General features: G+C 36.6%; 4 protein-coding genes across 9 annotated transcripts; 2 read left to right on the top strand and 2 right to left on the bottom strand.

Moving 5' to 3' along the window:
• Positions 1 to 132,268: 132,268 nt before the first annotated feature.
• Positions 132,269 to 136,337, bottom strand: MZT1 (mitotic spindle organizing protein 1). Its single transcript, XM_054654504.2, has 3 exons — positions 136,198 to 136,337; positions 134,220 to 134,365; positions 132,269 to 132,824 (listed from the first exon to the last, which is right to left on the bottom strand). The coding sequence occupies exons 1-3, from the start codon at positions 136,244 to 136,246 to the stop codon at positions 132,801 to 132,803; spliced, it is 219 nt and encodes a 72-aa protein (XP_054510479.1). The 5' UTR covers positions 136,247 to 136,337; the 3' UTR covers positions 132,269 to 132,800.
• Positions 136,338 to 136,483: 146 nt separating this feature from the next.
• On the top strand, positions 136,484 to 154,327 carry BORA (BORA aurora kinase A activator). Of its 4 annotated transcripts, none has more exons than XM_077173619.1 (12): positions 136,484 to 136,540; positions 137,213 to 137,383; positions 138,452 to 138,558; positions 140,881 to 140,926; positions 142,346 to 142,427; positions 143,647 to 143,712; positions 144,464 to 144,520; positions 146,068 to 146,285; positions 147,590 to 147,743; positions 148,816 to 149,414; positions 149,790 to 149,921; positions 151,357 to 154,327. In XM_077173619.1, the coding sequence occupies exons 2-12, from the start codon at positions 137,228 to 137,230 to the stop codon at positions 151,540 to 151,542; spliced, it is 1,803 nt and encodes a 600-aa protein (XP_077029734.1). In that variant the 5' UTR covers positions 136,484 to 136,540; positions 137,213 to 137,227; the 3' UTR covers positions 151,543 to 154,327. The 4 variants fall into 4 exon arrangements, with proteins under 4 accessions (XP_077029734.1, XP_077029733.1, XP_077029732.1 ...); XM_077173618.1 differs by having other exon boundaries at positions 136,494 to 136,663; XM_077173617.1 differs by having other exon boundaries at positions 136,494 to 136,877.
• Positions 154,328 to 154,447: 120 nt separating this feature from the next.
• On the bottom strand, positions 154,448 to 173,899 carry DIS3 (DIS3 exosome endoribonuclease and 3''-5'' exoribonuclease). 2 transcript variants are annotated; one of them, XM_054654499.2, is made up of 21 exons: positions 173,586 to 173,899; positions 171,345 to 171,502; positions 170,426 to 170,619; positions 170,240 to 170,313; positions 169,032 to 169,199; positions 167,941 to 168,105; positions 167,001 to 167,114; positions 166,774 to 166,911; positions 165,582 to 165,728; positions 164,713 to 164,829; positions 163,792 to 163,893; positions 163,151 to 163,215; positions 162,966 to 163,050; positions 162,213 to 162,340; positions 161,647 to 161,733; positions 160,835 to 160,991; positions 159,051 to 159,265; positions 157,835 to 158,003; positions 157,305 to 157,463; positions 156,762 to 156,884; positions 154,448 to 154,775 (listed from the first exon to the last, which is right to left on the bottom strand). In XM_054654499.2, exons 1-21 carry the CDS (start codon positions 173,829 to 173,831, stop codon positions 154,686 to 154,688), a joined length of 2,901 nt encoding a protein of 966 aa, XP_054510474.1. In that variant the 5' UTR covers positions 173,832 to 173,899; the 3' UTR covers positions 154,448 to 154,685. The 2 variants fall into 2 exon arrangements, with proteins under 2 accessions (XP_054510474.1, XP_077029730.1); XM_077173615.1 differs by having other exon boundaries at positions 169,032 to 169,196.
• PIBF1 (progesterone immunomodulatory binding factor 1) lies at positions 173,457 to 279,752 on the top strand. 2 transcript variants are annotated; one of them, XM_077173616.1, is made up of 18 exons: positions 173,457 to 173,600; positions 175,073 to 175,388; positions 176,220 to 176,320; positions 178,061 to 178,259; positions 183,438 to 183,557; positions 191,605 to 191,738; positions 193,763 to 193,871; positions 197,119 to 197,300; positions 199,110 to 199,235; positions 203,156 to 203,254; positions 236,773 to 236,938; positions 240,218 to 240,368; positions 244,357 to 244,447; positions 247,711 to 247,813; positions 249,578 to 249,708; positions 258,622 to 258,706; positions 276,686 to 276,862; positions 279,126 to 279,752. In XM_077173616.1, the coding sequence occupies exons 2-18, from the start codon at positions 175,137 to 175,139 to the stop codon at positions 279,180 to 279,182; spliced, it is 2,283 nt and encodes a 760-aa protein (XP_077029731.1). In that variant the 5' UTR covers positions 173,457 to 173,600; positions 175,073 to 175,136; the 3' UTR covers positions 279,183 to 279,752. The 2 variants fall into 2 exon arrangements, with proteins under 2 accessions (XP_077029731.1, XP_054511001.2); XM_054655026.2 differs by lacking the exon at positions 173,457 to 173,600 and adding an exon at positions 173,939 to 174,270.
• The last annotated feature ends 8,606 nt before the right edge of the window (positions 279,753 to 288,358 follow it).

Raw genomic sequence — 288,358 nt, 5'->3', positions numbered from 1 at the left:
GGCCACACGTCAAATCCTGTGTTCAGTTTTGGGCCCCTCACTACAAGAAAAGTGTTGAGGTGCTGGAGCAAGTCCAGAGAAGGGCAACAGAGCTGGGGAAGGGTCTGGAGCACAAGCCCTGTGAGGAGCAATTGAGGGAGCTGGGGTTGTTTAGCCTAAAGGAAAGGAAGCTGGGGGAATCTTGTTCTCTCTGACTACTTGGAAGGAGGCTGTAACCAGGTGGTTGGTCCCTTCTCCCAGTTAGCAAGAGGCAGAATAAGACCAAGTGTCCTTAACTTGCCCCAGAGAAGGTTTAGATTGGTTATTAGGGAAAATTTCTTAATTATAAGATTTTTTCAACATCAAAACAGGTCATCCAGGACAGCGGCAGAATCCCCATCCCTGGAGATATTTAAAAGATGTGCAGATATGATGCTTAGGGACATGGTTTAGTGCTGTACTTGGCTCTAGTGGGTTAACAGTTGGTCTCAATGATCTTAGAGGTCTTTTCCAATCTAAACAATTCTTGATTCTTTGATTGTTAAGGCAGCAATTTCAGGACAATACTGTCACAGCTCACTTCCTGTTTTAGTGGTTTTGAGGGAAACAATCTGGTAGTTTGTCTCAATTATTTTTTTTTCTCATAACCTTACTTACCATAAATTGTTAAGAACAGAAGTGGAAACTGTGCTAATCTAAACCAATTTTCTGCATGAAAACTGTAGATTTCTTCTCCTTATTTGTGCATATAACCTAATAAAGTGTTATTGAAATAGATTGTTTCTTCTAGAAAGACACCTGACATTGATAAAATGACTCCAAGTGATGAGGAATTTACCATATTCTTCACTAATCCATTGCAAAGCTGATTGCCCTCACTGTTATAAATGTGTATCTTGCATCTACTCTTTCAACCGCAATCCCTTGCGGCTGCACGTTGGTTCAAGTAAGATGCCATGACTTGTGTAAGAGCTTAATACATCAATGACTGCTCCAAGTGCTGACAATACAAAATGAGTGAGCTTTCTCCAACCATCAGATCAGATACAATAATCTTGTTACAGAACATTTATGCTTAAATTTAAATTTATAAAGCATTGCACAGGATTTTAACCATGCTATTTCACTGACCATAATGGAAATTGTCTGACTGCATGCCCTACAAGCTGCTGATAAAATGCATGTGTTAGACACTGAGGGCAAGATATATGAAATGAATTGGGTGCTGCTGTGCTGGGATTTGTAATGCCTAAACTTTTAAGCGGCTTGACTTCCTTTCTGCTATCAAGGTCCCAGATTAGATGGCCAAGACTCAGTGGGAATAACAGCATAAATCAGTGGGAGCACATAGCTGCCTCTCAGCAGCCAGCAAGTTCTGTAGAAAGCCTCTTAATTCTATCTGTGAAAAAGCTTTAGCTATTGCTAAGGAGGAAGTATATATTAAATAACATTTCTGGCCATGGTTTAGAAGCTTACTCTGCAAATAAAAGGCATTGAAGATACCTTCTGTGCTTCCAGATCATGTGTCCAAGCAGTAAATATACTTATTTCCTTTCGTGTGAGGGGATGAGGCAGAAGATACAATCCAAGAGAAGGCATTAAGGGTGATAGTTCTTTTACACAGGGAGACCTAAGTGAAGCCTCCTTTGCAGCATGTGTGAAATTAGAAATCACCTGCTTCCTATCCCTGAAATAATTATATCCCCACCACCTGAATCTAAGTACAGCAAACATCATCAAGCTCTTTTCTTGACTGTACTACAAAGTTGCATATAGCAATCAACCTTCAAATTAATTTCCTAAGCCAGGTCACCAGCATGATGTTTCTGACATCACCATTCTCTAACTTGGCATTCCCAAATAAAGATGTGAATACTACATTCCACATGCCTCTCAGCCTTCCACAGGATCAGTCAATGACTGAGGCTGGAAGGGAGCTCTGGAAGTTACCTGGTTTAACTTCCATTGCATAAACAGGGCCAATTAGGACTGGTTGCCCAGGACCATGTCCAAATAACTTTTGAGGATGGAGATTCCACATCCCTTCTGGGCAACCTGTGCCGGTGGTCAGTTACCCCCATGGTGAAAGAGTGTTTCCAGATGTTCAGAGGAATCATCCTGTGTTTCAGCTTGGGCCTGTTGCCTCTGGTGCTGACACTGGGTACCAATGGAAAACAGCCTGGCTACATGCTTTTTTCACACTCCCTGCAGAAATTTATATACATTGACAACTTTCCCCCCGAGCCTTCTCTTCTCCCAGCTAAATAATCCCAGCTCTTTCAGCCTTTCTTCATAGGAGAGATACTTCAACCCCTTCATCACCTTCATGGCCCTTTGCTGGACTCTCTCCAGTGTACCTGAGAACTCTCCAGTACTGTCTGCTAATCTCCAGGACTGAGAAGTCCAGAATTTGAGACAGAACTTCGGGAATGACCTCACCAGCACTGAGCAGAGGGAAAGGATCACCATCCCCTGCCCCAGCAGCAACCACATGAATCAACCCAGGATGCCATTGGCCTTCCCTGTGGCAAGGGCACAGGCTGCTTCACATTGAGCTTAGTGTCCAGCAGCACCCTCAGGTGCTATTCTACAAAGCAGCTTTCCAGGTGGGCAGTCCCCAGGGTGTAGTGGTGCATTGCAACTCTGCTGTTTCCACACTCCCATTTCTCAAACTCCTGCATCATATACAGGTGAGATGGTTTTGATGCTATTGCCTGAGGCCTTACCTTTGAAGTGTATGTGCTACAGGAAGCAGCAGCAATACCACAACATCTCAGAGCTATGACCTCCTGTTCTGATGAGAGGAGAGGAAGTGGGGAGAAGAAATGGGCAGAGGTAAGGAGAAGAATACAAGAGTTATGATCTACCACATTCAGCTGGACTGTCAGACAGGGAGACACAACTTATTCACTTCACATCATCAGTCACCAGGACTGCCAGTAATTTCATGCTCTTATGTAAAAGACCTCACCAATAAGTGCCACAGTTCTATTCTAACTCCTCCATTTACCGTCAAATTTAATGCCAGATTATTCTATAGAAAGGAATTATAAAACTAAATTTCAATTTATTTATGTATTACACAGTAAATTACTTTTTGTCTTAAAAAAAATCAAACATCCCTCAAGCAATGGTCATTACTGGAATCAAAATTATATTTACCCCTTTCACCACAGTTGCCACTTACAAAAAGAGCAAGAAAAAAAGAGTGATCATACCCAAATTTATAATATAAACACTGGGGTATAAGAGGATACTTTCAGGTTTGAATCACACAGAGGTAAATAAACAATTACAGTCCTGAGACAGAGACAGAGTTTTAAGTTCCTTGTCTCATGCCCCAAGTGTCTCATTTATCGTTGCATATATAATATTAGTCATACAATGAAATTATAATTCAAAATTGTGATCTAGTTAGGAGCAGCCAGGGCAGAAGTTAGGAGACCTGTTTGCTATTTCACATTCCATATTTTTTTCCAAGTGAGCAATTCCAAAAACATGTTTGTCTCAGGAATAGAATTATGTCTATCTATTTTTATTTATTAATAAATGAGATGTTACATGGTCAATAATTTACTAATTATAAATATTGTTGGTATTAGCAGGAAACCAAGATGTATCCTGACTTCATGATTTAAATTTTGTGATAATCCTTTCAATTACTTCATTGCCCTGAGTTTAATGAAGAAGCATTCAGAGTGCACCACAATGTTCATGGCTGCAGTTTAGGACATGCTGACGTGAACTGAATAATACATATTTTTTATTATGCTGGTCTAAAATATAATACATGTGCTGTTGAATCATGAGTTTGCAGGCTGCTCTGTTAGTCCCCTGGCTAGGGAGACCTAGAAGTTTTTACACAAATTTCATTTGTACCCTGTAGACCTTTGCTTTTGGATGCAGAAACTTATGTTGCCCTTTCTATTTTGCACCTAAGAAGAAAAATGTTAAAATATGAAAGGTTAACTTTTTTTGCTCTCATTGTGTCTGGAGTGTGATAACCATCCTTGCAAGCAGGAAAGGGGATTCATTCAGTGTTCAACTCTGACTAACTTTATCAAATCTCTTACCTTTTTAAACATAAAAAACCAGTTGTTCACTCAAGGTAATGATATGTGCTGATGACAGAGAGGTACCTTCTGAGGTATGTGGATTGCAAAACTGCTGCATTGGTTTCTGCAAAATCTTGAGATTCTAAAAATTCATCACAGGATATGGCAAAGGCAAAACTGAAGTAGCTCCATAAAAGTGCACAAAAAGCTTAATAAATGATGTGGGCTGTATTATGGCACACCAACCTCTAACATACCTGGGGGATGAGGGACCTCAGCAGCATCTCCAAAATCTATCATTAAGCTCAGCTTTATATCACTATGTTACAACCCAGCTGAGGGAACTCATTTTCCCTGTTTGTTAGTAATCAAACAAAGCATTTCTGTGTCTCTCAACGTTTAACATTCAATTTGTTAAATGTCACAGAAGAAAAATTAAATTAAAAAGACATCAGTTCATAATGTATTCTTTAAAGTTTCATCATCCCATGACTCCATGTTTCTCTATATTGACCTAATTTGCCATGACAGGAACATGGTCTGTGTTTCAGAATATTCCAAGTGTAGAAATTACTAAATCTTTGTGAGAATTGTATGCTAATTTAGCAAACAGAACCATCTTTATTGACATTAATTTCACCATTCATAGTGAAGATACATCATTAAGGAGACACAACTGTACCAAGAGGAACATCATTTATTTAAGTGCCCAACATTTTAATTGTCACAGTTAGGGGTTGATCCTTCCTCATATGGCACTTTGACATTCTTTCTACATCAGACCTCAATGTAGTTATTTGGTATCTTGCCAGACTAGCTGTAAATTCAGATTTTTTTAGGACTGTCTGAAACTCTAAACAAATCTGACAATATGAAACCTTCAACTGGAACTGGACAAGTAAGCTAGAAGGTTAAAATAAATCCATCTATATCTGTTACCATTGAAAATCATTATGCACTGACAGGAGAAGCTGCTGCAGGAGTTTCAGGAGAGGGAAGAGGTTCCTGCATTCAGTCATGGTGGACAGAAGTCCACATCACAAAATCATAAATACAAGTAGTCTAACCCTGTAGCCTTTAAAGATCTAAAGGGAGAAGAACTGAGGTGCTGATAAAATTAACCTTCTCTTTCACCTTCAAGGCAGCCATCCTAAAAGAAGACTGAGGCATTCTGGCACTATTTTTAGTAAGGTTCTATTTCCATGTTTAATTATTCTGCAAAAGCCAAAGGTTCTATAGCAGTCATTGCTATTAGGTGCCGACTCAGAAATATGAGAATTCAGAAAATGGAGGGGTAGGATGAGCAAAGTAGTGAAGATTTAGGTTAGATGTCAGATTGGAACATTCTGCTGAAATTATTGCAAAATACTTGCTGGCAGAGAATAATAAATCTGACTGACTACATTTATTAAAAGTATTCTCTATACATTATTTATTTACAAATAATCACCTTCTAGATATTTAAGTATTAGAGAGACTCTGTTTTTTCCTAGAAAATTAATTAATTTAGCTATCCCAGTATAACCCCATTTATCCAATTTACCTACTTTTTTATTCTACAAGCTCCCCGTAATTTGAGCTGTCACATTAATATATAGTGACTCTAGTGCACTTAATCAGGACAACTCTAAAATGAAAAAATGGAGAGAAATGCATAAACATTTACAAGGTCATCTGCAAGCAAATGATTTCATGAGGGAAAGTTTCCTATGAGGCACACCTTAACCTTAAAAGACAAGATCAACATGAGTTTATGTATTTGTTTATTCCTAAATAAATTGGCACCAGTTTCCTTTGTTTAATGGCAACATAAGGAAACTCCAGGAAAACTAGTGGCATGACATATTTGAGACATTGACTATGTGAAACTGCCTAATTTTCCTTTTTTCCTTTTTTTCCCCCCTTTTTTTCATTTTTTTGGGGATTTTTGTTTTGGTTTTTTTTTTTTTGTTTTTGTTTTGTTTTGTTTTGTTTAATTTCAAGTTCAGTTAAGCAAGAGATAGAGCAATGTGTCATTGATGGCCTCATGAGTACAGGTGACAGAAAATATGAGCAGTAATTTTAAATTATTTTTTAAAATATTTAAAAGCAAAAGTATGGAGAATTAGTCACCTATCACCACTACTTATAGAGAATAAAGTTCCCAGCATAAGATTCTTGGTTAGTTTCCAGTTAGATTCTTGCTTACTTCAACAATTATTCAGCATCACTTTCTTACTCAACATATTCACATTTTTATTCTTTAGGACTAAAGCATTCCTGTAAGAACCCAGGGCTTTATCACTTCCATGTTTAATCACAGTGTATGACACTACTCAGAACTGCCCAAACAAGCAGGATTTGGTGAGCCTCCTTATTAAGTAACCTACCTGAAAAAATGTGTGAACTTTGGCTGCACTTGCTGTAAAGTGACCAGAGAAAATATTTGCAGCAGTCACTTGGAAGCATAAAGTTCCAAATAGACAAAATACCTTGTCCCTCAGTCTTTGCTATCACTCTGGCAAATCTAATCACAAGTGTTTGCACTTACACTGCTGTGCCATTAATGACAACATTTTCTCACAAGAGTTCATCTATACTTGATTTTTCAAAATTGTAAATATACTATCAGTTGTCAATTTTAATTCATAGGATATTAGTAACACAGACATTAGTTCCTCAGCCTATTCAGCACTAGGCCACAAACCAGACTTACGCACCACAAGAAGCAAACTCCTCTTTTAGGCAAAGTTTGTAATTGCTTCAGTTAAAAGTACAAATGTAGATGTGCCTTGAGATCTACTTTGCTCTGAGAGTTCCGTTTTCTTCTTCATTAGACAGGATCTTGTTATTTTCAACCATCTATTCTTCCAGGCTTTTTAAAACAGTTTGCTCATGGAGCTGTGAGGGTTTTACAGGAAGGAACAGACCTTCCTTTGACATTGAAAGGATTCACAAGAATTCCTCTTTTCAATCCTTTTATGCATATTTCTGTAAGATGTGGTTTTAAAATTGTGTGTTGCATTTAGAGCATGAGTGCTTATATGAAAAACCCTTTAATATATAAATGAATAGCATATCCTGTGTGAGCTATGTAATTCCATATCTTGATACAGTAGTTTCACACTGTGGATGCAGTCCAGCTGGTAAATCAGTTATAATGTGAAACTATAACTGCCATAATTCACTACTACCATTTTTTAACCAAGGTAGGTTTTAAAATCTCTTTACAGCTATAAACCAAACATTGATATTTACCATGAAGTCTCTTCATGCTGTGTTTCAGCCCATCTTGTCAATCAATACCTAATACAGGGTTAGACTAATTAGATACATACAATGTAATTATATATACAATGTAATTATATTGTAAGTAGAAATCCTCCTATTAAACATAACAATGCTTTAGACATGGGTACGCTAAAGAAACAAAGCTCTACAGAGTTGTGTACAATTATTATTATCTAAACAAAGAGCTGAAATGTCATATGAAGATGGAGCACAATAAAAGTGATTGATATGTCATTTTTTGTATTAGTTAAGATATTGTATGCTGACTACTTTACAATGCACTCTAGATAAAAAAAAGGGTGTCACTATGCTGCTTGAAGACATATATATTTCTTTTATTGATCTAGCCTGTTTAAATTACACTATTGTTTTCAAAGAAAGCTTATAATCCTTTTTAGATGAGTGACATGTTTTCTTTTTAGCTTTAGTGCTTTACAGAAGAAAAGACGAAGCAGAGAGAGCATCAGATCTAGGAAGCACGTGCATCAGCTATTATCAGTCACCTAGCTCATACTTGTCTCCTTAATGTGGTTTCAGAAGGTCAGACCTGTAGCAGATGTATTACTCAGGTGACAACAGGAACATCAGCACTGATGCATATCACTCACAGAAGTAAAACCTCTCTGCTTGGGCCATTGCTGCCCTATCAGGACACCATTGCAATGAACAAATTGTTACACTTAGTCTCATAAATGTATATAAAAAGAACTGCCATCAGTGTACTTCCTTCAGGCCTGCAGAATAGATCTCCTCAGATGCAGACAAAAGAGGACTTTTGCAGACAGAAGGGGAAAAAACATGTATATATTCTCTAGGTTGGTGATACCATATGAGAAGGAACCTACAAGGCTGGTGAATTTCCAAAGCATGAATTTGACAACAACAAACACAATGGATAAGCATTCCCAAGACTACTCAGTGCAGGGTGAAAAACCCCAATTTATTTGTCAAAATGTCAGTACCTATAAGTAAATTAAGAGTCTAAGCTCCTGTGGTCAGTGGACTTTGGCTGGACTGGAGGTGCCCACCGAGCTGCTCTATCCTTGCCCTTGTCAGATGGAGAGAAAAAATAAGTTGGAAAAAATCTTGTAGGTTGAGATAAGGCAGTTTACTAGAGTTAAAATGAAAGGATGCACATGTACAAGAAAAGCAAAAATGCCAAATGTATTATTCTCTCCTTTCCATCACCAAATGATACCTGGCCACTTCTTGGGACTCAAAGCTTCAGCACATGTAGAGGCTGCTTTGGAAGGCAAATATCGTAAATAACCAATTCTCCCCCTTTCTGCTCCTTTCTCTCAGCTTTTGTATCTGAGCTGACACCATGTGGTATGGAATATCCCTTTGGTCAGTTGGGGCCACCTGTCCTGGCTGTGTCCCCTCCCAGGGTTGTGCCCACCCCTGTCCTGCTGGTGAGGGTGAGATGTGAGAGAGGGCAGGGATGCAGGGCCAGCGCTGCTCAGCAGTGGCCACAGCACTGGGTGTCACCAGCCCCTTCCCAGCTACCAGTGCAAAGCTCAGCACTGGGAGGGCTGCTCTGGGGAAATGAGCCCCATCTCTGCCACACCCAATACAGTTCCCATTATGGTCAGCTGAATGTTAGCCTAAACAAGCAAGGCTGTACATCTGACTAAATATCATTAGCTACTTTGGGGTGATTTTAAGAACCCTCATCTTCTATTAATTTTATTGACTAGATGAAAGCTTAGGTAGCTAACTCACATGTTGGTGCTTGCATTTAGAAACCTAAATTTAGATTTTAGAATCCAAAGCTGATGATATCTACAGGTACCTTCCAACCTTGGCCATTCTGTAATCTCGTGGTTTCTCAGTTCCACATGCCTACTCAGCAGAAAATTATGAAACAATAAAACATTTTCAATAACTCAACCTTCTGAAAACTTTGAAATAATAATTTCCACATATTATACAAGAATATTTAGCAATTTGCATTCTGACAGAGGTTGAGCATAAGCACAGAAACATTTAACCTTGACAAACATAAATCAAAGTTTAAAGCACCAGTGACTCTCATATTCATTGCCCTTTTTTGTTTCTCTCTTCAAGCTTTAACTTCCAAGTTCTATTATATTTAACCATTAAATTTCAAAAAGCATATTCAAGATGAGTAACTGGATCCTCTTGTATGCATCATAGTTGCCAGTTCATAGTTAGTGACTGGTGAAGGGACATAGCCATTAAGTTTAAGTAACCTTAAAGTACTAGTTTAGTGTGCTTCACCCATCTACAAAGTGCACCCAGCAAACTGAGACCACTTCTAACCCAGGATACACCACTCTCAGCTGGGGTGCCTTCCTTCTCCTCCACTTTCATTTACATCTTCAGCTCTCTGCTTCCTTTGAGGGCATGCAGCACTTCCTGGAGGTGCACCTTGGTCCACCTTACACAAAACAGCTCACACTGAAGTCACCTGCTGAATATGTTCAAGCATTGCTTTGAAAATGCATACCTGTATTTTGAAGTGTTTTTAAAGAATTTTCATTTACAGCTGAAGCAAGATTTACAGGAGATCAATGAAGCCTCACCCAGCTGATACAAAACCAGATTTTTTAGACTTTAGAATAATCAATGAGTTAACCTAGTTTCATTCCTTCATGAGTAAAACTCACTGGTAGGCTTTTATTATGGTAATTTTCCAAACTTGCAAAGCAAAAAACTCAGTAAACTGAAGGTAACCAAAGGGGCTGTTTGGTAGAGACAGAAATGAACTGTGTCTTTTGAAGTGTTCTAGAGAAAATGTGTTCAGAATATTTAAGTCTCAAGTGAGTTACCAAAGGTTATTCATTCACAAGTGAGATAAATTCATACCTGTCAAATTGTCTGGATCCTCTGTGTGATCACTAGGGCCTCAAATCATTTATTTTTTTCCCCAGTGAAAGTTCAAGATTTTCACATATCCAAATTTAGTAGCATTTCCTGTGTCTGAAAGTAAATGAATTCATTTTCCTTTCATCTCACTTTCCACTTTTACAAGACTAGTGTGAAGAAAAAAATAAATCCAGGTTGGCTGGCATAAATTGTTTTTAAGTACAATTTCACAGTGCAAACAGCCTGCAACCTCCTCACAACAGACACTATATTTATAAACAATCTTTTTGGAAAAAATCCTATGGCTGGCAGTGATTTAAATGTGTGTAAAATATAATTTCAAACCAATTCAAGACCCACATAAATCTTGAAGAGTTTTCTATTTCTTAAGCTCTTGGATGTGCAAAAAAAACATTTACTTCTTCTCCACTTTGATCCAAAAGGAATTACTGCAATCAGCCTAAATTTGCATTATTGTAATAACATGAATCACTGTTTCCATTATGCAAGGTGTCCACTGTGTTTGGTATCAGTTCCATGGATTGATGAAAATTCCACAGAGTGGAGTTAAGGAAGGAACTGAGAAGTCAGCAAGAATAGCAAAAAATCTTACATTTCCAATCAAAAAAGAGGTGGTCAGGGCAAGCAACAAACAACTCTTTGCTCATGAAACCAGAACATTAAAAATGAGGACAGAAGCACTGACCAGGAGACACATTACTGAGGGACACAAAAAGAGTCAGAAACTGATACTGTGGAGGTTTCCTATATTTTCCTAAACTGTTCTTACTAATAATTGAGCAAAATAGCAGCTCAAAGTGTAGGTGGGTTCAAGGTCACACACACTGCCTAATCAGATCTTTGTGAAAGAATATTTATATTTTGCATTTCTGACTGCGTGGCAAATAGCCTAATTTTATTTCATTTCAGAAAGAAATAAAATGCAGAAAGAAGTCCCATTTTTTTTATATGCTTTAAGTCAAAATTTAAAATTTCACATGCTTTAAGTCAAAATTAAAAAGAAGCCAGTATATAAAGTTTCTGAAATGACAGTTAAGGTTTGTGGTTTTATATTCTGTATTTTTTTTTTTGTGAAGTGTTATATTTCACAGCATTTATGTCCGAATTTTTGCTGCATTTGGCATCTCAGAGCACTGAAATGCAAAGAAATTTTAAATAAGACAGTAGGGCAAAAATTTGGAAAACCTGCCTCCTGCCTAGATATGCAATTTCAGAATTCTTATTTTTCTATATAGTTTCATTAGCTCTAAGAGATAGTAAAATACCTTAAACAGTATTTCATTCTATTCAATTTATTTATTTCTGGATAAAATATTAAATTCTTCCATCCAGTCACATTGTGTGGTTGAAATTTATTTATTTATTTAATTTCCATGAATATCTTTTATTTTCAAATCTATGCATTACCCCTCACTTAGGATATGTTGGTTCTGAAAAATGCAGCCCACATGTTGTCTACTGTTTTGATGATGCCTGATTCATGGTGGGGAACAGCTACTTGTGGAGAATTAAAACAATTAAATAGTTAATCAAAGGAAAAGCAAACTATTCAGTCGCCTAAAACTGATAAAATTAAATATCCCATGCTTGTACCTTGAACTGCTTCTTTGGATGTCATTTTTTTTATTTGCATAGCTAAGTTAGAATGTGCATACTAATGAAATATAAATTACTATTATTATTGTTGTTGTTGCTGTTGCTGTTGTTGTTTTTGCTGTCAGAAAGGAGCTTCTTTATTTGATCACCCATTATATGTATTCAAAACCTCAAAACATTGTTTTCAAGGGTTCTGATAGCACTTTTAGTGTACTGGCTACACTATTTTAATCCACTGTTGTAGAATGTAGAAAGCTGAACTATTTTGATCGTACCAAGGGGAGAATCTGGCCCAATGTGGTCAGAGGAGAATGTAGCAGCATATGTATATTGTATAAATACAAATAAAATAGATCACAAGGTACTCAGAAAATGACAGATACTTTAATTCTTAAAAGACTTAGACTTTCAACTCCTTTAGAAATTATGAAATGAAGAATAACAAAAAAACAACCCCCCATTATTATCCAAGCAGAAGTGGTATAAGATCATTTATCTTGATGGATGTCACCTTAGAGCACATATTATCCCTATCTCTCAAAGTGTTTTTTCCCCCTTATTTCATCTCTGACATTCATTGTAAATTTAATGATCCACATACGATTTGCTGGTGTCTCAGTCTGGTGTTTTGAATCATGAAACTAGTACTAAATTTATGGCACTGCAGTACCACTTAGTGAATCATTAAGCAGTACAGTGATTTTAATGATTTGGATCATACTGGACCTCATCCCTGTATAATGAGGTTCCATTTAGTGTAAATTTTATGTAAAAATTCAATTTGCAAACCAACAACATGAAACTACAACATTTTTTTTAACCTGACATTGCATTTATTTATCGTGATTTCCACCAGCGTTTCACATGGGGAAAGAAAATACTGCCTCATTACAAAAATAATTTTTTACAGTCCTTGCACCACTGAAAAATATATACTTTCAGACTGGTATTTTTGTAGAAATTGATTCTACAACAAAAACCTCTAGAGGGCTCGGATGTGGTTATTAGAGTATGCTGAATTAGACTGTGGTATTACTGATGTGGCTGAGCACTTGGAGAAATGATTTTTCAAAGGGCTCCCAAACCCTTCTCTGCTGCCCAAGAGGATCCACCAGCACAGAGGGGAGCATTCCTTACTGACCAGCTCAACCACTTTGGGTCATCCCATTGCCTTTTTTATTATAAACCCTGTTTCTCAAATCAAAGACTTTTGATGCTGAATTGCTTCTCTAAATTCACTGTTACCAACCCAAATACAGACTACTCATTTTGAGGAGTTTTGCACTGTAGAAACTGTGAGGGGTACGATAGAGCTAATGTACTATTAGAACAGCTAGCAGCTCCTATAGAAAGTTTTCCATTTGCAAACTAGTAATTTTATACATTGTTTTCAGTAAAGTTTGCTTCTCAAGTCAGTTTTCATCAAAAAGCCATCTAAAATATTGAAAGATAATAATTGGGTCAGAGTGTCTAAGTCCATTTCACCACAGAAGAACTTTAATGGGAAGGAAGCACAGTTCTTGAAATGAGTGATGGTTTTTCAGTTCTTCCAGTCCAGACTATATGCATTTATAGAACTTGAGATTTAATTAATTAAGTCATTGAAGCCCTGCAGTATTTTTAAGGTGGTGTAAAACAATGGGGATATACTAAAATCCTTACATTAATTGATTTGCTAGTTCAACAGCACATGACAGGTCAGAAGGTCAGACTCTGAGTATTCTAGGGATGCCAAGAGTAACAAAAGATATGAGTAGGATGAGACTGGAGTTTTTCCTTCCAAAGGAAAATCAAAGAAATGTATCAAATCAAGTGCATATAAGTGGCAAATAAGAAAAGCAGCCCAATGATTATAACAAATTCTTAGAAAAGCTTGTGCTACAAAACATCCTAAAATGATGCAGCCACTTTTCTTCATGTTGACCCAACTGAGATGCCCAGCACTAGACATAAAACATAGGAACTTTCTGTCAAATAACATCAGTGGCTAAAAAGTATGTGATACTATTTACCTGTGCATTTTTTAAATGGAGAGTAATATACCAGAGAGATAAGATCCTCTCAGCCTTTTAGCTTTCTTTTCCATGGTGCAGTTGTAGGCATAATATTTTATGAAACCAGGAGCATTCAGTAATGTGGCTTGAGCGACAGTAAATCTTGCTGTATTGAGTTGTGCTGTTGCTGGGGAGTTAGAAAGAATAGCAGATGAAACGCAACCTAAGATCTCTAGCAAATGAAATGCACATTTTAAAAACTTTACAATTGAATCCACATTTGTAACACTGTTTAGGAAATAACAAGACTTGCTTTCATCTGGCTGAAGGAATATGCATGTGCACTCTCTCACATATGACAGATTCAATAGCGTTCTCATTCACAGGTTAGTGAGTACTAGAGCTAAACAAGCCGAGTTTCCTATGGATTTGTTTGGCACAGCTAATACTCTCTCCCTCTACAGATGCTGCATTTCCAGTGAACATTTCCTGCTCAGAGAAAGCACACCTGCTTTGTGTGGCTTCTCTGATGTCTAACAGTGGTGAACAGTGGTTGCAATATTTTCTTCAGCTGGGTCACTAATGGGGTCCTTCTCTCCAGCTTTGCAATCTACATCACACATTTCCTCTGATCTGTGATCCATGAAACCTGTGAAATTTGGTCAAAAGTAACTAAAGGGTATTGAGAGGAGGGGTCATGGCAAATAACTGAACAGACCTAGGCCAAAATAGTATAAATGCAGATATTTTTTCCTTTTTAATCAAAATTGAAAAGAAGCAAAAAAAAATGGAAAGCTGGGTTAGCAGTTTCAAAAAGGCTGCCTTTTGCTTAAATTAGATGGAATATTTGAATTTACTCTTGACATGATCTCAAAACTTTACAAGATTTTTATACATGATGTATGAACTCACCACAGTCAGAGCATTCAAATGAATTGACCTGCAAATTTGCTATAAAGTGCATGCAGCAAAACCACAGAAAGCCTTTGGAATCTCAAAGGAATGATTTTGTTATAGCATGAGCCAGAATAAAAAACTTTTCAAAGAGAAAAAAAATATGATTTGCCAAATGAGACAGAGCAAATTATGAGGGTTGGCAAAAACACCCCAGCATTCACCTCTGCCTAACACACTGCACATATGAGCTGCTTGTGCTGGTTTCCTAATGAAAAAAAAGGAGTTTGTGAATGAATAAAGAACTATTTGTCCATCAGACAGCTCCTGGCCATTGACAAAACCCTGATCAATTTTAGCCAGCCTTGATAAAGTGATAGAAGAGCCAAAGATATTTAATTGGAACAAGTCTTTTGAGAAGTATCAGATGGGCTACGAATGGTCTCCATAGGTAGCCATGACCCTGCTGCCCTGACTCACTTGTGCTGATGGGCTGCTGGCCCCTGTGCAGCCTGGTATCAGTGAGCCCTGCGTGGCCACTTGCCCAGCCAGGAGTTCAAGTCTATGGGAGGTGACTGTGGGCAATACAGGAAGAGAAAAGGAACTTATAGAGGCATGAAAGAGAATTGAAGGTGGTGCAGTAGCAAATTAAATTATTTTATTAATTTAGAAGATGGAAGATTTGATTCTATGAGTGAAAAAAAAATCTCCACAATACAATGAAAACCTATTTCCTCTTTTTCTGATGTCTTACCAATTTAACTTTTCATAGTTAGAAAATACGTTATAATGTAACCTTTGGACAAAAGGAAATAATTATAGCAGCAGCACCAGTTACTTTATTATGACTTTGGTGATTCAGACTACCCAGGGCATCTGGACCACACAAACAGTATGACCAAAGCCAGCAGTATTCTTGACAAAAAACACCTTGAGCCATTCCTCAGCAAACATTAGCTAACTGACAAATTAGTGCGACAGCTTTTTGCTGGTTTCCCCAGCAGCTTTGTTCCCACTCACACAGAGCACACAGTTCATCCAACACAGAGATTAGACATCTAAATGCACACCAAATAAAACTTCAAGGTAGATGACACTATTGAGAAAAATATTAAATTATTTTTATAGCATTGGTCCATGACAAGGCAACGGTGTTTAGAAAAAAAACCCTTACTACTATTGTCAAAGAAGACTTGTGATTCTGGCCAACAGCCCAAAACATCTCAAAGGTTAATGTATATTTCAAAATATTTCATGTAAACCAGAAATTTTAAAGGCAATTTGAATTATCCATCTCATAAATCACCATTTTTTAAAATGTTGGCTGGAATCTGTCTCAAGTTTGAATTATTTCTCATATGAAATATAGATCAGTCATGTATAGTCTTTATTTTAAGGGTAAAATGAACATTAAAAGTTTCAAAAATGTAGTTTCTGAATGTGAAAATGTAATTTTTGTAGCTGTTATTTGCAAACAATCCATCCAAGCCAACCCTGAAAAAAAAAAGACATGATACTCTTCTCTACAAATCTACACATACACACACATACACATCTAAGGTTTGTCACAGATGAGCCGAGGAAAAAATGCATTTGAATACCTGAAAATCTGTGTATTCTTTCAGTTAGCTTTGTTTTGCCAACCACATTTTCAAGCATTCAGAAAAAAGCCAAACATGTACAGCTAACTTGTTTTTGGCATTGTACCCACACTATGACTGGATAAACTTGTATTTGTCTATGTTTTTATTCAGTGATTTGTTGTAATAAGAAATAATTCTTCTGCTTAAAATTTAAGCTGTATTCTGCTGTGTTTTTAAAGCACTGTGTAATGTTTTGCAGCATAATTATCTGGGACTATCTGTATATCAGGGCAGCCAACATCAGCATATTATTCTAGATCATAATATGCTTGGCAAGATAGGGTTTATTTATTTATTTTTAATTGGGCATTTAATTCCTGTGTAATAAAAAATCTATATCATAAAACCAAAGAAAACTTTCCCATGGGAATAGTTTCCATTTTTTGGGTCACTTTTATTTTTTCAACATGTTTCTCTTTTCTATGGACAACAGCACCAACCCCCTTACGTGCAGTGCTACCCTCTTGTAACACAATATTAATTTTATGTTTAGGTAGCAATTAACCATATAAAAACAAATATCTCAATCCATAAAAACAAATAACAAGCAAAAGTTTTTTTGAAAATGGCATGACCAATATCACAAGAAAGCCCATATGAAAATGACAATGAAAAGCAGGATCCTGCTAAAGGATTTCACCATCAGCCCAGCAATCCATGGAGGTGTTTAGCTAAAGCAAGACATTTAAAGGCCATTTTTATATGAACATGTAGTCTGTAAAAACATATTAACCTTGTTAATTCTTAGGTATGAAATGAAGTTCCTGTGCTTAAAGGCTTCATATTTTTCCATTTACAGATATTTGGGTTTTACAAATACTGTATATGCATTTGTACATGTACTGTTCAGGTACTTCTGCTCCTTTCTTCCACTGTGCAACCCTCCATGATATTAATGAAAAGTAGCAATATAGACATATATTGTGTGGTTTTAGCACAATGTACACATGCTTGCATTTAGTCTATTATTATATTGAAATGGTAATGGTGGAAAAACTTTTAGAGATAGTCCAGTTTTTATGAAACCTCACAGAGCCTTAATCTAATGGACAAAATAATATAAAGAAATTGGTTTTTATATTTTTGCTAGTTATTTACTTTGATACTGAGTTCTAAAATATTATTTATAACATTAAGAAACCTTAGATACAAGGTGATTTATTTAAAAACTCTGAAGTTTATTGGTAGCCCATTGTTGATCTTATCATGCTGATTTTAAAATATCTGATCAGGGATTTTTTCTGCTCCAACAGTTTTAATTTTGCAAGCCACTGGACCTTAATGTGAGCTAATCTCTTCACCTATTTTGTAGGGGGAGTGGGGAACCTAAGTAGGCTTTTTTGTTTAAAATAACGACTTTATGTGCATGGACAGCAATTACTGACATTTTATAAAGTTCATATGGCTGATCTGTACATCTCAAATGTCTGTATCGGGGCTGTATCAAAGAAAGAAAACACTTTGAAAACACAGCCTGAAATGAGAGGCTAAAGTAATACAGGAGTGAGTCCATTTTAATACCACAGTTTTTGCTTTATTGCATTGTGTTTTGAACATAATTGTTTTCCATTTTCCTCCTCTTTTACACTAATAGTCTGTATCACACTTTAACCACAGCCTGCAACCAAGCCCCACACAACCATTCACTCCCCCATCAGTGGGATAAGGGAGAGAATCAGAAGGGAAAAAAAGTGAGAGAACTCATGGATTGAGATAAAGACAGTTTATTAGGGAAAGCAAAAGTCATGCAGGCAGAACAACACAAGGAATTAATTCACCACTTCCCATGGGCAGGCAGGGGTTCAGCCATCTCCAGGAGAGCAGGGCCCCATCACACCTAACAGTGACTTGGGAAGACAAACACCAACACTCTGAACATCCCCCCTTCCTCCTTTCCTTCCCCTTTATATACTGAGCTTGATGCCTTCTGGTCTGGAATATCCCTCAGGCCAGCTGGGGTCACTGGATGTGTCTCCTCCCATCCTCCACGCAACCCCAACTTCCTCACCAGTGTGTCAGTATAAAAAGCAGAGAATACATTGGCTCTGTGCAAGCCCTGCTCAGCAATTACAAAACCTGTTCAATATTATTATCCCTGTGTTCAGCACAAATCTAAAACACAGCCTCATACCAGCCACTGGGAAGAAAATTAACTCTACCCCAGCTGAAACCAGCGCACTGTGCTAAGGGTATTCTGCCATTAAAAGTAAAGATCCTTCCTTGTACTATGTGCAGAAACTATAGGAAGAGTTGCAGCAGCAGAGAAGAGTGATATGTGTCCAAAGAATTCTCAAAATAACGGGAAGATAAGTAAACTTATGCCTAAAATGCTGTTAAAAAACAGAGAAAAGTGAAAGCAGCAAGTGTAGAAATATTACAGAAAACAGTGATGGTCTTAAGTATGAGATGTTTTATATAGGTATATGGTATCAGACTGTATCTGGAGTTTCTATTGAACTCTGACTTCTAGACATTTCAATATGTACTTGAGACTTTCACTTGAATCTTGTGCACTGTTAACTATAGTGTTACCTAGGTTAGTTCACATTATCATACTTTGGACCATATAGGACTGCATTGGTTTCCATGGTTTAACACCGTCTAGTCAGTTAGAATTAAATGATGAACCAAAATCTATCTACTGGACATAAAGTGACAATTTTTAAACTGCAAAAAATTGAGTAACTTTTAAAAATATGAAAACATGCTGCAAAATAATAATTATCATAGCAGCTGTAATAATGGCAAACTCAAGCCTGGGCTCTAAGCTGCTTTTCTATTTCATGGGATCTGCAAAGTTTGAAATCATATTTGAAATGTCATCTTAAAATACTTCTGATACATTCTAACTGTGCATCAGAAAGGGGAATGTTCAACTATTTATAAATGCAATTAACCTACTTGCACTTTATTCACCTTCATGATTTTGTGAATTTCAGCTGTATCACTTTTACCTTTCTCCTCTAAAAACTGAATGTCTCCTCATAAATCTGCTACTCCACCTGCTATTTCCCTACACTCCTAAAATTCTTTATGTTCACCCACGGAGAGGCCCAAACTACCCACAATACTCAAGATGTTGAGCTAACAAAGTCTTAGACTGTAAGAAAATGAGAGCTTCTGTTTTGCTCTCCCTTCCCTTCTTTGAGATGACCAGCATTTTGAAGGCTTCTTTGGACTTCAAAACTGATGATTTAAGGACTGGCCCTTTCCATGGTTATGACTTTCAAGTTTGTGCTCAAACTTTACTTTTTCCTAGAGGCTTTAAACTCACCTACATTAAACTTCATTTGCCATGTTTTTGCCCACTGACTCAGATTTTTAAGGTCATTCTGGAGTTCCTTGTCATTGGTAACATTTTACTGAAATCATCTACCAACAAAAAGATTTCTCGGTCTAGTCCCTTCTCTGGGTTGTTAATGAAGATTTCAATAAAACTGATCTGATCAACTCTCTATGTAGTGCTTCAGCATGGATTTATCTCTGTTCCAAAAAGGGCTAGTAAGGTCTGTTCTTTGTTAAATATCCTTTAATCAGCTTTCATAAAGGAACCTTTCTTCCTATCCTGTGTCAACTCAGTTTCTTTAAATGGTGAAAAGACTCCTCAGAAATGTTTGAATATAGAAAACTTTTGAGACCTCTGTAACAAAGCTGATGTATATTTAATATAAATAGCTATTGCAGATTCCAGAGGTCTGAGGGTGTTTTTTAAATAATTTTTGTCAAAAACTATAATCTTGGCAATTTTCCCAGAAGACCAAAAGAGAGACCAAAGTTTCCTACGTTAGAAAGTGTTGCCACAAATAAAAGAATTGAGTGGAATGTCATTCTTTTATTTTAAATGCACCACATGTCATCTAATACCTATGCACAATAGGGTGCGAGTTTAATGACTTGCTTATTGTGCCCCTGTTGTAATTAGATATTAGAGGACATATGGCATGGTGAAGACTTAGCAGTGAATTTTCTTGTTTTGATTGTTTTCTGCTACAGGCATAACAATACTTCAGTGATGATACTGTTGAACAAATTAATTCACATGTTGACTTCTAGGTTTAGGAACTGAAATTCCTTCCAGATTATACAAAAACCAAATATGTAACTAGTATCAACAAGTGAATGATCAATAAAAAAAGGGTATAATCACTTCAAAGGATAAAATTTTAGACACTATCATGAATGCTGCATTTATGCTTCAAATTATGGCCAGAGTTCAACATTCATTGGTGAAGGAGTGACTTCTCTTTCCCTTTCTCCTTTTCCATATATACATGCTCCCAAAACGAGCATCCAGCCTCACATTTTTCTTCCTCAGTTCTCCCTTTCTTACTAAAATCCCTGAGTTCTGTCACCTTTGGTATCTCTTGTCTATATTCAGTGAGTCTGACTGGGCACAGGCATTTTTCATTTTTTATTATGAGAATTTGTGGTTAACCATTTTCTGGTACAGGGATGATACAATCATTTAAAATAAAGTATTATTTTTGTACATATAAGCAAACCTTATATGGATAAGGTATAGAAAACATCAAAAAAGGAATTTCAATGTTATATAAAGATACAAAAAAGATTGGAATAAATGAAGTCAGGCTGTTCTATACATTATCGTTGTAATATAATTCTTACCTGATTCTATAAAATTAATTACCCAAAATGGCATGTAAGTATGGTGGGGGGGGTTGTTTGGGGTTTTTTTATATGCCTGGTATCAGACCACACAGCCAAGTGCTTTTTACTTGCAGTTCTTCTGGCAAGATAAATTTGCCATGTGTTTTAGAGGACATATGGTATTTCAGTAATTCATACTGCACTAACCTCCTAAACACATTAAAACATTTCTTCTTGCCTGACAAAAGCTGACATTCTGTTTCCTCAGCTGGTAATCTGGGGGACATTACCAACACACAGCAGTAGGAAACTATCAGTAGCACGTGATATTTCAGCAATACACACAACAGGCACCAGTTTTGCCAAGAGTCATGTTTTTATCATGAATCTTGCAATAGTTAATTTTTTACCCAAGTACTCATTCGTGAACAGTGTAAATAAATTAGAATCTTAGCTTGTGTGTATTTTATGAATATGTCACTATCTTTTCCAGGGGCACTGAAAGCATGTTCTTAATGTCTCTGAAGAACTCAACATGCAGAGAGGAATAGAGAAACACTGTTTTTTGGGTTTTTTTTTTCTATTATGTCATGTTATTTACTGCAGTTTAATGTCTGTGGAAGGAATGATACAAAATCTTTTCATATGGGGATTGGCATCATTGTGATGAATCACAGTGCTGCAAATCAATACAATCTTAAAATTTTTTGGAAAATATTAAATTACTTCAAAATTACCATAATCTACCAAAAATATCATGGGAAAAGTCAAGGAAAAGAGAGCAAACACTGAAATTTGTAAAGTATTTTCATTGCTTTTTTTAATTGATGACAGTTTCAAGAGTGGCATTAATGTTTTTACCCATCTTTTCAATTTTCCTTTCAGAGAGACTTCTGCAAATAACTGTCCTAAGGGGTACAGAAATGTTAGAAAATTTACATTAAAAACTCTCCACAAGTCTCCTACCTTTGATACTGAATTTGTCAAGCAGAAGTTGCAGGATTGTTAGGTCAGCACTACATTTCTTCACTGAGAGATTATCTCATCACAGAGAACTTCTGCAAGTCCCCATCCTTAGCAGCACTGGCAGTGCTTGCCCCTGTCCCAGTGAGCACTGGGAGTAGATCACAGTGTGGTGAGCCTCTCAAATGAGCCATGAAGACTGATAAAATACAATCTCAAGTAGCTGCTGGCACCTCCCTGTCAAGCTTACTAATGAGTGCTGTGTTACTGCTCGAGTCAACTGTCACATTATCTCCAGGCTAATAAACGGATCCAGTCACAAACAATACACAAACAAAAAGGAGCTGATAGAGGATCTTTGCTTTTAATTCCTTCTCTGCATGTCCCTAGGACACAATCAAATTGTTGGCAGAGGTGGTTTTCATGTCGCAGAAGGAAGTTTTTCATTGTTCGCTGCTTTATGCATTTCTTTATTTTTAGTTATGAGCAGCAGAAGCCAGATAAGTAAAAATATTGTGGGTCTTTGTTTAAAGTGAAATACACTGAATATGCAATACTTTAGAAGGTCAACTATTTCACAAACCAATTTTCATGGTTCCCACTGTTTCCTGTTTGTAGTAATGGCTGGAAAGAGACATGCCAAATCTCAGGATGAAAATCTTAGCTGAGGTATTCCCTGCACTAGAAAAAACAGAAAGGATAATTACCTGCAAAAATTGGGTCACAGAAAAAATTAATTTCTGAAGACTCGTGTCAAATTTAAGGAATGGCAAAGTACCTGCATAACCTTAATTCAGCACCTTAGTGAGGGCCATTAAAATAGTTTGAACATTAGCAATTCCCTAAGTTCTCCTCCTGATGCTACCCACCAATCAATGGACTTTTGTAACATCAAATATTAGAGGAAAGCAAATTTCTAAGCAGCTGTTGATGTCACTTGAAAATCTCTGGAACTTAACAGTGTTAATTTTGGAAGTTACTATATCTGAGAAAACTCTGTTATGTATTTCTTTCTGCATAGATTTTAAACTGAAGAAATTTATCACAAATTTATTACTGCCTAAGTATCCAATTTCACAATTAAATAAAAAATGAAAAAAGAAAAAAAAAAGGAAGAAGAAGGAATAATTAGTGAACAATGTCAGAAAACACACTATAAAGGCCATGAAAGTGAAAACACATTATTTTTTGTGACCTAGACTCCAAAGGGAGTAAGATGCTTATTTTCCAGTTGTGCAGCCATGTCCCATACAGCTGAGGGATGTTGCAACTCAGCTACTCTGTTTAAGGCTCTGGAGAGAAGTGGCTGCTAGTTCTTGCAAGCTTTCCTTCCTCATCCTCTGTAATGTCCAGGCACAGCTCATGTCCTGCTCTGCCCATGCCAGTCCTTTCTCTCTTTATTGCTATTAATCTCTTCTTCCTTTTTCTACCTCTGAACAGGTTCCCTCCACCCTGCTCTTCTGTAGTTCTCATTCCCTCTCTTCTGCAGTGATTCAGACTACTTCCAAAATTTGAAAATGTTGGTGCATTTACCAAAGAACTGATGTGACCTTCCAGAAGGTTAACTTTGGATGTTAGATACAATGCTTAGCACTTTTTGTACCTTGTACTAGGAGTGGTCCCACATTCCTTTTAGCACAGGAAGTCATAATGCTTATTTTAATCCAAGAAACATCAGTTTCTTTCCTATAGTACTGCTTTTGGGTACAGATCACATGGAATACTGAACTGTCTGAAGATGTTTCAGAATTTACATCAAGCAGAAAATAGAGGAATATTGGTTTCTTTAGTTTTCCATTGTCATGTGACACTTATTGGAGTGATTATTTTAGGAAATTAAGTTCTGTCATTTTATTGCAATTATCATGCATTATTTTTTGTAGAGTTTTACTCTTCTTCAAATCACTTGGACATGTCATTCAGTACAAAAGAAAAATTTGAACAATAAGGGAGTTCAACAAAGGTACCAAAGATGTAAAAGAACTGTTGCTAGTGGCATCCCTTTATATTTATTGCAGGCAGAAAAGGTTAATATAGAAGAATAAATCAAATTCCCTTGTCCTTGAATTCATAGTTTAGCAATCTGGACAGAAACTCAAGATACGATTTAAACTCACAACACAGTATGTTGTGTAAGTGACACTTCATAAGCAGCATGATTACCAGAGATGATTTAATGTATGCATATCAGTTCATGAACACTCCTGTACCTACAGGTGGCTGCTTTACAAATCCAGACCCTCTTCTCTACAAAAAGTGTAGTGAATTGTATTTTAAAACTAAAGTGGAATAATGAATGGAACAAAGTCATAGTTGAGTTATTCATGAAACAAGATTGCACATAATTCTATGTACTTATACTCAGTGTTAGGGGAAATCTCTTTTGAAAGGGCAGAGTTTTACTGACCATTTCTTCAGTTCTTAAGGCACACTATTCCTTTAATACTGCTCCTATTTGTGCTGTAATCACAAATATCAGAGATAAAATACCAAAATAAAATGGTGTTTATGCTGTCATATAATTCTTCACATTGATTACAGCAGAGACAAAATTCTTACAGTACAGATAAAGGAAAGATATTCTACATAATAATCAATACAGTTTTGTGTTTCTTCATCCTTAAATGCTGCAAGTTCGGGCTAGTTGTATAGATTACCTATAGATTGATAGGCTTAAATAAATTTGTCTGAGCTTACTTGCATTCTGCCAGGGGTATAAGTCAGTGGGTGGTTGTTAAAAAGCTCCACCTGCAAGTTACCACTACACATCTGTTTCCAAGCTGTAATTCCTGAAAATAAGTTTTTCTCCAACAACTTGCAGATATCCATGTTAGCTGCTCAATTCAGTCCAATACATGTTAGATCTCAATTCACTTCCTACCAGCTACGTGAGAAAAGAGGTTGTCAGCATGGTTCATTTTTAAATATTTGCTGGAACTTTCAGCATGATAAAACTTGGAAAAGAAAAAGCCACAATTTTAGTCCCCTGAAAAACATTGTCCAAAATTGCAGTCAGACACATTTTGCAACGCAGTGGGAAACAGTAGCATTGTTCTAGAAATTATTCCAACACTTCAATTTTCAACAATTTTATGTTTCTCAAAAAGAATACATGCAATACAGCAAATAAATAGGTATGTACCTAAATATTAGTGAGCAGCAAATTAGAGCTTTGTCCATTTTCCCTCTGGAGAGCTTCTTTTTGTTTTGTAAAAAAACCCCATGAAAGCCAGGCTGCTTCTGTAAATACGATGCCACAACAAATAGTACTGTTGGCTGTCTCTGCTTTGGTTTTATGTCCTGCAGAGAGTGACATCTGTGTGCAAATTAACAACAGATTTGTGTAAGCTAGCTCTGAATGCAATATTTGGGGGAGAAAAAAGAAGAAATTTACCTGTAAAATAATGAATGTAATAATAATATGATATAATTTGGTTTCAAATCACTCTTGTTACCTTCTAGGTGTGTACATTGTTAAAAAATAAAAGTGTTAATTACTGACTTCCAAGTTTTATACTTGGGTTTTTACTGTCTAAAGACACCCTTTCTTTGACCTGCATATACAATGTCTTTGGAGCTAAATGGCTGCTACTAAGGACCTGACACACAGAGAAATGTTTAGGGGGAAATTTACAGTGAACTTCTAATCTGGTCCACAAGATGAACATAAATTAGCAGCTGGAACTCCTTTGATGGCTCCTAGATGACATTCTTTGTGCTAATTTCATCCCAAAGGGAATCCAGCTCACACACTCTTAAATTTGCTCTGCAATACCAGCCACAACATGGAAAGTGGGAACAATTTGGTTACTGATGTTAAAAGCATATTCCTGATTTGATTTGAAACATTAATGCAGTCACCTCCACTAAAGTCAGCCAAATCAAAATATAGGCCATTCCCAGACCCAGAAAAAGTTTCTTCAAAAAATAAGTCTGTGAATTTGTCAATTGAATTGTATTCTTCCCAAAAACACTGATAATATTTGCATTTGCATTTTTTAAAGTCCTGAAAGGCTAGAAATACAAGTTATTTCCATGAGGGTGTCTAATCCCACTTGATATTAACATGAAATCAGCTTGTCTTAAATGTGTTAATGGTGTGTGGAGCAGAGGCTGGGAAGTAATCCCACTCTTTTGTCCAGTTAAAGCCCTGCCCATGACATCAGAGAATTTTGTTCCCTCTTCTGCTCAGTGAAAAAGTCATTTATTTAGTGCAGAACTTCATCTAGAGAGCCGGTGTCCCCTATACATCAAATCACCCAAAGCCCATCAACTCACCCAATCATGAACAACCAAAAGCCAGGAATCTTTACTGGAATTCAGCATTTGAAGGCTTTCAGTGGCATACAGGACTGGCAGGAGTAGCATAGGAAGGGGCAGCAGCTATTGCTGTAGCTTTCATGGAGACTGACCTTCACCTGTTGAAAATGTCCACTGATGCAACTCCCCTTGGACAATATGGAGAAAGGGAGGTTCAAGTTATTGATCCAAACCAAACTGAAATATGAAACAAATAAAAGACTGCCCATCCTGACAAAAAGGAGGCAGCCAGAACCTGAATTGGAAGCATTAGCATGTCTCTCCTACTCAAGTCTGAGGCACAAAAGTACTTCTTCAAGACTCAGAGATGGCAGAAAGCATACGTGAGTAGGACCAGGAGAATTGAGGTTTCTGGTTGAGCTGCCCTGCCTTTCTCATGCTCCCTTTTTTAGCTTTCCAGACTTCAGCTGTTCCTCATTTACTGCTGCTAACACTAGAGGTGTGTGCAGGAATGTGGTAGATAAGCATCAGGCAAAGCATGGCTCCCAGATTTCATCTTTACTAAGATCCCTACCCTAGATTTATGTATTTTCCTGATTGTAACTTGCTCACCTCTCCCGTTGTGCTTCTTAAATGTCTTCGCATTATTTTCCCCTTCATGATTAGCTGTGAAATAAAAATTTAGAGGTGAGTTCTCTCTTAAAACATTCCATTTAAATTATCTAAACCTTTAATAATTATGAATGCACACTTATGAGCAAAGGGATGCTTATTCACGATGGCATGGTACAGCTACTAATGATACTCAAAGCACTGAAAATTACCATTTCAGATGTGTCCAGAGAAGTAAACTGGTAAACAAGTCTGCAGTTAGTGCTATGGATGGTTTGAATCAACAAGGGTGAAAAGATTTGGTTACTCTGTGTATTAGTGTTAATAGGAATAGATTATAGAGGAATATTTGTGATGTGACCTTCTGTGCACTAATTGAAATAGTATTCAGAGTCAGCAGTGGAGTAATCAAGTTAAACACTGAATCATAAATCATCATGAAAAGTGCTGTCACAACTTAGCCATTAATGCCCTGTATTGCTGGGCAGCCTTACGAAAATATCTGCTATGCCGATCTTTAGGTTAATAGGAACAGAAATGGCATTTAAAGACTATTTGGATCAAATCTGCTCTGAGGTTGAAAGTGTTACTCTGTTAATTTACTGGTAATTTGAAGTGATGTAGTTGGGGTTAGAAGCAACACAGCTGAGCCCCACACAGCTAAACAAAGAGTAGCGGGAGTTTGTCTAATATTTATTTAATTGATATAAAATGTAACATACAACTTTAATATATCTATAAGTGTGTAACTTCCCTTTGTCCATCAGTTTGCATTTGGTATAGAGATCAAAATCAAAACACATAAAAGCTTATCTTCATGATATGGTTATGCTACTAAGGCAGTTCAAGGATAGACTTCTATGTATTTTATAAATAGATGGAAATACCTGATTTTACTGCTATTATGAAAGCTGGGGGCCTTTTAAAAAAGGATTTTATAAAACAAAGCACTTTGCATTATTTTTTTAAATGTAGAGTTCTTTTAATGTTGTACTTGCAGGAAGGAGAAATAAAGCTTGGCCTCCAGAATCAGAGATAAATCGTTTCCAAAGTAAATTTCTTTAGAGTAATTTTGTGATTCAAGTTTGATCAAAATAATAAGCCTAAGAAATATCACAGCTGGAATGATGTATACTTTTTCTAATAAAGACCTATGTCTAAACACTGGCAAAGCTTGTGCTAATTTGATTACCTAGACAACTAGATGCATAATGTTTGGGGGGGCATCTATTTATCATTATTTGCTTCAAATATTGTTAATTAACATTAACATAAATTACACCAGGCATCTGGTACAAAGTAACTCATTTTAAACAATGAGCAAAGCCAGTCCTTAAAAAAACTTCATAGATTTCTGTTTCAAGAAAGCATCAAAAATGTACATTTATATAAATATGTGCAAAATGCTGCTATGACATACTAAAATCTGGAAGAAGTGGTATTCTATACACAATTTTTTCATACAAGATTGGCATGTATGGCTTTCTATATAAAATGTATTTATTAATGAACAATGAAGAACAGTGAACAAAGTTTTAGTCTAATAATAATAGACTGTAAAATGAACCCAAGTGTTCGACTAACTGCAGTTCATTTCCATGAATTTATTTTTTGCTGGCATGTGCCTAAGAAGTTCTTCACATTATTGAAATTAAATTCTGTTCTCCAGTTTACTATTGTAAATTAGATTAATGTTATCCCAGAAATTCCCAAAGTAAACTGACAACAAAATTCAGCCGTAAAGATCTAGAAATTTGTCTTTTTAGTGATAAGTGATAAAAAGGGGAGTTAATGTGACAGCTACAAATGAATAAAAACATACAGAGCATTTCTAAACAAATTGACTGGAAACACCTGCTAAATAAAGTCACAATAAAATCTGAGTTGCTAGAACCAGACATCGTTTTGTGCACAGCTCAAGGAGATTTCAACAACTGATTTATTCTTAAGTGTCAAATCGTAATGGAATTTGGTGTATTTCCAACATTTGCTTGAACATTTTCATTCTTTTAAAGTTCAGATCTCAGATACAGTAAAATAACAGATAGATGTGTTATGGGAGGATGTCCCAAATGTCTGCATCTTCCTGGGCCAAGAGTTGAGGTACTGATGTGGTGAGCTCTAGGAATGATGAGCTCTGGAGATGGAGGAGGTACCATACAGAGTCTCACATGATGTTTGACTCCTCTCAGTACACAAGTAAATCATGCCCCTGCTCTGGTGTGAGGCATTTCACACAGAAGTTTGAAGCAGGTTTCCTGCAAACAGGTGTGACAGCACAGTACTGGAAGAATTGCATGAAATTAAAATTGGAAGTGGAGTAAAAGGTACTCTTTCTACTAGCAAGGCAGTGAAATCTGGGTAAGCTACCAGTCAAAAATCAGTCTTGGGTTGCCCAAAATTAGAAGTGAAGATCAATTATCTTGTATTCTTTCACTACATTGTTATTTACTTTGCTCTATTCTTTCAAATGTAACTTTTAACACATATTAACATCTTTTTAAGTACCTGGCAATGTGATGTGAAAAAATGGAATGTTTATGTTTCACCTCATTTAATATGACATCTTCCAGAATTTGCTTCCACAAATGTTTATAGAAATTTCCAGGGCATTGTCTAAAAAGCCAAACAGCTGTTCCCAATTTGGATACAGTGTAAGCCTAAATAAAATTACCAGGAAGAGCTTATTGCCTCATAGAAAATAAATTTCAAAGCATTAGCTGTATCTGAAAACCTTCTTGGTATTTTCAATATATTTTCATTTAGTAGCATGAAGTTTATTTCAATACTAAATTTTGAACACAAAAACTAAATTAAAAGATCACTGCAATCTAGTTCTTAGGATCACACTGCTGCAGAGAAGTATTATACTTGCTTCATGGTAATAGATCTGGTGGACAATGAGAAATCAATGTTTGGAACAATTCTGTAGGTCTGGGCAACAGAAGCTCATCCCTTCATTCCTGCAAGTCAGCTCAGCTGGCCAGTGGAACAAAAACTGACTTACCACAATATAAACTTCAAGGAAAACTATCCTCTGTGGCCTTGACTGATCTTTAGGTTATACTGCAAGAGTATTTTTGTTTCAGTATATGATCCCTTCCACGCAGAAAGTAATTTCTAGACTCCTTTCCATCTGGGTGAGACTAACAAATTATATCTGATACAGTAAAACATAATTTTTAGAACTTTAAGTAATAGGAGATTCCAAGCAATTTATTTCACAGAGTTTTATGAGAAATTGCAATTTATTACATTTTCGGGATATGTTCGTTTTTAGCAGTTATTGCCAAATTCAGCCTCAGTATAAAAGGGTATAATTCTATTGAAGTCAGTGGTGGTATATCAGTGCTGCATATTCCCTAGTTGGACAATGAAGCTGTAAATAACCAAATACATCAAAAATAAAAATTGATTACTCTGTTTTATAGTCTCTTAGACTGAATAAGTTTATGATTTAAAGCTGTGTCATAATAAAACCATGCTGGGAGGAAATCAAAGAGAGAATGCAACATAATGGGCCAAATCTAGTGTTCAGCCAGAACAATTACATTAACTTCCATAGAATTGTGCTCATTTCAGAGTTTATTTTGATTTAAAAACATGGGGGAAATATATCACTGCTTTGCCTTCTTGTTTGCCTATCAAATAGTATTCTGTATCTTCGAGATATTCTGTATATGCTCCAAATTTAAACTTCATTCATAATCAATATTGATTAACAAAATTTCAAGCATTTTTTGTACTTGTAACAATTAGTATATTAGAAGCTCAGATTTGCTTTAGGAACACTTTAGAATAATGAGATCTTTTGGCCAGAGAGGAGCCATGGACAGAAAAAGCCATTTGTGTTTCCAAACTAACCTGCAAGATTTCAGAGGTACAGGAAGTGGAAAGCTGCCATCTACTAAGAGCATTTGTCATCCCTAAGTGTCCATAGTGGCTTTTAATTGTTTGATTGAGATCTTTGGGGTATATTTTTTTTATTAGTATTCTCTTTTTCTGAATGTGTAGTATTTTTTTTTATTCATTATTGTTTTTATTAAAATCAATAACATTTAAATTCTTTGTGTTTGCCTACTACTCAGTTGCCAGTACAACCTGTACCACCAGCTAGGTTCATTAGAACAAGATCCAGTGCCTGGCTTCAAAGGCATTGAAAATTGCTCTAAATTATTCACACAGTTCTAACAGGAAATCATTCATATATATTTATGCACACACAAGTGTGTGTGTTTCTACATATAAATAAAAACAAAATAAATAAAAAGTCAATGCAATATAGATTACAGCTCAATGCACTGCTTTGCTATAATCTTATATAAATCCAGCTTGCACAAATTTAGCAGGTGCTTTGAAATTTATATATATGAATGTAAATTGTGTATTATTATGCACACACAAATTACATTTTCACACACTATGCAGTTTACCTCACTTGATAGTGAGAATATATAATTTCATTCAAGGTGATGATAAAGAAAAAGGGAAAGGATGTGTGTGTTCATTTAAATTGTTAAAGCTGATTTTTTTAAAGTCTGAATTAAAAATCTACAGTAGTGACCCTGTCTTGCACACTATAATACCCTAAAACTTCTAAGTCACTCAATGATAAGAGGCTGATCTAAATGCTTCCACTGCATTAATCAAATACCAGGTCTAATTAAAAGAGCCATGCACAAAGCTTTTTCAAAATGTTGCTCAGGTATTGCAATAATTTCTGATCACCCAAGCCTGGAAGACAAATAATTAGAGCTGCCAGAGCATTCTGATGAGTGATGTCAGCATCTCCAAGTGACCTTCCCTCCACTAATTAATTTTCATCTTAAGAAAAGAGACCCTGTTGTTGCACATTATTAATTGAGTTCACTAAAAGATGCGCCTGATTAATTTTTGTTGATAATACTTGTCATTCTATGCAGCGGCTGTAATCATTCTATTGGGTTTTATTTTTTTAAGTTGATCTAGGTCTTTTACAATGTGACTGATACAGTATCTTCCATACAGAATATTGTGCATAAGGGCATACTCTATAATGTGAGTACACAGCTTTCATTGTTGCTGAAAGTTTAGGTCAAGTGGAACTTTGTTGTCTAGTTTGCTAACTCATTTTCAGTTGAGTTGGTAGAAAATTTTCCCTTCTGCCTTCTGGGACTTCCTTCAGTTTCCCAATTTAAGGGATTCTCACCTTTTCCCACATACTCCCCATCTCTCTCCCATTTTCCCAGCCAAAGAGCAGTGTGTGGCTGGCTTAGGAAAAACACCCAGGAACCCAGTTGGTCCAGACAAAAGCAGTGGTCAGAAGGATGACAGTGAATGGAGCCAGAGTGCGTGGCTCAGCCTTATCCATGATGAATCATCCAAATGCAGGTTTTGTCTATCCCAAGCAGAGCTCTTCCGAGCAATGATCACATCTGTTTTGTGGGGCCATGGACTTTAGTACAAACATAATCACCGTGGGATTTTGGGTATGGAGGGATGCGGGAGACACATAATTCCAGGTGGATAGTAATCATGATTCAACATCAGCTTCATCCCTTAATTTAGAATAGACTCCCTCAAATAAATGAATAGACCCTCCCAAAATAAGTGAATAACAAAGTTACTGATGCATAACCAGGTCTTCCATTTCCTCATCTCAATTTCATTGGCTACTCCAAAATTTGGATCTCTCATACTCCTCTGAAACCCATCTAGTTTATATAATTAAGCATTTGTAGGACTAGGGAGAGACAAACACAAGAGCACCCTGCAATTAACGTATTTCTGCCTTTTCCTTAGGTCAGACTTCACAAGTTCATGTAATTTCTTGCAGTCCAGACCTATGCAGTTCTGCACATTGAGGTTCATGTGCAGACACACCTGAACATGTTGGGGATCTTAAGTCCTTGGGAACCCCACACTTGTAAGGAATACAGCTGAGCATAATGACATGTAATAATTTGCAGAACACTACCAAGAATTTTTGCAGGAGGTGAAACCGATTTCCTGTTAAATGATCTTAAAGTGTATAGGCAATGTAAGCCATGAAAGTATATATATTTTTCCCTACTTTGAAGAGTATTTTAATCATGTTTTAATCAAGATAGCCATGATTACCAATTTATCAAATACCAATTTAACAACAAAGATTATGGAAATTTTCCCCCAGCCAGTGAACAAAATATGATTAAAAGAGTTCTTCAGAGCACTGTGATGAAAATATGCATAACTCTATTCTTCAGCTATGTTCTAGCACATGAAGGGACCAACATATTGTAAAAGCAGTAGGCTATCTAGTTATGTAAAAAAAAAGAGGAGAGTTATAAGTTGCAGTAAAGATAATTATTTTGCAGCAGATTTAAAGGTGTCTTTCTTAGACATTCAAGCTTGGATTGCATGTTCTGCGCTTCAGAATGTGATGAAAACAACACTATACCTATATTTATCCTTGCAAACATTCTTTACTGAGCAGTGTGGTTCCAAATTTTGATTAACATGTAAGCAATGAAATTATCTGAATCGGGTATAATGTTTATTACCCTGTGAATTTTTATGTCCCCAAGTAGTAGTAGTTGTCCCCAATAGTACTGAATTTTAAATCTGTGATTGCTCTTCCTAAAATCTTGTCCAGAAATAAATGCTGGTTTCTGTTAGTCTTTTTGTCCCCCCAAAAGCACTATTACTTCAGCTGCAATAGCAGCTTTGTATTTTCCTTAAAGATATTGATACATAAGCAAAGACATTAACAGAGAGCTTTTGGCTTCATCTAATTTCCTTTGGCTTTTTTACTTTCTTTGGCTGGATACACAAACACAGATCCCAATGATTAGATCCCTTTTGCTACATCAAATCACTTTTCGTTCATTCAGGATTCCTTTGATATTTTCTTCAAACAGATTCACAAAACATTTAAAAGACAAAACAAGCATCTTAACATAACTAAGCTACTTGCCCCAAGACCTGGAAGGAAGATGGCAAAAAAAATTATTTTGTTGTTTGTATTCTTAAATGCTTTGCCAGAATGAAAATGAGATCATATGCAGAAAAGACAGCTTCACAGAACAGATTTGAAAATACTCTTAACTACTCTTAAACTACTAAAAATATTTTCTAATATATTAAATGCTTATTGGAAGTTTAAAATGGTAATTAAAAACATACATTTGTTTTAAAGCATTTCTCTTCATAATACACATATCTGATGGTATGATCACCAGGCAAAAGTAGTGGGTTCAAGCATTTCTGTATTGATTCTGAAGTGTGCACACACACACACACTCCAGTTTACTCAAAAGACTGTGGAAAAACAGATATCTTCCTTATCATCCCCAGGAGGTACTGCTTCCATCATGATATATATTTACAGCATATAAAACAAAAAAAAAATCTGGTAAATATATCTACATATAAGTAATAGATTTACCTATGTGTTACAAGTTGCTTTCGCTCTGTTCCAATGCCTTTAGGCCCATGCTAGCACTACAGTTATGCCAAAAGAGTCCAAAAAGCTGAAGGAAATTCTTCAGTTTCCTTTTCCTTCTTTTTGTTGGCCTGGATAAGCAAGAGGCTGCAGGATGAGTTGATTCACTGCATGGTGTTCAAGTGCAAAATTAACAGTGAAAAATACATTTTTTTTTAAATGCAGGGTTTTGTCCTCTCAGCCTGCTGAAATAATCCATCTTGCTGATACAGACAATTGATTTCCTGAAATGAAAAAGGAGAAGTCCGTGGCACAATGAGGGCAAGAGAACAAGGACTGCCCCTTTCAGAGGCAGCTTGACATTGCATTACTCACAGAAGATCACATCCTCAGTTTTACTGTAAATTTTGCCCATGTAAATATCACTGAGTGATGTCTTTTTGACAGCCATACTACACTCACTTTCTGCTTTGGACTCTGTAACTGGGAAATTTCCAACCCTGCTCCTAGCTCCAAGAAAACCAGTTTTCCGTAAAGAGATAGCTGAGGTAGAAATCAGGTCCCACCTGTAGCCACCTAAATTAGGTATCTACATGTGAACTAGATGCCAAAACTCCAAATATATTCAGTGGAGGACAAGGATTTATTTACTTCCTCCAACAATGGTGATTGGGGACACCATGAAGAGCTCAAGACAACTGTTGGGATTGGCAGATATGGCATAGGACTTACAGGAGACTTACACATGTGTGGTGAGACAGCCAAGGACTGGTGAAATATCTTGAGGTGTCTCAAAAAGCATTAGATATCCCTGTAGAGGTCACAGTGACCGCACTGGCATAGTGTGGCACAAACCAAGCCATACTTTGGCTTACTGTAAAAAGAGCTTAAATATCTTACTCCTGGTTCACTACACTTAGGTATCAAGTTGTGAGTTGAAATCAATCCCACTTTGTCAGCACTAAACTGGTAAATTTCTCCAAACTCCTTCTGTGGCATCATCTCTAATGAAAACACCAGATTAGCACAGTGTAAGCAAGTTATTTAATGCTGATGCCATCTAGTTCAATTTTTATATTTTATACCTCAGGATCTTACATGTTACTGCTGGTTCCATTTTGTTGTTTCTCACCATCTTTGGCTACAATACTAGCTTCTGCTATCAAACCAGCAATTAAATATTTTTGCTTTTCACAATTGTTAGCCAGTTGAGAATTTCAGCAGATGGTATTTAGCTCTGGTTACTTCATTTTAATAAGCAGAAAACCTGTCACTGTGAAGAGTCAAACTGACCTATGAGAAACTGACCCGATTCCCTCAAAACCATGTATCCCAATACACTGATCTCCCCTCTCTGTTCACCTTATGTCCCCAGAGCTAAATCTGGTGTGTAAATACTAGCAGTCTTCTTTGGAGGGATTAAAGGAAATACCTCATCAACTTGCAGACCCATTTATCAGCCTGCTTTGTACATTTTCTTTCTCCTGTACAAAATGACATGAGTTAGTTGAAGCCACTGAACCTCACCATCACTTCCCCCTGAGAGAAACCAATTCCCTCCGTACATTTCCCCTTGAATTAAATGACAGGAAAAACCACACTTACAGACCACAGAAAGCCTTTACAAAATCAAGATAAATTCAATCTCTCCCACAGTGCTTTGCCAGTATACATCCAGCCTTGCAAAATGGGCATTTTTCATCCAATGTCCAAAAAAGCCAGTCTATTTAATCTGTGTATCAACATGAGTCTTCACTACCTGGGCTCCTGGATGTTTGAAGCCACTGAAAGTTTCAATCAAATACAATCTGGTAAGATCCTCAAGTTTACATTCAAGTGGAAAAGAACCAGCATTAGTATCTGCATTTGAGATAGGTTTATGAAAGAGAATTTATCTCCATTAAAAATTAGAGACAACACATTGGAGACACCTGCAAGAGCTGTTCCAGCCACAAGTAAAGCAGTTCCTAAGCTGCTGGATCCCAAAGCATCTAGGCTGGGGCGATAGGTTTGCAGAAGTTTGGCTTCACAGAGTTTGTCCTGACTGCAGCTGTGGATGCCACACCTCAGCTGCTTTGTTTGTGGGGTCACTCTGACTCTGGTGGGATTATCCACATCCTCAGTGGGTGAGACCACCATGGTCTCATTGGTGATGGGGCGTTTTTGTGTGACCAAAAAAACATCATCAACTCATTGTATGCTATCACAGACTTGTGTCAAGTGATGATTTTTGCCGCAGCTGACCTGAACTGATTGAAGCTATGAGTTATGGATGAGAGACTTTGCTGTCTATTACAGATCCCCAGAGTTTCTCAGTCCTTCAAATAATGTCCAACATTAACACTAGGCCAATGACACACAATGATAAACTTTTATTGCTATTGTAGACTTTTCCAATTTGGAGTATTCTCAGAGTCATCTTCACGTGTAACTTTATGCCAGCTATGCATGTACATACACAATATATGTGTAATTGTTTTGGATGATATAAGATTCCATCAGGAAGAAGATGAGCTGAAATTACCAAATGTGCTTTCATCAATGACCTCCTATTAGGCTCAAGAGTCCCTAGGTTAAATGTCAATGATCTGGTATCTATCCTGTAGCAATGCCATCTCTTTATTCACATAATATCTACTATTACGGCAAGTACAAATCAGAGCAACTGTTTTCCCATTTATGAGATTTATACAGCCATTTAAAGAAATTTTTCTCATGAAATCACTGATAATATCATCTCAATTGTAAAGTGAATGGTTTGAGTCAAATTTCTTCCAAGCAAGTTTTGTGTGTCAGCAGGAACTTTCAGAACATGCTGGCTTATAGAAATGAAGATAAATATTGGGGTATTAAACCTGTCTTTTTCCAAAGAATGATTCAAACCTCCATCAGGTTTTCATGTTACCTTGGAGGAGGGAGAGGGTAAAATAACACCACCACTTCTGGACACACACACACAAAAAAGCCAGCCAATCAAAATCGTTCAAAAAATAAACACCCCAAAACACCATGCTAAAGCAGTCCCAGCAGAACTGAGGAAAAGCTCTTTGTCCAGTTTTCTTTTTTTTCAGAGCTATTCTTACAAAGTCCTCAAGATGAAAGAGAAGGCCAGACCTCCCAGCAGACTGTGAAATAGTTCAACTGTCCAGCTGATGATTCCCATTTCATCCAGAGCTGGTTCCTTTCCTCCTGCTGATCTCTGCCTCGCAAGTATGAGACTCCTGCTGGTCATCTCTTCTACCCTCCCATTTAGAAATAGAAAAATGTGCCCTGCCAATGGCCTTTTGCACTTCTGCCTTTGCTTGTCTTCTTGCTGTGGTGTGTGCAGTGGTCTCTGTGACCTCTACTCTTTTTTGTTTTCTTTTACCTCTCTCTCAATGTTATAAGAAACAGAGAACACAACATGTGTCTGACATCCTGAACTACTTCTGCTTCTCTACCTTTAAGGATCACATTGTCAAGCCAACAATGGCTCTGTTGGCCTCTCTTTTTCTCCCTGGGATACAGATCCATTTGAATTTCTTGCATTCATGAGCTTCCTATTCCTTGCTCTACAGAGTTCATCACATACAAAACTCTTCCTATTCTCAGTCTGGGAGATATTAATCTTGTTTCCCAGAGTAAGAGAGTTCACCCATTACCATATAATGTATTCCCTCTCTTGGGCACAATATATAAAGATTCCCTACATTTCTTTTAAAACTGACAATGAAAATATGTTAAGAGCAGAGTCAACTAACACTTGATGGCAGACTCATTAAGGTCTCAGAGTGGAGACAGGAAAGGAGAGTAGGGAGAAAGAACGCTAAAAAACTCCAGATATTAATAAGTAAAGGTTCCAGACATATAATGTGCATGCCATATAATGCTTTGTCACTCATTATGTTGCAATCACATGTGTGAGGAAAAAGCTCCTCTACACATATTGGGATTACAGCCATGAGAAGATGAGGACTTTAATTAGCTGCACTTCTAACTTTTAGCTATTGCCCTTATAATGATAGAAGGATTCTATCTATCTGTTATAAAATTGTATCTCCTCCTCCACACCTTCTGGTTCTGTACAGCATGCTGGGTGCTCACAGTGTTGGTTTTGCTGTTTGTTTGGGGGTTTTTTCCAGTCTCATTTCCCAATTGATTTCCATTTGTTTCATTTTCTTTTGATGTATCAGAAATCATCAATCACATAATTAAAAAGGAGCTGAAGAATCATGATTAATTACTACCCGGAGCAAAGGAATGTTAAATCCCCACAACAATTGAGCATGTTCTGTAAAGGGCTGAATACCTCTCCAAGAATCCAGTTTAACTGGTTATACCAGTTTCACCTACTTTGGAGGCAGTGTTTAGAGGGATGTTTTTCTCGTCATAAATTTTTCTTCAGAGTTGTAAAGAAAAATCCTCAAAAGTCAAGGAATTAATAATGAAAAGTCATTGTTTCTTTTGGCATCCTTGTTTTAATTAGTCGTTTATTATACAATTGCACAATATATTTCCATAGGAAAAATAACCACATTTTGCCTACGAGGTGGACAAGGTTCTGTGAATGAGACAGCTGTTCTGTGCTTTCTGCTAGCATCATATTTCAGCATACGGTCCCATAACTCATTTACCAAACAACATCTGAGCCCCACTTTAAAAATAAGTATCTTTTTCCTTTATAGAATTTGTTTTTATGGCACATCTAAAAGGTGTCAGAAGTCCCACAAACATAAATAGATGCATGTGTGTTTACAACACTTTGGGAAGCAGGAATGCAATCTGCATTTTCTGTTGTTTGCTCCATCAAAACAGAGTGTCTGCTTTATTTCAGGTGGTCCTTTCAAGAGCAAGTGCAAGGAAGAGTCTTCCCTCAAAATGCTGTAGCTGCATTCTTCATGTCTGCACATTTTTCAGTAGTCAAAGATGCAGCAGAACTTACAAATTTCTCCAGACACTGCACATGTTTACTAACAAAGCATTTGTAGTAAAAAACAAGAAATACATTTTGAAGATACTAAAAAGACACAAAGCTTGACTTGTTCCTTTCCAAATATCAGCTCCTTGTAACCACTTACTAACATCAGTCTACAGATATTGTAAGACACTCTCTTAGATGAATTGTTAAAGTATTATAAATAACCCCCCCACACCCATCTGGGTTTTTTAAGATATCTGAACTTTTTCTGTTTGCCATCCCAGAAAAACTCACTTCTGGGCAAAGAGCAGCCCAACAAACTCAGGCCTGGTATAATAATCAACTGAAAATTGTAACTTAGAATTGGACAAATATGAAAAGTAGAAACATTAAGATTTGCTAGAGTGAAGCATGGATTTACTGATGCCCATAAATAACAACTTTGTCCAGGGAAAATTAGAGGCCTCTGCAAGGCATTTAATCTCCACAGAAGTATGTAAAAATGTTCTCTGAACGGACTATTTAACTAAATTCAGTCAGAAATGTTGGTCCAGTTACATTAAAATACAAAATCTCCAGAACTGAACTAAGTGGCAGAGCCAGGACATAATGAATCTTGCCTCATCCCACAGTCCACGATGAGACATTAATTAGCATTTTCAGTCCACTGCCCATGGCTATGTTGTTAATTTTACAGGCTTTTGAGTAACTCCTCTTCATCAGTTCTGAGTGGTAATGTATCTCCTGGAGAGACACAGAGTCAAGAATACTTTTTAACCTAGAGTTCACAGAAGAACCCAGCTCAGAAGACAAGTGGCCTTTACAGTTTACAAATACTGGATACAAAACACACAGAACAAAAATTACTGAAACTGTGCCAAAGCAAACACTGATGTTTAGATCTGTGTTTAAGACACTTTTGTACCTTGGAGATGCAAAAGGACCACCTATTTCAAACACGTGAAAGATGGTAAATTGACTTAACTTCCAAGACAATTAAACAGATGGTTATGAGAAAGGAAAACCAGTGAAAGGGGGTTTGACCAACATGCTAAAAAGTGTTGCTATGGTTCCAGACATCCAGTTCCATAATTTGGTGTTGATTTTTATATTGCCCCATAAACAGACAAGTACAACATATGTGAGTTAACTTCCTTAGATATCCAGATATCTTTTAAACTCAACTTACATTTAGTATATAAAATATTGCCCTAAAATATTCCCGAAATAATATGACTTTAAATCTATTAGCACTACCTGGGTAGTGCTGTTCAAACTCCCAGAATTATCCATGTATTAAAACTACCAAACAATCTCCTACAGTTGATTGTTGTCCAGAGTAGTTTTATCAGGTCTGAATTCACCAGTTTGAACACATCATTTTACTTACTACCTTCTGCTCCAGACAATCTCAACAAGCTTCAAGGGTTTTCCATATTGCATGCTTTGTATATTTCGATTTTGGTGGATTCCTTGTTTGTAAGTAGCAATTGGCAACATTTCACATTGTTTGAGTATTTTATTGTGTGCACAACTAAAAGAAATAACAAACAAGCTTCAACACAAATAATTCCTGAAAATACTGTATATTAGCTTTCTTACAGTTGTACTGTAGGCATGGATAATGGGTCTGCATATCCATAATTTTTTTTTCAGAATTTATTATGTTTTCAATCTTAATTTTATATTTGTATAGGTATTTTTAAGTTAATACTGAAAATCAGATGCCAGGTACTAATTTGAATTTTTTATAAGTAATTCTTTAAAAATTGTGTGAAATTCAATGTCTTCTGTACATTTATAATTGTGACCTAAATGAATAATTGTATAATTAAATTTACATAATTTGATTTATATAATGACCTCTACTATTTTCTACTGTTAAGCATTTACAGTAATACTGTAGGATATTGTATTAACCTGCTAATGTGATATTCTTCTTTTTTTCCTTTTTTTTTTTCTTTTTGACCTTTGTGGACTGCATTAAAATCTGTCTGTTAAAGGGTAGAGTGTGATTACAGTTATGGTGTTGTAAATTTGGGACAATAATTTGAGTGACAGTGAAGTTTAACCGTTTAAATGAGTACTCAGTATCATTGTAAGAAAAAAAGCCCAATTACAGTAATAGAGCATACAATATAACTAAAACATGGCAAGAGCTGAGACAAGCCCAGCTGCTTAAAGCTCATTTCTCTTCTTCTCATGCAAGCAGATCATTAGAGAAGTCCTACTCAGTGCCACAATTTTATCTCACACATCAACTCTCTGATTAAAACGTATATATGGGCTTTGGCATCCGACTTAAATAAGGCTATTCTTGCCCTCTCATAGAGGGAGCACAGGCACCATGGGGGTGAATATACAAGAGAGAATGAGAAATGACATGATCCATCAATACAGGCGAATGGGGCAAGGATGTGTAGCCTAAAATGAAAGGGTCACAATAACTCCAAAAGTCCTATGTGGATCTATGAAATGAGAGACATCTTATATGCCATTTACTAGGGCACCATTTGAAAGAATGCACTGCACAGGGTTCCTCATTATTCATTAGGGCTGAATCCTCATTCATTCTCCTTTATATGCCATCCTGAATCTGCCCTACAGAGTCTTTTACAGGGAAATAACAATAAACTCTCTTATCAACAGCTTGTTGTAGCAGATACAATACATGGGGTACTGAGATCAAAAAGAGCATGAAAAGCATTTCTGCCAACATCGTACAAAAATATTGAACATCTGCTATATCTGGGATCCTGGGAGTTGTAATTATAATTTTTGAAATCTGCACACAAGAGTTATAAATATTAGAACTGTAGCCTGTGAAAGCCATGAAATATTTAAGTTGTTTGGCAGGCTTAAGAAAAACTCATAAACTTAATTTAAGCAGCCAAACACTGTATTTTTACAGGTTTTACATCTTTCATGTCATTAGTCATATAAATTAAAGCAACCACGGAACAGCCCAGAAGTTGCAACAGCAAGTCCTGCGGGTGAAAAAATGGTCAGCTTGAGATTTAAGACTTTCACCAACACTTCACCTTTCCACTTACCCTGTATTTCAATTCTTGTATTGAATTTGTCATAGGTATTTTTAACGCATCCATTATTTTATTGTCTGTTAATTCTCAGGAGTGTGGCTGGTGCTGACTGCGTGCATAAACACAGTGGGTCAGATTCACTTGGCATCAGTCTAGCAATGCAAAATACTCCTTAACCCACCCTCTTTATCCTTTCCAGCAAGGCTAATGGCTCCTGTAGGCTAGTGAGGAGATGCTCAGGGTCTTCCCCACACTTCTTGCTCTAAGGAAGCAGGAGACAGGGCAAATACATGGCATCCATATGGTGCTCAAACCTTAAGGAGAGGCAGGTAGCTTACACAAATCAGTGATGAAAGGCATTGAGGAAGGAGCCTAGACAGGAGACAAGCTTCACAGGAGACAAGGAAAAGGTATTGCCACACCTAAAAGGGTTTCATGAACCGCAACCACATGATAGTAGAGAGGGAGGAGTAGGAAGAGGAGCAAGAATCATAGTTGTGCATAGGGGGTTTTCAGTTTGTAGCAATCTTTTAAACTTGTTCAGACACATCAGAAATGTGCTGGATTACCATGAGTAAAAAAAAAAAAAAAACACCAAGTTTAAAATAGCAAATTAGTAAAAAATGCAACAGCCAGATTCACAGAAGCTGAAATATGAAAAGACCCAAAGGCAAATTCTCATTTGTACAGTGTCTGCTCCACCTGTTAGATACCCATATGCTACTAGAGAAAATGGAGCTCTGCAGAAGGATTCAGGGATCGCCAACTGTGCCATCAAAAGTGAAGCAAGAAGTTCACTTGAAAACAAGAAAAGCAGAAAATGTGAGAATGAGGGCCCCAAATTTTGCTCTCCATAAATCCAGTGTTCAGCAGAGAACACTGCTGTACAAGAAAGACATCTGACATCAGAAATGCTACAATGGATCAGCGTAGGGGAAACAAAAGAGAATGTGTCTCAAGGGGCACAAATATATACCACACATTCCCAGAAATTCTTCTTTGAACTACTGAACTGTGAGTAAACAGAAAAACACATCCCCATTCTTGACTTCTCTAATAAAACATGTATCTCAGTGTCAGATGCCATGAGACTATGAGATGTTAGGGTAGCTATCCGTTAATTTAATGAACGTAATTATGATCTCACTTGTACATATTTTACACCAGCCCAAGACCATTTGATCCATTCACGAAAGCCATTCATGAACTGCACCTTTGTGCTGCACTTGACAGCAGATTCCTCTTTCAAAGGTGCTGTAACCAGACTGAGCTACACTGTCATTAGGGAGGGATCACTGTGATTTAGAGGCTTTCATCTAAACTCTTTTCCTGGCTGCCATTTTAAGATTAGAGGGAAAAGGTGTTCTTTCAATATTCCCCATGGTACAAAGATGATGCTTCTTTCTTATAGACAGGGTCTGAGAGGCTTTTTTCATGTTACCCAGAAGTGTAGCTACTTTGGCTAAGGAAAGTAGTGAAAGACTCTCTTCAGTGCCTACTATCTTTCACTGATAATAAGGAATCTGGTTTCTGAATAAGGTTTGGAATTTACTGAAGCTCTGCTACCGATTTTGTTCTGAAGAGCAACCCAGGTAGTCACAGCGTGTCTGTGAATCTGAAAGTACTGAAAGTACTCTACAAAGAAAGTATTTTACAAGACTCTTCTTAAAACCAATTAGTTCCAAACACATAATTTCAAAAAATGTCATTACCTGTCCCATTTTTTCATGCACTCATTGACAATAATATCTGTGTTACAGACTAGGACACAAAGAGCTTTCACTCCTCATTTTCACATGAAACACTGAGAAGAGAATTCGTGTTATTCTCAGCACAGGCAGTTGTAAGTATAATAATACTCCTGGTATACAAGTGTTTTAGGGAAGCAGGCAGTCCCATTTCCCTGATAGACAAATACACACATGCACACCTCCACCCAAAGGTGAATACATCAGCAAGGAGCCACTCTCTCTGTTGTTATCATCCTCTCTTCCTAAGTCCTTCCTCCAAGGGTTTTTTTCCCTGTCTCATAGGTGTGCCGTTGAAGACAAGCTGAGAGAACACTAGCAAGGAGTTTATGCTTTCTTATTTTCTACTTCTTCCTTCAATTCTTTTGTCATCTACAAGAAAGAGGAATAAAAAACCAGGAAAGCTAGTGCCTATCAGAATGGAAAACCTATAGAAGACCCTAAAAGGCCTTAAGAGACCTGGAGATAATAACAAGGTGTCTGCATCTCTGAATTTTCTTAGCTACATGCCCATCTGAGGCTAAGCTCTCTAGCCAGCCTCTGGCAGAGAGACAAAGGCAGTGTTCTCCAATAATAGGCCAGTATTGAATTTCCACCTCCACTTTAATGCTGAAAAATTTCTTCAACAATGTTTTGATTAAAAGTTAAGGTCAAGTGAAAATAAAAATTCATAAGATAAGCAGTAACATATTTCTAAGAGAAGAAATAGAATACAATTCAAAATAAGAAAAGAATCCTTCTGCTTTCCTGCCTGAAAGTGTACAAGAAGCTGGAAACATCACTGTGAGGCTTCTCAGACAGCAGTAGAGGGTTTAATTCAAATGGCAAAAGGCTGTATTTCTAGAAGATTAATTTCTCAGATTTGAAACAGATATTAGTAGGATGATAACTATGGTGTCTGCCTCAGTCACATCTGAATCTTACACCTACATTTCTACAGCATCGCCACAAGGTGTTTGCAAATACCAATGATAGATGTTAGGACTACCTAGCAATTTCCCTAGTTCAGGCAAGCTTCTATTGACCTTAGCTGGACCACAGATCCTAGTAAAAAATATATAAACAAACAAGGGTACTGTATTAACAGCTAATACATATTTATAAAAAAAAATTAAAACTAAAAGGAGATAATTCATAGTCACTTCGATGTGGCAGTGTTACTTGGCTCAAAAATTAACCCAAAATATACTGAATACAATATGAGGCCCACATGGACTGATTTCATCACTGGCCACACCTGACACATTTTAAATAGTTGATATTTCTCCATTGTTATCTATTCTAAAAGGAAAAAAATCCCACCCCCAAGGATAGGTTTTTCTATGTTAATAGCAATGTTGAGTGGACTGGACTGTCAGGTGTGTCGAAAATAGGCTGTGCTGCCGTACCCAAAGGGAAGTGATCAATGATTTAACATATGGCTGCTATCCAATAACAAGCACAGTACCCCCAAGGGTCAGTACTGGGGCTCATATTTTCCAACATCTTCATTAACAACATGGATGATGACACAAATTACATCCTCAGCAAATCTGCAGACAACACAGAATTTAAAGAGGGTGGCTGACACAAATGAATGGCTGAGCTCTGATCCAGAGGCATTTTGAGACATTTGAGGACTGGACCAACAAAAAGTTCAAAAAGGAAGCTGCAGAGTTGTGTGTCCAGGTGAGTAACCCCGTGTGCTTGTGCACTCTGGGATGCAGCAGCCCTCAGGACAGCCCCACAGGTGTGTAATGCTGAGTTTGTTTCCAGGACACAGCACTAACACAGGGCAGCAGCATGGCTCAGCACTAGTAAGGTGTGTGAGGAGGAGCATGCCCTGCTCTGTTTAACCACAAATAGAGGAACCCCAGTTACAACTGGGGGGAACAAGAACTGAAAATGTTCACTCATTCCATGTGAATGGAATTTTCTCATGACCATGTGAATTGTTTCTGTCCTCTGTATCAATAATCTGGTGTCTCTGCAGGGAGTGCACGTGCACAGCATGTGTGTGCATCTAAGGGCTCATGTAATACTCTTAGTCACAACGAAGCCATGGGAGTTCAAAATTAACAACCCAGTTACAACAGTGAGGACAGAAGCAGCAAACTGGCAAAGAGCAAAGGCAGAAAACCCTGAAAGGCTTGAAAAAGAGCCCTTCATAGCCCAGAGGAAGCAGGCAAACACAGACCCATGCACACACAAATTCCCTTCTGAGCAGGTTAGATTGAATGAGAGTAATCATTTTTAAGTGCCCAAATTGCCTGACACCACATGGTGCTATCAAAAGCATTTCCATTTTTATCCAAATCACTGTCACCATTTTTCTGTAAAAATCAATGTGGAAAATAGAAGCAGGGATAGAGGAAGATGCAGTTTCTGAGCCCAGTGGAAGCCATCACATGGCAGGATGACTGTAGGAACTCAAGACTGTTGACTTAGCAGCTAAGGCATGTCCAGCTACTTCTGATGAGGGGTACTGAACAGCTAGAGAGAAATTCTGGGTTTGCACCTGGATCAGGAAAACTGGTATTTCATTATTTTTGCAATTATAATCTCTCTGTCCCCCAATCTCATAGCTAAAAACATAACAGTCAGTCTTCCAAACATATTTCCTTCATATTGCCCTAACTTGTATTAGACAAAAAAGTGACTCTAAATGAAAATTCAGTGAGTATCTGTCTTATAATTCATGTAAGCAACAGATAAACAGGACTACATTTGGTGCCAGTGTGCAGAGCTGCTGTGAGAGCACATGCTTTGAAATTCTAGGAGGAAGTTCCCTTCAGCCTGTACTCCTGCCTGTTAAAAGAAGAAAACTGAGACCCTCTCTGCAGACTCATAGTGTGACTTATGGAAACTCTGAAAATACATTAAGAAGTTACCTTTCCAAAGATATTTACTGTAAACCTGTCCTTCTAACATAAGGAAAACACCTATGATAGCTTTTCAGAGCCTCTATATTGTCCATCTGGATTTTCTTAGAAATTAATTTTAACATTTCCCTTTTTGAAGAAGAAATGCATATCAGCACATCCTTAAGGAGGACTTCCTTTCTCATTTTCAGCGGGACCTCTTAGTAGGATGAACACAGACTTGTCCAGAGCAGTCAGGAATATATAGACTTCTAGAAGTCCCAGCCAATGCAGCTTGGATCCCCAGACCACATCACACAGTCACTTTCCAGCTGCATGATAGCTTTAACTGAATGGGGACCATTATAAATCCTTGAGAAACTCACTTTGACTTAATCAAAAGCCAGATTTCTCTTCCCCTAAGCAAAACAACCTCATGGCACTTTTTGACATGTTTCAAAGAAAAACTGACATTGAATATACAGCAAAATATCTAAATCATAAGAGAATTTCCTGTCACAACCCAATGAATTCTAATTAGAATACCCACATGATTTTGGGTTAAAATACTGGGGAATACGTGCAAACAATACTCCACCATCATTGTCTTGCAGGTAGATCAGAATATCCTGCTACAATTTAGCTAATGTCAGGCTTCTCAGATGAACAATCTAAATTCTCCAGATATCTTCCCCATTAGGGGTCTGGTGTTGCAAATCTGTGTAACTGAATAAGGTTATTCAAGGAGCACCACGTTTTGATAACAAAATCCTTTGTGATGATTACCTAATAGCCAGCATTTGTTCAAACATTTTTAATAGACCCTTTTTATCACATGCAAAAAGAATTTCAGTGCTAGTTCAGTCTCCTGTTTCATTCTGTCATGAATCACTTCGTAGAGACATTTAGAAGTCAATAATCCACTGTAGCTTTGATGACAGGTGATTAATTTCTACATTTTAGAGACATAATAAGATTTAGCAATAAAAAGGCCTTGAAGTAACCTACCAAACAGCTTTAATCTCAGCCTTGGGACTGTTGCTAAATATGAATGCTTGTACACAAATGGAGATGATTTAAGTTAGGAGGTTTTATTGCAGACTTCTTGCCTTTCGTATTAATCTTACTTTACAATCAGGCTATCTATACAAACACTTTATACTGAATATTGTTTCTAATGCAGTACTTGAGGAAAGAAAGTGTGATTATTTACCCACAAGGGCTATATTCTACCTAAAAACTAGTTTTACATGCTTTCCATTATGTGGCTTACCAACACTTTTTGTGTGGCAAGCTTGGATGGGTAAAAAAAAAATTAACAGACACACAACTAGTCAGTACTGGCCTGCACAACCATGCAGAGCCCTCAGGGCTCAATCCATCACTCGGCGCAACTGGTAGGAGTATTTTGTTAACATCAGTTGGCAGATCACTGTAACAGACATACTTGAATAAAGGACCAAATTCTAAACTCTCCAGACATGCTGGTGGTAAATACAGAATACCTGTGTAGGTCCTGATCTGGCCTTTCTGAGCTCTCCCAAACACTGCCTGGATTCTCATCTTTCAAAAATGGTTTTCTGCTGAAAACAGTACGTAAGAAAACTGAAAAATTGCTCTTTTAAACTCCCAGTCTCCTACGGATTTTTTATACCTCTTCAGGAATGCTTCATTTTTCTACTCAAAGTACTTCAGTCTGAAACCTTTGTCTATAAAACATTAAATCTTAGCTTAAGTTCCTTCAGCCAGGAATCTCAAGATAAATTCACAAAATGGTTCTCTGGTGTCTTCCTTGAGAAGAAAAGACACTTCAGTACCAACTGCCTTAGAAAGCCCATTTGCTAGTGCCAAATTGAGAAGACTTTCTTAAATCAAGTGGAGGCCTAAGGTGTCTAGCCTAAGTTACTCTTTGCTAGTGATCATATGCTTTCCTGTGTAAAAGTAGACTAACAAAAACACAAACAGCTCTAGAAGCTGGGGAGACAAAGCAAGGCAATGAACTCCTTTCTTCTTCTTGAAGTGTCTAAATTTTGAAGTGATCAGTCCTTGGGAGAAAAGGTAATAGAGGAACTGAATTTCTCACATCTGAGGGCAGCATTAAAATGCCAAAGAATATTAAAAGTATTGTGCTGCTCCTGCTCTGTGTTTTGTGAAGGGCAAAGCATTAGCAGAGAAGGGATGTGTTCTGCTTTTTTGTCTCTCAAAACCTTAGGGGATGGAAGAAGCAGAAGGACAGATCTTCCACTCCTGAAGTGACACCCTCAAATACCATCTAATAAGCCCTAAAGATGGGAAAACTACAAGAAGAAAAAAAGGCAAAACAAAACACATGTGACAGAATCAAAGACAGCAAGAACACCTTTTTCCTGTCAGCAGACTTTGGGGAGGAGGAACAGAGACTTTAACAATAATGACAAATGGTGTTTTATCAAAGACAAATGGCGGCAATATTGCTTTTCAGTAGCATCTATTAAGAAGCCATTTGAATTTTAAACTCATTTGAAGTAAAGGAGATTTCAATGTCAGGAGATGTGGATGAAGATGTTTAGCACAAGTGCTACGTGTGAGGGTAATTGGAAGGTTGGGAGGCATGGGTGACACAGTGACGGTGGCAGTGATGATGACACCAAGAAATCTGTTTGAGAGTATAGGTGTTCATATTTGGCTAAATATAAAGTGGAATCTGTGAGAAATCTATCTCCTAGACATATTCCAAACCTATATGAAAGCAAGACATGAGTGTATATGCTTTTCTCCTTTCTTTTCCAGTGGACTTAAGTTTCTGCTGGAAGAACTCCTGAGCAGCTTTGTTAGATGTCCTTGCAATATGGTCTGAGTAGACAATTCCATTCTAGATGATCAGGAACAAGGACACCTTAGTCTAAATATACCTCTCAACGTTCTTTACAAACTTCAGGAACATACCTTCTTTAAGTTGAAAAATTCAGTTTTCATCCAGGTTCATAAGTGCTGAAATCTTACTCTTTTACCTTCTTCATTTTTCTTGTTAAGTAACAGGAATAAAAATGCAGTTTTGCTCCTAATAGCTTGAATATAGGAACCTGATGGTTAAGAAGTCTTGATTACCACAAAAGTTGTGCTAAAAAGAAAATAAACATTTTTCATACCTATAAAGGAAACAATATTTGGAATAGCAAAAGTCGATAATGAGGAAAACAGACAGAAAACAAGCATTCACAAGTAGAATCTGAAGGCAAAGAAAACACAATCCATGATTGAAGCCAATGTTGAGACATGGTATAAAACTGGAAGGAAAGATGAAAATCATAGATTTCCAAACAGGAAAAAATAAACAGAAGCCCTATATGCATTTATGATGTGTAAAATCCTTACTGTTCTCACAAGTACAGGATATACTGATTAAGTTCAATATTTCAGAATATCACTTTTGCACTTCAGACTTTCCAATAGCTGTGTCTCAGTAGGGGAAAGAGCTGCTTCTACATGTAAAGTAGCAAAATTGTGTATGAGGACAAACACATATTGAGGAAATGAATCATAGCAAGAGACTGGACAGTTGAGGCAGATTAGATATATCAGACAGCAAACGGCAGAGTGAGGTACTGCAGTGGAGCTGCCTTCGCTGCAAAGCACAGGAAGAGTTATGACATTTATGCATTTTCATTTCTACAGGTGGGGACCTCAAATCATTCCATGTGTTAGGCTCCTGGTATCTCTAATATGGTCCTGCTGTGGCACACAGTTGATATACTTCTGACTTGTCAAAAAAACGCACAAGACACACTTAAATCTCTTCATGGCCCTAGCATGAGACATTAAGTTTGAGCTGCTTGTGAATCCAATAGTTATTTCAGGATGTTATGTCCCAAGCAAAACATTAAATTTTCACTTTGAAAACTTAATTTCTCTTTATAGAGTGTGATCTTTAATTCCTACGTATATTTCTTATTTAGACCTTCAATATGAATGTCTAGATTGTTTGAACTACTGTGTGAAGGCATTTCTTGTCAATTACTGAATCAAATGATTTATTACAAAAATTGCCCAAACATTATTTTTTTTTAGATCTAAGGGATTAATTCCTTATTCTATTCAGGTAAAACAAGATATAAAATGGCCTTTTTAGCTGTTAAAAAACCAGTATACTCACCATTTTGGGATCTTTCCTTTTTCTCAAAGAAAATCACTAATCACAGAAAACAACCCAACAGCTTGGTGGCTAAGTAATTTTTCAAGGAATTGAAATTCTAGTGTGCAGCTTACAGAGGAACATCTTACCTATTCTGCCCACTGTCATTAGCTGGGAGTCTCTTCCACAAAAGTTTTATGCAGTCAGTTCTGCATTTTCAGGGTCAGAGTGGACGCTTTAAAAATAACAGCGCTGGCTCAAGCCCTTTTACAAAAACAAGCAGTCAGATAATACATTTTAGAGAGTTCTGTAACTTTTTAAAATATCTGTGCCATTTTAAATAGTTATTTCCACTGCATGTGATCACTAGTAGCTATTCTTGCTTGTTGAGCTCAACATAACTGTTCTAGACTACATCTCCTGCAGGCTGCTAGATCATCTCAGTACTTCTGGTATGGGGACTATGATGTAAACATGGTTTTGCTACAAAAAAGTATTTCCTTTTTCTTTTACAGAAAACAATTGAAAAAAAAGTTTGCTCAGTTCTTCCTCAGCCCAAGGATGTAAGCAACCTGCTAATATATGGTCTAGTCATGACAGGCAGCACATGTTCTCTCCAACATGACTGTAACTCTCACTATGTTTCTATGTTTGTAGCCTAGTTATTTCTAATAGAATATATCCCAAAATAATTAAGGACATGTGAAAATAAAGGTTATTTAGATCTCCCCATTTCACCTTTCTAGTTTTACCTCTGCCCAGCAAAATAAGATGAAAACACATTTCCTGTCTTACAATCATACCTGGCCTTCACCCCTCTTAAGTTTCTAGGAAAAGCAAAATCAAAATTTTAGGAAAATTTCCAGTTCTCTATATTCATGGATGCAGTTTCTGCTTTGAGAATCCGACAAGTAAGTGTACCTTTGATGTTGTGCTTCTTCCATGGCACTGTGGACAGTAAAACCTGTCTGGATGGCCAGGCTCAGGGCGCTGTGAATGCAGTCACATCCAGCTGGCAATTGGTCACTGGTGGTGCTTACCAAGGCTCAGTACTGGGGCCTGTTTAACAACTTTATCCACCATCTGGAGGAGGGGATAGAGTGCAAATTCAGTCAGTTTGCAGGCAACACCAGGTTGGGTGGGAGTGCTGATCTTCTGTGGATAGGAACCACGGTCTTCCATTGGGAAAAGCACACAAGGTGAACCACAGAGCAGACTGGTATCGACTCCCAAATGCTCCGCAAGTGTTTGGTAGGAAGCCCTGATCACAAGGTGTGTGCAGTCTTCCTCAGTCTGCTGTGCTCAGCATCTCCAGACTAACTCTGGTGCCACCCTTGACTCTGTGAATCAGAAATAAGTGCATGTTGAAAATTAATGATGTGGCGGAACAGAAGTTAAAGCAATGAGATACCAGCTCCAGAATATGTTTTTTTGGATTGAATTCTTTAGCATGGATGTTTATAAATCCAACATACCAACTTGCATATAAAAGCAAATATTTCAAACAATTTCATACTTAATTTATTGCCATCTATCATCCCTTGATTTCCTTGCATAATATTTGCCATGGGCTAAGTATCGGCTGAGTTGATTAAATGGTGAAGCTCCCACAGAATTCAGCATTCTTAGAATTTTATCTGAACTGTCTTCTTATCCATGCATTCTAGACTATTTCTTTTTATATTACAAAATATTTTGTTTAAGATTAATTTAATTTTAGTTCCTGCTGATACTTGAACCACTATAACATTCTTTATCATCTGTATCATTCTGATTTTCACATGCCATCTCAATTCAGAATTATCTGTGAAATTCCATGCCTTTAGAAGCATCAGAATTCAAAGGCAAAAAAAGACATTGTTGTAATAATATAATATTTTAATCTATCATATCAATAGTAAATTACAAAGGAACAACTAGACTTGTTAAAAAGTAGACTTTTAGAATGAAGCCCATTCTAGTCCACAGTGAAGTAATTTTAATTTTCAGCTGGATATGATAGCAGGCTGAGCCTGTCACTGGAACAAGCAGGTGAATAGAATTTTGTAAGTTGAAAAATTGCTGTATGAAGAAGTTTAATACATACATCTGCTGCTGAAGCAAATGGCAGCAGCTTCTCTGAGGGCCAAGTCTAGAAAAGCTAATGTTAGCAAGATGTGCAAGACTAAATAACAGGCATCAGGGTCACGCATCTTATTAAAATCAGTATTTTAAAAACTGCTTGCTTTAAACATTTACCTTGACATTGTAGATTATGTTTAATACCAAGCCAGCTCTCTTCGGTTGACCTCTGTTTGAAGCAGCTAAATCCCAGGTATATGATTGATTTTTGGTCTTCTCTATTCAAAGAAAAATATGAAGCAAAAATAAAGCTTCAATATATTTAAAATTTATGCTTGCAGAGACAGACTCTGGTGAAATTCATCTACCTTCATTTTGTGCTGAACAAGATGAGAAGATTGGACAAGATACATTTTGAGAAGACCTTTACCAACAGATAACCTAGTTGGTTATTTAGCCACTTCAAATATTTTTTACAATATGTTTAGTACAATTCACGGTTTCATGTTGGTTTTTTTTTATTTGGTGGTGCTATTTAAACTGCTGATGTTCTCTGCAATACCCACCTTTGAGATAATGCTATTTTCTTTGTAATTATTGTCAAAGATGACATGAAAAGGGAAACAAGATTCATGCAGAAATCTTTTGATTTAGTAATCAGAATTGCATAAAGATACTTCAGTTTCAGCTGATTAATTGTCCAGTTCTGTAACATTTTCTTGCACACAGAATTTGGACACAATGGGAAACGAAAGGAAAAGTGCAAACATTATATAGCTCTTATAAAAGAGTGGTTGTCCAAAACATGAAATTTCTCTAGGTATCAGGTAGCAGTACAAAAAATTTTTTACTCAAAAGCTAAGCCACAATAAAAGAAAAATTGTCATCCATGAGTATATTGTCTTCCCTTTCCAGTCAGTTCAAATGATTCAAGCAGAAAAACTGCCATGAGAGCAAAAGAAAAGTGAGCAACCTAAAAATTTCTGCATAATATTTTAACAAAGTTTACTTTTTTGTCTTTTGGTTACTATTGAGCTCTTGATGCTTACTAATAAAACTTCAGTAATATCAGCACTAAAGTTTCGTTTTACCTGTCAGCAGATAAGTAATAGTTTAGTAATGCCTCAGGGTGATTGATGGCAAAGTAGCAAAAAAATAGCTAGTACTATAAACCCTATTTACAACATGTGAGAAGAACCTTGAAAAGATAATACAATGGATTACCTTTGTGTTATTTTCTATACTTGTTATAAAATTTGTCACGGGTTCTTTAATTGTCTCATTTTCCATTTTTTATGGTCTTTGTCATGACAATAAGTTTTCACATAACTCACTGTCTGCTAGATTGCTTCAAACTATGCAGCAGAAGTCTGAATGCATTGGAGATGCTGTAGCATGATCATCCAGCTCCTCAACCCTTGTTCACCTAGTTATAAAATTTGTGAATGAAGAATGATAGAAAATTTTATGCCCTCCAAATGAGCAGCCATTGCCTACCTGTTAATGTTTTAACCTGTTAATGTTTTCACATTTTTATTCCTTCTCTTTCCCTGGACTGTCCACTCAAGGACTAGCTAATTTGACCACAGAGGAGTCAGGCATGTGCAGGCCCCTTTGTAGTGCCAGTAAAACCCACATTTTTCACTACAGCCTCCAGAACTCTGGGATTTTCTCATAAACCCATATTATCATAAGATAATACAATTCTTCACATTCTTTTGATGAAATCCAGCACCCTTAAAAAAAGCTAATGGGAGGGGACTCATGAAACAAGCTAGAAGTTCAGTAAGATCTATAAACCCCATTTCCCCCACCATGTATTATAAATTTTAAGTCCATTCCAAGTTATTTTGGGGTACGATTAATGATTTTTTAAATGCCCATGGTTGGCAGTGTAGATGATTATTGAAAAGGGTTGATGGAAGATACTAAAAGTCTTATATTCTAACAAATACATTCATGGCTCCTAGTGCAGCCTGAGGAAAGCTTCCTTAGAGCCTATCTGGCAAAGCTTATGGAAAACGCTTTCTTCCCTCTCCAGCTGGCTAAATGACTCCATTTTATCCTAGAAAATTGTAGCTTGGCCTCAATTATTCACATTGCTCACATTTTGCCATCATGTTGCATTAAAGCAACAGGATACTTGTGCATAAAGACTTGAAAACCTAAGTCCAAAAGGTGGGTAATCACATTACATGTTACTTACATTACACAGATAACTGCGAACACAATTTATTTTTCTGATGCTCCCTACTTTATTGGTCAGATTTAGGTATATTAAAATACCAAGCAAAGCAAAAGGATGATGATAGTTTTCTTCTTTGGCAAAACTGAACTTTCAAACTTCCTTAAACATAAGTAAAGCGCCATTTCTCAGAGGATTTTGGGCAGTTCCAGAATCATACAACTGCATCCACAGAAAGGAGAATGAGCAGAATTTCACATTCTTGAGTTGAATGTGAGGTCAGAAATCTTACACAGAAGTCAGCCTGTGCAGAAATGGCAATGAGGCAATGTAGTCATTGTTTTGGGAAATGGAGAAGATGCTGACCAAAAACATAGGCTGCCCCAGCAGGACAAAAAGCTTTACTGTCTGTGGCCAATGCAGTTATTAGCTCTTAAGAGAATTAGAGCTCCAGAACTTCCACTTGTGAGAAAAAACTGCAAATATAATACAGAAGCAGCATTTGTACCTCCAGGAAGCAAGTCCTTTTAATGGTCAGTGCACAAACATCAGCTTAAGTAGAAAATAATATAAATAATAATAATAATATTATATAGAAATTTAAACCTGACCCTTGCAGCACGTTTACACAGGAAAGCAAGGAACCAATGTTATCCCTTCCTCTCCTGTGCTGGCTGTTATGATAAGTATTTAGGTCAGTAATGAGAAAGGAGGTGAGATGCAGTTGGAGTGGACAGAAATTAGACATTTAACAGCAAGTTTAACGTCTCATTGCCATTATTTTTATCAATGTAGAGCCCCATTTTAAGAGACTTACAAAAGAGCAGAATGATACTTAAACAAAAAGATCTTATGTTCTAAGTTACAATAAAAAGTGAGTTTTCCAAAGGTTCATGGATACTGAGGAAAGAGGTCCGAGAAAATGGGATTCATGTGTCATGAGTACAGGTGTACCATGGCTATCGCCTTGTGCCCACTGCCCAGCACCTGGAGAGGGGCCTGTGCCAAATGGAGTGATCAAGCTCTGCCCAGCCCTGGAGGCAGATCCTTCTGGGGACACAATGCAGAAGAAGGTTAAGCAGCAATTTTAAAGCAGAGAAATGCTCTACCTGGGAACATCTGCAGTTGGGTTCCTTTGGCCGAATAAAGCAGAAATGTCAAGATCTTAAATCAGGTCTGCTAAAATGTAACTCTGTGAAGGAACTTGAGGGGTGGAATGGCAAACGAAAGAAAACAAATAATATTTGGGTGCCAAGAGAAGATCAGGGAATTCTTTCAAAAGGAGGAAGGAAAAGAAGCTCCTCAGCTTTTACCCTTACCCTACAACTCCCAAGATTTGCACATCGAACTTGGATGTTACAAAGGAGACAGAAATCCTCAACATGACAAGCAGTAATTTACATAAATTTGATCTCCCAAGAGCTGACTTTGAGAAAATACTGCTACATCTATTTCTCATCTATGTTCACGGTAGAAACTGCACTCAATGTTCCCAGATAAAAAGTAGCAATCCAGGACTATAATAAAGGGGTGGGGAGAAGAAAATAAAGGCCCTTAGATAATAAAGTACGCACTGATATATTTCATTCTTGAATATTCAAAAGCACATTGGGAAAAAAATATATGGAGCTTTTGTTTTAATTTATATTTAGCACTGTTAGTTTTATTTGGCAGTGTATATTTGGCAAAAGTTTATCAAGGCAGTTACTCAACAAGCAAATTCCTTATCTAGAACAGAGCCTCAACTTCTTACTTCACTATTTTGTTCCCAGCAAGAAGATGGGAGTTTTGGTTTGTTGTACATTTCACATTGACCATATCCTAATAGGTCTGCTTAACAGAGGGGAAAATCCACAAGGAAAATATATTTAAAATGACACAATGAAGCATTGTTCCCTCAGTGTCATTGAACAGGGCCCAACTATACCATTCAGGGGTAAATAGAGAGCTCTGACATTTAACTCTGATATTTCAGACCAATGTTTTCCAAGAGTCACATGCTCAGTAACTGCACCACATTTGCAATTGTCTTTGAAGTTTTAATCTCAGTTCATGCTAATAAAACACCATGAAGGTTTATTTTTAACTTGTTATATAAAATGTCTTTAAAAAAAATAATTCAAGGAAACATCACCAAGTATGAAATATGTCAAACTGAAAGCTGCTAATTGTGTAATTTCAGTATAGTGGGGTTTTTTTCAGCTGTTTTTTTTTATTATTTTTTATGCAAGAGAAAAAGTGCTTCTTGGTTTATAGCAGTTTTCAGATTTTATTTTAAGTTGTTGTAAGGGAAGTAGGAATTTTGAGCATATCTATAGTGAAATATAAATAAGACTAGAACAGATGATCCCACTAAGCCTAATTTTCTCAATAAAATCCTGAAAAAAAAATTATAGTGAAACTATAAAGAGAAAGGATAATGTACTATTACTGAATTTGCTAGCACATTCCAGTATTTCAGTATTTTGTTTAGAAAACCCATTTTGCGTAACATCATACAAATGGATTTCATGTGGGTTTGCTGTGGGGTCAGGGTCTGAACAGAGCAAAGCCAGTTGCAGCCTGCTGTGACAAGAATTACTGTGTGTTGCCACCCAAACATGACCACATCTAAGGCTCCCACTGAACCTGTGTAAAGCAAAATCACCACTACTGAAATTTCTCACACCCACTGCCTCCCACTCATCCCTGCTTGGCATCGCTCTTCCCCTTCATTTCTAACCTCACCAAACAGTGTGTTTACAGTCAGTATTGAGAATTTTCTTTCAAATCCGTGTTCGATCTCTAAAATTGCCCTCTGCTGAAACTCCTTCCCCTGTTGCCTCAATTTCCTCACTAGCAAAGTTCATATTCAATCTTTGTTTATGCCTCAAACATCTTCAAATCAAGTCTTCCCTTGATCATATAGTTTGCTGTCCCAGTCCTCGTACTTTCTTGGTTGTCTTTCTGTTTCTTTATTTGTTTGGTTGGTTTTATTGTTTGTTTGGGGAGAGTTGTGGGAGGCTTTTTGTTTGTTTTTGAGTCTCTTAACTTTTTTTTAGAGTCTCTCAATTTTTTTTTAGAGTCTCTCATTCAGCCTCTAACTTTGGGAGTGGAGAATTGTTGTAAAGGCAGATGGGTCCCTGCTACCCTAACTTTAAGGAAATGTCACAAACACAACTGCAAGTTCAGTGATGAGGTTTATGCAGTTAAGTCCTAGCCATTGCATCTGGCAAGTAAGTCTGATCAATAAAACTGATTTTCTTCTTTTCAACATCACTTTCTAAGTTTCTAGTCAGCAGGGCTAAGACTTCCTTGTTCTTTCTTTGCTATTCCTTTTCGGATTGTCTGGACAGTACTTTAGTATATATGCCAAATATCATGTTTATCAGTCGATGGAATTTATAATTAAATTTTACACATAGATTTTCTATGTGTATCTTCTTAAAGACACAACCTTTTTTACATATTCAAACAATTGGGAATTTTTGCCCAGTGTTTCATCCTCTTGGTCTTTGATTATGGCAACATTTCATGACAAAGGCAAGCCTTCCATTTTCCTAGACTGTTGTTTAGACAATATTTTTTTTTAGAAATCTTTCCCCTAACTACATTGTTTACCATCCAGGCCCTTTATGGTCTAGCCCCCACACTAATTTTTTCCCTCTGTATTTCAGAGTGTCAGGTCCCAACACCAGCCAGTGAACAATGCTCATGCCAATGACTCATTTGTTGCATCCTCCAACACTTTCTCTTATGCTACCCTTCATGCTTGGGAGCTCTCCATGAACATCCACCTTCAAACCCAGCTAGATTGGTACTGTTGGCAACACTTCTCATCACACTGACTTACAGTTTCCTGCTACTCCCTCATCTATCTATATCAATCTGCTCTGGTTTCATAGTTTGAAATTCAAAAGTTTATGTATCCATCACCAACTTTTTGTTCTGATTTTTTCCAGCACCTAGGACAATTGGGACATGATTCACAGCATTGGTTTATAGCAACTCAAATAATTGGGACAGAACACAGATTTTTCACATCAGTGAGAAAAAGTTTTATTTCTTACACTGACTATGAGATTATAAGCATGCTATTTTCAGGTTACAGAACACACATGCTAACATCTCCAGGCATGGAAAACAGACTAAAGCTTCTGGCTCTCAATCCAGCTTTGTATCTTGGTAAACCATCCTACTTGTTAAATTTGTTGGACTGTTTCAGAAAGTTGCAAGGTACCAAAAGGTGCTGATTGAGATGAATGAGTGTATCAGTCATTGAGGGATGGTCTCAAAGGTGTCCATCTCTGCAGGGTTATCAAGTAACTTTGTGTGCTATGTCTATGATAAAAACCGTTGAGCAGCAGTTTGAAGGCAAAACACCTGCTACAGAAGTAAGATTTCTCTGAGACAAGCTTTGTTCAAGAGAACCACCTCAAGTGGAGTCATCAGATTTTGTTTTAGAGTGGATTAGACCACATTCTCTCAATGGACATGATCATTTGCAGGTCAAGACAAAAATTAAAGTCTTGACCTTTTCTTTCTTTTCACCATTTTGAAACACAAAAGTTCATGAAGAGGCAGGCAGCCTTCAGTACTACACAAGAGACAGAAGAGAGAGCAGCAACTAGAGTATACCAGTTATTTCTAACAAGTGCATCAGCCTACTTCCTTGTTACAAAGAGATTCAGCAAGATTAAAGTTAACTGCAGTTTCCCAAACACTTTGATCCAAGCTTCAGCATTAACTTACTTTTTTCGTCCTTTTTTCCTAAAAACTAAGAGGATTTTGCTACTTAACTATGTACATGAACAAAGTTTATTGCGTTATAAAGTCTCATTAACATGCAATTTACTCTGAAATTTGAGGATATGAAGGTTTAGCTTTACTTATCATACTCTACAAATATGAAATAAAAAGGAACATTTGTGAGGACAGGCAATTTCCATTTGAGTTTTGTATACAAGAAATACAATCAGGTAAGGAAATGGGTTAAAAAAATACTCATAGCACAGTATTTTCATTCAGGAGTTTGTATCCCTTAGAAAGGTAGACCTGAATAACCTAAATCTGATGAAAGAGTTAATTATGAGGGAAAAGGTCCAAAAAGTTAGGAGGAAAAGAAGAAATATCATAGATTTGACAACGATGGCTGCCAGAAACAGCTTGCAAATCACGGAACTATGCAGGGATGAAAAGTTGACTCTAAATTATGGCGAGACTGGGTCTCTCTAAATCACTGGGGAGCAAAATTATTTCAGTGGACCCTTAATTTTCAGTTATTGAAAGTCAACATCATGGCAAATAGCTGCAATGTTTTACAGCAGACCATCATGAAAGTATTTTATTTTTCACTTCCCAAAAATGTATGAAATTTTCAAACACAGGTGAAAATCAATCATCTCACCAATCATACAAAAAGCAGCTCCCTTCCCAAGTGAGGTATGGATTCACAGAATAATGAAGGAGATGCTCAAAGTCATCTGCTCAGAATATCTTGCACTCATAGTGCCTTTATCCAAGGACTCCCAAGTGCTCTACCAGTCATAAAGATATTTTACTTTAGCAAAGCCAGCAGCAAAACAATAAGGAAGGAATATTCATTAAAAAGAGCAACCCCTTTCAAGCCTTACCTCCCTGTCTCCATCCCTTTCCCCCCATCCCACTCCAGTTACACTTTCTGAATAAAGAATTTCCTTCTTGGTCAGGTAACTGTGGGGTCTGGCTCCAAAATAATCAATAGGAACCTGATAAAATTTTTGCAGTACCACATGGAACAAAATTCCTGCTGCTTTTCACCTTCTCTCTCCAGCTATACAGAATCCCACCTAGAACTATGTCTCTAGTCCCCAAAACAGAAATAATTACTGAGCATGAAGGTGAGAATAAAGTTTTGCTTTTTCCCACAGTATAGAAAAATATCTCAGGTCTGTGAGCACTGGCTGTTTGGAGCCCAAAATCTTCCCTGAAAACAGAGCCCTATCTTTTGCAAAATTTCCCTTGTGTATCCAACCAGTGAAAAAGCTGAAGATAGCAATGCTGTCCACCTTCAAGATTCAGCTTTGACCCAGAGATAGGGGATTTACTCTGCTAGTGAATAAAATGGGGCCAACACAAAAGCTCAAACATTTTCCTATGATTTTGCAGATTTTCTGTTGCCATATACTCTGGTTCCTTCCAGACTCTAACTGGATTGGTCTCAAGGATAACACACAGGAATAGCATCTACAAGGAAGCATTTCCAGTATCATTTTGGCTGTGGCCACCCTTTCTTAGAGGCAGAGTAGAAAGAGTATTCCAAATTACTTTAGTCTTTTGGGATGCTTGAAATGCTACTAGCAGTAAATGACAGTATTAGGAGCTGAATCTTGCATGTCTTAGTCATGTTAACCTGCCAAAATGTCCCTGGCTTTCTCTAGAACAACCTCTCAAGCCAAGCCAAAAGCTAAGCCTTTGTATTTGCTTAGTCCTTGACCAGATTGGTTGGCCAGATTGGCATGACAATGCCAACAGTGTTTTGGAGACATATACACTGTCCAGATTGGGAAAAAGTGACCTTCAGATACCTTTGACCAACTTCAATGTGGAAACAATTCCTAGTTGCTATGAGATAGGACTCAGTTTTGACTTGTAACTAGAGCTATGCAAATGATTTTAGCTCAATTGGTTCAAGCTCTAACTTTTTATCCTCTTAACACTCTTTTTTAAAATCTTCTTTCATTTTTCTTTTTTTCATAGAAACAATTCTTATCCTAAAGGTTTGATGTAAAAATGAGACATATAAAAATATCAATTTTTAAAACCTTTTTTTGGTTGTTGTTTCAGTTTCATTCACCAAATTAGGAAATAGTCGTTGTCTTTTCTCAGAGGATTTATTATTGTCCAAAATTATTCTGTTTGAATTTTGCATACTTCCAAAGATAATGTCCCCTTATTTTCCAATTCTACATTTTTTCAGAAAAGGACATGTGTTGTATTATAAAAGAAGATACAGCAAAAACAAAAGGTCTGCTGGTAATTATCAGGCACTGTCAATGCCCATGAGCATGATTTCTTTATGTTACTACACTCAGTGACACCATCTTTACATATTTATATGTATATACAACCCACAAATAATCAGATACTACAGACTATTTAGACAGCAAAATAGAGAAGGAAAAGGTAAATATCTGTTTTTCAGAAAAGCAAGATTGTGTGCAAAAACTTAAGAGAGGCTCAGAAATATGCGAAAAAATTAGTATCTGAACGTAGAAATGATCATTCTTCTTCAAAATATATACTGGAACCTCAAGGCAGAACTTGTTTTCACCATCCATAATATGTTTCCAGGATGGTAATGCACATTAAAGAGTACAGGAGGATCTTTTGTCCTGTTTTAACTCCAAGTTCAGTCATTATAAATCTACTGATTTTGTGTTGGGGTTTTTTTGTTTGTTTGTTTGTTGATTGATTGATTGATTGATTAATTTTTGGCATCTGGGTCTTTTTTAATGTAAGCCCAAAAAAGTGCACAAAAGAAATTTGTGAGCAGAAAGAAGACAAAAAATTACTAGGATGTCCAAAAGCAAAATAATAGGCTAATGATGGCAAAACTTATTGCCATCTACCAATATGTGTCCCTTAACTGAATCTTTACAGTGCTTTAGTTCCCTCCCTACTTTATGTAAAAATATGAAGAAGGAATAGCCCTAACTAGATCACACTCTTTGTGACTAAATCCCTCTATTGGATATAAGGACTCTTCAAAGAGGATAACCATAATGCAAAATGAGGTTATTCTGGATCCTGTTCAAGGGAATGAGCCAAGCATGATCAGCACCATAAGGCTGCATCTACAGAACATCTTGTACAAACAGTATTAGAAATATTAAGTCAGGAGGACACAATGTATACATGAAAAAACAAGCACAGTGATTTAGGGAAGCTGACATTGATGGGAATTAAGTACTACAGAACATATTGATTCAAATTTCATAACAGTGTAACAGAAATGCATAATAAAATTCCATAGGTGAAATCTACTTCCTCAGATATGGGAACACCTACAAAAGCAACAGCAACAACAACAACTATAAGGCCATGAGAGGAGAATTAGTGACCAATAATGCTGAAAGGACAGACATTCTCAAACTCTTTCTTCACCTCTATCTTTACCAGCCCTGTTGGGCCCTCGGCCCTCAGAACAAAAACTCAGATTGATGCAAACACAAGACCTACCTCAGTGAAGGAAGAGTTGGTTTGTGAACTGTCACAGGAGCTTGACCCCTAAAAAAAAAAGATGGAGACTCCCTATTTGCAAGGAGACACATGGAAAAGATGAGGCTTAATGGATGCCTGGGGAGATAACTTCTGGGGAGTTACTTCTGGGGAGATCCTGATTAGATATAAGGGAAAAAATTTTCACAATCTGAACAATAATTCATTGGAATAATTTCTCCAGGGAAGTGGTGGATTCGCCAACATTGGACACTTAAGAGTCAGCTGAACAGGATGTGGGGTCAGCATGTCTGTGGTTTTGCCAAGAAAGTTTGGACCAGATGATCCTTGAGGTTCCTCCCAGCCTGGTGTTCTCCGAATCTATTAAAAAAATTTTAAAAGTAAAAACCCCAGAAAATATTAGATAGTATTTAACAGAAATATTGCCATTTGCCAAAAGCCATAGCTGAAGAGCTTGCCATTTGTTTTAGTACACTGTGAAGTTCCCTGTGTTTGAAGTCAGAGAACATTGCAAATCTTATCTAGTAGGAAACAGATCTTTTAACTAAAATTATTTTTAAATACTTGAGAATTAAAAACAATTCCATATAACTGGCAATAAAAACAACAATGTGGAGTTACGGACAAAAAGCAAAACTTCAAGGGAAGTCAAAGTATTATGTGCTGCATGCCAGTTACAGAAGAAGCTTGGTGTGACTTAGATATAAAAAAATAACCATCAGTGACTTGTTGATAGAGCTGACTTCCCAGGAATTGGTGGTTGGACATCCCCCTCAAAAGCAAGTGAGTAGGAATGAAGTTCTGCATCAGCATAAGACACCTACACCAACGTGTCTTTTGGGAAGGATACTTCTCACCTAGCTTCAGAAATTGGACATGTAGTGTCAACCAGTCATCAGTGTATGGAGAGAAAAATCTCCAGAGAAAAATTCATCTTCTACTCAAACACCCACAGCATATGGACAGACATTCCTCCAGAATTTCTCTCCAAGGATTGTGGAGGGAGTCAACATGACCTGCTCAGGCTGGGCAGGTCAGTCTCAGACTCTGCCAACTCTGCTTTATGGCATTTATGCCCTTCCCTCTCTGCCTTCTGGCCAGAAAGGCCACCCACACACAGCTTCCAGCCAGGCTTACCTTCCTTACCTTCCACCAGTTCTGGCCTCTACCAGTAACTGCTGTAACACAGAAGCTACCAGAGCCTCCACTTCTATGTGTCTTGCTCCATTTTGCACAAAACTATGCTATGTCAACAAATATACTTGAATGAAGCAAACCTATTAAAAATTAACATTGTTTTATCTATTGAATGAAAATATTTCTTACATTAAATGTTTAAATAGCCAGTGAAATTAAGTTCAGCATTTACACCAAAATATTTTTAAAGCTTCAAACACAAACAATCATAATAAAAAATGTTCTTGTTTAATCTACAAAATAAGTACATTTGATTTTAATTATCTGGCTAATGACCAAGCAAGTACATCAAGCACATCTCTTCCAAGATATAATGAAAAGAACAGAGGAGCAAACAATATCCCTGAGAATAGACCAACAAACCTGACTCTAAAGATGACTCCAGTAATGAAAATCTGTTGGCTGCAAATGACTCATCTTCTGAGGACTGCACTGAAGATGTTGAAAATCAGGATGATGCATGTGAAAATAAAATTATCAATATGAAGATGAGGAACAGCAGTGCATCACTGAAGAGCTATTTGATAATAATGAAATTGAGGAAACAGCTAGAGGTACAGAAACAAATGAAAGCAGAGGAAATGTCAGTGATTATAGTGAATCAGTAACTATTTCTTTAAATGCAAGAGGAAGAGATAAAAGAGTGTGAGGAAATACACTAGACAATGATGTTCCTCACTGAGTAATGAACTGGAAGGACTAAAAATGTTAAATTATAAATAAATAAATAATAAATAAAAATCCAACAAAAAAACTTACTGATGAACAAAAACTGTTAGCATACTGCATCCAGGTCTACAGGGCAATGTAGTGGCATTATTACTAAACCCAGATCCTGAGAGGGTCTGAAAAGAATGAATCAATGGGAAGTGTAGGTGCTTAGGCCCTCTTGGGATTTGACTCTTCATTTTCACTGAAATCAAGACTCATATTGACTATACAAGGAAATCATTTTCTTCTCATCTTAATTTTCACATTAGCTGATGGTACCAGCAGCAGTACTGATGAAAATGTACCTGATGTAACACCACCACAGGAAACTAATGATCATAATGAATCCCCTTCTGCTGCTGAAGTACAAAGATGCTAGAACATAAATCTATTTAAAAATAAAACCAACAAACAACCAAAACCTAAAAAGCAAATTTTTAAAGTACAAACAAGCATTTTTATTACCAGTGTCTTCCTGCTTTATACATTTACTTCTGGTCCTTCTTTTTTCCTCTTTAAATACATTCTCTATAAATAACCTTTAAAAATATTAATCTGTTTCTGTCCCTTCTTTTCATACCTCCATAGAGATTTCTGAAGAATTTCTCTTTCTACTATCTCTTTCTAATTGTCATTGTGTGATGGCTGATTAATCTCTTTCTTTCTTTTTCATCTAAAGATAATCAGTGGTTAACTGGTATAAAATATCAGTTCCTGAAGCAGTTAATGCTCTGTCAAACCTATTTTTAGAAGTTTTTAACTTGACCATAGATGCTCACCTTCACCTGAATTTTAGCTAGAGTCATTATTTACAACATTCTGTTAGAGAATTTTAAGAAGCAAAACAGCACAAATTATTCACTGAACTTTTAACCAAATGTGTCCTTCATCATTTCATAGCAAGTGTTATTTTTTCTTCTAGGCTTAATCACTGTTAAAGTGTTGGGCCTTATTTTATTTTTTGGACAACAGGACAAAAACAATCATGAAAGGAAGTCTTCTTTCACACAACACACAACTAAATTGTGCAACTCAGATGTGGCAGAAGCCACATCAAAACAAAGCCACATTAAACCGTAGTTTGTTTTAAAGCAATTACATTGAAAATGGGGAAAAAATGTTTTAGAACTTTTGAACATTAATGTTGCAGACAAAACCAGCAACCAAAGACCCAACACATTCATAGAACTCTGTGCTAATGGCATTTAACGAGATGGATTCAAAGTATGTAAATACCAAAGAGAATTTGTTCTTGTAAAGCAAGAATTTTATCTCCAGATGGAGAGAAGTAGGTTGGCTCTTTCTTTTTTTTTGATAGGAAAGAGGAGAGCTTTCGACTTTAACATGTTTTAGATATGAAAGTCGAGAAAGTTGAAAGGCCAGAAAGCTTAAGTTATAAGTGAGGATGTAGCAGAGATTGAAGCAGCAAGGACAACTAGGAATTGTAGACCAAGTAGACCCAACTTAGAAGCCAAACCTATGGAGACAGTCAAAAAAAAGTGGAGATGAACAAAAGTTACTGTTGTAGGTGTAAACAATGCCACTGGACATAAATGAGAGGCAGTGTGAGTAGAGGAATGGGGAGTCACAGCAACCATAAAAGTGGCATTCAGCACATGGGTTTATATGGGGAGAAGGGAGATAACCTAAGAGATGGGTACAGGTAGTTGATTTCAGAAAATGTTACTTCTTCCTAGGATGAGGATATTAGAAAATAATACAAAATAATAGAAAATAATACAAATGGATAGGAGAAACCACATGGAGATTTCAAGAAGATGCTGAGAATCTCTGCATGATGAAAAATCCGTGAGGCCAAAACTGAAGACCTTATAAACTTTATAAACTGGGAATTTTAGCAGACCATAAAATGAGACAGCAAAGAGACAAGAAATGTCACCAGGAAAAAACAAGGAAAACTAAAAGGAAAGGAGAGCCTGGCATGCACCTTTTTGGGTTTTTTTTGGTAGGCTACTGTAGAGACAGATAGATGTGGTACCAAAAGTTCAAGGAGGAAATATCAAGCCTATGATTAACAAAACTGATTGCTTTAATACATTTTCCTTTCCCAAATAATGAAACTATTTATAAGGTACTGCCAGCTTCTTTACACTGAGGGAGAAAACAAGTATGAATTTTGCTCTTTTCCTTAAAAATATCAAGAAGCAAAAAGATCCAGGATGAAACTCTCATTTTCCAAAATTACATGAGAATGCAAAAATAACAGATTCTCTGGTTCTCGACAAGTCAAAAATTAGAGAGAAAAAAAAGGATAGAGACTTGCACATTCATGTACAGCAAAAGCATGATGTGAACTGATGCTACTTGGTTACTGTGTGGGGAAGCATATTGTATTTCAGAGTATTATCTGTATCATAATTCAGGTCAAAGAATACATTTAAGGTATCTCTTATGATTCTTGGGCAAACTTAGATGAATAAAGAATGAGCTGAGTAGTTTTTGATACTACAGATGTGTAAAAATCAAAGGAAAAAAGCTTCCATTCACTCCTTTGAGCTTTCAGAATGCCTTTAGGTCTTTCCATTAGAAGACAGAAGTCCCTTAGAAAGATCAGAAAACAATATTCCATTGGGAGCAATTTGATATCTGTAATACAGTTGGCCTTTAAAAAAAAAACCCAAACTTTACTGATGAACAAATTTAATGCAAAAATGCTTAAGATAAAAAAGCATTTTAGATCTCTTAGCTTTGCAAAGTCAAGCATACAAGTATGTTTTATTTGAAATAATGCAAATTATCTTACATTAGCTAACCATCTTGGCTATGTAACCAAGCACTCCAAGGGCTTGTCTCACTATTACAGGCATATGAGTAGAACAGAAAAATTGCGAATGCTACCCCACAGTTTTACAGAATGCAAGCAGACAAAAAATATTCATGACACTGTTGAACACTGTATTTAAACTAAGTCCTCTTTAATATACAGAGGACTCATGCAAAGATTGCAAATCAATGCACACTTAGTATGTGTTTAAGCATAACCAATATGTGATTCAGGAAAGGCATCAGTTCAGTAGTGTTGAGGCTGCTACCTGGTTTTGGGAACACAGGACTAGAAGGGACCAGGTAGATCCTAGTCCCAGGTGCTGACAGTGGTGAGCAGCAGAGGCTGGGTTCAGGGACGTCTGCTGAACATCCACTCCAAAACCAACACACCCAAGGGGGCACAGTACAAAATAACCCATCTCTCCCTGGAATGTTGTTCATGGGAGGAAAAAAAAGATAAAAACCATTTTTCTTAAATCCAGCAGTAGATTTGGCCCTAAATATTTTAAAGATACACAGAATCCAAACACAGAAGATTTTTTAAACACCTTATAAGAACAAGAAGACTCTGCTATACGGCTGTGATAGTTTTTAGATTACATAAAAATTTAAATTTTAAAGTATAAAATTTTAAAATACCCTTCCCGTAGTAAGACACTGTTATTGTTTAGCACCTGCTTTACAGGCATGAAAGAAGATTCCTGTCTTCAGGAAAAAGAAGATCTGCTGAGGTTTCTCAGCAGGCACATCACACTGTTACTACTGTCTAAATTTTGTCTTTACTTTCCTTTGTTTCCTCCACAACAGTGGGATAGTTTTCTGTCCTGAAATGTAAAAAGGAACCTTCTGAAAGTACTCTGCTGAGAACAGCTGATTCGACATTGCAGTTTTGCCTCTTCAGGCTGGTACTGGTGAAAGGATTTATCTCAACTAACTTCAGCTATTTAAAAAATTAAACCTTTCACTGAGGTGGCTATCCAGCACCTTCTCATTAAATTTAAGGAAGAACAGCACTTTCATAGGGTGAGCTACCCTAAGTAAATGCGTGGGGTAGCTAAAAAATGAGATTCTTTGAGAAAAATCTTTAGGAGGACAACATTTTTGGCCATCTGCTGAGTAGTGCTGGATGTCAGGGTCTTGCAGAGCATTTCCAAATTTGAAGGGATGGTGGGGAAGGGGAGTAATGCAGTGTCTCTCTCTGTCATATTGTTTTATTCAGACACATACACACACACACACACACACACACATGTAGATGCAAGCACAGGGTAGCTAATTGCACTCATCAAACACAAGACTGCAAATGACTTTGGCCATAATTGTTCAACAATACATTACTGGTGGGAGATAAGGAGAACTGCTGTAACTGAATTTAAATGGACTTAACAGCTGACTTTTGAACACCAGTGAAACACTGAGCAGCCCTCTGAATATCGATGAGGCACCATTTACCATGAGGTGTCGCCTTCCTCTTCCCCTGCTCCTCACAGATAAAGCCCTGCTTTGTCTCCTCTCATAGCCTAAGACCAGTTGTCAGAAAAACAGGTAACCTTAGAATTTCCAGCTCCAGTAGTGAGTGTTGGAAGGGAACCAGAGTGATGGTGAGTGATGTTCTGGGATCGGTGCCTGTACAAAGCAGTTATAAACATCTTGCTCTTCCCTTTTTTTTTTTTTTCCTTTTATTTTCCTTTCTTTCCCTTTCTTTCCTGTTCTTTCTTTCTCTCTCTCTCCCCCAGTACCCTCTGGAAGTTTGGCGTCAAATGGCTGAGAAGCCAAGTCTGGAAACCTTAGTGCTGCTCCCTATTTAACTGCTGCCGTCAAGACCACTGAAGTAGAATAGGAAGGGAAACAGGAATTTCCCCTTCGAAGCCTTGCTTTAGTGATCCTGCCACGACAGAACTTCAAAGAGATGCTGTTCCTTCCCCTCCCAGGCCAGCTTCCACCCTCAGCAACTCTACAGAGCAGCTGGGCTCATTAAAGCCCTAACAGCACAGGAAACGGCACAAAGAACGAAATGAAGTTAAGCACTTAATTTATTTATTTTGATGTATGAATTAAACAACATTGCCATAAATCTCATAGCAAATCCTGGCCACATCAGAAAAAGAAGCCAGCAAACATTTCCGAGGGAAAATTGAAAGTCCCTTTAGTTCTCCAGATAAGAGTTTTTATTTGTCAGACTCCATCCCAAAATCTGCTTTACAACAGGCTGATTTAGATCAAGGCAAAACTACAAAGAGGAAAATCCCTATGGAAAAGAGCCCAGATCCTTTTTAAAACAACTGGGTTCCAAAGCCTGACAATAGGCTAACAGAAGGATGCTACCTCTTTAAATAGGAGTTTTAACTCATCCCTTTCTAATTATTCATGTAAATTAAATTCTACAAGTGAAGAAAAATTAATAAAAGTCGTACTTATTCATCTCAGAGGGAGATCTGGCATATGAATAGTGCCCATAACCTCGGAAGGTGAAATGTAGAAAATATCACAGGCAACTCCCACCTCAAGTTAACTGAACCAAAAAAAAGGGAGAATCTTGATGTGAAGGAGACTTGAAGGAGATCCTCCCTAATCGCTTCTTAATAGACTCACAGTCCTGACACAGGAAACAAATCAGAAATTCTGAGGACATGTAATTGTTAATCACTAGCATTCACTATCAAATTCAGTCAGAACTTAGAAGCACAGACAATGAACATTATCAGACTGAAAAATAAGACTTACTGCTAAGTCTTATTCACAGACTTCTATAGTGTACTAAACCAAAAGCTCAAGCCATGACAATGCCATTGTACTTCCATGGTTATTTATTTGCCTCCAGTGAAGAGAGGGTGAAAAAATCATTATCAGTTGTAATCAATATATTTCATAAGCAATTTTTTCTGTAGGATTTAGCAATACTAGATTTATAGTTCTAACCTGTTCAAAATACTTATTAGACTTTCAAAAGATGAAACAGACTGAGCTTCCTTGGGAAACAAAAAAAAAATACCAGGAGAAAGAAATTGAATTAATAGCTCTTACCACACCACCACACTCTGTATTAATGAACATTGTGTCAGAGTGACATTGCAACTTGAAAAGTGAAATTCAATTTTTTTTTTTTCATATTTCATCTCCCAGAAATAGAACAGTGGGGTTTGCAAACAGGGCTTTAGAAATCAGCTAGAGTGTCCATGGAATAAGCCACATAATTTGACACAAAAATGGTTAAAAGTATGAGGGGAAAATATATTAAGGATAATTAGACGCATGTTTATTCAGCACCAAACCAACAGACCCATACATGCCTCCTTTTCATTAAACCTTCCTGTCCAGAGGCATGAAAGAATCCCAGACTGGGGTTTTCTCTGCCCAGAAAAGCTACACTAGCAGAAGTGGTGTAACCCCTGGTGAGGTTTCCAGATCATGTATGGTTTGTTGTTTAATTCCACTAAGCTTTTCCAGTATAAATAGAGCTTACCCTTACAAAAGAGTACTTTACTTGCTAAAACTTCCTAAGCCAGGTCTTCAAAAAGGAACTCTATTAGTGAGTGCAGGTTTTTTTCCTTTGGTGTTGTCACTGCCTCTACTCTTCACCTTCTGTGAAAATTGAAATAACTGTGAAAAGTAAAATTCCATTCTGGACAGCAGAAAATACAAGCCCAAATTGCTAGAATAGCCCTCACCCTGGTATGAATACAACCAGAATATATATCCATGTGTACGTGTGCACCAGCAGAGCTTCACTCTTACAGAATACAGAGATTACTCTTGTACTGAACTTTCATATCCATATCAGTATCTGTCTATCTAACTATTCCATACACATTTACATGTAGCACACACACTTATGTTTGGTGGATGTGTAACTGTATCCATAGCTAAACTGCATCAGTGTAAGTGTACTAACACAAAATACAGATTACCCTTCCACCAGATAACAGAACAAGACATTCTGAGTGCAAGCAGAGCCTAACACTACACCAGAATTACAACGTTAGTCAGAGATGAAAGTTCCCATAAACATCTTTCCCTTTAATTGGGCCAGTTACTGGTTCCCCTTCAGTGAGTTTCCTGACAGGAGCCCCTATCCTCAGAAGGTTTGCTGCTTAAAATTGCCTGTTTCAGCCTCTCCTTGCATCTAATTGCCAGCTTTCTTCTGTTGCACATAGAAAGACTGATTGCCAAGTATGAGGGATGGGATGGATTTTTCCCATACCAACAAACTTCTCTGTGTATTTTGGTTTTGGTTTTGTTACTGGTTTTTTGGGTTTTTTTTTTTTTTCTGTTTGTTTGTTTTGTTTTGTTGGGGATTTTTTTTTTATGTTCTAGTGGTCTGATTTTTTTGGTATTTAAACAAGCATTCCTGCAACATTGGGTAGCTCTGCTGTGTGAGGGGGCTGGAAGGATCCAAAGGGCTCTGCATCCCAGTAAGACACTGACAGGATAATGTGCATGAGTGTGTATCAGGACAAGGAATATGTTTCTGCACCTTGGCTGGTTCATGTCTCACTGTGTCTTCTGTCCCTGCAGAGTCCCTTGTGATGGATCAGAAGAAGTATGGCTGTTCCTAGATCCCACTTTAGAAGGTATTATTCCCAAGTGAGATCCAGCTTTGCCAGCAACACTGGCTGGTTTTACTCCAGGGAGATGAGCAGCTGTTAAATACAGCTGCAGCATCCTCATTTAGCCAAGAGTAAGGTCTCTTACCAGGTACAGGCTCAGGGCTGGCTCTGCCCACACAAATACAGCTTCCTAACACATTTCTTTTGGAATTTCAGAGGATATTGAAGGTTTTTCTGTGACACTGCTGTTCAGAATTCATTTTTGAAAGGTTTCTTTAGCCCTTCTGTTCCACAGAGCAGTGAAGTATAACTCTGTACAAAGACAGGTAGGTTGTGCAGGAGAATAACCCACCCTCTGGAGTCTAGGTGCTTGCTATTCTTGGAGTCTTGCAGAAACTTGTACAAAATCCTCTAAAGATTGCTAGTGAAATGTTGAAATTCCCTCCCTATGATTGATGGATTTAATAGGCTCTCCAAAAATCATTCAGAACTGGCTAAACCTATCCAACAGTAACAACATTAACGAGACATACTTTCCCAGCACAGAGATAAGCAACATTTCTGAGAGGTCAAAAAGGTAGAAAATAATTTCTAACCCTAAAATAATAGATGTTGCAACAGCCACAAAACTTCACAAAATTTTTTCCAACCATACCATGTAACTTAAGTTTCTATTGCAGGGATTTATTCCAGTATAGTTAGATGAGAGATCAAAACTGGCCTTACAGCTCAAAGCTAGTTACAAACTTAACTACAACGACTCCAGTGTGCTTCCATAATTAGCCCATCAAACAGGGAATGTACTTGTCAGCCTGTGAATGCATATACAATTATTCAGCAATGTTTAAAGGAGCAGAGGAATAAACATGATCAAAGAGCATCCAAGAATTAGGGATATATCATTTTAATCTCTGAAAATTGCGCTACACATCAAATGCATGACAAATAGAATAAATAACAGACAAATCTGATTTATGAAGTTTGAATACCACCTAGGGGTTATGGTGACATCATGCAACAAAAAAAACCCTGAATTTAAGATTAAATTTCACCTTCAAAATTCACCAATTTTTATTTTCTATACATTGAAATGGATCTTAAAACTATGTCTTTCACACCCTCCTGGCTCCTTTGTATGTTTTCACAAACAGTTCATATCCCTCTCCCTGGATTTCCAAGCTGTTGAAGGAAGCCATAATGCATTGTGGTAAACATAAATATTTGTTTGCCTCCACACTCTTCGATGCATATTTTCAGTTGATCACAAAACTATAGTCACTCTTCCTTATCGCTGAAACTTGCAATTTAGCAGAATTCCTTCCAGACTTTTTAGGAACATGTAAAACACGGTAAATATATGAGTGATTTCTATTCTGTTTGATCATACAGGGTAAGCAGTTCTCAAACCTCACAACACTCCTGTGCTCCAAGAGCTCATACCTCTGCACAGGTGAGATAAGCTGGCGCAGTCTCTGTGGGTCCCTTTCCTCGCAGCTACACTGGCTCCTGGCTCCTGCTACATGGTATCAGCCTCTAGCATCTACACAGATATGAAAGACTCACACGACAATTCTCCTTGTTATCAGGTGTTTGGATCTTGAGCTGTTCGATTGAATTACATCAGCCATGGTGTATTTACACCAGTCAGATACCAAGGCATTTGGGCATTTTTTTGAGTCACAGAAATGCAGAAAGAACAAAGAGGGCAATCCTCAACGCAGCCCAGTTCAAAAGTATAAACACTGGCACACTCTTTATGTTTGTTGTTATGCATGTCAAAGCAAAACAACCAGCAGGCAAAAAGCATGTCTAGACTCTGCCTCAATTCTCTATTTCATGCTGATTAAGATGTGGCTGTCACTTGTCCCTCCTACTCTTGCTTTATGTGGGATGAACCAGCTCAAAACCTGGTCTGTACTATACATCTCCAGGTGGCAGGTGGGAAAGGAGATCCATGCAACCAGAAAGGACAGTCTAGATGAAACAAGAGGATAGGAGAGTGCAGCTTCTGTACAGTACCATTAACAGAGTTTTACACATAATGCTATTCATGGACCCAAAGTCCTGCACTTGTGAAGCTTCTGTGCAGAAAAACTGCACATAACCATTCACATAAATAAAAGTCTACAATTAAAGAAGAAAAAATGCTGACATATCATTGTGTAGTGGATGTCTGCCCCTCCTAACTAATACAGCCCTGATACAGGACCCCAACTCACCCAGAGTCTTTCAGCTGAATCTTCATAAGCCCTTCACTTCCACCTAAAAAACAAAAGTTAAAAATAAATTAATAAAAAATACTCCAAACTCTCTGGGTTTTTTTGAAATAAAACCACTGAAAATGACAGAGAATAGAAATGAAATAGTTAATAAACCACCATCCTCCTTGTCCACTGGCAAGGTGTGTTATTTTCTTCAGGCTTGTACTTTGGCCAACAGCTTTTCTATTGCAGCAAGTTCGGTGTGTCTTCCCAGATCCTTGGGAGAAGCTGGGAGGGTTTCCCCACTTCAGTGCTTGGGCTGCTTGTCAGCTTCTTGCTTTCCATGGGCAGCCCAAGCACCCCACAGGTTCCACCCCCATGGTCCTCTCACTCCCTCCCTGCCAACAGCAACACCTGGGAAAATCCTCCCAGAACTTGCTCCCAGGGATGCTCCCTGTTCTTTAATCTGTACCCATAACTCCCGTGCACCCACCAAAACAAAGGAAAGAAATGCCTTCTTTCAGGCTGCCTTTCTTGGCTACCTCTTTAAAAGAAAGATGACATACATTGATGAAAAACTAGCCAGAAAACACATCAACCAGGTGCCATCTATCACAGGTCTCCCTATCCTCAAGTAACTGACAATTCAGCTTTATTCCCTCTCCTGCCCTGTAGCTCACTGTGTGCCTCAAAGCTCTCTGAAAACAGGTATTGATCCAAGATGCTGCAAGGATAGAGCCTTTTGAGCAGCTCTGTGCCATCATTTTTCCTGAGGATCTGAAAATACAGAAAGGCTGGGTCAGCTCAGACTGAGCCTGGACTTAACCTGGGCAGGTGCAGGAGTGGCAGTGTCTGCCCCAGATGAATACACCCAGGACTGTTTCTCTGAAGACTTACTGGCATGAAACATTTGCTCTCTGCAAAGGTGTATTTTTTATTGCTCAGCCACTCTCAACTAGATTAAGGTTTTTTTATTACCTTCATCAGCTTAGTATCTGTCACTTTCAATTTTACTGACTCATATTTAAGAATAATGTTAATTATTTTAATGTGTTTGCTGTAAATTTAGCCTATGCTAAGAGCTATAATGCAAATAATTTGCAACCTGAATCTTGAATTATAATTTTTAAAAAATGCTTTGTATTGTTTGTATTTCCATAGTGTTCACAAACCACTGAGGGTTGGGATATGACTGCAGAAGAATTACATCAAACACATAAGAATACTGGCTTCCTATCTCTAATTAAAACAAAAAAAACCCAAAAAAATATTAACAAATGGATTGAAACTATGGCTGGTCCTAAATTGTTGTTTCAGACATGTCTTCTATCAGACATGCAACATTAAACAAAGAAAAGGAAAAAACCATCAACATAAACCAGCTAATACAGATAATTTTCTTGGTGGTTTGAGGTTTTTTTTCCAAATAAATATATATAATATAAAACTAACAAGTCTTAGCATCTACTCACTTTTGGGTGCCAGGGCACAGGCAGCAGACATTTAATAAACATTTCAGAAAACAAAAAGCTCTTGAATTTAGGAAAAAAAATAATTCAATTCTCCTCAGATTTTCCAGAAGTATTTAATCTAGGTTTACATTTTTCACTTTCAAAGTTTCAAATATAAAATATTACTCCTTGGGTTAAAAAGAGATAAAGTGACTAAAACATGCCTTTTAAAGAAAAAGATATTGCAGCCAATTTGTAGAGAGATTAATAGTGAGTGCAGTTACACCAGATTGTCAGAATAAGGCAAACTAAGAACTAAACATATATCACTTACTTATAAGCTGGAAAGTACTAGCTTAAAAATACCAGGTTAGAATGAGACATCAGTGACCCCAAGACACAAGACAGCCATAAGACAAAATATTTCCATGATGTTTTAGGGGCTGGGTTGTAGAAACAAGCAGTTGGAAAAGCATTCTATAAAATGTTAAGCCAGCAAGAAAGAGTAGTCAAGAATACCCACAAGCAGGTAGCTGTGGGTATGATTTTGCCGTCTGCTGAGGAATTCAATACAAGGAACTGATAGCATAGAAGTCCTGCTTTCCCTAATTGTGGTGACATCCAGAACTCTGGTGCTTGCTGTTATCACTTTTTTTCACAAATTTTGATTTAAAGACTTATTTTCAGAGATGCACAGGGAATCACAACTGGGCCCTTCTCTTTCACAGCTGTTTGTAATGTGTCAGCCTCTACCTCAAGATTATAGAGAAGTGACCTGACTTACTGTCTTGCAGTAAGTTTATGTGATAAAATAAATCAAAACAAAGACCCTGATCCTCAACATTTCTACCAGGAAAACAGAAAGTAAGTAGCACTTTGATATGTACAGCAATAAAATAGTGTTTTTCTATTTGGCACATTTACCAAGGGACATATTTTTGGGTTGGACATGCATCTGAATCACTGTATTATCATTCCCAAGCCTGTGTGATCTGTTGAGTTGGGAACCATATAACAGGGAATTTCAGGTTTTGCTGTTCTTAGAAAAGTTTTTAAAATGTTCCTCTGTACAGAAACAGTCATGTGTGTGACACCATGTTCAGATGTGCATTTCAAGAAGCTCTAATCTCTAGACTTTTATTGTCTGAGAAATACAATTAGTCTAGAAACAATCTTCTTTTGAAACTAGTGTATAGCTTAATTTTCCCTCCTGTACTTACAGCCCTAAATCTGGAAGACAATTCCTATCTCACTTTTATATATCTTGGAGAAAGAAATATCAAGAAAATGTCTGTGACAGTGTTCCCAAACTGAGAGGTTCTGGGAGCTACTCACTTGATCCAGAATTTCAGACAATGGGACCTCAGAGGCAAGTCCACTGCCTGAAGAGTGAAGGGGAAGCACAGGCAGGATATCCTCTTGAAATAATTTTGTGGGTTTGGTGCCAGATTTATTATATTGGTGTGGTCTAAAGTGTTTTTCCATGCCAGACTGGTAACAATGCCCATGTTCACTTTCACAAATATAGAAGTTTCAGGTGGATAGTTAGTAGAGGCTACTGCCGGTAAATCTCATTTGAATTGGGTATTGACATCAAATACTTTCTTGTAAGTCTGTTAAAGATGGGGGACACCTGAGGTACAAGCCTAAATCTCCCCAAATGCAGGCCAACCAGCACATTACCTTGCCCTATACAGCCCTACCACACAGAAGAAGTGTTCTTGATAAGGTATCCCTAGCAAGTCTTCTATTTCTTGTGGCTAAAAACTGCAGTGACCTCAACAAATCTGCTGTCTTTTCTGACCAATCTCACACTGCAGAGCAGTCAAGGTCAGTCACAGTGTCCTCGATGAAGCCTTACAAGAGAAGAAGCAATAACCTCTCTTTCCTCATTCCTTTCTCCTCTATTCCCTTTTCTGTTTTCACTCCTCAGGAGTACTGGGGTATACATGATTTTTCACTGTACAGCAGAGTCTTCTTTTGTTTCTTTATCCCACAATCAATCAGCCAGTGAAAATAATTCTGCTTCTAGACCAACATAAAATTACTAGAGTAATTAATCTTGTTTCAAATTCTGGCCATCTGTACAAGATCTCAAAAGACAGGTGCTTAAAATTATCTTTGAGAATACCTGTGGAAAAAATACTGATCATCCAGCTATTTGCATACCTACCACATTAAACACGGAGAGGGGGAGCTTTGAAAATTCTGGCATAGATTTCAATGCTCTCTGCAATAATCTTAGATAAATTGCATTCTGCCTGTGCTTCAAAACCCCACTTCAAACACTTGTGCCAGCAAAATGCTGCCATTTTAATTCTGAGCAAACAGTGGATCACCTGCTGAGTCCAATGTTAGGTCTAAAGTTTTCTGTCATTTAAAAGCAGTCTTCTGACTTAAATATAAAATCAGTGGCTTACACAGTGAATCATTAAAAATCTCTTGCAAGCTTTTAAATCAATCAGTCAAGCTTAGAAAGCAGTGATTTGGAGAATCATAGCTCTGAGGCTTTGAGGTCTTTTTGTACAAGAGTAATAAAAGTAAACCATTTTGCAGCTTTTACAGATAGTGGTTAGTTTGTTTTTTACTTCCCAAGGACTACCCAGGTTTGACTAAGTAGGTTTCCCACAGTATTTGGGGGGAAAAAAATCCATTATTTAATATTTTTAAACCATAAAAGAGAGACTAACACTCAGAAAAAAATCATTTTTGTTCTCCTTAAATATAAAACATGATCTAAAATTATCTTTTATGCAGAAGATGTGTTATTTTCTGGCCGATCATTAAGACTGAAAATCCTAAATGCTTTTCAGTTCAAGGCTAGACAAATAATTGCTACATTGGTGGCAAAAGTACTGTCACCTAGAATTAAGGATGCTTAGCACTTTCCATAAATACAACACAGTTTCCAGCTGCCCTAAATTTTGGAAAAGCTGAATTAGGAAGTTGTAATTTTCTATGCCTCTGCCCAGCTATAGCATGTTTGTCAGAGAGAAGCAGAAATTCAGCAAAGGGATTTGGGAATATTTCAGAATCAGGGTAGAGAAAATTTTTTATTCATTAAAACTGTATTTGACTTCATACAGATTCCACAAATTTTCTCATTTGCCTAAGGACCATAGGACACTAATTGTGCTTTTTAGTTGCCATCATAACTCCTAAGTACTGGATGAAAAATGTATCTTTGTGATTAGAGGTACAATGTTTGATTTGCTCCGTTTATTCTTGATTTTGTGTGTGCTTAAACATATATATTTATGTGTGTCTACATTATTTAAATATATGTGTATGTATATGTATAGGCAAATATATATATAAATAATATCTATGCATGTGTGTGTATTTATTTTTCTTTTATACTGTTACAAAAGTTGTGTCTAAGCATTAGAAAGGAAGGCTGCCTGTTCATTTTTTTCTGTCATCTCCTCTCTGGCAGAGGTGAACCTTCTGAAAAGAGAGGGCTATATCTTTCCTGAGAATGAGATCTCTTTCCAGGGATAGTTTTGGAAGCAGTTAAAGGTGGGAAGACAGAGATATATGCAAGCTGGGCTGGAAGGCTAAGGAGCAAAGGATCTGGCTGCAGTGGGGAAGGTGAGGAAAGCCACATCCAAAGTTTAGAGCTGACAGAAAGCAGGACATTTTTCATGACCAGAGGGGTGGCATGGAATATGTGTAGCTTTATGAGTAAAACAATCTTGCCACTCTGGAAAGCCATGATGGAGAAAACTAAGAATCAACCCAGAAAGACATAACATGGAGAGTGATATTTATTTCTTTTACTTTAAATGGTGCCACTGAACATACTTACTAAGGATAGATTTATTTTGGGGGCTGTTGTTATCTATTTTAACTAAACCAAGCTTTACTGGCTGGAAGCCCAAAGGAGCATCCTGGCACACTTGCTGTGCTGCGGCCTCACCACAAGGATCCAGCGGATCCAGGTCTTGTTGGCCTTCATATCCAAAGGCTGGGGATTTTGCTGGAATCTAGGACCTGCATCTGTCCCTCAGCTGCTGGCAGAGCTATAGGTTTCTCAATTTAGGTACCCAGCTGGCTCTCTGTAATACAAAAGAAGGAAAAGAGAGACTTTAAGGATCTGTGAGTCATTTTCCTCCGCTCAGCAGCACAAAGCGGCTTTGGCTGTGGACCTGGAGTGTCTGCTCTGTGCCATATCCCTCACGGATGTGTCTCAGGAGGGAAAGAGGCACCAAGAACAGAAAATCACAGATCATTGTTTGATATTTGCTGTGATTTTTCCTGATGTGGTGTTTGTGATGATGTGAGGAAGCCACTACAGTGCAGGAGAAGCCACAAACAATCAGCTCAGTATTCCATCCATTTGAGTCATCTGCCTTTGATAACATCTACCACTGGTTAAATCAAGGCATAAACTCAATAAAAAAAAGCAACAGAATTTCCTCTGGAAAAGATGGTTTTCTACCATCTCTGAGGACTGTATGTGTTTAAACAATAAAATGGATAGGAACAGACACTCTAAAATTATTTTATCTAACTCAACAGTGCACATAGTCATTTTGTGCAACTATGCTTTTAAGTTATATTCTTTCAACAAATACCAGGTGTTTGGCTCCCGCCTATCCTTAAGATGATGTGTTTCACATATTGATTATGCCTTGTATAAAAGAACATTTCCTTTGATCCATTTTGCTCTTCAGCTGCACGGAGAGCTGCTTCTTCCTTGTGCAGTGCAAGGTAGAGGAGCACCCTCACCTGAACTTGTGCTGGCTTCAGTGAGACTGAGAGGTGCTCAGCCCCCTTAAAAAAAAGGCTAATTATGTGACTTCTTGTGATTTAGGAGCCCAAACTTACACATTCTATGTTAAAACAATTCTGCAATTAAGCATAACCCATGATTTTCTTTTGCAATGACTCAGCCCCTCCTGCTTTCACATCACAGCCAGAAGCTATTCTTGCTGTTCTTACAATATTGCTGAAGTTATGAATTAAATTTATCATGCAAGCAATAAAAAACTTCTCTTTTTTTAGATAATGGCCCATAATGTGTATAAGTGATGGAAAGAATATGTCTACATTTGGTCATCTTCAGATCAGGCCTAACATGCATATTGTTCCTAACATACACTTTGTTCAAATTTGCTTGTAATTCCCTGAGCTTTGTGCCTTTCTGCCTATGGTACTGCATTAACATACTTTTATTGAATTATATTTCTCATTCATGTTAACCGAAAAAAATTAAGAGCTTGCAGCAAACTAAATTCAGGTAGCTATAACATCATAGGAGCAGTGTTTGAATAGAAACATGAATCAGGTAATAAATAGCTCTCTTTGATCATTGTTTTTAAAATCTCTTGAACCATACTTTGATTAGTTCTATTTAATATTTAACATCTGGTTAGTCAATTTCAATCTGCAATGAGCGCTGCTGGAAAAATTCTATGCTGACTAAATACATTTATAATACTACAAAGCTGACATGTAATTGATTTTTGTTCCCATAAAAGGATTATGTTAACATTTCTTAATCCATATATTAGGGTTTCGTGAAGTCCAGTGAATTCACACTAGGGATACTAAGTGTTTATTCCTTATCAATATTTTATGTAAAAATGATAGGACTATATTTTAGCCTAAGTACTGCTTGCTAGCTTTTCCTCTGGAAAAAAAAAAAAAAAAAGCTAAAATATAGAAAATTGCTGTTGTAATACTGGGGCAGTGAAGGACTATTTGGTGTTTTGTGGTTTTATATTAGCCCAAAAAAATCCTACTGCACAGAAATTTAGCATAGCAATAAACTACCCAAGCTTGTTTCTCTTTCTGCTAAAAGAGTATGTTGGATGTTTGGATTTTTTTAAATTTTCATAATTGAACAAAAAGTATGAAATTCTTACCCAGGCTTTTGACTCAGCAAACATACCATTTCAGGTCAACATGAGTTGAGGAAGCCATGAAAATTGCCAGTAGCTGCTGCTGACTGTACCCAGTTGCCCAAGTTAACTCAAGCAATTTGGTCATTGTGTTTATCTCCAGTCTAACAGAATAAGTACTATATTAATAGCAAATTTAAAGTCCTTATGTGTCTCCAAAAATGCAGAATTCTCAAATACAAAACTGAAGAGTGTTGCCTGTCTGAGGAGAGTTTATTTTATAGAAATTTCCCTCTTTATCTGATCAAGCTTGTGTGCATTGGTGTTCAAAACCATAACTAGAAGTATGAGATCAGGCAGTGCGAGTTGCTGATTACATCTCCTCTTTTGCCACAATAAACCCATCCCTAATCTAGAATAGTAAATAAAAAAGGGCTTAATCTAAACATTTTTTCTAAAGTGAGGACCACTTTAGGACCATCCCACTATATCCACCCCACTACATAATATTGGGTGAGGAACCAATTTTTTGCTCCAAGGCCAAGCGCCAAGGACCATGTAATGTTCACCCCTTCACAAGAAATTATCTTAAAGAAAGGCAGTTGATATGGTCTAATTTAGAGTGGGGGGCAACAGCCTGTTAATCACAGTAGCATCCACACAATTTTCAAGACTGATGGTCATTTATCATTCTCTTACATGAAATTCACATTTCCTTCCCTTGCAATACTAAATAAATCACAGCAGCTTAAAGTCGCTGATAAAAATTAAGAACACTTTTGCCATTTCCAAAAAAATAAGAATTGCACACAATGTTTTTTGTCCTTACACCAGCTGCACTGCAATGAACCTGGATTTCCATTTCTCATAAAGTATTCTGTTATATTTTCCTAGCTATTCCTTTAGATTAAGAGCTAGCTTACACAAAGAAGTGTTATAAATTGTGAGGGATTTGGTGAAGAGAAACTTGAAAATGTTAATTGTGAATGCCTAAGTTATGAACTGAGATCTCAGTTCAGGCAAGGAGGTAGCTTTGGCCCTCAGAAGCAAGAGTGCCTAGGTGACTTTAGTAGCATGTACACATAAACTTTCAAGCACTAGATAGTGGTCTTGTGCCCCCTTCTCTAGGATGTAAACACCTACTTTCCACCAGAGCCCTTCAAAAGGCAATAGATTTTTTTTTTAATCCTGCACCTTGCCCTGTGTCTTCCTCACAGGGAAAAAACAGGCATCTGTTTGGAATCAAGAAATGAATTTCTGAGGCAGAAAATTACTAAGCAATGAGGACAATCCAGAAATTGTGCTTTCTACAATCATAGATCCTATTTTATGTTTCCATAAATTATTTTCCTCTGTTCTTTTATCTTCGCAAGAATACAGATTTACAGCTTAATAGTAATTTTTATATGAACTAGTAGGCAACTGCACTTTAAACCACTTGTTGATGTAAGTCTTCACCTCATACTAATAAAAAAGGCAATGCTTTCTCTTTGGTTTGTCCAGGGCATCCAGAAATTTCCTCTGATTAACACAAAAGCAGCAATTTGTGCGTTTGGACCATACATATAAATGAGTGTTGCACAGGAAAAAAGACCAAAAATGTCCATTCCACAATGCCATCTGTTGGCTGTAACCCAACAGAAAAGCTATTATGTATGATACACTAAATTTACATTATTTGCACTATTAAGAACACTTGAGCAACACTGAGGCATTTGTTTTGGAACTAGGACCGTTCAGCCCTGAAAAAGGTAGTTAATAATGGAAAGAGTTTATTCCTTAGCAGCAACACCACATTGATAGCTCTGAACACTCCTTTTTTGAAGTCAGCATATGGCATATAAATGATATATGACTTCAGGGTGTATTTCCATGAAAAAAAACCCTATTCCAGCCTCTCTTCTACCTTGAAACACCATCCCATTATAAATTTAGAGAATTGAAATATAAATATATGATTAAATGTCTCTGTACATTGTTCTCTTACTAGTGTTACCCTTCCAAGTCCTTAGTATAAGGTATGGACAAATTTCTGTTGTTTTTACTGAACTTTTCCAAATAGTCAGTCTGAACAGATCCCATGTGGTTGCTGTGTAAGGTACCCAAGCCCAGTGCAGAAAGTCCTTTACCCACTTGGGCAGAAAAAGAGCCCCTGAACTGAAAGAAAACCCCTAGAAGGGATATTTAAATCCTAAGTAAGTGGTCAGGTAAGTGCCTGCAGAAGTGAGAGGACAGATAGCATATTTGGTATGCTAATAGAAACCTATTTACTGGAGGAAGTGACAAAAACATCAATCAAATCAGAAAGGGCTATTAAGAACCGTTAACTCCCTTTCATATGAGCAATGATTTCCATTGGGAAGTAAATAAATATTCATGACAGGGAGCAGTGACAGAAATTTCACCAAAATTACACTCTGGCAAGGTTTCCACACTAGACAAATCTTTAGGAGAGACAGTTGGCCTGCATGTTGGAAGGGGATTGAGTATTTAAAGAACCCCACATGTCCCAGGAAATCTATTTCTGTATTCTCTTTTCCTTCCTTGGAAATCTGCTGTAGATATTGTATTTCAATATTGCCCAGTTAAGTCATCCAAATCTGAGATTTTTTAAGGAATTAAAGTCTACTTTAAAATCATTAGAAGCCCCCACTTCCTCATACACAAATACCTTCTCAAAAACATATTCTTCTGGTACCTTCTCCAAAATATATTTTTATTTTTCCCAATATAAAAAATCTTGCAGAAACTGATAGCAGATCCTGTTATCTCATACCATTTGAAAACAACATTTGTTCCAAAATCCATTTGAAAACAACATTTCCATCAGTTCAGGAGCTTGTTATGCAGATAGTTCTGTCTACAGAGCTCTAAATTTATCAACAATACAAAGTACTAAAAGGTTATTATGCATTTACAATATCTCATAACCAGACTGGAAAAGAAGCAGCTGCTGGCTTTTCCTATATTTCTGTAAGAAATAAATAAATCTTTGACTCTTTTTTCCTCCTTTTTAAGCTGGCACATGGGAAGGTAAATTCTAGCTTGGTATATCCCTTTTCCACCTGTTCAGAATAGGAATACTTTTGTCCTTTTATTAAAAAAAAAAAAAAATCAATGCAAGTTAATAAATATAACAGCTCACATTGCATTAGTGCATTAGTAATGTAGCCTGAAATGAAATAACCTACTTACAAATATGGCAGCCTTCCATGCCAAGTTTCAGCCTGGAGCAAATTTTTATGGTTAAGTTATGAACCTCTAAAATGATGACATGTCCTTACTACACAATCTTAAATGTCTCCATCTTTACTCTTTTTTTTGGTATCAATTAAGGTACTTTTTGCAGATCTCTTTACAGATTGGTTTCTTGCAGGGAGTTGGCTGGTAAGAATAAATGCTTATGCCTTGTCTCAGTGAATGGAAGAGATTTTTGCATAGAAAAGCAGAATATTTTGCCTGAGATCTTAAGTGGAAAAAAGAAAAGGATAGCCTGGCTCATTTCCTTAAAAGCCACCTCCCTTTTTATCAAGATTGCATGTCAAAATCACAGGAGCAAAAGATTTCTTCACTTCCTTCTGCTGAGAAAGGTAGCAATTTGAGGAATAAAGATTTTCTTTTTTCCTGTGAAGATTCTCTGATCTTGTGAAAGGGTCTGGGGGATGTTTAATTTTGTACCTTTTTTTCCTTTTTAGATGCATTGTAGAGGTTTACATGTAAACGTCTAAGACTGGTGCCTAAAAGGTGAAAATATTTGTAAAACTCACCTGTAGAATTTCATTTCAGCTTATTGCTGGTATATAACAAAGGTCAGGGACTCAAGGCAAATAGAGGATTAAGGAAAAAGGTTGTGATTTTTTATAAACTAAAGGAAAGAAGGTTTAACACCAAGGGTCCAACACCATTTAGTCATTCAAGGTAGCCTCCAAAAGTCACCTGAGATGCTGCTTGGAAAACTTACAGACGTGACAGGTATGACAAAAAATAAAAAGGAAAGTCCAAGCTGGATTTACAGTTGGAGACTAAGCAGGAAACCCAGGCTACCTCATGTGACAGCAGCCTCATGCTCAAGCAGCTAAAGTTTTGCTTACAAGGCAGGATTCAGTTGGAGATCAGATCTTCCATATGTCAGTGCCTATGTTTAGGTTCTCCTCCTAAGTGAGGACCTTGATTCAACTCAATCTAAATGTCAATATTCAGTACCTTTTGAACTGTCTCTATGCTGGAAGAACCAGAATGCTCTTGCAGAGGTGCTCATGTCTCCCTCGGGTCCCATGTCACATTTGCCAGCTCTGTGTGCATACCAAGGATGCCTTAAATGGCATGAGATGAGCTCTCTGTAGAGTCAGTATAGGTGCACCCCATAGAAACTGAATTTACTCTAAAATAGACACGCTTGGTTTACTCTAAAATAGGTGAAATTCAGTTACTTAAGGAAAGGCATGGCCATTTCAGAATTCTAATGGAACAGAGGTACCTCACAGGGCTGCTAGATATGACACACAATTTTGGGAGACCTGTAGCCTCCCAGGGCAGCAACCAGAATTTGATGAAATACCTCACAGTTTCTGATACAACAGTATAAAGCTACTTTTAGGCATGAATCTCATCACAGGCCTTTGAGTCACTGGCAGCCTAGACACCATGTCCTATGGACACCACAGGCACAGCCTAGCTGCTCACCCATAGGCCCCCTTTTGAGGTGTCCTTGGCATGCTGAACATCGACATAGGGTGTCAGAAATTATACAGCACCTACAGGAAACCCATATCCTTCACAGCTGCTTGAGTCCAAGTACTCAGGTAAATGCTGGGATATCTCATGTAAATGCACACCCAGGTTTGGGCATCTGATCCTGGTCCTAAATCTCTGCAGGCTGTTAAGGGCTTCTGGAGGAGAGGTCTGGGGGTTTTGTCTGTTTCTTTATTGGTATTAGTTATTTTGTTTACTATCTATAAGAATAAAATCAAGGCAAGAGAAGGGGAACCAAATCTTAGTAACAAGAATCACCTAAATACTGATTCTATGCTAGGGAATAGGCAGGCTATGTAAAGGGAGTTCAAGAAAACCTCAGCCATTCAGATATGGAGGTGAAGAGACATTAACTGCTGCACATTCAGTGAATTTGAAAATTACTGTAAGTGCACCTACCCATTTTAAAACTTCAGCCTCAAGCAACTGCTTTATTTTTTGTGTTCATCCTAGGCAGCAATTGATACTCGCATGGTGTGTATTGTCCAGCTCAACTGTGGCAGCTGCACAAGACACTGCAAATCTGATTTGGATGACAGTCTAACACAGCTGTGCTGTGGTTCCAACACAGCATCATCACACCTCAGTGAAAAACTGCACCATGCATGCAAGTACTTAAAGTACAAACCAAAGCACACAAATTTGCTTTGGTATCTTTATTGGTAATCATGCAAATCATTAATTTGCAGTGGTATCCTCAGTTCTGTCCCTAAATCTGGCATTACTTTTAACTTGACCCTCGATTTGCTGGTCATTAGCAGCATTACAGTCACAGCATGGTCACCAAATATATAATGTACCTGTATGTAATTACATTACTGCAGCCTATCTTACCCTAACAGGCAGATTCAAGTGCTGCCACCTGATCTCTTTTGCATCCCTTTCTGTTTTGTAAAAGGATGTTGTCTCAAACACTGTGTAACTGATAAATCATTACTTGGAGGAAGGCACCTAGTCTCATGTCTGTTTATTGTCCTTATCAATATGCACTTTCGGGCAAGGGGTAGAATTTCTTGATGCCAGCTAAACATCAATACCATGTCACAAAACAGCACTTCTAATTGTGGTGCTGCATTAAACTAGTATTGAAAGTTCCATGCATTTCTTTGAATAACATATTGTAAAAGATCTCAAAAATAAAGTGGTATTTTATGGGATCACCAGTCATTTTAAATTTCTTCATTCTAAACCCAGTAATATGTGGGCTTCAGGGAATGACAGCCAATGCTAATGTGTGACTCTGAAGCCTCTGCCTAATGATTGTGGTTGCCAAGTATCCCTGTTCTTTCCACAGTGACAGTCTATATCAAGACAAGAGCTGATTCACTAGTCAAAGTCAGCCACATCTGCCTTTTGACCACTCTACAGTTCAGTCTTTTTTGTTATGGAAGCTGTGAGATGAGATTAGATTGTTGCTACTCATAACATAAATAAATAATGTACAGCTATCACATGTATCAGCTTCATCTTCATTCAAAGGTCTGAAAAATATTATAGTTACTGTAAGGTTTTAATAATGTAGATTTTTGGACCCTTTCTTTACAAATGCCTACCTTTGAAAATATAAATAAATGTAGACCAGCATATCAGGGTTGAAGTTTATCTCAGTTTTTACAGACATGACAATAGACATATGAATTGTAGGTACTTTTAAAGATTAGTATTCTCAGGACCTTTGGAAAGAAAGGACCTTTGAAAGAAAAGGGAGTGCCTGGAGTGAAACCATAAAAGCAGCTGCCAGAACTAAAGAGATATAATTAAATCTATAATTTTGTAACAAGATCAAAAGGGACCAATCTGGTCAGAAAATAAAACAACAAAAAATTCAGTAATACTTACCTATCTGATCACATTCAAATATATTTAAAAACCAGTTTAGAAGATTCAGTTGCATAGATAAGTTAATCAATAACTAGTTCTTGCATCCCTGAGTTATCCACGTAAAAACCATTAAGGTACACACCATATCACATGGCTGGAATCTATTTGGTTTTACAACCAAAGAGATTATTCCCTGACTGGATTTAGCCAAACCCAGGACAAGTCTAATATTTTTAATGGTTTGGTTATCAGAAATGATGTTTCCAATATAACTTCAAACACTACTTCATGATCTTATTGTTGGCTTAGGGGAACATTTTCTATGCGAGTGTTTACTCACCAATTTTATACCTGAAAAATTAACCATGCTTTAGTCAAAACACAGGGTGAAGACAGTTTCTGCAAATTTGGAATACCTAACTGTCCAAACTGTAATGACTGCAGTCCCTTTATGAGCTTCTTAAGGATCCCAGTAGAACACTCATTGTTTAGGACACTTGGCATAGCTGTAGACTTTTGCATTCTTGTCCCCTCTGAGTTGTAGAGCCAAGACTCAGGCTCATGTTACTGAGAAGGAATGTGTGGGCACCACTGGAGCTCAGCTTTCCCACATGGTTCAACATATCTGCTCTTGCCATAAGATAAAATCAGGCTGATTTTTATTAGACTGAAATATCCTACAGGAGGGACTGGGTGACCTTCACTGCTGGAATACAAGAAATGAGCTGAAATGGATTACTGTAAAAAATGGAAGGTCACAAAACTAAGAACTAGTAACAAGAACTTGGATTCTGAGCTGGGAGCTTACAAATTAGAAATGACAAAGGAGAAAGGCTGTGTCAGTCAGTCACAGAATATTTATGTGTGCCTGTGTGTTTTATCTGCAAAAAGCCAGCTTCTAGAGTACATCACAGAATCACAGAATTTATGAAGATGCTGAAGAGCACAGGGCTGAGGGTGGAGCCCTGTGGAACCCCAGCAGTGACAGGTCCTCAGTCTGATGTCACCCCATTCACTGTAACCCTTTGTGCCCAACCTGCGAGCCAACTGCTCACGCACCACATAATGTGTTTATCCAGCTATGTGCTGAACATTTTGTCCAGGAGGGTCCTGTGAGAGACAGTATTGAAAGTTTTACTGAAATCCAGAAAGATTACATCAGCTGGCTTCCCTTGACCAAGGAGGGTTACCTTGAAAGGGAACCAGTTTTGATAAGCAGGACTTTCCCCTCATGAAGCCATGGTGGCTGTGACCAATGATTCTGTTGTCTTTCAGGTGTTTTTCAGTATCTCCCAGAATAACCTTCTCCATAACTTTACCAGGCACTGAAGTGAGACTGAAAGGTCTGTAGTTTCTGGGGTCCTCCTTCTTGCTCTTCTTGAAAACTGGGATGTTCTCCAGCTTTCAGCAGGGACCTCTCCGGATTCTCAAGACTGCTCAAAAATCACTGAGAGAAGTTTTGTGATGACATCAGCCAGTCTTTGAAGATTCCTGGATGAATCCAATCAGGCCCCACAGATATGTAGGAATCCAGCTGGAGCAGCAGATCCAGCACAATTTCATGGTTGACTGCGAGTTGATCCTTATCCTGGTCACAGTCCTCCTGCTCAGGGCACTGGGACCCCCTTGGTCTGTCATCCGTGTTGAAGACACAGGCAAGGAGGCAAGGAATGTCTTAAAATCCTCTGCCTTGTGTCTCTCCCTGTTTGTGAGGTGGCCATCCTCATCCTGTAATGGGTTGATGTTATTTTTACACTGCCTTTTGCCATCAATATGTCCTGGCAGCTTCAACTCCAGCTGAGCTTTGGCCGCACCAATTTTCTGCCTCCTGCGGCAAGCAGCATCTCTGTATTTTCCTCTTAACTTTGTTTCTACTGGGCATACACCTTCCTTTTTTTGCCTTAATTCCAAGAGAAGATTCCTGTTCAACCAAGCCTGCCTTCTGCCTCACGTGCTTCACTTCCAAAACTTGGGAATTGGATAAATACCAGGGAAGTTATATCCATCAAATACAGGAAAATATTAATGTCATCACACACAATTTGCATTTCACCTGGAATACAGTGTGAGGCTCTGCTTATTCAGGAAAGATGAATTCATATGGCGGGAAAAAAGTCTAGAAAAAGGCTAACAGAATATTCAGGGGAATGAGAAGGAGAGAGAAGAAAGGAGACAAAAGCTGGGGTTCCATGTCACTTCTGCCAGCAGCAACCCAGCCATGTGCTGTTCCTGATTGCACATCTCTGCCCACTCCTGCCAGGGAACCTGGACCCCCAGGCCTGCCAGCTTATCTTCTTGGAATTCAGCCAGGGAAAAGAACAGTGTAAGTAACTCTAAATCTGTACATGATTTAATTTGGTGGAAGTTGAAAGATTTCTCCTGTCCCTCAGAGTACTGAGCTTTTGGAGTTGCATTCTTATAGGAGTGGGGACAAATTTTTTACTAGTTTTCAAGGCAGCCATGGTAGGATAACAATTAATATTACATGGCATAGTGCCCTTAAAAGCAAGGAGATGGACAGAGGACTCCTGCTGTGCCTTTCAGTCCCATGTTCTTTTACCAGTCCCATACTTGTTTCTATGTATATGAAAGACTTCAGAGATGTATGTCATTTTTTATCTTTACTGCATTAAAAAAATAAAAAAAGTAATAGCACAGATCTAGAAGAGAAATATTCCTCCAAAGGAAGAAGAATGGATTCATAAAGCTTGGCAAATTACAGTCATTGACAAATTAACTCTCTCACTGAGAGATCAATATCAAGATTGTGCTGTGACTTGGGCTCCATTCCATGTGTCCCACAAAAGGGTGAAACCCCTGCTAAACCATTCCTTTTTATTGTCACTTTAAATAAATGAATGACAATTTTATCATTCAGAGGACCTAGGAGAAGCTAATTGATATTTAGGTCTCTTCTTTTGTATCTCACACTGAACACATAAATGTGTGCACAAGTGGGTGTTTGGGTGTGAATAAACATGTATGAAATTGAACTAGTATTTATTGTTCCATGAGAATAATTCCCCATGGTGCACAATTACTATTCTACCAAAAAGCCAACTGCTGTGTACTAGTTTATTTAAGAAATTTCTGTGACCATATTTATGAAACCGATGTAGAAAACCCTCAACATTTAAAGGAAAAAGTAGAAAGAGATTGAGTAGTGGTGTATTGAATGTACCAGGGTTTGGCCCAGTACATCCCCACTGTTTTTTCAGGTCAACCTCAATTTGCCAGATGTCACATTCTTGTCCACATCAGAGTTTCCTAGCATATATACCTATCTATTTTTGCACCAATGTCATTCCTATCTTTCATTTTGCCAAATCTATGATTGGAACAATACCTATCATTAAACATGCAAATTTCACACAGATCCCACCCTCTGAAGAGAAAAATCAGTAGTCATCCTTTCAGCAAAAGGATAGAAAAGGAACAGCCATATTTGATAGCAGCCTTCAGATGATTTGGATGGTTGGTATTTTAAGTCAGTCATAAACTCAGCCTCACTGGCCTGTTAAAGAGGAATATGGCTGCTTTGCAACACCAAAGCAGTGCAAAATGGATAGAGCACATCAGTGGAAATGGTCCCAGATGTCTTAAATAATAAAATAATATACTAAATGCTTTGCAGTGCTAATGTGCCTCGTGCACACAGATCTCAAGGCACCTTACAGACATTAATGAATTAAGCCCTGTAAAGTGGGTAGGTATTATCCATATTATGCCCAAGGGAAAACTGAGAAACAAAGATGTAAGATGATGGTCCAGGAATCCTGTGACAGACGTGGGAATAGAACCCAGGTCTCCTGGTCCCCACTCCAGGGCTGGAGCAACAAAATGCTCTCTAAATTCATCTGTCAGTTATTTTCTAAGTAAATTTAGTCCTTATGAAATTGACAGCCTCAAAGACCAAAGTGCTCAGTTAAACCACAGGACAGGTACATCACCAGCACTGGCTGAGCACATCTTTCCCACACTGTCTCAATAATAAGCATTAACTGCACCTGTTTGGAGGCTGTGGCTGCTCCTTTTGCATCCTGACCATCCAGCTCTCAGGTTTCTCAGTAGACTCTATTGAACTACACACAGGGTGGAGCTTGTTCTGTGAGAGCTGGTAGTAATAACTGGTGACAAATACTATTTCTTATTCAAACTAAGGACTGAGAGTGACTCATCACCACTTTTGTACACTGTCCAGCCCATGCTTAGCAGCTGGATTTTTGCTCAGAACTACAAAAATCATATGTCAAATGCATCAAACCTCAGTAATATTATTAAGAATCTGGACTGTGGGGTTTGCTTCTCTCATCACAGCTTTGAACTCTTGCAACCAGAATATAAATTAATGCCAGTTTTACGAGCACTTTCACAGGATCATTCACACATGAAGGCACTTCAGGATGTCTCTAGTCCAAGCACCTGCTCAGAGCAGAGGTAGCTCTGACCAGGTTTCTCAGGACTTTATGCAATCAAGTCTTAAAAATTTCCAAGGTTAGAGACTGGATGGCCTCTCAGAGCAACCTGATCAAATGCTTGGCTCTCCTCAGAGCGCAACTTCTTTCCTCACACCTAGATGGAATTTCCACTGCTTCAGTTTATGCCCTTTTCCCACCATATTCCTCTGTGAAGGGTCTGGCTCCATTCCTTCCAAAACCACCCATAGGCACTGGTGTGCTGTTAGGTGCCCCAGCAACTGCCTCTTTCCCAGGCTGAATAAATCCTGGTCCACTAAGCTCACTTCTGCAAGGCCAAACAACCTCAGTGGCCCTCCAGGAATTCACCTCAGCTCATCAATGTCTTTCTTGTACTGGGCAGCCAAACCTGGCTGCATCATTCTGGATACACGTTAATGATTACCAAGAGATTAATAATTTCCCTTCATCAGCTGTCTCCACTCCTGCTGCTACTGCTCAGGATGCTGTCAGCCTCCATCACTGCCAGGGTACAACACTGGCTCAAATTTAGCCCCCTTGCTCAGCAGAAACCTCAGCAATGTGGTAGGAGGAGATAGAAGCTCTAATCTATGGTCTTTGCCAGTTCCAAATCCATAGTGTTTCTGCACAATGTTTCTGTGTTCTCATTTGCACCCTGTTCTCAGAAACCTTGCCTTTTGCACTGGAATTCAGATATGAGTTTCAAGTTCAGCCAAGCCGGTCTCCTGATACATCCACCTTCTTACCTTACCTTCTTACCAGCCATTCTTGAGCTTGAAGATGGTGTGCTTCAAAGACCTGCCAGCTGTCCTAATCTCCTTTTTCCTTAAATGCTGCTCCCCACAAGATCTCACCCATCACTTTCCTGAGGAGTCTGGCCATTCTGAGCCTGTGGGCTCTGCTCTGCTCCTTGCCTTCCTCGCTCTCTTTAGGATGTTGTAGAGCATTGTTTAACAGTAGCTACACCCAGTCAGCTGCCATTGACTGGCACACCCCCAACCAGTTTGTCCAGCAGGGCAGTATCTCACTTAGCATTTGTGTTGTCTCCAAAAATGTTCTGGGTGGCTTCTTTCCTACTTGTAAGTTTCCACAAGTGAAGTGATAAGGGTTTCTGATACAGGATTTTCCAGTATGCATTTTATAGATACACTGGAGTGTCCCAGACCAGACCAACAGTACAGACCAAAGGAGGTGAGTTTGTGATTTGGGACTTGCACTTATAACCCTCCTTCTCAAAACCAATTTTAATTAGAAATATGGTATTTTTCAAAATGAGATTAATTAACAGAACCATTTCTTCAGAGATGTTGCTGACACACTATCATTTGAAAGTTTTACATTTAAATTAGCTACTTTCTGAAAAATTATTAGCTAGCAAAAACTTCTAAGTTTGATGTAAAAGCCACTTGGAAAAAAAAAATAAAACATCTATTGTGTCAGACAAACATGCTTCAAATTAGAAGTTTATGCTTATGTCTCACTGTCTGGAAAACCCACTCAACTTACACATAAACCAATGGCACTCCTAAGAAAAATTACTCTTTGCTGAGCTGGTTTGGATTAAAATCGGTGACCTATAGGCAGAAAGCTTTGTACATCATTAGTGATTCCCCAGGGCAGCCTGGTAAACACTAATGTTATGCCTTCTAGAATGAAGCTTGTTTTCTGGAAAGATAAGCTTATTAATTCCTTTTTTGACCTTTATTGAGCACTCAGGCAAGGTTATCCACCCGCTGGACACAAAGGTAATATCTGTTGCATACCTTGCTCTCAATGCCATACACATTCTACAACTAAATATTCCAACTTCTTCCTAAAGAACCCACGCCCATTAAGTAGCAAAGAGCATTGCAGAACAATATTATCCTAAATTGCTTCCTGAATGTGTATTTCAAGTTAAGAATTCAATCAATTTTGCAAGGAACTTGTATGAATTTCTGGGGAGGTTGTACACAGGCACACCAAAACATTCTGTCAGTCACAGAAGATTTGACTTTTTTGATCTTGAGACACACTGCAACTGCATGGAGACCTAGGAAGGAGAGCAGCAGTCTGCTCTGCTTTCTCAGGAGCCCTTGCTTCCTAGAAATATTCCCTGACTCTGGATCTTGGTTCTTCATGTTGCTGAACCATCAGAACAGATTTTTCTGTGGTTTTGGCCCAGGCCAAACAACCTTTTTCCAGACATTCCCAGGCATTATTTAGGAGCCAGCAAAGACCAAGGACCATGATTAAGTGGTACCAATTTACATGTGGCTACCCCGGAGGGTAAGGATTTTAACAACATTGATGTCAGTCATTCCATGCCAATTAATGTTGGTGCCAGAGAGAAGTCCTAAAAGTATTCGAAGTTTACTATTTTAGATCTGGTCTTGTGGAGACATAACACAGACCTCTCTTTTAAGGTTGCTAGAGTATTTAAAAGGCAGCAGAATGAGTTTAAAAGGCAAAGACCATTTTATTTGGGAGGCAAATTGAGGACTAGGGATTGCAGACTTAACAGGCAAGCTTGATCATCTGTAAATATAAAACCTGAAGATTTGGATTTATAACTATAAGCATTCATGGTGTTTTTTTGCTGTACACAATGGTCTACTCTATTAACGAAAGGCTATGCAAGCAGCCTAGTTTCTCAGCTTGTCTAAATCCACACATTGTTTCAAGGTCAAGGATGGAATAGGGTGAAGATCTGAAGATCTGTGGGCTGCAAAAGCACATTATTTGGTTTATTCCATTTTATAAAAATTGCAGCACAGTCAATAGCATTGAGGTCTTCTATACTACAAAGCATATTCTGTTTATAGATTTAATTCAGTGACATTGTCAAACTCTCATTTTTCTTAGTTTTTAAATGCGTGAGCGAGTTACCTAGAAAGATATCTAACAATAAAGATTATTGAGGACATAGAATTGGGTAAAATGCTCTTGGCCTGGAGCTCAGTGCAAGTTAAGGGATGAGAAAGAGGCATTTTCATCCAGAATCAATTATCACAAATGATCCCACAGTCATGGCCAAAATCACATTACTCACAATAAATTAAAAATACCTGGGGATTAGTTTTAAGTGCTTATAGTTTTAGATATAGAAAAAAAAAGAGTTCATGTTCAATACAAGCAAGGAAGATTCCATCTTATTAAGGCCTCTATAGTGCCCTACTTTCTTTCAGTCAGAACCTCAGCCTGCTGTGTCCATGTCCCATAGCACCCTCCATGCCCATTTTGGTGCCTCTGCTCCTTAAATGTTTCTTTCCTTCACTCTTCAGCACTCCTGTTTTCCCTTGCCATTTCTCTACATGCTCTTTTCTGTCAACCCTCCTCACATTTAAGTTGAAGATTCAACAACAGATCTTCATCCTATTCATTCTTTTACCTTGAAACAACGTGCATTGATTTATACAAGGCAAGAAACTAGGCTAAGAACATTTTTAAATTGCTCCTGTATTTTTTTTCTCTGAAATTACATATAACACATAGCATGTAAAATTCCAGAAGACTGGCAGGTACTGGTCAACATGAGTTGAAGCAGGCACTGCTTCAGTAGTTTCATTAGGCACTGAAACTGGTCTCAGACAGAAGGATAATTCCTGACATAGTTACCCATACTGATTGCAGTTTCACAATACATTGCTGGGTCCAGAAGCAAATGTCAGAAAAATAATTCTGCGACCATTTGCAAAATTATATATAGCATAAATAGACCTAGTAGGCACATATACTTCTTAAATGTTCCTGGAAAGTAAACATGAGTTAAGAAGACTAATGCTGGTTTGCTTGTTCTAATGCTAGAGGAGGAAGAGGTTTAAGCCTATATTAAGGATGCAAACATCTAAAGCACACAGATTGTTCTCTACAGTTACTGTGTCAGGAGCTGTCGGCTGGGAAATGCAAAATTAGTAAACTGGTAAATGGAATACATTGATTGCTTTTATATAACATAATACAAGTTAAAATAAATGGTCAGTGTCCTCATAAATCTTTGCTAGTGCTTTTCCACAAAGACAATTAAATAATATAACAGCACCCTTCACTGCTACAGGCATGCAGTCACGAGCAATGCCTTTGTGATGAAAGAACATCACATTTTAATTCTTCACACAGACACTAATTTTTAGTGGTCTACTTTCCTGTAAAAATGACACTTTCAACAAGATAGTAGCAAGACCAAAAATGGAAAGTTTCTGAAGTTTTTAGTCCTGCATATTCGATGACAGATTCAAAATCCTAGTGTTATTTTCAAGTCATTCTTTTGTATCTAGGACACAGGAACCAACAGAGGGAAATATTGCCACATGAGCTACATGATCAGTCTGTGCCATAAAACATGATTTGATTTTAGGCATGAACTTGCCAAAAACCTTTCCTGTTTAATTCAATAAGACCTTTCAAGCCACAAAGAATATTAAACAAGTTGAAAAATGATTCTTTGAAGAAACTGCAATGTAAATATTCCAGAAGAAAATTAAGAAATGTCCACAAATAAAATGAGTTGCTGAAAAATCATTTGATTCATTCTAATTAACATTCTTTCTTCTAGCTCATATACGGCTGGGTGAGGAGCGAATAATATTGATGCAGACAGGAGTCCTGCTTTCAGTAAGAAAGTACTCCCGTACCATCTTGCTTAGCTAAAAATAAAAAGAGAACCTTCTTTTGTTTAGTTATTGTTATTTCTCCATAAGAAATACACTGGAGAAAGGAAAGTTGTTTTTAGAACAGCACTGAGGCAGAAAGAATGGGAAAATGTAAGGCAACTGTTCTCTGATCTTCATGTACATCAATTGCATGCAATAAATTCCCTGCTGTTTGAGCACAGACAGAATCTCAAATGCACATATACTTTTGCTATTAGAAAGTATAAACCAAATAGTGATAAACAGCGACTATTTGTTGTTTAGATTTATATTCTGAGTAATATAACTGGGTGAAAAAAAAAAGAAAAAACAACCTAGTATTGAAGGATGTATCATTTTTAATCTCAGTGCTTTGGCTACTGCCAACATCAGATAGAGTGTCGTATTGCAATAATTCAAGGATCTCTCTATTAGTTTCTCTAAGCCTTTAAAGTAAGGGAAGATGTTACAGCGGGAAATGTTAGGCACATTATCTAATTCTCCTCAGGTCTGGGACTTAAATTTATTTTAAGGAGAAATTCAAGGTAAGCTGTATTTTACTTAAATGCATTAATCATTTTAACTGTTATTGTTTGATACAATATCCAGTTGCGGGGTTGTATTTTTTTTTCTTTTCAAAGCCTGCAATAAAAATTGCTGTTGCTCCCTTCTGCAGTTCAGCTGTATTAGCAGCAGCATATTACAGCTCTGAGCTCCTGCCTAACATCGCCAACTTTGGGAAGTGATATTCTCTAATTGCTCACACCCAGCACTTACATGTACGTGGCACTCAAAAAGGGTTAAGCAGCTGAATCCTCTGGAACAGTGTCACCTAAGGAACAATAGAAAAATCATTAGTGTGTTAACTGAAACAATGCCATACTTTTCTCTCTATTGTTTAACCTTTCGTCCACATTACAAATATCTCAGTGTAGTTCTTATCTTTGACCTTGAGGGACTGTAGCTTTATCAGTGCTTCCGTTTAGATCACAGATGACCTTCAGCTGATATCATTGAGCCCTGACCTGCCTCAGTGATCTGCTCGCACAGAATACATATGCTGAACAGTGCTGGTGTGTGCAGTAGGGGTAAGTGAATTATTTACAAAAATTTGAGTTGACACCTTTTATCAAATGTGGAAAGATGAAGACAAAACAGCTGCTATTGCTGTCGTAAGCAATCTGCTGGTGATTGAATAAAAGTGTCAAGAAAATGGCTGCTTGATGGCCTTTTGTTCTCTCTCATCCAGCTTGATGTTAGTTTGAGCTGTCAGTTAGGAATCACGGCACAGTGATTTATCAATAGGCTGAGTGACCTTCCCGTGCAGCCGGCGCTACCGCGGGCAGACAGCACCCTCTGCTGCGGGCCGGCTCCGCTTCCCGGCGGCAACAACGGGCAGCCCAAAGAGCCGCATTTTCTTCTCTTTTCCTTTTTACCCCTTTCCTTTCTTCTTCTTTTTTTTTTTTTTTCCCTTAATTTTCTGCCTTTGTTTTGTTTTTTATCAAATCTCGAAAGCTTAGTTGTGAATGTTAAAAAAATATACATACAAAAAGGAACGCTGTAAACTGCACTACGTATTTCCAGGCTTTCTTCCAACAAAAGGGAAAGTACCAAGTGAATCAGTCACTGCTGCTGGGGCAAAACAAACTTGCTGCAATGAGACAATGGGCCGGGAAAGGCAGCGCTGTCAGACGAGGCCCCTTTGTGACGCGGGTTTCAAACGCGGGGCTTTTCCCCCTAATTCCCGCGTTTGTTCCAAAGCTCCCAGTTTTGCAGCTCGCAAATATTGCCACGCAATGAGGCACTGACTCCACGCAGTCACACTGCTTTGCCGAACTTCTGCGGCCAAAGGAGCGCCCGGGGTGTTCCAGGCCGTGCGCCCCTCTGCAATAACCTGGTTCTCTTCCCTCCCAGCGCACCAGCTCAGGAGCAGCTCCCTCCTCTCTCTCATCGGCTTCCCGCTGGCAGCTGATCCCGGCGGGGCTCCTGAGCTGTTCCCACGCCAGCCTGTCCCGGGGTTCCCCCTGCCTGTCCCCGCAGCCCCAGCAGGGCAGCAGTGCTTTCTGGGCAGCCCCAGCCCCGCCGCTGCTGCTGCTGCCCACAGAGCCCACGGCACCTGCAGCGGGCAGGCGAGGCACCGCACCGATGACTATCGGTACCTAACAGTGATTGTTAGAGGCTTTCAAAGACATTCGCATAACAAATTGCTTTCTGCACCGGTTTTCCCTCTTCGAGGTTCTTTTCACGTGTTTTTGTTAAGATTAAATTTTGCTCTTTTTTCTTTCACAGATTTACAGGCTTCCAGAATATTCTGACTTGGAAGAGATGCTCTAAATGACCTTTTAATCCCAGAGTTTATGGGACCGATATTCCTGTACAGAATAATATAATCTAAGGTCCATCTTCTGTTTGTGGAGATGTGATTTTTGCTGCAATTTTCAGGTGAAACAGCAATTGTTGATACTTTAATTTTTTTTTTTTAAATTAAGGCTAAAGTAATGAGTGATTTTCTTTTTGGAGGACCCTGCTTTTCATATACACATGCCTGCATACACAACACACAGATTGCCTTTGCTTTCTCCAAGAAGTGGATTAAAAAGGGAACTAGTGACTTGGAAGGACTAGTTCATTTTCTGTATACATGCTGAGTTGAAAAGTAATTCCGTGAAAAAAGTTTTCCTTAAAAACTGCTATGATAAAACAACAATTAACTATCCCAGGAGCTGTCACTTCTCAGAAACAAGTTTTTAATTTTTCTCTTTTTTGTTAGTTTTTCACAGTAGCTTCTTCTTTTATTTATTTATTTATTTATTTATTTATTTATTTATTTATTTATTTGCTTCCTTTTAGGACCCACTAGTTAAGCCTGCTTATAGCCAAGGTGTCAGGTTCAGCTGAAGTTTTGTGAAGCTTTGTGAGTTTTGTGCATATTCGTCCAGGCCAGTTCCTGTGGTTAAGTCCACAGCAGCAAGAAACTTCCACTGACACTAGGACCCAGATTCCAGGGCAGGCACCAAAGAAATTTGACTTGATCAAGGAGAGAAATCCTCTTGGTGGCACACAGGTGACCAGGTGGCTGGTGAGAAGAATACAATTCAGAGGATATCCTTGGAAATCCATTTAGTATCCTAAACTGATGGAGTGCAAAGAAGGCAAGAAATATTTTATTTACAAAAGGATATGAATTTCCACATCTCTGTCCAAGGCAAGCGTAGTCAGTGGCTGAATTAGGTGTACACAGTCATGTATTTTCTTCAATCCTCTTCTGAAAAAAAACCAAGTCTTTTTCCCATTTATTTTTCATTGCAGTCTCACTCATTTTCCCTGCCTTGGTTTCATGGGCATGATTTCCTTTCTGTCACTATCAAGTCAGAGCCAATGCTGTGGAATAGTACAGTTATGCCGGGGCTAATCTGACAGAGGTGAAATCAGAATAATGGCCAGCATTTTCTAGCAACAGAGTTGAAGCAGTCTTTGTGCTCACAACATGGCCACCGTGCTGAGAAGCACCTTGCTGGCTTGGATGAAGGTTACTGAACTGCAAGTTGTGCATGGGTCTTAAAAGCAAAGTTCTTTGGATCATGAGAGCCTGTAATAGGACATAAATGGACATTTCATCTATAAAATGCCTGCTCATACACTGTCCTCACACCATAGCTAATGCATCAAAATCTGAAATGGGTTCTATGTGACAATTTATTCCCCTGGTTACAGAAAATAATGTCTTGTAATATCAGTAGATTTTCTGTAGTACTTATGTGTTCTATTAAGATGTCTTGCCAGCTTGTAGTGTGAGCTTTATTATCAGTTTATATTATTTCAATAAAACCTGTTATTTTTGATTGTATTTTCCTGGGTTCAAATGTTTATTCATTTAATTTTCTTGTTGCGTAGGTGCTCACTTTATTTCTCTCAAACTTAATAGCTGGGGAAAAAAGATGTGTTGAATGCTCCTGTAGCAAAGATCAGAAACAGTATAGAGGGCATGTCTTTGGTGTTTGGGGTCATTTTCATAGGGATAGCATTCATATTTTTAATGAAGATATTGATTATTTGCTTAAAGCCCATGTGGCATCTTTCATTGAAGGATCTGAAACAATTTTGAAACCATTCAATGAGCATAGCTTCCAGAGGAGATGAGGACTTTGTAGATGGCACAGTAGTACAATCTGTTAAGAAGGCTACTCAGAACTTCTCCAATCAAGGCACTGTTTTGCTTGCAAGAATTTTTAGAGTGAAAATTTTGGTGCCAAGCATCTTCTCCTTACCCTTGCTGTGTTTCATCTCTCGCCTTTCAGCTCACATCTTCCACATTACAGCAGCACAACTCTGGAGACTGTAAGGAAACTCTCCCATGTCTCTAGGACATGACATAGATGTTCTCAAAGATGTCAGAAATGCATTTCTGCTCTGAATAGGGGAACTATGTGAAATTTATCTCTTGCAGACTGAGGCTGTTTGGGACTGTAAGACACGGCCTGGGACATGGTACAGCAGTCTTGAGGTGAGATGAAGGGAGGACTTTCATGCACACTCCCAACCAGACATTTCTGGGAGAATTTACAGAGCAATTAAAGTCCAATTTACCACTGGAGTGTGGATTTTCACCCTCAGTAAGCCTACCTCAAATTTGAGTGTATTCCAAATCTCTGAAATTATGTAAAGTGTGCTTGTAAGTGACTAAGATTCACCAGATTAATTCCTGAGAGATTCTATCCATGTCAGGCATGCCCCATCACAACTGCAAATGGCTTTTCTTGCAACTGGAACTGAAATTCAGGTTATCTAAATGTAGGTATCTACACTGCAGCTATGCCTGCATAAGTAAGTGTGTTGGAAAAGGAAACATGGAGATATAGACTATGTGGAAAAGTATTTGGAAGGGGACTGAGTAAATCTCAGGATAGGGATGCTGGGCAGTCATTTGGGAAAAGAGTTTGGACAAGAAGCAGAAAGGTGGATAAATGGGGTTTATGCATCTGTTGTTGAAAACCCTGAGGGAGACTGAGCATGATTTGTGGAGAAAATGGAGAGCTGGTGTTAAAATTTGTAGAAAAGCGCAGCTTGGAGGAAATGGGTGACCTAAGTCCAAAGTGTGAAGCCATGCATGGTTTGTGCCCAGAAGTGCTGATCTCCCAGAGAATGGCAGGAAACCCAAAACTCCTAGGTCTGATAAGAGCCAATGTCTATGAAAACCCCCACATTGTCCACACACGGCATCTGCACGGTGAAACTCTCTTTATTTGTATGCCCTGCATAACTCACGATGTATTCAGTGAAAAGGATGAGCCTGCTGCGCTAACAAGACAAACACAGTAATCTGGTATTCCTAGCCATTAACTCAAGTGGCTAATGTTTTTGTGATTGATGTCCACCATCCAGAAAGCGCTACCGATGGCTGTTCATGTGACATAAAGTGACAGTTCTGGGTGGGATTTTTTTCCATTTATTGTCTTAGACATAAACCAAAATGTGGTAAAAGAGCTTCACGGGATTCTGTCAGTCAAAAACTGTGAAACATCAAAATTAAGGTGACCTCAGAGAACTTTAATTTGCTCCTGCACCGGCATTTTAAGAACTCTTAAACTGACATCATCACATTCTATCTTTTTCCCTTGCTCCATTTAATTCATGTTGAGGCAAATACTTAGTTCACAAACAGGTTTTCAGTATTGTTGCCTCCTCACTGTTCAACATATGAACCAGGGTCTTGCTGCACACAATTCAAATCCTGCTCTGAACACAGAATTATTTGTTTCCCCAAGGGTTTCTTTGCAAAACTTTCCTAACACCTCTGGGAGATGAGTGTCATTATTCCCATTTTACAGTTGGGAATAAGGGTACAAAAATTTGGGTCCCGAAGTATTCACCAGTTTGCAATGTTCAGTTTAAGGACAACAAAACCAACTATTTATGAGCATGTAGCATTCTACAATAAAATTACAATTTACTTCAATTTCAGTTTCGAATGCTTATTGCTTCTGTAAATCAGACTCCAGACACCCATAACACAGGAAACACACAATTATTGACCACCTGTTCAGTGACTTGCCAAGCATCCCACAGGAATTCCCTGACAGATGCACAGATAGAGTAAAATTCCCTATGGTTGCATTCGACTCCCTTAGCCATGACACCTTCTCTCCTTTTTTTGCAATCTCTTATGTTGCCCACTACACATGGGATTATTTCATCAAATCTGAGCTACCTAGAAGTTAGCCCCAAACTGGTCATCATGCCTCTCTCTTGACAAAAGGGAGATTGGCTGAACCACTAAACCTCTGTAAGCATAAATTGGACAGGAAAGTAGGTGTCCATCCTTACCCACTGGCTACAGAAAGATTCCAGACTAGCTTAATAACTAGCGCCCAACATCTAGAAGGCTAACTTATGGTAAAGTAAATCCTTCCCAGTATTACTTTGTTATCTGTAAGAAAATAAGTACACAGGATAATTTTTCACAAAAATCTGATAAACCCAGTGTTCAGGTTCACTTTTTAAAATAAATACAGCAAAATTTATGCAGGTGGAGCATATAAATAAAAATAGTCTTATAATGCATATGTCTAGTCCGGGTAAATTAAACCATAATTATTACCAGCCCTAATTACCCAACCTTACATCAGTCTATGCAGCTTCTGAAGGTAGCTTAGTCACATTCTTGCAAAATTGGCTTTGCAAGTAAAACCCTGCTTAACTCAGGCAGGACATGTCCTTGTCTCAGTCCTCTTTTTCATCTCTTATGCACATTACTGCCTGTATTATCACATTTTGTGATAACAATAAAGAGCCCATGTTCCGTATCCTAACAGAGGGTGGAATTTTCAATCCATAGAGAATCAGTTCAAATTCAAAGCCTTTGCTGAAGGCTATGTGATCAGCAACCCTTAGATAAAACAGGGTAACTGAGCTTGAAACCAAATTTTTGGGGTTCTAGCAAATCAATTCTGTCATAAGTGACTTTGTTCTCTGTCTAACTAATGGAGAGAAATAGATGGTTTTAAAGACCCTCAGAAAGTAACTTTCCCTACCTAAATCTAGGCATCTGGATCTTACCCCTGGAGTCTGACTCCTGGAAGAACAAAAAGCAAAGTGATCCAGTCTTGATCCACTCTTCTCCAAGTGAAAATAATGTTAAGCCTATGATCTGGACATAACACTGAAATCTGTGAATAAATTCTGACGTTTTGGAAAAGGCTGCCTCAAGATTCCATAGAATGCCAACAAAGTCAAGCAAATCAGCAGAGAAGGTAGCACAGCCTTTGTAAGAGGTTACAGCTAATGTTTGGAATGAAGGAGCTATGTATAGTCAATGTATACTGCTTATTTGTCATTACCACACCTCTACACAGACTTTGAAGCTTGGACAATTTACAGACAATTTTGTTGTATCAAGTGTCTTAGCCAACCCCATGTATTGCCTTTGTACTTTTACTGGTACAAAATGATAGGGTGCTCTCCAGCAGCAAGGTCTTGGAGCAGTGGCACAAATGCAGCAGAACAGCTGCTGGTATGAACACCTGGTGCTTCTCCAGATATCCACAAGTGACTGCACAACAGCCAGGTGCACAGTATCAGCTGTACACCTGAGGTGTATCAGTCATAGAAAGTGGTAGACTGCAGCTGCTGCTCTCTGCTGTGGCAAAGAATACATTTTCATACCCCCAAAACAAGAATAATTAAGCAGAGAGAAAAAAAAAAAAGGTAGGATTGCTGGTAGAGTGTTCAGAGTGGCTTCCAAGTGAGTATGTGCAAACACAATGCACAGAAAAACTCATCAATTTCTCATTGATGAAATCCCCAGCCTGAGTCTTCATATATCATATCAGTGCAAAACTTCATCAAACGCAGGAACAGAGACAGGTAGGTCTTGTCAGGATTTACAAAAGACACAGGAATACAGCTAATATCCAATACAGCATTGTCTCTGTGTGCTCCATTTATTTTTTCTAAGACATTGTTCAAAAAGATGCAGCCAGAGTCATCCATTTCATGGATTAAAAAAGTGAATCTTTTCCAAACTGCAATATTTTTTATTTCACATTGTCTTCAATCTCTAGTCTTCAATGTGCAGGGATAGTTGTCTGCCCTAAATCTCATGTACGTATGCATCATGACTTCTTCATAAAAGGACAGTAGAATGTTGAATAATATGTAAATTTTATGTTGTAATGAATTGGGTCCTAACATCTTTAAAGGTCAGACACCTGATATAATACATCATGTTCTTTAATATCAACTACAAAATAACTGTAATAAATTTTGCCAGTACCATATCCTCACACGCTGTTACCCACAAAGAAGCACCAAAGGAAATGTGTCATTTGTCAAAACATGTAGGGAAGGTGATGTGTGTACAAGTAATTTTAAAAATATTGCTAAGGTTAGGCATAGTTATACAAGTTACAAGGTTGACTTTTCAGGGAAGTAGCACATTGTCAACAAGCCTGTTGCTTAAATTCCCTAGAAGATTCATAAAGCCACAAGGCTATTTCTTTTACAGTGAACTCACATCTAATGAAATGCCTGTGAATTAAAATTAGCTAGCAAAAGCCAGATAGATTGCAAATCGAAATTATTGCTGTTGATGTAGAGGTAACAAAACACCAGTTTTGTTTTTAACTTAAAAACCAGTTTATTTTGTCACAAATTCGATAAAGCCTATAATACTCTTTAGGCCCAAAAGTTAAAATGTTTAAATACTTAGTTGAACAGGAAAATCATGGACATATGTTTCAATTTAAGCACATTCTTAAATGTTTAATATAAGAGGTAGTGAGCAGTTAAGTTCAATAGGCATTTCCTTAGCAGAATATCTACTGTCAATACTAATGCTAATGGGAGGAGAGATAGACAAAAATGTGAAATATACACAGATTTTGCATACTGTGATGACTGTACCCAAGATTCCTTGGGCACACCAGAGTGTAAAAAGGATAGGGCAAGCACACAAAAAAGTATGTAGCTCTCTGATAAACTTTGACAAAGATAATATGTGAGCCAATTTACTGCTTCTTCACAGTCTGCACAGGTAGGCAGCAAAGCCAAGGACAAGCAGTACACTTACTCACTGCTTCCTTCTCTGGCTCAGTTTGTGCCTACTGTTCCTGTCTTTGAAATGTGAGGACACTGAACCAGTTACAACCTATATGAGTGGCCAAATCACCAAACTGTCCTTACAGAAATAATAAAAAATATGACCTGTTCCTGACCTTCTCAAAGATAGCAAAAGGAAACTCAGGATCACATCAGCACACAAAAAAATGCTTCCAACCATAGGTAATGCTACTGATAAAATTTTGACACTTAATTAAAAGCAGCTTCTGTCCAAGTCAATAAATGGTTTGCCATTGTACTATGTTCTCCATCATGCAGGTCTAACAATATTGCGCTCAATCCTCGTCTTCCAGTATGCTCCTCCTTGTACGGCTGCTCTTTCTCCTACAGACACAGGGTAGGATTTAGATTCTGCTTCACATTCACTCACCTAGATTTAGCCACATCCCACACAGTAGCTACTTGAGAGTTAGATGTCCAAGTTCCAGTTACAGCCAATAGAAGGATCTGGGCCTTGATTCCTTAGTGTATGTGAGGCAGCTTCTGGTCCCACCTGAGTCACTCTGAAGTGTCCCAGTGAACCTCACGCTGCTGCCCCCAAAGGTCCCAGCTGACACGCAGCTGGGCATGTCTGCATGACTGCCCTGTGAGCTTAACCACCCAGCTTCGAACAGATGTCTGCAATGCAGGCCCAGACATTTAGAGCTTTGAGGTGCTCCCACACTTGCTGTTTTTCTTTGATAAGACTAACTTAGCCAAAATCAAACTGTATCTATAAATAATGGCTGTAACTATAAATAATGGCCTACAGAGAGATTGTCTGTTGCTGGGATTATCTAGAACTCTGAAAGCCAGGCAGGAGTGGTGAATGAACAGGTTTCATTTCAGCCCTAATGAACAACAGCTTTCTCATTAACCATAAAATGTAGCCCCGACAAGAAGCTCTTTAACAACTAAACCTAGGAGGAATGAATGTGGTGCTATTTTTATGCATTTCTTTGTTGCCACTCGTATTGTTATAGTTCATGTTAGTTCTCTGGTTCTATGGAGTTATAGGCATGGCCAATGGCAGAAAAATAGTCCCAGAAGAGAAAGCCCCTCTGAACAGCAAATGTAGAAGGGAGGTTCCTTTTGGCCCTCTTGCAGCAGGAACAGACCTGAACAGAAAAAGTATGAGAAACAGGGAATAATCAATGAGATTTCAGTCTGCATACTTATCAGATTATACTTATTTACCTTGCAAAAGTCTTTGGAAAATTACTGCTTAAGCCTGTGCAGGATTTTACAGGGGATAAAATGTGCAAATTGTTACTTTTATACATATTTCCTAAGATACATTCTTCCTTTGATACCAGGACATAACCATCATGTATTAAAGAAATAAGATATTTCCTCATTAGTGTAAAACAGATGTATATTATAGGATTAGCACCTGAAGAATATAATTTTAATTTTGCCATTTCATAAAGAAGCCTTAATTCATAAATGTTAATGACACTGGGGAGTAACAGTCCTTTCCCTGGAGAAAGATTAGACCTTATATCATACTGTATATTATTGGACAGATTTTAAACTAGAATTTTATTGTTGTGTGCATTTGATGATTTTTTCAGAGTTTATTCTATTATGTAAAATATTTTCATTTACATGAAAATTTTAGATTTGGATATACATGACATAAACATAATTTTTTAACCACTTAAACCATTTCTGTTAAGGCATCGCAGTTCACTCTCAAAGAGTGTGTCTATACAATGCATTTTTACTTACTAGTGTTGTTTACCACAATGTGTGATGCACAATCTTCTAAAACTGTTTCCAACATTTTAAATTAATTCTAATACAGGTTTATCAGTTCCTTGTTATGGTGCAGAACTTTTATTAAATTCTGTGATCCATAAAACCTTTTTTTGAATGACACATAGTTTAGTTTTTCATTTAGAGGCTATAAAAGTGTTCACAAAAGTTATGTTGGAAAAAAAATGATTGAAAGTGCTAAAACACTGTACAGAATATAAAATCCTTTCATAGACTTTTTATGACACATGAAACATGAGTCTTAAAGGTTTAATGTTACTGACTTTTATACAAGGCTTTTTAATTCTTGATTCCAGTTATGGTTCTGCAAATGAACTGTGACATTAAAAAGAATCAGGCTGGAACTGCCTTAGCTTTCTCTCTAGATGAGTTTCTCCTGGCCATGGAGGGTTCACATAATCTGCCCCACCCTGCCCACGTCTGGTTAGCACTAACTCGCTATAGCAGCAGCCAAGTGTAAATCCTGCACTGCATTAAATCTGCCTAACACAACACATCCTACTCAAATTTGTCATTTAGGTTAGGTGGGCTTATAAATTGTTAAGAAGGGTGAAGTGTTACTTAATTTCCCTTTCTCTTAATATTTAATAGTGTGCTACAACAATTGGGCACGTGATTTAATTGACTGAATACAGAACCAGCACTGATATAGACTCAAATAAAGAGAGACAAAGCCAGTTAGTGCATTATTTGCATAGGGGTGAAGAAGCTCATGCTATTGGGAGCAGTGGAGGAACAGGTTCTTACACCTTCCAACAGCTAAAGGAAGCCAAATATTCACACGTGGACCACTCTCCCAGCTCAGCAGATTTCAAGGGCTCCCCAAAGCAGTAGTGTCACACATTCTCTGGGCCCTTCTGTGGGGGGATCTGTCTCTAGAAGACAACTGTACATTATATGTTCTCAGCCAAACATAGCCATGGTGCAGCTGGAGGGCTTCCCCAGCCCCCCAAGTGACCTGCAGCATATACACCACTTCAGGGACCACTCATGGGGGAAGGAACTGTGGTCTTCTTGCTCTCCTAGAAACCCAGCTCTGCACCTTGGATAATGCCATTTTCCTGAAAAGCAGATCAGCTCCATTGCCCCAAAGATTTAGGGAGACCTAAGAATGATTGAATCTGGGTTTTCTTTGACCTGGACATTTGCAGCTGCCTGCTTCAACAGGTTTATTTGAGCAAGTTATCTGGGTATGTTTTCTCTACAATCAACAGAAAGGAAAAGGATGTGACTAACCCCATCTTGAAGTATCTTACACCATTGGAAATGCCTATTTCTCTCCACAAGAGCAGCCAGGATGACTAAGTCAGGTGTAGGTTTATATATTGGATCTTGGCCTTTGAGTCACTGACAGCAGCCAGTCAAGAGAACACTGCAGCAGCCAACTGTGCCATGCAAGGGCTGTGGCTTGCAATTATTCCCTACTGTTTGCATCTATACAAGTAAAATTCCTTTATCTCCAAACACAACAGCCCTGTCTCTGCTTCTTACTGAGAAGAGCCCTCAGCTCATGCAGAATTCTGCCCTGCTGTCATTAAAGATACACATAAGAGCCCAAGTTGTCATGGCTCCTTATTTGCCATAACTTATTTGGACAAGATGGGTGATTCTGGACTGTGCTTAAGGCCAGGCCACAAACCTGTTTCGTTAACTTGTACGGGTACAGTCAAAAGCTGCAGGTGAAGAGGGTCTTTAGCTTGCTAGCTGGTGCAAATGTAATATCAGTAGATGAAATGATTGGCTGGGACTAAGTACCAATTGACTTTGGGGCTTGATGGAATCAAAATATTTGCTATAGATTCTTGTTCATGCTTGCTTTATATTTCATTACAAAATTATTATAGCTGTAGTATGCACACTTAACAAATTTCAGAGTATACCATATCATAAATTATTGAAGGGGAACCTCACTATTCTCTACAGGGTTCAAAAACCTCAATAAAAGTTTTCTGGCTTTCTTTTTTCTTTTTAAATCCAATTACCAAGTGGCAAAAACATTTACAGCAAAAATTAATAGTGCATGATTGTGAAGCAACAATCTAGTTCATGTGCACTCTGTCCAGCAAATGTTATGAGCAGTGTGATTCAGCTGCTGATGAAGAAAAATTAAATGCTGTTACCACAGTACATTGATCTATTCTGAACTAATTTCAAAATTCCAGGGTTTGCTTTGGCTGCTCTTGAAGATTTGACAAGCATATTAAGAGCAGACAGAAAAAATTTGCATATTGTACATCAACCTTAGCATCCAAACTTTTTTTTCATTTTAATTTTTAAGGTTTTTTATTTAGTTTTCATCTAGAGAACATCTTTGAGTTGCATTTGTTGGAAGACACATTACCTTTACAGTGTGAAGGAGAAAAAAAGAAAAATAAAGCTGTATAGTGCCATGAAAAGCTGTCTGCTACAAGAGCAGTATTTCTCTCCTGACAGAAAAGCTCCATTTTCTTTTTCCAAAACCCCTCACTAAACTCAGAAACATTGATCCAGACATTTCTATTGCTTCCTTGCTCCACAGGTTGATTACATACCTCACAAAAACTCAGAGCTATTGTAAATTTTCGAACAAGAGAAAGCATACCACTTATCCACCCTGCAGTAGGATGGCATTTTCACTTTCTTTACAGCTTCCCCACCCACCATTTCCATTCAATCTCAGGACAGAATAAAGTATTAAGTTATGTTAAGCTGCAATGTAATGCAAATACAAATTAGAAGTAAGGTCTTGCTCTCAAATATCTGTAAAAGCAATCCAGTAATTAGAAGAGTCCTTTTTCATGATATATCACAAAAAGTGACAAAATTGAGCTGAAAGAACCAAGGTCAAAATCTGGATTTTTTTGTTTTATTTTGCGGTGGGGATTTTTGTTTGGTTTTGGTTTTTGGGGGGTTTTTGGGGGTTTTTTTTGGTTTTTTCTTTTTTTCAGCAAGTGCTTGGATAGAAGTTCCAGTGCCCAATTTCAAGTGGAGGTGTACTGGGGAAGGGGGTCACTTTCTTACAGTGAGTCATCTTACAGTCTCAGGTCTCCCTTTTCCCCTGGCTCTCTCTTCAGGGCTTCCCCACTTCTCATACAGCCTTTTGGAGCTTCTCTCTGCAAACCACACATTTAGTCAGACCAAACCCATACTCAAAGCTTCCCTTTTCCTTATTCTCAGTGTTGTCTAATGCATGACTTCTGAGGTTAGAAAAGATATTTTCTCAAGTATTTTGAGGAAGGGTAGCTTAGAAATGAAAATAGCACTTATACAAGCATAATCTCTTGGACAAATGTTTTTACTAAAGTGACAAGGCATTTTTTTCCTCAAAAAATCCAAAATATCAGAATCAAAACAATTTTTATCTACAGTTTAAAATGTTGAAGACATTTTCTTAAGCTATTGAATTAAGGTAGTGATAAGGGATAGGAGGAAGAGTGAAAAGATGAAGAATTACAAGATAGCAAAGAAATTTTTCTTCTAGGAAAAAGTGAGTCAACGCCTTGTCAAAATTCAGTAAAGGTACCTAACCTGGATGCTGAAAATAAACACAGAAGGAGTGCCACATGGATGTAAAGCAGAGCAAGAGAGAAACAACATTAAAGTAGGAATAACAGCACTAGAAAGGAAAGCAGAGCTAGCAGGAATAACACGAGTTGTTGAGTACAGTTTTCTGCTGTACCTGGCGTAGGTATTTGCTACTGGCTGCCATGGTTTCAGAATTCACTTTCATTCTGTGTTTCTTTCCTTGAAAATTTCTTTTACCTCTCATTTACATTTTCTGCTTGTCCCTAAAATTTTCAATATATAACATCTTTTCTGTTACATTGGGTTGTTTTTGTAGATGTCTCCTCACTTTCTTTGCATAGAAACTCTAGTTTATGTATTTATAACTGGAGGAAATGTCAAGTCTCCTGTAGATTTGACTAGATAAATCCACATGTAGGTACCTTACTTGAAATTATTTATTCATATTTTTTATTATTATTAAGATACCCAGCTACAGATATACTTCAGCTTTTCTTTCCATTAAATTCAGTTTGAAGCAAGTTGTGATTGCTTGATCCAAGACCAGCTCTTCTATTTTTTTTTTGAAAGTAAGTCCAAACTAGCCCTGTCCCTTTGTTCAGGAGGAGTTGGGGAAAGGTGTGTTGGGCACGTATCATTGCATGTACATTTCTAGGCTTTTGCTGTTGACTCTGTTGGGACTGGGCTAATGGAAATTCTGTCTGAGTGTGATAAAGTCATTCTTATATTGCTATTAGCACCACTTAATCCAGTAGAGCCTGGCTTTCCTCTACAATGGGAAAAAGACTGACTCATACTGACTGCACTTCTAAGAGTTTCCTTCTCTCTTACTGCAATAGAGGATTGCACACAACTTAAAACAGAAGAAAAACATTTATAGCTGACTCCTAGCACTAGACCAGGACATCCTTTATCTTTGTTTTTTTACGATTCTGGGACAGATTCTTTCTTTTCCCTGGAAGCAGTCTCTCCTGGGATCTGCAAAGACATATGGTTCATGTGAGAGGCTGGACCAGGAGGGTCACAGCTGTGGGAGCAGTTAACAGAGACCAATAATTTCTTTGCCTGGACTGTGTAACATTCACTCTGCCTCCTCAATATGGATATTTTTCTAGATGGTATTTTAACTTACACCTATAATTTTAAATGCTTTAAAGAACCCTGCAAATATATTATTAAATATGGAGCCTGTGAAAAGCTGCCCTTGGCTGGTAGGGCAGCTTTTCAAGCCTGAATCTTGTCCATGGTGTTGATCTATTCTGCCTGCAGAGGGAATTAAATTAATGTCAAAGTCTCCTGGCCAATACATATCTACATCCACAAAATGGAAAGCATCTTGATTCTTGCAATAGTGGCACTGAGCTGACTAAAATAATATCCTTTTCACTGCCATTATACTAACACAATATAATTGGGGAATTGCTAGTGTCCCTATATTTAATTTTAGTGCCTCAGCAAATGATCCTAATAGCCTAATGGCTAGATGCTGCTGTTTCTAATGCTGTTCAATTGACTAGGTTTCAAAGTGCATCAATGAGTCTTTTAAGTATCCACTAGAGCTGTAAGGTTTCAGATTACAGCTCTTAAACTATATGTGATCACTAATGAAAAAAGGGGAAAAAAAGGAATTGATAAAGCAAGCTAAGGCAGCAAAGTCAGCAAAAATTGTGCAGGCGATCTAACTTCACTCTATAACCGGGTGAGCACAGAAATTACATTTGGTCACTAAATAATGCACCTGGGAAAGTAAGAAACAATGCAAATAATAATCCATTTTTTAGTAATTAAATCTTAGCAAGGTCACAATGATGATTTTTTTCATAGACTATAAGTATAATCAGGGGATTTGTAAACAAAAAATATTGCCTTGTAACTTTTTATGAAAATTAACGCATATCTAGTATTGATCCTGATTTGTGCATGTTAAAACAAGTCTCCTTGGGTAAAATATTCTTGAAGTCAATAATATGCTGTAATCTCATGTGACACTAATAAAATAGCACAAATGACAATTCACTTTTGTTTACTTGTCTCCTCTTTAATGGATTGATAAATGTTGTTAAAAAAACAAACAAACTAGATCTTGGTGCATAGTAGGCATATTTCTAAAATAGTTCTGATTGATTTTTTGAGTCATTTTTGAAGAAACAATCAATCTCAAGAATTATTTCCTGAAACATATTTTAATGGCTGTTGATGTATGTTGTGCATATCACAAACACCAAAAATGCTGCACTGAAGGTCTTAATCCAGCAAACACTTCACACTTGCCTCCTCCAAACATTTGATTTCTCCAAACACACAAGCAGCTCCAGTGAGGCACAGCTGATTTCACAGATTTCAAGCTAAGCATATGTGTTTGCAGATTCTAGCCTAAAAGAAGCTGAGATGTCACAGAAAACAATTCTGTCATAATCAGAGTTTATCTGTCTGCAATGCCAGCTGTATTTATTTCAAATTACCCAAATTAAAATTGCAGCTATTACCATTCCTCAAGAAGCTGTACTTTGCAGCTTCTGGGAAAGAGAATAGGAAATGGTGAAAGTGCTGTCACAGTATTGCTAAGAACTACATGTATTCACTGAGACAAAATGAGCAAACATGAAACTATTCTTCTGCCAAAAACAATATTCCATCTCCTCGGTTACAGGAGAGAAAGAGACAAAAATTAGCTCATTTACTCCACCTGTACAAACTGCTAAAAGGAAGCAGGGCTTCAAGGTGCTGTGACGCTTTTAAATTTTGTAGGTATGGGCAAATATTTTCACAGGAGTAATCTTAGTGGTCTCAGCTGATATTTTGATGTTCACATAACAGAGCTAAGAGCTCACTAAATGGCAGAAAAATAAAGCCTGAATGGGGAAATGCCACCAACCTATCTTTTCAGAGCAGAGGTGGATTTGGAAGAGTGTGTTCACTGGACCAGAATGCAAAGTGCTGTTGGGTCCAGTAGAAACATTCACAGATCCAATCTATGGATTAACTTGCTGCCCTTTTGCACTGACCACTCCAGATCTTTACTTTCCTATGACTGTGTATTTGGGCTGTCCTTACTCCCCAGCTACACAGATTCAGGTGTGACTCAACAGCACTGAAATGAGAATGAGCTAAACAAAGCCAAACTGTTTCCTCTCTTACACAGAGCCACAGAGCCTGCTGGAATTTTTTTCTTCTTCTCTTTTTTTTTTTTTTTTTTCTTTAATTCTAAGAAAAATCTCTGCCTCATAGGTTTTCTGGACCAGAAAGGATATTGTCAATGCCTGGCAACCTTTTAATAAAAAGCAGGAATTGCTGCAAATAAACAATACATTTATTACAAAATCAGAGTACTGTCATTTGTTATAGTTTATTGCTTATGAAGTAATCTAAGAAATTATTCCTTGTCAACAAAACCAAAGAAAAAGTTTTTATATGTAAACCATATCTATTAAAAAAATTACATATCCTAAAAATTCCAGTTTAAACCAGTTGAATTCTCTGGTTAAACAAGTTTTTCAGTGTTGCTACTCTGTTGTGTAAAGATCTGCTCCAGAGACAGGTTAACCTTTATGCTTTCTGCTATCTGTAGGTATGCACTGGCTGAAATACCTTTCTACCTCTTCCTGATTCAATTTAAGGAAACAGATTAATTGAATTACGTTACCTATTAAGTCCTTTGCTTTGTTTTTGTCTTAAACAGCCTCACTTCTAGTCCTAAGCTCCTAGAAATTCCATCCGGCCCCCCACTGTTCCTTAAAACAAACACTGCCTATTTTATTATTTGCAGTCCTGCCATCTCCCTGCTGAAACAAAAGGGTAGATTGTCTGCTACAGGAGACACCTGGAAAGTGCACAAAGTACAAAGGCCAGAATTCAAAGGAGTTCCCAGTGTATTCAACAAGCAATTACTTCTGCTTCTGATGGGAGACTGTCATCTTCAAACGCGAGGCATTCTTTGGAAAGATTAGTCCAAATTACATTTTATTACATTGGCCTTCTTGGACGGCCTAAACTTCATCTCGTTCTTATTCTAATGGAATTCAATCAAGGGTATTAATATATTGTTTATGACATGTTTGGAGTTCTTGTGTTATCAGCACACATTCATGAGAGGAGCTTCAAACAGTATCAGATAACAGTGAGCTGGATGTTGGATGTTGTACAGCACAGGGGATTTTATCATCTTGTTGAACCAGTGGCAGTGATTAAATTAAACTGTCTGAACAAAGCTTTTGCATGTCAGACTGTTGAATGGCAAAATGAAAGAGTGACACACTTCAAAGATCAAGGAGAGAGAGAGAGCTGAAAAATCATACTTACGTAACTTCTTATTTAATATACTGATTAACTGAACCATTGGCTGCCTGAGCTTTTACTAAACAATAACCAGAGCAAAATATTTTATGCATCCAAGCATCAATGCACTACATATGAATGCCAAGGTGCATACAAAGTTTTTGTGTTTTTTCTCTCATCTCTGTGAGCACCACACTGAATCTTACTGGTTTTTCCCTGCCATACCTCCAAAAAATTTCCAGAAAATATGATTTCCACTAGTTTCCGTTACGGTTTACATTTCATATTTGTGAGGTCTAAAGGCAAAATTCTTACATTGTCTCTAAATGTGCAATACCAATATGCATCATTTCATGGACACAAGTAGGACTGTTTGTGGGAATAAAAAGTGTTCATTAAAGTAAGGGCTAAAATACCCAGACCCCAGGATCTTGAAATGCAACAAATACAACGTGGTAAATAACTTTTGTTCTCTTTTAATATCATTTAGAAGAAAAAGAAAACAAACAAACAAACAAACAAAAAGTGCTAATATGGGAAGACTGGTTGAAAGAGAAGTAAAAACAAATTAAGGGCCTACTATTGTCCCAGACTAATTTCTGAAAGTAATGACTTCAGACAAATTTCATTTCTATATGTGAGAGCTTTTAATGTGTGATTTACATGATTAACAGTTTAGCATAAAGATTGCAGATATTTTTGGTATAAGCTCAGATATCTTCTTTCTGCCAAATCTTATGTAAAAAATATCCGGCTACCATTTCATCTATTACACTGCAATCTCCATAAAAAATGGCTTTCTTCTGAAATCCCAAATAAGAGAGTCCTAGATTTAAAATAAATAGGCTGAACCAAAAGGCAATTTCTGTTGCAAGGTTTAGCTGAATCTTCACCGAGGATGGATTATTGGTCAGGTATTCATTTTTTTAAATATTTATTGCTACCATAAGTCAAATTTTAAGAAACATCAGAACGATTTTCTTTCAATTATCTGAGAACCCAGAATAGGTCTTGACCTTGTGCACAGTGCTAACATAATAGGATTATCATTTCTTATCAATATTAATTTCATCTGATTACTTTACTTTGCACACTTAAAGAAGCTTTAGTATGTTTTCTGCATAAATAAATAAATTTATTTTATTTATACAGCAAGATTAATTTGTTTTCATGGGCAAAAACGAAAGAATCCTTATTTTTGTCATAGCTGTGGATTAAAAAACATCTTCTTCAAAACTTCCAATGTCTTTATTTGATGGTAATATTCTTCCTTCTTATAGAGCTATAGTGCAATGACATCCATTAACAATCAAAACTAGAGAACACTTTCAAATTCAAATACATTTGAGATGGTACAGTAACAGAAATGGAGCCTAAGGGAAAAAATTTTGAGAATAAACAGAGGACCAACCCATTAGAATATTCCACTGTGTATATCAGTTTTTATAATTGGTGGTACATATGTGTGCATACATGTTTTTATTTCATTGCAGCTCTATGAATAAATCAAGATTTAATATTTATGGCAAACTAGCTAAATATTAGATGTTTCAGTGCACTACAGTGTTTACGCAATAGTACAAAGACACTTAAAAGTAAATATTACATATTAGCAACTTTTGAGGCATGGACAAACTAAAATAATTGAAATTATTTTACTGAATAGCAAGTTTATGTTACTATTTTCCCAATATTTTGGTTTTTTTTTTTACAAATAATTATACTTGAAGTGCTTGTATATTTAAAATGCCTATTAAAATGCTGGCTTTAGTATCATGCAAGTTCCTAACTTTGCTGAGATGAGCAGCATTATAGTAGAAGGAATCAAGGAAGCTCTTTTGTTTAATTTCAGTACTGCTATCAGAGAAGGCCAAATAAATGGGTCTCATTATTCATGTGCATATTCATGTAAGACAAGGAGAGTGTGACCCAGGTTGTACACCAAGTTACCGCATCCCTGTATGCTGCAGGTTTTTTCAATCTATAGACTGGAATAAAAAATGCATAGTAGTATGTACACAAGTAACAATATGTCTTTCACTGTGTCTAAGCACCTGTACATATATATATATATATATATATATATATATAGTGCTTTGTGGTTTTATTCTTTTGCTTGCCTGATACCAGTGTAAATCACTAGTAAGGAGGGGGAAAGCACTGAATAGCCATCAGATTATAACAATAGTTTCTCGAATAACTATTTCCTTTGATGTCTTTTAGTTATTATGTGATTTACTGAGACTTTAACTAGGACAATTTCCAGATAGTTGTAGTATAAGGCCCTCAGCATGTAGACATTTATTCATACAACCACTTGCACTGCACTCAGCTAAAATACTATATGACTAATGGTAGTTGTGTCTCCAAGAATGAAATTCATCTGATCGATAATAAAAAGCTGTGTCTAATTTAATCTAGATAATTAGCAAATTAATATAATTTGATTTATCCACAAAACAAGTCAGACTGTGCCCCAAAATTGCATCTCTCCATCAACAAACAATGTGCCTAAGGCAAGCAGCTCAGCAGTAGACCTCATTATGGCATATGTGAAGTTAGACAAGGTGAATCTTCATGCTAAATATCTGAAAAGTCAGGTTACAGCATGTGGGAAGCAGGTCTCCATCACAAACTCTTCAAGTGCATAGGAATTCTATTGTCGATTGTAAAGGAAAAATAAATATATTCTATACAGAATTGCAACCCAAAGCAGAAACAAGATGAGTGCTGTCATGGGCTATATAGGTATGAAAGAGTACAGTAACACTCTGAGATATTTGTTCATCTTTTCTTAAATAGGTGCACTTCAAATAATTGTAGTTTTTTAAATTATGTTCTCAGCAGCAAAATTCATACTGTGTTCTTAGATCTAAATAGAACAGTGTTGTGCTTTGGTGGTATTATTCCCCATGGAAATGTGTCGGGAAAAATGGCATCTAATCTTCATTTCCTGTATTGCTAAAGACTTGCAAACCCTGGATAGAGTCTGGGGAAAGCTGCTTGTGAATTCCTTTCCTTACCATGCTATTCCCTACAAAGTCATACAGACACAGGCTTGAACAGTTCCATATTCCATATTGAAAGTAAAACCAGGAAAGAGTGGAGTCCTGTTTGTCCAGTAAAAGCCTCATTTAGAAAAGAACTTTACAACATGACTTTCTGCAGCTGGAGGACACATTATTTCAACTAGAATGCCTGAGGAGTCCATTCCCATTCCTAATACCTAGGAATATATTAATTATTCTTAAGCATGGCTATTAGAAGTGTTAGCACATCAACATAAAGCAAAGAAAAAGGTGGTTTATAGTGTGCAAAAGGAGCAAGGCAATATTTTACTGCCTAAACTGTATGGTTGCATTAATACTTGTGGTCAGAATCCATCATCACACATCAATGCATTCCAGGTCATGTAGGAAGGGAGCACTGCTCTGAGTGGCAGCCATAGCATGGATCAAAAGACCAGAGTGATATGCTAATTTGCTCTAAGACAAATAAGCATGTCAGCCACAGCATTTTATGTAAAACAGAACTTGTGAAGTTTTGTAATCAGGTAGACACCAGGGAGGAATTACAATAATCCACGTGGAGGTGACGGAAGTCCTGCATGGATTAACATTTCAGTTGTGTCCTGAGAAAACGTTATCCCCAGCACAGCAACAGCAGGCACATAAGTGAGTGGAAGGTGTTGTGAGGATGGCATGTAGATGGTCACGGAAGAACACAAAGAGTAAAGTGACTATGATTGTCTTTGGCAAGGTATACAGGGAAAAAATGTAAAAAATGTATCTAGAGGCAACTCAAGGAATCCATTGAAGTACTTAGATGTGTCTTTTATCCCCATAGTATGTGAAACACTTTTGTACCTTTATCTGAAGGCTCAGATAAATGCATCATCAATGTACTTAAACTGCTAATTTGAGATACATCCAGGAGAGCTGGAAAACTCCAGCCAGTGCTTAGCAAGAGAGAGGGCAACTCCTACTACATGCAGCACAGAGCTGCAAAAGGTGTTAGCTCCTGAAATACTCCTGAGAGGAGTTATCTTTTTCATTTATGGTTTAATACAGTGTTCTAATAACAGTTCTTACTTCTTTGCAGAAAGATTACCATCAACTAAAGGAGACTCAGCAAAATCACTGGTGTGCAAGATGGCTGATACTTAGAAATGGAAAGTCACAGTGAGAGTGTGGTAAGCCAGTGAACTTGGATTGAAGGGACTATGAATAAACTTATATCACTTATAGAAGTGATTAAAATATTTGTTTAACATTCCACCTTAAATGTTTGTCCTCAAGGAAACACTTGCACAAGACTGGCAGCTCTGGTTAGGCCTCCCATCTTCCAGTGACAAAAATGGTACTCTATGCTGCTTAAAGGGCATTTATTTTGGGCATGGCTTTAAAACACAAAGCTTATGTTAAATTTATATACTGATGTTCCTCTGCTTCACTTTGTATGAACAAGGATTTGCTGAGTGTCAATTAATCAAATTATATTTCCCCAGGGAATTACTGTCCATGCTGGACATGGTGTGAGTCTACTTTAAAACATATAGACACACACACACACATACACAGATATATATATAAAACAAAGATTTTGCATTTTGATAAACATGGATATAATTTCTTTTTGCTTAGCTGGGATAGGTTGCATTTGGACAAGTTGTTTTTATGGGGACATTCCCCATGAAACTGGTTATCCTTATTCTATTGAATGCAATCAGGTATTTTAATTGAAAAAATTATTGCACATTCAGTGTCAAGTAGTTTAGTGGTGTTTAACCAGATGCTAAATAAGTGTCAAATATGAGACTTCACACTTTGAATACATACATTGCAAACTAAAGATTAAACATGTACATGTACATTCACATGTACATAGCCAGGCATAATCTTTGTACTGAGAAGCAAGTAAACATATCAGGCTTAAGAAGGGCCTAAAAAAGTGAGCTGGATTCAGAGCTTTACTAACAGATCAAAATAATTTTATAGGAAATATGCAATCCAAACCCATCAAAGCAGCATGTATATCTGCAATGGTATTCAATATATTCCTACAAGTTTTGTTTTTTATGAATTTTCTACAATTAATACGTTGATAAGCATGAGCATAAGAGATGTATGAGCTTCATTACACACCCTCATAATTTTTTTGTCACTGTCATTGTCAGTCCTCTGTCTTGCTACTCTTCTCTGGATGTCAGATTTGAAATTGGCTTATGAAGTTTTTCAGAACTTCATCAGAAGCTGCATTACATTTAAATGAGTTTTTCATTCCCCTGTTTCTTCTTGATTTTGATAATGAAACATTATAACTGCCCCTACCATTCTGTCTGACCCAGAGAAGCAAAAAACAGAATGTTTTCCCTCACATTTTTGTGGCTTGGGACACTTTAAATCTTGCTAGGCTGTGCAGGAGCTGCTTAAGCTTCTCCCTCTCCAAAGAACAAAAAACATTTTGGACAATTGAAGAACGTCAGAGTCTTGGCCACCACTTAAGCCACGTGTGAGGTTTGTATTCTGTATTATGTTTAGCTTGTTCATAGGCAAAACCTTTGGACTATCACAAAGCCTGTGAAAAAATCTTTAGCTTGTTCTAGATTTTGTCTGGGCTACTGTAAGGGAAAAATAAACAAATAACAAGTAAGTATATCTTTCAAGGCCTATTTGTACGAAGTCTCCGCTAAGACAAAAGAATCAACAAGACGCTTGCAACAGTGCCATCTGCTGACTCCCATACAGTAAGCCCTAAAACAGGATTCATTTGCAACAGCTGCAAGTTTGCAGCAAAAAGGTACCCACAGTGATCAGGAATGCCTTCATTTTCATTTTAACCAGTAAAAACTAAATTTCCATAGCTGGACACTTTCTTTGGTGAGAGAAGTGTGCTATCTAATTTCTACATTTACAAACAGCAGCTAAAAGAGTAAGACATACAAAATTGTAGAAAACAGAAATATTAAAATAATGCATCATATATTAATGTACTCATGTTTGGAGCTACAAAGGAGCTAGTTATGCACAGTTAAGGAAAATAGTGGGATTGAGAAAAAAAGCAAAGGTCTTGAGTCTAGTGTTCTGTATTTAAAACTCTGGAGAAATTAGATAATCCTTGAATTAGCACTTACATTCTACCATTCTTTTGAAAGGGAAACTGTGATGACCCAGGTAACTTAAAACCAGTAAGCATCATGAAAAAGCCAGGGAAAATTAATGGAAAAGCTAATAAGCTGATGTGGGATTCAATTAATACAAAATTGAAGGAATGAATGTAATTAATGATGGTCAACATGGTTTTGTAGAAAATAGGTCTTGTTAAATAAAACTTACTTCATTCTTTGATGGGATTATTAATTTGGTTTATAATCAAGTCACTACTCTATCTGTAATTGCATGCTTTTGGACTTTCATGGGAGTTCTGACTTTAGAAAACATGACAGCCTTTTAATTTTTTAATGGCTTTCACAGTCTCAATAAAAACCCCTTTCATGGGCTTCAGAAATGGGTAAATCTTCCAAAAATCAGTATTCAAAAGCAAAGACAATGTTGAGACTTGATTTTAATAAAGAAAGGCCATATAAACAAGCACATATTGTGGCCATATTATATAATTCAAGATCACACACAAGCAGGGGCAACCAAAGTGATTTTTGCAGTGTGCTACAAGGTTCTGTAGCTGAGCTGATGCTTTGTCATGGATAAACTGGAATTAAATGACAAAATTTTGGCTTATATGATTTGTAGTTTACAAAAAAAGCTGGCAGAGTTGTAAATGTAAAGAGAAGGCAAACAGAAAGAGGGTTTTGAACTGTTCAGTAAGGTGGACCAATTTGAACAAAAGGCATTTTAATGCAGATATATGAAAAGCTAAGGAACTGGCAACAAGTTGGGCCACCAGCTTCTGCGAAACAATGAACTCCAGAAAGGACTTAGGGGGTTGCTGAGGAAGCATTAAGCAAAAGGAATTGTGAGTGTGATCTTGCAGCAAATCAGAGCAAATCTTATCTCCACACACCATAGTTGAGATTGCTATCAGACTGAAGGGAAGGGAAAACCCCACAGGTTGCAAAAAAGACCAGAGTGAGTACTGGAAAGAAAAAGAAAAATGTTTTACAGAAAGAAAAAATCCTTTCAATTTATCAAAAGGAAGATAGAGTGGTGACTTGATTATAATAGCTCCCTCAGGAGAAAATCCCACACACTAGAGGGTTCTTTAGAATGAAGAAGGAAAAAAGCATAACAAGCAGCTGTGTACTGAGCTCGAGCCAGATAAATTAAAACAAGAAATAAGGGACACAAAGTTTAACAGAGGAGATGATTAACTGTGGAACAAACCAACAAAGGAATCAGTGGATACACTATCTCTATTAATGTCTTCAACTAAAGAATAAATGTCTTGTTGGATATGCTTTATCTAAACACAAGTTATTGAACTCAATAGAGAGGTTGTTGGGTGAAATTCAAAGGCTTGTGAAATACAGGAAGTCAGAGTAGGTGATCTAATGGGAATATTTGCAAAGACTAATCTTAGCCTCAGGATACTAGTCTCCTTGGGTTACCTTTTCAGTCAATAGAGAGTTTCCTTTAGAGAGCAATTCAGAATAACTTTAGTGCTCTCTCTGCCCCTCTCCACTGAGAGCTTCCCTCTCTCCACTGACTGCAGAGACAAACAGAAGTTAAAGGATAGTTTAAATAATCTGGGGTTTGTTTTTCTTTTCTACAAAAATACCACCACCATAAAGTATAAAATTGCAATTTCATTAAATATTTGGGAAAGGGCTTAGTGGGTGTGGGGAGTACAGGGACTGAGATGGGGACAGCTCTCTTTTCACTCATTAACCCTTGATAAACTAATCTGATTATACCTTGTTCCTGAAAGATTATCATCTATGGAGAGAGGCTGAAGATTAATATGGTACTTCTATCCTACCCTCTTAAATATCCTACTTTAGGAAATCTCCATCCTACCACCATTCCCCTCTCCTTTTGGAGAACAAAGAGAAGAAAGAGATTCAGAAACATTTGGTGGACAGAAATGACCTCCTCACCAGACGGCAGCTGGGAGTATTCATCCTGCTTCTACTTTCTATTTTCACTGCTGGAAATGGTAGGAGTTGTCTTAATTCTTATGTAACCTACCACATCTAATAAACTTGACTGTTTATTTGGTGTTTATTTTAAACTGTGATGCTGTTATGGTATGGGTACATCCATTGGTATATTTTCAGCAGGAGAGGTATATCTTCCTACATTTGTCAGGATGTGTGGCACCCTTACCTTGAATGTGCCTTCTTGTCTTAAACACTGCAGATTGCTGAGTAACCACCAGAAGGTATTTAAACACACAAAAAAGAGAAAAGCCAAAGTGGCTGCGAACTGCAGTGGGTGAAGTACTGCACTGAAGGAAGTACTGTCACCCACTGCAGCTTCTAAGACAGTTTGTATAAATTCTATTACTCTGAGTGAAAGGGAAAAGATGCCACTACCCATTTGCCATGCTGAAAACTCTCTCTTCTGTGGCCATTCTACTACTGCTATATCCCTTAGTAAAATTTAAATACAAAAAATACAAAATGTTACATTCTTACATTCTTAAACCTCAGTTTTCTCTTTTGTGAGCCAAAGTCATGCAATCAATAGCACACTTTTTTATTGTTCTTTCTACTATTTAAAATGTTTTTAAAATAAATCAAAAGGTTAAATTGCACCAGTCCTTCATTAAACTGGAAATTGATTCTAAAATACTATTTATTAGAATCCATACAAAACTAATAGAGGGATATTTTACAATGCTGCAGCAGTGGTTGCAAATGTTTGCCTGCCATCTAGTGGAATATGCAACAGTTTCCGGTAATACTTCTATTTATTCTCCTACTTTTTGTTTTACAAATATTGGAAGGGCTTAAAAAATTACTGACATAAACACAAAGAACATGCATGATAACTGTACCTTCTCAATAAAATTATTAAGCAGCAAACTTTAATTGTCGCACAGACAAAATAGTAATTTTTGTGGATATCAAGGTATGCAACGCAAATCAGGTTCTGTCTGCGGATCCTCTCAGATGTTGGGACAGACAAAGATAAAGCCAAATAAGTTGAAATTAGGGCAAAGCAATGCCTGGTTTTTTTCCCTAGAGATGTTTTGCTTAAACTAAAAACAGATGCCAAATGTTATTTGGACACATCACAGGACAGTAATAGCAAAACACAAATAAAAGGTGTATTTTAGAAGAATGAAGGATGTCTCTGATATTTATGTGATCTCTCTACAAACAACACTGGCATACATATACCACTGCATTGGATACCTACACTGCACAATATAACATTCTAGATGTATCTTAGGGATACCTAAATAAAGATGTTAGTGTACCAGGACACTGAGCAGATCTGAGCATGCAGGGTATTGCACAACTCCACTTTCTCTGATAGTTGTGCACATTTGATGACCAATCAAAACAGTTTTATCAAAACCATTTCCAGCAGAAAAGTCAGTCTCCAAGAAAACTATTATTGAATAGTGCCTGATTATCTTGAGGAAATATTGTAGAAATGACTGCTGAGAAATTGGAAAACATTGAAGCCTGACCCTCTCTAATGAGAGAATTAAAACTGAGGGGAGAGGAGAGAGGAAAATAATGAATTGTGGCAGTATTTATCAGAAAACCCAACTCACAGAAGATAAATGGAAGCACAAGACATAGAACAACAAATTATAACACTACACTGAAGGAGATCTTTGGAGTTTTAGTAAAATAATTTTCCTTATAATTTTAATTATTATTATTTTTTAATATTTAGATGAAGGAAAACAACCTATTTTAACTAGAGTGTCCTCCCAAGTGAAAACGAAAGGATTTTCCCAAACAAAATCATGTCTTTATCTCCCCCATCCAGCCACAGTTAAGATGAACAAAGTCCCCATTCCCTGTTGATTCATGTGCTCTATTGCTATTTTCACTAACTTTCATAAAACTTCACAGTGTCAGTGCCAAATCTGGCCCAACGTGTCTAAAAAAGGAACAGCTGCTGTCAAGTCATCTAATGAGAGCAGACAGCCACTGATGGACAAAGACTGGTGGCTTCATCACTGATATCATGCTTACCATGAAAGGCATAGCCTGAAATACCATGCTAAAAATGCAGGCCAGATTATCAGTCTGTGTATGCACCAGAGTTATTTTTCTGTCTTCAATGAGTGCAATCATCATGGCACATAAGAATAAATAGCTGTGCATGTACCTTGTGTTGTTCCTGTGCCTGTAACAGGTTTTACCTGAAGTGAAGCTAAACAAAACATTCCTTTTTGAATTAAAAAAGCACTTGCTCTGAAAAGAGCCTGAGTTTTTCTTCAGTCTGTATCTCTGTATATCCAGTATCTTACACAATTCAGTGTATTCTGAATTCTGCCTAAGAGAATAGCAAGGCTCCTCTTTACATGTCCTAGGAAATTATTGTGCAGATGTTTCCGTATCTTTACTTTACAATGTGCAAGACCAGTGTACAATTCTTCTTTAAATCCCTCATTGAATCTTATATGTGCCAGAGCATTGTATTTGCAAATTTTTAATATTTTTCCTTAACACTGATTTTGCAGCACTTATGTACCATAAAGTCTCAGTATTTATGTGCATATTATTTTAACATCCTGGGGTTTTCACAGATGTGAATTACAAACAGTAAATAACTACCTGCTGCTTACTATAGGCTTTGAATTCAAGACAAGTTTGCTGGTCACAGGAATGAGACTATTTCTCTGTCCTCGATTAGCTGCCCCCTCAAAAAATTATAATTAATCCTACTCACAACCATATGCCCCTATAAACTGGCTTGGGAGGAAAACCAGGGTGTGTACCGAGCAGCTTTCCTAGGAATGCAAGATGAAATGTCATGAGGAGCTTTTCTAGTAGCCCAGGAAAGTGGGATGGAGTGAGAGCTGATAGCTCCTTCCACTCACATCCTCACCAGCTACAGCAGGCAGCAATGCAGGAGGGGTTGGCAGCCTTACTGTCTTACCAGCTTCAAGGCCAAATGCCAAGGCAATGCGCCCATCCAAGTCTCTCTTTTCTCTATCTCCTGTCCATTAAATAGGAAAATAGCTGTTGGTATCTTCAAATATACTAATTTTGGATCTGGTGTACAAATAAAATAATTAAAATTAAATTCAGGCTGGGATGTCCATCAGCTTCTTTACCCTCCTGAGGCCTCCTTCCCTCCTAAGGGTTCCTGTTCCTCCTGACTGCTTACTTGGGTAACCACAGTACAGCCTGGCATCATCTTCTTCACTCCTTCATTTTCCATCTCCTTCACTGAAAGTTAAATTTGAGCATTAAACTCCCACTCACCTACATAATGACACCACTGAGCTCTTTCAGAGATCCATTTTCATGAGCCAGTCTCTTTGTACATGTGAAAATTTGAGGTGAAAAAATAAGAATATTTATAAAGTGATAATAAAAGTGCCTAGACTCAATATATTCCAGATTTCCAGTGTAGATAATTAATAGTTGTGGTGTTTGGGTTTTTTTGATCAGGGAACATTTAAATATCTTGGAAACCAGGCTTCCATTTATCTTACTGACAGAAACATCACTGATAGTCATCCTAAATATTCCTAATTTTCTTCACATTACTTAGAGCTGCTTTACACTGCCCTTCACACACTCTGCAGTCAAAAGGAACTGCTCAAGTCAGACTCTCTGACACCCTGCAGAGAGGTACTGTAGACTTCACCCCAGAAACTGGATTAAAGCATGTCCTTTGGAATTATTTTTATTTCATTTTAACAACATCAAGCACTAGCCAGTTGTCATTTCCCTAGTATGCCATGTCAAAGTTTACTTACTTTCACTCCTAGGAAGCTGTGCCTTACTTTTAAGGTTTGACTTCTCCAATAACACCTACTGAATCTGGTTTTCTCTGTAAGGTTAAAAAGATGCACCCACAAGACTCCCTTTATGTTCAAGGGCATAACTAGAGTCATTATGTCTCTTCTCAACTTCTCTTTGAGAACCTGCACACTCCTGAATGCTTTGAGACCTCCTCAGGCTTGCTTTCCCATCCCTAAAGAGTTTTATGGCTTCATTTAAATTATCCTCATGCTTTCTTGGAGTATAAACAGTGGGTCTGGAAGCAGTAAATAGACAGCACTATGGTTTTACTTCACTATTTCTACTTGATGAAGCTATTTTCTGTAAAGCCATTCTGTAATTGCCACTTCCTCTCATTCTGCCTCTTGTTACTTGATTTTATCTTTTATTCTATGCTGATACAATCCCAAATTTACCAGTTTGGATGTTTGCTGCTATGTGAGATGACTGGTCTGCAACTCTCTGTCCTTGCCCTCACTCCTTTTAAAAGTTGAAATTACTTTGACATACCCTTCATTCTTTAAAATTCTTGTTTTCAAACTTTAATTAAACAGCACACAATATTTGTGTCTCGGAGTTGAATCCTCAAAGTAAAGTCAGCTGCCAAAGTCCCATCACACATATTAATGTAAAGCCCCTCTGTTCAGCATTAGATCTCTTTAAAGCAGGTTGTCTACAGCCATACTTTATCATGGATCACTGCTGAGTCTTAGGTCATTGCCATTTTTTGTGCCTTTTAATTTACAGTATATTAAAATAATAAGGACTGCAGTGTTTCTGTAGCATGGAACTATGAGCATGCAAAAGCAGATGTGATTTTTGAAGTGGAAAGTGTTGGGGAAGAAGAAAAGGCTCTGGTAAGCAGCCTGGTGGGAGCCGTCCCTGGAATAAAGTGTGCCTGCAACAGGGCACAAGTTAAACTCAGAAGGAAGTAGTTGATTGAATCAAAAAGCAAATCTAGGATTGAACCAGTTATTTGCTCACCTAGAGAGCAGCAGGTGGGGAAGAACATTGGGAATCCTGATAGTTATCAAGCATGCCATGCTCTCTGCAGGACTAGATTCACAACTGTGCTTAAACTCCCACAGTGAGAGCTGCTGAATGTGACACTGAAGACATGTGGAGTAAGAATGATGCATTTTAATTCACAATCACTGAAAAGGAATGAAAATAAATGGTCAGCTCCTGTCACCAGTTGTCCTTTGCAGTCTTTGATACATTGTGTGCTACTTGACTTGCTTATAATTAACCTCAGAAAAGGAATAAAGCAACAAAATTTCCCAATGATAAAATTAGTGACGGTAGCAAACTGTGATGATGGCAAACTGTGATGAACTGGAGCAACACATAGAAGATTGATTAGGAAAAATGTGGCAGATGCAATTCAGCACAAACAAATAAATTATACACATGGATATAAATAATCATAGTTTCCACATATGAAAAAATAATCTCTAAGCTTATCAGTCTGCTAAAGAGCGAGATCCTGCAGTTACCATAGATGATGCAATGAAAACAGCTCAACATTCAGATCAACATAAAAAAGCAAGTGAAATATTAGGAAGCACTAGAAAAGGAATAAACAAGAAAGTAATCAAACAGACTAGTACTTAGGTGCATGGCTAAAGTTGTGTGCAGTTTTGGTTCCCTTCTCAGAAAATAATATATGACACCCAGAAAAGTTACAAACAACAGTACATACAGAAGCTATTCTATGCTTTTGGTCACTCACTGCTAAAGCAGTTCAGTTTAGAAGATGAAATTTAAAGGTGTCTTACATATCTGCAGAAACATGGCATGGTAGACAAAAGTTTATAGTGCAAAGGACATTAAACTAGTGAATATCAGGTTCAAAATGAACAAGAAGTGGCAATTCTTTATGCAACAGACATGAACTGATAATGGCTGCTGTTATTCAGGAAACATATATAGTCCAAAGGAAACTAGACAACTGGAAAAAATAGCATTGAAAATTACTAAATAGACAAACCATATGATGTTCAGGAAAGCCTGGAATAGAAGACATTTAGAAGCCAGGAGAACACAGAAGAAAAGCAACCAAACATGCTTGCATTGTTCTTATCCTTCCTGAAGCAGCTGCCTTTGACTACAAAAGAAGCTATTGTGTTAGAAAAAACAACTTCTGTCAGGACACGTATAGATATTCCTATGTTTACCTTCTTCAGAGTTCCAAGAGCACGTAAGTAAGGAGCACAGAGGAAAAGCACGTGCTGTTTGCTCAGCTTCTTGGTTAAATGTAGTGGAAGGTGATGTGTGTTACAAATGTAGCCAAGACTTCTCAGCCATCACTGCCAAGCCTCAGCACTCATGTTCACATAGTAGGGATGCTATTAAAGTGATAGACTTACCTTGCACTCCCAATATTTCCAGTATGAAGTTTCCTACCAGAGAGATTTTCTATTTCTCACCGGGAAGAAGAAAAAAAAAACTTTTTGTATTTGTTATGGATAGTATCCCAAACAAAAAGCAGTCAGGAGTTCTCTTACCTTACCTTAAGAAACAACATGTTTAGTACATTTAGTACATTAAGTACTTAAAGTACTAAATTAGTACCCTTTAGTACATTAAGTAACCAATGTTACCATTTAGTTCCATGTAATAATGACAATAATGCACTTTTAGTTTTATAGACATCAAATTGGGGTTTTGAATGTCAAAGACATGCCCTTCTTCTGGAATTCTGCAAGACAAATGGTCTACCAGAAAATGTCCAAATGCATAAAAGCTGTAAATGGTAGATGCAATTTACTGGACAGTTCAAGAATTATGAATAATTTTATAAATTATGTATAAATTGTCATTGCAGTTGTAAGCTGGTTTTAAGCATTTCAAGGACATTGAACCCAAACCAAAATCAAGTTAAAAAAACCCCTGGAAATACATAAAACTAATCAATAGAGTGACATTCAAGGGAAGTCATCAGACTTCCTGTATTACCCAAGGATTTGGCTGTTGAGAAAAGGAAATGCAGCAGCAGAAGCATATATTCTAATAAAGTTTCATTATTATTTTGGGTACATTTACAATAGTTTACAGAAAATTTTCAGAGTTTAAGTTATGCAAGGGAAATCTCAGACTGAGATGTGACTCCTGAGACCAGCGAGAATGCTCCCCAAGTCTTGTCTCATTTTTGACATGTAGTACTGAGTCTAGAGAAAATTAGAACTGAGCTTATTGCTCATTTGTGCTGATCTGACCAGACTTTTCAGGATATTTTACTGAATTTTCAGATTTCTAAAGATAAATTTCATTGTTGATACCTTTTCATACGTCAGCATTCAGGTTATGAACATTTAAAGCCCTTTGTAAATTGCTGCTATGAATGTGCAAAATGAAACCACTTAAAAATTCCCCAGTTTGGTTATTTACAGCATCTTCCTGGAATGATGTTTTGGCCAGGCTAACTGGAAATAAAGGCAAGTGATTCAGTGCAATATAAATATTTTCCTATTCTCTTTGTCAGCAATATGAAGTATTTAGCTTTCTTGATTGCTTTTTCTAGCACTATGATCCAGAGTGTGTATGATGTATAAACTCTTCAAGTAAAAAGAACTTTTTATCTCTGCACAAATATAACTTTTGGCTCCACTAAGATTCCAGGTTCATTCCAAATGTGCTTTGCCCTGTTAACCCTGCAGATTGCTTTAGGTCCCGTTAGTGCTATGCTTTGAAAACAGCATAACAAAAAAAAAAAAAAAAACTTAAAAGCCTTTAAAAACCCTCCAAAAACTTACACAGCAGGAGATGAAGAACACACAAGAAACCATCTTCTTACAAAGTAGAATTCCTGGGTGCAGAGATACTTACTGGATATTAATGGTTGTTTTGGCATCAGTGAAGGTTTCCAGTGCTAAATGAGAAGACATTCCTATACCAAGCAGCTGTTTAAGACTTACTGATACTCATCGACCAAATCAGATGCTTCTCATGTGTGCACTGACTATTGTATTGCAGCAACAATACAGCCTTAATATTTTTAGATCCTACAGTCAGAACAAATGTAACAAATGTGGCATTTGAAACATTCCATGTCATACAAAATTTAAATTTACATACATATCTACATGGATAGCTGAAGAACTTTTGTTATCTAAGTTAAACACTTTTCCCAGCAATTTGAATTGAAATCAAAAGCACAATTCATGACCTACATTATTAAAAAAATGCTTTATTTATTACTTTCAGCTTGAGACTTAAGTTACTGCCCTTGCTCTAAAATAAAGTCATTATGGGCTTCATTCCTATCTGGACCATAAAGCAAGACTAAAATTGCACATGTAGCTTTTCATCACAGCAATAGATAAAACCCATGACACACTACCACTTCCAAAGGATGCATTAACAAAACTGCACTCATTCTAACAAGGTTTGTTGGTACACACTAATAAATTCAACAAATGTACAATATCGGGCGTGATTTTAAATATACAGGATGCCAAAGAAAACAATTGCACCACATTCACAAACAGTTCACAAAAATACCAATAATATTACTGGTGAACTTTTTAAAAACTTTTCAAAGCTATTATATATATACACCATTCTTTTGAAAACTATTACAGAAATACTCTGAAACCTTCACATACACTTATTCAATTTTTTTTTCTTAATACTGGCAATCTTCAGAGCTCCTGGTAAGTTTAACTTGGCATTCTTCTCATGCAGAGATTTTCTCCCATGTCAGCCTGTCATATTTTCAGCAGCCTAGAAGCAGAAAAAAAATTAACCCAAGTCACCAAAAGAGACATCATGTAGATTAAATTTAATCTTTTTTTGTAACTTTTTAAAATTACCTAGAGAACTTAGGGGTCTAAAAAAAAAGCTACTTAGGAATTTTTTTTCTAATGAACACTACTTTTTCCTAAAAAATAATGCTCTCAGCTGCCATCACCCCTTACTAGAAGAGCCACTGCTGTTTGCTTGTCTTACATCCTGTATCTGAGCCTATCTTACATCCTTTTATCTTGTACATTTCCTCCTAATACTTCCAAGAAAGGCTCAAATGCACAAATATAGTTACCTCTGGAGTTTACTTCACATAATTTATGGTAATTATTACTCATCCATGTAGATTAGTTATTGACACAAAGCTCAGATGAACTAATCATAACTGCATAAATCACACTACCAATTATTTGATTAACAATATTAGTGTTTTTATCACTGAATAACTACAGTCAACAAAGCACAGTTATTGAAGAATGACAGTGGTAGATTTTATACCAGTTATGGGACAAAAAGACAAAAGAGAGCAACAGGAATGGGAAACCAGTGAAAGCAATGGAAGAAGTAAAACAGCCCTCAATTGTTTGTATACACAGTTAAATGCATATGTAAGACACATTAATACAGACACAAATACAAAATATGCATGAGCATAGAAAAATGTTAAGTTAAAAATAAAGTCTGAAATCTTCCAGAATAGAAGCAAGATATAGGTTTCCCCTTTCACCTGTCAAAAATAGCCAAATATAAGATGCAGTAGTAAAAAATCCTGTCTGTGATGTTTAGGTAGACAGTAAAGAATGAAAATCCTTTAAAATGCAAGTGAGGTTTTTTTTTTAACCATCTACTAGTTAAACAGGTAAATACACATATACTAATAGCCCTATATATACACACATCATGAAATCCCCGCTTTCTGGTCTTGGGAAAGGTTGAAAACATAGGCTAAGGAGGTAAAAGCAATATGTTAAGATGATGTTAACAAGCTGCATGTACCTGTTCACAAGTACTGCGGCATACTCTTAAATCTGAGGTTTTAGTAATGAGGTGATACTCGTTAAAGGAGAAATCTATTTGTGATATTATGCAGGTAAGGGGACAAATGGTGACTATAATAAAAATTTGTGAGTTTTGGTTGTGTTCTTTTTCTTCAGAAGTGTTAGTTTAATTATTTTGTTTCTACAAAACAGGTTATTTGTAACATTTCTTGTTTCAAGTCCAGTTGTATTCATTGCCTCCTCTATCCAACAGCTAATTTGCTTGACTTAAAAATTAGTTATAACAAAGTACAATCTACAAACTGAAGTATAGCAAGCTGCATGTGCATCTGACTCTTAAAAACAAATTTATAAGCTTTTTAAACTAGAGCATTACCTTTAGAGCTTCTGTAGCCTTGCGCAGCTCTTTAATAACAGAAGATAAGGCTTCTGGATTTATCCCTTGTTCACAAAGTCGCACACAAATAGACAACGTCTCCATATCCAAGCCAGTGTTTAATATTCTTGAAATCTCAAACAGAACTGCAACAGAAAAAAAATGAAAGCACTTTAGTTCCTACAGACTATGAAATTTCAATGATCAAGATTGTTCTTCATCAACATTTAGATACTACAGCACTTTACAGTGTGAACATGGCAGATGTCCATTGCTGTTTGCAACAATAATTATGCTCAACCTTCTTATGCTAAAAGCTATAGCTTCTAACATAAACACCATGCTTCCCTGGTTCCGGAAATTTAATACTGGATAACAGGTTTTAAAAAATTAAAAAAAAAAAAAAAATGAAAAATTCAACAATTAATATACTTGTCAATTAGGTAAAAGGTAGGCTATAAGAACACTCTGTGCTTTTGGACTCCAGACACTGATGAATTCTTTTCTAGTCTTTAAGTGTTGAGGAAGTCTTTGGCAGAGAGATGTAGCAGTTTCTCCACAACAATTCTGAGCTCTTAACAACTTTGCAGACAACAACTGCTAAATGTCTGTATCTATCTTAAATAAAATATATACATAGTTACACAGGAAGTCTGGGCTCCTAAATCTGAAGACTGGTGAACTGTCCTTATCTGTTCTCAAAAGCCTTACTTTGTCTTTAAATCTGCCTGTTGTCCCTCCTGTCTAAAGCATTCCTGCAGAAGTGGAAAGAGGGAAGTTGTCAAGTACAGTTACTAGAACTTTTATTCTTTGTCCTTCCCAAAGAAGTCACTCTCTATCTGCACAAAATGGTTTTACCCTCTTGCAGCATCAGAGGAGCCATAGTGATCCTGCTAGTCCTACCTTGCCTCCAGCAGCAGGTCCGAACATGAAGATCACTGGCTGAAATGCTAATTTTTACACCAGCTCAACTCATGAAGGTCTGTACTAAAACACCCTTTTGTAACAGCAGCTATAACCTCAAGAGAAGGGAAGATGCTGAGAAAATAACAAATTCATAGCACTATCCCTTGAACATTCTACTGTGCCTCTACTCCCTCATTAGGGCATTTTCAGAGAAAGGCTCCACATTGAACAACCCTTAACAGGCTGCCTGGCTGCTTTCCACCCTGCATATAAGCTTTTGGTATAGGCATTTTGTGGAATTCCAGAGTCTCACACTACACTGAGAAACAAAAGATGCCAGCTTTGATTCCTCACAGTCAGGCTGAAAGTGAGCACCCCAGCTTCACCCACCTGCTCACATTTCTCACGGCTTATCAATCTCTAAAGTATTTCCCAGTACCCCTTCTCTCACATTCCCCATCCCACAACAGTACCTGAGTTCAGGGTTTGTTTTTTTCCATATCAGAATCTATTTTAGTTATGCACCACTGACTACTTTTCCTCAAAGCTTTCACACTATATTGTAGTTCGGGTTGTTCTGAGGGCTTTTTTTTGCACTGTACTTTGGTTTTATGACATGAGCCTCGAACAAGAACCAAACGTGGGGGTTCAGGTCAGTTCAGGCGCTGCCGCTGACACCGGCCCAGGGCCGCTCCCTCCTCTCTCACGTCATTTACGTCAACCGTTACACATAACGAGAAACAACAGCAAATATATATGTATATACACACACATATATAAATATATACAGACACTAAAAAACCCCTAGTATTCCATGCTAGCTACCTAGCTAAATTTCAAAAAGAAACAAAACCATGCAAAGGAAAAGCCACGTCAGGTCCAAAGACACTCGCTCGGCGGGGGCTCAGCTGTTTCACGAAGTAAAACAAAACCTGCCACGCGCTGCATCTTTGGGCAGCCACAGTCCGCGCCCCTTCCCCCAAGAGAGGCGCCCGTGCGCGCGGCCCGCGGCGGGGCCAGGCGCTGCCTCTCCCTCGCGTCCCGCCCGTCGCTATCCGGTGCTGTCACGCACCGTCCATGGTCTCCCTCACGGCGTTCAGGCTCGCGGCGTTGCTCGCCATGGCGACCCCGCCGCGCCCGGAAGCGGAACGCCGCGCGCACGCCCGGGCCCGCCAGCCCCACGTGACGGCCCGGCGCAGCGCGAGGGCGGTGGAGGCGGGCTTTCTTTGAATTCGTGCGGCGGCGACGCTGCCGATTGGCCCGTTCGAGAGAGGGGGAGTCCTGCCATTGGCCCGACGGTGCACACCGCGCTCCGTGATTGGTCAGAGCCCGAAAAACAAGGCGGGGCTGGTTAAAGGGCCGCCCGGCGCGGCGGGGCGGGAGCGGCGGCGGCGGCGGCCGGATAACGGCGGCAGGTGGCTGTGCTCGCATACTCGGCATTCTCGGCTCTCCCAGCTCACCTGGCATCGCCTCCTCGGCGGCGGGGCCTGGGAGAGCGGCGAGAGGCTCGGCGCGGTGGCACCGTCCCGGGGAGAAGCGTGAGGAGGGGCTCAGCGGGGCCGCTTTCCCCGGGGTTCCCGTTCCCTTCGTGGCCGGGGCCCGGGAGGTGCCTTCTGCCCGAGCCCCGCGAGGCCCGGGGCTGCCCCGGCCCGTTGAGGCGGAGGGCGGGCGGTTTTAGCGCCCGGGACCCGCCCGGGGCGTTATTGCTGCCCCGGCCGCTGGGGCTGTTCGGTCACTTCTGGTGTTAGCTGGGTTTGTTTTTTTGTTTGTTTGTTTGTTTTTGGATTTTTGTCTCGTTTGCTTGTTGTTTTGCCCTTGTTTGGGTGTTTGCTTGGCCTTTCTTAATCCCTCTTTTCGTGTTCTTTCTTAACTCGTTTTCGTAGTTTCTGTTTGCTTGCAGTTGTTCGTACCAGCCTTGTTTATTAACCTTATGCCATTAGGTCCAATCCATAGCTAACTTCGTTTTTGAAATGTTGCTGGTTCCTTAAAATGATTAATTCTCTCTGCCCAAAGCCTTCAGGGCGGCCCTGAAATGTCAAAAGTGTGATTTCGTTGTTATCCCTAATTTTGCTCTCCCTGTTTTTCAGGTATAGCTTAGTGTTATGGGTGATACAGAAGAAGCTAAAATGCAGATAACGCCAGAAACTCCAGGACGAGTCACAATCCTGAACCCTTTTGAAAGTCCCAGTGATTATTACACTCTTCAGGAGCAGATTGTTTCCAGTCCTTCAGTCTTTAAGTCAACAAAGTCCTCATCTGTAAGATCTAGTCGTTAGTTGTGTAACTATACAGATGTAGTGCTAATATTTTCAAATGCATTAAAAGGGGTATTTTGTTTAATGTACTTCGACATATGTACCAAGCTAAAGAGCTTTGGTGGCATTTGGAGTTCCTTCTCTTCACAGAACTGTGCTGCTTTTAAATACTAATATTGCCACTTAGTCTTCCTCCCTGCCTAAATTTATTTTGTCTTTAGATATTAGTGATTGAGTGCTAAAACCAGTAGAAAGTAGATAAGATTAGTTGTTGGATGTGGTACTCTGGTCCTACTTACAGTGCAGAAAACCAGTTTCTACTTAGATGCTGAGTAGGCCGGTTGCAAAAAAAAAACTTATGCAAATTGCACTTATGTTGTGAGCTGTTTGTGTACTCAAGTCAATGATTTTGTGTATCTGTGACTGGTTTTTTCATTGCAAATTACATACTAGTTTGCAGTTGAAATTATTTTCTGATAAGCAGTAGAGGTGAATCTACTAATGAAACTAAGAAGACTCACTTGGTAGTTACTTCTCCAAATATATTTGAACGGTACTTTGTTAAATAAAGGCATGAAGCTTCTTATTTCTGAATTGGATTTTGCTGTGCCCTGTGTATGACATTTATGAGGGAAGCATTGCAGAATGTGCAGGCATTTGCAGCTCTGGTCTTAGAAATGGGAACTGAAAGGAAGACTGCTCTATTATTTGGATAACTTGGGTTAGGATACTGAGTTTCTGTGGAGCCACAGTTTGGATTGAAGAAGCAATTTAAGTTCATCCCAAGTTATTTATCTTTAGTAGACCTGTCCATAGGAATTGAGAAGAAACTGATACCTTGGTTTGTGAGTACCAGCTGTAATCTTCCACTTCAGTATTACTACCAGCAGGATAAGAAGCCTGACTGACTTACTTTTTTTTAGAGTAGATCATTTAAATAGGAACACTTTTGATTGTTTTTGACAGAAACTATATGGAAGTTGTGATTGTATTGTTCCATTGAGATTTGTCCTGTGGTTTTATTTTTCTCTTTAGAATAGCAAGCATTAAGATGCCTGTTTCTTTCTTTAGACACCAGGAAAATTCAGATGGTCTATTGATCAGCTTGCTCTAATAAATCCTGTGGAAATAGACTCGGAAGACATTCGACGCCAAGGAATGTATTTGAGCCGTGCTAGGTAACTTACAATTTATTTTTATGCAGCTAACTTAGCTTTAATACTAGTATACTTGTTCTTATGCTTTATTAACATTTCAGCATAGCATTAAAGACTTTTTAATAAAATCTTCTTACACAATTTTTTACGTGATGATGATATAATATATAGATGAGGCTACCTCTGTGTTGCTTCCTTTTAGTGTTAAGAGCTGCTGATTCACTCTGATTGCAGTTTGGAAGACAGCCAGATAAAAGCAGCTAGTGGAAGCTAGAAAATGTCTTGCCAGTGATCATTACCAGGCTACCTCTTCTGCTCCTTTTTACAACACAGTTTATCTTCTCAGAGTGCTCCATAGTGAGGTTTCTTTGGTCCTAGGGCTCCTGCAGAAGGGTAGACGTGCTGGGGAAACTAGCTGGGGAAGCCCCAGCAGTCTCTTTCAAAGGTATAGATTAATGTGAAGGAGGGGGCTCCAGTGCTAGTTACTTGAAATAGTTTGGGAACCTTACCTCAACTTTTTTTCCTTCTCTGAAATAACTTGCATGAGAAAAATGGGTGGGTAAAATGTCTTGGTATTTGGAACTTATCTTGAGGGATAATTTGACATGCAAGTGGTAGAGAGTGCCAAGTGAAAGTATCCAGGGAGAACCTTAATGGTGAACCCTGTAGACTCTCCTGTACATTTCTCAGATACAAACTTGCAGAAGGAACTGCTCCTCAAGGCATGAAGCACTGCAGGAATAGAGTAATGAACCTGTCCTGTCTAGATCAGATTGCTCAGTCGCATCCACCTTGATCTTGAATGTTTCCAGGGATGGGTCATCTACCACCTCTCCAAGCAACCTGTTCCAGTGTTTCAACACCCTCATCACAAAAACTTACTGGTTTTAGTGTCTGACTGAACCTACAGCTCTCTTTTTGAATAATAAAAGCTGTAGGACTATTACTGTCCCCAGCTGTATCTGAATCACCAGGTCTTAATGTTTCCTGTCCTTTCTCTAGCAGTCAGTAGGTTTCAGACTAATGCTTTTTATATGTTTTAAAGCCTTAAGCCCAATGTTTTTAGGGAGTTAATTACATTGTTTCTGGAACCTTACTCAGATAAACTAGCTTTAATGGAGAAGACTTGGGTGACAGTTCCAGTGATGATGAGTGACATGGCCTATAGATATAAACATGCATTGTCTCAGTGGGTCCTTTCAGTCTGTCCCACTGTTTCATAATTACTGTGGTTCATTTTTTTTTAAACTATCTGCTGTGACTAGAAAGAGGCTAGTTTGACTGTGTGTAGATTTGCTGTGTCCATGCTTGCATACACGTACATGAATCCACAGGGATTGTATGCTTGTTTTTTGGTATAATAATCTGCAAGAGTCTTCACAGATCTGTCACTTCAGCATCATCTAGGCAGATGTAGTTGAAGGTGGCATGTCCAAACATTGCAGATATATTCAAAGTCTGATAGGCATAAAAGAGAGAGCTGTGAGAGTTTATGTATTTGTCACATCTGTGTGTGCTTGTGTATATAATAATATCTTGTTATCTGACTGATTTCTAAAATTATTCAAGGGTAATTCAGGTATATGAACTGTGAATGAAAGTATTAGGTGGTTCAGCTAAGAAAATGATGAACGTTTATAAGCTTCAAAAAATTTTACAGTAAATTACACTGTAGTAACTGAAAGTCAGGCTTGAAGGTGACCGTTAGAGGAAATATAAATAGAGAATCTCACACATCATGAAGTAACTACAATATTTTTTTAAAAACAAGTTAAAAGCTGCATAAGGAAATATTGTCATTGTTAGAAACTGAAATATGATAGAAACTGAAACTGAAGAAGCTGTGGCACACTGGATATTTCACTAGAGAGAACCCTGTGCTGGGAAAGTGGGCTGTGTCAGGAATGTGAGTGTACAAATTCCAGGAGTGTTTTCAGTTGCCTTTTAATTCCTTACAGCTCAGTTTTTTAGTCTGCTTGGTTTTATAGTGCAAGTCTAATCTCATGTGAATTTTAATAGTAAAATGTGTTCATATAAAATTATTCTGGAAGATCAGTTATGATTGAGTTTTTGTCCAGACAGGCTGAGTAAACAGAATATTTGCTATTATGTACTTTTAAATTGTACAAATATTTTTCAAATCAACTGAATTGAGAAGTGCATTTATATTTCTAAATTTATGTATGAGATCATTGCATGTAAGAGTAAAAACATGGGTTTAGTGCAATTTAATTTATTAAGTTCCTCTTGAGCATCTATAAATTATTATATGGCTGGACTTTACATCTTTTCCTACTTACGTGATGGTTTTGATAATTGAGTTGTTTTTCATTTGTTACTTAGAATTGATAAGGAGACAGAAGACAGAAGGCAAAAAGCTATTGAGGAGGTAATAAAACTTCATGCTATCAAATATTGATTTGTCTACAGAAAAGATTCACGTCTTTTACAGGATTTCAAAACCCAGAAGCCTATTATATTCCAGTAAGAAAGTAATTTTGTGCCCTTATCCCTTGCAGTTGTAGCTGGGAATCCACACACTCCTTTTCTTCCCCTCTTCTTTCAGAACACATGTAGGTCAAAACAAGTGATTTTTTTCTTTTGTTTTTCTTGGCTAGTGGTAATGTGGCTGTAATAGAACTCTTACTAACTTCAGGTTAGAAACAATGATTGAGAATTTGGGGGTTTACAGTAACAGTTGGAGTGATACTGCATTTTTTGAAATATTGGAGAATTTTTGTGGGTTTGTTGTTTTTTGTTTTGTTTTTTTTTTCATTCTTCCAAAGTCTGCTGTGTTGGATGGAAGACTTGATTCTGGTAGCTTGTATTTTCCCATCCATTTTTCATTTTGTTTTTCACTATTCATTTGGCTAGCAGAGAAGGAAAAATGAAATGTTAAAAATATTCACTGCAGAAATCTCCAATGTTGTTTTCAATAAAAAAAAAATAAGTCTCTGATAGGCAGGTCTATCAGTTTCTGTCTCTACAAACAAAAAATGTTTTATGGTTCCATAAAAGAGCTGTGTAGTTGACCTGCAGCTAAGATGCTGTGTTCTAAATTTGCATTAAAAGGGATGTTTCCTCTTTGTGAGGTATAACCTAATGGATTATGCAGCTGAACAGCTTGAAACCCTGTCTCTGATAAAAGTTATACCTTTAATAGCTGCATGTTTCAAGTTAAGTTTTTTCATTTACTTTGAGTCTTGCATTTTTTTGAGAACAGGATTTGCCATGTGTTTCTTGAAGCTTTGTAATAGTGTTTGTCTCCTTAGCATCAGGGTGTTTCTCAGTGCAACTGTGATGGTAGACAGTTTCTGGTTCACAGAAAAAGACTGAACTGCCAGTATTCAAAAGGGTTTTACCACTAACCAGTTTAGCTAAATACACTGACACTAATAATGTTGCCAAAAAGCTCTGGTTTATCACTTTTACTGTTACTGCAGTGTCTGTCACTTCTGTGAAATTCTCAATTGTCAAAATAAAACATAACAAACTGAAATTTTAAAACTAATTATTTTTAAAATACTATGCTAGAAGCATGGTAGTGACAATTCAATTTTTAAAATGATTAATTACTGCTAAGTGAAACTTGTGTGTAGTTTTCACTCTGCAAACTTGAAAGATCTGAGGTGCTGTGGGTCATAAAGAGCATAGGGGTCTTCAAATCAAATTGTTTTTTTCTTTAACCTCTTTGGGCCTACAATAATGGAATGTTCTACATTTTCTTTTCTTGTTCAGGGTACTAGTCTAAATTTAAAGTTGAAAATTTTAAAAAGTGCTGAGATGGTTTGTTTTTATTCTACTCCAGTTTTTCACAAAAAAACTCATCGTTCCTTCTCCTTGGACTGAACATGAAGGCAAACAAGTTTCTCAGTTTAATTCAACTAAATGTAAGTTGCTTTTTTGTGTCCACCCAAAATAATATAGCTTTTGGAGAGTTTATCAAGCATAATTTTTTTTCAACCTCAATTTAAATGTTAAGAACCAGGGATAAAATATGGCACAACTGATTGATTTTCAGCTGTTGTTGCTAAATGCTTTCTTTGTTTAAAAATTATTTATTAATTGAAAGTCTTGTATAATTTTCCTTTTTCTTATTCTTGGTCTTTGTTCTTAAATTTTTCTCCATTAATTATCTGTCTGCAAGCATTTTAATTTACACACATAACTTTGTATCTGTAACTATCAACTGTGTTGATACCAGTAATAGCCAAGTCTTCTACTTAACTTTTTTTCTTCAGATAGTTGCATGTCCTCTTATTCCAACTGCTTTCCTCACCATAAAGCATATTGGAAATAGAATTCTGTATTCTTTTACTAGCAGCATAAATTCCTGTTGTCATCCTGCTAGCTCACTGTCACTAGTGGTGGTGGGTTTTCTAAAATTGTTTCATTTATGCCACTATTAGATTTTGTTCTTAATGCTTTTATTGAAGTTTATATATAACCAGCAGAACACAAAACAAATTGATTACAAGATGGAAAATGTGAGCTATAAAGTACTGTTTGCATGCCCTGTTGTTTGATATGAAAGTCTGAAGTAAGTGGAGACTCTTGGAAGATTTGGAAAAGGCTAAGCTGTTAAATTTTTTATCAAGGAAATGCAGCTTGTGGATAGTTCTTCAATTGTCAGTTGTAATATGGTCACTTTAAGGGCAGAAAACATAAGGCATAATCTGAAAGCTGGTAAAGTGAATGGAGGAAGAAAATAGTCTAATGTGTTCTTCAGCTGCATAAAAAAAAAGTTGAAGTGTATCTTCACTTTTCTCCAGTCCAGACTGAATGATTTTCTGGAAATGTGCTTTACTTGAACACAGCCTGTTTAGCTAAGCATGAACTAATTTGTTTTAAATCTGTGTCATCTAGAGACAGGAGGAGACAAAGTTTTGGGCAATGTTGATGCTACTTCACTAAGCTTTTTTTGAATAGAAACATGCTGAAATTCTTTTGATGGCTATAATGGTAATTTTTACTCAGTACTCCTTTCTAATCTCTTCCAAACATTGATGCAAAAGTTTTGTTTGGTTGTATTATGTATTTTGACTTAATGTTGCTACATTTCAAAACTATGTACAGTGCATGTTTAAATTTAAGTTCTATGTTTTCCAGCCATAGATATAAATAACATTTCCCCGATTGGAAGACAGCTGAGCTTGCAGCCTGGGAAAAGCAATGGTGAGTAAAAGGCAATGCCTAAAATTACAGGCTTTCTCTGAACAAAAATAATGCATTTTGATGGATATTTAATTTCAAAAGGAAATTGTTTGTTAGTGTTACTGTAGAAATAGTTTTTCTTGAACTGTATGGTACTGTTAATTTTAATATCCATTTCTCATAGGAATTTAATTCTATTTTACTCCCTTGTATTTTTTCAAGTAAAAAAATAAGTCCCCTGTAGACTGTGGAGTGCATTTTTTCCAGCTCAGTGTCTACTTTTTCTGGATTAAAAAGTGAATGTGAGCTTCAGATTTATAAGTAAATTATAAGTTTTGAAAAACCTTTAATATGCTGGATTGTTTTGGGTTAGAGAATCATGATTATTTTCTATGCCAAATAAATATCAGAAATCCTAATACATATTTTAAACTGCATTGTTTTAGATAAATAGTTACTGTTTTTCCCCAAGGTATTTTGATTTTTCTGCAACTTCATTTTGAATCCTTCCTTTCTTCAGAGACCTCTCTTCTCAGTTAACATAAAAGCCTCTAGAGAGGCATTCCTAAAACTCTTGGGTTTTTATCTCTGAGCCTAGTGTGCTGCATGCAGCGTTGTTAAATCAGAATTGTACTTCAATTAACACTTTTCCTTATTGCAACTGTAATTTAAATACCTCAATTGCAGTGCAATTTGAAAGTGAATTTTTGTTTCTACAGCTTTAGCAAAAGGTCTCACTGTAAGCTAATTTTGTTGGTTTTATTCGTTGCAGCTGCTTGTCAGACAGTACTGTCCTTGCCAGTGGATTTTAATTTAGAGAAAATACTAGGTATGTAATGTAATACATAAATTTAATTATGAATGTCTAAATAGAAAACATGGTTTTGTAATGTTGGCTGGGTTTGTCTTGTGAAATACTGAAAACTAAATGTATGAATGAAAGTTTTATGTATTCAAAATAGGCAGTTACTGCATGACTGGAAATTGTTCTGCCTGCAGGTGATTGAGGGGAGACCTCATTGCCTTCTACAGTTTTTCCTCATGAGGGGAAGAGAAGGGGCAGGCATTTGTCTCTTTTCTCTGGTGACCACTGACAGGACCTGTGGGAATGGCCTGAAGTTTTGTCAGGGGCAGTTTAGGTTGGATATCAGAGGGTGGTTGGGCACTGGAACAGGCTCCCCAGGGAAATGGTCACAGCACCAGCCTGACAGAGTTAAAGAAGCATTTGGCCAATGCTCCCAGGGACATGGTGTGACTCTTGGGAAGTCCTGTGCAGGGCCAGGAGTTGGACTTCAGTGATCCCTTTGTGTCCCTTCCAGCTCAGGATGCTCTGTAATTCTAGATAGCCTGTTCCTCTCCCAAACACACAAGCAGAGCAGTAATTTGTCTTACCAGAGCTGTTTGTACAGATGCCAGCCAGGAGTCTCAAAACTCAACCTTGCCTTGAGTAAAGCTGAGCTGTAACTCTGGCTTTACTGTACCTGAAACCATGGTGGGTACTAGAAGTTTTGTGGTGGCAAGAAAGCCATGACTGCAGAGTGAGGGGCAGGAGTCCAAATTAACTGTCTGATTATAGGTGCTGCATCAAGCAATTGCTGCCATCTCAGGCAAGGGGGCTGGAAGGGGCTGATCTTTTAGCTGATAGGTAGAAACAGTGGGTACAGCCAGCTCAGAGCATTTTGGCTGCATGCTCCTATCCCAGTGCTGAAATTCAGAACCATGACTGTGGGCCAGCAAAACATATTTATTGCCTTTGTTTTTTGTCTTAACAAATGCTTCCATCAATACATAGTTTGGGAGTTGATGAAAAATTTCTCCTACAGGGAATATCTAACTAGAATAGAACAAGAGATAAAAAACCTAAAATAATCTGGTAAACCTGAGCATATTTTAACGGGTCTTAGTTTATGCTTTCCTACTGTAAACAGCTAACTAAGTCTAATCTGGTTTTCCTCTGGGTGTATCATGAAGACCATCAAAGCATATGGGAGACCTGAAAAAGAGTCTAGGTTTGCTTGGGTAGTAAAATAATTGCTGTTTGACAGCTCAGATGTGAGCAATAATACAGTTCTGGAGAAAGATCAATAAGTATATAGAAGCCAATGTTTTTATTTTTTTAAGTTCAGACTTTAGTATTGAGGGATGATAGGCAGTAGTTCCACTTCTGCCTATCACTCTGTCTTAGTAGAGGTGACTTTTGTCAGGGATGACAAGCAGTCCTTTGGGATAGGTGCCTAAATAGATTAATTAGTTGCTGTATTGGTAAATTAGATTAAATGTTTTAATTTAATTAGATTAAATGTTTTAATTCCTATAATGGAATGTATTTTTTTTCCTACATTCGTATTGGAAACAATTTTTCCCCCACATTTCCAGGTGAATATTTTAGAACTGATGAATTTGCAGATCAGTCTCAGGAAAATCTGAGCTCTTCGTCACTCAGAAGAAAGCTGTTTTTAGAAGAGAATGGGAATGTATCTGCATGTTTGTCCCCTTCTTTGCATAGTCCATGTGGTAGTCAGCCACTTGGAGTGCTTTGTTCCATAGAATTATCTCCAGTTCGGTGCAGAAGCCCTCTGGACACATCTAGTTCAGTAAGTAGCCCGTTTTGTAGGCTGGGTCAGATGTACTTTATGGGGGAGTAGGAGTTAGACTAAAACTTGGGTTTGTTTTTTTTTTCCAGATTCTGAAAAAAAAAAGTGAACAAAAGTCCTGAAAGAATATTATTTCTATGACTTCTTATATGACTTCTTATTATTTCAAATTATTTCGTTATGCTGCTCTTCTTTTGTATTGGGAATCATGTTTTAATTTTGTTATGAAAAGGGAGTAGGAATTAAAAAATACAAAAGACATGCTGAAAGCATGTTAAAACCTTTTTTTTGCCCATAAAATGTGTCTACAAAATGTCCTGTTTAAATTCATTAATTGCTGCCTACAATAACAGTTGATATGAACATGTGATATAATTATATTTCCTTTAAATCTCATAAGCTCATTTATAGTGAAAGAAATGATTTGTGGATCTTTGAAGTGCAGTGCTAAATATGCCTTTTTCTTTCCCATTGGCCAGAGTTTTCAGATGAATAGACATTTATTAGAACACAAAACAAAATGTCCATTTTTTAAATTAAACAAGATGAACCTTATCCCCATGTGGACATAGTTAAAGTGGTTTAGGTGATGTATTTTCATCTGTGGGGTGGTTTGAAGTGCATGGAAAAAACCTACCTACACTAGGATAGTGTAGCTTAAAAAAAAAAGGTGACCTAGTAAAGAATTCCTACAATATATTTATAGGGCCAGAAGTGATGGGTGGGTGAGGGAGTGGGTCTCGGGTTTTTGTTGTTGTTTATTTGGAGGGGTTTTTTTTTGTTTTGGTTTTTTTTTTTTTTTGTTTAGTTGCATGATAGTCTTAAGTAAGGTCATTCTCTTTTCTTAAAGAGAAACACTTTTGTATCTACTGCTGAATTAAGTACATTGGATTACATTAAAATATAAATAGTGGCTGACTTTTATCTGCAGTGATATAAGTAAGAAATTTAGATTAAACACTTGACTAGATACATAGCATTTATTCCCTATTTACATTTCTCATAGTTCTTAACTGTAGTGGATAAAATAGTCCTAGCTGGTATTAGGTGACAGTTTGTGTCCATTGCTCTTTTCCCCTGTGTGGAGGCATAAGGTCCAGGTGAAGAGCTGCAATTGGAATATTTAAGCTAAACTAGAGATTGTCATTGTAAAGGATTAGTCCTTCCCAGTGCTGCCATATTAAGCATTTGAGTTAAAACAATTTTATATATACATGTTAGCCATAGTTTACATTATAAAAATAATGCTCTGTGGGTTTGATGATTTTTTTTAATTTATTTTTTCCCCTTTCTCCTTTCTGAAGGGTCAGTTTTCATCAAGTCCTATTCAGGGAGGAACAAGAGCTTATAGTCTAGGAAGTATAACCAGTCCCCCATTTTCAGAGGGGTCTCCTGCACCTAATGGTTCTCCTGCCTTTTCACCAATTGCTTTTCACATAAGAAAAACACCACTCTCAGGTATGGTTTAATTGTATATGTATTACTCTATGTTGAGTAATAGATTTTTACTATAAAAACTTCAAAATTCTTACTGGAATGTTTTTCTTTTGGAGAGGCGTTTCTGTGCTTGGCAGACCAGCAGTCTCCTGTATAACACATCTCCTGTTCAGCAGTGAAATATGTGAAACAATGAAGTGTATATGCTTGCAACTCATCAACTAGGGAAAATATTTCAGAAGAAGGCACTGAGACCCAATAAGAATGAAGAAAAGATAAAAGGGTTAATTTAATCTATTGTAGGAGGGGTTTTAAAACCACATGCCTGAATTTCGTCAGGTTACAATTCTGATTTGGCCCAGCCTGAAGCATTTTAATATCAGTGGGCAAAGACTGTTTAGCTTGAGCTTTCAAATCATGCCATCATGAAGATTATTTGAAATGAAATGACTAATGAAGAAATCACAAACACTTTATGTCCTCATTGCTCTAGGAAATGTCACTGTTTCATGCTGTGTCTGTACCTGGTAAGGCTTAATGCCTTGTTTATACATGATTTGTACAGCTTTGGCATGATTACACATATTTATACCTGACTTTTACATATTTTGATTAATGGTATTTTACACCATTATATATGGATGATGTTGCACAGGTGTTTTCTCACTTGTTTGATCTTTAAACTTCATTGCTGCCAAAAAATTTAAATGCCTATAGATTGTGTATTGACATTTGTTTAGGAAAAAATGAATGGGGGACTAATGGACTATACTAAACCAGCCTTCACCCATTTCCCTTTGAATACTGTATAGTAATGACATTTAAAAATACAAGGTCTTCAATACAGCAGATGATGTCATAGAAAATAAATTTGGTGGGATAAAAACTTGCCTTTACCATATTCCATGGTAAAATGTGTGTATGGGTGATGGGTTTGGTTTTTGGTTTACTTGTTTGGTTGGGTTGGGAGGCAACAGTCAGTGAAATACTCTGTAGTTGGCTATAAATTATTCAGTGGACTGCAGGGCCTTGAGAATGATGAGTTTTTTCTATCAGACAGCAGGTGAAGTTAAACTTTGCTCATTTTTTTCAGACCAAAGAAAATTTACATTTCGTTCTCCAGATATTCCTTCTTCCTCAAGTAGGATGACACCCCCAAGTACAAGAAGTCCTTACATAGATGGTTGTTCTCCAATTAAAAATTGCTCTCCTATGAGACTTGGAGCCTGTAGAGGAACTGCCCAATATCAGACTTCTGTCATTAGAATACCAATTGCAGTTGAGAATCATGAGGATGAGGAGGACAAGGAAAACGCTTCTCCAGCAGAAGCTCGCTTCCCAGAAACGGATAATGGAATAAAGGTACATCAGGAAGACAGTGATACTTTTGGACATGGTACACATCTCGTGGTGGCAACTGTGTCTATTGCACCAGATCGCTCAGAAGGTTGTCATCAAAGGTTGTCATCATTTCAGGACATAGAAGGCTTAAAGGAAAATAATACTGTAGACATGGCTGATGCAGCTGAAGTGTCGGAGGAAAACACTTGGATGAAAGAAACAATTGGCAGTAGCAATACACCAATGACCAGCTTTATGACAGGCATTACTTTCAGTATTGAAAGCTCTCGCATGTGCATGTCACCTCTTGCAGAAAGCAGCGCAATTCCTTGTGACAACAGTAGTATTCAGGTAAAAATACAATTTTTGGTTTCTCTGTAAAACTGAGCTCAACATAACTTGGAATATGTACACTAATCTGGAAGTAATTGTTATTTTCTCTTACTGGATATGGCATCCAGGCAGTATTGTGACTTTTATCAATCCCTTCCCTTCATCCCCTCTTTGGGTGGAGTTAGCCTAGCAATTATTTTTGTGTTGCTATGTACATTAGTATATTTAACTTGATCCAAACTCATGCTGTTAACAATTTGCTTTTGTTATTAACTGGTCATAGTTGGTTTGTTGGATTAAGTTCAGTTAATCAAATGCAAATCATACCAGGTATATGAGGGATTTATTTGTGTTAAATGACTACATTTTTCAAGCCCAGCTTTTTGATTTCAGGTGGACAGTGGTTACAATACACAGACTTGTGGAAACAGCATTATGGATACTGCAGGGGCTGAGAACAGTTGCAGAGAAAATGATGTGAACACTATCGTGTTTCAGAATAAATCTCAGCTGCTTAGAACAAAGGTAGGATTTGTGGTTAAAAAGTGATAGGCTTCCCATCTAAAGCATCCCATTTTATTTGGTTTCAGGGACCCTGAGAGGAGAGAGTGTCAGATGATGATAAAGATGTTGATGTAGTGTCAGTTCAGAGACTATATTGAATAAATGCAGGAAAAATATCTTAAACTGGCAAAAAAATTAATGTTTAATGATAAAGCAAAGGCTGTTTTGGAGGATACTGAGGTATATGCATGAATAGTAGTAGTGAGGCTGTTCATGACTATTGTAGTCAGTCTATAATTTTTGTTTCTTCTTGCTAAGTTTTAAGCATGTGCCTGTGGAGAAGGACATTTCTGGAGAAAAATTGTCTGCTGCTAATTTTTATAAACTTAGTGTTGAGTCCTAGACCATACCTGGCATGCTGACTTGGTGGGGAACTTTCTGCATGGTTACAGTCTTTTTACAAGCCCTTTGAGGACCTATCAGAAAAACACATTACAAATGATAATACATATCTACCAAAGCTCCCAACCCCTTAATCTTGTGACTGATAGGAAAGAGTTCTACTTCTTCCAGAGACTTGGAAGCAAGTTTCTTTGGAGAAGAGAGCAAAGACCATCTCCTCTCAGTAATTATGGTCACATGATGCTACAAACTTGGTCATTTATGGTCTGCTATGTCTTGAAAGCCCTTCAAGGGGAGACAGTACTGACCATTAGTACCAGATTATAAAAAAAACCTCAAGTAAACCCATTCAGCCCTGACTTCACTTCTGGATGTGACATGCTAAAAGCCACTTCTCTGCCAGGGGAAGTGCTGACTGATGGTGTCTTACAGACCACTGATACCATATTTTAAACTGTTCGTTTAAGACCAGGATAAATATGCCCTTACAGGAACAACAGATATTTTGTCATTAACTTCTAAAAATACTCGTCTGAGTTCCTGCCCCAGTCACTCTGTTGGACATGGATTTTATGTGTGCATGTACTTGCCAGAATCATTTGTCTGGTATCAAACCCATCCTAGAGGGACTTGCCAATGTCACTCAATTCCCACTGTTAGTCCTTGAATTGCTGGGTCCTGACTAAGCCAAATTTTGCTTTTTAGATTAGGAGTAAAGTGTGAAGGCATTAAGTGCTTCATTCAGATCTTACAACTGAGAACCCCAGGGAATAAAAAGAAAAAAGCACAGACATTGCTGGCTGAAAGATTCAAGTCAGGCTCATTCAGACATTCATGGGAGCCCTTGAAATTAGGTAGTTATTGCAGACAGCATGTTTCAAATATCTGTGTAGAGAAAACATGTTACTTCATTTCTTTCTTATTTCAGAAGGGTTGAGTTGGTACTTAAGTAGTTACTATACTTGAAATTTGCAGTTAGTAATCTTGGATCTTGTTTCTTTGGGAGAATTTCTGTTAAAATGGTTTTAAAACTAACTTTTTCTTATTCACCTAGGAGTGTTCTGTTTTAAGCCATAAGGACAATCAGTTGCTGGGAACAAAATCTCCTGAGAAGCAATCCTGTTTTCAAAAATCCAAAACACATAGCACAGTATTTGGTCAAAATGCAACTTGCAACATTTCTGCTTGGAAACATAAAAATGAAAATCAGGTTCGGGGATTTCACAAAAGTGGTATGTAGTTTTCTGATGGAGAAGTTAATCTGTGGTTTCTAATAAATTTTTATACATATGACCTCAATTACCTGGATTATATATACTATTTTGCTTTTCTAATGCAAATGTAATAAACTGTTTGATATATATTAAGGGAGTTTTTAAATAATGTGGGATTTTTCAGGTCTTATTGAGAATTTATTAGTGTCATTAAATGATCCTTTTTGAAAATTAAAGTGTCTAGGTTTGGTACAGAGAAACAACAGGTTTTTTTTTCAGAATTGTATTCCTTCTGTGACTAGAGTGGATTCCATGAGCAGCCTAGGATAACTTGCAGAGGAACCAGTATAACTGCAAAATCACTTACATTTTAAGATTTGTCCCTCCTAAAGGCATGAGGGACATTCTTCTTTGTGGGAAAGAAAAGTGGAAGAAGTATTAGTCTGGTTTTGGATTGCTTTTCTCCAGCCAGATATATTGTGTGGCTTCAAAAATACTACCACTAGTACCAAGAGTAAGTCACTGGACAGAAGTGAACTGTTGGGGTGTGATGAGAGCAAATGCCAAGTTTAGTTCTCTTAGAAATATAAAATGAGCTTTATGTCAAAAGAAGTTGTTTAGTAATTCTCTAAACAGCTTTTTCCTTGGCTTGACAGAGATCTGTGATGTTAGTTAGGTTTAAGTAAAATGTATTATTGGTTACCTTAAAATTAAAAGCTAGTGTTGTGGCTTTGGTAATTGTTTTAGTACTAAACTTGGAGTTGATCACCTGACACTACCAGTGTCTCTGAAGAACAACTGTGTCCAAATTGATGTTCTGGTACTCTTTGGAAGGAACCTAAGAAGGTGCCATAAGATTCACTGGTCTCAGTACTGTCACTAAGAAAATGGTGCAGTCTTTCTTAATTCCTAGTATTATTATGTTGCTTACAGAAATTACCAAAATACTTAGTAAATCCTTAAAAAAAAAAACTTTTGCATGCCATTTATTACCAAAAGTATTAATACAAGCAAACCTTTGATCCTTTCAAGAAAACCAGCAGTTAAGTAAAATGATGGATTGAAGGGGGGTGTCAGAAGCCCAGAACTCGCTTTGTGTAATCAAATCAGATTTAGTTGAATTTGCTTGTATTTGTTTAAAAGAACCTTCTGGAATTTATAAATGTGAATTGGGGGAAAAAATCCATATGGCAATCTTGTGGTCCTAGTGACCAAGAGGGAAAGAAGAGCTAAGGGATACACTGCTATTTTTGGGCTCTGTTTATGTAGAGCTCTGGTAAACTTCATTAATGTAAAAGAGAAGTCGATTCTAACAAGTGTTCCAGGTGAAGCACTCATCATCTCTTTTCAAGGCAAGGATGTCCCAGGATACTGGATGGAAGTTCTGCTTTCTGTTCTATTCCACAACTCACAGAAAAGCTTGTACCAAAGCGACAGACAGTGGCTGATGAGCAGCTACTGGCACACTAGGCCTGAAACCTACTGGTCATATTGGTCAGATCTAAATTGGAAGGCAAGACAGCATTTAAAAAAAAAATCTCAAAAGGGCAGGTGTGAACAGAATGTCTTGTCATTAAAATCAAATCTCTTGGCATTAAAATCAATGTGTTAGACCTGAGAGTTGTGTGTTGTTTGACTAGAACAGTTCTTGAAATACTTCCATTAATAATTTCCTAGTGAAGGCTTTCTGAAAAGTGCATTTAAGAAAAAGGAAAACGTCTGTCCACATCACTTGATTGTAGATCTCACATTGCAAAAATAAATATAAAAAAGTTTACTTTAGAAATCTAATGAGCAAACATGATGTGTATTATTTTTACTTCTGTAAAAACACAGAAGTATTTAATCACTATTTCTGTAATGCATGTGGGATTGGCAGTAATGGAATCTAGTGTCCTATATTAGCTGTTTCATTGTCTTCACACAGTGGTCTACTAGAAGCTGGAAATACACTGAATTGGTAACTGTTAAGGAATGAATTTTGTTAAAAGTAGGAGTTGAACTCAGACTTCTGGAAAACAAATTTTATAGAATAGGGCCTTCAAAATGTTCTTAGCTTTAGCTTCTGAGTTTTGTCACTCAGAAGCAGATACAACTTGTCTGAGATTTAAAAGTTTTGTATGACCTTGTGTCATTTCTGTTTCTCACGATAATTTTAACAACAATCGATTAAAAGGACTATAGAAAGGATTTATTTTTGCAATTGTGATTACTAAAACAGTAATGTAAATTTAGTGAACGTTAAGCAGGGTAGCCCAAATTATGTGTTTATGAATTTTTCTGAGTTACATGTATAATTTAAAATTAGGTTTTACTTTTTAACAAAGTTTTTTAATTATTTTCACAATATGTTAAATGATTGGAGGCTTCTGAACTATTCACAAGTAAAAAAGCAATCCCTAAAGTATTTAATTTTAACCTGTATTAGTATTTTCTTCAAGCTAAGAAAAGAGTAGGAGTAGAAATGGATGAATGTGAGAAGTGATTAAGGATGCTCCCACCTGGATTGTCTGTATTTTTTGTCCTGTTTTGTAGTCTTCAGTTAGATGGGAAATATTTATTTTATGGAAACATGCCTATTTTTTTATGATGTTTGTACAACTGATTTGTAGAAGAAACCTGCTGTGCAAATTACCATGGAAATCACTTGACCATTCTGTTTCTGTAATTGTTCTTAATGCATTGGTTGGCACACATTGCACAAACGGTCATTGTTTACATTAAATTAATATAAGTAGTTTTAACGAGAGTCCTTTAACATGTCTAATTGTAAATTGAGTAGTGAAACAGAATAAAGACATTTCTTTAATACCTATGTTGTTCAATTACTTCTTTCAGTTCTGAGGTGCTAAAGAGAATGCACAGAAGTGCTGACTTCTATCAAACTCTCAAACCTCCCTTAAAGGCTATTAACAAGAAAGTCTACAATCATTTCTTCACTGTGCAGAAATATTTATTTTCATCCACAGGACAAAGGTGTAGATATACATGATTTTAAAATTTGTTCTGCATTCATAGTCATAAAAAAGTAGCTTTAAAAAAATTCTTTACAGATTATTAAAATGTGTATTTAAAAAGTAAACAAAACCTGCTTCTAGCATTTTTTTGCCCATAGGGAAAAATATGTAAATGCAAGCATTTGTGATTTCTTCTTAACTTTTACATCCAGCTATTTTTGTAGTTTCTTTTTCTTTTTCTCTGGTTCGTCCTTGCTGCTTGCCTCTGCAGAGAGACTTGCACATGTATCATTTCCTAATATCTACAGTAAGAAAAAAACAGAAGTCAGAACATTTCAATTCAATTTTTGCTATCCTAGTATCCTAACTTGACCTTACTTGTACAGACCTTTTACAAACACTGTATCAACATCAGAAACTTCTGATTTAGATAATCATCTAGAAGAGGGTCTACCACCTTAGAACAATCAGAGGTAGAATACTCACCTGAAATAAAAGCTGGAGAAGGCAAAGAGAAGCAACAAGCCCCCTCCTGACAACGCCAACAGGTTGTTAGCTTGCAGCCATCAGCTTGCATTAGCCTTACTTTCTGTCTGTTTTTAAAGTATCCCTCAGACTGGAGTCATGGCCTCAACAGAAGCTCTTGACAAGCCAGAGTTGGTGAGCACAAGCAGAGGGCAGCTCAGCGTGTGAATGCACAACAGAACACACGGACTCCTCGCTGCCACAAGTTTTATTGTCTAGTCCCCATTTTTGAGATCACAGGGATTCACCTCAACCCAGGCTGAGGGACGGACAGATCAGATCAGACCTGCTGGGAAGCACTTGGATGTGCTGGTGGATGAAAGACTGAACATGACCCAGCCATCAGCACTCACATCCCAGAGAGCCAAATATGTCCTGGGTGGCATCCAAAGCTGCGTGAGCAGCAGGGACAGGGAGGGGATTCTGACCCCACCTGCAGTGCTGCAAGCAGCTCTGGGGTTCCAGCAGAGGAAGGACATGGACCTGTTGGAGCAAGTCCACAGGAGGGCCACAAAAATGATCAGAGGGCTGAAAGCAGCAGCTCTCCTGTGAGGAAAAGCTGATAGAGTTGGGGTTGTTCAGCCTGGAGAAGAGATTCTAGGCAGACCTTTGAGCAGCGTTCCAGGAGCCAAAAGAGGAGCCTACAAGAAGGCAGAAAGGGCACTTTTCACAAGGGCATCATCCAGTGACAGGAAAGGGGGGAATGGCTTCCTCCTCCCCCCACTTGAAAAAGTGGGTTGGTTTAAGTTTAGGTTTTAGGAAAAAATGGTTTATTCTGAATGAGGCACTGGAACAGGTTTCACAGAGAAGATGTGGATGCTCCATCCCTGGAAGTCTCCAAGGCCAGGTTGGATGGGGTTTTGAGCAACTTGATGTCATGAAAGGTGTCCCTGCCTCTGGCAGGGGAATTGGAACTAGATGATTGTTAAAGGTCCTTGCAACCCAAACCATTCTATGATTCAAGCTCATACAACAGCTTGAAGACCAGAATATATTTACATGTGTTTGGAACATGATATATTTACATGATTTCTCAAGGGAAAAAAGTAATCATGTTTGACTGTATAAACAGAAAGAAGCTCTTGCTTATTTTGGGTTCTCTTTTTCCTCTGTGATAAAGGCTATTCAATTGCTGCAACCATCTGTTTACCAAGAAAGTTACATGTACCTTACTCTAGGAGCATAATTTTGTAATGTCATGCAAAATACTTTTTAGGCCTAATGTGGGAGAGCAGGTGAAACTCCCTGTGTCCCAAATGCAGAAAGAAGCTAGAACTGAAAAGTTTTGAGACCAGAGACAGTTATTAGGACATTACAGTTCTTATAACATTATCGAGAGAGAACGTTTATATTGTGGGAGTTGTAAGACACAACTGCCATTGACACTCAGGAATTATATAGAGCTGAGCCGCCCATCATATTTCACTGGAATAAAGAGAACATCCTATTGAATTTTGGCAGATTTTCAGAGGGACATTTGATTACAGAACTGTGAAATGCAATACATTACTGCAGCAAATCATCGTAATTCCCAACAGTGGAAATACCCTGATGGGCCCAGAACAGAAGTTCAATTTAGAGGGTGCTATTATTTTCAACAGCCAGTGAAGGCAATCCTGTGTTTTACTGAGAGTGGATATGAAGCAATCATTACAAGCTGCTGCTAAATTATGTTTTTCCTTCTGGGTTAAATTTCAATTTTACCATGATGATTTTTTAACATTACTGAAGGATAATATGGTTCTAAGAATTTTGTGTCTTACCTTGGGTTCTACCAAGACCATCCGCATTTTCTGATGTTGGATGTTGGAATCATCTAACATGATGTTTACTTTAACTTTATCAAATACATGTAATGTTGTGTCTTCCACGGTAAGTGATGGCACCTGAAAGTTCAAATTTTGTATAAATACTCACTATTTGCAACAGCTTACGTTTTTATATAAATAAATACCTTTGTATGAAAATAGCACTGTTACATGTAAATAAAATAAACCAAAAATTACTATAGTGAATATTCAGTCTTGTAATATGTGATACATGCATTTTCTGCAGTAACTAATCAGATAATTAGGTATCAGTACTATCTATTACAGAAACAAATTCCTGTCAGAACCAACTTATTTAGACTTACAAAGACTAAAGTGGCATTCATTACTACTAGAGATTAATGAACGTGCATTTAGAAAAGCCTCTCTTACCCTTCTATATCCAACTAGAATAGAGTTTAGTCATTCTGCTTGCTTACCAGATCAAAAAATAAAGGTGTTTAAGAATAAACCTTAAGAATAATAGCAAGAACGTACCTCACTGTTGTACTCCAGTTTTGGTGTTGGTTTATCTTTTTCTTCAAAGAAGACTGTTCCTTCTAACCCATACTTGGGAATCAGAACCACAACTGCATTTTTTCTTACAAATAATATATATGCATCTTCATTTACTACTCCCTTGGTTTTGAAGAACAGCTGTAACAAAACCAGAACACACAAATAAGAAAAAAAGCACTAGAACATTCCTTCTGAATTACAAATATCTCAGAAAAATAAAACATTCAAATACACATCTATACTTGATTACTTACTCAGCATATCCAGAAAGCAGATTTTAAAAAATCTCATAAACCTCATAACATTACTGTAGGATTAATTATTCGTATTTATAAAAGCACAAAACTAAAAGACTCTTCAAGATGCCATTTTTAGTTTTTCAGAATGAGCAAAATAATGTTTTAAGCTTTTTGTCAGAAGCATCGCTCAGCCTTTATCATTTCTGTACTCTTGCTTGGTTTTGCCTTTGCAGTGTCCATAGTTCAACACAACATCTCAGAACTACTTACCTGTGTATGGAATGCCACAGAGGCTCTTTGTGCATATTGTGCCATTTTATGTCGGTAATTGAGATTTTTACACATGTCTGCCAGTTTGTGTTTATCTGTGAGTTCTGGGTAAGTACTGTCTGCTCCTATGGCCACTGCCAAAAGCCGATGCACTATGATATCAGCATACCTGCAAAGATGAGGTTAAAATCATCAGTGATGTAGTAAGACAGTTTTTCCAAATTAATAAAAAAGTTTCTGAACATGTTTGTTTCTGTGAATCTTAGATTCAAGTTTTTGTAATAATGATGATCTGCTGGCCCTCTATTAATTCAGCATCCATCTCTCTGCTGAACAAAGATGCACTGCAAAGCCAGAATACTGTTATAATGTTTGCTAAGATAAATTTACATTGTGCCAGAAAAATTAATTAAGTTGTATTTTTAGACTAAAGAAAGATCTTTCACCATGGCCTTTTAAGCTAATCCTTCTTCCCTTTCCCATGCAATTAGACAAATTTAGTGTAGAATAGTATTTCAGTGCCATAGACCTGCAAAGCATAATCACATTTGAACTTCTTGTTATGTAACTTATTAGAATTTCAGTGGGGAACATTTTAATACATCTGGTACTTCAGTGAGGAACTTTTTAATATATCTGGTAAGAACTAAAATTTACCATTTGGACTTCTAGAAATTCTACAAATTATCCATAAAAATGCATAGGAATTTTAATCCATGTCCAAGAGATTTCACTTTAAATGTTTCTAAGGAGCACAATAACAGTTATTTTCTTCAAAACTCAGTGACTTCTTGGTCAGATGAAAAAACTAACAAACTTTTCCAAGAAGTATTATTTCATTGCATGCAACTGTTGCCAATAGCAAGTTCCCAGTGTTTTCATATAGAAAATTCAGTCTCCTAAAAATTTAAACACAGTTTCTATCTCAAAAATGACTGAGCAAACTCCGCCTCAGTCTCTGGCTAAGACTACTGCTGACTGACACCAGATGTGCATTAGAGATATATTCCTATTGTATATTTTTTTTAATGTTACTAAACCCTAGGAGTTGTAAACCTGGGAGTGTAAAGGAAGATGGACTGCCACTAAGCCACTGCTGTTTCAACTGAAATCTAATGATGAATAAAAACGTTTTTTTTAAATGCACAACACTACCATTTCTTCACAAATAAATCACTTATTTCTTTTCTCTGAAACTTTTGTAAAACACAAGTACCTTCTAATAGGTGAGGTAAAGTGAGTATAAATAGGTGAGGCTAAACCATAGTGATGAAAATCATTATCCATTCCTGAGCAGAAATAAACAGCTTGCATCATGCAGCGAGTGGTCAAAATTCTCAGCAGTGTATTTAGGTAGGGGAACGTAGGAGATTCAGCTTTGTCTAATGATTCAGCTAAAGCTTTTGCTGAATCTGTCTTAATTTCCAAATTCTGAAAGAGAAAAAAAGAAACAAAAAAGGTGAAGCATTACTAGCAAATATTATGAATATAAGCAGAAAGGTAACAGCCACATCTATGATAATCTTAGCAACTGGCACAGGTATAGCACCTAATAACAGGATGGAATGCTTCTACTACAAAAGCAAACAAAAAAAATCCATCCATGCACAGGTCCCACCCTCATTATTACTAGTGTATTATGTAAAAAATGAAATGCTGAGTCAGTAGCCTAGAATTCAGAAAAGACACTCATTCTAAACTAAGAAATACTTTATGCCAATATTAACAATGTACCTTTGGTTTGATTTTTCTATCTCTTTATTAAATCAGAAAGAATGTAAAAAAAAACCCGCACGTGTTTATGCCACAAAAAATTCTCATCCAAGCACAAGGTAAGTAATTGACTTTATGGTATTTCCTGTGCGAAATTATTATAATGTATACTTGGAAAAGTGAAATGTAAAACTAGTACTGTGTATGACATTGTTTTCCCTGTTTGCAAGTGCTCTCTGATAAAAAGGTAGTGTGAACATAATGCATTTTTAACTTCCAGAAACACAAGGTAAATTTCATCACACGATCAAGTTGAATGCTCTTTCTGGCACATACAGCACTGACAATAAAGTATGATCCAGAGATCAAATGATGCCTGTATTATGGTAAGATAATTGCATTTTCATTCAAACAGTATAAATAAAGCATATTAATACCTAATTGTGATGGTTGTGTCAAAAGCAGTAAAAAAGCCACTTTGGTTTATTTAAAAGAATGTTTACCTATGCAGAGAAATTTAGCTTTCCAAATAAAACAGTACTTAAAAAATAATTTTCAGAATTAAATAATTTCAAATTAAATCATTATCATTATTCCAGTTTTACAGCAGTGGAAAATTAAATGGGCTAGGTTTAGGCTTGTCTATTGTCACACTGAGAGAATCTGGAAGTTTCTCTCCAGACCTTAAGAAAAAAAAAGGGGGTGGGAAAAAGCTGAAGGGAAAGAAAATGTGAATGTACATCACAGTAACTACAAAATTACAAGTTAACTCAAATAAAAGATCCTGAAACTGGAAAACTAATTTCCTCTGTTCAGACTCCTTAATTAGACTTGTTTCAGGCTAAATAAACCTCTAGCTGATCTATGGAGAAGATGGAAACTCTAAACACATTTTCTTACTTCCTGCCTCCAAGAGAAACATGTTATTTGATGTGACTGATCAATTTTTGAGTACATCAATAATGTATGTGATCCAAAGCCAAAAACTGTCTCAAAAATCACATGTGACTTGGTGAGGAGAAACACTCACTGCTCACAAGTGCTACAATGTAAGACTTAAGAGAGTGGTACGTTTCCTTTACCTAAGAAAGGAAGAATCTTGTGCTTTTTAAGACCTTTCACCCTAGAGGTACAATTATCCTGCTACAAATACCAGGGATTTCAAGGTGTAGCTGATATACTTTTAAAATAATGCTTTCCAGCCCTTATTGCTAGGTAAGAGGCCAACCAGAGATAAAATATAGCTTTTCATAATTAATTCACTTAATTAGCATGATAAAAACTTGCCTTGGACTTCGCAGCCTTTACAAGTATGTCATAATTTGATGGGGGAGGAGCAGGATGTTTCCGGAGCAGGGCAAACTCTGGGAACTCATCATAAATTTTTTGTGCTACAGAAATATTGGCAAGCAACATGAACTCTTCAACCATGGAATTTGTCTCTCTATCAAGATAAATACATTATATTGTTAGAAAAGCATTAGACATTTACTTTGAGTGCCTAATGAAGAAACATTCCACCATCCTAATGATGTTATATAATATTAACTAGTGGTTTTGAACATTTATACAAGTAGGCAAGCAATTTTAAGATTAAAAACAATGCTTATAAGCTCCAAATACTAAGTCAGAAGAAAAAAAAATCCTGAAATATTCTAAAACATTAAAATCAAGAAAAATGCTCATTAAAATGCCTCGAGAAAACAACAGATAAACCTCTTGACTTCTTCCTACTAATTTCACATATGAAGCATACAGTTCAAGACTCGCTAAATAAATACTGCAGTACAATAGAAGAATTCTCTTAATGAGGATCATCTTGACTAAAGAGGTTGTGGATGCTCTATCATTGGAAGCATTCAAGCACAGGTTGGGTGGGGCTTTAAGCAACCTCATCTAGTGGGAACTATCTGGGCCCATGGCAGGGGGGTTAGATCTAGGTAGGCTTCCAAGGTCCCTTCCACCTCAAACCATCCTCTAATTCTATGACTGTCTTGCACTATCACAGGAACTTTGTACACCATTAACTAACTGTTGCTACTTAACCACGTCTTTAATTCCATCCCTACCCTGAATTAACTAACAAATAAAATGCATACTTAAGCTCCTTAGTCTGCAGATCAATAGGATCATGAGTTTCACTGTCCATGTGGAAACGAACTTCTGGTGATGCAAGTGTCAAGGCTCTGCAACACAGGAAGTGGTATTAAAAAATTACAGTCAAGCAGACACAGCAGCTGAGCTGCAAACCTGTAACATCATCTGGGGTTACCATGACACTGTAATTTAAAATTGGCAGAAATTAAAAATAAAAATAGTATTTTAAATAAAATTAAATTGTGGCATGAATGTTCAAATTTACAGGAAATGTCATCAAATACACACATAGAAGCTTCTAAAATTTCAAATGCTACCCTCTGGTTGTGCTTTTATGACTCTGTGAGATCCATATTGATTGATTTTGTGAAGAAAAAGTTAATATCCCAAATTTATATATTTTGGGAAATATAGATAAGCATTCTTATGGAAATCAAAATGGAAAAATACTTCTTTTTCATAAGATTTTCACCAGAAAAATGGACACAAAACCATAATATATTTTGACAGCAAGAACAGTCAGAAAAAAAGGTGGGGGAAAAGGTAAAAGGTACACTGCCTAGCTTACCCTTTATCAATTCTTTTCTTCTTCAGGATTTTTGCTAATTTGTTTAGTCCACGTAAGCTGGTAGTAATATCATCATTCATAGTTGCTGAATCGATTCTCATCTGTGCTTCAGCATATGTAAGAGAAGCCTTGAAGAGGTATAAAAAAACAAGACATCATGATACATAAATGAACACACTAAAAAAAACCCTATAGTTCTTTCTGTCTTGCAGAACGTGCAGCTTGCTGTCATAACCTGGCTCACAATAATACAAAGCTTTAGAGTCAATACCTAAATGCTGCTTATTCACAAAGAATAATGGACAAATGAGGACAGAGCTATGCAAGATATTAAGATACACCAGGCATTTGCCGTGGGTTTGTTTTTGGGTTTTTTTTGCTGATCATATGTGTTTTATACATTGGAAGTCTAATTTTTAGACATGTATGGAACATCTTGAACATCCACAGAATCCACTGAATTTAACTGATTAGTTGGTACTAATCAACCATTAGTTGGTACTATCAACCATGTCCTATACGCATCATACACACAGTAACTGCACATATAAACACTTCAGCCTTAGAGGCTGAGAAGAACACTGAAGAATCATTCTCTTTACTTCTAGTATTTCAATACCATTTTCTAATTCTAAAAAAATATAAATCATTAATCAGAAAGAAAACTTTATTATGAAGTCTTCTGATCATTGTTTTCATAATAGAGTGTACAGCTTTTTATTTCAGAATTATAGTAATATTTACATGACTTACCTTGGAATTAATAACACTCTTTGTAAATCTGGTTTTTAGAATTTCAGCCTTATGGTTCATTTCCCATATGCATGAAAATGCAAGCCTATGAGAGAAAGAGAGAAGGAGGGGAAAATCTGTTAAAATCCCTACATAAACAACAGCAGTTTCTTGCCAGGATCAAAGTATGGGTCATGTACATATACCTGTCCACATTAGATCTCAGAGAGCACAAGTTGGAACTAAGTAGCTCTGGAACCATATCAATTCTCTGCAAAGTAAAGAATAAATTAAGTTAGTATTTTAACTTCCTGATTTTTAATGTAAAAAAAGCTTAGATATTTTTCTTTGGCCAAAAAAGCTCAGATTACTGAAAGAAAAGTAAGTTACTTTAAGAAAATTCATTCCAAGATTTATTTTAGTTATCATCTTTTTAGTACCAGTGATTTCTGAGAAGAAATCATGGTCTGGAAGAAATAACCAGGACTAAATCTACAGTGTTAGTGAATGCAAATCATAGGAACCTTCAGAGATTTAGCAATCACAAAAAACAAAAACCAATGGAAAAGGCAAAACCAAGCCACTTCTTCAATTTCAGACTGGACTTAAAACAGTATTCCAGTTTCAGAACTACACACTAATAAATGCTTCAAACCAGAATTGAATGGGATATTATCCAGATAGTGGTTTTTAAAAGATAAAACAGAAAATAAAATTGTCTTAGACAAATTGTCCATTTTTTTTTCTCCTTAGTTTGGAGAGAATGTCTCCACTCCCAAGAATTAAAAGAGGAAAGCAATGAAAATCCAACCACTTAATCATGCAAGAAGCTGTAGAAAAGAATTACTTTTTCACACAGATACACTGTTGTTCCTCTTTTGACTGACTCCTCATCCAAAGCATTTCCTGGCCGAATAAAATGACTGACATCTGCAATATGTACACCGACCTAAAAAACAAGCATCACGTTATGCACCTCATGAAAGAGAAACGGTTTTCAGAGTGAAAGAAACTTTCCCACATTTTTACAAACCAATATATCCATCCCCAGTTCCTTTCAGCAGCTCCCGTATTTCGTAATAAGAATAGTTTAAACCTATCATACTCATATTAAAAAAGTGAACTGTTGCAGCAATTATTCAAAAAAAGGGTATTTGTACATTTAGGGGAAAGTTATATTCATGACCAATGCAGCTTTTCTTTGAGGACCCAAATAACATCTTTCATGTTCTTCAAGACTCACTGCAAATTTGTTTTTGCTTTTCTGTTTGCTGGACTTTCTAGTCTGGCACACCCTACTATTACAAATTCAAATGAACTTCTAAAGAAGACAATCTGACTGAACCACATATAAGGGAGTAGAGAGCTGGTGTTAAGCCTGTAGCTTCGTACTGCCTTTTTTAAAATAAAATAGTAACTCCACAGGCTTTACAGCAGTAGCTGAACTTTTTCTTTTTTCATAGTTCCTTATCCAAGCTGTAAATACCCTTGTTTATAATACTTAGCTAAAGCAGTAAATAAATTTTATGTTAAATTCTCATGCCAAATGAGAATAAAGCAGGGTGAATTTAGAAGACACTAAATTCCCACTTTTGACACTGATCTGATGCAAATCAACTCCCTTTTTTATTACCACCCTGCAGCTGTGCAAACACCATTAATTTATTTATAACAGATCTAGAGCTTTGCATGTGTCATTTACCACTACTGTGCTGTTTGTAAAATAAAGGAAGAAGTAAGTAAATAAATGACTAGATTGATACAATACCTCTAGATTTCCATTTCCTATTTCTCTACAATGTAACGCATCATCAATATCTGTACAACCAGGAGGATCAACACTACAAACATTCAGATGCCTTAAGTCCTCCCTGTGTTTCATATCCTGAAATTTAAAAGAAACAAAAGGCTGTTTTCAAGAACATCTTCATTTTCCAAGTAAAAATGATCATTTAAGAAAGGCACATTATATCAGATTTTCCCCAGCAACCAAGTGTTTTCAAAATGTTTATTTTGTTTTGGGCAGTTCGTTTGTTTGTTTTATGAAAAGATCAAAACAGGTATGCAGAAACTACAATGATAAAAAAAACAATACAGAAGTACCTTTTTTTTTGTTTTACAGAAATGAATAACAGAATCAGAACACAACCATAGTTTCATCACAATCTCAGAATTAGCAGGATGAGGAATTGAGATTTTTTGAAGTGAAATTTTGACTGATGTCCAGCTGAATGACTTGTCTTGGATATGACTACTCCTAAGTCTAGCTTTCTAAGGCTTAGATGTCTAGATAATTGAAAGGAACTGCACACGTTGGAAGTATCTATCCTTGCAAAATAGCTATCTCTCTTCTTTGCAAAAAAAAACTTAGTTTATCTTTATATTCTTTAACAAAACATGTGGTGTCATCTTTATCTTAAAATATTTATCCCCAACAAATTCAGTTTTAGCCAAAATGCAAAAACTTGAAGAGGTCATGTTCCCATAGGAAATCCAGCTGAAAGTTCCCACTAAGACAGAACAGTCGTGGACAACAGTTCTTGTTTATTTCTGGTGCACAGGGATATTCAGGAACTGTCACAGTTTGCACTGAAGGGGAAGGCACAGTAATTACTACAATAATTTAACAATTATTACCTCTTCTGTAATGCTCCAAGGCATTTTTGGTAGGAAACTAAGGACAGCCTGGGAAAAAGCCTGGTGAGGGACATCATGTTCAAGCAGAAGAACTTCTGTCTCTGTCTCTTTATCTCCAGCGCTTCCCAAATTCTTTACAAAATGACCCTGAGGAATAATACAGGTACATATATACACACACAAATCAAGCAATACCATTTGTCCAAATGTAAGTATTTAAGAACATTAACCCTTAGGTTATTCTTGTATTAAACTACACAGGAGAAGCAATATTTTTTAATTTGGTTAAGTTTCTCATCTTTAAGAGAAATCCAATTTTAAACTTTTATTTAATGTAGTCAATCTGAACCGAGTCCATCCAGACTCTTTTCTCAGAATGGGTCTAAATTCTCCACAATTAAGATTCCAAAACTTATAAATGTGAAATCATTTTTGCGGGAAGGAAAAACAATGCTGCAAAAGCAGCAGAACTAATACACTCTCATTTCTCTATGGGTTTGCCTTGTGCCACACATCTCACACCCTAATACCACATCAGCTCTGCCTTCTTCCTCACTTCTCTGCAGTATGCCATCTTTGTCTTAATGCTACTTCTATATATTGCATGTTCCCTTCATTTCTCTGAGCTAGTGGGAGACACCTGTGTGCTGCTTCAATAAAAGCTGTGCAGTCCCACAGGAGCTACTGGAAGACTCTTCAAAACCTGGCTAGTGTTCAATACAAATGGAAGGCAATGTCCTCAGTTTCTCATACAGGTTCCATTATTTATGCTGAACTTTTAACTACTTTTACCCTACTGGCAATTTGATTGCATTGGGTGTATTTGTCAAATTTCTGCTAGAGCAGTGATTGCTATGTGTGAATGAGCAAAATTAGAGTGAAATATTTGCACTTCTAGGAACCCAGACCAAAGTCCCTGGTTAATGTATATATAAAGGACCTTAAGTAGCACATATATGTTCACTGCAGAACTAGATGAGTAAACTTCTTAAGTATGATAACCCCATACCTGGTTGTAAGTGCAAAGTAAGTAATTTAGGGACTTCCTTAATTACACCATCAAATGGCACTCAAAGAATTTAAACCTCAACACTGTTTGCAGTTACTTACTCAGTGTTGCAGATAAATGTTTTATCTAAGAAACACAAAAAATCAGGTAGTTAAAAGTTTAGAAGAAAATGCCTAAACTTACATTAGGATACCTGGAATTCCTGGGCCAACCATCAATAGCAACAATTATTCTTTGCCCTTCCAATGCATCTGCCTGTCTGGTTTCTATTCGAATGCGAGGAATTCTGCGGTCAGCTGGTGTAAACAAATGGCGCCTTGCCTATGAACAACCAGAAAAAGGAACAATTAATTTCCAAACAAAGAAGAAAAACCAACCCTGCACTTAGAGTGAGTGGATTATTTCCTCACCTCTTTGATCTGTGACTTGGAAAGCATCCCACAATACGGCCGCCAGTTTCGTTTTATAATGCCCACTACTCTTCCCGTAGGCCTCAGCATGTCCTTGTTAACAGATGTCTTCAGCTGGGAGAACACAGGTTAAAAATACAAAACTGTCTGAACTCATGTTTGACTACAGTAGGTAACTTAAAACTTAATAGCAACATTTTGTAATCCATTATAAGGATATAAATTCTATTATAACTTTATAAATAGAACCTCCTGTGCCTCCCTGTGCTTTGCATGACTTTTAGTATTTTCAGTATGTGACATGACTGAAATCACATCAGTATGTGATGTGACTTAGAAGAGACAGTGGGAGAAGACAGCATTCTGGAGCCTTTTTCTGCTGTTCTCCATTTTTCTGAAAGGATGTCCATTAAGAAAACCAAACAAATAATATTTTCCATGTTATTTTACAATCTGTTATTTTAATTTTTGGAGTCCTTTTACACTACCTGAAAATTCTCCAGTAATTCTCCACATAATTATTAAAAAACATTCCCATGAAATTCAGTGGAAAAATAGTAAGTGGATTTTAAAAGAAATTATCTTCTTGTACATAGCATACATGCATGTATGTATGCTATGTATTTGTATGTATACAAATCCTAATCTGCATATCAGTAAATACAGATTTACATTATTACATGACTACCACTCAGTACTTTTGGATTCATTTTGCTTAATAAAGTAATGTGGGAATTTCTAGCAAAGACTAATTGAAAATGATCCATTTTATCCACCATCATGTATTTAACACAACTGTACAACTCCAATTAAGTTTTATGATTTCTGTATTCACATTTTATAAAGAGGATATATAAAGCTAAAGCCTAACACTGTCAGGGTACCACAGATTTCAACTCTTCTATAACACCACAGTTTAGAAAAATTATTTCTTTCATACAATGTTTTCTTTCTCCTCTTCATTTTCAATGTTCTCTTCATTCTGGTCGTCGTCCTGCAGAACCACTGAGGATGGTGCCACCCATTCATCTTTTGCCAACACCTCCACAGCTACAACATCTTCATGAATTGCTCGGTTCAAATGTTTCAGGCCCTGTACAATTATCTGGATTTTTTTAGAAAACAAAATGGAAATGCAAATATTCATGATGATGAAAACAGAAGATCCAAATCTAGAGCAGTGTAACAGGAGAGTAAACATGTATGACAGGCTTAACATTCCAAAGAACATTTTAAAAGTATGGTTGTCTTGCACTTTTTTCCTCTGCCAAGGTTTCTCACAGTACAGATGATCTTATTTCAAGATTCCAATTGCTTCTATAAGAAATACGTTTTCCCCCTGGTTTTGTTTTTTTCTTTTTAAATCTTTTTATTAAGTCAGACAATCCTATTTTTGCAGGATAGGGGATTCCACATACTACTGAGAAAGAGGAATAAAAGAGATACAAGTACCTCCAGCTGCCACAAATAGGGAGGGACGAGACAACTGCCACTGCTTGGAAACAGTGTCTGTGCAACTGCACTAACTGGGAATCCAGTGGGCAGACAGATGGATTAACTGCTGGGTGGGAAACAGCCCATCTTCCCTCACCAGGCACGAAAACAGCAGGGGGAAATACAGCAGGAGAACCCCACAAGGGCTCATGACTGTTTATTTCACTGAAAATCCTCCTATACACTTGTTCCTTTGTCTTTCAGCATATATTTCAAACTGATTTTAAAAACTGTTAAGAGGTCAATTGAAAAACTATTAACAACCAAGATTCATCTTTATTTTACCAATTACTTTATCAAACTGTAATTTTAAATACATTATACTTTTTTCCAAAAAGACCACAGTCAGCATTTCAGCAGTCTATATCCATACAAATAAAAAATTAAAACATCAGCACAAACATCAGAAAAAAACCAGAAGGGTAGAAAATTACTAATATGCCCCATTTTAACACGTGCCACCATGAAATAATTAAATTTTAAGTCATTACTAATGCTAGTTAAAGTTTACTGCATGGAAGTAAAATTAAAACTCACCTCTTTGTTTTCTTCACCATCTCCATGAACCCAAACAGTAGCTTCAAGATAATTCTCTCTGTTTGCCCTGTAAGTTCCTTGGAGGTAAATACCAGATTTTATTCCTTGCTGCAGTTTGCTAAGAGGAATATGTTCTGGGAATATTATTTTTCCACCTTCTATTTCCTTCTTTAGGAAAAAAATAAAAAGAGGAGAGGATATTTTCAGTATTTTATATTCATGTTAATTTCAATACCAAGCTCTGGAACACAACACACTCATGCTAACAAACTCCCTAATTGTAACTGTGTGTAGGTATGAATATGCACAACAATAAAAAACTATTATTAAGCAGTACTTTTTCTAATGAAGCATCAAAAGCATAAAAATGTGGCAATTCTAGGAACTTTTCTTGTTTTCCTGCAGTTACTTAAAAACATACTGCACAATTTTATGTTGATTTGGATATAGTGACTAAAAAGATACTTAACAAAGAACATATCAGCATAATAAAGAGTATGGCACATAGTGTATGTACTGTAAGCTATAGGAAACATTATGAAAATACATGTCTGTGACCAAAGTTTGGAGCAGTTAGACAATTGCTTACACCTGAATGATCTACAGTTAACTGCTGAGAATACCTGAGCCCTCTTTCTTCCCACTCTTGCATAGAGCTCTATTCTGTTAAAACTAACTCTGAGGAAATCAACTTTCCTATTTTTGTGGTGAGTGTTCAGCTCTATCAGTTGTATGTGAACTTGATTCTGATAAACACAAAGCACAAGGGAGTAGAAGAGGATATAGCTCATATCTGAGCTGCAGCCTGCTTTTATGTCAACTAATAACCAAATGAAAATGCTTTTGATCAGTAACTTAACATAGATTTTCCAGCAGACACAAAATAAAGATCTAAATGGTTTGCAACATATATTGTTTTCATTTTGTTGTTTCTGTTAATGTTCTCATCTTCACAACAGTTATCTAAAGCAATTGGATTTTCACAGACAACAAGATACATACTAACAGGCATATAATCAGAACTGAAAATGGCTACAGTATTTCCTTTTTACTTCTCAGTTGTCAAAAAGTTAAATTGCCAAAATAGTAATAAAGTCCAAACTCCTTGTATTCTAAACTGATGCCAGTATCCTGACATACAGTATGCAATATTATACTACAAGCCATTTGTGATCAATTTATTTTATAAAAAGAAAATAAAAACATACCCCTTCATCAGATACACAAGCAAGACGATCTACGAGCTCAGGATTAGCTGTCAAGCTTTTTATATACTCCTCACCTACAAAAGCACACACGTAAATATTTATGCAAGAGGTGCATGGGATTTAGGTATCAAGTGACTGCTCAGTTTATTTGAGCAATAAATTAAACATACATACTAGTTCACTTACATGTATAAGCAGTTATTCCTTCCTCCAGAGCTTTCTCTTTATTAATTCTGTCATTTGTTAACAAGATAACTTGAATCTTTTCCTCATCCTCGATTTTCTTCAAGTGTTCATTGTACCATTTCACTGCTACCCGAATGGCTCTGTCATTGCGGTCATTAGCAGTTTCTCCCCGATTCTGCTCTATGTACGTTTCTCTAAATAAATTTCAAAAACAAAAGGGGGTGTTTGACAAACCAAAACAAATCCCAGCATCCATCTATACTTAAAATTTTCAGACAAACAAGATCAAGGCTGTTACACCAGAAGTGTCATTATTGTAGTCATCGTTATGTGTAACACTCATTAGGCCACTGAAGGGCCAGGAGACATGGGTAAAGGAAAATAGGAAGGAAGGGTTAATTTCTAACACAACTTTCTCACAGACAATTGAAGAGGTTTGCATTCAAGCTGTTAGAACAATGGATTCAAGATTCCTTGAGCTATGATACTGCATTCGTATTGAAAACTAACTGTGAGCACAAATAAAGGCAAATTAACTGCATCTCCATTTCTTAGAGCTTTCTGTCACTTAACTTAGTGGATTTTTTAATTCTGCTACAGACTAAGCTAACAATATTGGTAAAGCATTGGAATGTGTTTAAAAGGGACACTAAAATGGAAAATCAGTACCTTATTACTCAAGATAATAGTACTAACTATTCAATATTCTAACCCCCTTTACATAATATATATGTATTTATACCAACTATAGACAGAAAAGCTCCTGGAACACCAACTACTTCCCAAAAGGATTCCTTAGAAATATATAGTTCTATGACACCAGCATAATTTTTCTTCCAGTACACATGTTCCAGTTTTGTTTCCCATTTTCTTTTACTGCATATCAGCAGTTTTTGTTATACCCTACTGCAGCCCTTACCTGTGATGCTCATTGGTGAAAGAATAGAAATGTTTTTCTTTGTTTTGAATCACGTCCCTAATTCGCTTGTACACCGGCGCACTCCGATTCCTGACTTCTTGTAGGACTGTCTGCAGCACAATGACATTCTTAATAACAGGATCTTCAAGGATATCAATCTGAGGAACAAAATGGAAATGAATTAAAATTGTTGTTTAATTCTATCCAATAACAGGACTCAAAATATTTCCTTGGCTAGTACATGAAAAGCTAACATGAGTAATGAGTGACTCTCCTTTTCTGCCTTATTCCCTCACCACTGGGAAACTGGACAGTGCATGAAGTTGCTTTCTCCTCCTTGTGGGAAAAAAAAGTCAAATAGGATTTTCCAGCCTCTCTGTGACCTGAAGTGAAGATAAGGATTCTGACTTCCAACAAATTCGCGCCCAGTGTGTGCAGGATTCCAGACAAATGTAAGGCCGAGTGTACACTACAAATTTTGCTTACATAAAATGGGGTCCTATAAAATTTACCCTTAGTAAACAAAATGCAACTATGCACAATCTGAGGGAAATCTGATGGAATTTACAGGCTGCCTGCCTCTGTGAGGAATGCAAGCCATAAAATGGTACCCAACTACTCTTACACAGCTGATGTGCCTATGCATGTGTAGGTTTGAGTTCTCCATAAACAATCCCACTGTTAAACTGAAATTTTAACTTCCATGGAGTCAAATCAATGGGCATTCTGCAAGCTGCTCTCTGTTTCTGAAGGACCTTTTTCTTTTTTAAGAATTTTGTTAAAATTTTCAGTACTTTTCTTTACCAACTCCTGACATCAAGACAGAGAAATAAATATACACTAAAAATCCATGTAATCTGTTGGGGGAAAAAGATGGGAGCTAAATTCCTAACCTCATAGCAAGAAACTGTGCAAACCCACTTGCAAAACGAGACGGCCATAAGGCTCTAGAGGGCACAGCTAAAAGAATAAAAAGCAATACCAGACCAAACCTGATGTTTACACAACCTGAAAGATTTAGAGCCATATTCATAGGGGAAGAAATCCAGCATTATTATATGCATAAACTGAAGCACCAGGCCAAGTCTTACTGTGACAAAAGTGTTTCAGTTTCTAGGCAAAATCTTTCCCTATTCTTACCAAGGCTTCCTAATCCCCACCTCACAGTTCACCTCAGCACACCCTGGTACATTCTCAGAGCATTCTATAGGACTCACATACAAATTTCACCAACAAGACACCAAGAAATCCACTTGTGAGAAGCTGAAAACATCCCTTGACCTGCTGTTTTGTGATGAAAATCCTTACAACTTCTGGGATCTCTGCTAAAATACTCAAGTGTTGTTCCCCTCTCCAGAGAACTCCATGTTAGAATTTATGGATTAGTTACAGTCTCCCACGTGTGCACAGGGCTGTTCTACCTTGTACACAGGTATTCAAAAACAATGAAAGGAAAAAGTTAGGAATTCCTCCCAGCCTCAAAGTGTACTGTCTGCCCTGCTCAGACCCCAATTCTCTGCACAGCTATGGATGGGCTGCAGAGTGGAGTTGCTCCCGTGCTTCCAGAGTTGTACACGGGATGATTTCGCACTCTCTATTCATTACATAAAATCAATATGACAGTATGAAGAACCTAAACCTACACTCTGAAAAGCAGAAGAGGCATTTAGAAAAATTCAGCGACCACAGAAGATCCAAAAATTCAGTGACGACATGAAGGTCCCAATAGCTACTTGAGACTCTACCAACTTTCTCTGTTTGAATTTTCATACCCATATCAGACCACAACGAACTAAATAAATTAATAAGTACTGTTCTTTATTCCTACAATTCGGGCAAAAAAAAAAAACAAACAAACACAAAAAGCAAACAAAACAACAACAACAAAAACACAAGACAAACAAAAAATCACACATACACTATTCCCCCTATAAAACTGGAACAGAGTCTAAGACAGACCAGGTTCGCTGATGCTGCAGCCTTCTCCTCAGGAGCTGGCAGGGAAAGACAAGACTGCCCAGGCAGGGATCAAGCAGCCACAGGAAACACGGGAGGAGGCAGGTCTGCAGCGCGACGCCGGAACGCACACGGGAGCTTACACCCACAGGGATTTAACAAGGCCGGTGCAGGAAGGCTGGAGCTTCCACATGGAGCCCGGCCGGGCCCAGAGGAAGGCAGCGGTGGGCCCTCCCCAGCGCTGAGGCGGCCACACCATCCGTCCCTCCCTCCGGAGGCGCTCACCTGGTGCAGGAGCAGGTTGGTGTCGGGCAGGAGGAAGTGCGGCCCGGGGCAGAGGCTGCTGGCGGGGCCGCTGGGCCGCGCCTCCAGCCCGGGCGCGCCCCCAGTGCCGGGCGCGGGCGCGGCGGGGGTGCAGAGGCGGCACGCGGCGGCGCCGCACGCGATGTCGTCGCGCAGGTAATGCTCGCGCACCACCTTCACCACCGCGCCCGCCCGCGTGCGCTTCACGAACGTCCGCGAGGTCAGCATGGCGCGCGCGGCCGGCGGGAAGCGGCGCGGGAAGCGGGAATGGCGCGGGCACGGCGGCGGAAGCGGCGCCCCGGTCGCCGCGGTGATGGCGTGGAGCGCGGCCCCGCCCCCGCCGCGCTGAGGGGAGGCGGAAGCGCGCGCGCGCGTGCAGTGCCGCCGCTGCCCGGGGTGTGTGGGACAGACCCCAGGAGCGGCCCAGCCCGGGCTGCTGCTCCCCAACCCCGCCGCTGCCGAGTTACCGCTGGGCCACCTGCCCGCTGCCTTCCACAGCTCCGGGCATCCTGCGGGACCAACACTATTCCCTCTTCCTGAGCTGCCCCCGGCTGCCGGGGGGAAGGAAGGCGGTGGTGGCGCCCCCGGGAGGGCAGCCCGGCTGTCGCTGGCCCGGGCTCCGAGCGCGGCGTCTCCTCTCCCTGCTGGGCTGTGAGCAGCGCCGTCTGTAAGTAGCGCCGTGGTCTGTGCCAGGTGGTTGTAAAAGCCCGGGTGGCTGCTGGCTCAAGCAGCCTGGGAAGCACAGTGCTGCTGCTGCTGAGAAGGCGAAGGCCGGCGAGGTTTGGAAGGAGCTCGTAGCTAGGTCGGGCCCGGGCTCTCCTCCCAGGCACCCAGCCGTAGGATAAGAGGACAAAGCCTCAAGCTGCTCCAGGGGAGTGTAAGGCTGGACATAGGTGGATTTTCTAGACAGGCTGATTAGGCATTGGAATGCGCTGCCAAGGGAGGTGGTGGAGTCACCACCGCTGGAAGTGCTTAAGGAAAGACTGAACGTGGCACTGAGTACCATGGTGAAGTTGAGGGGATTGTCATAGGTTGGACACGATGATCTCGGAGGTTGTTTCCAACCTATACGATTCTGTGATCGAGGTATTCCTTTATCATTTTCTCCAGTAAGTCGTGTTATGCCTCTTATTTATAGGGCACTGTATATGCCTAATAGGCTCCGGGAGTTTCAGTGCATGTGGTTTTGACAACGTGCATATCTATCTTTAACTATAGCAACATGCTAGTAAGCTAGATTCACACTGGTATTTACACTGATATTCGGGTGATTGCAGTCAAAACGCTTGATAATGATTGTTCATGAAGAGGGTCCTCAGGCAGCAGCCCTCCAGAGCTTCTCAAAGTGTTTTTCTTGGGTGAAAAAAAGAAGTATCATGTGATACTGAGAAGCATTACTTGCTTAGTGGTCTAATGTGGTGGTTAGTTTTTCATAATGACACTTTATTTAATTGTTTTGTTTCCTGCAGTTGATTCTTCAGGAGGCTCATCTCAAAGTATAGGTTAATAAAGCTTTGTAAATAGTGGGAGAAAATGTCACATAAAAGCTCTAAGGTAATCAAGAAAGTAAACGTTTCTAGCTCCTTGGAATCTGAGGATATCAGCTTGGAAACCACAGTACCAACCGATGATGTTTCTTCCTCTGAAGAGAGAGAAGGTTCTGTAAAAATCACTAAGCAGCTGATTGAACGGAAGGAGTTGCTCCATAATCTTCAGCTGCTTAAAATAGAATTATCACAAAAAAACTTGATGATTGACAACTTGAAAGTTGAATATCTGACCAAGGTAAGTAGTCTTTCTCCTTTCATTATATAATCTTTTTTTTTTTTTTTTTTTTTGGTGCTTTTAGAGTATGATAGAAACTTCTGAAAAGAATTTGTTTGAATGAAATGATGGAGATCTACTTAGTTGGTTTGGGGATTTTCTTGGTGTGTTCTGGGTTCTTTCATGAGAAGAAGGGGAAACAAAGATATAGAAAGCTTCACTGACTAAGTCATCTTACTTATAAGTAAGGGAGGATTTAATTAGTTTTACCTTTCCTAAACACAAAGGAAAAACACCTGTTTTCTTTCAGAAATGATGAATTTTGTCACTCCTGTTAGTAGCATAGCAGGGCTTTGAACCGGAACTTGTGCAGTACTAGAAAAGGTGATCTGAATACTCTTCAGTGCTTTGTTAATGAAGATAGGGATGGAGTATACCAACATGCTAACAGTAGATTCTGTTGTGTACAGCTTGCACGAAGATGCATGAAATTCAGAAAGGTGTAAAAACATTGCCACATTTGTGTGCAGTTCATTTTTACATCATACTATATGCCAACTGCTTTTTATTGGCTTTCTACTCAGAGTTTAAGCCTAACTTGAAATTAGTTGAACAAATAGCCATTTAGGAACTAAGCCCTTTTTTTATTTTTAGATCTCTGAGACAAAGTCCATATCATATTCTGAAGCCCTACTGTATTTAGAGGTCTTGCTAGACAGCCATTATTGCACTGCCCACAGTATTGGGATCTTCATATTTTTATTTCAACTTGTTCTTTTTGCAAAATAATTTTTAAAAAATTATTATGGTAACTTATTTTGTTTTATACTCACTCACATTCTTTATATTTAGATTGAGGAGCTGGAGGAGAAGCTTAATGATGCAATCCATCAAAAGCAGCTGTTGTCTTTACGACTGGATAGTCAGTTGGCATTACAGCAAGAAGATGCCAGGTATGGGGGAAGTACAATTAAGAACTTCATCTTTAACAAATTTGTGAATTAATTTGAGTTTGTGTAAATAAGTTAGAAACAGATAATTACTAGTTGCAGGAATAGGATTTCTTTTGCAGATTACATTAGTGTTTTAATTCTAAAATTGAATTTACATATTTAATTTAGATATAAGTAAATTAGAAATCAATTCTCACTAGCTGAAGTTTGTAGGCTTGGTTTTATTTTACCTAAATTCAAAATGTAGTAGGAAGAGGTAGTAAAAGTGTTCTTAAAACCAATAAAGAGCAAAACAACTAGGCAGAGGTGACAGACTTTCCATCAGTTTAAACAGAATTTTTAATAAATGTAGCATAGAAGACTTGGGAAAGGTAAGTGTGTAATGTTTAGCTTTTCCCATTAGTACTTCCTATTTGTCAGAAATGCTTTCAGCTGATGATGTAGGAACTCACTTTCCATGTTGTTCTGAAATATTTGGAGTTAACCTGAAAAATAGATTGACTATCAGGCTTCTCCAAACCACTTTGTCAGTTATGTGTGAAGTGTGAATTTCCACACCTGTGAAGGAAGAGCATTACTTACATAGTCTCATGTTAAGCAGAGCTTACAGGATGTGACTACTTCCAAATCCTATTCTGTAGTGAGGCTAGAACAGATATAGGGATGTGGAGCCAGACCTGAGATTAGTTCCAGCAAAGTCTTTCAACTGAGAGCAGCTTATGGTCAGAAAAACGTTTGTCACTCTGTATGCTTAGATGCACCAGAGGGGAATATTTTTATGCTGGCCATACCTAAGTTATCTAAGGAGTGCTCAGTAAAAGGTACTGATGTGCAAACTGTTATAAATAGGCATAAAAAAGTTAAACTACTTTTCCCAATCTTTTCATTAGTTTTTTTTGTCAGTCTTCTACTTAACTTTTCATCCTCACGTAATAGAATTGTACTCACCATGGAGTGTGTCCTTGCGTGATTCCTTTGATGACCTCAGACTTCCTGTTACCTGTACCCTGCCAGTGGGATAGATATTGCCTTGTAGTACTAACTGGTATTTTTCTATTCCTTTTTAAGTAATGCAGAAATGACCATGTTTTCAAGAGTTGTAGCTAAAAATAAATAAAAAAAAGTAGTTGCCTTTGATTTAAAGAAAATAAACACGTCTAAACATCATGAACTGATAAGCAGTTTCTCTTGCTGTATAAAACCTTATCACTGATGATAATAGAAGTATAGTGTTGTAAGGTTGCTTGTTCTATTTTAGTAGTGGTTGTTTTGTTGCTGTTTGGTTGGTTTTTTAATAAAGGACTCTGACTTTGTATATTACAGTGGTTAGAAAATTAAGGGATGGTATGACTGTGCCTGTGTTGAAACTTGGTAAGACCCAAGTTCAAGGGATTTCCCAACTCCTTGGGGTTTGTGTGGAAAAAGATTCTACTTTTTCATGGTTTTAAGCTTTTAATTCGTAAATTAAGTTTAGTTTGTAAATTCAAGTCAGCATATGTGGAGATTGTCTATCCTCAGACTCAGCTTTGTGTTTTCAATGACTATAAATTTCCTGGATTTTTATATATACTGTATCTGATATGACTGTTTAACCATGGTGATATACATTCTGGCACTAATTACCCAATCTTTGTAAATTTTTCCCTCTACAAAATGAGCAGAACTCCCTTCTTTGCCAGGGTCTTGTGAAGCTTTGTCACTTGTGTTACTCATTACCTGATATCTTCTGTTTTCTTGAAGGAAACATCAGGCTCTAATGAAGCAAGAAATGGAAACTATTTTATTGAGACAGAAGCAACTGGAGGAAACAAATTATCAGTTGAGAGAGAGGGCAGGAGATATCCGTCGTAGCTTGCGAGACTTGGAATTAACAGATGAATGCTATGAGAAGCTAAAGTCTCTTCCTGAAGATCAGCTTTCTATCCCTGAATATGTTTCAGTAAGTATTGGGTTTTGCACTGCTTTAAAATGTAACCTGTATCTTGGATCTGGCTGGGACAGAGTTGACTTTCTTCTTAGCAGTCTGAATCTTGCTGTGCTTTGCACTGGGGGCTGAAACAGTGTTTGGCTATTGCTGGACGTGCTTGCACCACATCAAGGCTTCCCTTTTTCCCCATTCTGTCCCCCCCTGCCCCAGCAAGCTATGAATGGTCAGGAGATTGATAGGGGACACAGCTGGACAGCTGACTCAAATTGGCCAAGGTAATATTCCATACCATAAAATGTCATAGCAGCATAAATAGGAGGTATAGGAACAAAGAGAATGTGGGGGGAGTGGGGTGGTTATTACTCAGGGACTGGCTGGTTATCAGTTTTGATCAGTTTCCCCAGTTTCTGAGAGGTGATGAGTTCTTTTCTTTTTTCTTTATTTTTTACTTTTTAAGCTCATCTCTCTCTCCTTCAGTAATTGTTTAGAAAACTTGACACCTGAGTTTTCTTGCTTTTGTTTCATTCTTCTCACTTTCTCCTCTCTATATATAGGCTGCTGGGCAGGCTCAACCCATCCCAAGCTGTAAATTATGGTGGGTTGTGGTTTTTTAATCTCCAACTAGAAATAAAGGACCTTCAGAGGGAGATGTGTTTCTGGATCAGTCTGTTAGGACTGGGTTCCAGTAAAGAGAGGAACCTTTTAATCCCTGAGTCTGATGTCTTGAAAGAGAGTAGAACTGCTGACATATTTTAAGGAGGTTAAGTAGATGGCATGTTACACTTAACATGTGAGCACACATTAATGATATGAAATACAGCAGGCTGAAAAAAGGAATTTGAAACTTGGTTTGCCAGAACCACAAGCTGGGATTGCACTTGCAAATATACCTTACTTTTCTCTTATGCTTTCCATATGTCCCTTTCCTGGTTGACTAAATGCAGGAGACAAAGTGTACCTTAAAGTACGCTTTAGGATTCATTTTCTTGATTTAATATGTTTGTTAATTATGGCTTGTGGGTATGTGAAGAGGCCACAGTGTACTCTTTATTTTGTTTGCAGTACAAAGCCTGTGGGATATATCCAGAGCATCCCAGCTGACTTACGAGAATGAAGAAGATTTAGACATATAAGCCTGAATTCATCAAAATATTAGCATGATACTTATCTGTAGAGCTTGTTATTAAGGAAGCTGTAAATGTTAAAAACCTTAGTACATTTGTTGAGGTATAAATGCTACATGAATGAATTCTCCAGATCAAAGTCATACTTTACTGTGCTCTAGATATGTACAGAGAAGTAAAAATTTTCACCAGCTTTTTAAAAAGCTGGGCTTTTGAAAGTGCTAGGAAAATCATAAGGCTCTGTGGGATAAACAAGAACATATAGCTTGGTTACTGTTAGATTATCAGCACCTAGCTGTCTGCTGTACCCACTGCCCTCTGCAAAAGTATTTGACAGGGTGTTGCTGATTCCTGTATCACCATGGTTGAATAAACCAGACTTTTAACAGAAACTGAAATCCATGTCAGTGGATCTATTGAAATTGGTGTGCAGGAAGTTCAGGACTTCAGGAATTGATTGACAGTTAGTACAAAAGACTCTGTAGCCAGGCAGGATAGCTACCAGGAGTTAGTAACCTTGTCAACTGCTTTAAGTGAAGCTGTCACAGCACAATTTAGATTTCATTTGTGAGTAGAAAATGGCTGTCAAAAAGATGTGAAGTAAGAGAGATGAATAGCAGCCACCTTCTACCTTTAACCTTCTGTTCTTTAACTCTTGTGTTCAACCAGTTAATGTTATTTTTATCTGTGACAAAAATTCCTCTACTTAAATGCTACATGAAGCTCCTCTCTTCTTAACACATTACTTTTTATTTTGAAGAAGTAATTTTTAAACCTTTTCTTTTTCTGGATAAGGCATTCTAAAGATGTATTGTAGTAAATTGCTATTTTCTGCTTTTTTCAACTACTTTTAGCAGAGGATTAGTGTGAACCTAAAAGTATCAGTTAAGCTTGGTGGTTGTTTATCTTTACTTCAAGTTATGCAGATGCTGGGAGGCTACAGAACTGTTTTGCACATCCTGTCTGTGCATCCATTTGGCTCCCAAAGGCTGGGGAAAGGAGTTGGAAGGGAATACTGTTTCCTGCTTTGCTTGCCTAAGGAGAAGTTGGGCATTTCTAGGCAGTTAAAATTTCTGACTCCTGTTGTTCTTCTATTATTTCTCTAGAGTCTCATAATGATAATCTCAGACTTCTAAAATCCATACCTCTTTAGTGTATTCTCATGGCTTCTGATCTTCACTGACTCCTTCTTCTGCATGCTGTTCTCTCTCAGGTCAGGGCTCCTCCAAGGCTCTCCCTGACTGGCTAACTCGCCCCCTTTTATCCCAGTTATCTTCATTGGTCGCAGCTGCAGCCCAATTAAGGACATCGCAGCTGCAGCCCATCAAGGGCAACTGGGACCTCTGGAGCAAAGCCTCTAAACAGATATTCAAATACAAAACATTTCCTCTACTATAGACTCCAGATCTGTGTGCAGACTAATAATATAGCCCAGTGATATAAGGGTAGAATTTTCCTTGTTGAGAAAGGGTCCTGCTTAGACAACTTGAGCAGGAAATTTTCAGACTTGTTTTTTCTATTTATCAGTTCTAAAGTAAACATGTATATAATGCTTAGACTTTATTTGACACCAGGTCTACTGGACAAACAGGAGGAAGAACTTAAATGCAGATTTTGTATATAGAGATACTATAAATTTGAAACACTGGAATTAAAGCAAATGTGAGATGTTTTTCACTGTTCTTCCACAAAGGGGTGCAATAGTGACATGTTAGAACAAAACCTAAGTAATGTTTAATGCTAATGATGACAACTGAAAAACTGTATTTTGCACATCTTTCTCTTAAAATCATAGTTTTTTGTTTTGAACTTAGTGTAAAAATTCAGATTTTTGTTTTGTCATTCCTGGGATGTTTTTAGAAATGGTATATGTGAAATTTGAAAGTACTTCAGGCTGTTTAATAGTTCAGCTGCCAAGGACCAGTTCAGTTCATTCAGTAAAGTGAACCTCTTCTGTACTCCACTGTAAAAAATTTTCAGCAAATTTTTTAAAAAAGGTTTCTGCAAGTTCTGTTTAACTGATTTTAATTGCCATGTCTTTCAGGTATATCATTTTGCTAACTGCAGCTCAGTTGCTGTTTGTTTAAGAAGGCAGTTAACTGATGCAACTGTTTTCACAGAACTTCAATTAACAGGAGCCAACTTTTTCAACCTCCGTACCCACCCATTTTTACTTTATTCTGGTTGTCCATAAAAAGTGGTGGGCACAGGCTGAGAGTTTTTTAAAAATTGCCTAGAAAGTGGTAATTGTTTACAGCACACCAATATAAATTTCTGATTTTTAAGATGCACAGTTGTTTCTAAAATCCGTTTTAGAGTAAGTTTAGTTTCTGCTGTATTGAATTGGCAACAGGCAGTGTGTGCTTTGACTGCTGGGTTACATGAATGTTTATTGGCTATCAAACCAGCTAAACAGCAACAACAGTTGAACTGCTAAAACCTCAGCCTCATCGGCTGCATTCATTTCCACTTATTACCGTGCAATGATCTTTTCTTGGGAAGGCTGTGTAAATACATTTATCCTTGATACCTGTATCCCATGTAATCTTGGTTTCTACTGGGAAATCTGTTTTAGGGTTATTGTGTTTTGGGAAATAGTTGTGGTGTAATAGCACAAGTCTCCTAGGGTTCTAGGGATATTGCAGTAAAAATAAAAGAACTTACTGGAAAAGAAGGTGTGTTTTTTAAAAAAACCACGATGCTTTAAATGATTATAAATTAGTGATAATCAAGGTTACTTTTTTCTTAAGAAATAACCAATTGAATCATCAGATGTTACAGTTAAAAATACTAATCTTTCAGTCATGTTGCACACTTGCCTTATTATATAAAGCATACTACACCTGTGTTTACATTGCAAATTTCTATGGCTTCTGGGTTTTTAGAATTGTATGCTGTCAATTATATGAAATATACCTGGAACTTTTCTTTGTCTTCTGCTGTTTACAGGTAGCAAAACAGAGATCTGTCTTCCTTTTGCGTGGAAGTGCAATACAGCTTGCTTTTGAATGCTTACTTAAACTGTGCTTTCTTGTCTGTATTTCTTCTTTAATCATATATCAAAGAAAGCATTAGGGATGGAGGGCATGCAATAGCTTTTGCATGAAAGCGGTGCCTACTTTTTAATTCTTTTCACACACACCCCCAAATGCAACATTTTAAGGTATCAAGTTAATCTGGGAATAATAACCTCTGTGTACGTGCGTGTGGGCGTATATCAAGAAAGCTCTTTCTTCTTTGTTTTGTCTCTTTTTGTTTTTTAATACTGGCTTTGTGGTTTTACTACTGTATTTTCTAGTCTTTTTTCTTGATCAGAAGAGAAGTTCTGAAAAGGTTTTATGGATGTGAGACTTGCTTGCTTGAGACAGGCCTATGACTAGTGTGGGGGAAGAGAGAGGAGTATGCGTTACAGACTTTTTTTTTAATCCTGTTAGAAGGTTGGATGTTTTTGGTGTTAATTTAGCAGAGTCAAGTCTTTCAGAGCCTTAGTTTCCTGATGCAATTGAATCCCTATACCATCAAGTTATTGCTGGAGGTGTGTGTGGAGGGGGTGTCATGGTTCTTCCTGGTTATGTGCTGTTCCTGCTCCATGCTTGCTTGCTCTTGCATTTTTCTTGGTGCAAACTCAGCACGCTGAGCTGGCAGAAAACAAAACAAATCAAATCTCTCAATTTCTACCCACCCCATAAAAATTTATATTGTCTTGAGGGAAATTAGCAAGTAAAGTTGGTTACTACTGAATAGGTTTTGGGTTTGTTTGGGGTTTTGCTTGGTTTTGTGTTTTTTTGGGGTTTTTTTTTTGACTGTTAATCAAATAGGCTCTAGGTTTGGCACAAGGAGGTGCATGAGGCCATGTGTGCATTAGAAACTGTATTTTTTTGGTTGATCTGCCTGAGTGTAAGCTGCCTTAATTGTACAGCAATATAACCTTTACTTTATGGCATGCCCTAGAAATATTATTTAGTCATTATTGTCATAAGATGTTGAGCTGATGTGTTTTTAGGTTTGTAGTTTTGCAGTTGCAATTTGCTAGTTTCAACTTTGAATATCTGTCTTGTTCTTCTAGGTCCGGTTCTATGAAGTAGTCCATTCCTTAAGAAGAGAGCTAAGTGATCTACAGATGAAAAAGGAGAGTCTGACAGAAGAACTAAGTGGGTACAGATCCCAACTGAAGTGTCTGACAGAGGTCTGTGCTCCTTAGTTATGTTATCTCAGTTCAGAAACTGTGAATACATACATTGTGAAAATCTCATTCTCCAAATCATTATTTGTGTATAAGATAAAAAGCTTTTATGCTGTGTAAAAATTACTGCAAGGGAAAAAGGAAATAACCTATATGCATCCTTGTATAACAGCTAAGCTGATGCTATGGCCACCCTGCAGGATTTGCTCATGAGACTGTTCAGGGCAGTCTCTTACCAGCTGTGTTGTGCTTTCTGAGGGCAAGATTTCAGGGTGGGGATGCTGGACAGGGGATCTGCCCAGCAGCAGCTGAAGACACTGTGGTGGTTCAGTGTATGGTCTTTGAGATGGGGATGTCTTGGTAGTAGTTTGTATTTTTTAAAGTTCTTTGGAGTTGCATCTTCTCTGTTATGCTTTCCAATTCTTTGTATTTTAATTTTTGTATTTGTTTCTATACTAAAGAAAAAGATAATTCGATTTCATGTAAGATATAAACACCAGAAGTAGAGAAATAAATTATATAAATATTTTAAATTTTTATTTTTAAAGAGCTAAGGAATTGAAATAGTATAAGAAGTATGGTTTTTCTAATGTGTTTATCAATATTTATATTATGCTTGGTATGCATATAGCTAGAGTGATTTGTATTATAACTTAGTTCTGCATGAGTCTGGAGTCGGGACAACAGTTTCAGGGACTCAGAGTATATTTATCCAGGTCATGGCTAGCAGAGACTTAAATGACACTGTCATTTTACTACTTCTCAGAATATGTTTTAGTTACTACCTTTTTTTCCCTGTGAAATTTGCTTATGGAATAATCAGGTGTAAGGGGAAATTCTTTATATAAGTTTATCTTGTGAAATTCATTTACTTTCATTTCTCATTCTGATTGAATTAGAGAAAGTAGTCAATAAAATTTATGCATTTATGTGCTTCAGCATTATTCTGTGTCACCATCTCTGGTCATAATTGAGATTAAACTAATCCTGTTAATTTTTGTCTTGCATAAGCTTTTTCCTTCACTGTACATTTAATGTCCTTTGATTTAATAAAATTGTACAGGAGGATTGCAGCCTTTGAGATTTGACGGACATCTATTACTTCTGCTGAAGCAAATTAACAAGACAGTCGATAACAATAATTAAAGTTGTGCTAGAAACAATTTTCTTGGGACATTGATCTTTCTTTGATATAGACTTGTAACTTTGCTCTTTTTGCACCACATGGTGGCAGTATCCACCTTTCCCACTGAGTTCGAAGTGCGCTGTGCTTTTCTTTTATGGAGAGGCTTGAGAGTCTCTCTTCTGATTCTGGCAGGTTCAAGTTTTACCCGAGAGTCACTGCAACAAAGTACCTCAGAATATAAGGTAAGAGGAGCATCATCAGGGTGTAAGGGTATTTTAGAATTTCTGATGTGCTTGCTGCACAGGAGCTGACATACCTATACATCTCTTGCAGTTTATGAAAAAGTGATTTGGGGTAACTTTTTTGAGGCCTTCACTAAGGTCAAGCTTTTTTGCAAGGAATTTTATCACTAGGAAATAAAGTTCTGTTCAGAGCCTTCCATAAGCTCTTACACTCTTTTACTGGATTTTTTTTTTTTTTTTTTGTTTTCCAGTAGTTCTTGTTTCCCCAGGTACATGAAATATAGTTGCTGAAGTTTCTTGCCTGTTATTTAATAATTTATACTGTGCAAATCCTTCTTCTGGGTTTCCATACAGTATTCTGTAAATTTTAAGTTTTCTCTAATCATTGGAATATTTCTATTTTTTGTGTAATTTATCAACAAAGTCTGTTCTGAGTTTAAAACTTCTTTAGGAAACCAGTAGTACAGAAGTTTGAAATACAGTCATCACTGAAGATAAGACAATTGTTTTTTGGGTTTTTTCTTGAGTGAGAATAACCTATTTCCTACAGTAAGAATTCCTTCTTTTTTTCTACTCTTTCAAGATAAATTAAGACTCTTCTTCATGAGTTTCAACACAGGTTTCTTCCCTTTTTTTGGGACATAGAAAGGAGCAAAAAAATATGCTTAGGCCAGAACTTGGGGGAGGAGGATTATGTTGGCTTTTCTGGTTGTTTGTGCCTGACAGACCAGGTTAGAGCAGGTTTTATACATTCACCCTGAAATTAAGTAATAAGAAATGTGAGATGGTTTGTTCTAGATTCATAGGAAAGATTATCTAGCCAACCAAGAACTGAAAAAGTTTTAAGGAAAATTTGAACTTAAGAGGTGAAGTCAACTTTAGGAGAATTTAAGTGTGAAATGAATTCATCATATAAGACAACCATGCTGACCCTATAACTTCATAAACTTTGCTTGGTGTGCTGCTGCTCTTTGCCCTTAAGGGCTGTTGAATCTGTAACACAGACCCAGTAGGGTAGGGAGCTGTTTCTGACAACAGGTAGCAGAAAATGGCCTGTGAAGACTGATTCCTAGCACTGGAACGTGGTGTGATAAAAGATGTTTGTTATTCTGCTTTCTGTTTGTAAAGCGATCAGTGTAAGTGATTGTGCTGTACAGCTAAATTAGTGGCTCTCTGCACACAATTGGTGCATCTGTGATTTAGATCAGTGCATTTCCTCTGGTTCCAGGTACAGCAGCCACAGCCTAGGGGGAGGCAGTGGAACTGGTGAAAGCCATGTTCTTGTACTGCTGACTGACTTGTTACTAAATGTAGGGTACAGGCTTGTTTTAGTCCTCCTTTCACAGTCCTGCTCAGTACTTCACGTATAAATAATGTTGGCACCACCAGCGTTGGAGGTAAAGATAGAGGAGGAAGTCCAACTATAGTGGTGTATTAGCAGGAGCTTCCCAGAAATAAAACCAGCTTCTGATGTGTGCATTCCCATGCTGAACATCAGTTTACTATTTTCAGAGCTGTTTGTTTCCAAAGTGGTTAGAACCTTCCCTCAAACAGATGTAATTTACTACTAGTGGGTATCTCTTAAGGCTGGGAGAGTGTCTGGGAAGGAAATCTTGCTTTCCTTTGTACCTCCAGAAGATTAAGTACTGCTTTCTTCTTCTGGCTGGGAGTTTCTTGGCAATGTTTTCCTGGAATTTGGTATTGATACAGTTTTATCAGGGCTCCCTTTTCTTCAGTTATTTTTTTATATAAAGTTGCCTTCGGGATTTGCAATAAAATTTATAGCATGAGAGTATCTGAAAGCTGTGGTTATCCTAAAGACAAAGCTGGTTATGTGTAGGACAAAGATCTTTTCTAAGACTTCATCTCTGAATCAGGATTAGTAGCTGTCAGGTTTTGCTAGACATAACTAACAGTTTTCTCTGTGATAATGTTTTCCAGCTGGAGGGAAAACATATCTATAGTCTTCAAAGAATAAACTAAGCTTTTGTACTCAAAGGATCACTTGGCACTAGATGTGTCTGAATATTAGAAAACTGAGCTGTTGTTGCTACTCCAAAAGGACTGGGATCCCTAAGGTTTCTCCTAAAGTTTGCATATCTGTAAATCTGCACTCTAGAACTCTTCCCCAGCCCCCTGACACCACTTCTTTCAAGCAGTGCCTTGATCATTTGGTCTCCACAACTCTCTTGAGGCAGATGAGGTCTTGGTCTTCGGTGAAATGCGTGCCTATTTTTTTTTTTTTTTTTTGCTATTGTTAATATTGTTCAGGAGAACAGCTGCAAGGACAATTCTCTACCAGTAACTGTGAGCTTGAGGCAGCAGTTTAATATTTCCAACACTTAAGGAAGTTTCATATCTGTGAAAGTTTCCTTTCCTACCCAATACCTTTCTACTCTTTCCATACATAGCTATGGCTTGCTTTGACTGCTAGCTGTGGCTCAGAGGTATGAGATGGTTTAGTTATACTGCTCTGTAATGATCTCAAGGATCCTTTTCACCTGAGAATATTTCACTGAAAATTCTAGTAAGCTCCAATCCAGAGAAATAAACTTTTTATTCCTCCAATTTCTTTTGCTCTAGAAGAACTTATTCCAGAGCTATTCTTTTTATATGCTCCTTGCAGAGTATCTCTGCTTTGGAGTAGCTCAACATTTTTGTTTATAATTTTTAGTGGTAAATAGTGACCTGTCTACAATCAGATTACCAATTTTCCATCTACAAGCAGAGTACCAATATCATAGCAAGTTACTAAAGAGATGTTTAATTAATTATGTATAGCTTCTTCATGACATTTGGGCAGTTGCATTCCAATAAATAATGTATTGACCAGTAATTTTTGAATGCAGAGTATGTAAACAATTGAAGCAAAATGTCATCTTTACAAAGAAGCAGCACCTCATCCAAATAACTGGAGGGAATTGTTTTCACATCACAATAGTACAGTAGCTTTACATTTGTCTAGGGCCTTTAGGATATGAATAAAGTGCTGGCTTTTTTAAATGATTCTTCAAAGATGCAGATGTTTGAAAAAAAAGGTTTTTAAAAGCAGGATCACTTTCTTTTACAGGCTTTTCTGTAGATGGTGTAAGGAAGTCTGTGCTGCTTCTGCTTGATTGGCTGATTAATCTATTCCCTGCATTTCTATTTATCTTGTTATCTCCAAAGGCTTTCTGAAACATCTGTTAATCCCTATCATGTATTATGTGTCACTAACTTAGTTCAAAAAGTGTGTCACCTGGATTTCACACTTAAAATTCAGGTAGGTGTTTATTTCAGTGACTGCTGTAAACTGCTGCTCATTGCATACTGAAGATAGCAGTGAAGATTAATATCATTAAACTGAGGTTTGCCATTAGATCTTTAGTTTCTCTATCAGTTTGGGGTTTTAAGTGGTGCAGATCAGGCAAGCTGAGAATCTTCTTGCTTGAAACATCATCAGTGGACAGTGTTTGTAAACCAAATGAAAGCACTTCTTAGCAGACTTATGCCTTGTAGAAACCACCACCACTGGGTTTCTTAGGCAGCTCTGTCAAGAATTTCTTTAGGCAGTGGTTGCCTATCTGTCTCCCACAGGAAAAGTTTGGTATTTCATTTGTTTTAACCATCTCATCAGTCTGAGTTTCTGCTCTCTGCAGAAGCAAAAATTATTAAGAGGCTGAAGAAAAGCCACGAGGTGTTTGGAATATTATGGCCATCACATTTAGTGTAAGGAAGTCCTGCTTGTCCTTTAATTATTTTAAGGTTTGTGGGCTTACTTAATATTATTTATTGGTGTTATTTTCAGTACCTCCTTTCTATCCTTGAAAGAGCTCTGTATCTTGATTCTTCTAAAAGCCCCTTTTTTGCTGCAGCAGGACAAAGCTGTTCATCCAGATGTTCAACCTATCTTTTGAAGATAAATGGAAAGATAAAGCTGTTCCATTGCAGAGATCTTAAAATTAGTGTATATGGACAGCGTTAGAAACTAATTTAATTTCATCACATACAAAGCAAGGCTTCTTCTGCTTAAGCACAGGCAGCTTGGTTGTGTGTCTTTAAGATGGATTGCTATGGAGTGCAGAAGCTTGGGTATGTGCTACCTGGAGATGCACGTACCACATAGAGGGTCTTGTGTGTTAGCTTATTTACAGCCTAGACTGAGTATCAGCTTGCTTTGTCATGTTTCTTCATGTGTTTGAAATAGTACTTTGACACCTTAAGATTAGGTAGATGAAAAGCAGTGTCCTATGCAATATAATTAGTGTTTCTTCAGGAATTATATTAAATCTTAAAAAAACAAACATGACAAACCCCTCTAATTAAGGTAGGTCTTAGTATCACTTTTGCAAAGCAGAATTTAACTCTCCTTCCCTGGAATTACCATACTGTTACACGACATTAACATAACTGTTACATGACATTAATAACTGATTTATTAAATACAATTCAACAGTAAATTTAGGTGTCAAGTATTAGAAGGAGCTGTTTTTGCAGATATTTAGATATTCTGTTAATTGTGGCTTTAAAGCTATGACAACTTTTTCCAGAGGTTAACCAACTTAATTTTATACTTTTGGTAGTTGTCTTCTAGCTCTCAGCTAGATAATACTGTAGGAGCCTCAGTAGCCCACTCAGTGAAGGGTGTGTGAATTGCAGCATGGCAGAATGGCATGGAATATCCACAGAGGAATTGTATTCTAAACTTAATCTTTCAATTTGCACTTAAAAGTTAAGTGGCATTACCATCATTTCCTGTTGCAAGATGAATTATGTTTGCACTGGATAACAAGGTACTTGCACCATTATGGTACATATTTGAAACTTTAGCTAGCTTGTGCACACCTTTTAAAAATATCTGACAGAGACTACCATTATAATAATGCCATCTTTATAAATAATGACATGTAAACTGATTAAAGAGAGTGTTTCATAGTTTTAGTTGGCTTAATGTATATTCATTGATTAGGGTAAACATAAACTATATATACCAGTATGTGTTAGAATGAATAACAATCAAGTCTTTACATGATGTATTTTTAATGGTAGACCATGCAGAATCCTCATAAAAACTTTCTGGATGTTGTGATTTTTGTGATTTGTGGCCTGAAGTGATTTTAGTAATAGTGAAGATAAGTAGGTATGTGAAATATAAAACAAAATATTCTTTTTTATCAACAGAATAGGTAAAATATGGATAGTAGATTAGGGAGCTTTTTTGTAGTGTCTTACAAATATTTAGGTGTGTTTTTTTCAAGAAAGCATTCTGTCAGTGTTTCAGCTGATGATGTCTGTGAAGTTTATCAGTGTCCTTCTGTCAATACTCCTTATATGCTGTTGCCCTAAACTTCCCTTGTCTATTGAAAATTAGCTATACAGTTATCCTCCTATAAATGTGTAAAGCATAGCTTTCAGCAATGTTGAAAAATTATGTACTCATACAGTGTCTTTTACTGCAAAATAAATGTAATTTGCAGTTGCTAAATGCTTGGTTTAGTAATGACATCTTAAGGGTGTGCTCACCTTCAGTTAATAATATTGTGATATCTATTCATAATAACCAGATAGCATGATTGTTAATCAAGCATCCATTATTGACCTTGCTATCAATCACAGTAGTAAAAAACTGAACTCAACGGTTTTCTGGACATGGAAAAAATATAAATGCCCAGGAGTATTCTCAAATTTTTAACAAGCAACTCTTCTTGTAGTCCATCAGCTTTATCTTGTATAAGTGAATGAGCATTATTAGTTTGTTTGTTCTTGTGAATATATTGCTAAGTAGTACAGTATTTAGGACAAGTAAGAAAGATAAGTTTGTGAAAAAAAGTACCTATGTAGTAGAAAACTGAAAAATGCAATCTAGATTGGGCATTAAGGTATAAAATTCCTCTGGAGAGTTGGAGGGAATGAGTGTGATTAGGAAATCTGTCGATCTTCAAAAGGAATACCTAGTATTTTAAAGGATGCATACTCTCTTCCTTTGCTTTTGTTGTTTTGGTTTTCAAAATAATCTGTAAAAGTATGTGAGGACAAAAAAGAAGGGGAAATGGAAATTAATGCTGATGGACCATTAAGTAAACTATTTTATTTTATTTTATTTTTTCTTCCACGAAAGCTTTCCATGATATTCTTCAGCAAACATTGGTTACCAGATACAATAGCTACAATTTGGGAGTAACTGGCTGAAATCTTTCAGATAATGACAGATGTTGCTAAACTTGCTGAACAAACCATCCTATCTCTTTTTTTCAAATTAACTAGCAAGTATCTTCACAAGTCTCTTGACTTGTTTGAAACTGTTGTAAAGATAGTGTGACTTTCATGCTCCTAGTGTGGGTTTGCAGACCACCAGCTGGTTATGGTGGTCTGCAAACCTAAACTAGGAGCACGAAAGTCACACCACCTTTACAACATCATATACCTGGTGGTATAAGATGGTTACTGGTCTTGGAAGTTGTGCTAATGGACAAATGCATTGGAAAAAATAGGTGCATTTAATCAAGTATTTGTAATAAGATAAAAATAAGTTGAATATTGATATAGCTGGTTACTTTGTGATGTGCTAAATTTCCAAATACTCAGACAAATGAAAGCATTACCACCTGAATATTCATAAGAGGTTTTAATGAAATTTAGTTGGTGATTACTCCAAGTAAATATCAGTGCATTTGTGATAATTTCAAAATGTCTCACTTCCTAGAGCTATGAAGACGAGAGGAGGAGTCGGTCAGAGCTTGAGGTCAGATGCCAGCGTTTAACACTGGAACTGGCTGATACCAAGCAATTGATTCAGCAAGGTGATTACAGACAACAGAACTATGATAAAGTAAAATCGTAAGTATCTCTATAGTTCGAGTGTTTAACTAACATACAAATGTTAATAAAGATCAGCCTTGATTGACCAGACTTCTTAGTTTTGTTTTTGACTTAAGCACACATATTTTTTCTTACCTCATACACTAATGGTTCAATTACCTCTTTTAGTATATTGCAGACCTAAAATGAACAACATTCTGAAAACCAGTGCATCAAATTATCTTTCTAAAGGTTATATTTTCAGATTTATTGTGTTTTCAAGAGACCCTAGCAGTCTCATTGCAGCTAAGGAAGTGGGAGCTGTTGATAGCAAGCATCTTGGAACAAGTACTCCTTTTTTATTCATAGTTTAAAAGCAATGATCTAACAAAAGGCCCTATGCTCTACTCTGTGCTGCTTACTGAGTGAGTTAGGAGGGCAGGACCTTGGGAATTAATATTTACAACTTGAGATATCTTTGAAACGATAAAATTTGAAAGGGCTGTTTTGAGAACTCTGGCGGATAATCTTAGGATTACCTTAGTGAATTTGTTTAACTGCAGGAAGTTCCAGTGTCTAGCTTTTTTAAAATACAGATTGTACTGTTATAGCCAATGTTTTGAATATCCATCTTGCGAAAAGCAATTGCAAAATAGTGAAAATAGACTTCTTGTAAATATACTCATAGATGTATACCTCACAGTACAGCTTCCAGACAGCTTTTTCAGTGTGCTTGAAAGTACAAGAAATCTGGTCTTTGGCACATTTGTGGAGAAGTGTATTCAAAAATAGGGATTATGAATAGAAAAGACCCTGTCAGCTCCTTAGTTGCTCATATGGAATGAACTCAGGCATAGTTGCTGACACAAATGACTTTGCTCACTAAGTCATTTGAAGGGGAATCTGTCTTCTGGATTCACAGCATTTTTGGTTCACAGCAGTATGTACAAAAACAACCCTGGAATCTTTCTGGCATCTTGTTGGAAATAGGATGGATTGGTGCTGTGATTTGCTTCCTATATGCAACTGCATCTTAATAAGTGGATTGTAATAACTTTCATGTGAATGGCTCCAGTGTTTAACAGTGTGCATTTAGAATAGCCTTGAGTTGAGAAAAGCATGAATGAACGTGCCAAAACTGTATTTGAGAGAGTAGGTTGTATTCAGCTGGGTAGGCACACATGAAGAGGAGGGGAGAGCTCTGTTGGCATAACTGCATGAGGATATTTGGGAGCGCTGCAGGAGTAAATCACTTCCAGACTTGTTTCTGCTTTTAAAAAACACTATGTCAAATCTAGTTCTGCTGTACTGCAAGTTATCTCAGTTTTAAAGCAATGCTATGCTTAATATAATATTGGTTAGCTTTTTTCTAAACTGCAAGCTCATACTGGCTCATTCATTTCACTGTTCTAACAGGGTGAGAGTGGAGACATAGTGATGCTTCTTAGTGCATGGAGAAAGCTCTTTTGCTCAGGACACCAGCACAATTTTTGCAGCTGTGTCATATATATTTTAAACATGACAACCCACTCTGGTATCAAGGCTGTATGCAGGGGAGAGTACCTACTGAGAACAAGTATACATTACTTTCTGCTCTGTTAAGAAGATGGTAATGAAGTTGTTTCACTTTTTCATTCGACTTCCATGTCTGCAAAAGATTGAAGAGAATGTTATGGGAAATAGCATCAGAAGCTTGATAAAGCTAAAACAATGGGTACTTACAGATCATTGCTAAGAGAAGAAATGTATAGCCCAAAGTTACACTAGAAGAATAGTGTAGAAGAATAATCAGAGGAGAATGAGTACTGTAGAATTTGAGTTTGTGTACTGTAGAATTTTCTTTGTTTCTTAGTATTTAAATAATACTCCGTTGTTTCATGTAAAATGATACTGTTCCAGGTGTTAGTAACTATTAAAGGTTAAGATTATCACCAGTTGTTCTGTGAGTGACTTATTGGAAGAAGTCAGTGTCTTGAACTGGAAGAAGGCTGCGAAATTAAAAAGGCACAGGAATTTTGTTCATTGCACTTTTTGCATCTAATGGTTTAACTTTGCTTTCACAGTGAACGTGATGTATTTGAGCATGAACTATCAGAACTCAGAAGAAACTATGAAATACTGGAGGTGTCATACAAAACACAAACTAAAGAAAGAAATGACTTAGCAAAAGAGGTAAACATAAATTTCTTACCTTAGTAATCATCATCATCTCAGGAATTTGATTCTTTGTCTAATCAAGGTTGTTAGGATCATGGAATAATTTAATTGTAATGGTCGCAAGAGACTTAGCTGCTCCAACCCGCCCATGCACTACAGAGCAAGATTAGGTCAAGTTGCTTAGGGCTTTGTCAAGTTTTTAAAGTCTCCAATGATGAGATTCCACAGCCTTTTGGACAATCTGTTCCAGTGTTTGTTTGCTCTCTTGTGAAAATGCATTTGTAAAAACTAATCAGTTGGTACAGCTTTTTTTCTGTTGCATCTTGTCCTCTAAGTATGTACGGCCAAGACTCTGGCTATTTTTATGTGTTCCACTTGGATAGCTGAAGTGAGCAATAATATTTTCCCCAACCAGATTTCTCTTCTGAAGGCTGAAAAAAGTTCCAAGTATTTGTCTTAACCCCTTGTACATCATATGCTGTAGTTCATGACCATCCTGGTAGAGCTCTTCCGGTCCTGTTTCAGTATGTTAATGTATGTCTTTAGGACATGCATGTCATGGGATATAGCACTCCAAATATAGTCTCACAAGTGTGGAACACTGGATAATAATTTTCTTTAACCCACTGTCTGCATTGTATAGCCTTGTAGCCACTTGGCCTTCTTTGTTGTCAGGGCACATTTCTGTCCCATGTTCAGTTAGTTCAACAGATGTTTGCCTATCCAATCCGTATTTTGCCAGCTTTTCCATAGAGCTGTTACAGGAGGTGGCTGAAAGCCATGCAAAAGTAAATGACATGGACAGTGATCCCCCCCATTCACAGAGCTGACATTTTTGTTCAGGTTTGATAGGTTTGGCCTTGGTAAATTCCTGCTAGTTTTTTTGTCACCTTCTCATTCATATTCATGGATATAGCTTCCAGGGGAATTTGCTTCATAATCCTTGCAGGGACTGAGATTACATTTACCAGCCCAACTGAGTGCCTCTACTTGAAGGAAGATTGTGGTAATCAGAAGCCTTGATTACTTGCTATGATCCTTCAAATGGCTGGTCAGCCTCACAGCAACATAGGCTATCTCCCTCAACACTGGTCGAGTGCTTCCCATTTTTTCCTAGGCATTATATTCATGCCATTTTCCTAGGTATGTGACTTAGAAGGCTGAAGCAAAGACAGGCTGAACTCTGCCAATAAGCTCAGGAACCTGGGAGGCCCCAGGGGAAAATTTACCATTGGAAGATGAATGCTGTGAGTATGCTTGATATGGTTTAACTCCAGCTGGCAACTAAGCCCCACACAGCTGTTTGCCCATCCCAGTGGGATGGGGGAGAGAATCAGAAGAGTAAAAGTCAATAAAACTCATGGGTTGAGATAAAGACCATTTAATAGGCAAAGCAAAAGCTACACACACAAGCAAAGCAAGTCAAGGAATTCATTCCCCACTTCCAGTGGGCAGGCAAGGGTTCAGCCAGGGAAGCAGAGCCCTGCAGGAATAGTGTGGAAGATCTTTGTGTGTTAACACTTTAGCAGCTGAATAAATGAGACAGACTACTCCTGAGAGTATTCAGGGGAGATGTGTTCCTTAGTGTCTCTGTGTAAATAACAGTATTACAGATAGAACAGAGGCTAAAACTGCCACTTTTAAGATAGCACTGCTCTGCCTAATTTTACAGGTAGCTGTAGAGATTGTCAGAAACATTAAGGAAAAACACTGAGTTTCTATTAGAAAGTACCCCTTTGGTGTCAGGCTTTGTTAATCTATTTATTCCTCAGTCTAGCATTGTAAGAAGACACCAAAAGTCAGGTTTGTTCTCAGCGTACAAGAATGGCCAAAAAAGTACTGTCCTGTACATCAAGTTTGTACATACATATGGAGTACTGCAGAACAGCAGCAACAATGGCTTTTTTTCATTAACTTTGTACTGAATTAATCAGAGTGAGCAAAAGTAGCACTGCTTTAAACTAAAATATCACTTCAAACTGTGTATTACTTAAATCTTCTGAAAGGTTTGTGCTGATTTTTGTGTCTGCTGATACAGTATCAAGTCCTGGATTGGAAGAACATCCAATTGGAAGTTTTTACACAGTACTTGTTACAGAGGAGGAGCAACTGCTTGCTTTTCTTTGTGTAGTAGTCTGTGATGTCTGTTCACTGTGGATATACATATAACATATTACTTGGAGAGAGACCATGTTTACTTTTCTTTTCTTAAATCAGGTATAGAACAGGCATTTATACCTCACCCTGAGTGTGGTGCTCAGCAAGTGGGCTGATAGAGAAGAGCATGCCTCTAAGAGCACTGTTTGTGTATAAATTGTCATCTCTTTAACTTCTTGCTCCATGTCTTTTGACTCCAGTATCTTTCCTAAGTAACCTTTAGTCCTTCTATGACTTAGAAAAGGTGAATTCTGTCTAAACCATGTACATTATGTCTTTATAGCTGTAGGAGACATGTTTCTGATAAGTTATTAATTTATCATTCTTTGAACTTGGTATGTGAAATCATCAGGAGGTTAAATGGCAAAATTCTTTAAGAGGATGAAACTGTTTTGTTATCATGATTATGAAGTTGGGCCACCTTGCAACAGTGTCCTTTATGCTCTTTGCCTGTTCTCTAACTGTGTTCACCTTGAATGGATGGAGACCGCTCTCCCTCACACTGCTTCTTGGTGTAGGAAACATGGTTGATCTGATGACAAAGGTGGCTGTTCTCAACATATTCTTGTTCCTACTTTGGCATCAGTTTAGCCTTCTGTAGCAACACCAGCTCTTTGCCCTTGTCCACAACAATTGTGCCTTACATCAGCCCCAGAACAATCAGTTTTACCATTTCTTTGCGGAGCAGTAATCACCCTGGTGCCCTTAAACATTTCACTGCTGTTCCTGAGAATGTCATAGTCAGCATGACAGGTTGGCACCAAGATTCTCCATCAGTGTTTCTGACACAGCACTATGCAGTACTGCTGCTATTCTTCTATTCAGTACTTCAGCACTGTTTAGATACTGATGTAGATGAAAGGACCTCTTTTTTCAGGCACTAACTACTGGAAATAAATAATGTAAACTCATAAAATGGTATTGTTATTAAAGTCTTTTTTCAACTTAAAGCTTCATCAACTTGTTAAAATCAAGTGTAAATAGAGTCTTTTGGTTCAGATGATTTCACAGAAGAGAGTTAAAATTAAATTGCAAATATGTGTACATAGGTTAAATACTTATCTTGAAATTTGTGTTAAAGTGTTCTTTTTAATACCTTTTATAGCTGGCAACCATACAACAATCCCTCAGCTTGTTGCAAAAAGATAAAGATTATCTGAATCGCCAGAACATGGAGCTTAGTGTTCGCTGTGCACATGAAGAAGATCGTCTTGAAAGACTACAGATTCAGCTAGAGGATGCAAAAAAAGCTAGGGAAGAAATGTATGAAAAATATGTTGCATCCAGGCAAGTTATTGTCTGCTCACTTCTATCAGTAGACAGATTCTTTAACTGTTTTCTCTTGTTTCTTGCACAAATCCCATTTAATTGATTATATTTTTCAGAAAGCTAACTCATATTTTTTTAACTAGAAGCAGGACACTTTTCTTGGGTCAAATTATGTATCACAAACATTTTTTAAACCTTTATAAGACCATAGCAGTGGAAGTAAACTTTCAGCATAAACTTGGGCGTTTATGACAATTATTCTTGTAGGTTTGCTCAGTTAATTATAAAACAAACTTCTTGTTTTCAATATATATCCATAAATCTTGTGTCGTCTATAACTAAGAGGAAGTGTGCTAATATGATTCTCCTGATAGACAACTAAAACAAAAATTGTTACCTAAATGAAAATAGAAGGGCATTCTTGAAATGATGAGTTATGGAGCTCCAGCCTGTATCAGAAGAGTTTTAAATATTATTTTTCCTTTCAATGCAGTCACTCAGAGTTTTTTAAATTTGTTTTGTTTGTTTATATGTCAGAACTATGTATTTCATTTATATTCACCCAGAACTTCTGTATTTTAAATAAAAAATTTAGTCTTACTTTTGAAGTCTTACTTTAAGAAATCACTCTTTATAGGTTTTTTTATGATAAACCTCTTTATTGTGTAAAAGGTCTTCATAGAGTGTTTGCTATAGTGTGGCACAGTTGAAGAATGAGAAGAAATAAGTTTACTGTTGTCTTGAAGGGTCAACTGAAATACAATGTTTCAATAAAAAGAAAACCTGGGAAGTTTACTTTTACAAAAGGAAAATGAAATAAAATAAAAGGAAAACCTGACAGCAAGCATTCTCCATTTTAATAATTTGGGGCGTCTAGTTAATGTGAGGGAGTTTTTGACCAGCTCAAGTACTCGTTTCTAGGAATTATGGGCTAACACATGATTTGAAATTAAATTAAGTCTAAAACCTTTTACAGTTGCAAATGCACATATCTTCATAATAGGCTTTTGTTTCCAAACCTGTGATTTTTGTCAGTTGCTTAATTATTGATTAATTATTCTTGAACATTAACTAGATGCTATAAAATTCTGACATTCCTTAACTGTTCAGCGCTTACAACATAACCCTGTTTTTGTCAGAGAGATTCTTTATGAGATTCCTTACAATCTGTCATGAGCTTCCAAAGTCACAAAAAAAGTCAATGTTTCTCTGAAATGAAATTCTTTTATCCTGATATCTTCTGATACTTGTTGCTTAAAAACTTTGTGTTTTAAATAATTCATATGTTACATTGACAGGATAAATTCCCAGATATTGGGGGCTTTTGACTTCACAAATGTCCACTCCATTTAATTTTCAATTGAACTTGTGATGTTTTTTTCCCCTAATATGAGGTGCAGATAGTACACAAAGAAGTCTTGTAGGGGCATGGCATCATTGCAAGTCAATAAGTTAATCAATCCTTATCCAGGAATGAAGAAGAAAGTAAGGACTTAAATGGTTACTTAATATAAGCACTTGTTTAGAGGCTGACAAAGAAGTTCTGGAAGAATGTTAATGATATGTGATTAATCAATATTAAATAACTTTAAAAATTTAAATCTGTGTGCAAAAGACTTCTGTTTATTCACAGTTAAATATTATTTATTCCTGGTTGATTTTCATTTAATTTATATAGCAACATAGGCTGATAAGTATTTCAAGTCATTGAGAGGTAAATGAATAAAGATTGAAATAAAATGTAAAATCAAGAAGAACTCTGCTCTTGTAAAGCTGTACCTCAAGTTTTGATATTTTGACTAGTGCAATATGTTTGTTTATTTACAGAGACCACTATAAAGCAGAATATGAAAAGAGACTACATGAAGAGTTGGAACAAATAAGGTTGAAAACAAATCAAGAAATTGATCAACTTAGAAGCACCTCAAAAGAGATGTATGAACGTGAAAACAGGTAGGTAAGGTGTAGGCAATAACCTAATTGAGGAAGAAATGACCAAGCACTGTTTTGTGCTTAGATATAGTCCTAGCTGACTAACTCTTTGAGAGGTACTAAAAATGTAAAAACTAAAATGAAATTATACTTGTACAGTAAGTTTATGTTGTTATATTTATTATTAAATGATGGACAGCCAACATTATCACTTGAAAAGGAATATTAGAATTCATGTTCTACATTAAATCTGGTGGTTTGAGGTTTGTTCAGAGGTATAGTATTAGTTAATTGACACGGGATGACAGTTTACATGTCATGCTCTAGGGGCAATCTTGAAACTCGGCTGGGAATCCAGAAGAGAAAATGTTGATGTGGAAAATAAGGCAGGAAAAACCCAAAAGAGATAAGACTTAAGCCTGTATGAAGTAAATCTAATTGAGTTTGTTAAGAGCATCATGATTCAAAAAAAACATTGATTTCCTGTAAATTATTGTAAAATTCTCTTTTGAGGAAGATTCTAGTCCTACAAAGACCTGCATGATGAGTTTGTATGTGTACCATCTAGTTGAATACCATGGAATTATGTGCACATGCCTAAGCCTTTTAGGGACTTAAAGATTTGGACCTTTGGCACCAAATTTCTTTTTCAGCTTGTTTTTTGTCCATTTGATTGCTTTAAAATAGGAGGAGTGCTTAATAACTTTACTGTAGATGTCCTGAAAGTGTCGTGTGCAGAAGGAAATGACAATAGTAAAAAGATATTTGTAGCATTAACATCTGTTCCTCTAATAGGTACTTTTGTTACTGCTGGGAAGAGTGGAAAAAGAACATGGCTTCTGCTGTATTTCAGTCAACAGAAAGTTCTAATTAAAAAACAATTACATCATTGTGTAGTTTTGCTAGTGTGAGTAAAATACACATATACATCCACACCACTTCCTGTATGCAAATCTATTTTGAATTACAAAGTATGAATTTAAGCATGCATTACTTTGGAGATTTGACAAGTGTCTGTATATCATTGAGAAAGCTACTGAAAGATATTTCATTTGTATCTGGAACTGCTTTACAGAAGTTTTTTTCCTCATTTTGAAATAATTACTTCTGAAATGCAAATCCCTTAGATTTGCCTACATGTTTAGCAAAAAAAAAAAAAAATTAAAAGAAAGCTTTCTAGCATATGTTCTTTCTAGAAAATACTAAAAAATCCACCATAAGGCAGTCTGCCTCAATGGTAAGACAAATTGAACCTCAAATTGTGAGCAAAACAATTTGCAGTGAATTTGTGTAATGTGATGAGATGCTGTTTGTGGCTGAAAATGAAGTTAAGATGCTGGTTTCATCCTCCTGCTCAAAGCATGGAATGGTATTACAGCTAAGCTAATCCAATATTCAGTTGCTCATATTGTTTGCCAAGCCTGATGTGCCTGATAGTTCCTTTGAATTTGTTGGCACGTATTTTACACTAGAATGAATCAGTTCAAGAAACTAAAATGGGAGGGGGCCACTAATCACTAGGTGATGCATTCATGCCTAATTTTTTTGGCATCAGTTTCACTTGTATGGCTGTTGTAAGCATGGGCTGTGTTTGCATTAGCAAGCATGAGTGAATTCACAGGGCATGTGAATGTCTGCAAGAGGTTTGACACTGGATTACCTGTAGTCTATTCCCATAGCTCAAACACAATTTAGTAGTTGAGCATGTGAGATGCTTTCCCTAAGCACATTTTCTGATGTGGTCAAATATGACTGGAATACAGTTTGTGCATTCTAGACCAGTTTAGGGATGTGATAGTTATTGCATTTATATGCAATAAATGATGGTTGTGAAGATGTTTGTGTGAAAACCTAATAAAGATACCCATGAGGTGCTGCCTCCCATGTCTTCATCTCACCTTTTTCCCCCCATGCCCATTCTTGATCCTCTAGATAGTATTTATGTCCCATTTACTTTCATTGTGTTATAGGCTGGCTAAATGCCTTGTAAGGCCCCAGTGCAGCCATTTGAGTAGGTGCTTCACCTCCTGTGAAGTGGCAGTCACACAGCTGACAACTGGCAGCATCACTGGTGTGTCTCCTGGCTCTCTAGAGAGTATTTCAACAGAAGTTACATCACATCTGTGATTGTGGTCTTGTTGGTTGAATAGTCCCTCACTTTTGTCCTTTTCCCTCCTATTGCATTTTCAATTGATTAGTTGTTCAACTAAGCAAAAGAGTTTATTATCTAAATGAGGCTCTGTATCTCTCCTACTGTTTCATTTTTATCCCACCTCCACTACTCCAGTCTTAAGAATACAGCTCTGGACTCCTACTCTGAAACATAATATGCTTGATCTTAATGCTCTTAACAAAATATATTGCCATATTGCCATATTTTGGTATGAGTCACTTTTAAAGAATCTAATCTTAAGGTCAGTCCCTGAACATCTGCACTAAATTCTATAGCCTAGAAACTAAATTTTTAAAGAAAATTTTGTTACCTTTCTCTAGTAGCCAGTTAGCTGCTACGTAATTTGGATGTTAATTTTTTCTAAGTAACTGTTTGCTGTTCGTATGAATTACTTTGAATTCAGAAAAGTGCCACTGATAACATTTATTCTAGAAAATAGTCTTTAAACCAGAAATTATATACCTTTAGTGTGATACAATGACCTAGGTTAACATTTACATGAGCGTAATAATTTTCCATTTTCCTTTGTATCCTGACTTTTCTCCAAAACTTGCCCGAGCCTTTAATTTCTCTTTGCCTTAAGTCAGAAAGCTGTAAGGAGAGGGAAAAAACAAAACTTCAGTAGGAAGATCTTGGTTGCATCCACATTAGCAGTTCAGTTCAGATGAAGAATGTGGTGTTGAAGTGAAATCCCCTAGTCATAGCTGCTAGTCATGGTTGTAGGTTGCCTTGCAGCTGTCCTTGGATTTGCTTGTATTTGTAACATATAAATAAGATTCCTTTTAGATAAAACAAAATCAAAAGGAATCTTTAAGATCATCTAATATGTTTCAAGTGCTGGTGAATGTTCATCATAGAAGCAAACAAGCAGTAGAGTAACATCCTTAAAAACAGTCATGACAGAGATGTCTGATCCTCAACAACCACTGTTAGCTCTGGCAAATTGGCTGGTGCTCTGTTACACTGAATATTGGACATTGAGTTTATATACAGTATCTAAGCAGTGCTTCCCCTCCTTACAGTCTAGTGCGGTGTTAATTTATAGCCTGCTTGCAGCATAACAGACTATGAATAACTAATTCCAATTTTTAAACACAAATACTATATATTTTATTCTTAGTATCATGCTGTTCTCATTTGTGTTGGTCAAATAATAATTGAGGTCGTTTGAACATCTTGACTTATCCCTGATTATAAAAAAAGGGTATTAATTGATTGTAATAAAATGTTATTTTATGGTTCTTTGCAGATCAAAAATGTTGCCTGCCATAAAACCCAGGAGAGTCCGATGCTATGCAATAACATATATATATATCACGGTACCTAGACAATTGGCAGTAGGATTTCTATGCTTACCTGAACTTTTCTTGCTCTATCAAAAGTTGTGAATCATCTCAGCTAGGCAGACAACATTCCTGCAGTTATTCTCAAAGCACCAAGGAAAATCATTGGAATTTATTTAATTCCTGAAAAAAAAAAAATAGTTCTAGTATTCTAGAATAATTAGAGTTACAGGTTTCCACATGTAAATAGGTGATTTGATAATTGTTTTTTACAATTTTTTTACATTTACAACTGGAAGCTCTGCTGGTATACATGAAAACAACCTGAAGTAAAGCCTTCTAAAGTAAAGAAAGTAGACCCTTCTGTCATTCTATGAGAGTTGAAGAAGGTAGCATTGAAATTTGTATCAGAAAGCAGTAATTAATGAAGCAAAGTAGTCTTGTTTCTAACAGATTCTTAACAGAATAATTTTTGTTTCCTTCAGAAATTTGAGAGAAGCACGAGATAATGCTGTTGCAGAAAAAGAGAGAGCAGTTACTGCTGAGAAGGAATCTTTAAGAAAATACGATCAACTCTTAGAACAGTAAGTGTTTTAAAATACATATAAAAATCTAAAGGTATAACAGTGTTTATATCTAGGAGATCTGAGTAGAAGGAATGACTTACTTTCTGCTTACAAAGAACAAACTGAATTACAAACTCTTCATTTAAACAAAGCTGCAGAATTAATTCTTGCAGTAAATTCTTTCCATTATCACTGCAGTAATAAGATCAAAGTTTGGTATTTCTCCTACAATACTGTAGAGACAAGCAAACATAATTATTCATTTCATTGCAAGAATGTCAGTTTTATACTGTACAGTAGCAGTGGTCAAACTCTGAACCTGTTTGTGGGGTTTTTTTCTTTAGTTGAAAGTAGAAAATAATTTTGTAAGATGACTTCAATTAATAGTTTTTATGAAGTTCGGATAGAGGGCAGTAGTCATAAACACTTATGTTTGCTACATGTTTCTCTTCTTACTAGTCTCTTCTCAGTCTCTCATACTCCATGTGTAGAATATATTGTCTATACCAATGTACAGTTCCATTCCATAGAGAAAGAAACTATAGTTGATTTTTTTGCCTGTTCTGTAACTCCTTTTCCTTACTTTTTGTAAATTTAGAATGTACGCTGTGGTTAAACTATGAGCTCTAATGTAAAACTATGGACAGTAATCGAAGTTGTTCAGGTTAAGTTTGTCATGTGTCTTTAGTTTTGGATTTAATTCATTGTTTAATACAATTTTTTTTCTATAATGAGTTGATCAGTTCATTAAGTGACTGTGTTCCTAGTCATCTACTCAAAGGAAGTACTAGATGAGCCTTCTTTGCTCTGAATAATTTTTAATTACAGTGAAAATGTTGTTAACTTAAGCATAGGAACAAATTTATTAAAGCTTTTAATTTTTATGTATAACTTCTAAATTGCAGTGGTGATACTATTGAAGAAATAGCATTACCTAAGGATTGAAAAAACGTGATTTCTATCTGATGATGTCAAACAATAGGGGTAGGTCCAGAGCAAATGAGATGGGTCAGAGGATTTGATATCCACAGTGAGTTTAAGGGGCTTGACTTCTGATTAATTCTAGTTCAGCTGAATGGGCCCAAGGGTGCCGAATGCCTTTTAGTGGTTAGAGCACATTGGAGGGGTTGTTGGGTTCTCAAAAGTAATTCAGTCTGCAAACTCTGAGGTGATGGCTCCACAATGTGGAAATCAAAGCCATTTGAACAGGGAGGGCCAGGAAACTTGGTTCAAAACTGATCTCCTGAGTTAAAATAAAATGCTACTGTGAGTGAACACAGGTTTCTTTCTAATGAGACTCCTACCTTCCACTGTGGTAAGATTTACTAAGACATGGCAATTTCATATATAACTGGAAACTCCTCTTGAAGGTCAGTCTGTCATATCATAATTTGAGTTTGCACTTTTACTTAATAAAAATACTATCTTTGCAATTCTTCTATATTTATTTTTAAACTTAAGAACTGTGGAGAAAATGCTTTTCTGTCTAGCTGTATTCCCATGCATCTAATGTGTCCTTTTTTCATACTTTATTTTTGTTGCTTTTTAAATTTATGTTGCTTCATTTTGAGGAGGTGGTATGTCCCACTGCAATTAGAAACAGGAATCTTACTTGCTACACTTATGCTTCTTTGTTCTTATAGCTTTTTCTAGTGATAAGCCCTCCAGTTAAGTAAACCTCTCATTTCCTTGTGTTAAATAAATTAATAAGTTGATTAATGCTGGGTTTTGGAGTTCTAAGAAGTAGATAACTCCTCAGAAGATTATTTTCTGCTTGGGAACATGGAAAACCCATACTAGCCTTTTTTGAAATGTGTCTCTCTTTAAAAGTACCTCACTTCTAACCACATAACAGGTGTCAGGACCATGACTTTCTCCACATTCCAAATCATCTATCTAAGTGAACTGCAAAGTAACTAACTGGCATGTTGAGATTGGAGAAATACCTTAACTTGAAAGACCCCCAAATTCTGAATTTACTGTGGACTCACATGTGACAGTTCTGTGGAACAAAGAAATTTTCTAATATCACCAGAAACCCCTAAGACAAAAAAGGAATACCTGTGTTGTCCAGTTCTGTATTTAAGTGATTATAACAGCTTGTTCTACTTTAGTAAAGACAAGGTGACTCATCGTAGTTACCACTGGTATCATAATCTGTATAAACAAACATGTTTGAAAGCTTCAGAAGTATGTAGAATGTTGACTGGCCTGAATGGTGGTTAAATAAAGCCCCTGGCAAATCTTGTGATCAGAAGTGTAACTAATACCCAATTTTCTAGTCAAGTGCAGTTATTTTCATTTTTTTTCACTCATGTTTGTGATAGTTTTCTGTGAACAGCTATTTACAAATGCCAAGAAAATACCAAAGTGATAATATTCATGAAAGAGTTATATTGAGAAAGGATCTGCTGTTTCAACCTTTAAGTAGACCACTGTGATGTCAGGATGTAAGCTTTGTTGCTCTCTTTGCCATTATACATCTGTAATTTCTGTGTTAGAATCTGTGTTTCATTTACCTATGACAATGACAACAACCTTAAATTATTTGGTATTTTTGGATTTGAGTCTTGTTGATGTCATGCATGTTCTGAAAAAAATATGACCAAAGGGAAACATTTTCACTTGTTGTTGGTAATGTGACTTAAGACTTTTTTCTAATTTCAAAGCTGTATTACCTCAGTTGAAATTGTCTAGGGGTAGAATAAGCAGAGCAATTCTGTAACAGCTCTGTCATCTACATGGTTAAGTGCAGGTGCTAAATATGTTCCAGCTTTTCCTTCTTTAAAACACTGTTTGTGTTATTTTCAAACTGTTGACTGTTAATCTGTTACTTCTCCTTGCCAAAAGAAAAAACATCCAACCCACCAAAACACCAAAAGCAAAAAAAAAAAACAACACCAAAAAAGTAGAAGTGCACTATGGTTTGCTGTTGGGCTTTTTCCTGATAAGGTGCCTAGTCTCCTCTAAGGTGCAACATAAAACTTATATAGTTTCTTTTCTTAAAGTGGCCTCAGAGGTCTAATATGGTGTGAACTCACACTTGAGCACTTCATCTACAAGTACCATCTCTTGCCTTTGATTGTTGACTTCCTTTAAAGTCAAATTCCTTAAATTTCTTCTAAAAGGAGTATACTATCTTTTTCCAGAACTCAGCTATATCAGTGAAAACTGGTTTAAAATTCTAGAATTATTGGGAGCACAAGGGAAATTCATACAAAACCTTTTTTTTCTTAGCGAGAATAAAAAAATGCTGCTCACATCATCTAATCGTACTTTTCCCATTTTTGTAATGATAAAGTGAGAAGTGTAGAATAGTGAACAAAATAGGTATGCAATAAACAGAATATGAGTATTCAAGGAAATTGTGTTAAGGCAGTGCTGTTCCTTCAACTTTGCAGTGGACACTATTCATAAAAACCCTTGGTTTTGTAAAAGCTAGTTTGACTTCCTGCCTCTGTCCATTAGGTAATAGGATATCTTTAATTATGTTCTTTTTTTCTTTCTTATTTGCATATACACAGATACACAGATGATGATGAATTTTAAACCATATTTCTGTAGTTGTGTTAAGTCAGGGTGATGACTACAGAAATTGTTTACAGCCTTCGGTTTGTTCTATAAAGATTTAAAAGTATTTTGTAGTATTTTTATTATTTAAACATTTCTGGGTTGATGTACATAGCTCAGTTTGTAAAAATTACTGAATTTATAATTGACGATCTGCTACATGGAGTATTTTTGGAGTATTTCTGTTGTTTCTGTTTGGAAATGCTTTTCTCAAATGAAAACCAAAATAGAATAAAGATTATTGACATTTCTTGACAGCATTTGTCTCTGCCACATAGGTTCAGAAAAGTATGCAAAAAGTTGTCTGCATGTTTGTGTTTACAGATTTATTGCTTTTCTTTCCAGTCAGCTGCAAGCTGACTATGCAACTTAGTGACTTATTTTAGTCTCTCCATGGTCTTTTTCATTTGAATCTCTTTTATCCCTATTTTTTTTGTTCTTCATAATTGTGGTATATTTTAGAATTTATCAGATGCTATCTGATGCTAGTCATCTGTCTTAAACCTTTTAGTTGATGGAGAGAGGGCATCAATTCTGTTCATCAAATGGGTTTTTAAATAAGATGAAATTAAGATCTCTATATCTGCTTATTAATTGCACACAAGCCTAGAGGACTATCTTAGGTGAGAAGATAATTGGATAAATTTCCTGAATAAATAAATGTTAGAATACATTTAGAATCTCTGTGGAGCATGCAGGAATCTCATCCTTTCATTTATTACATAATACTTTCATTGTTAACAGAAACATTAAAACTAAATACTTTCCCCATCTGATAACATATTTTTTATAATCTGGATGTTGCTGACTGCAGTGACAAGATTCTAATATTAAAATTACTAACTCAATGTCTATATGTGCTGGAGTTACTGCTAATATTTAAATAGGGGCGTGTTATCTCTTCAAGAATATTTATATCAAATGAAGATTTCAATAATGAATTTTAAAAAATCCATACTGAAGACTGCTGGCCAAAATAGTTCTTGGGCAAAGCTGCCATCACTCTGTGATAAAAACTGCTATCAGAACTTCCTACACATGGCTGCTGGGTTTCTATATGACGTGTTTTGCAATCCCTTGAATTAAAGAGCTATGTAGGTCTTGAAAATCACTACCACTTTAAATCTACAGTTTCAATTAATTTTGTTTATGCTTTCCAAAATGCTTTTTTGGTAATAATAATTTGTTGCTGCTGTATTCATTTATGACTTCTATCGTATGATGTGTATGCATAATTTTTTAACACTTAGAATTTCTGTCAGAATAAAGCCAAGCCCTCCAATGGCATTATTAGACCTTGTTTAGAGTTCAGCCCTAGCCAAAGTAGCTATTCCACATTTCCCATAAAATGACCTTCAGGTTGTTCTCCTGATGATGAGAAAATTAAATACGAGGTACAACTAAAAGGGTAACATTCATGAATGTAATGAAAATTGCTGAAAGACACCCTCTCAGAAATTGTGAATCAATGCAGAGAAGTCTGTGAAAGAGCCAAGAGCAATAACATGACGGAGAAGCAAAGAAAAAGTCAATTTCCCAGGTGACTAAGTCTAGCTTGTTTCCAAGCTGTAGAAGCAGCACTGAAATCCATAACAGAAAAAGTATGTATCCTGTATTTCTACTGAAATGGCTAGTGAGGCTCCTACTTTCTTCCTTTTCTTCTGAGGATATGTTTATTTGAACTTTGCATCTTAATGCGTGTAAAGTTCAAATAGGATGCATTTTAATAAACAGAAGGAGAAAACCTACTTAACTTATTTGATGAAATAGATGAATAATAGTGTTGGGAAAACTGCACACTTGCTAAAGCATGCCTAATTGTTTTTTGTTCTTAGATTCCTAATCAGGATCTTAAAATTTTACATTCTTAGCTAAGATAGTGGTCTTGCAGAATGAATGTTTTGAGCCCTGTAACCAGTCACTTCATAACTGTAACTGTCTTGATGTTGAAGAATTATCTGCATCAAGACTCATAGGAATGCTAAATTAGTCTGATGTCTGACCTTTCTGAGCTTCATTACATCTGGAACACAGGCTTTGAAGTTTGTTCTCTTACTGTGCAAGGAATGTTTAATGATTATATTTATAGCTCTAAAAATCTTTTATTTCAGTTGCTCTTGCCCCAGCTCATAAGAAACAGTTCTCACAAAATATTTTCAGCCTCTGAGGGGTGCTTTGGAAAAGTTGTAATACCAACAATATTGTCATATCATAAAGATTTTCTATAAGCCTTGTTGTTCTCATTTTATTTTTTATTTCCTGCTAGCCAAAATGTTTTAATCTTAAAATATTACGATTAGTAGAGGCAAATTGTTAAAATGGTGCAATGGCTATTCTGAGTACCTAAGAAACTATTTATTTACTCACTCTTTAAAGTCCTTAGGGTATTTTTGCTAGCCTGGAAAGGTTGAAATATAACATGTCCTTTGAGAACAAATTCAAAAGCACTTACAAATTCCTTCAAAGAGGGATTCTACATTATAAGGATGCTGCTGCTGTTTATATATATTTCTTCAATTACTGGGTTGAAAGATCCACTGCAGTCCATGATTTTTCTATGGTTGCTCGTATTCCACAGGTACACACCCATTTTTGTGACTCACTGCACCCAGCTTCTCATTAATGGTGAGCACTGCCAGGAAGAACAAGTAGGGGTCCTTTGTAACTCCTTACCCAATCATGTTTCAGGTAGTAAATTTAATGTGGGTTCAAAATGAGACTGGAAAAGCTCAAGATAAATTTGAGAATCCCTTTACAGGTAGAAAGCACATCGCCATTCAGGAAATGCTCGAGTGAGAAGCAGTTGAACACTAGTGGCAGAGGATTAGGGAGAAATACAGAATATGCAGAAGTTTTTCTTGCTTTTCTCAAAACACCCTTTTGGCTGCAGTTGGAGCCAGCTTTATCAGGCTACATATGCCTTTTGTGTGATACACTACAGCCACTCTATGTAGAACAGGAGCTATGAAACACAGGGGAACTTCCCAGCCTTTTTAATATATGTGCTTTAGGTCCCTTCGGAAAGGGGACATTACACTGGATGTAATGACAAAAGATACAGATGAAAGCTTTTACCTGAAGAAATTGTTAATCTGGGTTATTTTGAATTTTTTCAAAGATTGTTATATATATCAGGTTATCTATGCAAATAATGTGTTTCTGGAGTGTTTCTAACCATCTGGGCTTGAAGGACTAAATGCATGTGTGAAGTCCCTACCAGCACTAAGTAGCCCAAAGCATTAACACTTCAATGGCACATGAGAAAAGGACCTGTTTATAGGAAACCCCCAAATATGTGTTTCTTAGAATACAGAAGAAAAGCAGGTCACAAATAACACCATGACCATAAATACAAACAGGGAATGTTAGTTGTATATGTTTACTAAAACAGTGTGTTATAATGCCAATTCAAAGGCTAAATTCTTCAAAGAAGGAATACTGTATTTTCTGTGTGTCTGTACAAAAATTTTGATCTTCAAATTATGGCTATTTGTGTAATATTGTATTTAATAATACCAACAGCATTTTAATAGTAATTTTCTTCTATAGTTACTTTCTCAGTCTGTGGTTACTCCCTGGAAAAGGATTCCAATTACCTTGTGGAAAAGGATGTTATGCTATACTCATTTCCACGTAGCAAACTTTGGAAGAACAGTGTCCAATAGATGCTTGTGTGGTGTGAGAAGGAAGTTATAGCTTTGTGATGTTAAAACCTCGTCATAAATTCAGAAATGTTGGACAGGAAGACTTAGCATTGATGAGTGAGAGCTTTGAGCTAAGTGTTGGCTAGAGTTTGTCTTCTGCAGAATCACATTGGAATTGTTGAGAAAATGTTAGATATAACTGAAGAAAACATTAGGCTGGTCCTCATTTCCATGGTGGTGACACACATTTCATGTGAGTAATTCTTACAAATAGGAAAAATGGTGGTATGTGCTTCTGGAATAGAGAGTAGGTAAATAATTTGTAAACGAACAAATTAAAAACTGTGAGTAAATGAAGGACCATCATAGTATGTTCATTCACAGGCACCCAGAATAGTGTACATCAGTGAGCCAAGGTACTTTCCTGCCATAAACCACAAGGAGCTGTTTGCCTTGGACATTAGTTCATCCAGCATTGAATATGCCTAATTAATCACATCAAGGACTTCCCAAAAGAGAGTGGTGTACGATATATATGTGTAATGCTCACAGCTGGTGCGTCCACTGTTCACAGCTGATGGAACAACCTTGCAAGTCCTTGGCAGCTGTTTTGTTTCTTTCTCTCTTCATGAGATTGGCATGTCTGGTGACCAGTGCCTTGATGAGGAAAAAATGGAAAGTCCGGGATTGGAGGGCTGATTTCCCTTTCATATGTTCTTGTTTCCTGATAAGACTGCCTCAAGAATGTATCCCAGACTTTGTCACAGTTGACTCAGAGTTGTTTACATTCAGGGACACCAGTAATTTTTTTTTTTTAATTGTATGTGTTCAGTGTTGAAGTATTGCATCCCATATTGGATAGTGGGAAGGCCACGTTCTTCAGTTTACTCAGTGCAAAGCTACTTAGATAATTTTTACAGCTATTTATGTTTCTGGCTGAATGATCTAAAGGCACAGTTGTGTCTACTTATATGACTGTATGGGTAACTGTGAGTGTATTCTGTGAAACCAGCAAAATGCATGTGCAATTAATGTTCAAAGCATTGTAGGCCAGAGTTCATGAGCTTCCTAAGGAATAACTTGATCTGGGTAACTAGGGTGGTGGTGTGAAAGATCAGAAATCAGAACATTTTTACCAAACATCATTTAGCCATAGTAACACTTTGCTGTGACATGACATTTGAATCATGGGGTACCAAGAGGGTGGTACTACTTTGAGCTGTTTATGATATCAGTGAAGGAAACCTGGTTTAGATTAAAAAAAAAATAAAAGTAACTTGGAACCTTAGCAAGACCAATAGGCTCTTCAGTAGGGGGTGGAGGGAACATTTGTTCTGGATGGGCCTCCAAGGGGAGCACAATGTGAAAACAGAAGTGCTGGTCTCCTCCATAGGGTGGCTGCTGATGATTAGGGGGAGGATTTGTAATTCTGTGGGAGGAGTGTGGTCAGAGGCAGTAAGTACACTTGTACAGAACCTGAGCACTGAATAAACCCAATGAAGATGGAATGGAGGGGTGCATATGAAACACTAAATCAAGGGGCTTTGCAACGCACAGTAAAGGGCTCTTTTAGTTCTTACCACTGGGCACAATCCATACAGCTCCTGTTCATGTGTCTATACTGCCAAACCTTTCTTGTGAGCCCTCTTTAATACTAGGTTTTTGTATTAGCAAAGAAACAAATGTTGCCACATCAAGACATGCCTGCACAGACCACCCTGCTGACTCATCAAGTGTGGAGAAGGTACAGAGTCTGTGTGTGTGTCCCTTTGAGGTACTCCAGCAGCAAAAAAATTGCCATGGTTTATGCAATTTCATACCCATGAAATAAACAAAATTGAGAAATTTTAAGAAGAAGTCAAATTTTTCCATCAAGTGGCAGTATAGTTGTAGGAATAGTGACAGCTTAAGAGAAAATTCACTATTCCTACAAAGAAATGGGTTCCTTTGAGATGAAGCTTGGGCACAACATAAATTGCTTATACCTGTCAGGCGCTTAGTCTTTATATGAAATGTTGGATTTCATAATAGACATGTAAAGTGTACATACTTGTACTTACAAGCCTATTTGTACATCTCTTGTAAAATTTAAACATTGGATATGTTGTCAAAATGCTGCAGCTCTTGGCTAACATTTTAATATAAATACTACTGCGTGTGTATGTATATAATCTAGTGTTAGCTTTGATGTGGAACTTGTCATCTGGAATTGTTTTCAGAGATATTTTAATTGTTCCGTGGAAAGTGTTGCCATGGATAAATTGATATGGAAGTGCACTGATTCATCCCTTCTGAAATTTAGCTTAATGTTTGCTCTGATTTTTCTAAGACCTTTAGTGTTTCCATTCCAGAAATATAATCAAGATCATAAGTTTCAAAATGCTTCAAAAAGCTAAATCTTCCCATTTTACCTTGGATACATTGCTGAGGTCACTAGAACTGGTTGTGGGTTATAGAGAGTGAAAGAATTTGTCCCACTCAAAACACTATGGGGAGGAGAAAAGGTTTTATTTGTGCAAAAATGGTGCTGTAAGTAGATGAAAATAACTAGAAACCATAGTCCTTCCCTTGTCTTTATAAGCTGCTCGCTTCAGGTAATGAACTGACTCTTGAATCTCTTGAGTACACTCATGATAGAGGGTTTCTCTGAACAGTAAAGGGCAACCAATGTGTGATTCATGATTATCCTGTGACCCTGTGAAATGCCCAGTATTAGGTGGAATGGAGGCTTTATTAATAACTAATTTTGAAGATTTTTTTACCTAAAGCCAGGTGAGGAAATACTGTGTTTTTATTGTCTGTTGCATGATCCTGTAGAACATTTTTGTTTTCACGGACTGTTACTTTACAGAAGCTAGTGAGGCTGGGTTTTTTGATTTTAGGTTTGTCCTTTATGACACTGTTTCCAGTCACAAGTTATGAAATCTGGGTCTAATTTTCTGTGTCAGAGTTCTTTCTTTCTGTTTTCAAAGTATTCTATATGCGTAGATAAATGGAGTACATTTCAGGTTTATTTTCTCCATACCAGATGCCTTCTTCTTTTAAAAGTAAAGAAACTTTTTAAAGTAGTGCATTTGCTGAAGATAGTTGTACTACTAAAATGTGCACATCTACAAAAGTAGTTGACATGTTCTAAGTTAGAAGAGCTACCTTATGGTAATTTGTTTGCTTGCCAGGGCTGTCCCCCCACCCTGCATTTTCTTACCTCGTAAAATAATCAAATCTTCCTTTGTCTCAAATGGTTATCTATTTAGACTGTACAACTGTATTAAACAGTTTTAGTTTAACCATTAGAGTAAGAAAAAAAATAGAATCTTTTTTTTTTTTGCTAAATTGATATCTTTTGGCAGAATTACTAATTGTTTTTGAAGACAGTTTTACATTTATCTTTGTAAGTCTCTTTTGTTATGCCAGCTGTCTAAATCTTTTCATAAACTTCAGTTAAAAGAACATATTTTCCGTGATTATTTTAAAATATAATGTTTACTGGAAGGGAAGTCTAGTGAATTCCCACAGATGAAGTGTGAGTGTATTTCTCCCACTTGTAAATGAGTTCTTATTTCCTACAGTATGTATTCTGGTACCACAATGAGTCATTTTCAAGATGTTTTAGTTTAGCTTCTAAAACATTTAAAAACTTGGCAGATACATGTAAATGAATGTTACATCTAGTTTTAGAAACTGCTTCCAAAGAGTATTTTGCTAAAATGAAGACTGTGAATAGACCTTTCAGAATGCAAAAGCGTCTTTTGTGATAAACCTGAAGTCATTTGCAGAGGTCTTCTGGTTTGGCTTGTTCATGATTGGGGATTTTTTCCTCACCTTTAGCAGGTTTTGTTTTAACCATCCTGTAAAATAGGGAGAATACTTTTGTGGAAAAGCCTTAAATTTTACACATAATATGTTGTTAATTGGATATTTTAGCCAGGCAAGTAATACCTTTCTTTAGTATGTTAACTAAATTTTGCAAATTTTCATACTATTTTATTTTAAAATCTTTCAATTTTATAACTTTTTCAGAATGAATGTAGTGCCACCTCTGCTTTAATGTGATTTTTACTATGTTTAAAATTATATGTGCCATGCCCTACTTAAATGTATTTCCTGATGCTACCTTGACAGCTTAACTGTTGGAAAAAAACTCAAGACTAGATAGTTTGTATGATTAAAAGGGACTGAGGAGTTACAGGACTGGAGTGCGAGTTGGAGGAAAATGGGGGAGACCAACCCTGTTTAGATTCATAAGGAAAAAAAAACAACCAAAACAACCACCCCAAACAAAAAAAATCCCCAATGCAAAATGGCCAGTGTTCCATGTCTGAGAAAGTCATGCCTATTGTTTAAAGAATATTTTATATTTTAACTTTGTTGTCCTGGTTTCCTGGCATCTGGAACATTTAATATAAGGAGACCTTAGATACTTTGCTCACATGTGAGACGTATGCTGAGATAGACACAAATTTCTGCAGTCTGGATTTGAATACCACCCTAAATATTTTCCAATTGTTGGCAACATCTGTATTGTCAGGTATGAGTTATGGTACAGATAACTTTGCAACCCCCTGATTATTCTCTTCCAACTTTAACATCTGTATATTGTCCATGATGCAACACCCTGTTATCAGTAAGGTCTTACTGTAATTATCACCCTTAAAATTTTCTGTACCTTTTTATTAGACTCAGAAGGAGATGCAGAAAACATATAAAACTTGGATCAGTAAGTTCTTCCTGAAAAGATTTCTTTGAATCCATTTTTGCTTAGTTATGTGATATAAAATATAAAGGAAACCTGTTTCAAAACCCTTCTCCATCTGCTCCCCCCCCCACCCCCCCCCCACCCACCCACCCACCCAGACTGGTCCTAAATATGTTAAATTTTCATCAAGGACAAAATCAGAAAAAGGAGGAGAAGAAGCTAGTTTAGAGGATTGAGAATCTTAATTGTTTTGTCAGACAAAAGCATTTTTCTCCTTACATTATATCTACATTGGGAACCTTGCAGAGGATTGATGATAGGCAGATGATAGGCAAAAGAGTAAGGATGAGAGGTGGGGAAGGGAATAGTGTAAATAAAAGAAGAGATAAAACAAAAAATAGTAGCCATGAAAGCTTCATTGAGTGTGATTCATCTGAGTGTAAAATAAATGGTGCAGCTTCCCAGTCTTTCTCTTTGGAAGAGTAGTCTAAGGCAAAGACAAAACAGTTGCATGAAGGGATTGGGTAAGTGGAAGTCAGTGTGTTGGGATTCATGGCAGACTCCACTTCTTTGTTTCTGCCCTCCAGTTACCTTTGTACAGCTATTTGTAGAGATGGAAACTGTGAATCTAATTCATGGTAACTTCAATATGAATTTTGTTCAGTACAAGGTGAACATGTCTTTGCCATTCTAACACTGAAAACCTTTGAACATCATATTCAGAGATCTCAGTTTTGTTCATACCACTGTTTCGGAATTTTATGATTTTTTGAAGCATTTTTAAAATATAATATACTGTTGGACTTTGGATGAGTTCAAACATTAGTTTCCGAGCAAAGTAAATAAAATGTAGCATGGATTTTAGTACAGTGTTTACTGTGGCTGTCACCAGTTTTGTTTAGTTTTAAATGCCTGTGCTGGGATGGAATCATGTCTGTAAGGTCCCTGTTTCTTTCCATTGACTCATAAAGGGAGTCTGCACAACAGGCCCAGGTGTAGGTAACCACATCATAAACAGCAGAAGCTACACGACTCAAGTCCCACATGGCTTTTCTGAGTAAAAGGACTTCAGAATAGACTCCTTGCAGAAATTCATGGGTTTTGGAGCTTTTATATTTTACCATCAATCTTACTCAGTCCTCCTCCAATGCAGAATTGTGAAGCCTTTAAGCATTTCTCAAAGGCTGGTCAAAAAATGGAATGTTTTCATTATGAAATGGTATATGCCTTACATGCTGCTTTTTTGGGCCTTTTTTTAATGAACTCTGCTGTCTTCCATGATTGGAAGTATTTTGATTGGCAGAAATTAAATCAATGTAGGTCTAGATATGTGATTAAAGATACAAAAGATTGAACCTGATTAATGAAGCTACAGAAGGTAGAAAGATATCATAATCCTTCAAAATCTTCAGTCTTAGCTACCTTGCAGTAACTCAAAAAGAGTTGCCAAACCCAAATGAAGAGGAAACTTGCATTTGTTTTTTTTTAGAGAAAAGAGTAGAAAGGACAGAAAAGATCTGTAATGGAGCAGAGATCCACTTGTTGCCCATGGGAAGGGTGGTGATTGCCCTAAGGAAGCTGTGACCCTGTGGGAAGCCCATGGTGGAGCAGGTTTGCTGTCAGGACTTGTGGCCTCACAGGGACTCATGCTGGAGCAGTCTGTTCCTGAAGGAGTGAACCCATAGGAAGGACCCACACTTGAGAAGTTTGTGGAGGGCTGTCTGCCACAGGAGGGACCCCCATGCTGGAGGAGAGGAAGAGTGTGAAGAGTCCTCTCCTGCCGAGGAAGGATTGGCAGGAATGTGGGATGAACTGACCACAGCCTCCATTTCCAGTATTTCTGCACTACAGGGAGGATGGGTGTAGAGAAAATTTGGAGTAAAGTTAAATTCAAGAAGAAGGGAGGGATAGGGGAATGTGGTTCATTTTAGGATTTCGTTTTGTTTTTCATTACCCTTTTCTGATTTGGTTGGTAATAAATTAATTTTCCCCAAGTCGAGTCTGTTTCACCCGTGATGGTAACTGGGGACTCATCTTTGCATGTCCTTATCTTGACCCATGAGTCTTTCATTATGTTTCTTCTGCCCTGTCCAGATGCAGAGAGATAGAGCAGCTTTGGTGGGCACCTGGGATCCAGCTGGGCCAATCCACCAAACTTTACTCAAAATGTTGGTTGATAAGTATAGGTTTTTGCATACATTAATGACTTTCCAACAGGTTGTGATAGTGATATCTGGGGGTAGATTTTCCCTGACTAGATTCTAGTGAAGTCTTACCAGCACCTCCTGTTCTCAAGCACCACCTAACCTCAGAGGCACTTAAAATCATTCCAAGTTGGAGCACATTTAGGTAGAGGCCCTTGTGCATGCTCGGAAGTCTCCTGGTTTGGAAAGCTTAGTGCTTATTTTGATATGGATAGGAGGTGCTTGAACTCTGTTCAAGTCCCTGAAGGGCCTGTTTTTATTAGAACATGGCTAACTCATTCAACATCATTGAGTTCACTTCAGAGCACTGTTAGAAGAAGAGGTAATGGCTAAGCTTTGCCCCATGATTCAAGCACTCCCCCAGAAAGTTTAAGACCCTTGTCCTTTCCCTCTCAGTCTCCCTAATTATTTAAACAGGTTTTGGTGTTACCTGGAAGTTTGTCCAGAACTATTGGCAACATGTCTTGATATATGTGATGCATGAGTTTAGCAAAATGCCGCAAGAGGAAAAATGAACAAATTTGGGGTGGTTTTTGGTGAAAGTCAAGCAAACAAATTCTCAAAATATTATATAAATGCAATTAAAATATAACTTTCAGAATCTTCTGGCTATTTCATTGTCTTTCTTGTACTTCTTTTTCTGTTATTAAATGAAAAACCCCAAAAACTCTACAAATGTGGATATTGGCAATATAGTAGCTACCTATAAGGTTTATAAACATCATTTTTAGAATAAACCTTTTAGATCATTGATTATTTTGTCATTTCATGTAACCGTCTTTTCAGAAATTAAACTCTGAACTGTACTATTCCTAGTGGAAGACATTCTAGTTGTTATGTTCAGATGGGGTTTTAATTTCCATTTCAAGATTATTTTCTCCTGGTTTATATCACAGCGTTCCGATGATAGCATTAGTCAAATTTATCTATTGTTTTCTCCTCCTAACATCTTAGTCAGACTTTGTTTTTCTAGATTGTAGCTTATTTGATTTCTCATGGGATAGATTCCTTGTTCTCTTGGACATCTGAGTACCATTTCTCTTAATCCTGACCTCACTTTAACACAGATAACTGGAATTCTGAATAATGTGTCAGATAATTTCCTGCTCTATCTCATATGATACCATAATTTCCACTAGATGTACCTGAGTGATTCCTGGAACTTTGTGGCTTTTGCATAGCTGGGTCATGTTAGCAGTTTAGTTATCCTAGTCCCATGTAACAAATCTAGATCCTTCTCCTCAGTCTGCTCTGTCTTGTAGAAGCCTGGATGAACAGTTAAGTTTCCTAGCCCTGCTCTAGGTCTTCCATCCATATATACATTGTTTCTAGTTTTGTGACTATGCTACATTATTATTTTTCTGTGAGAAACACACTCTATTATTTCAGAGAAGCAAGCACATCAGTAGAAGATGTGCGGTCATTTTTGCTGTAAATACTTAACATGAGATACAACTCACCTAAATGAACCTGTGCTGAGTACACTTACAAAGAAGCTGCAAATGTCTGAATTATTATCATTCCTCAAATATGTTTTTAATCTACATTTCAGATCTTTAGCTGTTCCATGTTGTGTCAATAGGATAAAAAAATGGAATTGCTGAAAAAGGAAAGGAAGTAGGTTTCAAAAGTTGTAATTTTAGCTCTGGTGTATCATGCTAATCCATTTGAACTTGCATTGCTGAGTTGTGAGGGGACAATAACATTTGTGAAAAGTGAAAATAGTTGCAAGTTGTTTCTTTGTTCTTATCATTTAACAGTTTAACCATAGAAATCTGTCACGGCAATTTTTTTTCCCTGTATTAGTTATGAAAAATCATATAACAAATGACACTGATTTCTCTGTAATTTTTTACTTTTCTTTTCTTGTTTTAACTTATCTGTACACTTTCTTTAGCAGATACCAGATTAAAATGTTATGGAATGTTAAGTGATATTCTTTTTTTTGTCTTTTAGAAATACATAGATTTTAGGCACATTTGTTTTGCTAGTTACTAGTCATATGGACTATCTCTTTTTGTCCTCTTAAAGGACAAAAAGGATAGGATAACTAACTGCTAACAGAAAATATTTGATCTGTAAGAATGCCTTTTTACTCCACTCTGGATTTAAGGAAGAGAATAGTATAAATTATGTTGCAGTTCAAGTAATGTCCTTAGCTTTCACTTGCCTGCTGTGCTTTAAGATTTTATTTATGTGTTGTAGCTCATGTGTGAAGTGAATAGACATGCTTAAGCATCACTTAAATACTGAAATTCTCTCATCATATTAGTACTTGTTATCATTCTATAATGTTTGCAATTCAAGCAGCTTTTATACTTACTTGTATTGGCCTTCCTACTCCAGTTACCAGCCTGCAAAATAAATCCTTGTATATTCAAATTGATGCCAAGATGCCAGCAGTACAAACTGTAATGCATGATTCATAATGCAAACTCTCAGAGCATTTACTCATGTACAAGTATATTCCTACAAAATGACAGACAGATAACTTTATATATGTAAATGTGTGATCACTGAAAAGAGATTCTTTGTTGATCTTGCATGTGTGCATATTTCATATCAATTCAGTGATCTTAAAGATGGTTAGAAAGTAACAATTTTCTGTTACTCCCATTTTAATGCTAAAATAGGAAATGAACCATTTAAAAACAGAAAAAAAATTCTAAACTGGTTTTGTTAGAAAAATAGAAACATATTTTCCAAAATTAAAAATAAGTTTGTGTATCAGTTTGTGGAGGGAATATAATGAAGGAGAATCTCCTAAAATAAGGAAATAAAAAGATTACTGAAATGTTATTGTTTCCAATGAAAGAAAAATAGCTTTGCCAGTACAACATTGATGGATATTAATAGTTTTCTAGGTCTTCAGAAAAATGTAAGTTCTATGCCTACCAAATGAATTGTGCTCAAGATCTCTTCTTTTTCAATTTTTGTTCAAATTACAATTTCAGAAATTGCTTACTAATAATGATAATATCTTGAGAACTAATAATACTTACAGAAAAACAATATTTGAAAAAAAGATACTTTTAAACACAGTATATTTGGCAAACATAGAAAATTTTGCTCTTGAAACTCCGTAGCAAAACTCTCGAACACAAAGAGTGAAAGAAACATATTTTAATATAAAGGTTTCTTTTCTCTTCTTGAGACCCTTCAATGTCAAATGGTCTGTCTTCTTCCTTTTTTTCTTTTTTTTAACTTTATTTTGCTGTTTAGTATTCTTTTGAACAGTCCCAAGCTGTGCATTTCTTTTTTTTTTTTTTTGAAGCTGCATAAACTAATTTGAAGTCAGTGAGAAATGCAAAATAAGAACTGTAAATGCCACTAGAACTGGAGAAATGGAAATTCATAGCAGAATAATACCAAAAAACTATTGTTGCTTTTGTTATTGCAATTTAAAGTATAAAATCTGACCAAAGTACTTGCAGTAGCAATAGACTATGCTTTCTTAAATACAAAAAAATAAGTGAATATGCAAGTTATAATTCTCCTTCTAGTATATATTTTGATTACTTTCCTATCCACAAATTTTATGGTCCTATTTTATGTCTTTGTAAGAGTACAAGTACTTCAGTCTGCTGTTTATTTTATTAATTGTATTGCATGCTGTATTTGATCATGATCTGAGAGATGCATTGAATTACTTAAAACACATGCTTTAGATTCCTATAGATCCATAGTACAGTTGTTGAACATACCCTGCATTTCTAAAGAAGCAAAAAAAGATTGCTCACATTCATACAAGAGCTTGCTTCCATGCCAAGAATGACAGATGCTGTTACAGCTGAGAAATGTAGTGTTTTAGGAAAACACTCACACAGTAGTTATCTTAGGCCAAAGTTTAAAAAAAATCAATTTAAGGTGCCTTAAACTAAACTGGAGTTAAAGGTACTTGCAGTGTAGATGTTGGTTGTAAAAACTGTCAAGGATTATGTTCTAATTCAGTAAATCTGCAATATCTGAATGAACAAAATAGTTTTCTTTTCTGCCTTTAATAATTTCACATGTGCCTAATTATTGTGTTTCTCATTTTGAGTAAATCTATTTGCAGGATTTTTTATTATTGTTTGTATTTTATGCTGTAGAGTGTGTGTAAACGATAGCATACCAAGGAATGGTGAAGAGGGGAGTTGCCTGTGCATAATCTAAACTTTTGTGGCCTCTATCTGACTTCACTGTGCCAAAGCAACATATTTGTCCTATTTTAATGTTCACATGATCAGCCAGAGTCTTTAAATTCATTCCATGTGCTACAGAGAATAATTCACATGAGAGATTGATTGTCATGTTTAGAAAGAATATAAGATAACAGAGTAAATGGAAATGTGGAAAGTAACAGGAAAGTATCAATAAAACAGAAGTACCAAATTATATAGCATTCTATATAATGATGCCACAATTCTAGAAACACAGAGTGGTAATGACACAGATACAATGGTGTAGCATTTAATGGACTAAAAGTCCTGACACACAATTATTGCACTTATGTGGTGATAGTTTTGCTTCCTACAATGCTTAAAATGCATATGACTTTGCCTAAATAAGAAAAATAATTGTTCTGAATTTTTTAAAACCCCTAAGGTGGCAGAGAAGTAATAACTTCTGAATTCTGTCAAAGTCATTAACTTCACAAACCTACAAGTAATTCTTTACAGTCCAGCAAGGAAATTCAGAAGAGGTGCTTCCTGTCACTGACAAAAAAAAAAAAAAGATAGCTGCAGTTGTAAAAAGTTTTATTCTTTCATTAATTTATAATGATGTATGTCATGGTAAGTGGCAAATAACCAGTACTTCATTTGCTTTCAGAAAGAGATTATATTTTATATAAACAGGCAAGTTCTGTTGAGCTGTGTTACATTCTGTGGCTAGGGAACAGAGATTCATAAAGAACATTTTCTTCCATTTCGAAGAAGCAATTTTAAAATGAGATAAAATGCTAAATATTTTGGGTCTTCCCAGTGTTGGTGTTACAGGCAGAATTGAATTAGCTTGATACTTTTTTATTATTATGAAAGGGAGAATATTCCTTGAAAGTTCAAAGAAAATTGTTTAAATAGTTGAGGCCACAGGCCACATCAGAATAATCCTTGGTTAGAATTTGACATGTATCTAAAATAGTCTCTCAAAGCGGATACTCTTTACTCCTACCAATATATTTGAATTCAAACAAGAATTCAAAAAAGTAATTTACATTGTGTTGGTCAAACAAGCTGATCTCTCTGGTTACTTTTGGCTATACCTAAGACTATGTGTCCAGTTTATTATATTTTTGCATTAATCTGATCTAGCTTTGTACTAGTCTGCACATACACCTTTATTGACTTGATCACAAAACTAAGTGAAGACTAACTTACTGTTCTCCTTACCTTACGTATTGAGTGGAGCCTTGGAAAATGCCCTTCATTGTTGAAAGCCCAGACATCTGTTAGAAAACCTGCTGTGGCCAATTGCATTTCAAATCTTAGCACTATTCATCTAGAAGTAACATCTTTTTAGTATCCCTTAGGTATTTGTCTCCTCATCTGAACATTCATACACTCAAGTCTAATGACAATTTCCCATCTTTATCAATATTCATGCATGTCATCTACAACCCACAGTCCTACATTATCATACTTAGTCTTTTTCAACGTGAAGCAGAGAATAGAGCACAAGGTCCAGAACTATACTGTGATTTCTGCTTTATCTTCACTTCTCCAAGGTGTCACCTCCACTTTCTCCCTGATGGTAATTCTCAAATTTGACCATAATGTTTTTTGTTTACTCTGCTTTAAAAAGGACCAAAACATTGACAAGAAAAGCTAGTATTAAAAATTCCAGAAAGACTCTCATCTGAAAGAGTCTGTGAACTCCTTGACAAAAACAGGAAGCTTGGGTGGAGGTCCTATTTTGAGTAAAAGTGTTTTTGATCTTAACTTCCTAAAAACTTCATTCCCATGACAGAGACCTTTTACCTCATCTAAGGACTTAATTCCAGTAATCTGCTGATGTAAGGCTTAAGCTTCACTCTGGAGGACAGTTTACACTTCCATATCCCTGGAACTTAAGAAGAAGAAAATGTATTCTGTCCTCTGCCTGAAAGTTCAGAATCATTATATGAATAATGATGGGCTGACACTATTTTCATATCATTTGCTAAAAATAGACAAAATGAGTTCTCCTCACTTAGGAAAAACTGATCAAATTCATCATGTGATAGGAGTGTTGAGTAAATCAGTACCTACCATCAGTAGGATGGTTTGTTCCCAGCCGAAAAATAACTGAAGTGAAAAGTCATGATTTAAGACCTATTTTCAAGTAACTTGGAGATAACACAAGATTATACATCAACAGGAAGTAAATGTAATTCTTTCTCTTCAAATTCTAGCAAATCAGAGATAAATTTGAGAAGGTTTTTTAACTTTCTAGCTGGGAAAGCTGCAGAATGTTTTTCCTATGTTGCTTTTGCCAACCAGAATTATCTGTACAGTAAATCCCCAACATCCTGTAACAATGGAGATTCAGCAAATGGAAATATAGCTAATAATTTTCTTAGTAGTGTTCTCCCTCTCAGGAGTACTGCTGAATTATCAGTTTACCTACTCAGCATAGTCACTGGATATCTGATATGAGGACGTCTTTTTCAATGTGTCTGAGTCAATCAGATTTTTGACTTATTTTATGCTTAGGTCCCTGACATTTTTTGAGGTAATGTGGCTACTGCTTCATTACATACTGCACTTTGAAGTGTTTGGCCCTTTAATTCTATCAGGCAGCAAGAAGAATTTTTTTCCATGTATCCTTCAGCAGGGAAGTTCTGCACGTGCTTTCATTTGATATTAATAGACTTCAAACGTTTAAATACTTTTTAGCATGTGCCAGAGTGATTCTAGGGAGCCTCAATGCCTCAAGAGCTTCTTCACTGGATGAAAAAGCTCTAATACTTGTAATCATAATGTAGTAGAGCCTGTGTCACTGTGATTGTTCCCAGCACAAGTTCACCCCTGAGATTTGCACTTCAAATCACAAGCTTTAACTCCTGAAACCCTTATGCTTTATGTTGCTTTCAGGATGGTAATTCTGCAGGTTTTATTGAAGATTCCTAACCCATACTCATGGTGTTTTTGTGGGGAATACATATGGAGTAACTAACAGTCTGGATGTCCTGAAGCAATTTACCTGTAACTGTTCTTTAAAGTATGATTTCTATAGGCACATTTGCAGTGTACGCTGTTTATTGCTTGCCTTTGAATGTCTGTTTATGATTACCAGGAATTCTGAGATTGGAAAGAAGTGAAAATATGGGCCAAACTCAAGCCCACTTAGATAACAGTAGTGAAAGTATTAGACTGTGTATCCCATTAGTATTGCTAAGACAAGCATGCTTTAGTGTCATGTACATACAAACACTGCATCTCCAAGAACAGCTGACAGTGTGCAGATTTTCTTGTTTTCTGACAGATGACTCCATTTTGAATTAAGGCAAATTGAGGTATTAGCCTATTAAGGAGTTTCAGATTAAGCCTTAAGTCTGGTTCTAGCCTGGTTCAGACTTTAACAGCAGAAGAATGGAATGCTAAGAATGGAGCTCAGAGTGGAATACAGTTTAAATTACTTCGGAAAAATATTAAACACCTTCGCCTACTGAAACACTCTTGTAATAAACAAAGTATTGCAGATCACACAAAATAAGGTTAGCTGAAGTGCAGTGGTAACTAGACTGTTTTTCAGTCATGACCTAAATATTCATACAGAACTGGTAAATAGCATGGCCAGACTGAAGTTCAACAGTTCATTCTTCCAATTTTAAAAGGAAATTAACTTTTTCTATAGTATTTAGGTCCCCATTCAGTGGAAGTCTTGTAAACCCTAAGAATACAAAGGGTTAAAGCCATATTTTAACATACTGTTCAGTTAATGGGTTCCTTTATCAAGGAATTAATGTTAACAATATGAGATGTCAGAAGAAACTTACCATTTGCTCTTCAGTGAGTACAAGAATTGCATCTGCAGTGCTTCCTTAGTTGGATGATAGATGAGCCACATTCTAGGGCTCCTAGAAAGAATGGATAATGACAGGGATGAAATGTTAAAAGCACTGGACACACAGAGTAGTAGGAGTTTTCTCTTTCTTCCACAATAAAAAGATGCTGACTTTGATATGCTACTCAGCTGGGACAGGGTATACTTGGAAATCAGGAGTGTCTTTGTCCACAAGTCCCATTAGGGGAAAAGACCCAAAAGAACAAACATTTGTTTTCAAGTCCTCTACAAGAAAAAGGAAAATTATACTTCTTAGCTGTGGTTATTGCAGGGATTGTGATAGTTCAGCTAAAGAAGGAATTGTTGAAATGGTGAGAGAGAACAGAGCAAATAGGAGGAAAATAGAAAAAATAGGACAAAGACATGTAGGAAGAAGGAGGAGAACTGGGCATAATCAGAGGAAGCAGAGAAACAGAAAATTTGATTATGAATGAGAATGATATACACTAAAATAAATTAATTTCAGTGCTTTTTCCTTTTGTGACTTAGGAGAAAAGTGGTTTTAGCACATCTAAGACTCTTCTTAGAATGTATGCATGAAACTTGTATTGCAAAGCCTGTAGTATCCCAATAGTTCATGAACCCTGATTCCTCTTCTTCTGTTCAGTCCTAGATTTTGTTTTCTTTATTTTCTACTGCTTTTCACAGTACTGCTCTTCTCAAATTAATAACTTAAGTTGTAAAGGCAAAGTTAGGTCTTTCTATAAAAATTTTGTTAAAATTATCAGATGACAGATAAAATACAGAAAAGTATGTTGTGAAAGCAAATATGCTCAAGAATGGAGACAGCTTGGAGTTAACTGATTATTTTTCACAATAGTTACTGCATTTTTTAAGTATTTTCATTTCTCACATGCCTCAGCAGGTAATATAGGATAATTTGATAACTGAAGAATTTATTAGGATAGCCTGCTTTATAGAAAGCTTAGATTCACTTGACCTTTTTCATGTTTGCAGATGACGAGAAATGAGATTGTTTCATTAGTGTCATAAGCACTTTGGTGATGTATCTGTTCAGGATTCATTTACCACTCCAAGCTCTTATAAGCAGGGATATGGTGACTGTAGCTCGTTCCTTTTGTTTTGGGCTGTAAAAATGTCTTCCATTTCTCTTGTGCTATTGATAACATTGTCTGTCTGTTTACTGTTCCTACAAAGACTGTTTGATTTGAAAGACTTGTACAGTTCAGGAAAATAATTTTTAGAACCAATATATGTTTCATTTCTGGATAATGACACACAGAAATATCTACACTTTAGGACTTGTAATAAACCAGCCAGTAACACTTTATTATTTGATAGTTGTCTCTAGAGCTGAAATGCAGTTGATGAACTTTTTTTGTTTTTAAGTCATGCTTATGAAGAGAGGTCTTCACACTGTCTTCTTTGTTTTCCTGTTAATGGTAATGTGGTTCCAATTACTGTGACTGCTTGGGAAAGGACATTTTACATATCTCAGATTTGAAAGAAGACAGATCCAGTTGTGCTCCCCTACTCACTGCTTGTCTGTCAGTCATTTTAGTATCCTTTGGTGCCCATCTCTGCTGTTGCCATTACTGTGTCTTTCCATCCTTTGCTCTTCTAACAAAAGCTCCCCTGAGCTTTGCACTGAAGCATGCCTGATGGCCTGCAGGCAGCTTAATGGAAGCTCCTGTAAAACAGATGGAAAGCCATGTATTTTTCTAGTATCATACTTAGTTTAAAACAACTGCTGGAAATACATTTATAGCAGTCTTTGGTATGTGAATTTTAATATATTAATAGTTTTTATGTAGCATTCATTTGCTTATAAGGAAATGCAGATTATCTTGTGTGGGTTCATCCTTCTTGTCTTTTGAAGGGAGCAAATGTTTTTTTGTAAACAGCAAGCTCAGTATTAGCCAACAGTATACTCTTACAAAATCCTGGGCTGTATTATCAGGACAATAGTCAAGACATCAAGAAAAGTCCAGTCTCAGGATATCCAATACAAGCAAAGTAGTGATAAACTGGAGTGACTGTAGAGGAGAGCCACCAGAATGGTCAGGGCTGGAGCACTTGCCCCAGGAGAGGGGCTGGGGGGTGTGTTCAGCCTGATCTCTCAGGTTCCTGACAGCAGTATCCCCAGTGCCTCTGGACAGGTTACTGGGAAGATGGAGCCAGGCCCTTCACAGCAGGGCATGGAAGAGGTATGAGAGACTGTCAGTTAAAACAGAAGATTCTGACTTGGTCTTAAGAAAATCTTTTTCACTCACAGCATTACTGTGAGCAGTCTCCATCCTTGAGTTTTCAAGACCCCAGAAGCTAAAGCTTTGAAAAACCTGGTCTGATTTCATGGATGACCTGGTTCTGAACAGGATGTTGGACTAGATACCCCCTGAAATCCCATCCAACCTCAATTATTTAATAATTGGTTTGTATTTGTATTATTGAGATCTTATTTTTAAGGAGTAATTTCACTAAAGAATAAATGGAATATTGCACAGCAATATGCTGACCTCTTATAAATGATTGCAAGCACCAAGACCATCCATTACGTTAATTATTAGGGGAAAAGGTAGTTTGCTGTCCCTCATTGCTAACTGTAGCACTTTTAGGAACATGTCCTTGAAAGATAACAAGGTATGCCTGTACCTTGAACTCTGCTTATCAGGAAATCAAACCTGTTGTGTGTGATATAAAGGACATACCAATCCTTTGCTAAATTATGGCAGTTTGTACCCTAACCTTCTCACCCATTCTGCTCAGCTCTCAGTAGGGAAAACGGAGGGGGAGTAAGCAGTCTCTCTGGTGGCACAGCAGTTACCAGCTCTGTCTGGTGGTCTCCAGTTAGCCCCACCTCAAAAGATTTGTCCCTACCTTCTCATTTCTTACCCTATCCTTTTCCAGGAAGCTGCAGTGATAATGCTTCCTTTTCTAATTTTTTCCTTGCTGATCATCCATTTTTTTTATCACGGAGTAAAACAGAATTTTAGTTTTTATATTATTGACTTCATAAAAGTTACATTTACAGAATTAAGAACTTAAATATTTGTATGTTTATTTTTGACTGTTTTAAGGAGGTATATGGCATTCCAAACATTTTTTCTTCTTCTTGTAGTTGGTAGTTGCAATGCCCTTTAGATTTTATTTCTTAAAAGGAGAGGGACATTTAGTTGCTGCTCTTGTCATTTATGTTACTGCTGTTCTGTCAATCATTTGACATTGACTTTTTCCCTCTTTGCATTATTTGAATTAAAAATCATACAGTAATTATCTTTTGGTAAGTACATATATACATATAAAGTATCTTAATGAATTATCTATTTAATCAGAGGAACAGGAGCATATACCTCCAGAAATAATTAATTCTATTTAGGCTAGCAAGTAATAATCACTCCATGTGGAATCACAAGAAATACGAGAAAGCATTTATATTGATTTAACTGTATATTTGATTAAATATAACCTCTCTGGCTAGTGGGAGGGAAAAGTTTAAAGAGACAAATTTTTGTATGTTTTATCCAAGAGGAAAAATCAATTCAGACAACAGACTCAGAGTCTTTCTGTAACTGTTGACTCCAATCTCTTAATTTTCTTGAGCACCAAAAAACAATGTTTGTAATGTTTGTAGTGCAGTAATGATAATGTAATGAAAAATTTTTGTAGCTTCCAATATCAGATCTGTTCAAGTCTGTTTTATCTGCTACAACAGCAATTAATTGCAATTATTTTCCAGAAACACAAGTACTATAATAGTAAAATAGTAGAATCTTTGGAAAAGCTAATACTTGGTTTAAGGAGGTAAATTGTGGAATCATTATCAAAATTGTACAGTATCTTGAAAAAATTATTATGAACAGCAGAAAAAAATTATCAAGTCAGGCAATTCCAAATGTATGCTACAAACTTGGAACTTAGTGTAGAGAAATATTAAAAGTTGATGCTTTCATTTCTTAATGTTAAATATCAAGAAACTTGCTGGCCTTTTCTTCATTCAGATCTGTTTTATATTTCTCATATCAAAACCTCTCACAGTTACAATTTCAAGTAATTATTTTCCCATTAATCAATATACATTACTGGGGGATAAGTCTCTGTACTATTCCTTGACTTTTTGTTGATTTAGTACAAAATTCAGCTTTTATTAGCATGGCTTTTTTTTTTGCAAGGAATGAAGTAAACCAAGAAATGAAAATTAAAATAATGGTTTAATAAAGTAAATGGTTTGGGATGCCATGATAAATCAAACAGAGAAAAGTATACATAGAAAATATGACTAAAGATTTAATGAGATTTTAATAAATGTACTTTGGGTTCTTTCTCTTGGATTAAAATATGTACCATAGACAAAATCATATTGCATTGCAGGGATCCTTTTCAATCTGTCACTTCAAAGTGATGGTTTTTTTAAATTAAGTTTTTATTTGTTTGAGCAAAGATGTTGATTAGGCAATGGGAAATTTAATCATGCTTGTTCTGCTGCTCGTCCAGATGTATGGTCCACCTCAGTTCAGCATGTTTCTCATACTTCCAAGATCCACAACTTCTGCCATTTTATGTGCTAGTGCACACAGATGCAAAAGATAATTTTGTGCAGTGTATTGAGGCTGTGCCAGAAACAATAGAACTCTTCAGCTTCTTCTGACTTACTTTGGCTTGAGGTGCTGATCCCTGCACCCTTTAGCTTGGCTATGTTTCCCTTTTGGATTATTGTCCTGAACTTAGGATACATTTATGAAACTCTTTCCTCTGGTATCTCTTCACTAGGCTTCAGAGAACTCATTTCATAGCCTTCCTGTTTGAAAAAGATGGATCTTTAATCTTTCTTTGGGCTATTTTGAAGCTTCATTCAAGGGATTTTGTGAGGTGGTAATTTCCATTTTTGGATTCCCAAATTAGGTATCGCTGTGCCTACATCTCTGAAATACCTGATCTGGTAGGTATTCTCAGACCAGCGATGTGTTTCATGCTTCTATATTTTTAAGCACTAAAAACATAAATGGGAACACAAGGTTATGAATCTTGACTAATTTGTATAGGCAAAGAGAAAAGCAACTACCATTAGATTCCTAAAAATTCCTGAGGTGACTGTTCTCCTATTTATGTATCTAACAAAACAAGTTTTGAGGAGGAAACAGTGAAATTATATCACATCCTTTATTATATGCTCACTCTTTTCTTCAGGCCCTTTCTTTTTGTTAAGAATGCTGTCACATCCTTAATAAATGAATGTATACTGGTAAAGTTCAGTTAGGTTATTTGAATATCTTTTGCATTTATTTCATTGCATCTTTTACATTTTATTCAATTTATTTCATCTCAAATAACAGAAGAGTCAATAAATATGCTGCTTATTTAAACCAAAAAACCTACAGTCTAAGTGAGCAGACTAAGTATACAGAGGCAGCACTGTGTTATTGCAGAGTAGCAATTGCACCCTGCTTCATTTTTTGTAAGAAAGGCATGACAGGAGCTGCTCTTCAGTTTTTTACAGTTGCCCAAAATAAAGAATGCACTTTTAGTAAGTGAAAGGCTATATTTGATGCCCATCAGAGCTCCAGGATTGAGAGGAAACTCCCTAGTGAAGTTTTATTAGGAAATTCTCATGACTGGGGCATGACTCCCAAGCACAGGCTTGGCAGAAGTGGTCTCTGCCCAGTAGTCTTGAAGCTGTGTCTTTGTGCAGGGGAGAATCTTACATTTCACAGAGTGAGAGTCAAATAAAAGAAAGCACAGTTGCATAGTCCAGAGAAAGAGAAACAAAGATGGATTTCTGTCCCTGTCAGTCAGCATCATTCAGCAGATACATTTAAGGCTTTCATTCTTGTAGTGTAGTGTACACTGGCATTAGTCTACTTAGGGTACAAAGGGTCCTACATTTTGAAGAACTCCTATTAATTGCATAAGTGATTTTGGGTTTAGGTGTCCCAAAGCTACAAGGAGTGGAAACCAACTGTGTATCTTGCTGAGTGTGGATGTTTGAAACTAGCATTTCCTATAAACTGCAAAGTAGAATGGGGAAGTTTTTTTTTGACAGAATGAGGATCAGAGGCCAATACTAAATAAATGCTTAGGATGCTGCAAAACACAAAAATCTGCTTTGAAGCAAGCAGCTTTAAACAAAGCTTCTAAGCTTTCTCTCTCAGATTTTACTGAACCACATGCAAAAGTACTGTATGCTTAATTACTTGATACGAAGCAAATGTAACATCTGGTAAGAACTTGAATGTTAAATCAAGTTTACCCTTTAGTGTCTAAGCTATGTGTTTCTGGATTTATTTTTTTTTAATTACAACCTGAACCAGGAATATTTTACTGAAAAAAAATCTCAGCATGTTGTTTGGGAAAAACAAATTTTAAGTGAAAATTATTTCAACAAACAAATTTTTCATTGCTTAAACAGTTTGTAAATGACATGTTTCATCTGGTGTTTAATCATTATACTCAGAGCTTTTGTTGTTATTGGAAGTATTTAAATCTGTTGTTACGAAGTGCATTGTTATTTTACACCAGCTTAGAAATAGTTTAATGTATTTCATTGACATGAATGAAGTAATAAATACTACAAAAAACTGAAAATGCCTATAAAGTTGGTATAAAAACTTCATAAAATATGTATTTTAAAATGAATGACAGATTTCTTACCCATTTTCCAGTAAATATTGAAACAGACTTTCATTTTGTGAAATCAGCCAGATACATGACTAATCAGACTTCATCTGAGTGCTGCAAAAGCTGAACAATGAAAGCATTTGAAAACTAAAGATCCAAGTTCTTAGATTTTTAATTATTTAGTGAGTAGCATGTGAACACAAATCATGGGAAATTTTTGATTGTTCAGAAATAACGCAACCAGTTTTTAGTACCAAGGATCAAAAAGAGAGCCAGTGGAATCAAGATCCTTTGTGTAGCCTTGTTTGAACTGGGGTCTGGCAGTTTGCTGCATGTATGGACAGGATTTGTGCAGTCTGTGACAGACTGAATTTGATTGAGGTCTTTCTAGACCACTGTTATTCCTTCTGTGACTCCAGTTAGCATAAAGGAGAGTAAGGAAAATTAATTTGTGTACTTTTATACTTAGGTTGGGGCACTTTGGAAGTGAGGAGGCCTGAACAGGCAGACTCAGTTGCAGAAGGTGAGAAAGTTAAACTGGGATTTGAACCTCAAATTGCAAGAGGTATGGATGGGTAGGATTTGAGGAAGGATGCCAATTAATGCATTAATGGATAGGATTTGTGGAAGGATGCTAAACTACAAGAGTGATAGAGGAGTAGAGAGAAATCCAGAAGGGCTATAAGATAGGAATGGAGGCTGAAGAGGCTATGAACATAGAAAAGAAAAAAAACAGATGTCCTGGGAATAAAGAATGAAAATAGAATTGGAATTCAAGAGATGTCTGGGCTGGTGCTGGGACAGAGAAGGAGAAGGTGAGGAGCACGAGGGGGCATGTCGGGGCTGGAAGTAGGAGGTTTGCAAGAGGACAGGTTAGGGAGGAAATGTCTTTAAGTTTCTTTGCAAATTTGGCACTGAACCAAAGCACAGACATTTGTACAAATATGAGTGTATATTCTAATTGCCTTAAAGATCTTAGATCTGGAACTGACCCAACTGTGGACTCCGTGTGATTTCACAACATACAGGGGTTTTTTTCCATTTTTAAACTGGAAAATAATTCTGAAATATATCCCACAAAGCTTTAGGTTGGTATAATCTGGTTTACAAAATTATAAAATTGTAAAATTAGATTTTCATGTTATATCATTCTGGTAGGACTTTCTTTGTAAGATGCATTATTTTTATTTACTTGCTTGGCATTGTTTCTTTTCAACAAGTTTAGTACTAGGATTTGTCAATAAATTTTACAAATTTATTGTCTTCTAATGTACAATTGTTCAATTACCTTTTTAAGGAGTACCGCTGTACATCTCAGGTTCTGTAGGTGGGCAGTTTATAGTTCCTCCATTCAAAAAGACTTGGTTGCCATATTTTCTTCAGTATCCAGACTGCATGATTTTACCATTAAATCTTTCTGTTTGCTCTCTGGTATACATATTTTGACATGTTATTATATCATTATCCACTACTTGAAAAACAAGCTTATCTGATTAAAAAATCTTTCAAACCTAACAAAAGAGACTTCAAGTCCCTCTCTGAGTATTCCCTCTTCTCCTTTACTCTAGTAATAATTTTTTATAAACATTATATCACTGCATTAGCAAGCTTCAGGCATCATTGACTGGTCAACCTAATGTCAGAGAGACATAAAGGAATGGAGAACTCATTCTAGATGATTCTTACATGTGAAATTTTTTTCATTAGCTCAATCTGTTATTTCTCTTTGATTCCCAGCCCTCATTCTTCTGTGAGACTAAAAACTCTACTCTTTCATTATATCAAGTTTGCTAAAATTTCTTCATGGAGAAGAATCCTGCAGACCCGCATTCCACTGTTTGTTTTTTTCCATAATAGTAGTATTAAAGCATAGGGTGGTTTTGGTTTGTTCTTTTTTTTTTGTTTTGTTTTCCCTCAGAGACCATCTAGGCAGATAAAGGAATGTATTTCAGCACATTGTGTTACATGACTCTGTACACACATGCACACACACTTGGGCTGAAATAGTAGCCAAGAAAGCAGAGATATTATTTGGCCAAGTAAAAGCAAATATGACAAAGAAACTCTGAATGGTGCTGTGGTGAAGGAGTTACTGGTGAGATCAACAGTGTAGTAAGGTTAAAGGAAAACTGACCCATCATAACCTTGTCAGTGAAAAACTGGCAAGATCATGCTCATGTAAGCTACTTCAAATTTCCAAAACAAAGGATAAAACTTCTTTCTGAAATTACTGCTCATAATTGGGTAGAGAAGCATGCTCTGAAAGCACTCAGTTGATTGAATCATCAGAGAACTACAGACTTCTCCAGCAAGTACTAATCCAGAGCAGTATGGATTGCCTCTGTTCATGCGTATTTCCAGTGTGCCAGCTCAGTACAGTGCAGGTCATTGAAGCTCAGTGGTTGAAGGTCTGAGGCTGTGTACAGGAAGGCATTGTTGTTTGTTTTGTGTTGAAGGTGTGAATTTGTTGTTGGAAGTCAATAAATATAACTAATAATTAAATTAAATTTGTGTGTTTCATTGCATTGTTGGCTGAATGACATGTATCTTCATTAAGACTTAACTATTTTGGACCAAAGCATTCTTCCCAGGATTATAAACAATGTGTAAACCAAGACAGATTTAGTGTCATGTCTGCAGCCCCTTGTGTGCAAAGTGTGGAGAATTCTAGAGTGCTGAAATTTTTTTGTGTGGTAAAATGGAAACAGGAAAATGTAGTTAGAAAACAGTGATGAAAATATCAGCACTGGAAAAGCATCCCTAAGCAAAAATGACTGAAGTAGTCGATAGGTAACTGGCATTTAGCAGCTAGAGTGCCATAACTCTGTTTGAGAACAAATGTCATGCTATTAAAAAAAAAAATTGTTTTTAAAAGAAAAACTTTAGATGAGCTCAGTATGCATAACTTCCAAGCTCTGCTCATGCAGTGAGGAAACAATCTTATTCATGCATTGGACTATTTATACATAGATGGCTGTCTACAGAGCGATTATCAGGGACATCATAATGACACCTGTTTGTTCTGTTCAAATTAATTCCAGTGAAAATTATTCTCTCTTTGTGCCTTAGAAACATTCCTACATCTGAAATCCTCAGGGAAAATATTTGAAGTAATCCCCTTGGTTTTGTTAAACACTCTCCATCCCACCTAAAGGTTAGGTGCTAAATAGGGTGGAATTGTGTTGCAACTGTTATTTGACAGATGACAGCTAACACAACAGCCATGCTGGGTTAGAGTAAAGGTTTATCTGGCAATCCTGCAATTTGTTGGGAAGTGGCTTCAGAGTGAGAAGTACCATCTTGCATTTAATGGTTCTCAAAGGACTTCTCTGCTGCAAGTTGCTCAGTATTCTCTCAAATAAGTGTTATTTTTTAGCATCCACAGCATCTTATGGTAAGGAATTCCACAGCTTTCATGCATGAAGAGCAATTTATATTTGTTCTCATTCTGCATCGTTAGATGACTTCTCATTCATCTGCTGGAAAATACAGTTGATTCCTATCTCCATTCTCCATTCTCATGATGTGACAAGCCCCTTATTCCTTCCTTTTCCTTATGCCATCTCTTTTCCAAGCTGTAGGGTCCTAGCTTGCTTAGGTGCTTTATTCCACACAGTGCAATTGTGTGGTGTGTGATGTTGCTGCATGTCAGAGGTAACCCTTCCTACCCTTCTCTGATGCTTTGACACTTCTGTTCCTTGTGAGGTGAAGTGCTAGAATGGTTGTCAGCATTCAGTAATGCAGGCAACAACATGGAATTGCCAAGCTACACAGTGAGTTCTGTATTATTTATTTCTTCCACAGCAGTTTCCAAAATGTTTGTTTTTACCATTATTTAAAACTGAACCAAAGTTTTAATGGTTTTTTCAAGTACAATAAATCCCAAGATCTCACTTATGAATTAAAACAGTCAGCTAGGTGTTCATCATTTTATGTATATGGTAAGAAGCTTTTTTAAAACCTGTGATTTACTTTGCATATATCTCTTTTGAATTTCATATGTTATTTAATGCAAAGATTCATTAGATTTTCTCCTGTTGTTCACATCACCTATATTTTAATCTATCTAATGTTATAGTATTCTATCAGCAAACTTTTGTGAAATCTTATTTTTGAGATTACCTGTTAAGTAGAATGAATGAAGAAAAATAGATGAAGTCTGCTTCTAAGTGGAATACTATTTTTCCTTTTAAATACCTTATAGTGATTTTCTAAAAATTATACTTCATTTCTGTTTTTTGAGAAGGATCTCTGATTCTGAGTGACTGTGGAAATAATTACACCATTGTGTTCTGACTTTTCTTTATATCTTTGGGTATGGAAAAAGCAGTGTAGCTGATACCCATATGTCTCAAAGGGTGCACCACTGATATCACTGATGTCTAATGCCACTTCTCCCTATCACATGTAACACATGGTGGTAAAGAGGGAGGACAAAATTTCATTAGTGTCTCTCCAATGAAAACACTTCAGTGCATGCATTTGTCTACCAAGTAGATTCACATTGATCTAACTCCTTAAGAATAAGGAAAATAAGATATGCTGTAAAGTCATTGTCATTTGATTCTGCATTAACAACGTATTTAGAAAAGCCATTGACAGAGTTTTCCACCTACTGTGTTGTATTGCCATTATAATATTGAATTTTCCTAATGCTGTGTCAAATACAGGTTACAGTAGTTACATACTAATACTTATTAAGGTCTACAAAATACTGTATTAGTTTTTGAAATTTATATTTGTGGTGAACAGAACTAGAATATATTCCAACTTTGCTTATTTTTGAATTTTCAAAGCTTTTTTTTTTCATTTTTCTTTTAGGTATAGACAAATGCAGCTTGGCACAGAAAGCAAAGTTGCTGAACTTCTTCACCAAAGTAAGTTAAAGTCCTTTGAAACTGAACATGTTCAACTCATGCAACAAGAAACAGCTAAGAATCTTTCACAGTGCCAAATGGAATGTGAGAAATACCAGAGAAAGTTGGAGGTATGTTATATAAAGAGACACTTTACAGGGCATTACATAGTTGTTTTCAATTTGAATGTAAAGTGGAAAAGCTTGGAGAAAAAGTAACAACATGGCATGGCTGAATTAGTATCTCCACCAAATAGTGGTCAAATGACACAGAAGCAGAGTCAAATGACAAAGCTTACTATGTTTGATCAGTTTAATGGAACACAAGATCACAGGGAGAGGAAAAAGCAAAACAATCTCTCATGGAAAGATATTAAAGACAGAACCTCATTCATATGGGGTTTATTTATCTGCTTGTATCACAGAGCTGCTTATGTCAGTCTGTGTAAGAATTGTAGGGAGAGAAGACAGTTTCACCAAAAAAAGTATGGTGAATTCAGTGTCATTATTTGCAACTAGGATCTGTAATAGTATTGTTACATAATAAAATAATAAAATATTTTTTATTGCTATACAATTTCTGGAATAAATTTTTCACAGCTAAAAAAGTCAAGGTGAGCATGGTGTATACAGCATTGAAAAGACCTAACCTTGCTAGTCCTAGCATGATGGGTTACCTTGGTGGGATGCCAGACACCCACCCAGTCACTCTTTCCTCCTCCTGAAGAGGATGGGAGTGGGGTGAATAAGCTTATAAAGAGCATGGGTTGATATAAAGATAGGGACATCACTTGCCAATTATCATCATGGGCAAAACAGACTTGACCTGGGGAAAACTAATTTCACCTATTACCCATTGACACAGGATGGATGGTGAGAAACAAAGACAAAAAGTAAAACATCTTTGCCCACCCTGTTCTCTTTTATTTTTATTTCCCTCCCTCATTTCTGACTCTTGTACCTCCCCCTTCCAGTGCAGTGCAGGGAGGGATGGGAAATAGGGGCTCAAGTCAGTCCATAACAGCGCCTCTCAGGAGGAGTTTCCTCCTCACACTTTTTTATCCTGCTCCTGTGGATCCTCTATGTCCTGCAGCTTCCTTCAGGAGAAACTCTCCCTCCTATCTGGGCTCTCCGCAGGTTGCGGTACCTTCTGGGGATGTCCACCTGCTCCAGTATGGGGTCTTCTATGGGCTGCAGTGTGGCCATCTGCTTTGGTATGGTCTTTCATGGTCTGCAGGCAAGCAACCTGCTCCACCATGGGCTTCAGAGCTCCATGCTGTGGCAGCTGGAGCACCTCCTCCCCTCCTCATGTCACCTCAGTGTCAGCAACGTGGCGCTCTCTCACTTTTTTCCCCTCACTTCTCACTGCCATGCACCATTTTTGTGCTTTATTAAATACAGTTTCCTTGAGGTGCAGCACCTTTGGCTGAAGGACACAGCCTGGGCACCTGCAGCCAATGCACCTGTTTATGTGGGCTTTAACCACTTGGGCCTCTTCATCTCTACAAGCTTAGAATTTATCATCTTTAAAACACACTGTTCACTTATTTTAATCTTGGAAATGTGAGTATGCCAAGAGAACAATTACTTTAAAACCACATTTCTTCACCTGTCCAAATTTAGTCCCAAAAAAATATCACAGAGTCCTAGTTATGAGATTAAATGAGATTGGTAGTGTATGTTTCAAAGAAATGTCAGGATACAAACTGGAAAGGACAGAAGAAAATTATTTGTATGGCAGCCTTTGTTTTTTGGGGAAAGGATGCCAATCTTCAGATCCCCACATTTCTAGTGCTAAACCTGGCTAAGTTGTTTATGAAAAGGAACTACAGAGTGGCAACAGAATTAGAGAGCTTCAGATAGACTGTAATTTCTTGTTTTGTCCGTATCAGGACATTCAGATCCTGGCTGATGGGGTTAGTTGTGGTCACAAGCACTGGGAGTGCCAGTTTTGCTATACTTAGAGGTTGCTAAATAAATTTTTAATTGCACAGACATGTCTAAACTTAGACAATGTAGTTCAATTTGAGTTATATTTTCATTTTCTTTGTGGAAATTTTTTGATCTGACAATAACTCAAATATTTGGCATTCAATTCTACTGACGCTTTTGGCACTTGTTTTTCTCTTTAGAGAGACACTTTTAAATTCTTTCATTTAGAAATATGCACTTAAGTGCTCTTTCATTAAGAAATATTCTTGCAGAATTTAAATATTTGATGTCTGAAGCTTTTATTTTTTGTTCCTTTTGACTGAATTCTTGGGTTTTTTAAATTTTCTCTCTTATATATAGCATTAATGTACTAAGGTTTTTTCCTTACCATTACAGGACATTAGTCTTTATCAATAGTGTAGGCACTGGTATCTTGTGGCTCAACTACAGCTTTCTGGACTAACTCTTGCTTTTATTTAGGGCATAGAGTAGTTTCTCTTGCTAACCTAGGAAACAGATGGTTTTTATGTTGCCCATTTTTAACATATACATTTATTTCTTCTGTGACACTGGACTGAACTTTTCATATTCAAGTGGCTTGTGTCTCTAAGCATTGTGAATTCTTTCGTGGTTTCGACAGTGACTCTGGTATTACTGCTCTGCACACTGTGCATATATTTCTGTACCTGCAAATCTATATTCAGTTGTCATTCTGAATGTTTGTGATTTTTACTTGGAAGTTAGTATGAAATTTCACAGCAGTACCACTTCGTTATTACTTTACCTGTTTTGGTGGGATTTTTCTGCAAAGTATGTAGATTGCTACTTTACATATCAAGGACTTTCTTATTCCAGTTTGGTGTGTTTATTTGGTCCATGTTTTTTCCTATTATCAAGCACTTTATCAAACTTAAATTATTATACAGGCCTTCATAGCTTTTCATTTTGAATATGAGAGTGTTTTGTTTAAGCTTAGTGGATTAAGTATTTACATAAGTCTTGAATGTTGATAGCATATTACCTTTTATTAATAAGTAAGTAATAAGACTGGTATGGCTTTAATGGCAAATTTTTGAATTTGTATTCTGCAAAGGAATCTTCATAAATTGATGACTGAAATCAGAATCCAGTTAAAGCAACAAAAATTATTGCCTTTATGCTATTTTGACTGCTGTGTGTAATTTTTTTTAGATGTTACCTGTCTTTTCCTAAGTTTCCTTTAAAATTCTTTTAGCTTTTTCAGACAGCTTCTTAGAATTAATAAGGCCTCAGCAGATAGGCCTGAGATCTGAGAGTTTAATCTTTGCAAGATAATATTATTGAAATAATAACTGCTTTTTAAATTACTTAAATCTTTGCTGTTCAAAACTTACATCAAATATTTACTATCATACCAGTACACATTTTACATGTATTTTGCCTCTTTCAAAAATCACTGTAATGCTGAATCCCTGATCTTTCCATTATTCATTCTCACAGGTGCTTACAAAGGAGTTTTACAGTCTTCAGTCTTCTAGTGAAACCCGCATTATTGAACTTCAAACACAGAATTCTGAGTTTCAAGCGAGACTAGATACTTACGAAAAGCTTGAAAAAGAGCTTGATGAGATAATACTGCAGACAGCAGAAAGTAAGTTCTGTTACAAGTTGTTTTATCTGTAGGTGTTTCTGGCATTACAATATCATTTTTCTCATGACTTGGAAAGAATTACAGTGCCTGTCATTCTTCTTTGTTATGCCTGACAAGTAAAAGGCAGTAATTATTTTGATAGAAAATATTAATGGCAGGTTTCTAAGTGTACCTGTAAATATGTATCAAACATCCGTATGTTTAAGTTTGTGCTTATTGAAAATCAGCTCAATATTCAGTCATTTCTCTTTTCCTTATTCTAATTATCCATTATAGTTAGATACATTCTTTAGCATTTGTCCATTATTTTAGTATATTTTAAATGTCAGAGAGCCCTCTTTGTTGACAGGCAAATACAGGTTTTGTATTTCATTACAGTGATTAATGTGAATTTTTTAACTAATTGGAAGGAGGAAAAAACCTCTTCCTTCTGTTGAATTAATAACAATTAGACATTAAGTAGTTGCTTGTGGCAGCTCAGTCTGTTCCAAGTACTAAACCATGGATTAAATTCTTACCTGATTACTCTTGAAAATTTTTGTCTCTCATTTGCAAAAATTAAAATTTTCCCAAACACAGCAAAATTTGTGTAAAATCTCTTTTTGGTTCTTAGCCTAAATCAATCCACAAAGCAATTAATTTCTAATTTGAAACTCTGACTCTAATCTTGAAATCTTTTAGCCAGTGTGTAGACAGAGTAGGATATTCTAAAATTTCAGACTAATTCAGCTGTCATCTTCTCCTTTTCTCCTTCTTCCTCCTTCAAAAAATAGTCACAATTTATAAAGTATAGAAGATTATTGCATAAGCTTTATATATACACAGTAGTGTCTGGTAAAGTGTGCATTATCAAGATGTAGTAATGTTAGTGACCAGACTGCCCATGCTTTATTCATTTTATCCACTGCAGCCTGTACTTAGAATGGCCTGAGTACCCAAAAGTTCCAGTCTGACCATAAGCATGTTTGCTGTATACACGCTTCTATTTTAGTCAGTAATGCATTTTTTGAAGAGTGTGTGTGTATATATATATATATACCTGCCTAAGGAGTATTTATGTATTAACACAGAATTTTTGGACCTTACCTTCATTTTCTTCAAGGAGAAAGTAGAGTTCAGAACACTGGTTTTTGTTTACATTGGTTTACGTTTTCTGACGCATCTTGGGACAGCAGTTAAGTTTTTTGCCAGATCATTCTTAACTTCTTCTTAAATATCTATTTTAATTACAATTTACATTCTATGCTGCAGAATGCTAAAGAAAGGAAAGTTTCCAAATGAACTGTTATTTTAAAATATAGTGACTTTATTTTCTGATTTCCTTGGAGAAAAAAAGGAGTCATAGCTTAATATTATTTCAATATACTTTCTCTTTAATACTGAACTTGCTAATTCAGTGTATTTGATATAGAAAGTTAAGACTAATACTAGTTAAGTCTAGTATATTAGGGAAAACAGAAGAAAAAAAGTAATTTTTTTAATAAACACTTTGAAGGAGAAGATAGATTTACTTCATCCTGCGTCTCAAATTATGCCCTGATAGTCATCAATAGGTAAAGGTAGAAAAATAACTGAAAGGAAGTATAACTATTTTTCAAATCAAGTGTTTTCTGGAAATACTTCAGTCCATCTTTCTTGGAACATAATTTAGACTGAAGTATTGTGTGGAAGACAATTAGAGTTTTCTACAGATTTTAGTGATAATAAGGATTATTCTTCATTCCTGTGGTCACCTCTTTATATTTAAATAGCATATAATGCTTTTTACTTCATCCTGAGTCATGAAGCCTCTGCTGTTTTACACTATTTGGGGATGTCAGTGAGGGTTGGGTTCTCTGGACTTTTTAATGAACTGTGTATTTATTTACACATGTGAGATGGCTTTTGTCATATAATATATTATATATATATATATATATATATATATATTTATGCACTTTTTTTTCCCTTTGGAAAATATGCATGTGGAAGAGATCACTGAATTTTTACTGTTACTCCCTGATCATTATGCCTCACTTTATTAATATTGAAATGACATGAAACAGCTTATTCAGGAAGCTATCAACAATTTATATAGCCACTTCTTACAGTGCCTAAGAGGTTTCCACATGAATAGCAGTAGTAAATTTCCTTGGCATTTGTCTATTCTTCCTTTCCAGGGTACAATCTTCATGCTAGGGTGTTTTTGTTGTAGACTAGTTGTTTGCTTTTTCTTGTTTCCATTGCTTAGTATCTTTCTAAGAAAAAGACTGAACCCATCTGTATCCTCACAATGGCACATCCTTGCTGAGTAGCATAAGAAACTGTCATTAAGAAGTGTCCCCTAGCTTATAAAATGTAAATTTACACCACAAAGTCAAGTGAAGAGTCTGGAATGTTGTAAGAGAAGAGAAGCACACACTGATACAGAATATTATTTTGATACCTACTACATTTCCAATTTCTTTTGTGTTTGTCTTCCTGATGTGACATTTACCGGGCACTAGAGACAGATCTGAATTTACAGGACAGGATCTTACTGATGTTTTCCTGAGACATTTGACACTGAGTATGTAACCAAAAAGAAGGGTATTAACAAAGGCAGGATAAATTATTCTTTATGTTTTTCTGAACCAGAGGTGTTTACAGCACCTAAGAAATCTCTGTCATATTTAAGACAGCTCTGAAGTGCTGGTGTCTTTGTAGTGCCACATTAGTAAACATTTTCTGTCATACTTACTGAAATTTCTATATTGTTTTTAATGTACTAGATATGTGACTTACCACAGGTGCTCTTCTAGAGGCTTTTCTCTTCCTAAATGTGTTTTAAGAATCCTTGTTTAAAATAGTATTACAAGGGTATTAGACAAGTGAGAAAAGAAGTTACAGCATTTTGCAAGTTGTTGAGAAATGGAGGTATTTCTGATTTTGAGGCACTTGAGCATTAAGAAAGATGAGTCAGATAGGACTCACATAATTTCCTACATTTGTTTCTCCTGTGCCCAACTATTTGATTCATCAAAGCTTTTGTGTGGTGCCTGGGCTGGTGTTTATTGTTCTCCCTCCTTCTCTCACACCCCTGCCGCTCCCATTTTTCTCATTGTCCCCCTTTACACCTCCTCTCTGTCCCACTCTCTCTGCTTCTTTCTATTTCACACATACACTTACTCTTTTTCTTTTTCTTTTTTTCTTTCCCTGGCCCACTTCATCTTACAGGAGAGCGGAAACCTGAATTCCAGAACTTGAAATATGAACGTAGACATTTTAATCTTGCTGCTATTGGGATTTCCTTTCAAAGCAATTATAATCTGTTTCAAACCCTTAGAAATGTGTTTTCAGAAATCAATCACCAATGGAAGCAGAGATTTTTTTTAATATTTCTATTTTGCATGTACTTAAGAATCTCTCTTTTGCCCTTCTCTGAAGAAATGGATGGCATTTGTTTTCATCAAGTGTGCTGAAATTTCTGATCACCACAGCCTTTCAAAAACCATAGTGAGCAGCTTCGCTGTGACATCAGCTTCCTTTGCAACATCAGATGTGTCCCTTCTGGTCCCATGGACTTTGTTATGTCCTGTCACCTTAAACACTTCAAATTTTGTCTTCCTCTACCTTCTCATGTATGCACTGAGAAATAATTATTTAGGTTAAAAACTTAAGCAACCTAACTTTCTACTGCTGAAGTAAACTTATGCAAGTAGTATGTATTTTGTGACCATACCAACAGTATGAATATTCAAGATAACTGAACTATTTTCCTTTACTTTTGTATTCCATAAGTCTTACGTTAATCATAAAAATGAGAAGTGTTTTAAGTAATTAAAGTGTGGCACTGAATTTGATGTTAATGGTGAAAAAACCTGTTCCACTCAAGCCCAGAAGGTTACACCAACTGAAAATTTAGTTTCTAGAAAAATGTTTTTGCATGTTGAGTTGTAAACAGAATTGCTTAGAAGTTTATAAGTTCTGGCACTGTTCTTCAACAGCACCTTTCTGCATTTTTTTGCAGTGGAAGATGAAGTTGAAGCTGAAAGGGTTCTCTTCTCATATGGATATGGTGCTAATGTTCCTACAACAGCCAAAAGACGACTAAAGCAAAGGTAAAAAAAGAGTACTTCATGAATTCACTTGTTCGAGATAAACTAAATGAAGATTATGTGCATTATGTTTTTTATTAGAATCCAGCCAGTTTGATTAACATGAAGAGGTTTTTTAATGGCTTAAGTTTACAGGAATAGATTGAGGACTAGGACCTGTTAATGTAGTTGATACATATGAATGAGCATATTTTTGTAGGTCATTTTAAAATCCCTTCTCATTGACTTTTAGAAAGATTATTATAATTGTATAAAATTAAGCAGCTGTAAAAACAGATTAGTTACATTGTTTACATTTATATAATAGCATATGCATTATTAATACCCTAAAATCATTGTATTTAATAGTAAGAAAAACATATCTGTCAGAATATTAAGAAGGACAGTGGTTCAGAGCATAACTATTTTATCTTCACTAATACAGGATCGTATTCCACTTGCATTTTTTTTTTAGTTTACTCTGATTTGGTCAATTTGAAAATTTGATCAATAGACTAAAATGATGCATAGGTGAAAAACATGCCTCTTGATCATAGTCATTTTGAACTAATAAATTTATATTATGCATTGTCTTTAAGAAATAATAGTGACATTTGAATGGCTCATTGTGAGCTTGTGTGTAGTGGCTGTGACTCACTTCTCCCACACAACTAACAACAGGGTAAAAGGAAATGACCTCAGGCTTGCCAGGGGAGGTTCAGGTTGGACAAGTTCTTCACAGAAGTGGTTGTCAAGTATTGGAATAGGCTGCCCAGGAAGGTGGTGGAGTCACCATCCCTGGAAGGTGAAGAGTGTGCAAAAAACTTCATGACCCTGTTGCACATCTGGTTTAGAAAACTGTTGAGAGCTCTATAGCACCATTTCCTAAAGCTTCAGTTTATTCCTCTTTTGTCAATAGTTTGGGCACTTCTCTGAGTTTCCACTTTGATCCTTCTTTTTCCTCACTTTATTAGATTCAGTTTAGATTATTTACACATATGACAACTCTGTTGAATTTCCTTTGAATGCTGAATCTGATGATCAGGCCAGGATTTCAGATATGCTTGGAAGACACTTTCTGAGCTTAGAAGCAGCTCTATTGGAATGACTCATATACTCCACTTTTGTTCCAAAAGGCATTGACTAATAAACTGACTTAATCCTTCATAATAGTGTTGGAGACTTCATAGGATTTCTTTATCTTTTAGAATTAAAAAGATTTAAAAAGCCATAAAAGACTGTGTATGGTTTACCTGTTGTTTTGATTCAAGGAAAACTGCCAGGCCGATAATGTGTGTGATGCCTTTAGCTGCCAAAGTTTTTAAAAGCAAAGACTCTGACACCATTCTCTATTTAACACCATTAAAGAAACACAGATAAATTTTCTGCTCTCTAGGATTGCTTAAGGAAAGACAATCTATTACAAATGGGAATAATCTTCTTTCTGGAGTCCACTACCTGCTCTTTAATCCCAGACATATGGGATCCTAAATGAAAAGCTCCTTCAAGTTCACATCATGCACTTCAGTCTCTCAAAGTTTGTACAAAATGGACCTTTTCAGGCAGTGTGGGATCTATACTTCTTTGGCCACTTGCCAGAAACAGCTCCTTCATTACTTCAAACATAGGCATTGTACATCCTTAGTACTAAATTGAGCCTGCCTGGGAGCGCTCTGAAGCATCAAGACCAAATGGCCTGTAGAAACCTGTTGCCATAAAACAGTTCTCAGTGTAGGATAAACTACATGTGAACAACATATTGGCAGTAATTTGCTTGCCCATGCTGACTTCTCAGCTATGTCTAGGAACTGCTTGGGAAGTGTTAATGAAAGAATACAAATCACTACCAGGATGACTTTGGTGGTTTGCTAACAAGGAATTACCACATTTTTGAGCACTGCATAATTTTCTAGTATAGTTGGAATCAAATGTTTCCAGCATAAGATGCCTTTGCACATCAGTCCCTTTGTCTCTTTGTTTTCAATTCAAACTAGTTAAAAAACATACTGAAAAGTATGCCTGAAAGGTGTACTTGTGTTATCCTTAAATATTTGCAAATTCAGGTGAAGTTCACTGAGTAGTTGAAGTCTGGAAAATTACAACGGGCTGCATTCCTAAATTTGCCATGGGAAGGTATCCAAGTTTTCACTTACACTCTAATAGCTACTAGTCAAAGAAGTGGTTCCTTTCTCTTTTGTACTAGATGAGATTAGTGCATGAAAGAGTATGTTTATAACACAGATAAAGATTATTAAGACTTCTGCCAAATCCAGAAGTCTATTCCATTTTACTGAGGAAGAGATGGATGTTATGACTCGTCAAATTTTCAGATAAACTTCATACACTCATCTAGATTTATGCACACTTAAGCCTGAGCTTCAAGTCAGTCAATCTGCTTTAGACCACTCTACCCTCATAGATTCTGTATCAGAGTCAGGAAATGGTTGTGGTGTTACTCAAGAACCACCTGGATGCAGTCCTGCACAACGGGCTCTGGAGGTTGGACTGGATGACCACTGTGGTCCCTTCCAACCTTGCCCATTCTGTGATTCATAAGAGTTTGGAGGACTAGGTTAGATGTCTGCTAGTAGGCTCTGCAGTGCATCTTGAATCTTCCCTTTCCTGCCCATGGACCTGTGCTCTTGAATAGATTCAAAACTCTTTGATTCTGGACATAAAGCTTGCAAGAGGTTGAGGATTTAATTTTTTAACTAGGTTGTTTAAGTAGGTCAATAATCCTTTGTCTTCAAAGTTAATCTGTGACTCCACATAAAAGTTTATTTAAAACAAAATTGGCAATAATATTAAATTATTTAGCATATTAAATGTCAGACAAAACAATTTTGCCTCTCCTTTGAAAGTGATAAAATACTACATTTTAAGTGTTTTGCTGCAAAACATATATTAATGAGCATCTTTAAACCATTATTTAAGTTAGAATTAAAATGAGTTTGTAAAATTGCTAAAAAGTAAATAATCATAATTAGATGAAGGATTTTGACAGTATTTCTACAGTTGTGTAGTATTGGACAAATTGTAATTACTATGCATAAAATATTACAATAGCATAACTTTGGGAATGTTATTTTAGTGCTGTTACATTTTGTAATATTTTCACTGTTCTTCTAACTTTGACTATGCAGCATGTTTAACTATATAGTTTATATATGTTAATATTTAAGCATTGGTGAAAAATTAAGGCAATCAAATTCTGAAGTATAAATGTTAGAATTTCTTTTGCCTATCTTGGAAAAAATTCAAGTTGAGCTTGCTTTTTACTGGCACAGTGTTCACTTGGCAAGAAGATTGCTGCAGCTAGAAAAGCAAAACTCGTTGCTTGTGAAAGATCTGGAACATCAGAAGGAACAAGTAATACAGATTTCACAAGAGGTAAATCATTATTACACAAAAATTCAAATATGTAGAAACATTGCAGAACAGCAGTTCATAAAATGAAATCTTTTCTAAATAGTGTTTTTTATCTATTTGATGTTAAAAAAATGGCCTCATAATTAACCAAAACTCCATGATAGAAGTTTTCAAAGAAGTTTATATTCTGTTTTGCAACTAATATTGAAAGGAGAATTACTTTACAGGCTAAACAAGAATGTCAGCCAGACAGACAACGTTTTGATTTCTGAACAGAAGAACAGCCAGCCAAGCTAGTTTGTTCTGTTTGATACTTAATTGTTCAATGAATGCATCACTACTTCTTACACAGCTCTTCTGTTAAATCACTTTTGAAGATATGTAACAAACTTCAGCTTGAAAGGTCCCAGAATTAGGGCAAACTAATTTTTTAAAAAATCTTTAAATCATCTTTTAATGTTTCTCATAGGAACGAAAGGACAACTAGGTTTTCTATTAGATGATGCCACCATATGTAATTTGTAGGCTTACTATTTCAGGAATGGTAACAGCTTAACAGTTTGATTTTTAAAGCTACAGTATTTACAAATTAGAATTACTACACCCAAGTACTTCACAGAGTGAAAATACTGAAATTTCTGCATATTTTTGAATTACTTGAATTTTATAAATTGTATGTGTATATATATGTTTATATAGATTATTTCAGTGAAAGATACATGAACAGTGAAGTTTGGGGATTTTTTAACCAATACTTTAATTTGTTATGTATTCTTAGGTATATCATGGTAATTTCTATTTGACTAAAACATATTCTTTCAGGTTCTTACTTGGAAGAAAGGAAATTGGTGAATCCATTGTTATCCTTGGTATTCCTCCATATCACTATTCTTTGTCTTAAATTGTTCTGTGTTTCACTTCAATACATTTCTTTACCCACAGTAGTTTTTTACTTGCTTCACTGATGAAAGATTCAGTATCTCTGACCTTAGTTCAAATTCCTGCAGCTTTCCACAGGAGCATCTTCAGCTCATTTTTATCCTGTCATTACATTTTTGATCTTTTACCATATAATTGTATAGATTAAATCATAATACAATCCAGTACAAAGTTAAACATTGTTTTTTTGTGTAAAGTTTTAAAACTTCTCTTTGCTGTCTTTACATGATTTTTACTCCCAGCTATTGTTTTTCTTGATTTTTTTTTTTAGAACAAACCAGGGATCCTGTAGACTACAGCATGCTTAAGTAGCCCATTATTTTTCTTTCCACTGACAGTTTGTTCAGTCACCTAGATGAAGTCTAGAACATGGATAAAAAGCTGATGCAAAAGTGATTTTTTCAGCTTTTGGTTTGAGCTTGGCTCAAATACTGCTACTTAAGTGCAGTATTTATTGTACAACCTCTTCAGCTTTTTAAAGGAGGGAAGAAAAGACCACAGTAAATCAATAAGACCATAAACAGAGGCATTGACTCTACTTTTTTTTAATCAATGGAAGCTGTTACATTAAAACCCTTGAAAACGCAGATTAGGGGAGGGTAGAGAGTAGTATCATTATTGCAGTGAAAATAGCACACAATTAGAACAGAAGAGTGTGAAGATAGTGTACTAGTAATCAATTTGAAGGAGGTGTGTTTCCTTATTTGTAAATGTAATAAAAGGTTAGGAGTTTATATTAATATGCAATTGGTAAAAAACAATAATATCCAATAATAATTCAGTAATAATCAAGTAATTGTGCTTAATAAGTTAAACATTTATGGTAGTTATACCTTTTTTTTGCAGCTTGACAGAGCAAATTCTTTGTTGAACCAAGCACAACAGCCATACAAATACCTCATTGAAACTGTGCAACAGAGAGATTCTCAAATAAGTCTACAGAAAGAACATATTACACAACTTGAAAAAGATTTCAGGTAATTAAAATCACTGATTCTTGTTTTACTTTCTCTTAAACTGAAGGTAAAAGCACTTATATTTTTATCATTAGAAAAAAATTGTGCTATTGTCCACAAAGTTGAGATGTTAACACTCCATCACTGACCAGCTCTAGTCCTCGTGCTGGAATTGTAGCACTTGTTATTTGCCTCACAATGTCAGAAAAGGGTACTTTAGTTTTGGAAAAGTAGCTGTGACAGTTTTAAAGTGAGTTTGGAGTTGAGAAGAGCTCTCATGAAGTAGAGAAGAGTTCAGAAAACTAAAAAGAAAGAATGACACACCAGTTGTGCAACAGTAAAAATCAAGAAAAAAGTTGGAGAAAAATTATAATAGAGTAGTCCACCAGTAAAGGGTATTTCAGCCAAAATTAGAGCATATGCTCTCATGGAGACTCTGATTTGCTGCTGTATCCATCTGTCAGAGCTCTCTAACCACTGAGCAACTTCCCTAACATCTGATTCCCAGGTAAGCTGTTACAAAATAGTATTCCTTTCAAGGAAGTTGATAGCTGAGTCCCACTGCTCTACAGAAGAATTAGAATTTTAAATATTAGGTGTTTATGTGGTGTCTTGGTTTAGGAAAAGCAAACAGTAACTATTAGGAGACATTAATGTGATTCTGTTATGAAGCAATTACATGAAAAATACAGGATTTTCCACTAATCTACTGAAGCAATTAAAATAAAACAGGATTCACTCTAGCTAATACTTAATCTTACATACTGTCATACACATGTATCTATTCACAGTGTTTTGATGGTTTAGGATGGTATTTGTTATCCCTTGAGGATAACAAAAAATGCTAAAAAATGCCTAAAAATGCTGATTATCCAAGCAAATCTATATATGAATCAATAAGTTTATAAATAAACTGAAATATTAATTCATACTTCCTGACAACATATTTTTCACTGAGCTTAATTTTGATTCAATAAGAATAGACCTTTTTTAATTCCAGAATCAAGTATTTTTAATATTTTCCTAGACTTGTTACATTATAAGAAACACCTCAAAGATAAATTATATTTTTCCAGAAAATGAAAAATTCCAGTGTTCTCTATATACAGTGTATTACTTTCCATTTGTGAAAATTATCAAAGAATTGGTCACAAATTTTTAGATTATGGAAATAATAATGGAATGGTTTTGTTATTCACAAAGTAGTTTAAAAGTCTCTCAGAAGGAAGATAGAAGGGGAATACATAGCTGAGGTCATTTCTGAAAGTATATGTTTCATGCTTTAAAATCTAAAAGAACTTAAATGTGTTGTTAACATTGATTTTCTTGAGTTAAATGGCTCATTGCCAATAATCTGTATGCTTAGATGTTCTTAAATTTACCCTACAAACTAAGGTACCTAAATTAAAGACTTAGGTCAACTTTCCTTAATAGTTCATGGAGGAAGTGACATCTCCAAAAAGTAATTCAGATTTTGGGTGGAGTGAGTTATTTCTTAGAGATGCCTATTACTCTCCTTAAACTGTAAAGGAAATTTTTTTTTGTTTTAAAGGGACTCAGGTTAAGAAAGAAAATGGATCTGCCCTAGAGTGTGAGCATTCATGGTAAACATACCAGCAGTACTCCACTGTGGGGAGCTGGGGTGTGTTCAGCATTAGTCTATGCTTCTGCAAATGAAAGTGTGACCTGACAAAAAAAATATTATAGCAAAAAAAAAAGTAACACATATTTTGCCCATCAGTTATTTTGGTAATTTTTTTTCTGGTAGTTTCCAGTATTCCTTGTAAACTGAAAATAGCTTTTACTCCACTATCACAAGTTTACCCAATTTCATAGGCCAGAGAAATTCTTGGGAGCAGCCTAATGTTTTAGGGCTTTTGGTGCATATTAGTGGTGTAGTCCTTAATTTGGCTATCCATAACTCTGTATTTAAAACAAAGATCTTACATTGTTACCTGGTATTCCCTGGCATACATGAGAAATCATAATCTGGGATGAAATTGATAGTGTTGGTCCTTTGCTTTCTGATAAGTGAGAGGAAGGTTAGAGGTAGGGATTTCTAGAGAACCATTACATTCAAGAAATTTCTTGTCATGAGGATAACCTTTTGGAATCTGCTGATGACAGTTTAAAATTAAAATATCCCTTAGGTGATTTCAGATTACTCTCAGCTATTCCAGAACTGAATCAGAATGGGATTTAAGTAAATTAATGATAATCCTACCAAATATATGCCAAGTGAAGCTCTGCTGGATCAAAAGATTTAGCCCACTATTCCTATCCCTCTTAGTTTATTAAACAGCATTTTGTTGGTTTGTGCATGGAATATTTTTGAGAGGATGAGTTCAGAGAATTAATGCTCCTCAAGGAGAGCCCTAAATTCTGCAGATAATGTTGGTGCTATTAGAAAAGTATTAGTGCAAACACTAAACATGGTTTATGAAGCCTGGTCTCTCTGTATCTCAGAGCTGAAGGAAAATTTTAATATTTGTAAAAGCATTTCAAAATGAAATTATTCTTTCAACCATTACCTATGATTAATAGTTAATAATACTGCAATTCTGCAGCAACCTCTAATCTGAGGTTTAATTTGTGCTACAGGTACACAGGTACATTATTTTTTAAAATTTTAAGTACAATAATGCATTCTTTTTTTTTCTAAACAGCAATTTCACAAGAACCAGCTAAAGGAAAAATAGTGCTTGAATTCTTGCTTTCAGACGGACCTTCAAAAATACTAGTGACTTTCTGGGTGCATAATGTTTTTAATCTCACACTTGAGTACCAGGTTGGAGACAAATTAATGTTGTGTTGATAATGCCTGCACCCTGAGAATCAAGACCTAATTTATCCTTACAGCTGCTCTGTGCTTGATCATAATTGTCCTTCCTTCTTATTTAGTGTGCAGATTCAATGGTGGAGGGGTGTTCTTTTCGTGTTGTGTTTTTATCTCATCTGCTCATCAAAAGAGAACATTCTGTAAATCATGGATTCCCCAAGCAGAACAGACACATCTGTGTTATCAGTGCCAGTGTTCTCTATCACTTCCCACTTAACTTGAGTGTGGAGGGATCAGCAAGGACTTATTTGCAAGTGAATTTACTTTTTTAGTCTTAATCCATAATTGCCTCCTATACGCAGTGATCATGGCCAATAGTCCTTTTAGAACATACTCCTGGGGTGATTAGGTTCCAGCAGATTTCCCAGGATGATGAGTCAGTACTTTATTGCAACCTATAAATGTTTTGCAACCTGCAGCACTTTGTACTTCCATGTCTATTGAGAAGTTTGTTGGTTGTACTGGATGTGGGTTTGATTCTGTGATGAAACAGAGTGTTGTTCAACAGCAGATGTTGTTGAATCAGCACAAGAGGAAGACAAGCACAAGGAAGGCTATCTATGACAGAAATCTCATTTTGGACGTTCTTGGGCCATATCTTTATCAATTTTTCACAAAATAACCTAAATTCACTTATATAATGGTCCCTTAACAGGCAACAGATGTGTTCAGTATTCTCCACACTCATAATTCTACTAAAGTGTCATTTTTTACAGCAGTTATTTCTGCAAGAGGAATGGGAAAGATGGGAAAAGGCAGATCATTTTGATATAGTATTTTTGACAAGTCCTGCAGACCCATCTAAGTCTCTTTCCAGCATGGTCTTCAAAGCTCACTTCAACTAGAGCAGCTGACCTGCCTTCATCCCTAATTGTCACACCTGTAGAGCTAAGGCTGTCTTTCAGATCCTTCATATCAAAATATCTTCCTCACTTGAAAGGACTGTTCAAGTGGTGCTCAAGGTTCCCTGTGTCAGTAGCTGTCAGACTGAATCACAAAATGGTTTGGATTGGAAGGAACCTTTAAAGATCATCTAGTTCTACCTTCTTGCCATGGGTAAGGATGTCTTCCCCTAGATCAGGTTGCTCAAAGCACCATTCAGCTTCTCACTGGAAGGAGAGAAACAACCAGAATACTTATCAGACAGAATTAAAGTAGTATATCCAGCAGACCTGGGATACTTTGATGGTTTGCTGAGAAGTGTGTCCGTTCTGGACATGGAGATCTTAAGCCGTACCTTTCTAAGAGCTGCAAGAGCTGTTGTGGTTGGGGTAAATGCTCAACTGGGCTGCTGCCATTGCTGGGATTTGCATGAACAACTTAGGGACCCACTGCCAGGTTATTAAAGGTGTGTGATACCACTGCTGAGGTTCAGGAGTGAAGGCACAAGCATATTACCACTCAAGGAGAAGGAGAGGTTGTTTAGGATAATGAGGCTCTGTCAAGTGTTGCCCACATACAGTGTTCACTCCCACTCTCATTCCCGTCCATTTAGGATTCTCCCAGGCAGGCCATGGGCTGTGCTGGCACTTGGCCTCAAACAGAACTTGGCTCTGGGAGCAGAGCACTTCATGTCCTTCTGAACTGAGCCATGCACCTGCAGATATATTTCGGATACAAAACCTTGGGCTTGAGTGACAGGGCATCTGCAGGATGCATTTATAGGTGGTCTGCATATCTCAAAATACTCTGTTAAGTAACTTCTTATTTATATTAGACCACATAGCACTCTCATTAATAAAAGTAAATAGTGATGCTTAATAAGAGCAGTGCTGTGAGGATGACTCCTTGCTGCTATAAAGAAATGTCTCTAGCATACAGTTCTTTAGCCAGAAATGAAAACATCACATTTAGCACTCCTTTTGAAAAGAAATGCTTGTAACTATGTCATGCTGTGGGAAAACAAATCTCTGAGTTTCATTCTTATGTATGTAGTGAAGTAATTGTAGTTTTAGTACATAATTTTCTGCTAAAAACATCTAGGTTTATAAATAACTGGAGATGTTAAAAGGACTTCATTCATAAAGAGAGGGTATTTATTTTAAATGCAGTTACTCAAATTTCTCAGTACCAATGGCTGGTTTTAAAAGAGGTTCACTTACGCAAAAGCAATACTCAAAAGCCTTAACTGTGTGGAAAATCCAGAAGCCGTATAAGGATTTTGCTCACTAAGAAGCTTTGTACTGAAATGTTCCTTACCTAAACATTTTGGGTTCTCTAATTGCCATCCAAACATAAAGCTCGACATAGAGTGTTAGATGAGTTTTTCCCATCAAAGAATGGGCAATGAGCTTTTTATGAGAACATTACCATTCTGTGAAATATGCACCATCTATTCCAATAATACTGCAGCTTACCAGAGAAATGCTCCAAGCAAAATTTGTAGAAATATGTCCTTTTTTATACATTTTCTGACCTGTAATACAACTTCTAAAAAGTTGTTTGAGTTGTTGTTTTTTTTTACAGTTTGAAAAATTAATTTTAATTTGGACACTTCATGGATAGGTTTTTAAGCCTCCTGAAACATTTCAATTAAAATCATTAAGCAATACTCTCCTAAATCTGTTTAAAAATCTGAGCTGTGATTATTTAGCTGCACAATGAGAGATCACTGAATTGTCATGCATTCTCTCTTGTAAGGAACTTTTGTTTGGAAAACTTCTTATACCTCCTTTTCTAACTATGTGACTTAAGAACAGCATTTGACCTAAAGTAATAATTAGCTGCTTTGAGCTATTCATCTGTAATTTGCAGACAAGGGATAGCTTCACTACATGGCTATATTATATATTCAGTTATATGTACAAAACCTTTACATATACTATTTGCATTTCATTTTTTTCAATGGCAATACTATATCTGAATATAAAATGAAAAAAAATCAATATTGGACTATTCAACTTCATGCTGTAAGGGCAAATTAACAGAAAGGCACAATCTATTTCTTACAGCATCTGGAGTACACAGTTCACTGAAAAAGAAACATACTTTTTTTTTCCAATCTGAGTAGAAGTAATAAAAAATCCACTACTATATAAAACCCATGTTTATTTTGTGTGTCCAGCATAAACATATTATTCAGAATATCTAATTATAGAACCCTCCGAACAGGATAGTAAATAATATATTTATACTTCAGCATTAAAAATGGTTTAGTTGCCCAAACTGAAAAGAGTTTATAAGGCTGAAACTGGGAAATGTTAGTATCTATTCTCCAGAAAAATCATGTTGCCTAAAAATGTCTTACATACGATATCCAGGCTACCATGGCTTTAGATTCTGAGAGAAGCAAGACAAAACAAGCCAGTGGTTGCTATGGGCAATGTGTATGCATATGACAAGTGTATTTTATGGTGAGCCTGCATCCCTGGTACCTGGATTCATACCTGGCTAGGCTTTAAAAGCATGATGGAATGAAACCAGATGTTCTCCCAGACAATTTGGTTTCTTCTGGAAAGTACACAGGAAAAGCAGGATTTGCAATGTTTTTCAGTTAGTTCTCTAACCTGGACTTTTCAGGCCATAGTTCTATGATATCTCACAACAGGCACCTTCTCCACATTGAGGATGAGGCCATCAGTGACCAGCACTGTGGAGCACATCATGGTCCCATCTTTTGAGATGGAAGTTACAACCCTTGAGCTCTAGTGTTGGAAGCTGGTTTGCCTAGACTCGTAGATGGTGGCTTCAGAATCATAGCAAGACACTTGAGGCACTCCATCACCAAATGGAGCAGCTTTCAGCTGTAGGTCTCCACTGTACATGGCAAATCAAGTTATTTTGGTGATCCATGTGAAAGATAACCTTTAAAAAGACACCAGTGTCCATCCAGATCAGGGAAGGAACTTCTTATGTGATGACAAAGTGTCTAGTACCAACAGAAAGAGTAGGTTACCAGGATGTGGCAAGGGAAGGATGATCCTTCAACAGTTCTCACTTAGGTCAGCTAAAACAAATTATAAAGCTGCTCTCTGATTTGTAACACTGCCAATTAAACTTGGACTAGGTTAAACTACTCTTCACTGGGAGTGTAAGGTATGTTAAACCTAGAATCTCTTTGCTGCTATCCAAGATGTTGGTTCAGAGCTTTCTAAACCAGAAACTGAAATGGTCAGTCTTCTTCCCAAGATGCAACTTTTGAAGGTATTTCTGTTTAACCTTGTCATATGTTATCATTCTGTCTGTTAACTATTTTCCCACTCTGTTTAATGTGTATATGCCTCTTGCAGTATTCTTTCATGAGGACATGAATTATTCCCTTCTATCTGCAATGATGAAAAAGCACAAGTATTGCAAAACTACAAAATTCAAAGTCTGCATATGCTTTGGTAATTCTATATCAATGTGTATGACAGAAAACACATGAAGTGCTACTGAATGATATAGTAGTCTATGTCCTATATTTTACTATAAACAAAGAAAATTAGAACTGCTCTACATTGATCACTTATGTCATATTATTTCAGAAGGTATAAGCAGTATAAGTAGAATAGGTTCTATTCTGTAAATGAAACTGAACCTCAAACATGAACTTCTGGTTCAGTCTGAACACCAATGATTATGCTTATTCAGTACACTAAAGTCTTAGAGAAACTTGTATTATTGCTTCTCTAATAAGTTTTTGAGCTTCTAGAAGGATTAGTTTATGTTCTTAGGAAATACAAAAATCCAAGAAAAAGTGATATGAAAGTAACAACACATGAACCCAAGAAAAAGAAGGTATAGCAATTTCATCGTGATTAAAAATGTGACAGAAAATAAAACTTTTGAAAATATTTCTTTTTCTTTTAAATAGTTGAAACAACTGAGCAATTTGGCAAAAGGATACATTTTTTTTCTGAGAATTAATGAATGTCTAGAAGGAATTGACAGTCATAATTTACAATACAGAGCTTGTAAGGAACTGCCAGAAAATCTCTGGGGCAAAGGATGATGTTGCTTATTTGAAATGAGCGGATGATACACGGCCAATTAAAGATTGATTTATTTTGTTGATCATTTCTGGATCAAATATTGGAGATATTAAATAATTGGTGTTTGCAACATATGTAATTGCTCCATTTATAAAATTTTAATATATTTGCTTTTGAACTCCTGACCTGTTTGCAGTATTACATATTTGCATTCCATATGCAGAATTGCATTTTTCATAGTTCTTGATTTATGTTACAGTTTATATTGTACAACGTATTTTGTTAAGTCATGTTAATGGCATATATAACATGTCTTCCAAGAAAATCTCTGTGGCTGTTTTAACAAAATAGATTATATACTGGTATTATGCATGCATTAGTCTAAAATTTAATGTTAGAAACTGATTCTGGGGCTAAATAGGAAAATACATTTAATTATTATAGAACTGCTGCCTGGAATCACAATGTGTATGCTAAACATTTCAAATGTTCATGTGCTATAACTGTGAAGACAAAGAATGATTAAAGTTAAACATTACATTCTGCTATAAAGGTATGCCTTCATGCTAAATCAGTTTTCATACTTGCTTCATAGGACAAGCTTGATCTCATACATTATCCTGGAATAAAAATATTAAAAATAACAAAAATACCTTTACAATTTTTGCAGAAACTACACAGCTAAAGGGAGAAGAGCTGTATTGTTTTCTTCCTTGTATTTGCTATTTTCAGAATTCTAAATTCAGTAGTATAAAGAGTTCATACAGTGTGCTACTGATAGTGACTAATACAACAAAGAAATCCACATTTTGATACAGAAGTGTAGGTATGAGGAGACTTACTTTGCTTATAAAATAATCTCATTTTGCCTAGAAGAAACCAAGACATGATAATAGAAGATTCTAATCATTTCAATTACCCTTCAGAGGGAAAAAAAGGCATTTTATGAACGCTTTGAATAGTGTTTCCGTTTGACTAAAATAAGAAGTTGTGCGTACATTTGAGCATATTTATAAAAATTTCAGTGCTTGAATATAGAGAAGGATCATTTGATACAATTACTTGAGCAGATTTTTATTGTTGCCAGTATTTAGCTTTAGAAAATGCATGTTTCAGCCAGAACACAAGATTAAAAGAGATTATCTGTTGCTATTACTGCATTTCCTATCCTCTTTTTACCAGTCTTTTAAATAAAGAAAAGACAGCTTTGCTGCGTGTCAAGAATCAAATGGCAGCAGATTTGGAGAGACTTCTAAATGACCGTGAGGTAATCTTCCTTTTTTAGCATTACTACTGTAAGTGCACTTTTTTGCTACTGGATCTTAAACCATGGAGAAAAAAATGGTTTCCTTGGATTTCATTTGTTGGGGTTTTCTTATCTGTCGTTATCAGCAGCACAGGTGACCGTGTCTGTTGGCTACTGGGGAGGGTCTCAGTTGTACTCTCAGTTGTTAAATTCTCTCTGATGATTTGTTGTGTCTGTTCTTTCATTTTTTTTGCCTTGAACAGTGTATGGTGATTGCAAGCATTTAACAAGAATCTAGATAAACACAGTGAAATTGATACACATGTATTCTGCAAGGTCTGCTTTTGCCACAGTATACCTCTGGGATCTATCTCTCTGTGCTCTCCAGTCCTTGCAGCCAAGCATTGGACCAGAGCACTGTTCAATTCATTTCCCATACACTCTTTTGAATCCCTTTTCAACTCCAAAATAGGGGTTAGGGAGAGAAAACAAAACCATAGTTACACAGGTTTCCAAGAAGAGTCGAGGTACTTTTTTGTATACTTACCTGAGTTTGATCTGAGCAAAAATCAGGGTGCTACTGGACTGGATTATGCTCTCAGATCTAAAAGTCTGCAAAACTGTGCCCTTTAGGGAACCCTAAAGGCTCTTGTCAAGATTTTTATCTGAACAATCTTAGGAGATTAATATATGGCATAGGAGAGAAAATCTGCAGATTAAATGTCTGAAACAAAGGATGAAAATAAATGAAGTTTACTGCAGGGATCTGAGAATGTGAATAATACCACAGAATTTTCTGAAGCTAAAGAGTACTGAAGATATAAAACCAAAAGCTGACCTAAGCAACTATTAAATCTTCTCCCAGAGGTGCTGAATAATTTGGCAAGGATTTGCAGGAAAAAATACAACATTAACAAATCAGGAATGAGGAAAAACAGTGTAAATTATAGATACAGAGTGATGGGACCTCGCTACCCACTTACCTGTTCAGAAACTTGTTGTAGAAGCATATCAATAGTTCTCTGACAACATCTTTCTTTTCTCTTACTGGTAAGAGAAAAGATGAAGAGATTCCTTTCAAAGAAGCTACAACTCCCCTAAATTATCCTGTCAGAGTTTGGATTATCACTCATTTTAATATATTATTTTCATGGAAAGCTGACTATCCAAGCTGACTATCCAACTCCTGAAGTTTCATTCCACCTCCAAAATTGTTTTCCTTCATCTCCTTTTCATACTATTCATCACATTCCCTTCTTAGATCACTAAACCAAAATCCATGTCATTAATTGGTCCAAACTAGTTTGTCTCTCCCAAGCACTTAAAAAACTCCTTTTTGTTAGAACCAAAACAAAAGAGTTTCACTGGCAAATGAGTCCAACTGAACCTCAACTTAAATTAAAACTACTAATTCTGTTTCCTGAGTTCCAAACCAAACTAATCTATGATTTAAACATTTCTAAATAGTTTATAAACCTTACCAAACATATTCATGCTTTATCATATCCTTACATTAATGATATGAAAAATACTCTGAGGAAACATGATGTAATTGTATAAACATGTAGTGTTTTTTCCAATATTATAGGCCCTTGGCCTAATTTCAAATTAATTTCTTTCAAAATTTCCTGTTCCTACTCTTTCTTTCCCAACCAGGGGTGCTGCCAACTAGTTATGCTCACAAAGCAATCACACTTGAGTGCCTAGTTTTAGTAGTGTCATATCAATGAGCATGCATTGCAGCTGATTAAAAGCAGTAGAAAGTGATAAAAGAAAAATTTTGCCATGTTTTCTAAGAAAACTATAACATTTCTAACTTAAAGCTATGCAACATTTTTACATCCAAACTACATTAGCCCCTGTAAGTACCCTCATAAACTATTCCTGATATGCAGCAGTTTGCTTCTTTGTGTCATTTCACCATTCCAAATTTTAAACTCTGTCAAACAATCAAGGGAGGCTGGCAGAGGAAGGCTTGATTGGAAAAGACAGGCAAATACTTGAGTCTAAAACAGACTTCTTTGATGTTTCTCATACCCTGAATGTTAAGAAATTGATCAAATATTTCCAAAATTAGTACTGTTTTATGAAATTTCTTTTTACATCTGTTAAAAATAGGACATATTAGTGAAACAGTGATAATGCTTTTTAAAGATACCTCTGCAGAAAAGGATATGAATAAAAAATATGAAAAAGAAACATTAGAAGTTGCATGTTTGAGGGAAGAAAACTATGAAATGCCAGTACAATGCACAAAAAAAGTCTTCTGAGAAACAAAATATTAGCTGAAATTGTTTCAGGAAAATGTTTGAAAAGAACGGGTAGCTTTTGTGTTTATATGTAACTTAAACTTTTGTCAATTCTGTTTATTCCTAATGCAGCCTTTTGTTTTTTACTTCTAATGCAAACTTCTTCCAGTAGTTTTACATGTCATGAATTTCTCTAAAAGGCAGTTATCTCATGTATTGAAATCTTTGTACGGGATAGTGAGTTAGTCTTTGAATATACTTCTTTGCCATCTTAATAAAAGATTTAAATTTGCAGTAACATCACAATTTTCCAGTAATTATCCTTGCTGACAGATATAAAGAATACAAATTTTCTCGCATCAGGTTAGTAAAGGGTTAACTGCATTTAAACAGATTGCAGTTTTAAATAAAACTGACAGGCAACCTGTAAATACAGATCCATACACTTTGAAAAAAAAAAGATGAATTATGGGTTTATGTGTTTGGTACGTGCTATCATGTAACAGGGTTACTATCAGCCTTGTTCAGTCATTGCACATACTAAACTGTCATGTCTTGTTAGGAATTACCTTGTTGCTCTCATGTTTGCAAGTAGAAACATTAGAATTCTTGAATAGATAAACCTAAGATATTCATAGTTAAGATAAAATGAAGTTTAGGTATATTAAAAGTAACTGCTAAAAGTAGAAGCAAAATGCCAAAACAATGTTCATGCTGTCTTCCAGCAACGTGTTTCAATAGGTGCACAGCTTTGACTTCAGGTATTCCAGCCTGTGTGGTCTCAGACTGTATTAACTCTTTTTAATGGAATGTTATACTTTCAAGGGTTGGAAGGTTGTTTAATTTTTATCTCTTTGTGATATCAGCTACATTCATAATGCTGCTTTGGAGACTATTATAGCATTTTATACACTTTTTAAATAAAGAACTTCCATTCATGAATAATCTTCTCTTTTCACAGATTTTAATTTTAGAAGAAGAAAGTTGAAAGTTATACTTTGAATCTTGGAAGAATTTCTGTAGGATTCTTACATGAGCTCTTTTATTACAGGAAAAAATTACACTAAATGTTAATGTCATAAAATAGTTCATTATTTCAAATTATATAGACATCTAATTTGATGATGAATCTTATATTTTGCTGTGGGACATCAAAGTGAAAAATAGTTATTTGATTATGTAAAGCCTTAAAAGCTTCTGTACAGCAATGAAGGAGACAAAAGGAAGGTTGGGGTTTTATTCAGACTCTGTTCTTGGCCTAAATTCTGAATTGTTTCTTGGTCCGCTTCTTCCTTTTCTGTCTGAATTAATTAGTAAATTAATGTGGAAAACAGTTTAATCTAGTTTTTCATTTAGATCACTGAGAATCAGCTGGTAAGATAAAATTTCTTGCATTCTTCATGTTGTTAAATGCAAACTTCCCTATTAGAGGGAGTTCAATGGCATTATCATGAATGAGCAATATCTAGGATGATGTTTAGATCATGTTGGAGGTTCATAATAAAGCCTTCCCAGTGCCCCTTGTCTTCTCTGAGCTTTCAGAAGGGTCTGGGGTGCATGTATTCTGATGCCATTTGTACACCCCTTAGTTCAAGACAGCAAATTAATGCAGCCAGATTTTTCAGTTGATTTTAAAATATGTTCTATGTTTTGTTAAGGTATTATTATTTGTTTTTCTAGATCCATCAGAAAACATAAAACATTGGAGGAACAATGTGGTCTCCCATTAATAATCTTCCAGTAAACAGTGTGGGATTTTTTTTTAAAAGGGATATTTCAGATCTCCAGTTTAATTTTTTTTGGCATTATTATTTGTAGAGTCTGTTCTCATTTTAATCAGCTGAACTTCACACCGTTGACACTCTTAACTCGAATAACCAAACCACACCAACACCAACTTGTAGTTTTAATTCTTCCCACTAACTAATGAACTGCATGACCTGGCCCCATCTTTGGAACTTATTGCCCATGTGTCTTTGTATAGTCAGGGAAGAATGAGTAAGAAAGGTGTTCCTTCAAAGAATAAATCCAGGTAAAATTATACCTCATGCCTGAGTTGACCCAATAGCTATAACACTACCTTACCCCTTTACTCCTGATTCTCCTCCTCCCTCCTCCTGTTCCACCAGCTGACACACTTCTAATGCTGCAGTAGGACACTACTGCAAATCACTAGAGATTTGCAGATTTAAAGAAAAAAACAAACCTACAAAGGTCTATTGCTCTCTGTTAAGTTAGCAGTTTGAATGATCTTTGGAAAGAGTCCAGCAAAGAAAAAAAACAAGTAAAAATATTTATATGTCAGTATTACTTACCTGTGATAAAGAGGGCATTTTGTGTCCAAAACTGTGTAGAACACCATCTTCTGTGCCATCCTTTATCTGCATCCAAACATTATTCCTTTGCGCATATAATGGGCATCCATAACTTAAAGGCACTGAAAATGCAGTTCTCTGTTAGGTGCTAAAGTGGGATGAATCCCCTAAATCTTTTCAGTGAAGCTCTTGATGCATGATTCCTTTTATCTAGTTTGTTGGTTTGTTTTTTTTTTCTTTCCAACAGTCAGCCTTTGACTAAAAGAAATATTTACCATGATCTCTGTGATCCTGGCAATTCCATGCTTGATGCAGTTGTTAGCATTTTGTAACATCAGAAGTGCAATTCTAGACTTTATCCATTGGCTTTCAAACTTCAGATGAAAACTTGGAAGGGCAGTCTGTCAGCACTCAGATGTTTGGCAAGAAGTTTTAGTAATAATTTCCTGAGGTTACATTTAAGAGGTTATAAATTTGCTGTGCTTTGATGTATAGCATTGTACTATTTCTTCAGAAATTTAAGATGCAGATGTGTCATAATAAAGAAAACTAATAATGTGCACAATTAAATCTATTTTAGCTTTTCCAATTCAAACAGTGTAGAAACTGAGTTCTAAAATCTTGAAAATTAACTAGCTGGGGTTTATATTTTTAATGTGAAGTTCATAATCCACTGGGGTTTGGTGGGGGGAAAAAAGCAGAGCAAGTAGAATGAATGGAGTTCTTTTTAGGTTTCAAATAGAAATACTGTAGGAGATCTTAGAACAAAAAAAGAGACAGTGGTATAAGATACATCAATAGAAGACTTTAATAGGTGTTCCTTCAAGTCCTAGGATCAGTTTTTGTTTGTATGAATATAAAGGACTTCATTTACACTATTTTTTTAACTGCTTGAAATCACCAGTATATGACTCAGTCTGGCAATGCAGTAATTTTTAACTTAAAAAAGTAAAACTAATACTATGAAATCATTGTCATAAGAAATAGAAGGGTAACATTTATTACATAAATGCTGCAAATTCAGGCTATTTACAATAACCATTTATTTCCTGCAATGCAATTGTTTATGCAGACATGATTCATTATCAGCCCACGAATATTACACACCAGGTAAGAACATATGACAACCTGCTGATATTTTGTCTGCTTTACACATCTGTGCACTCACCCTACATTAGCAGCTGTGCATACAAGTGATAGAATGTAAACTTGCTGAACTAGTCACCTGCCTTATTGACACATTCATGTGTTACTGTGTCAGAGCTCTTCAAGTGAAGTTAGCAACCAAAAACCAGGCTCTGGCTGTCTGCTAGGGGATAAAGTAGAAAACATGTAGTAGTTTAAATAAACCTGGTTGATATCAATCAGTTAAATGGCTACAGACACATGGAGTTTGATTGCTATTTGTTTACTTAAATCCATTTAGCTTATGTCAGGAAATTGTTGTGTCACTCAAATTGAGTGTTAAATCTGTCTAAATATGTGTACCTGAATTGGTAGGAATCTTCAGCTAGATTGGGTTAAAATTTGTATTGATTAACCATTGCAAGTTCTTACTCTATTTAAAACATATTAAAAAATAAAAAAAATCTTAGTGAGCTGTTCTTGCTGAAAGTAGTCTACCAGGTTAATATTAAAATGCTAATTGCCTGAGCGCCTGTTATGTTGAACTTACTTTCCAATTGGCAGGTGAGGAGCATTCCATGTGTGATGTGTAACCCACCATTTATGAGTAAACCTAATGCTTTTCCTTTAAAACCATGTTACTCTTTCTCCTTCCCAGGCTTTCACAGTTTCTTATCAATATGTCAGAATAATCCCATTTATTAACTGAATATTTCTGTAGCTGAAAACCTGTCTCACAAATATTATACCCTCAAGTTAAGCAGAAAACTATTACTATCCCTGTTTTGCAGAAGCAATAATTGAAATAAAAGAAATGGTGTTTTGTCCAAAACTCCCCCATTTGTGGAAGAGGTTAAGAGTTCATGTGTCCTAATGCAGTATCTTACTCACAGCCAGCTTTTGTTTCTTACATGTCTCAGTTCAAAAGCCTGAAAAGAAAATCTCCTTAGCGTTTATTTTTCCTAACTAGACACAAATTAACTCTTTTCACTAAGTCATCTTCTTATATAGGAACTGATTGCATTTTGGAAGCAGTTTCACAAACAATTACATTTTCTCTTCATATCATTCTGAGAATTTACATTCATTTTTTAATCAATATCTCCTGAAAAAGGCCACTTTCCAATGTCCTGCCAGTCTCTTAAAGATTAAATCTTGAAAACTAAAAATGTGAATTTAAAAAAGTTCTTATTTAATCTGTAGGGTGGATATTTTGTATTTTTTAGGTAATATTTTATATTTTCTGGGAGAAAAAAAAAAGATAAATTTCACAACAGGCCAGAGATCTTATGTGAGTGAGATTAAAGGTCTAGCTTATTTTTTTCTAGGAAACAGAGGATGTGGTGGGATGCAAGAAAACGAGATAAGCATAAGGCAATATTGTGTAGCATAAGTTAAGAACAGAAAATAGTTATTTCATTATCTTTAAAATGTTAAAATCTGATTTATTTTTTAGTTTTTGAGAAATGGTTGCCAAATGCATTTTCCAAGTGTGTTTAAGGTTGGAGAGAGTCCATGTGACCAAGAGGAGAAACAGTTACTAATTAGTTATATTAGGATATGCATAGTTTGTGAAGGGCTCCAAGTGTTTTTTAAGAGCATCTATAAATGATCAGGCTAAGGTTTCCAAGGATTTACATAAATGCTTACGAATGTTAGATTTGAAACATGGCCAGATGAATTCAGAATTCCATTACATTGTTCCAAAATGTTAATGTTTACAGTGTTTGAGAATCCAGTAGCCCCTGTTCTTGCATTCATCTTATCTCAGTATCCTGCACAAAATCCTGGTACTTCTCAATAGTTATCCTGGGTTTTTGCCCACAAGAGTAAAAGAAAAGTCAGATTTATTTTTTTTTCCTCTTTTGTGGAAATGCAAGGGGTCCTGAAGTATCTCTGCTTTACCTCACTTTGACCATTCCACTCTATATTACCAGTTTGTCCTTCTTACTTTTGTGCTGCCTTTGCAGACTACCCCTCACTGCTAAATTCTCTGTGCCCAGATTTTAATTCCATCTCAGCAGTGACCTTGAGAATTCCAGATGAGTTTTCAGCATTTCATTATTAGTCATACTTAAAAGTCTGGCTAATACTATCCTTAGCTGTAATTAAGTTATGCTGAAGAAGATTGACTAGGAATAACCTAGGACAGAAAGCCAATATGTTGGATTTAGGAACCTGGAGAGTAGCAACAGCTGCCATCTGCAAAAAAACAGAGGTAGAGAGAAGTTCAGACGCTCATAAAAAGCTTTGGAGTCATAAGGGGGAGGGCAGTACGTGTTTAATCAGGGATGGAAGCTTAGTGGATAAAAGGAGAAAACTGCTTTGTTGGGGAGAGGGGAAGGAAGGGGTATCTGCAGGGGTTGGGAAGACACGAATGAAAAGATGTGATTGGTAACAGGTGCCTTCAAACAATCTCAATCTCTGCCTCTTCCCCCTCTTTTCTGTGTAAAAAGATTGTACACGATAATGTCAAAATTATTTGTGTTTCTAAAGTGAGCGACTTCCTGCTCATCTATGTGCTGCAACTTGTTTTATATTAAAAAAAATGCTGATGTACAATGCTTAGCTCTCTTTTTAAATGTTAAGCCACAGAGTAATTATCATTTTTCTTATGCTACGTTTATGTTCCAAGATTCTAGTTTCTATTAATGTTCTGCATGTTTTCTAAGTAGATTACAGGAACATTTCTGCATCACAAGTAAGCCCCGGAGCTATTCTCAGCTTTAAGCTTGGAGAAACAAAGTGACATTTACATAGCTAAACGAGTGTAGAGAAGCTTCTGGCTCATTTTTTACAAAGAAAAATATGCTCCCAAGCAGTAGTTCTCATCTTTTTGTTATCTATTTTGTTGCTGTCAAGCTTTATTAAACAGTGAATTCCAAATAGCAGTGAATTTAGGAAGAGGAAGGACTTAACAGCACTGATTCCTTTCTTTGAGCTGTATTATTCAGAATGTGTTACTATCTTTAATATATATTCTTGCAAGAATTGTCTTTCTATTCACAGTGGTATACAGTAAGCAGTTGTGTACTAAATAGGAGGTTTCATAGGAAAAATGCAACATATATAAGGATTATGGGATGGAATCGGCATGTGTATTTTTAATTATATGGTTTTGAGAGAGCTAAAATCAATTAAAGGGATAAACTTTTAAACAAGAAATTGTTGATTGTTGATTAATCTGAAATTGTTCAGATTTTCTCAACATGTATCCCATGTTATATTCTTTTTTCTCTGGATTGACTATGTATATTTCTGTCTCATTCTACTGCATGTCCAGCTGTGTAAAAATTTTACTTTTGTACATTTCATGGTAGCATTTGACTATTACCAAGTGGAAAGTGAATTTAAATACTGTAAGAAATAGCAAAGACAGGGAGAATTAAACTAGAATATTACCATTTCAGAAAATACAGTAGCTTCTACATAATAATGTATGAAAATAAGGCTGTTTTAGCACATTAGCATGTTCGCATCCCTTTCCTGTTAGGTGAACTTAAGAAAGCATACTTTTTATTAAATATTGAGTAAATGAATGTCACAATGGATCAGCTAAAAAAAAAGAGTACTTGGAGAACTAGTTCTAGTTACAATTACAAATATATTTCTGATCCACAATGCAAAAGTGAAAAAAACTTTACAATTTGACGTTAGTTCTGAATTATGAGACAAATTATTTCCTATTTTTGTTAATAAGTTAGAAAGATTAAACTGTTTAGAACAAATTTAAGATACAGCTGAAATAGGCAAAGATTTTTATGTACCTAAAAAGACAGAAGCTGTTCTCTGCAGTGACTGGGACATTTTACTGTTGCCACAGCTCTAATGCGTTCACCTTATAAAACTGGAAGTAGTTTGTAGAACCATATAGTCACAGATCTGTCAGTTCATTTTAAGGTTTTTATATGCACTGGGATATAGAGAACTAGTGAATTAAGTGTAGTGCAGAGAAGTTATCAACATCCTGCATATGGTCTGGCATCTTTCCATCACCCAGTTATCAGCTTCATTTGTTTGATCAGGACATTTCATACTGTCTTCCAGTTTCCAGCTTTACAGTGTGTATCCATATGCCTTAGATGACCATATGTGCAATTCTCACACTGAAATTCTTGCTGACTTCTTGTATTTCCAGTACAGCTGCAATTAGGATCCAACTATGTCAAATACACTCTGCCTTACTTGAAGGATTGAACAATGACTTGTGATGTTTTCTTGATTTCATAGGTGGTTTGTTAAAATTTTCTTTGAGCTGTTTTATGGATGTAGATTCTACTCCTGATAGGCACAAGCTTCAGTGTTGAAGCTGAGTTTGCACCAGTTGTGCCACTGCTTCCTATCCATCTGCAGTCTTAAGTAAGGGAATGGACTGGCTGACCATTTGCTTCATTTTACTGTCATGTCAAAATGGCACTTCTGCAATGTCTTTCTCCTGTTTGACAACTTGTCATTATTACTGTTACTGTCCAGTGTTGTGAATTTGTGCTAATGGTGTTGGTCTTTTTCCCACTTCCAGCCAAAAAAGGAAACTGATAATTCATTCCAGGCTATAGCCTGTCTTCTGTAGTATGTCTCTAGCAGAAATAAAACCCCTGAAGGACAGTTAAAAAATAGTTCTTTGTGTGAATTGTCAGCACTTCTGAAGAGGAGATATTGTAGGTACTACTTCTGTTTGAGAGTCTCATTCCTTGATAATGACACATATGTCTCCTTTCTCTAGTGCACTCCAAAGTTTGAGTACCATACTCAAACTTCAAAGTGCTATATGCAAGTCGTTGCAAATGTTGAAAGGTTTAACCAGGTTTTGTTTCAGGTTTTGTTGTTGTGCAGAAATATGTTTATGCCAAGAATTCATACAATGAGCTTTGTTTGTTTACCTCCATTTTAACTGGTGAATTCCAGTGCTGTCAAAGGTACTGCCACTGTAAAGATGACTTGAGAAGTTATTTGTCAAGTGACAGTGACAGAAATGGATCTTGCCTAATATAAAAAATATATCATGTAGGTATCTACACCTGAAAATCATCTAGGGATTTGCAGTTAGGAAAAAGAAACAGATACTAGTGTGGCGTGATTTACCATAATCTCATTTAAAATACGCAAAATTAATATTATTTTTGAATTTCTCACCAACAGCAATATAAAGGGATCAGACAAGCTAGTTTGCCTAGGTTTGAACATTATTACTGAAGATATCTAAAGATGCATGTGAGGAAATCCAGCCATGTATCCAGTCACATGTTCCAAAGCCAAACTTTAGTCAGAGTTGTCACATGTTCCAAAGCCACATTGCAATCAGAGTTCTCACAAGATCCCTGTCCACCTTAGTATTAGCAATTAAATGATACAACTTTATTTCAATGTACCTTTACTTTCACAAAAGTTTCAGTAGAAGTCTAAGAGGGATCCAAGTGAGGAACTGCACAGGACTTCACAGAGGGCAATATCCTTAGTATTTTCTCTACCATCACCTGATGTGCCCATTAATCTTGATCCTAGTGAACACCTTGAGACAGTCAACTGTGAAGATGGTTCCTTCTGAACCACCCTGCCCTGACTTTTTCCAGATTAGGATAATTTTCTCTTGAGAAGAAGATATAGGAAGTATAAAACTTTCATTTTTTCTCTGAATCCTCTCTTGAACATTTGTATATTGAACATGAACTTTTCATTCTTCAGAGAGTGAGTAATCATTCCAGAATATGCTCTTTACAGAACACTACCAAATGACTATAACATTCTTAAATGCTGGTTTAAGTTTCTCAAATCGAGGTTCTTTAACAAACCTGTAGCTTCAATTTCTGAACTTTGTTTTTCCCTGTGCAGACTTGTTTGAAGACTACAATAGCTGAGTAACTAAGAGGAAACATGCAGGTGAAGACAGATTGTGCTGACTTGCCATGAACATGTTTTCCATGCCAGTATGGCTATCTTCCCTCACTTGTGTGTTCTAATATATTTATTGTTTTTATTGTTAATATTATTTTAGAATTTAATGAAGCCATAATAGTCACCAGGCTGCTACATTCCAAGCTACTATTTGGCTTCCACATTGAGAAGAGTCCAGTCTCTGGTCTCAAGTTGTAGTGCACTAAAAGTCTTTTTGTGAAGCAGTTTTTTGTTCAATCCCTTCCATGCATGGGGGGTGTACAGTCAAACTCCAGACGATACATATTTTATTTTGAGTTATAGTTTAACCACATGGGGACCATATGGCAGTTAAACTGAAAAATATCAGCTTTCCAAAGGAGGTCCTGACCATACATACTTTGCTCTCACAGTACAGGAGACTTAAGGATTGGGAGTGAGAATACACATCTAAAATTGTCACGTTAGTGCTTGGCTCACAAATTTTGAAAGACCTTTACTTTTGATCAGCATCCCTGAGGGAGGAGACCTCAAGTTTTATCCCTCTTTCATCTGATTTTTCTGACTTTGACAGTGAAATTGGTTTTCTGTGCTATTCTTTTATGCTGTGTTCTTCTCTGGGAACACTTGTCAGTCATCAAAATTCAGTGGTTCTGCCAGAACCTGATACATTTTGTAGGGCAGAAATCTCTTGTTCACCTTCCGCAGTACAAGTTCTCTGCTTCAAAATGAAGTTATAATCTAAGGTGAAGTTTGCAATTATAAATTCTTAAATATATGCAATTGTAAATTGCATATAGAATTCCTAAATTCTTTATGCAGAGCTTAAAGTAGAATGCCACTTGCCATGATAAATGTTCAGTTAACTGGACATTCTATTATCAGGGCCACTTTTGCTTTAGAGGACGTTTACCTGAGTGCAGTAACCATGAGCTTTACTGCATGAGGAAAGAGTCAGATGGATCTGACACCCACTGGTTGCTGCTATCATTTTAGGCATATGAAAAAGCCATTCAATTTACCATTAGAATGAGCTACCTTGAGACCACACAGTATATATCTCTTCCTACTGAGGAGTTCCAACTGTTTGGTTTGATCTATGTAACACTTCTTTTCAGGATCATTGTATGGAGATTATTTGAGGTGCAAGACTTCCCTGCCGTAAGAACCCAAGAATTGACATGTATGACATTGATTCCTGTTAGCCAGTTATTTTTTCTTGAGACTGTTATTTTGTATCTGCTTCCAGAGTATCATAGATAGATAAATAGATAGATAGATAGACAGATAGATGTCTCATTAACTGCTTATATAAATTTACATAGTTATTATAACTATATATACACATATATAATGTTAAGTGCTATTCAACCTTTTGAGTGCACACAGAGGATTCTTTCTTCCTTTGATTATAGTTACATGACAGATACAGAAAGAAAAAAAATTATGCTGTTGACAATTCACTGAAAAAAATGAAATTACTATCTTGATACTATACTTGATTACAATGTTTAATGTAGGTATTTCTTTCACATACTTCATCAGTTACATGATAAATGAGCACCTTTTTATGCCTCAGTCATTTCCCACAAGACAGTTCTTTTTCATTTTGCTTTGATGATGTAAGTCGTGATTTTGTTACAATACCTAATATTCTGTTAATTTTGAATTAGGAAGACATAAGCTGCTCTTTTGGTACATGTATGTTTGAGCCTGTATCAAGGACATCAAAACCAATGTTAATAGAATTCCCTTTATAGTATCTGTAACTCAAAATACACTTATATTTTATATGGCTCCATGCCTTATTTTTGCACTTCCTTATCTTATAGTTGCATTGCTAGTTGAAGGAATCAAATTTTATCCTTTGTATTCCAAAACTGATCCATTTTTCTAGGTCCTATTTTAATTATCCACAATAGACAGGTAAAATCTATTTTAAATAAACTACAGCTTATTTTTACTTTTTATTTAAGCTCAAACATCATTAGAAAGTCCCTGAATTTTCTGAAGTATGAGTAGGTAATACCCTTTTTTACTTTACCTTTTAAAAATTACTTACACTTCTTCAGTTTGGTTCTTTTAACACTGTTTTAAAGGCTGATGATTTCCAGTTAGTTCCTCAACACCACTATTTAGCCTAATAAATTAGCAAGGTAGAATTTGGGAAATATTCCAAACTAGAAGACATTTTAATTAATGGACACTGTGGAAAAGACTGCTGTCTATCCCTTTTCTGTACCTTACTAAAGAGTCATAGAAGCACTTAAGTTGGACAAGACCTCTAAGATCGAGTCCAACCTTTATATCTCCTTCTCAGCTTGTATATTGGCACACAAAATTGCTTTTACTATTTTTAACTAAGGTTGTTGGACATAACTTACCAAAAATAAATGGAAATGAGCAAGTAGTTTCTTCTGATACTATTTACAATGCAATACACGTTACCTTACTTCACCTCCTGCTACATCACTCCCAGTATTCTCAGTCCATTCATTCTAATCAGTTACTTTGAATGCCAACTCCTTTTCTGGTTATGTATGCAGAATTTTCAAGTATTCTTTTATAGTTCAAGTAATCTTTACTAAATATGAATTAATATCCATAAGTAGAATACAGGATGTTAGATTGTCCTAAAGTATAAATCTATGTATGTTTTAGAAAACCTACCAAGTAGATAATCTGTGGTGTGAAAACTTGTTCTAAAAACACAGTTAGTTCCTTTTAAGAAAATAATTTGATACTTCAAATCTGTGTGTAAGGGGAAATATGATTGCACACTGGCTATTCAGGATGAAAGTTGTTTTAGGCAAAGTAGAAGCCTGAGAAAAGTAAATGATAAGGAGAGTGAGGTGAGAAATGGATCCAGCTTATCACAACTAAATTTAGGTATCAAAATGAAGGTGTCTGTGGTGAGGTATCTTTCTGTGCTTTATAGTTAACAGCAGCCTAATCAGCAAGACTAATGTTACAACACCAATAATGTCCCACTTCTGAATGGAGTCACTTTCCAATCTGCATTGTCTGTAATAGAAAATTAGATTCTTATCTCGTGGTTAGATACTTATGTTTAGATACAGCAGTTTAGGTGTTCCAAGTTCAAGTGAAATCCCAATTAATGTGTCACATAGCTCATTACTTTGATTTTTTGGACTTGTGCTGGTACACAGAACAACATCCTTAACAAAAATTCATCAGGTAGCTGTGGGCAGACTTTCAAAATATTTAATAACATAGTCCTGATACTTGTTTGTATGGGTGACACTAATTGTATGTAAGCACTGTTTTTGTGCCAGCTGCACAGGTTACTTTTTTCCTTGTGTCATCTTAACCCACTGGTTTTTGCCAACTGCATTGTTTTCCATGTGTCTGCACTGCCACGTCCCCACAGAATGTTGCGTAAGCGCTGAGTGGGTGCTTGTGTTCCCGTGGTTTGTGACAGTGAGGCCAGAGGTGTAAAGCTAACCCAGGGAGGAGCTGGGTGAATCCACTCAGAGGTGTTGGTACTCATAATCCTCCCAAGAAGGATTTCTGTCTGGCTGTCCAAAGCCAAAGCCCTCAACCCTGGAAGCCTCAAAACAGTGACACATATCTTGCATAGCATGGCTTATATGTCCAGCAGCCAGCGTGGCAAAGACCAGATACTTCCCCAGAGAAATTGGGAAATGCAGAGCTTTAGCAACACTGTTTTCTACAGTGCACTGAGTAACTGAAGGGGATATTGTAAGTAAATTTGCACAGCTCTGCCTGGGCATAGAAACATGGACTTCACACATTAAAAGTGGAAGAATTTAATCATCCATTTCTCTTCACATCTTCCTTTACTTAGCTTATCCTGAAGCTAGTACATGTCCTTCTCCACAAAAGATTCTTACCTTCTCCTTTGAATCCTCTACCTGTTTTCCCCTTCTTTCAGAAGGTCTTGTTCCCACTGGAACAAGTTCACATATTTCTGCTAAGTACAATCTCCAGAGCTGCTTTTTCCTTGCTAGCTTTCTAGATCAACTTGCTGGATTTTAGGATTGGAAAATAATACTTATAGAATCAAGATAGCATGCCAGCAGTAGCAGGTACTCATGACTGTTTGAAACTTAAAAGTGAAGGTAAGAATTAAGATTGTGTTCAGGAGCACAGAAATCTGAAGAGATGGTTAAAATTACTGCAGTTCAAGACAGAGTTTTGTGTTCAGTTTTTCCTTTGTTGACTACAGAAAATCTCTTGCAAATATGTTGTGGCAATTTTCTTTTCTTCTTTAGCAGTACACATACCAGTAATTCTGTTGGATTCAGTGTTTCTTGTGCTATTTATTTTGCCAAGTGTCTTAAGGTCTTTCTTAGTAAATGAGGAGGGGGTTTAGAATAAATATTAAGACAACCTTAGCTAAATGCTTATGATAAATTTGGCTGTGATGCCAAAATAGTTTCTTCGTTGTGGACTAATTTTTCATCCCCACTCCCTGTCATTCTTTCCTATAGCTTCACATTAGAGAATCCTCCTGTCACAAGGGAAGCTTGTGTGAGAGCTGACTCTCCAGAGCCTATTCCAAGTCTGAAAACAGACAGTGCTGTCAAGTGCAGGACAGATTCTATTAAGTAGAGAAGACTTTAAAGTGCCAAGTGGATCTTGACACAAGAGAATTTGACCCTACACATTCAAGTTGCAACTCTGTTTCTGAAATAAATCTGTGTGACAGTTTTTGTGTTTTGCCTTGTTCAAACGTGCAACTATTTGGTCCACAGAATAACACAGTTTAAGTATAGGAACACCATTTGCTAATGTCAAAACATTGTTTATGTACAATTTAATCTCCTGTGATGGTGTATTTATTTGCTGTGTACTTGCTTGAGTTATTTTCATCAAGAAATTCTGTCTATGTGTTGCTTTGGCAACATCTTTGCAGAGTTTACAACTTTGAAAAACATGTTGGCATCAGCTATGCAGTCCTTTTAAACAGCTGCTCTGCAGTCATGCTGTTTCAACATGCCACCACACATGGCTGAATTATGCAAATAGTTAATATTAAATGACTGAGATACAAGAACAATTTGTACACTCAATAAAGCTGGTCTGTGGAGTGTAACTTTCATTCATGTAACTCAGTTAGTATTCAACAATTTAAAGGCTTCAGCATGTTTCTTTTGACTTTGTTTCTTGTATTAAAGGCAGCAGTGGACAGAGAGAAGGTATATGGCAGGAGTATTTTAAAAGGCTGATGTTTTTTTTTAACTCATCACAAATAATTCAATGAAAATAGAATGTACATCAATGTCATTTTCTAGCAGGTATTAAATAGGTAAGATTTAACAAATATTTGTCATTCAGCTATAAACACAAATTACCCTTTTCTGATTGAGAGATGAGACAGAATGTTAATTATATATAAGGCTAATACAGTAACAGTGTTGCTTATTGAAAACAACACCATTTGTAAAAAGCAACAAAACAAAAACATTAATGTTTTAAAACATGTACAATTTTCTTAAAATTTACATTGAAAGGCTTTTCTACTGATCTTGCTGTTCTAATTCTACAATAATGAATGCTCTAAATAATACTACTAATAGCAATAATAATGATTAATTTACATTAATTATTTCTCCTTCTCTTTACATTCTGTAACTTATTTTATAGTAATCATAACCATTAGATGGGGGGGAGAGGGAACATTAGGATGTAGATGTGGTGAAACATGACAAAAGAAGATGTGCAGTTAAAGTCAGAAAATGCTATGTTTTTTCCTTTATCACTCTACTGTACATTTTGAATAATCTAGTTTGTTCTGATTAAATATTAAGGAAAGATTACATTTTTAATTCAAATTGTTTTTATAGGATATCCAAAAAAAAGGCTGCATTTCTATATATCCTCATTCCTTTTTCCACACTGGAACTTTAATTTTTTCACAAAACTTATTTTCCATTCTGATCCTATTTTTGCTGTACATCCTCTAAAAGTTCTTCATTGATTTTTCTTTTCTAATCTCGATATAAAGAAATATATCCAGATTATAAAGAAATAGTGATGTATTTATAATTTTCTGTGCAAGACCTAGTGCTCAAAAGTACAAGTTGCCACAGTCATTCAAATTAGATTTGTACAGTCCCTCAGCCTGAAAAAATAAATGCAAAAGAATTCCTTTAAGTGGAATGGAAGTCGAAGTTAAATAAGATAATGTGCTTCTTACTACACAGTAAATGTTCTCTTTTACAGCCTTTAAGCAAGACAAAATTTGAGTTGTATAAATCCTCTGTGCCTATTTTATTTTCTTACTTCGCTAGGGTTTAAGTAGTAATCTTATTAATTATAGCAAGTATATATTCTTTTTTACATTTACAAATCTATGTTTGGTGAATATAAATATATTATTAACAAATAAATATTTATAGGTTCAAATGTAATTTAACTTAATAACTTAGCATTGTTCTTTTGTGGTTTTATAGGAATTAGCCACAATGAAGCAGATTATTTTTACTCTACATGGTAAAGGCTGTGAACAAAATCTACCTCAGTCTCATATTGGTGTAAAAAGTGCATCTGGAAAACAATCAATCCCTTTGGTAAAACTGCTGCCAGAACATGAAGAAGAAAATATATTTACACCTAAGCCAACATTATTTGTAAGTACTGTGATAAGAGTAAGTGCCAAAACTTCTGATGGTTCTCCTCACTTTTAAAAAAAAAAAAAAGTGGATTCATCCTTCAGGGAGATGTGTAATTAATTCAGCTCTTTATGGAAACAGTCAGTGTCAAGGAGAAAATTAGAGTTTTTGATGTTTTTTTAATGATTTGGTTACTTTCTATATCTTAAGTTCACAGCAAACCAGGTCTTTTTAAAAAAAAATACCATTGTTGTATTACAACACTGAGAGGCTAGCAAGATTTTAATAGTTGTAGGGATTCACAGACCATGTATACTAATTTAAATGTACTATGATTGTGTGTAAGTGGAGTTTGTACATATCTATATTAAGAAGCAGGTGTGAGGAAATAGGTGTATTTCTGGATGCTTAAATTGACATATATTAATATGTATGTGCTTATGTATCTAAATATATATAAAAAACAGAACACCACTATTGATATCACTTCTGTTGCTATGGAAGCCTGATGTTATAAAATCAGTATAAAACCCTGTTTTATTCCTTCACAAACTAAAAACTTGGCTTTTAATATTTGAATTGGCCCACTTCAGATTTAGTGCCTCTGGTATTGGAAAGTTTCCTGAAAATAGTTTAGAAGGTTCTGCCTATGACTGTGTCTGAACTAATAGATTCAAGACAGCCAAGTTGAAATGCTGAATCACAAAGCAAGTCATTACTCTTATTTACAAACTTCATAATGCTACCTTTCTCTGGGGTGAACGGGGTGTATCCACACTGCATAACATATGTGCTGATTTGGTTCAAAGAGAACTCTTTTTTTCTTTTTTTTTCTTTTTTTTTTTTCTTATTTTGTTGGTTTTTTGTTGTTGTTTCTTTTTTTCCTGGTAGAGACTTTAACATACAGTGTCTTAAATAATATGAGTTTTGTAGTGTAGCACACCCATGTATTGGCTGTATAATACAAAAAGTAGGAAACAGTAGCATCTCTGAGACATGACATGAGGACATTTAGGAGTTCAAATTTTGCTTGAATAGCATTATTAGACTAAACACAGATTTATCCAGTGCTGTTTCATCCATAGTCCTTTTGGTAGTGCTAAATCATACTGCCCAAACTTTGTTTTTGATGGAGCTATTCAGTGATCCGAAACATAAGCAAACAGTTTGTGAAAATAATCTGGGGCTTCCTTGCATAATCTGTCCTGTCTTACTTAGGGATGTAGAAATTGTGTAGGAATACAGGAAAACATTACATTAAGAAATTGTAACCAATTTCTCTGTGAAAAATTCTAGCCTTTGCAGACTTAGGAGTAGAGAACTGAAAATGAGCAGATGTCACAGGTTTTCTTCTTAGATAGGAAAAGAAATTAGTAGTCCTGTGAAAATCCTGCCAGTTTAGGTCAATTTCCAGAATTCTAAAAGTTTGCACAAATAGACCGGATTTGTTTTTGTAACTGGAGTCTTCAAAAATAATAAAGCAGACTTTTAAATTAAATTATTTTTATGTTTTGGAAGACAGAATGAATAGAGAGCAGTCAGAAAAGGGAACTAGAAAGGAATAAGTTTAGGGACAACAGACTGAGACAGTGCTCACTAACTAAAGAAATTATACCCAACCCTGGAAGCAGAATAGTCCTTACCTTGTTCCACCTCCAATTGATTTGTTCTATTTCTATTAAAACTTAAACTATTTTATTTTATACAAACCACCACTGAATTTGCCACAAGCAATCCTGACTGTGTAACAGTAACCCATAGGATTATGAAGGCAAGGAAAAGTTGCTCACAGATAATTCTCTGCAACTAAAATACCTTGTACAGAGTTGGAAAACTTCTGTTTTCTTTTCTTTTCAATAAATATTTTTAAGAACTATATTCCTGCATAAAATGTTGGTCAGTTTTGGCACACCTAAGAATCTCATTTCTAAGATCTATTCCTTTCTTAGCTGGAAAACACAGATGATGTTATTTCAAATGAAACCTATTTATGGCACAGTTGATGCTGTCACAATTTGTGACAGGTATTTTTTTAAAAATTACTTCATTTTCACCATAAAATCTGCTTTTTATAACCTGGAAATGCGGAGGTTTTAATACTGGTATGTTGTAATAGTAACTTTAAATGTGTAGTTTTGGTTTTGATATTTGCATTTAAGCAAAGAACTCAACTTTGAACTACATAGGAAGGACAGAGACTTGTGTAGATTGTTTAAATTGTGTAGATTGCCTGTTTTTCTTCTGTTCACTGTCTCACAAATAAATGTTCTTTCTTTTACAGACAAATAAAGAGGTACCTGTGTGGTACAAGAAACTGAAGAAGAAAACATCAGCATAGCATTTTTCAAAAATTATTCAAAATAATCCTTTGGGGAGCTTTTCTTTAAAGAAAGTTATTTTCACCATAGTGAATGCTCGTTTTACTGTAAAAGCAAACAACTGGTTTGGTTTTAACTGTTTCTTTTTTGACTGTCAAATACTCTTATGCTTCATAAAATAATTTCTAGATCTCTCATGTGAATAAAATGTGTGAAAATGATACATGCAATAATTTTGCTAACATTTATTTGAATTTTAAAAGATAAATAAACACTAGTGTGTTCTACAAATTATAATCTGGGCAGTTAAAGGATGTGTTATTCAGGGTGTTCAAATTAATGCATGTTTCAGCCTTTTTATATTGTTTTTCCTGGACCCTGTGTTTCATGCCACATTCTGACTATTCTGACTAATGGAAATTTTCAAAATATACATTCATTAGTATTGTATTTTCTATAAAGGAAATTCATGTCAGCTGGAAACAAAATTTCTTACTGGCCTTAATTTGTAGTTCATCACTTGACGTCATTTGTATAACCAAACAGGCATTAAAAATACTTTAAAGAAGCAATAAAATACATCCTAATTATCAGCACTGATACTTAATGGGCTAGACAGTACTGCAGTTACATCAATGTAATAATAAAAATAGAACCATGATGTGTGAGGACTGTAGTGTGCAGTAGGGAAATAGATAACTTACCATATTTAATTGTATGAAAATAAGCTCTAAGGTCCAAGAACACATTCTACTTGTTTATTCCACTCCACCATCTATTCTAATTATACAAAAGTTCTCTAATTTTTCAAAGCATTCTTGACTGCATATGGTACATTTCTATGCATAACTTAAATACAGATCTTTCAAGTACTGCATACTGAAAATATTGCTCAGATTTAATTTAAGAGAAAGCTCCTTCTTCTTAGTGCCTTTTTCCTTGACAATATCTCTTAAATTGTTAATGTGTTCTAACCTGGACATGAACAATAATTATTTACTATATAATACTGAGCTATATCAAGTTATGATTCCCTTTCCTTCTTTTTCCAAACAGTTGAAGCACAGTAATACTTCCTCTGCTCCAGGAAAGCTTCAGTTTCATTTTTTTTTTTCATTTTCTTGTTCTGAGAGACCACAGTAAAAATGCTGGCAATTGCACATCACAGGTTTAAAATTATCATTCTGTGAGTGAGGTAGGCCAAGTGTGTAGAGAGAGGTGATAATCTTTTATTAGACTAACTGCTGCTCCCTGGGGAAAAATCACAAAAACCTTTGGGCTCACAAACATTCAGTACAGTCATTTCTGAATAAAGTTTCCGGAAGTCTAGGTTTTATCTAACATATATTTTTATGTGACTAGAATCCTTAACTTTTATTTCCTATAAAACAGTTCCCATATGCAGATACTAATTTTGTAGATTGTAATAGATACTTTATATGATTCAGTCCCTAAATGAACTTTCCATACTATTCTGTTTGTCTGTCATCAATGAATAATTAATAAATTGTATTATCTAGAAGGACTGTGAGCTATTTTAGGCAAGATACTAGTTGGAATCTTAAGTATTTCCAATTTGTTTTCCTATGGTGTGTTTATAGACAAATTGGTGAGATACAGATTGTAAGATGGGTGACACACCTACCTAAGGAAAACATGATCAACAATGCCATGTCCTGCTGGAATAGTGTCATCCCTTGGCAAGTTCACAGGCAATACCAGATTTGAGGGAGTAGTAGAAGGAAAGCTCTCAGAGCATCTCAAGAGGCTGGAATTTGGGTCAACAAGAAATGTATGAAGTTCAACAAAAGCAGTTGCAGCCCCACATCCAGGGTGTAATAATCCCATATGCCAACATTGCTGCAAAGCAGCTTGACAGAAACAGACCTGCAGGTCCCAGTGTGCAACAAATGGAATGTGAGTCAGTAATGTGCCAGCCAGCCACATCCCAGGTGGTTATTACCAACAGGATAGTCAGCAGAGGCAGGGAAGTGATCCTTCCCTTCAGTTTGGCATGTGGGAGGTCACATCTGGAGTCTTGCATCCAGTTTTGGGCTTGTTCAAGAAAGGCATTGACATATTGCAGTGAGTCCAGCAGAGGTGCACCAGGATGGCCAGGGGCTGAAGCACCTGATGTAGAAGGAGAGGGGGAAAGAACTGGACTTGTACGGTGTTAATATTAGAGGGCTTACAGGAGGAACTTGTGGTCTCCAGCTACCAAATGGGATGGCACAGAGACAAGAGAGCCTGACTCTGAGCTCAGAGATGCACAGCAATAGAGTGAGAGACAATGGACACCAGATGGAGCACTAGAAAACTCAATTAGCTATTATGAAAAATGCTTTTCTGTGAGAATGGTCAAATACTGAAACGGTTGCCTAGAGAGGTGGTGGAATCTTCATCCTTGGAGATGTTCAGAACCCAGTAAACTCCTGAGCAAACTGGTATAATTGGACTTGACTTTGAGATGGACTAGATGACTGACTATCAGAATTCCAATTAAATTACTCTGTGGTATTATTCCTAAATTATCTGATATCAGATAGTGACATTAATTTACTTAATACCATCCAAAAGGCAAAATTCTGTTTCATTCTTCCATGGAAGTGCAACACCCAGGAACATTTTTACTCTTAGAGAGTAACTGTGCATTGTAAATTTCTGTGTCCTCCAGGCAGCCTGATTTTCTAAGAAGGCTGACAGAAAATTAGGCTGATTTTGTGGTTAAATTTTATTGATATTTAAACAGTTCTTCAGATGACAAAGTGCCTTACTCTGTCAAAGGGTTGCGATTTTTAGGGGTTTTTTGTAATTATTAACAAGGTCCATCTTTAAATGTGCAGAAATAAAAGTAGTTCATTAGAATATACTGATAACACACAATGCTGTTGGTAGGTTCTTGTAATACATGTGGTCCTTGTGTAAATCTCCTCAATACATTGGGGTTTTTTAGTTGAAGGCTGTTTTTCCTGTGATTCTTCACTAGACTGCAAGGCTGTAATTAATTATCTAGGAGGAGACCTTCTAAGCTTCTCATGAGAAAGCTAGAATGTCGCTTAAATATAACTATTCAAACGTGAGATGCCCCACAGCAAAAATTAATAAAGCTTTTTGCTCTCCATGTAATGAAAAGGCTCAGTTGCAGTACCTGTACAGCACTTTTACTGATGTTCTTTCCCACAAACATAGTTGTCAAATGAATTATTCCATAATTCTTCTTCATGGTCTTTGCAGTCTCCTATTGTCACAGGCCTTGTGTCAATGATGTGTGAGTCAAAAATAATGAAGTAAAGAGAAATTTTGAAGGGTAGTCATGCATGTAAGCAACTTGTGACTGAAGTGCCCAACCCACATAATCATCTTCAGTTCCTCTTTTTCAAACCAAAGGGAGCAAAGCCAAAAAAAATCTCTATCTGCTATTACATTTCTTGGTACATTAAGTAGGTGTTACTTAAGTGATAAGTTTCGTAAATACCTGGGTTGAACAGGAAAGAAAGACAATGCTTTAGAACAGGTTAGGATTTTCAGGGTTCTTTAACACTGTAATTGCTTTTTCACCTTTCTGTCCTTGTCTGAAGCCAAGAAGCTGAAGTGCATCAAGGCAATCAAGGTAATCAAGGTAATCAATCAAAATAAATTTGTTTGAGGAAAAAATTTAAAACATAACTGCTTTTTAAAATAAGGCCTAAACTTTTAAGGCTTACTGCTGAGTCCTGTGGTATTAATTCACTGGCATTGTAATTTCTAAATATTTCCTGTACAAAGAGATAATATACCTTCTGGATTAATAGTCTTCATTCCCTTCAAAATTTTCTGCACAAAACAGCAATGAAACCTTTTAAAAGAGGAACATCTATGAATTCAGAAATCAATTGAGAGTTTGCCAGTATCACTGCTACACAATTTCCTACCTCTTACACATAACCTGTTATTTTCTTTTTCTTCAGTTACACTTTTTTATGATATCTAGTTCCAGCAAAAAAAGAGGAACACTTAAATCTATTAAACCTCTGACATCTGCACGATGGTCAGGCAGAATTCTTTTACTCCTGGTAGGCATTCATTAACTTCCATGTCTTTGAAAGACGTGACTCAGAGAGCATGACATTGTAGAAACAAATTACTACCTTTTGAAGAAGTATTTATGTTATTATGTATATGTGTCTCAATCAATTGTCAGTCTGTAGCACATTTACATGAAAACAGATTTATACACAACAGTTTGCGTCTGTAACATCCTGTCATCTTTCAGGGTTATGCTTATTAGGGAGGTCTACTGAGGAAAGCATTTCTCTCCCTGTTAACATTACATTTAATAGATCATATGGCAGACTTCTTACTGAGTCAAAGAAATGTATCCCTGGTATTTTCTTATACCAAAGAATATCGAGAATCTGTATTCATTCTCGACCTTTGAAAATGAAACAAGTATCTCTAGAAGATCAAGTTTTGCTTAGTGTCTTTGGGCAATATTATCCCCTTCTTAAATTCCTAGGATTGATTGGGAACTCTTGACCTTTAAAGCACATACTTCCGCAGCTTCATTAAGGCAGTTATGCCTTGGGTATTTCAGACTGGGGCTGGGCAGCAAGCAGCAGCAGCAGAGGGTGCCAGCTCCCGGGGGATGGCATCATGAGCGGAAATGGACAGCACTTGGGAATTGTGGAACAGTGAGTGAGAAGCTTTTAGCAGCAGAAGAAGTAGGTACGGCTCTTCATAGGTGTTAGACCCTCTGCAGCTCTTTTAAGCCCTCTGCTGACAACACAAGAGCCACAAACTTTCTTCCACAGAGGTCATTTTGTGGAGTTCCCTGGGTTTCTTTCCTCACTGATAAGTTTTCCATAACAGAAAATACCTGTGGTTTTTGTTCCTTGGTTTTTCTTTTAAAAGAGAGAAAGACTTTTTTTTCTCAGGATGTTTGACCTAGGTTTAAAAAAAATTAATATTTCAATCGGCTTACCCTTTAAAGGATGAAGAGGACAAAAACTCCCAGCAAATTTCATCCTCATGAAAGGAGCAAAAGGCAGAAGTATTAAATGCAAGAAGTTAGGATTGATCATGAAAATAGCTTTTACTCAAAAACTTACATGTTTTCACAGACTATGTGCCCTTTTTGAAGATACTACAGAAATAACCACAGTAAAAGAGAATGCCGCTTTGACTGTAGCAATAGAATCAACTTTGTTTGACCATGAATAATTGAAGTCTTTGTGTTAATGCTCCTTTTAAGGGAGTAGTGGATCAGTAAATGTAACTTAATTGCAGGAAAAGTCTTATGGATGGAATTTATGACTGTATTTCAATGAAAGTCTTTTCATTTTTCCTTTTGGTTCAATAGAAAAAGGATTACTTAGATTATTCACTGTTGCAGCTGGAACTGTTAGCAATTCCCAGTGGTCCTGTTTTTCGTGATTTTAGAGATTCATATTGTGGCATGCAAGTCTTGCCTTTCTTATTCAGTTCTTTGGAAGAATTTGTTTCTTTGTGCATTATTGTTAGGTAATGCTTGACTTCTACAAGGGAATTTACATATGCAGTGTATATGTGGGTTTTAAACGAGGTTGTTACCTAAGTGCAGTGGTCCTTTTTAGAAAAAAGAGTTGAAAATATTGCCACTGAGTTCTCTCTGAGACCTTGAGAGAGGGTTGATTCTGTGCTCAAGCTTTCTCGCGCTCCCCACTGCCGGTACAGGGCTGCCGATACAGGAGACCTGTCACTCTGTTTCACAGGACTCTGGTTTCCAAGCAGTGTAAACACAGATTCACACGTTGTCATCCGCAGCTACATGTAAGATGTTCACAAAGAAATCAATATCACTCATCTCCTTCATGGTACTGTGGGAAGTCTCAGCAGAGGAAAAATACAATATTTTGGTGCAGCTTATTCACTTGCCACCTTTTCCTTCCTGGTTAGCATATAAATAACATTTAGCAAGTCTCCATTTTTGAACATTGGAAATGATGCAGCTTGCCAGGATGGCTAACTGCAAGGATGGCTAACTTCATCAGACATGTTCTGTGCTCAGGTACTGACCAGAGAGCTTCTAAAAGACTATTGGGCACCACTTTTTTCACATTAATCTTTGTTTTACTAATTTATTATTTAAATACTAAGTCCCCAGAATCCACTCAGTATTTATGAGTAAAAGAGTACGTGCCAGAAAGTAACAACAAGCAATAAAAGGACTAATATGTCAATGACTTGAGTCTTACTGAATTAGCACATTCCTTGTCATTTTGTGTCATTTCTTTCATTATTGCAGTAATTAAGGTTGCAGAATTGCATTTGTGCCATTCAGCAAGGAATGGAGAACAATAACAGTGTTTACCAGCAGCAGGAGGGAGCTTACCTTTCTTTCTCAACCCCATGAAATCTCTGCAGGCTAATCTCAGTGCACAGCCAGGGTGCCCTCCTACACAATGGAGACTGAAACCTCCCTTAGGGAAACCTGAGTGAGCTGATTAGATCTCTTGTCCAAGAAAGCCAAATACCCAATCCTATGAAATATAGTGGTTTTTCATTCTGACGCACCATTCCACATCTAGGCAGGCTGAAACCTTTGTCAAATAGATTTACACCATGATAGTAACTCTGAGATAGCTGAGTGATTTAAAAACAAGTAAAGAGTATTTTCAATCCATTAAATTATGTGAAATTACAAAGAAACAAACTATATAAAGTTATGTTTCCGGCTGCAGCAATATCAAGAAATTTACATAATACACTATTATTATTTTGTAACTGTAAACTGAAATATTGTATATAAATACATATACATTTTTAACATTAAATGTTTTGGGTTTGATTATTTTTAATACAAAGCAAAATATTTTTCTGTGAACATCCATGTTTTAAGGTGCTTCTGGTAGTGAGTTACATTCCAATAAAGTATATTGAAATTAATTTTATTTTAAAATATATTTCTTTATAATTTATATAATATAATGTAATGTAATCTAATATAATTATAATAATATAATATGTTTTACTTAAATTTTATTATATTTCTTTATATTTTAAATATATATACTTTATTACATCATCTTCATGGACTTGTCTAATCTACTGTACTGGCTCCAAGAATTGTCAGATTCATGACAGGCACCACATTTACTTATTTAAATGACAGTCCTGATTTTCATAAAAATATACAGTATCTCTGATAAGCACTGGATGTTTCTGGAAACAGGGTTACCTGATCCACCTTGTCAGCTTTGTTTGCTGTTATTCTTTCATGTAAGAAGTTTTCTGTGTTCTTATCAGTTCTATGTAATTTCTGAAAATATAAGATGTAACTATAAGGTTCTCCTGCTTGGGTACCCCTGAGCCATGGAGGTACCAAAAGCAGGGATGTGCTGGGATTCTCAGGAATCACCTTGTCTTGTCCTAGTCATGACACCACAAAGACCTGCTCTACACAAAAGGATGACAGCTCTAACATTGCTTCACTCTTAAGAAATACCAGTTGTTGGGTTTGGAATAGGAGCAAGTGTGATCCTGAACATGGATTTATTGGAGCAAAAATTGGAACTGCATCTGAATAAACCTGGGAAGGTTATTGGCTTAACAGCTTTATAGCTTTATAACTGTTATACTGCTTCCATAGGAAACTGAGTATGTACCATTTTCCTCAGGTGATGGATAGGATTTAATGTGTTCATCCCTGCTGAGTGTTCACAGAAGTTCCTTTTGGGTAAGATGATAATAGGGGCATTTCTGAAGAAAGGAGTTACCTTCATCTTTGGAAAGAAACTGCTGAGACAACATTCAGAGTTTCCAGTCTCTTGGCTTGAGGCACCTTCTACAGACTGCATAAAGCTCCTCAGTACAGTTACAATACTGAACTTAATATACACCTCTTCCTTCTTCATTTTCTGATGTCTACTTTAAAAATACAAGTTTTCTAGTTTTTATTTATCCCATACTTTAGCACCTGACTCTGTGAAATAGTAAGAAACTTTTGGCAAATAGAGTATGAATACTGTGACTACTTGAACACTTGACTTTGCCAAGCATAGAACTTTTCAGCTGTATGCTGCCAGTTAGGTGCATTTAGTCCAATAACACAAATTAGGGCCATAGCATTTGATGGAGGGTGGATATTTAAAAAAGACAATGTTTTAATGTTCAACTAATTGTAGAGGGGAATTCCTTAGTTGTATAAGTCAGTGTGGCTTCTTTGGCTGTTTGGATATTACTTAGCTTTCTGTGAGCACTGTTTTCACTCCTGTATTCAGAGCAGAGGGAAGTGGGCATTGCATCACCTTGTGTCTCAGTGTGATATTTTTGAGAAAACACTAACATGAGACTGGTTTAATAGTACCACAATGTCCTTGGGATAAAGAACATAGAGCTGGTTTTGATATTCCTAAATTAGAAACCAGGAAATTTTATTGCCACTGCTACATACTATAAATAACGTCACCTGGATTGGAAGTGCTGCAATGGATCATTGCAAAATGCTTCTGTTGATAGAACATAGTGGACCAAGCTGGTCTAACCTACTATGATTAATTATCTCATAGGTGAATTTCACTATCTTCAAATAGTTGTTTTAACCTAAGATTTAAAACAGCTGTGATGGATGCAGATGGTATTGATGAAAGTTTGTGCTTTTGCAACCTGCTCTATTCACATGGTCTGGCCTGTGAAGCAAAAGGAAACCATGAACATGAAGCAAAAGGAAAAGAGGTAATTTCTTTGTCCCTTCCACTTTTACTTCTTTCATTTGTCAGTGAAGTCTGAATGGATAGCTTAGAATTTGAAAAACTGTAATACTGCATGGGAAAGCACTTTAAAACACACAGAACAAGATGTTTATCCTGATCCTGACAAAATGCTTGTTTTAATACTAATTTGTTTCTCCTGTGCACTAAAATGCAGATATTTTTTCCACATTACATGGAGTTATGTAATATCTTACAGTGATTTGTATCCAATACCATGTGCCAGATTTATGAATCATTAGGCTCTACCTTGAAGGGCACAGAAACAAAGTTTTTCTAATCACTAGAAGAAGCTTTGTTACTCTACGAAGTTATCAATATGCAATCTAGAGAGAAAGAAGCCTTGTTTTGTTAAAAGATTGAATCAACTTTTCCTCTCCTTTACCGTATTTATATCTTGCAGGCAGCACAGGGATTAGGACATCTTGTTAAAGTCTTGCCTCATCCCCCTTGCCCCATTAGCCCGAGCT

The sequence above is a fragment of the Agelaius phoeniceus genome, chromosome 2 (genome assembly GCF_051311805.1).
Source record: "Agelaius phoeniceus isolate bAgePho1 chromosome 2, bAgePho1.hap1, whole genome shotgun sequence".
Taxonomy (NCBI): Eukaryota; Metazoa; Chordata; class Aves; order Passeriformes; family Icteridae; genus Agelaius; species Agelaius phoeniceus.
This window is presented reverse-complemented; position numbering and strand designations above follow the sequence as displayed.

What these genes read in the sequence shown, in the direction of transcription:
- MZT1 (XM_054654504.2), bottom strand. Translation starts at nt 136,246, where the DNA reads ATGGCGAGCAACGCCGCGAGCCTGAACGCCGTGAGGGAGACCATGGAC. An exon ending in CGTGAGGGAGACCATGGACG is followed by an intron (nt 134,366 to 136,197) that starts GTGCGTGACAGC and finishes TTTCTGTTGCAG; the next exon opens with TTCTGTTTGAGATTTCAAGA. An exon ending in AGGCTACAGAAGCTCTAAAG is followed by an intron (nt 132,825 to 134,219) that starts GTAATGCTCTAG and finishes TTCTGCTTCTAG; the next exon opens with GCTGCTGAAAATATGACAGG.
- DIS3 (XM_054654499.2), bottom strand. Translation starts at nt 173,831, where the DNA reads ATGCTGACCTCGCGGACGTTCGTGAAGCGCACGCGGGCGGGCGCGGTG. An exon ending in TAGGAAATGGAAATCTAGAG is followed by an intron (nt 163,894 to 164,712) that starts GTATTGTATCAA and finishes CTTGTTTTTTAG; the next exon opens with GTCGGTGTACATATTGCAGA. An exon ending in CTGTGGCATTCCATACACAG is followed by an intron (nt 157,464 to 157,834) that starts GTAAGTAGTTCT and finishes GTTTTGTTACAG; the next exon opens with CTGTTCTTCAAAACCAAGGG.
- PIBF1 (XM_077173616.1), top strand. Translation starts at nt 175,137, where the DNA reads ATGTCACATAAAAGCTCTAAGGTAATCAAGAAAGTAAACGTTTCTAGC. An exon ending in TTACAGCAAGAAGATGCCAG is followed by an intron (nt 176,321 to 178,060) that starts GTATGGGGGAAG and finishes GTTTTCTTGAAG; the next exon opens with GAAACATCAGGCTCTAATGA. An exon ending in GAAAAATATGTTGCATCCAG is followed by an intron (nt 197,301 to 199,109) that starts GCAAGTTATTGT and finishes GTTTATTTACAG; the next exon opens with AGACCACTATAAAGCAGAAT.
- BORA (XM_077173619.1), top strand. Translation starts at nt 137,228, where the DNA reads ATGGGTGATACAGAAGAAGCTAAAATGCAGATAACGCCAGAAACTCCA. An exon ending in GCAGCCTGGGAAAAGCAATG is followed by an intron (nt 143,713 to 144,463) that starts GTGAGTAAAAGG and finishes TATTCGTTGCAG; the next exon opens with CTGCTTGTCAGACAGTACTG. An exon ending in AAGAAAAACACCACTCTCAG is followed by an intron (nt 147,744 to 148,815) that starts GTATGGTTTAAT and finishes CATTTTTTTCAG; the next exon opens with ACCAAAGAAAATTTACATTT.